At 41.0% G+C, this 270796-nt stretch overlaps 7 protein-coding genes across 26 annotated transcripts; 3 read left to right on the top strand and 4 right to left on the bottom strand.

Annotated features, from left to right (window-relative positions):
- Nucleotides 1-11057: 11057 nt before the first annotated feature.
- Nucleotides 11058-70386, bottom strand: HIP1R (huntingtin interacting protein 1 related). 3 transcript variants are annotated; one of them, XM_038373770.2, is made up of 32 exons: nt 70001-70386; nt 41994-42057; nt 41105-41247; nt 39958-40014; nt 39027-39107; nt 38705-38781; nt 36820-36881; nt 34945-35085; nt 32851-32908; nt 32664-32739; nt 31553-31690; nt 30674-30732; nt 30519-30591; nt 29818-30001; nt 29275-29363; nt 28629-28745; nt 27623-27724; nt 26056-26250; nt 24945-25092; nt 24000-24086; nt 22865-22972; nt 21385-21521; nt 19449-19559; nt 19137-19195; nt 18677-18707; nt 18487-18549; nt 17719-17819; nt 16839-16944; nt 15191-15314; nt 14125-14186; nt 13333-13536; nt 11058-12397 (listed from the first exon to the last, which is right to left on the bottom strand). In XM_038373770.2, the coding sequence occupies exons 1-32, from the start codon at nt 70091-70093 to the stop codon at nt 12290-12292; spliced, it is 3258 nt and encodes a 1085-aa protein (XP_038229698.1). In that variant the 5' UTR covers nt 70094-70386; the 3' UTR covers nt 11058-12289. The 3 variants fall into 3 exon arrangements, with proteins under 3 accessions (XP_038229698.1, XP_038229700.1, XP_043354017.1); XM_038373772.2 differs by having other exon boundaries at nt 11058-12666; nt 70001-70385; XM_043498082.1 differs by having other exon boundaries at nt 11058-12661; nt 13331-13536; nt 70001-70299.
- A 3184-nt stretch (nt 70387-73570) lies between these two features.
- On the bottom strand, nt 73571-94171 carry CCDC62 (coiled-coil domain containing 62). Of its 13 annotated transcripts, none has more exons than XM_043498089.1 (13): nt 94057-94171; nt 92791-92951; nt 91624-91816; nt 89990-90156; nt 88608-88709; nt 88090-88261; nt 87909-88010; nt 86592-86680; nt 85302-85402; nt 79191-79368; nt 77456-77587; nt 76063-76155; nt 73571-74377 (listed from the first exon to the last, which is right to left on the bottom strand). In XM_043498089.1, the coding sequence occupies exons 2-12, from the start codon at nt 92824-92826 to the stop codon at nt 76069-76071; spliced, it is 1359 nt and encodes a 452-aa protein (XP_043354024.1). In that variant the 5' UTR covers nt 92827-92951; nt 94057-94171; the 3' UTR covers nt 73571-74377; nt 76063-76068. The 13 variants fall into 13 exon arrangements, with proteins under 13 accessions (XP_043354024.1, XP_043354018.1, XP_043354020.1 ...); XM_043498083.1 differs by having other exon boundaries at nt 79191-79392; nt 94057-94166; XM_043498085.1 differs by having other exon boundaries at nt 79191-79392; nt 92791-92992; nt 94057-94075.
- A 3333-nt stretch (nt 94172-97504) lies between these two features.
- DENR (density regulated re-initiation and release factor) lies at nt 97505-108499 on the bottom strand. Its single transcript, XM_038373233.2, has 8 exons — nt 108320-108499; nt 106121-106235; nt 103623-103642; nt 102732-102816; nt 101548-101631; nt 100279-100395; nt 98581-98720; nt 97505-97795 (listed from the first exon to the last, which is right to left on the bottom strand). The coding sequence occupies exons 2-8, from the start codon at nt 106224-106226 to the stop codon at nt 97751-97753; spliced, it is 597 nt and encodes a 198-aa protein (XP_038229161.1). The 5' UTR covers nt 106227-106235; nt 108320-108499; the 3' UTR covers nt 97505-97750.
- A 247-nt stretch (nt 108500-108746) lies between these two features.
- Nucleotides 108747-119214, top strand: GPN3 (GPN-loop GTPase 3). Of its 3 annotated transcripts, none has more exons than XM_038373230.2 (8): nt 108747-108769; nt 111238-111346; nt 112005-112172; nt 112513-112637; nt 114086-114201; nt 115070-115166; nt 116044-116172; nt 117211-119214. In XM_038373230.2, exons 2-8 carry the CDS (start codon nt 111256-111258, stop codon nt 117271-117273), a joined length of 789 nt encoding a protein of 262 aa, XP_038229158.1. In that variant the 5' UTR covers nt 108747-108769; nt 111238-111255; the 3' UTR covers nt 117274-119214. The 3 variants fall into 3 exon arrangements, with proteins under 3 accessions (XP_038229158.1, XP_038229156.1, XP_038229157.1); XM_038373228.2 differs by lacking the exon at nt 108747-108769 and adding an exon at nt 110440-110750; XM_038373229.2 differs by lacking the exon at nt 108747-108769 and adding an exon at nt 110872-111017.
- Nucleotides 119215-122901: 3687 nt separating this feature from the next.
- Nucleotides 122902-133983, top strand: ARPC3 (actin related protein 2/3 complex subunit 3). The gene is made up of 7 exons (XM_038373237.2): nt 122902-123079; nt 124519-124618; nt 126911-126987; nt 127291-127359; nt 129863-129989; nt 132401-132495; nt 133711-133983. The coding sequence occupies exons 1-7, from the start codon at nt 123074-123076 to the stop codon at nt 133771-133773; spliced, it is 537 nt and encodes a 178-aa protein (XP_038229165.1). The 5' UTR covers nt 122902-123073; the 3' UTR covers nt 133774-133983.
- A 3097-nt stretch (nt 133984-137080) lies between these two features.
- ANAPC7 (anaphase promoting complex subunit 7) lies at nt 137081-149905 on the top strand. 3 transcript variants are annotated; one of them, XM_038373455.2, is made up of 11 exons: nt 137081-137442; nt 138603-138789; nt 139202-139321; nt 140827-140938; nt 141205-141358; nt 142733-142875; nt 143483-143600; nt 144018-144214; nt 144557-144781; nt 145232-145382; nt 146674-149905. In XM_038373455.2, exons 1-11 carry the CDS (start codon nt 137216-137218, stop codon nt 146861-146863), a joined length of 1824 nt encoding a protein of 607 aa, XP_038229383.1. In that variant the 5' UTR covers nt 137081-137215; the 3' UTR covers nt 146864-149905. The 3 variants fall into 3 exon arrangements, with proteins under 3 accessions (XP_038229383.1, XP_038229387.1, XP_038229391.1); XM_038373459.2 differs by lacking the exon at nt 137081-137442 and adding an exon at nt 137643-137847; XM_038373463.2 differs by lacking the exon at nt 137081-137442 and having other exon boundaries at nt 138592-138691.
- Nucleotides 149906-161947: 12042 nt separating this feature from the next.
- ATP2A2 (ATPase sarcoplasmic/endoplasmic reticulum Ca2+ transporting 2) lies at nt 161948-242575 on the bottom strand. Of its 2 annotated transcripts, XM_043498386.1 has the most exons (21): nt 241403-242308; nt 240346-240363; nt 240164-240246; nt 228139-228243; nt 216562-216700; nt 198763-198843; nt 192881-192966; nt 190169-190633; nt 186706-186794; nt 182495-182597; nt 181300-181431; nt 181081-181203; nt 180651-180869; nt 179003-179338; nt 176570-176790; nt 175195-175397; nt 173923-174008; nt 173345-173478; nt 172131-172248; nt 171844-171964; nt 161948-163060 (listed from the first exon to the last, which is right to left on the bottom strand). In XM_043498386.1, exons 1-21 carry the CDS (start codon nt 241518-241520, stop codon nt 163047-163049), a joined length of 2994 nt encoding a protein of 997 aa, XP_043354321.1. In that variant the 5' UTR covers nt 241521-242308; the 3' UTR covers nt 161948-163046. The 2 variants fall into 2 exon arrangements, with proteins under 2 accessions (XP_043354321.1, XP_038228658.1); XM_038372730.2 differs by lacking the exon at nt 161948-163060 and having other exon boundaries at nt 170293-171964; nt 241403-242575.
- Between the last annotated feature and the right edge of the window lie 28221 nt (nt 242576-270796).

Raw genomic sequence — 270796 nt, forward strand, 5'->3', positions numbered from 1 at the left:
GAGAAGCATTTTTTTTTTTTTTAAACAAGTGTAACTTTTGATGTTGTCTTGCAATTTTAGGAGCCAGAGTGCTAGGCCTAAATTTGTCTTAATCCAGCACTGGGCAGTCATCTCATTTGGTGCCCATTCAAAGTCCACAAACACGTATTCTCAACCTCTCTGCTCTGTCTCTTATATAGAGGCACTCCTTGCCCGTAGACGACATCATCTTCTGTCCTGCAGTGTTTGAAATTCTTTTTCATCTGAAATGTACAATTAACCTTCCCTCCAATAGTCAAAACATTCTAGGATGGCTGTTTGCATCTTGCTTAATTTGTCCTCCCATTCCCGTGCCATTTGGGGGCAGAAGGGGGATCTCTACATAAGTTTAGCTTTCAATGTCATTGTGTGACTCCTGGAACTAGGGCCCTAGGTGCAAGCCCATTTCTTAATCAGCCCTGAGCAACCATATTGTTTGATGACTGATCAAAATTCTGCAAACTCATATTCCCAGCCTCTGCCATCCTCAATCAACCTTTGCCCTTCCACTAATTAGAATAATGATTTAAGAAACATAGTTCAGAATCTGCTGCATCTTGTATGTGGAGGCAGACTTTTTCAAACCACCATCTCCCACTGTCCGGGAGAGTTTTAGATTGCTTGGAAGGCTCCAGTGCCTTTTTTCTGATAAAGGTCAAAACCAGATTATTTGATAACACCACCTCCCTCCCCCCCCGACTCCCAATTAGTTATTTCCCCCTGAAGTTTGATAGTTGCTAATAATAAATAATCTCATAACAGGAAACCCTTTGGTCTGAAAATAGGACTACATGGCTAACTCTCCCATTTGAAGATCAGAGACTGCAGATTGGTACCTGAATAGCTCCCCCTACATAAATCTGGAAAGGGGGAATTTTGTAAGCCTAGCAAGTTGTGAAACAATGTGCAGTGGATTTGGTTGCATAAGTATGGTCTCTCTGTAATCAAGTGGTGGTACATGATTTTTTTTAAAGTGTCTTTTCTTGGTATTGTGTTCCCATTGAGGCTTCATATATGCATGATTAATTGTGAACTGTTAGTCTTTCAAAATAAGTTCTAACAAATTTATTAGAGCATCCGATGAAGTGAGCTGTAGCTCACGAAAGCTTATGCTCTAATAAATTTGTTAGTCTCTAAGGTGCCACAAATACTCCTTTTCTTTTTGCGAATACAGACTAACACGGCTGCTACTCTGAAACCTGAAAATAAGTTCTGTGCTACCAGTGCTAGGATCTGGATAGTAACCATTCTGAATGCTGAGCATAAAGCTGCTGTAGAAATAATAAAGCCAGGTCTAGAACTACAAGATTGATAGATGGGTACAAAAACTCTAAACAGACACTCAGAGATTAGATTTGCTAAAGCTTTGTAAACATAATCAGGTAGATTTTATGCTTATCAATTGCCAACTTATTTTCTGAGTTAAAGAATTCCTCAGAAATGATGGTGGGGATGAGATAAGTGTATTTTGTGTACCTAACTCTTTTTCGAATGGTATAGCCCGTTATTGGTATTACTGAGAAATAGTCCAAAATATTTTTTATTGCTTGTTAAATTTGTCTGGTTTTAGTACCTTTAGTGATAACAGGATCATTCAGGGAATATTTTGTTTAAAAAAAAATACTGTATTGTGCAAACTAAATACAGATTAATTTGATGCAATTATCTGAAAACAATGCATTATCACATATGCATGTGGCTGATGTGCCTTAGAATCACTACTTGTGATTGTAATATTCTTACTAGAATATTAGCATATCTTTCAAATCAATGGCCATTGCTTAACCCTTTTGATGTAGGGACACTTTCTTTTATGAAAGATTTTTTACCTAGTACTTTAGACTAAGGCAGTATCTGCTATTTGTATGCTTAATTGCTCTCAGTGGATGATTAGTTTGGTTTTTAGATACTGTCACAATGACTGACTGTTTCAGTTGTTATAACAGTCTCAAAACTGAACTCCAGATGTTCATGGAAAATGCTTGGCCATTAATGAGTATTGGTGTATGTGCAAACTGGTTTCTTATGTGCTTGCTTGATGGCAATGTTTGGTGGGTGGAGGAAGAAAAGAGCTTTGGAAAGCTTTTTGAGTCTTATTTTCAGAAACACAAATTACACCACGCTAATCTGGCTGGGTAGGGTGAGAGATGCAGGGTCTACCATGCCTACCACTTGCTGACACTGTTTTGAACTATAACTGTTATAGGTAAAGAGTAAATTGTGCTATAGATAGGATGTTTAGAACCATATGAATCTGTACTGTATATACTGAGTGTTGTTAAAATGCTATTGGCAAGTTGGTTCCTATATGAGGGGATAGCTCCATTCTCTTGCCAAAATGTTCTTTTAATATACAGTGTGGTTTGATTTGAAATGTGTGCTACAAATGGCAAATACTTCCTAAAAAGAATCAGAGTTGAGGAAACATTTTTATAACATAAAAGTGGACTTTGAGCTCAAATGGCGAGGTGTAACATGGTTTTAGAATGCAGGTAGCATTTTAAATGCCCATTTTGGATGGTTTTTGCTTCTGCTAACCTTTTGTATGCAACTTTTAAATGATGACTTTATTCACTTTATCTGTACTGGGTAATTAGTGTTGAATAGTAATAATTTATCCTGGAAAGCCATCTCCAAGGGGACCAACCAATCAGTTGTTTATAAAGATTGTACTGGCAACCCCTGTGATACGAATAGAGTCACTGTTTTAGAGTAATCTTGCATCATGTGATTCCAGGAGGCAGGATACTAAGCCCAAGCCTGTGTCGGAATCCAGTCCTTGGTAGCTATATAATTTGGTGCCCAATTAAAGCACCACAATCTCATACTCGCAATCCCTTCTGAACCTGCCCACTCTAAACTGGATCAATGATATAGAAGCAGAGTCCAAAATGTGTCTGTCTCGCGCTGTCTCTTTCTCTCTCGTCTGGGGGTTTCTGTGTTCAGTCGCTCATCTCCCAGTGTCCTGAAGCTTCTGTAATTTCTCTTTGGCTGGAATGATTCATGAGCTGTCTTCCTCTAAAGGTGGTGATAGAACTTTTTAGAATATAGAACATAAAATAATGTTTTTCTCTATCCAAACCATGATTTTTCAATAGGCTGTTTTCCTCCTAACACTTGGTAGTTGCTAGCAATTACTAGGAAATCTTATCAGGAAATCCTTTGGTCTAAAAATAGGACTTTTGGCTAGCCCTCCCCCTAGGAGTTCAGAGGCAGCAGATTGGTCAAAGTTCTTGGCACCTGAACAGTTCCTTAGATAAGTCCTGAAAGCACTAATAGAGGGGTAATTTTAAAAGCCTAGCAAGTTGTGAAACAATGTGCAACAGTTTTGTTTGCACAGTAAGTATGGTGTCTCTGTAATCTAGTGATGATACATGATTTTAATAAACTAGCATATTTGTTTGTCTTAGTATTATGTTCCCATTACAGCCTGATTTAAGCATGGTCAATTGTAAACTATTTGTCTCAAAATAATGTTCTATACCATCTGTGCTGGTATTTGATGTGTGGTAACTGTATTTGAATGGTAAGTATAAATCTGCAATGGAAGTATGTATTGCTTGAAAAACTAACCCTAAGTCTAGGCCACAGTGTTGGTGGTTGTGTACAGTAAATTTGCTCTTAGAATCAGAGGTGCACAAACTCTAAACAGACACTCTTGCATTAGATTTTCTAAAGTTTTAGAAAAAGCAGCCAGGTAGATTTTACGCTTACCAAGTGCCAACTTGCAGAGGAGCTCTTAAATTTCAGTTTCCTTTGGTTTCAGTTTCCTGCTACATAACCTGGCTAGGAAGATAGATCTTGCACATAGATTCATAGATACTAAGGTCAGAAGGGACCATTCTGATCATCTAGTCCGACCTCCTGCACAGCGCAGGCCACAGAATCTCACCCACCCACTCCTACGAAAAACCTCACCTATGTCTGAGCTATTGAAGTCCTCAAATCGTGGTTTAAAGACTTCAAGGAGCAGAGAAGCCTCCCTCAAGTGACCCGTGCCCCATGCTACAGAGGAAGGCGAAAAACCTCCAGGGCCTCTCATCCTAGATACTAAACTCTTGAAGGGTGACAGTGTGTGGAGAAAGGCCTACACATTGCTCCTGTTTTCATGCAGAAAAACTTTACACTGAACGTAGGTAAGACAATTTAAATATGGAGAAATAAGACTACCAAGTCTACTTAGGCACCTGAGCCATAGGAAGGGCAGAAGAGATACCTGGGGATACGCCCCAAAAATATCTGCCACTTTAAAAGCAGTATTAAGCAGAAACTTGAGCACAAGTAGACTGATCACCAGCTATGGTTAAGAAGTGTTTCCTCTATAATATTGTTCCGTTAGCTGCATCTTGGGTGTGCAAGGACTAGGGACAGGATTTGAACACACTTCCCCCTGTGCTGCAGGAAAGCTGGGAATATAAAAGGCTTTTTTACTGTGCCTTTAAATGATGTGGCCTATGGGGGAAGACAGAATCAAGAAGTTGTAGTTCTTGAGCATTGGTTTTCTAGGAAGTTGGGACAATGGCTGCAGTTTGAACACTGTTCATATGTAACTTCTAAAGAAGTCTGTTAAAAGCATTTACTCTGAGATCCAAATAGGCCATCCAGGAAGTCGTCAAATGTTTGGTAAGATGAAAGCGATATTTATTGTGCATGGGCAAATGTTTCTTATGTAGATTATTGTCCAAATGGTGGTAACCTTTAGCCTTTCAGTATGGTGAAAAATGACTCCTGGAGGTGGGGGGAGACAAATTGGTTGCCTAACTCAGGCTTGTCTTAAATATAAAACAAAGGTATAATACCATTAAAACTGAGATCAGCATGTCATTGGCATACTGGCAACCCTGCAAATATTATAGAGCTTCTGTTTCCAGCTAGGAGTTGTGAACTATCATGAATGTTCAGTCATGAGAAGTTTGTGTGTATGCACTGTTCAGCTCTCCCACATCCTTTTTCACCAGAAATTATTATAGATTCATCACTTTTGGTACTAGATGATCAATTCTTTTGGCCTATGTAAAGAAAACTCCTAATATCAATTTAAAGTTCAAAACACCCTCCATCCCCTCACCCTAGTTTATCCCACCCCAATCTCGGTTTTCTCCCACACTTGCTATGCAGGGGCTGACTGTGTGTTTGCTTAATTTGTCTAAATATGTGGGTTAGAATGTATTTTTACATGACTTTGGAGGCTCGTATTTCATTGTGGTGATTCAAGAAACTGGAGCCAGGGTCACAAGCCTACATTTTTAATCCACTGCTGGGCAGCCTAGCTCATATTCTAAACTCCCTTTGACCCCAGATTTCTCACCAGTGCAGCCTAAAACAATGACACCTAGGAAAAGATTTTGGGCCTTGCTTTTTCGATCTCTCATCTAGAGGCACCGGTCTTTAAAAGGAAGGCTATTGGGCTAACTCTGCTCCTAGAAAATCAAAGGTATCTGAACAGCTTCCTGAAAGCCTGGAAAGTGATGAGAAGGGAATTGGTAAGCCTAGCAAGTTATGAAACAATATGTGGTGAACATGTTTGCAAGTTTGGTGTCTCAATACTCTTGCTGATCGTAAATGATTTAAAATAGCATAGCATATTCTTTTCTTGGTATTGTGTTCCCGTTATGCCTGGCTTTAAGCATGGTTAATTGTGAACTACTAATGTTTCAAAATAATTTTTTTGGTGATGCCATTTGGATGTTAATTGTAGTATCTGAATGCAAAGCACAAAGCAGCAGTGAAAATGAGCTAGGCCACAAGAGATTGTGTTCAGGGAGTTTAGGGGGTTTGTGTGGTAAATATGTCCCTAATCAGATTCTGAAAAGGATAGTAAAATCAACCAGGTAGATTGCACACTTAGCAAGTGCCAATTTATTTTGAGCTAAGAAAAGTTCAGTGATGGAGGGGATAAGAAGTGTGGTCTGAATTTTGTACTGAGTACTATCTACCTACCTTCATGGGGGGAGTGGTATTGCCCGACTATTTCTAATCCAAGTAAAATACAAGTAAAATTTTCTATTAAGAATAGTCCAAAATATTTTTACTTGTTAAATTTTCCTCTTTTTAAAGTAATTTGTATAACGATGACAGGACCATTCAGGGATACTTTGTTTAAAAAACCAAATCTGTACTGTACAAATTAAATACAAATTAAGCTGATGCAATTAGCTGTCTAAAAACAATGCATTATCACATATGTATGTAGCTGATGTGCCTTAAAAATCACTATTTGCAATTGGGCCAGTAAGACTATGAACATACCTTTCAAATCGATGGCCATTGTGTAACTCCTTTGATTAAGGGCTCTAAAAGGCATCCTTTTTTATAAAAGATTTTTCAGCTAGTACTCTAGAAGATTAAAGGGCGGTATCTGCTATTTGTATGCTTAATTGCCCTCAATAGATGATGGATTTATTTTTTTTTTAAATACACTGTCAAGGAATCTTGTATTAAGTCAGTTGTAACAATCTTGTAACTGAACTCTAGCTGTTCATGGAAAATGTTCTTTCATAAAGTGTGTGCGTTCAGACTGGTTTGTGGTTACTAATATGCTTGACCGTTGGCAGTGTTTGAGGGGGGAGGAGGAAAAGAGCTTTGGAAAGTTGAATCCTGCTTTCAGAAACCCAGTTTACACCATATTAATCTGTCTAGGTGGGATGAGAGATGCAGGTGATATTTCAGGCCTATCCCCATGTGACAGCTCCCAACTATTTTTGTTAAAAAAATGAGTAGTTTGTTAGGCTGTTTAGAATTATACTAATCTGTACTCTTTATAATGAGAGATTAAAATACCATTGGCAAGTAGGATCCTATATAAAGGGATGGCTCAATTCACTTGCCAAAATGTTCTTTAATATACAGTGTGGTATGTTTTTTGCTAAAAATGGCAAATACTTCCTAAAAATAATCTAAGTTAATGAAATGTCTTTATAACATAGAGTGGGCACTGAGCTTAAATTGAGAGGTGTAACTTGATTTTAGAATGTAGGTAGCATTTAAAATGCCCGTTTTGGATGGTTTTTACTTCTGCTGACATTTGTATGAAACTTTGTAAATAGTGACCTTGTTCACTTTACTGTACTGTGTAGTTAGTGTTTATAAAAAATGATTATAAAAGTACTACAGCAATGAAGATGGACATGCCATGTTTATCCATAGGGTTCTTTAAAAATCTCATTTGTGTACATTATCGTAGTTCTTTAAATATTCAGCAAAATGAGCTGTGGATAGACAAATGGTGATGAGTTGTTAGTGGTTATAGTTCTGCATTAGCCAAAGTGTTTATTCCTTGGAGGTACTTCCATCATGGAACTCACTGTGTTAATTGGCTTTGCTCTTCCTATGAATAAATCATTAGCACTTGTTGTACATATGTTGAAAGCTACTATGAAACTGAAGAACTACCTTCCCCTTTTTGTGCATAGTGTGACAAGTCCACTACGTATTATTTCTCAGACCTTAAAGGATGAAATTCAGGATGGAGTGAAACTGAAGAAAGCTAAGAGGTATTGGACTTACCTGACTTAGTGCCGAGAACCCTATAATTATGACTAATCTGTCAACACTACTTAGCATATTAAAATAATAAACTGGTATGTAAATATCCCCCCTCCACACGCACTTTAATGTAGAGGTTAGGAAGGATGTAAATCTTCCAGGCGGGGTGGAGGGTACTCAGTATAACTTGATGCATTAGACATGTTACTTGCTTTGTCAAATGACACACAAGATTAACACCAAAAACCCTATTTCAAAATCTGTATGCATTTCATACAGGGAAATCAGACCGGGGCAGCTGGAAATCGGGAGTCCCTAAGCAGGTTTAAACTCTCACTACGCTTACAGTGGTATTTGTTTCTAATGTAACATAATACTATAAAGGTTTTGTTTGTGCTGTTTAAGAATGGAATTGTTAGTGGTTAAGAGACCACTAGTACATTTCAATAAATGATAAACCAAATTCCTTTGGTGGTTACTTTTTCTTTGGAGTTGGCGATCTGTAATTGTTAACAGTTTCAAGAGTACATTCAGTAAATGAATAGAGTGGGCTCTGCTTTGTGCAAATTTCTTCTTTAATGACTTGAGTATTTGTTGGGTGATTATTTTTTTTCCTGAAAAAAGTAGGATTACAATTTAATCAGGTGAAAATATTAATAATTTAGATGATTAGAGGAAACAGTGCAATATCCTCTTACACATGAAGCAAAGTCACTTCTGTTATATCCATCTAATTTTGTGATAGTTCTGCAGGAACCAAAAGCTGTTCTGAATGTGTTTTCAGTCTTTCCTTGGCTTGCTTTCATCCCTGATGTGTGGCTTCAGGATACATCTCAGTCCTGCAGAAGGGTTCTGTGAATGATTTGAATAAATAAAACCAGGGGCAATAGCTCTCCGGTTGCCTTCCAGTGCTAAATCCTGCAGACACAGGTAAGGAAAGGAACCAATGCCTCGGACAGGACTGGTTATAGTCGTCTATATGCAGGGTTGTTATAGTTGTCAGTCCCATTACCTCAACTAGACTTTTTTTGCCAAACAGTACTCATGGTAGCTAATACTATTTTGGTTCTACAAGTGGTGGTGTAACCAAACTGCTGGAGCCTAGTCCAGCCCTGACATAAGCGCTAAAAGGCTTTCCATTTAAGGGTTTTCTTAAATGGCTTGAACTTTGATCATTTTCTTCACTGATGTAAAAATGTAACTTGTAATTTATACAAGCCAGTCTGAAGGCTGGCCCCTTGCATTACAGATTTTGAGATGTGGATATGATCTGAATTCCAGCATGTTTACTTGCTTTTCCTAAGGTCCTTCCGTGTTGCAGGCTACACATGTGGATTTGAATGTATGGAGGGAATAAGCATGGTATTGGTGTTGGAAACTAAAGGCCTGAGTTCTAATCCTGGCCCTGCTACTAATCTGCTGTGAGACGAGGTGGGTGAGGTAAAATCTTTTATTGGACCAACTCCTGTACGTGAGAGAGAAGCTTTTGACCTTACACAAAGCTCTGATATCCTGGGACCAAAATGGCTACAACAGCACTGCATATAACCAATTTGTTTTAGCATTCAGCAAGCTGTTTCCCGTCTGCCATTGTTTTCCTTGCAAATGAGACAGCACTGGTTGAGGATTTTAATTGTGCAACATTTCGAATCTGTAAAGACCGAGGTCCATTGTGCGTAGTTATTAAATAGCGATGGCATGAACTTTTTTCCTAACTCTGAATAAGCCAAACAGTTCTAGAGGGGGAAGAATAAGAAGGGATGATATAAGGGAGTGGTGTAAACTTTCTGAGATTAACAGAATGATGGACCCTGCCATTAGTATTTATTTAGAGTTTTGGTTGAATAGTTGCAGAAATGCAGCTCTACTCTCCCCCTCTCCTAAAATACGAATAGTGCGAGTGTACTAGCTGTATGTGGCAAGGTGCATGTATGCAGTGGGGTGTCTATTTGCTCAGGCATGCTTTAGAACAATGACAGTAACCTGGCAACACTGGGTCAGTTTTAGACCAAGTCTCCCAGGGTTGGTTTGTTTTTCCCTAAGATTCTCATTAATTGCTGACTTTAGCAGCTGAGATGGAAGGATATTGTCCCTTGCTGCCAGATGGACTAAAGCCACAGGCTGCCGTCTCCCTTTGAGCTCTGTGTGCAGCCTCACTTTCACCTAAAGATGCCCACCAGTTCTCTGTTTACAATGTGAGGGGGTGACCCGTTGCCAGTGCCCCTTATATCAACGGGGATGTTAGGGAACAGGCTGAGAGCCCCTCCATGTGAGATTTCCAGCAATAACTCTTCTTCCCTACAACTACCCTTCCCCTCTCCCTTAACCATATTCTCTCCATTTCCTGAAAACCCTTGGTTGTGTCTTCCTAAATATTTGCCCTTCAAAGATGCTCCTAAGCTCTCAGTCCCTGAGCCAGAAGCATAAAGGAGATGTGTCCAGCTAGGAAAAGCAAGGAAATGAGCTAGCTCAAGCAAGTATCACTGAGCTGGTCTGTCCTAGTGCTGCCTCACCTCCACCCAGACAAAAGTTTAGGGCAAGGCGAGGAAGAGACTGATATTTATGTGGGGGACTGGGATGTGCTAGCCTATTTTGAGGGATATGAATATTTACTAAACATTAGTGGTTGTTTAGGGGCATGTGATCAGGTGCGGTCTTTCTGTGCAAACCAAAAAGTCCCAACCAGCTGTGGTGTATTAAGAAAGGCCAATTTCCATTTCCAACGCTAAAAAAAATTGAACAGTGTGGGGAAAAGTGTGAACAAAAACTTGGCATTCAAGAACACTTCCTTAATCATTATAAAACCCAAACCTTAGCTATTGTCTGCATTAATTTGACTCATTAGCAGAAACTGCCTATTTGTTAAATTGTCTCCCCTTACCTGCCCCAATTTATAATAAAGCTATTAGACCCATGAACACATTTTATTGCTTGTTTGAGATTTACAAAAGAATACAAAACCAAGCTTTCCTGCTACTAAAATATAACAAACAGATTTCAGTATAAAAACAGTTACAAGTCTTCAGTTATCTATCATGTAGTCTTGTCTTCACACTGAAAAGTTGATTGCAAGCAACTGCTGTAGACTACATGTCAGTACTACCTTTAGAAGTGATTTGTGGTGTGGTTATCTACATGGAAATACCTTCAATTAACTGGGGAGGGGTGCAGTGACAGGCTCTAAGTTGCCACCTGGAATCACTTCAGTTAACAGAAATCTTGGTTCTGAGTGGTCAGAAAATAAAGGTACCAGATTTCTTATTTGAAATCCTGAAGTGACAAAAATCACTACCCCGGAAGCAAAATGTGGTTTCAGAAGACGTATCAGCCAACATTTTCAATCTGGGGTGTATTGCTGCATAAATTGTGCATCCACATTTGAAATGCTGAGTACAGGGCTCTTTGCACAGTGAGCAGGGCTTAAATTCTCATAGAGTATTTCCTGGAGCCCTGCGGGAGGTGCTGGGTCTGAAAATATTTACAGGAGCTGCTCTGCTCCAGCTGAATTTAAGCTCTGATAGTGAGACAATTCATTCTAACATACAGCAGGGGGAGTCCAAGTACAGTCAAGGTCCAGACTCCAGAGAGACATTTTTTCACACTGCAATAACCATGACAAGGAAATAAGATTTTCAAGGTCTGTTCAAAAGTGTCTGGCAGTCCAGATTTGGTTGGTGGTTTGCCTACTGGCTCCCCCTGGGGTATACGTTCAGACCAGTATACTGCCTGTGCCACGCTCTCAGCAGCGGAGGAGGGTTAAGTACCAAATCACTGGTGTAGGGGGAAAAAGGCTGGTGCATGGCTCTATGCTGCTGATCAAACAATGCATGAAGACACCCACACTTCCAATTTAAAAGCCTGATGTGGCAGTGTGCCCAGTGCCCTTTTTGCCCCCCACAGTAGAGAATAAACAGGATGGGAAGTGGGAGTTGGAGCCAGTTCCCTAAGCATTCTGTACTGAAGAGCAGTCACATATTCCTATATACTACGCTTGCTAGTGACAGAGAGAGACTGTGTAGGTCTAAAACATTCCCAACCAGAGCAGCATGGGGCTAGAGCAGGAGACCTAGGACCTGAAACTGACTGGACTTAAGAGATCTACAATGAAAGTGACTATTGTCCAAAAACAGCAAGAAATGGGAAAAAATACATTATTTAAATAAAGTGTTCTCAAATCTAAATGTTACTAGTAACTCGGGAAGGAATTTTATAGTATTTAAACCAACAGTCTCTCTTTAAATTAACATCTCCCCAAAATTTCTTATTGCTGTAGACGTTTTAGCAATAATTATTACATAGTTATCGTACACCAAGATTGTTTAATTATCTTAACTATAAACACAGTGAAACTATTCCCCTGACGTTGATCCATTAATAAGAAAAAAAGTTTGCACCCTTATTGCCATCATATATATTAACTAGTTCTCCCATGTATGAGCCCTGTTCCTTTAAAGACATCTAAACATTGACAGTTTAAAACTAAATTATGCCTCTTCCTTTGAGTACTTACCCATGGAGAGACATCAGTTACCCTTTCTCAACCTGCCACATTGTTTAACTCAAATGGCTGCAAGAAAAGATCAACTTCCTACTTTAAAAATGTTTCACATTTCCTTAAAGTTTGTGCACGACAGTAGTGAGACACACCTACATTTACTAAGATTCCTATTGCTGATAAATAAAATGTCAATCAATGAAGAGAGCTGCTCCAATCTCTTTCTGTATAACTGATGTGCCATGTGGTATCGTTAGCTTTGCTGTAGTAAACAATGGTAACCCAACTGTTCTAGTGATAGAAAGGAAGTGTAAAGTCATGTTCTTCACATGTGGCCGTCAGGAGAACCAGCCGAACAACATGGGCGTGCCAGCTTTCTCGGGTTAATCCAGGTAGGATCTGTTTAAAACACAGATAGAACAGCTTTGGAATGCCTACATCATGGTACGTGGAGCACTTCTTAGACGCCCTGGGAGGGGTGAACTGGTGCCTGCACAGTCCAAGCTGGGCAGGAATCCTAGCCCCCTCCACCAAGACTAAGTGTACTGTGGCTGGAAGGTGAATGCAGCAGCCCTCTCCTCCTCTTCCTTTTGTGCTGAATCAACTTCCATATCCCCCTAGAAATTTACGATGTGGGCCTGAAAAACACCGTCCTGCTGCTGCTCCAGCTAAAAATGCAATGTGGAAAAAAACCATTAATTCCATTGGTAAAAGGCATCATCATCACCAGTGAACAGCAACCACCGCAGCTGGGTCCTTTCAACAAAGCAGTGGTGAAAGCTGTCAAAGTGCCCTCCTGCCCCATTCTCTGAACCACAATCACCATCATCACAAGGGGAACTCCCCACCCTTTGTCTGGAACTTGACTGTAGGTTGTTTGGGGCAGGGACCTACCTCATTCCATGTCTCAGACCCACCTAGCCCCCAGAGGACAGGTGCACGGCTCCTCCATTCCTCCCCTCCCCCCCACCCTGCTTAAGAATTCCTGGCTGGGTGGCAGGACTGTGACCAAATTGAAACACAGCCCCCCCCCCACCCCCGGCCTTCATTTGTATGAATCCCACCAGTTTATTGATTGAAGTGCATTGGGGACTATTCATGCTGCAAACACTGAGTGCATGCAGCAGACGTGGGGTTGGGCTGGGCTCAGCCCTGGGAATGGCAATTCCCATGTTCTAATTCCAGTTCTGCCACTGACTCGCTGTGTAGTCCCAAGCCTGTTGCTTCACTTTGCTGTGCCTCAGTTTCCCCATCAAACAAAGATAAATAAGACACAGCAACCACCAGGGGTGTTTAGTTAGCACTGCTGAAGGGGAATGCATCAGAGAGAATACCTCACAGTCCTGTTTTAGGGGGTAGGCAGGTTTCTGAGCCAGTGGTGGCTTCTTCAAGATGCTCCGCTTTGGAGCCACAACTGGTTTCCCCTCCCCCTCATCTGGGTCTTCGTACACCCCAGCCAAAGCGTAATGCTTCTTCCTCAGCTCGCCAAGACGAATTCGCTCATTCTCCAGCTTCTTCTCTAGTTCCAGCACCTTCACCTGCATAACAAAGAAGCCCTTTATTCTCTAACCCCAATCTGCTGGGTGCACACCACTATGATTCCTCTAGTTGTAGGCAATAGCAGTCAGAGAAGGGGACCGTTCTCCCATCACATTATGGTTTATGACGCTCTCGATCATGGCTATGTTCTTTTTCAGATCTATAATGGGGCCTAAAGCACTTAACAGTATCATAGGGATCTCCTACCCCAGAAATGCAGCCACAGCTGGGGTAGAACGTGGCAGCCATTCTGCACCAGGATCACCATACAATGAGGTTAGACATTTCTGCTGTTGAACCACAAGCTGAATTTTAGGCAGCTTCAGTGTCCCATCCAAATTCAATCTTGGCTAATACAGTCTGCCATATACTCCTATTCTAAAAGACTGAAGTCTTTGGGGAACAACCGGACAAGGTCAGTTCCGTTCCGTTTTATTGCTGAGACTGGATACACAACACTGTCTGCTTAAATCCATACCAGAGATTCTCAGAGACTAGTTCTGAGAGGACAGCTGGGAGCACTCCGTTTGCTAGACTGTAAAACGAACCCAGCCCTGTTTGCCTTTTCTCAGCAAGGGGTGCCATACCTGCGTCTCCATTTCTTCCTTCTTCAGTTTGATTAGCGACATGCCAGAGAAGTCCATAGTATCTTGTGGGGGGAGAGGGAGAGAGACGGGAGGTTTATCCTGTAGCTTACAAGGATCATCTCCCAACAACAATTCAGAACATAGCCAGCTGGACATACATAATCTTTCACACACACTCACTTCAAATAGGTGTGGGAAGTGCTAGTGTAACCAACTGGTGAGTGTGTTACTGACCCTCTCTCTGTGCCCAATCCACAGGTGATGCAAGTATGTCTCAACCCCAGATGCAGAGCTATGACAACTCTAGCTAGATCAACCTCTTTTAGCTTTGGAGTTCCCTTGTTCGGTTCTCGGTGTGTCAGTGAGGATGGCCGTTGTCACACTACTTCCCTGGAAACCTTATAAACAGGGACCCAAATATTTACGGGAAAAGACTGAAAAGTTTGATCCTGTAACAGCTAATTTTCTCTTAGTCCCTGTAGAAGTTATTAGAAATCACTTCCTATATTGTCTCCCCCTTATGGACTATTTCACATTAAATGAATGCTTAACTATTACAAAAATTACTTTTAAAGGTTTATCGCTGAAAAGTTTTAAGAAACAATTACAGCTGGTCGTTGGGGTGAGACTGCAGGATAACGACACTCGTCTCATCCTGGCTGCATTGCAATTTGGTCCTGTAATTCACCGTCAGTAGTTCAGACCTGCCTGAACGGCTGGTGCCTAGACAAAGCCCCTAAGATGGCCCTGTGGAAGCTATAGTAAGAGCAGTGGTGTAGATGGTGGTAAAAATGACTGACTCTGCTTCCCAGAGCCCAAATAGAGGCATAGGGCTCTGCAGGCCAAGAGCCCAAAACCCCAGAATGTGGGAATCCCACAGCACTTAACACTGATCTATCGCTCTATTCTCCTCCCAACAACCCTGTATGTGTGCTCAGCAGAAAGCATATAAATTATCTGCTCATTTGAAGTGCACATGTACTGACACTGGGAGAGCTTAAAGTTCAGTGTGAGAGTCATGGGGGGTTTCAGTGCAGAAATATACAAGGCTCTGTTTACACCTCACCTTTGTCTTCAATTTGCTCTTGTCCGGACTTAGTGGAAGCCACAACATTGGCAGCCATTTCATTTACGTGGCGTGAGCACTCCTGGAGCTTGCCCAGGTTCCTGCTGTTCTTATCGGCTTTCACCTGCAAAGATCAACAAGGTGCTTTCAGAGTTACTTAGCTACAAGGAGTACTTGTGGCACCTTGGAGATTAACAAATTTATTAGAGCATAAGCTTTCGTGAGCTACAGCTCACTTCATCGGATGCATCCAAATGCATCCGATGAAGTGAGCTGTAGCTCACGAAAGCTTATGCTCTAATAAATTTGTTAATCTCCAAGGTGCCACAAGTACTCCTTTTCTTTTTGCGAATACAGACTAACACGGCTGCTACTCTGAAACTTAGCTACAAGGGAAATGCAAAGAGAGGTCAGTCTTTTGTATATATGCAAACACGCTTCCAAAGGTTTGTGTGAATGGAAACCTGAACTCTTTAGATTCTACTCAGAGCTAAATGAGACACAGCTAAACTCCAGAAATGGAAAAGGGGCAAGATATCATTTGCTTTTATTTGAAAGAATCTGGTTATTTTTAAGAGACATTGCATCAAGCAGGTTAGGCCCAACCTCTAGGTTTTGTTTCTAAAAGGTTATTAGAAATGTTTTTTAATTTTTAAAATTTAAACATTACTGCAGCAGCATGCTGCTAGTCCATAAGAACTTGAAGATTAAATGGACTAGAAGCAAATGTGAAACTGACTAGTTTATTTTCATTGGTTTCAGAGTAGCAGCCGTGTTAGTCTGTATTCGCAAAAAGAAAAGGAGTACTTGTGGCACCTTAGAGACTAACAAATTTATTTGAGCATAAGCTTTCGTGAGCTACAGCTCACTTCATCGGATGCTGTAGCTCACGAAAGCTTATGCTCAAATAAATTTGTTAGTCTCTAAGGTGCCACAAGTACTCCTTTTCTTTTTATTTTCGTTGTCCAGTGTGACCAAAATAAGTGAACTAACAAAGCATCAGTGGTGAAAAATAAAAAAAGCTTTTAACATACTTTTAGTTTTAATCAACTAACGTTGCAACGCAGATAAAAGGACCCAATATCTATCTATCTAGCAATCATTTTTTAACCTTTAAAAACCTCTTTTGTCTGTATACATAGGAAAGGTGGCAGAAAATGGAATGTTTCAGAGGAGCAGCCGTGTTAGTCTGTATTCGCAAAAAGAAAAGGAGTACTTGTGGCACCTTAGAGACTAACACATTTATTTGAGCATAATAAGCTTATGCTCAAATAAATTTGTTAGTCTCTAAGATGCCACAAGTACTCCTTTTCTTTTTTAGAAAATAGAATATATATAATCTCCAACACAGATGTCTACAGTTATTTATGCTGGGGTTTTGTGTTGGTATCAGAAATCTTGCTACAGAGTCAGCTCAAAAGGAGAGGCAAGAAGGTTTTGTATCCTCTTTTCAGAGGCCAGCGCTTCTGGAGATGAAGGATTCAACATCTCACTTAAAAAAACCATAATTAAAATGAAAAGTAGTAATTCTTCTCCAAGAGGAATTAGCCTGCACTGATTCTGAAAGGGAGGCAGATCCCCCCACCACAACACCAGAGGAGAGAGAAACTTGTCACAGCTTTACACCTCTTTCTGTTCAAAAGGTTACCTTGGATGCAGCCACCAACTGGGCTGTGCTGGCTGCAATCTCACGGGAGCAGACAATCAGTTCTTCATATTTGCCCATATGCAGGACCACTCTGTCTGCAGATTCTCTAGAATATAGATCAACAGTGAAGTCTGATTAGAGAAGCCTGATGTAAATTTAAAGTAGGGAAGTGCAAAGCTATTTATCCTTAACTCTGCATGTGGCTTTAAATAATTGCTTGCAAAGCTTTTCTTTGAAAGGGCTCATGTATAGAGGAAACATGCTAAAACCCCCGTGTCTAGAAGTATTTGAAGGGTGTAAAAACCAAGAGGAAGGGGAGGATTAGAGTGGTCCTGGATTCAGGCTATCAGAAAATGAAACTTCCTTGCTGTGAAATGTATTAGGCTGTGGAATATTCTCCCACAGATCCAATCCTACCGTTCACGCCAGTCAGAAGGGAGGTCAGCTCCTGGCAGGACTGAGCCCTACATTATTACTACTGTTTTGATTGTGGTAACGCCCAAAATGTATTCAATATTTGCTAACAAGAGGAAGCAAAAATCCTTCCCCTGGGACAAAGCTTACAATCCAACATCTGTATTATTAGGGGGCAGTGACCAGGGGGAGGTGGGGCGGCAGACAGGGAGACAATACTAGCTGTTCAACTGATTGAGGGCCTTGGGTACAGAGAACTGGGCTCCTAGGGCATATAGTCGATTTTGGTCAGCTCTAAATTCAGTTGCTAGGAAACCGGAGCTCACATTGATTACAGGTAACAGCATCTACAGAGGTTCTGTACACCCCTAGTGCAGCACATACTGAGAGTAACCTCCTGTGCAGTGCATGAGAAACTTTTCCAATCTATGACCATTTAAAACCGACAGGCACTGCAGATACCTACACAAGCTGCGTGGCTCCCCATCCCACAGCTTTGGAAGCAGAGATCAAGCCTTCTGTCCAACGGGAGTTCTTAGCATAAAATTCTTGTGTTGTTGCTGCCCCCTGTTGTCACAAAAATGTTAGGTTGCATTTAATAGGACACACTTTGCACCAGTTTCTAAATAAGCGATCAACATATCAAAATAGATGTCACATTTTCAAATTGTTCTTCAAAGTTTCAGCTCCCTTGAATACACCTTACACAGCATGCTCCAGGGCATCGTGGTCAAACAAACATATGCGACCAAAACCATAGAACATGCAGGTGAAATTTTCCCAAAACTGTGAGGCTCCTAAATCCATATCCAGGCACCTACCCAGAAGTGGCCCAATTTGCAGAAGTGCTGTGCCCAAAGTCAGTGGGAGCTGCAGGTACTCCACATCTCTGACAAATCAGGTCACATTAACTTAAATACCTAAATCTATAATTCTAGGCCCCCCCCAGGATTGAAAATTTTAACTTCTGTTTAAAATAGACCAGATTGAGTCGTCGCCATCCTCTGTACATTGACCAGGCTTGTTAAGATGAGAGCAAACATCTCTTAAAAGCACAAGTTATGGATGCCTTTTTCAATAAACACCCCACGTTTCATGGTGTACAGTCTGCTTTAGAAACTGTGACGTTTGGTTAATGTTTGCGCAAGTCGAGCAATTTTTGAAAAAAATTCCTCCAGTATTTCATGTCAACCCACAAAGAGGAGTGGCTATATGGTCCCAAAGTGAGTCTTACCCTTCCACTTTCGACAATCTCCTTCTGTAAGTTGGTAGATGTCATTACGAGAAGCCTAATTGCCTGAAACAAATCAAAGCAGACCATTGTTTTACAAGGATTTTATAAAGAGCAATTGCTCAGCCATCCATTTTAAGTTACACCACGTTTCCAGGAATTTTAACATAGGTTTAATATCAGAAGTACCGACCTTCATCAGATCAGTGCAGGAGTTCAAAATTCTGTTGGAAACAAGGAGAAAATATTTAGCAAGTTTGATTCAGGGAACATCTTCCGTGTGATTAAAATAAAATGGAAATGAAACCGGATCAAGGGGAACCCGGTTTGAGGGACCCCAGAAAACAGCTTCAAAACAGATGCAGCGATGTACAGTATGTGTAGTTTTGCAGTAAAATACATTTGAGCCCAGCATCTTATATACTCTGCATGAGGTAACATTTTGCTTGAACATAAGAATCCAACATTGCTGTTGTACAGGAAGTGGTGATGCTACAAGGCACATGAAAGGCAGGCTTGTCAATAGAGACACCACTACACAGATGGCTTCATTTAAAGAGAGCTATGTCCCCAATAATAGCTCTTCCCCTCAAAAACAGAAGCTCCAGATTCCACAAGTGTTAACTCTCCCTTAGTTGATGCTTTTTACTCACCTCTCGTTCACTTCCAGTTTAACACCAGAGCTTTTATTTCTGGCCTGATTCATCATCTCCTGTTGAGAAACCAGGAAGAGGTGGTTAAAAACTGCCACCTGATTGGCTGTGGTAGGAAAAATAAAGGAAGAGGGTTTCCCTTCATGAGATCCTGCCAAACGAAAAAGTGGTCAGGTCTGAGAATTCTGGATCCCTGTCTGCCCCGGGGGCCTTGACAGACACTCAACTCTACTGGGACTCAGGCCAGAAGTCTGTCACACAGATTTCCAATTTTTTCTCTGCTAGACACAGAGTCCACGGTCTTCATCTCACCTCTATTCTTCTGACAGCATCTTCAATCGCTGCTGAGGTGGAGGACATTTCCTTATCAACCATATCACCCAGCTCTTCTTGCTTGATGTCTAAGCTTTTAGGTCTTAGTTCCTGGCAAAGGGAAGAAAGTGACGAGCCAGTGTGAAATCAGGCGGCAGGATAAAAACTTTCCTAAAGATTTCAAACAACTAGCTAGAATATCTCTTTGGCCTGGAAAGAGCAAAACCCAAGAATAAAACTCTCCACAAAGATGAAGAGCTGGGAATGATCCAAGTGAACTAGATTCTGGCAGTAAATATATTAGAGGAAGCTCAGAGAGATTCAAAGGGTCATAAAGGAAGTTTGGTTTTCTATTTAAAGAAAACACTCCAAAAACAGGGACAGAACTATACTTCACAATGGTGCCATTCTCAGCCAGCAGGAGTGCTGCAATAGCTTTCCAGAGTACACAGAAGGCAGAACAGCTCATTGCTCTATAAGTTAGTAGCATATTAATATATAATGCTAGTGGGGATTTGAGGGTATGGGGGTTTGCAAGTTTTTCACAGTTTCAGGGAGCTACTTACTGGGCTAAAATAACTTGATCTGGTCTAAGGGTATTTCCACTGAAATGCTACCTATGATCATGTTATTTCAACCCCTATAAATGGCTCCTAGAATTAAAATAAAGCACAAGGGGAATTAAAAAAAAACACCGAATACAAAAACTGAGATATTGGACTTTGATCAGGTTCCTGCAGAACCCAAATGCACAGGAGAGAGAGATTCAAATTAGATCTTAGATCAGGATTGTCCCCCAATCTGTGCTTGTACAGCCCCCAGCACAATGGAGCCTGCTCCTACATAAGGAGGGTGGGTGCTACAAAAATACAAATAGAATTAATGTGTGAAGGCTCCAGGCTCTCAGTGAACCTTTACCAATATTACGTTCATTTGGGGTTTGTTCTTTTAATCTAAAAAGAAAAAATAGCCATTTGCTCCACATTAATATCTAGACAAGATCATAAAGAATAAGACATGAAACCAATTCCAAAAGAAGGTTTCCTTTTTCCAGTGGGGGCTTGGAATGCTGGATGAGAATTCAATACACACTGAGATTTTAAAATGTTACCAAATACAAACACAGAACTCCTGGCCCGTGATTGCAAGAAAAAGAAATTAGAGGGGGGGTTTAAATACAGAGCAAGAGGAAAGAGGTGACTGACTAAGGGAAGCTGGAATACATCACAGCTCTGGACTTATGGTGTAGAACAGTGAGGCGGGAGGGGCAGCCATGGATGGAAGCGGAGCAAGTCCCTCATGCTAGCGCTCACCACAGCGAATGCATCATTGCCTACAGTCTAAGACACAATGGTGGGGTCCTTTGGGGGCCGGCTGGTGGTACCAAGAGTAAACGCCCATCAGGACAAGACTCAAGGAGGGAGATGTTCTGGGAGCTGGAATAGTCATTTCTGAAGAAGGTAAAAATGCCATATCTAAAACCCAAGCCAGTCCCCAGCCTCAAGTATAACAAGCTGGAAAGATCCAACAGACTTTCCAGCAAGAGAAAAAAGTGAAAGGTGTTAAGCTCCTTGCTGCTCAGCACTAATCTGCACTCATCACTAACCAGCAGAAGCCACATCCTTGCAGAGCACAGGCTTAACTTTGTTGCTATAAATAGAAAGCAGGAATCCACCTGGCTCCACCATGCACATCACCGATGGCAGAGGAAGCCAGGGGGTGCCACTTGCAGACACTATTTCGTTTGCATCTGAATCATCTGAGCATCCTCTTACTTGCATGTCTCAGCCCCAGTGGATTAAATCCATTCCTGGTGTGGCTCCTCTGGAGTGGATGGAGTTACACCAAGGGTGGATTTGTCCCAAGACAATGATGTGTATCTAAGACGAAGTGCTCCTCCACGAGAGTAGCCCCACTTCTGAGAATCGATCCCTACCTGGCCCAGTTGAAGGATGCCCTGTAGAGTTCTCCTCACGTCCTCTGGGTTTGCCTGTCTCAGCAACTGCTTATCCTTCAGCTCGTTCAGATACTCCAGACTCCGATGCCCACAGTCTCTGCAGGTTTCAGTTAATTCTGACAGGAGAAAGAATCTCAGTTACAGCAAAGGATTAAAAAAGAATGCAGGCAGTTTGTTTCCTTTGCGCGAGGGGGTATGGTCTAGTGGACCAAACACAGGACTGGTGGCCAGGAGCTCCTGAGTTCCAATCCTGGCATTGACACACAGACTTCCTCTGTGGCATCTGCCTCAGACACATTGGGTGGATTGAGCAATGTTTGTAAAATGCTTTGAAGAGTGTGATCTTGGTGCCACGTATTACAGTTGAGAAGAGAAATTAAACAACAGGAAAGACCACCAGCCATAGGAGAGAGTCAGGTGAACAAACAAGATGAGGCAAGAAATAGGGAGGCAGCGTGGCCTAGTGGCCAGAGCACTGGACTGGAGCTTGGGAGACATGGGTGGCTGTGCCACTAACTCATTGCGTGCCTTTCAGCAAGTCACACTGGGTCTGTTTCCCTGCCCACTCTGTCCATCTTGTCTAGTTCAAATGGAAACTCTCTGGGTCAGGGACTCTCACTACATGTTTGCACAGTGCAGCCCTTATCTTAGCTGATACAGCAAGGTGCTAGTGTCATAAAAAATAAGGGACAGCCTGCTTCAGGGATGGCTTTGCATTCATTCCTGGCAAAGAAGGAACACTGCCCGTAACATTCAATTAGCGCATGTCCGGACAACAGAAAGGAAGTTCTGCTGAAGCCTGCACCACATTTAGTAACTGGAGAGAGGTGCTGAGTCAGATCTTCCCTGCCCAGCCCTAACCAACACGCTGTGAGTCACTCAAAACCCCTCCAGCAGACACGCACCTTCTTGCTCATCATCAGATGTGCCCCTCACAGTGCTAGGGCCTCAGCGGCATGAGAAAGTACCGGCTGCACGTGCACGTCCTCTTTCCATCAGCCAGGCGCTGACAGCAACAGTGAGTCCTGCCACCCTCCCACATTCCATGTGGGTTGGGGGGCCACAGAGGCCCAGTACACTAGGCAAATGGAGGACGGGTTGTTTTCAAACCTGCACCAACCTCTGGCATCTGCTGATTACGTGGAGCTGGAAATCTGGGCATGTTTGAGAGCAGGGGAGAGCCCATGAACTAATCACTACAAGGCATTAGCTGTATTAGCTGGTTGGGTCTCAGTCCAGGGTCTGCACCACACAAGCTACCAGCACCTTTGGCACTAAAGGGCACCATGCTGGCAGAGAGACCAAGGCCTGACTGGACCATTGAGACCCCAGTCCCCTGCTCCCACCAGGGCGATCTCTCACATCAGGTTGGAGGCACCTCAGCAGGGTAGTGTGGGGGATCCTCACTGCACCAGGATTTTTGAAAGCGCCTAAAGCAGGCTTTGGGTTAATTACTTACGGTCGGCATGGTCAGTGGGTGCCATGTGGGACGTGGCACTGCCATTCACGATGGTGTCAGCGGTCAAGTGAGCAAACTGGGCCAGGGCTGCTACCAACCCAGTAGCATCTATCGAAACAAAGAGAGACAGGCCACAGGGTGAGCACTGGACACCAATGCTCTCATGCAAAGGTCCCTGCACCACAGAAACGTTTCGGGGACCATTCTAGGCGGGAAGTTGCCTGCTTGGTGGCCATTGGCTCGCCCTTTTCCTCCCCTACACCAAGCCTTTTCAGCGACCCACAGAGTAGAGAGCGAAGGCTAGTGTCCGAAGCACCAATGCTCAGAGCTGGGACACACGATGAATCGGTAACTGCCTGGCGAGCGCAGAGCTGTCCACGCGCAGGCCTGGGAGCCAGGGACTCCTGCACCCTAGTCGGAGCCCCAACATCAACTCACTGGGTGGCCCTGAGTAAAATCACCCTGGCCAACCTTTGCACAAACAGGAGCCTGATGTTGAGGCCAAAGGGACATCTGCACCTAAGTCACTTGGCTCCCTTTGGAAATTCCACCCGTGCGAGCCTAGATATGGATTTAGGAGGCTGAACTATTTTGGCCTTAATCCCTCCAAGTCTCAGCGTTCCCCCACCTGGGAACAATAATCCTTAGCTCCCAGATAGAGAGGTTGGGACTTGAATGCCCTGAACACAAGAGCCTCATTAGTTAATTCACGTGCATGTATTAAAATGCGCCTGTCAGAGCTCTGGGCTTGCAGGCACTCTCCATAGAAATGACAACCCAGGGCCAGCACACCCCATTCTCCCCAACCCACCCACAACCAGAAAGTTTCCAGCGCTCTCGCTGCCCAAATCCCCCACCTCCTCCCTGCATGACTATTGCTGCTTCCAGGTGGGGAGCCCAGCCGTTCAGCACTGGGGCAACGTTACTGGGTATTGAACGTGGCCCGTCGCCATGCGATTTATTTACACTGCACGGATTTCACAAACATATTAAGCACACGGAATTGTTCAAGTCTGGACCAAATCGCAGCGACCACGCCCAAACTTCCTGTCTGCCCATCTCAGACGCGCCCTCCCACGGGACTGGCCTCGGTGCCAGCTTCTGATCCGGACACACAGCACCCAGGCACCTTTACCTGTCATGTTGGTCATATACTGCGCATGCCCATTCTCCAAGGAGTTCACGGACTCCAGGGCTGCCTGCGCCCGGCTGATGAGGTAATCTGCAAAAACACCAAGGGTCAAGTGAAGGTGAGGAAAGGGTTACGTGGGACATGGGCCTGCACTAGGCCACATACCTGTCTGAACAGCTCAACGTTTTGGAGGGTCTGGATGTTGCAGCTAGGCCCCCATCAGGAGAATTAACCTGTTCCTGGCTTTACAGACCACACTGTCCAACCTTGACTGCATTAGTAAGACCATACCGCCGCGTACTGAGCAAGGAGTCGCAGTCCAAACGGGGGCTGAGCCTTTATTTTGCCACAAACCCTTTTGAGTGCTACAGTGATTTTGAGATGTCTCCTGTTTACTGAAGCCCAACACTCCTTCAGCCGTGACTGAGCTGCTGCTGACCTGAGCCCCCTGGTTCGGAAGGCTCTGCAGCTATTCGGTGCCAAGAGCCATTTCCAGATCTGCATCTGAGCCTGGCATCTAAGCCTGGGCACCTAGAAGGGCACAGACATTAGCATGGAAAGTGGAGCTAACAAACGTTCTGCCGAGGCTTGGCTGGCCAGATGGGGGCGGAGGGTGGGATCAGCATTACCTATCCCTCCCTGAGGGAATCTTCCCTCTCCTCGCACTCCAGCAACAGGTGTCCAGTTGACTAAGCCAAAGGGTGGTTCAAGCAGTATTAGGGTCTGACTCATGAAAGAAGGAAAATTCTGTGTCGCAGATAATTCACCTCAGGGAAAGCCAAGGAGCCCAGAACCCCTCAGGCTTAATATTTAGCCAAGAAGACAGTGTCGGGGAGGCTTATGGGGCAGCATCACCTACCTGCCAGGGAGAAGGCACAGAGCCAGCTCTCATCTGCAAAGCTCGGCTGTCCCTGGCTGCCAACGGCCATCAGCCAAACAGCTCCCTACCTGGAGAGCTGGTGCAACGGACATGCAAGGGGTCGTCCAGCTTGGCAATGGCATCTTGGATGATGTTCTCTGCCTCCTTCACTGTCCCCTGGAGCATACCGAACTGGTCATCCAGAAGCTTCTGCTGGAGGCTCTGCTCCTGGTTTTTCTATAGGTTGTAAACAAAAGACATTACACATGCTGTAGGGTCTCAGAGTCCCTCCCAGCCTGCAGCTGCAGGAATTTCTTTCTCCACCTCTGCAATAATCATTTCCCCTCAGCAGTGCCCTTCCTCCCAGGGTCTCAGTGGGCTCTATAGACATTGCTCCAGAGGCTGGTGGGAAGTATTACCTCCATTTCACAGATGGGGAAACTGAGGAGAAGAGGTAAAGTGACTTGCCCAAAGCCACACAGGGAGTCTCTAGCAGAGTCAAAAGAGAATCTAGGGTATGTCTACACTGCAATTAAAATCCCGTGGCTGGCCCATGCCAGCTGACTTGGGCTCACAGGGTTCAGGCTATGGGGCTGTTTAATTGCAGCGTAGATGTTCGGCTCAGGCTGGAGCCCATCTTCTCTCCCACTCCCGTGCCTCACCCACAAGGCCAGCCTTCACCACACAGCCACACTACGCTACAGTCCAGAAGAGGGAATGAGAAACGGGCTTCGGCAAGCCAGGGGGTTATCCGGCATGAGGCCAGAGTGAATCTTGGGGTTACTGAGGAGGCCTTTCACTGCAGGATCGTACGAAGTCCAAATTAATGGCAGAATCAAGAACAGACTCCCAGTTCACTGCTCTGACCATTGGGAAATACTGCCTCCCAGAAGGGCAGAGATGTGAAGGGGCTTGGTTTATTGCTGGCTGCAAATCACCTGGAGATCTGCCCATGAGAGAAGCTGCGTCACTGTGAGTGACCTTTCAGGTTGTAAGGGGTTCACCATGCCAGCCATGTGACCTTCGCAGTCTGACCACAAAGGTGATTTCTTTGGCATTAGGTAAATTCATTCCACATTGGCTAAGCCTCCTGCCTGGCTCTTTTCTCTGCATGCACGTCACTCGAAGCCCCAGCAGGTTCCGAGGGATGCTCGGGAAAGGGGCTTCTGCCCTGAGATCCTAAACATTTCTCCCCAGTACCTTTTCCATGAGTTTTCCCTGAAGCTCTCTGATTTCTTTAGCACTCCTCTCTGCCTCCTGGTTCAACAGCAGCTCTTTCTCCTGAATCAGGCCCTTTACGGACAGCAGCTCACATTCCTTCTCGCTCACTGACTTCCTCAGTGAGTCCTTCTCAGCATGCAGGGCTTCCACTTGGGAGTGGAGCTCGGAGCCAGCCTGAAAACAAATCAGGAAGATCCAGGGTCTCAAAACTGCTCTCACACAATCCAAGCCCTCAGCATAAATCTCTGCCTGCTCCACTATGCACCAGGTACCAATTAGCCCCCATAACAGCCAATGCCACCCTGGGCCAGCCAGCTATGGGGGATTCTTGGCTTTCTAAAGATCTGGGAAGGAATTTAGTACTCTTAGAAAGTCATGAGGGACAGCCCCAGACACAGAGACCCCTCCCATTATCCAGCAGCAGGGCAAGCTTCCCTCAGACTGTTCTCCTGGAGAGACCAGCACAGGGAGTGGCATGAGATCACCATGGCCTTGGCCTCTCAACTAGTTAGCACCTAGTCCAGTGGTGGCTTCTGCAAAGAGGACATGCACCAAGTGGGAACGGGCCTGGGACCCACCGTATTCATTTACACACAGGCCGCTGGAGTCAGTGACCTAGACATGAAAGGTTTACAGCCCATGATAAATCCCCTGAGACAGCCCATCCCCATGCAGCATCTGGGGTGAGATTCTGTGCTGCTCATCTCAGGGGTGCCCTGGGCGAGTGGGCCTACAGCGGCTTTAAGCCACCTTTGTGACCTCCGAACCCTGGGCTGCTCCAGGGCTGGACTGGCCTCTGCTGTAGCTTGGGGTGGTCCTGGGCAGTCTGTCTAAGTTACAGCAGACTCCCAGGGTTGCCTCATGAGTCACAGCTCTGCCCAGAATCTCTGCAGCACTGCATGCTGTACCCCAACCACGCCCCCTCTGCTGAGACTTGCAAAGGGGGGCTCACGAGGCAGCTGTATGGCTGTGGAACCCTGCCCCTGGAGAGAGAGGGACCTTTTAGGGCCCCTTTATGCCATTCCAGCCCTTTTATTTGCAATAGAGGAGCTGGCACCAGAGTGAAGCTCTCGGGGTTTATCCATGTTCCTCGTAACTCCAATTCTCCAAGCCGAGGTCCATCTACAGCCTGCGCAGCCTCTGCAGTACATTCAGGTTGCCACCTGGAGGATCGTGTACTCAGAGAACCTGGTTTTAATGAGCGTGGGGAGTGGGAGAGGAGATCTCCAGGATATGAGTGGGAGCCGTTGGCTGGTGCCCTGTGGGTCTGAAATGCTGCCTAAGAAGAGCGAGAAGTCTGCCGACATATTGTGTGGCCATCGACACAAACACACAGGGGCAGGCATCCTTCATTTCCTTCTCCAGCAAGTCACAGGGATGCCAGAAAGTCCCCCACAGTTGAAATGCATCACCGGGAACTCTCTTACAGGCAGGATTCTGCCTGGAGTCCAATTTCCAGAGGTGCTAAGCAGCCCTGGCCCACTGCTCAGCACCTCGAAAAAGCAGTTCCCTTCGTGGGTGCGTTCCTACCATCTGGGCCATGTACCTGCTTGGAATTGCTGAGTGAACTCTGAATCTGGGTCAGCTCTTCTTTCTTGGCTTCCAGTTCTCTCTTCAGCTGCTCCATCTGCAAGGTCTGGTCTTCAAGCTACATTTGCAGACAAACAGATGGGAATCAGAGAAGGCATCAGGATAGCTCTCCAGTTTTACTTCTGTGCCCATTTATACAATGGCTTTTTACAGCTCTGCAACCCAGGGGGCCACGGGCAAGGCAGCACAGGGCAGCCCAACTGCTTAAAGAAACAGGAGCTTACGTTTTCCAGAAGTGACTAGGGGTTTTATTTGAGACACCTTAAAGGGCCCAATTTTCAGCAGGCGGGTGCTCGGCACATTCTGAATACCAGGCTCCCATAATCTTTAGTCACATCTGAAAATGTAGATCCACCCTGGAAATTTCATGGACAGATGGACAATGAATCTGGAGGAGATGTGGGTGAAATGTGCCTATAAACCATCTGACTGCCAAGGAATCTGGGCAGCGACAACCTAATTGTTAGGAAGGGTCTGAATCACTAATTGCCCTTGAAGGCAGAGGGCAGGCTATGTACTGGACTCAAGGAAGAGTACTAGACCGTGTCTCAATCACACACGCAACGGGCTAGTCGGAGGACTGCTCTCTGCTTGGAGAATTTCAGTCCCTTTCGTTCAGGCAGCTGTGCTGGAAAATACAAAGGCCAAGGGCTGATTTTTCAGAGATGCTGAGCGCTCCCAGCTTCCACTGACCTCAATGTTCAGGGCAGACTGCCTTGGTGCAGCAGGTGCTCAGGACCTTAGAGAAATCAGGCCAGAGATGATCACTTGATCTCAAAGCCGCCTCTTATTTTGTGGCTGCCAAACCAGCAAAGACACCTGCGTGTGCAGGAGCAACATGGCTCTATGCACCATTTTTTCAGGTACGAACACATGCACACTAATTCCTGCAGGAACAAGATCAGCCCTCAAGGCTACTTTGGTCAAAAGCAAGGCAGAGCTTTGGGCAGCAGCAGATATACCTTCATCTCCAACTCCCGCTTCACCTGCTCCATCTGAAATGCCAGCTGCTCTTTGACACGAGCCACTTCTTCCTGGCTCTGCTGGGTGACTGTCAGTTGCTTGGCAGTATCTGCATTCTGAGCACAAGAGAGGAGGATTGTTTCAGTATATCGGGGGGAGAGTTGTTTCAGTATATCGGGGGGGGGGGGTGTGAGGGGTGGGGATGTGGAACATCCAAGCACCACTGCTAGGGTTGAAAGCATTTCATGGCTCGATTCAAATTCCAATTTCCAAATTCCTCATTTGATCCTTCGTCTCTTTAGTCAGGCCAATGAGCCCTGGCAGGAGCTGTATTTTGGACAGCACTTTGCATACAAAGTACATATCCCAAAATACTGCAGGTAACAGACAGAAAGAAATTGACAGGTCCAGGCAAAGATAAAGGAGGTCATAGAGAGACATAGAAAGGCTGCAGATGGCAGGAAGGGACTCTTGAATTAACAGTGCCGAGACTGCAGGGATGGACAGAAAAGAGGCCAGGGTTAGACAGGCAGTGGCAGCAGGGGAGTGGAACAAGGAGAGAAAAATATACAAGCTGATTTCTATGACAACCTCTGGCTCCGCTAAAGCCCCAGCCAGCCTGTAGCCACACTAGCCAGCCCTCACCTTTCGCAGCAGCTCTGCATGCGTGTTGATGAGCTCGCTGTGTTTCTCTTTCAGCTTGGCGTAGCGGATTTCCGTGGCACTGGCTTTCTCTGGCAAAGGCAAGAACATTCCCAGTGTCAGTTTCACCCAAGAACTCCGCCCCAGCGATTCAGTACTAACCAGCCTTCTCTAACCCACAGTTACTCACACACAGGGAAAACACAGAAGAAAAGAACAGCAGAGACCAGTTGCTAAACACAGGGGCATCCTCTTAAGCAGTTTGATCCAGTTTGTTCCCATCACTTTGATATAAGCAGCTAATGGCATTTCCCTTAAAAATATCTGGTCAAACACACTGCAGCTCCCAATAGTGATACTGCAGGGTTTGGAGCTGTTCCTGACCAAACAGTGAATGGCTACAGGGAACATCCTCTCCACAAGGGACAGACCCAACACTGCAGCCCAGGATTCAGCCACCCATGGGCATCAAAGGTTTATTTTAGTTCTAGGCCCCTTGGCTCACTCTCTCCTTCTCTCTTTCAAGTCCCTGAAGATGTCACCTACTTTCAGCTTCAACATAAAGCCCCTGCGTCCGGCTGCTCTCCAGCTGTGCCCTCTGCAGTCGCTCCACCTCATCCCGGAGTTGTTCATTATCCACCAGAGCTTTCTGCTTTTGTTTCCGTTGCTCCTCCAGCTCAGCCTCCAGGCTGTTGATCTGGGCCTTGAGCTGCGTGATGTACCGCTGAGCCTACAGACATGGCCAACTGCAGTTACCCACCCGACTGAACAAGCCTGGCACAGAGTGAGCACAGGGCTGGGGGCCAGGCACTCCTGAGTGCTAGGGGTGTCTTTGACAATGACTCTGACAATGGCCTGCCCTGGATTCCCCAGAGACTACATTGGCCTGTGAAGTCCTCAGCTAATATGCTAACACATGCAATCTGACATGGGTTCTCCGGGAATGGCCACTAGATCCAACTGGGGAGGAATATATTTTTCTAACTGCAAAATTGTCTTCTCCTCAGTACACTGAGCCACCCAACTGGTGACATATTCAGCGAATGGATTTCAGGCCTGTCACCCAGCTGTAGTAATCTGGAAAGTTCTAACATGAGAGGACACAGTGCAGTGGCAGAGGACAGGAACTGGGTTCTGTTCCCATCTCTGAGAGACTTTGGGCAAGTCAGGCTCTGAGCTATCATGTGATACAAGCCACACCATCCTCTTTCTCCTCCACCTCTGCTCACCGTAGCACCAGGCTTTACCTCCAGTTTAATTTTCTCTAGCTCAGCTCGAAGCAAGTCCACTTCTTTCTTTAGGTTTTCGATTTGGAGATCCCTGGGAACAAACAGTGAGCTTCATTACTAGCCCAGAAAGCAGCAGCACCCTCCTAACATCAGCTGACCACGGTCCCCCTCACCTGTCATCCCGAACGCCATTGGGGGGGCCGAAAGTCTGTTCAAATATATCTGACACGTTCTGCAAAAGAAAGATGGCACCCAAGTTAGGCTCAGCCCTTCAAAGTGTCTGACAGGGGTTGGCCTAAATCAGATTGGGCCTCGATCGCCTGGAAACCAGTCACAGGAAGTCTGGGAAGCGGGCCAGGTTAATCTGTTTTGCACACAAGCTATCAGTAAAGCCAGAGACAACAGTTGCAAGAAGCCCAATATCCTGGCTGCAGGAGAGAGCACTATTCATGCCACTTACTCCCTACTAGGGCTCATCCACCCCAACAGCCTCCATGACAAACCAAGGCTCTCAGCCTCCTGCTAGCCACTCAGATTGCAATGATATGGAAAAAAATATCCCCTTCCTACCACTATGGTCCCTGAAAACATTGTTAAGCGTCAGTGTCCTTCCAAATTAGAAGGCAAGGAGCCTCCTAAATCACTGGGTCTGCATCCCATGCCGCCATCAACTTCCCTGCCCTTCCCGAATCCTCACACCCAACCCAGCCACATTACACAGAATGATGCCTGGCCTCAGCTGTAACCAGCTGTTCAAAACAAGGAAGAGGCAACCATGTGGGAGGAGAGGAACTGTCCCGATCAAGGTGGTTGTCCAGGGAGACTAACGTCTTGTCCTTCAGCACAGCTACATGGATTGCCAGAAATGCTGCAGAAGTTTCTGTACATAGTGCAAAGAAGAGCATGTGGCTCGCTCCAATTCCATTTTTAAGCAGCACTCTTAGTTTTCAGTGCCTTGGAACGGAGAGTAACACAGAGCGTTAGCACCCTAGACAGACTTTGGTTTTCTTGCCTTTCCAACACACCCCTGAGAAGAATCTCTGAGCTCCCACCTGCTGTTCCACTGGAGGAGCCGTACTGATCTCAATTAAGTTTTCTGGTTCTTCGTCTTCAGGGGTCTCCTCGGGGATGACAACCACCGGTTTCACGTGCTCTGCCAGGGCAGACGCCCGCAAGAAGTTAGGGGGGCTCTGTCAAGACAACAGAAAACCAGACATGTTTCACCTGGTTGTGGTTAAATGAACTGAACAGTGCACCCAGAATACATCCCCCTGGGGGGTGAGCACATTGCTAGATCAGGAAGGTACCCGGTACCACCATGATTACGTTCTGTTAGGCCTTCTGCACCTCAGGGTATGGGAGAGAACAAGATAGTCCAGTGGTTCTCACACTATGGCCCTGGGCCACTGGTACCCGCAGAGCCATTCCTGGCGATCTCTGGAATTGAACACTTTGAGAGCTAGGCAACAGGGGCAGATCCAACGAGCGTTTTGCTCTCTCTGACAGAGTGGCCTGCAGATTGAAAAAAGGGGGGAACCCCTGACATGGACAACTCCCCCCACCCTCTTCTGATTCTCCACGGTGCCTGTTGCACTGCTGCCTTCCTTTGAAAGGAACAAGACACACTTTCGATGTCTGGCTTCGTTCCTGCCATCGAATCAGCCAACATTCCCTCTCTCTGAACGTGGAGCCAACTGGCCATTGCAACAATCAAGGAAATTAATTGCTGAAGCTGAAGACTTCAGACCATTGAAATAAAGAGACTGCAGGACACACTCCCTGTATTGCGATGAGCACCTTGCGATAGGCAGTCGTTACAGGGAGAATTAAAGCTCAAGTGAGGCACCTCTAGCTCTGAATTCCCTTGCTCTTGGACTCTGAGGTGCATTTGGACACCTGGAGAGCCATAAGTTGCCCCATGGCAACTGAGATAAACAGGGTTACCCATTTTCTACCCTGAAGCGCCTGGCTTGGGTTGCCGGCACACCTTCTTGTTTCAGAGACCTCACTACAGTACTCTGCTTTCCATGCATCGCACGCACTTAATAGACTGCAAGGCCTTTGGGGCAGGAACTCTGTTTCTGGGTATTCTGTAAAGTGTAGTGTATGTTTCTGGTTCTGTGTCTAAAGACATCAGCACGCAGTAAGGAAAGTGGATGGTACCTCTGGCAGCCTGGGGATCTGGATGAGCCGCTTGAAGTACAACATGTCTGAAGCCCTTTTAAAGAAGTTTTTGAGGCTAGAGAGAAGAAAACGGAAATCATTAAAATGAGCGTAGTGGGAGCCTTGGTGAATGGAGCATTCGGAACAGCTGCGAGTCACTATCTCGCACTAGAGCGCCCTTCGTTACCTGCGGAACAGCTCGTGGAACCGGTCTCGGTGACCTTGCAGCGTATCAGCTGGCAGACCTAGAGCAGTCGAGGAGATAAAGGAATTACCAGCCCAGCCTTATAAACACAGCAGGTGCTAAGTCACTGCACAGAGCACAGTACCACTCAAAGCTTCAGCTGGGAAAGGATCTTTCCATACACCTGATCCAGCTGGCTGGAAGAAACTGCCCATGAAATACTGGGTGAGAAAGAGACCTCTGAACACTCTGGAGAAAATGTACTAAAATGTGATCTGACCACAAAATACTTTTAAAAAAAATCCAGGTAAGCTCAAGGTGCTAAAGCCAGTCCCCAGAAGTTTTCACGTTTGGAGATGCAGTTTAGTTACTGATGCCTCAATGGGAATCCAACCTATTGCCTGTCAGATGAAAATGACGCAGGAATTCTACTGTGTTCTACCCAAGCTGTGGCTGCAGCTGTTGCTATATCTCTTTTACGTCTCATGGGACACTGGAAGGCTTAGCTAGCGAGTGCTTGTGAAATATTTTGGACTATTCAGGGGGAAGTTACTCTCAGAGTCCAAAGTGTTCAAGAAATGTACATTTCATTAAGTTTGTCCATAAAAGCTTGGCTGGAACTTGGGTGGGAGCCGGCCATTTGTGTTTCAGCCAAGCTCGATTTGATCTTTTAATCCAAGTGGGAAGCATAATGCTGAAAGGAGACGGGGCTTTGACCCTCTCACATTTCCTGGGAATGTAGAGTACTCAGGTTCCCAACCTCCAGGTGAAATCAAACCTTTCCTCGTGGCTCCCTGGGGAACCAGTAACAAAGCATGTACTGCAAACAAGGGAACTAGTCAAAAGGTCAGCAATGGAAACAAGTGGACTATAGTCCACAATCAGAGCGCATACTTTATAAACCTTCCATACACACAGACAAGCCTGATAGTGTTACTGAGCTGCAGGGATATGAAAACTGAAAGCTGATTGCAGGGAAAGGTGCTCTGGGATTCAAGTGTATCTTTACAGTGGGGGAAAGGCCTTTAAAAGGCATCAGAAACCCAGCCATAGGAATTACTGCTCAGCTCAGAACCATCCCTGCTTTAACTCTTCCAGCAAGAGGAAAGTGAAGCTTGGCCCATGAAATCAAGCAAATGGTCTCAGGTGAGAGACCATCATGAAGGGAGACATTTGCAAAATGCACCATGGGGCACCATGCACATGGCTCACATTAGTTAGCTTAAGCCAACACTTGGGGTTTAATAGTGTAGCTGGCACCCAGACATGGGGATAAAAGGATAGATTAATGGCTCATGTAAGGAACGATATATTAGTAATCACCTACCAACACTCAGTGACAACCAGCTGCATGCACGGACTGGAGTCCACTCCAACCTAGCACCATTTTTAAATGCAGCCATTGCTAGAAGTGTTCCAGCTGTTTCCTGACTATGGTGCACCGGGATTTTTTACTTCCAGATCCGTATTCTAACACCAAGCAATAGACACCCTGCAGGATTAAGTCTACAGCACAGGAAAGAGAGTGCCTATCCCCACCAGCCAGAAAATTCATGTGAGAGCCCTGCTAACACCTTGGCTGTCAGCCAGCATGGGTCTGGTCTCAGAATGGACAGGCCCTGAAACAACTGGATATTGCAAGAACAGATTCATAGATTCCAAGGGCAGAAGGGACCATTAGCTCACCTAGTCTGACCTCCACAGAATTGCACCCAGTTACCCATGTCCCCTGCTTGCACAGCCGCATGGCTCCCCTGTCCCGTGGGTAGTGCACTGAATTAGATATTAAGCCACACAGTGTCCGGCACAGTCAGAAAGCCTGGGGCGGAGGAGGGGGCAGGGGCCTGAATGTGTTTATCAGTGTCGTGAGGTGAAGGGTGCCAAGCTACTGAAGGCATTTCAATGCCGGAGAAAAGCCAGCTCAGCATTATAAACATGAAGCTGTTGCAGGTTTGCACCTGTTAATGGCTTTAACCTGGCACCCAGGGAAGCTGAACTGCCACAGGTGCAGTGGTGGCTGCAAGTGGCAGATGTGACAGTGAGTTCAGACACCAGAGGGACAGAGCTTCAGGAAATCATGCGCGGGGGGTGACTCACATCCGTGGAGCTTGAACATTAACTGGACGGTGTAGTGATAGAGGTGGCTGCAGTCCTGGATCACCTGGATGAGAGGAGCCAGCCTGCACTGAACAGACGACATCTGAGACACAGCCATGGCGGTGTTGAGCTGTCTGAGAACTGCAGGAGGAAGCGGGGTTAGGACTCTGCAAGGGTTTCATCTGGTAAGAGGTGCAGTTAAACAAAGGCTGCCCGGGGGCATGTTCAGGCAGGATGGAAGGGTCTCACTGACAGGCTGCTCCCAAGAGAGGAAGAACGGCCTCCTGGGACACAGGAGATCTGGCTTCTAATACTGGGCCGATCACAGACAACTCCTGCCTGCGTCTATCTACTGCTACTGGGCAGAATCGGGACCAGAGGGTGAGACCTGCACAAATGAAGTCTTTACCCAGTGTCAGGTTACAGTGAGACAAGTTAAAAGCCAGTGCAGTGCAGCTGGGGTGGCTAGCAAGATCTTGGATCAGATAGGTACAGACTTGGTGTCATTCTGGGGAAGCAGCATACAGGAACCCTGACTGAGCCTGCAGCTGAAGCCCTACTGTCTTTGTTTACTCAGCTTCCATTGGGCGGAGTGGAGTGTGCTACCGGGATTACAAAGCTTTATAATTAACTACAAAGTCCATGTCTCTACCTACCACAAGTGGAATGAACTCTTAGTTCACATGCAAGGCCAGTGCAGCTGAACTACATCTGTGGGGCAAAGCAGCCGCCCTCCTTGTGATCAGAAATTTCAGAGTTCTTCCTGCTAGTCAGAGTCACATATGAACTACCTGGGTTCTCTCCAGGGGCTGGTTGGCACCGAGCACTTGAGGTTAAAGAGACTGAGACCGAGATGGGCGTAACTTCCCTAGCTTTTATTCTCAATGTAAGACACTTGTTCTGTCACACACTGATCCACCTGCTCAGATATCTCGCCTCAAGCAGCAGCCAATATTTGCTGCTACAAAAGGAAGAGGGCGCAGGTAACCAACTGTGAAGGGCGATGAGGACAAAGGGAGTATAGGATTCCCTCCTGCTCCATGCTGGAATTGTTTCACACCCTGACCATGAGACTGGATTGCCATTATTGTCGATTTTGTAACTCCATGTCATCAATAGTCAGAAAATTATTCATTTCTTTTACAGAATATTCAACTACCACCTCCTCTGTGTTCAGATTCAAGTATTTATGACTATAAAATGGCAGTTTTCATTCCCCCCCCCGACATCTTGGAGGAGACAGTAAGAGAATCAAGTGTTTTTAGTCACTCGGGAAGTGAAGACCATTAGAATATATTACGTTTCCTGCCCCCTCTCCAGCTGCACGTTCCTGGCTGGTTAAAAAAATAAAAAACAAAAATTTTAAATCATCAAAAATTCTTTCAGAATGAGACTAGGCAAGTAACTAAAAGCAGCCTCGCTGTTTCCACAGGCCAAGTCCTTCAGCTCTCAAAGAGGACATTTCAGAAAGGGAAATGAATATTTATAAAGAATACATTACTGACTGCAGTCTCCGGTTAATGGGAATAAAAGCCTTGTGTAATGCATGTAATTAACATCTCTGTATCAATGAGCAATAAAAATACATCCTTTCCCAGCACTACCACACATGGTTTGTGATCGTTCAGAGCCAATATGGGTTTGCTACAAGCAGTCAGATTGTTAAATATCTTCCCCAAATTGGCCTGTTTAGTCAGTTGTGGTTATAAGCAAACAAAGCTGAAAGACTACTTTAAAAACCTATGCATCTCATTATTAGATGAGGAAAGACTAGATTTTAACTAGATTACTGACCGAGATGAGAAGCTAACATCTATCAGCCTGGGGCCTGGAGAAAATATCCCAAACAGTAGGGGACGGCTTCACATTGCTTACCTGACTCTGTGAGTTTGAGTTCACAGTCCATGTAATCAAACATCTCAATTGTGAGCTGAAAGCTGAAAAAACAAAATCCCCCCCATCATGTTACCCGAAGAGCAAGGTCAGGATCAGCATAGAAACCCTTATTTAAAAAGATGCTGAAGTATTGTACAGCACGGTATTGTAAGACACCTTCACAACACTGTCAGCTGCACTGTTCAGATCACAGCTCCAGTCATTTATTTTTACTATTGGCACACAGTGCCGGGGTAGCAAGCAGGCTATAAATACAAACCTAACTGCCACCCAGCAAGTGAGAGGATTACTACAGTACTAGATATACCCTTGGTAATACTGCAGTAACAGTGCAAAGCGATACTACTTGCATTGGGTTCCCATTGTGTTTGGGGGCCATGACTGTAGGGTGCTCTCTTATGTTTAGTACTGCAGTGTTGTCATTGGGATGGAAAGCATTCCTGCAGTGCTAACACACAAAACTTTTTTCCTCCCTCATCCCTGGAGAAGCAGTTATTACTATGGCACTGTGTGCCCTTTCATCAAAAAATACTAAAGCACTCTACTGTAAAGGCTATCAACCACGGTGGTAACACAGAGGAAGGTGCATGTTTGGGGCCAGGACCATAGAATGCTGTCATCTCTTTCCCCCAGCATCGGTGCACAGACCTGTTCTATTATCACCTTTTAGACATTGCCATTAGGACCCAAGATGCTGCAGCGGCCAACAGGTCCACAAAGGGAGAAGCAGATTCTCCTCCTTTACCCCATCCTGCTTGTGGATTGGACTATCAGACCCCCTGCTGTGCAACAGGGTCAGCCCCCTCCTTACAGTATGCAAGTCACTTCCTGAGGGTTCCTAAACAGAATGGGATGAGGTTGGGAGTGGAGCCACTGGGCTATTTTTCGTTGCATTCTGGTGCACACAGAATAAGAGAAAGTCAGCCATTGACCCCTAGGGACTTCTGGGAAGCAGCTATCTTGGCATTCTTACCACGGGGTCCTGGCTGCCATCTCCTTAACATATGGGCTTTGATATCGGGATCACAGAAGTCAGAGGTAGATAGATGGTATGTCCCTATTGGGCCATCTAGGCAAACCCTCCCATCCCAGCTTGTTCCTGATAGGGTCTTCTCCACACCTCTGTCCAGTCTTAAGAGACAAGGAAAGCGGCTTCCACCGCCTCCCTTTGGAAAGAATCTAACAGATCTGACGGTTTCCTGAAGCGCTGCTTAAGATGACAGAACTTTGGGGCCCGCTTTTCAGAGGTGTCGAACACCCAGGATTCCATTGAGAGCTGAGGTACTCAGGTTTCAGAGTAGCAGCCATGTTACTGGATCCGTGTTAGTCTGTATTCGCAAAAAAGAAAAGGAGTACTTGTGGCACAAAAGCTTATGCGCAAATAAATTTGTTAGTCTCTAAGGTGCCACAAGTACTCCTTTTCTTTTTTTCTGAGGTACTCAGGTCCTCTGAAAATCAGGCCTTTGCTTATTTGCACTTTGGCCCATGGCTGGAAGGGTCGGCTGATGTGGTTACAGGCTGAAGTTCCCTGCAGGAGGAGTATCATCAGCATGCGCTTACTTTTACACTCAGCACCATCTTGCCACTTATAAATGATGAACAACAGTTTCACCCACAGCTTATGCAGCACTCCGCAAAGGTGCTTCTGTGCAAAGACGCTGTTTGCCTCACTCAGATTCATGATGCATTTTATGGCTATATTAATCTAATAAAATAAGCTGGCCTCTGTCTCCAACACAGAGCACTTTGAACTTTAATGTGGGGTATTTCATTAGCAGGATGCACCATTTACATTAATGGTGCTCAGGACAAAGAGAGTCATTATGCTTTGTAGAAGGTATTAAATACCTAAAAGGAAACTTACATGTTATTCACATCTGTCCCAGCAGCCTTTTCTAGCACCTCATCCGTCACTTCTAGGCCTGGGGGAAAGTCAGGATGCTTCAAAAAGAAAAGTCTTCATAAGTTCAGTAGCATTTTTTATGGCAGGTCCCACACCTCCACTTCAGACACATAGGTACATTTCAGGCTAAGAACCCTGCTGAATCATGGCTCTTCCTAATTTAATATTCACACCCGCTCTCAGAACAGTGTGAATTCAACAAATAAGAGAAAAAGAACAGCAGCTTGTAGCAAAAATCTGTCAAAATTTCAGAGGGGGGGGGAAGGAGGGGTGATGGAATTACCTTTAGGTGAAAGGATATCTTGGTAAGTAGAAGTTTGGTATAAATATTCACAAGCTGCCCATATCTGTCGTGCAAGTGCCCCTGCCAAGGAATATCAGGAAAATGTTACAAAACTTCTGGGTGACACTAAACATTCATCTTCCCACCCAGCTGAATAGGACTCAGCCAACAAAGAGAGGAATGTCTCCAAACTCTGGCCCAGACTTTCCGTTGGTATAAACAGGCGCAGCTCCACTAAAGTCAAAGGAGTGCCTCTGATTTCTGCCACCTGAGGACCTGGCCTCCAAAGGACCAGGAAGAAAAATGTAATTGTGGGCACAGTAGGGTGGGACCTCACACACCTCTAAATACAGCTCTCATTCACAAACACAGAACCACATTGCTAGTCCCATGAGGAAGAAGAAATCACTGGCTCAATTCCAAAGGGTAAGTCACTTCCAATCCCCTGACGAAGGTGGAAAAGACTTTCCTTTTATTCATGATCCAAACATGAGAAGAATATGGACAAATTACAGTATAGGCTATAAATGTAAATGCCTATCTACCCTCTCCCATCCCCTCCTACCCCCCTTTGCAGTGTCAATTAGATGCAACAGGCTCTCCCATCTCCTGTCCTAAACTCCACTAGAGTTGCTGTGTAACACAAAGCTACTGCGCTCCATTCACTCAAGATGGCCGCACTTCAACAGATCCTTGCTACTTAGGGATTACAGCTGGGCGTTAAGATGATGGTTAATGATTTCTATAGTATCCAACTACCACCCAAAAGCCTTCGTATTATAACACAGAAACCTTCAACACCCCACTCAGAAACAAAGGGTTCACCAACAGACACCCTCACCCCCCCGCACTTCACCAAAGGCCTGACAGCTCAACCCCGGTTTCAACGCAAGGCTTTCAGTGGCCAGCACAGTCCATTGCTGCAACTCACCCACAGGTCTCCTGTCTCTCGGATATTACTCCGATATCTTTGACAGTCTTGAAGAACCTGGGGGAAAAGGCAGAGGGGTCAGATATGCAGCCTGCATGCTCAGGAGTATGGGGGTGGGAGACAAGCCTGACCTGAACTGCCCCACCCAAGCTTCAGTCTACAACCCCCTCTCAGCCCCGTCTGTTGCACCGTACAGATCTGGATTTGTCAGTTCCCCCTTTGCTGGCCTATTGCAAGGAAGCAACACAAGGAAATTCCAAGGGGAAATTTTAACTGGTTTTCAGCATCTGTGGCTAGCCTACAAGCTGACAGGAAGAAGCCTCCCCAAGCTCACTGCTGCGTCCCAAACCCCTTGCATTAAACATTAAAAACAGAGGGATGGTACTGGAACAGGAGACCCCAGCAAGGCCCTCGGCATTCACAGACGGCACAGCTGATCGCAGCCAGGCCTCGCCAGTGAATTGTAGCCTTGTATTCGCTGGAGGGCCAGGCGCCGATCTCCAGGAAGCGGTGCATGGAGCAGCGAGGAAGGAGAGCTCTGGAATATATGTGAGGTGAACATTAACGATCCTCACTGGAGGAGTGTGTTAATACACAGCAGAGGAAATGAAGGGAGTTCAGCAGCAGAAACACACCAGTAAATGCTGCAGCCCACGAAGGCTTCCTTAAGCACGGAAGACCTTGCACCCGCTGCCCAGACCGTAAAATGTCGCTGGGCCAGCCAGACACGCTTTCTCCTATTTCCGATACCTCTCTTCCCTCTGATTTTTTAAATGCCTCTCAGGATCTTTCCGCCAGGTTGGTGAAGTAGGGCAGGTTGGTGAAGTTGGGGAAGTATTTCCCTCCCATCAGCCAGCAAGAAGCAGCAGAGAGCAGCGGTCACCCTCTCCTACGTGCTCAGAGTCTAACCTACAGCCCCACCAACTGGGAGCCAAGAGTCCTGGGTTCTACTACTGGATCTGGCACTGACTTGCCATGTGCCCTCAGGCAAGTCACTTCACCTTTCTGTGCCTCAGTTTCCCTTTCTGCCAGATGGGGAGCAGGAAGTGGGAGCCTCCTTTATGACGAGCTTTGAAAGCTACGGATGAGACACGCTCTATGAATGCACAGTTCACGATTATTAAGCGGAAAGGAAGGAGCCACTTACATTGGGATGGCCGTCTCTCAGGACTTTGTGCAGAACATGGCAGAACTTCCAGCTGAGGATGGAGCTGCTGGGCAGGGGGAGGCCAATAGCATAGGACCAGAAAGTAAATGCTCCTTTCTCATGGTGAGTTCCCAAGATAATTCCTTTCCAGACGTCAAGGCTAATTGAACAGGTAGAAACTCAGGGCAGCAATTCCAATCAGACACGCTCATTATCTGTGTTTCCTTTATCTCAGTCAGCTTCTCATTATGACTCTTGCCTGGGTTCGAGTGACTAATCACCAATTTATGTTACATTTACTTTTTACAGAGGACCTCAAGCTGGACTCTGGTGTGATGGCACACCAAAATGATGGGCTGGGAATGGACTGTGTTGCCAGCAGTGGGACATCCAAGTACAGTCCCATGTCCCTGCAAGCAACAGAAAGAGCAGAACTGCCTCACCCCACTTTGTACCCAGCTCCTGCTCTTTGTCAGTGAGTGAAAATTATTGAAAACTTGAAAATTATTTTGTATTATATTTCTCCCGGTGCTGCACATTTACTGATCGCAGCAAAGACACTGGAACATACAACACGCCATCCCACATCAAACCAATGGTCTGTCAAGTCCAGTGTCCTACCCCCAGCTGCAACCTATGACTCAAAGGAAGGCATATCTCCTCCCCACCTGCCCCACTCCCCAAAAAACACCATTATCTATTTGCAAATTCCTTTCTATCTCCGGGGCAATTAAAAGAAAGACACACCGAAGTATGAGATCTAATTGGGAAATGTGTGATGATGTGTAGGGAAATCTGACCATGAGATTACGAAGCTCCTTTTGAAACCTGGCCACAGTACTGGGCTCTGAGAAGCAAGGGTCACCGTCATTGCGAAGGAAAAGGATACTGCGGGCATGTTTCTCTTTCACTGGAGCTTCTTGTGTATTGATGGCTTTGCTGATGCTCATAGCCTGTGCGGGGAGAAAAGTGGAGATGTCAGAGGCAGAATCAGCACAATCCTTTACTGCCAAACATTGTTAGTCCATAAAAAAACTCAGGCACCAGGTCTGTTTCTGGATCCTTCTTGTCATTCAGTAGGCACTGCCTGGCCATATGGAGCATTTGATAATGCTCTCAGTTTATACAGCATGCATTCCAACTATTCAGCCTTAGGCTATCTCTGGGCAAGGAGTATCTTCACCCCACTGTACAGATGGAGAGATTGAAGGTCAGAGCAGGCAAGTGACTCGTCTGAAGGCCCAGGACATGTTAAGTGATAGAGCCAGGATTAGAACTCAGCAGCTCCTGGCTCCCAACCCAGTGCTCAGACTCCTGTATGGTCTCACGTTTAATGAGTTCCTTGGTTATAGTCTGAAAAGCTAGTCTCTCAAATCTGAGGCCCAAGATACCTCATGCCTTGACATCCAAACACTAAGTTCTCAGTTTTCAGAGTAGCAGCTGTGTTAGTCTGTATTCGCAAAAAGAAAAGGAGGACTTGTGGCACCTTAGAGACTAACAAATTTATCTGAGCATAAGCTTTCGTGAGCTACAGCTCACTTCATCGGATGCTCAAACAAATTTGTTAGTCTCTAAGGTGCCACAAGTACTCCTTTTCTTTTTAAGTTCTCAGTGTTCCCTTTATCAATGACTTGATGTCAAGAGTTGCTCAGGACGTCTATCAAATGATTTCTTTTGTACCTGCTAGCAATACAGCCTTGTCTTTGTATCTGACAACCATCTTAAGTCTTGCCTTGTACATCACCGACCAGAGAGATTCTAGCTTTTGAATTTGGGAGTCAAGTTGATGAGAGCAATTGACATTCTCCATGGCTGCTATGATCCTAGTAAATATACAGACTGCAATAATTTTCTCAGCAATAACTCAGAGAGGTGTCTACAGAGCAAACACGCATAACAGCAAAATGCCAATTTCAGAGCTGTTTATCTAACCATAACAAGCCTTTGAAATGTTTATTTCTTTTCACACAGTAGGTGATATTTTATTGGATCAACTTCTGTTGGTGAAAGAGACAAGCTTTCGAGCTACACAAAGCTCTTCTTTTCACAGCTTTGATGGCATTTGCCTTTATGTCTTCTTAAATCAATCTCTTGTCAGATCTCCTTTTGTAGTTTGAAGTCCTAAAATTTAGAAAACAGGCCACAAATAAATATGGGATTAGCCTCTGCCACACCCATTCCAAAGAACTCAAAGTATTGGGCAACGTGATGAAAGTAGCAGCAAAATGCTATGAGAGTGATGCTGATTGCAATCTTTATTAGGTGGATAAACTACACCTTTAGGGTCTAAACACTTTCAACATGCCCAATCTAAATCATACAGTTCTACTCTGAAGACTGACCCTATAAACAATGCCACCCATTTGCATTGGGTCTCAGTGACTCCAACTCAAGATATACTCAGTCTACAACTAAAGATTCCCCCCTCCCCCAATTCCTAGTCCTGCAACTCATCCAGGGATCCGAGCATGCAACCTGGGCTTTCTTCCTTCTTGCATGACAAATAAAAGGGTCAGCAGGCTGAATTCCAGCCTCAACCATATCTGTATAACCTCATTGTCTTCAGTGGATTTGCATAGGTGTAACTGCCCAACCCTATAATTAGATCTTGGTGAACAATCCTCCCAATGGTGTACATATCAGAACAGACTCGTGCTCTCTCTCTATGCTACATTAACTTTGCAGGGCTAACAGCGGTAAAGCCTTGTTATACCATTCACAGTACAGAGACAGGATACTGAAGACTCACCAGGAGCCGGCCTGGTGAATATTAAGATGCCAATTTTACATTGTCAAGGGAGAGTTGCACTTTAAATGCATTATGATCCTAAGGGGCTGATCACATAAAGAACAAGCTTTCTAGTCATGAGTAGAGCAGCAATCAAATGGCCAGATTGAAAACATTCCTGTAACTTTGATTCTTATCAGAGTTTCCTCCTGTTTCCTCTGGGAGTTTCCGCCTGTTGTCTCAGAGCTTCAACACAACAGCAAACACTAGGCTGTGGTTTTGCACCACAGATGGATTTTCAGGAAAGGAGGCGCATTGATCTAGCGTCAAGACACCTACGACTTGAGCTAGGATCCCAAAATGAGAGAGCGGCATCTCAACACACATTGCATTCTCCAGCCCTTCGCCCTGCAAAGGCAAAAGGTTATTTTGTGTCTGGGGAAGAAGGAATGTGAATGGGGAATCTGGCTAACAAAATGAAGAGGTGAAACACTTGTAAGGAGAAGCATCAGATGCACCATCCACTACAAAGCCTGAAACACTCAGCATAGCTTTGAGATATCTAGTCATAGCCAAGGCTCAGTCCAGTGCCCCACTCACAACCCCACCCCCGAACAGCATTTCTTGAGCCATTTAGTTTGGTCCTAAACCCTAATTCTCAGCATCCCAACGTTAAACATTTTAATGTGCTGCAGATTTGGGGGATGACAAGATGTAAGTGCGGAAAAAGCAGCTCTACCGGCTTCACCACAATATCCCACCAACTGGATTCTCTCCTGCCCTGGAGAGACTGAACGGGGGCAGCCTCTGTGGCCATTCAGTCTCTAGGCTCTGCTGAAACGGACAACAAGAACCCTTGTGTGAACTGGGGCAATGATTTCTAGGACATGGAGAGATGCCTGATAAGATCTGTCCTTGTTAACCTGCTTTTAGCCTTAGGCCATGTATTCCCTCAGAGTTCACTCAGGTGATCCGTGCTCAAGTCTAGCCTGGGTGTGAGTGGCCACGCTGCCAACCAGACTCAAATTACTGTGTCCACGCAGGCACTGCGTTCACTGTGCAAGGCCCTAGGATTTCTGGGGTCGGAGCTCATGGTTCTTAGCACTGCAGTAAGATGAGTAGCTCTGTGATTCTTTCCCAGCAATTTGTGGGAGAACGTGTCTATCTTTCTGGGCACACGGGGTGGGGAGGTAAACTGTGGGAAGGCACTGGAGGAATATCAGCTCTCAGATGGGTTAGCCTGTGTCCTCACCACAGAGCTGTCAGGTAACCAGCATTTGAATGTTAGCCTATAATCCAGGACAGGCCAGCTAGTCTGGTTCGAAAGCACCACCAGACTCAGGTAAGAGAGCGTTACGTGTGAACAGAAGCGGAGCTAGGGAGTAATACCCAAGGAAAAGTCCAAGTTAACTCTGCAGTGAAGACAACCCTTAAGTTTCTCACATCAGTCTTGTAAGAGAAAGGCTGCTCTAGGAGTCCTAAAACCACCACAGTGGGAAGGCACTGGAGGAATATCAGCTCTCAGATGGGTTAGCCTGTGTCCTCACCACAGAGCTGTCAGGTTACCAGCTCAAGTGTAACCAGCATTTGAGTATTAGCCTATAATCCAGGGCAGGCCAGCTAGTCTGGTTTGAAAGCACCACCAGACTCAGGTAAGAGAGCGTTACATGTGAACGGGAGCGGGGCTAGGGAGTAATACCCAAGGAAAAGTCCAAGTTAACTCTGCAGTGAAGACAACCCTTAAGTTTCTCACATCAGTGTTGTAAGAGAAAGGCTGCTCTAGGAGTCCTAAAATCACACTCCAAGCCTACACAAACACACCTTCCCTGCCCCCGACACACACACACAGCCCTACCTCTCTGCCCCCGACACACACCTCCTCTTACTTGTAATGGGGGCTGGGAGAATGCACTAAGAGAGGAGAGGAGCCCTGCTACAAAACACAGAAACACTCGATCTCTAACGTGGCCATTACATGATGCAGAAAGGAGAACCAGAAAACCACAGGACAATGTGATACATTGAGAGGTGGCATGTGACCCCACAGCTCAGCTAGAGAGATGAGACCTTTTGCATCTCTACAGAGGGAGATGTGTAACACACTGACCCAGACCAATGGGTCACACACCCCCTCTGGATGGAGGAAACTCACCCCATGCATTCCCACCACAGTTCACATCCCAGAAGAACCTCAGGCATGTGATGGGTGCCATATTGGCCAACCCTGGGAACTGAAGCAGGGAACTCCAGGGCTAAAAGCATGAGTTTACAGCTCAAGCTAAAAAACAGACCTTCAAGCCAAGTGCTATAACAGACCTGTATCCCCTGTGAATGGGGCACTGAGGGCAGACAAGTACACACACAGACCCTGACTAGCGGTTTAAACAAGCTTAGTTAAAAACCTCAAATATGGGCCAGCTTCCCCAAAAGGCTGTAGAACCCAAGAGAAGACTGAAGTTGACTGTTTGGATGCTTTTAGAGGCTTGCTAATACTAATCTTTGTATGTCCCTCACAGGAGACACAATTTCCTCCCAGGGGGAACAGAATTCATCTCCAAAGCTGGCACTACCTTTAAGTCTATGATTTTATATTCCGCACCCCCAAAGGTTAGAGCTGCATGTTTGAGGGTCTCCAGGAAAAATATGGTGTTTGAAGTTATTATTGTCCCACAGCTCCCACCATGCAGAGTCCTCATTCAATTTCTACATGCCTGACCTCATTTCATACAGAAGTCTATTGTGCCATCAATTCATTTAGATTCTAAGAACCAATGCTTCAGCTGAACTGTATAAATTAATGAAGACATCGCTACTCACAATGATACACTACTGGTTAATTGTTCCTCATGTTTAATGGTACAACAACCTGTAAGACTTCCATATACAATTTAAAAAAAAAAATCCCTGGATGTTATGGTCATCCTAGATGTCTCATTTGTACATATTCCATTAAGTGAAAACAGTTGTGCTTTGCTTTGTCCGGTATCACTATGCACTACTCCATCCTGCCTGTGAAATCTGGATTATAAAAGGTTTCAGAGTAGCAGCCGTGTTAGTCTGTATTCGCAAAAAGAAAAGGAGTACAAAGAGTAGTCTCTAAGGTGCCACATTTACTCCTTTTCTTTCTGGATTATAAAATGCTCTTTGCTAATGACTGAGAAACCCAGCCTTTGATCTTTCAAACACGCACTCTACAATGCAACCAATGAGTTGAAGGGCTGCTCTACACCGAAAACTGACATGGACATAGGTATGTCCCTCCCAGCGCTGCAGCACTTTAAGAGTACATGTACCATAAAACAAGACAGTGAGAATCTCTCTGCTTACAGAGCACACACCAAAAAGGTATTCTTTTGAAGGAGAAAAGGTAGAACTCTGTTTACTTTTCTAGAAAAGAGGAAATCTCTCTCATGTAAGTTTTTAATAGACACCAATCATCTTAGTGTCTAGGGGCAGACCACAGCACAAAAAGGGATCAGAATGGATTCTGCTCGTCATCCTGGAGTTCAGCCAGTGAAACTGAGTTTGCCTCCTGCCCAGCTGTTTTGTTCTATTCAAGTTCTTTTGCTGTGCCCATCACCACAGTATCTGGGCATGAGGGGGAAAGCTTTTCCGAAAGGGCAAGAAGCCGGATGGCCTAGAGCTCATTCCAGTCTCCTGTCAGGATATGCCACAGGGTAGGATGCAGCACCAAGAACGCCTGGTCTGTGAACGTTTCATCCTGCTTTCTGCGTTCTCAATAAACACAGCTGATTTAGGGGGTCACAGAGGTGACTCGGAGGCCTGTGGATTAGGCCCAGCAGCAAACAGTAGTAGTCAGCAGAGGGAACAGTGACAGGAGCACTCAGGAGACGTGTAGCATGTGGCTGCCCAACATGGAGTTGCCGACTGGCAGGCCTAAGCAGAGTGAATTACAGCGTGTGTGTGTCCTGAGGCAGGGAAGGAATGGCTACTAGGGCAAGGGGAGTGGCCATATCTTCTGGCCCTCTGAAGGTGGTGGAAGCCATTTGTCATTACAGGACGGGGCTACATTGCTATTGCTCTCTGGTTATTGAGGGGCACAGATGAATCCTCCACCACCTCAAGGCTGCAGACACTACTTCGACAAGCAGGCGGCAGACGCCTTTCCAGCACCCCTTCTGCATGCCCTGGGTTACACTCCATCCGTCCAGCCATTTGTTTTCCCATCCATTTCTCTCGGAGAACACAGTGGGGTGTGCATACTCCACACCAGAGCAGGGAGACAACGGGTTCAATTCCAGCAGGAAAGGCCAGGCTCCAAGGCCTGCCCACCTTACAGAACCTAGAGGCAGGGAAGGGCCTTTCCCCCTCTACTCCCAGCCGAGACTAAAAAGCCTAAGGCCTGGACTCTGCCTGAGGACACCAGGCGGGTACTCCTCTAGCGTTGTCCAGCTACTCCCAGAAGCAGAGTGGGCCCTGCAGGACTCCAGAGGTGAGAGGAAAGAGCAGCAGAGGGAGCCCAGAACGCAGTCAGGAGGGACGTACGAGTCAAACGCCCCAGGCAGACATACTGGGATGTCTGATGTGGAAGGAAATATCAATTGTATAACCCAATCCTTCCACCACATTGATCGGAGTAATGAGCCAGCTCAGCAGATAGGCCTGAGCCAGTGTTTGGATCCAGATCAGAACTTCTCCAACTTTCGGAGGTTTCTGGATCTGAGGTTTTGGTTCAGCCCAATAGAGAAATGAGAGTCAACCACAAAGATATGAATTTTACCAGAGTCCAGGGGCATTCAGGTCAGGGCCCGTCTCCAAGTTAAGTAGCTCACAAGGGAAGTGTCCGGATTGTCACAGGATTGTTCCATGTCAGGAGGAGGCCGCATCCCCCCTACCCCCACAACTGATATAAAGGTGAGATGTGTTGGGTAAGCAAGCTCATTTGACCACTACTCCCCCGCTTCTCTCCCATGTCCTCCTTCAGAACAGGAACATTAAAGGCTGATGCCCAGCTCCTCCTTAGACAGGCACGCCCAGGACACAGACATTCATTAGAGGTTAGCAGTGCGGCACTTAAAACCCAGCTGTCCAGGACTCCTAAGGAAGCACTTCAGCTAAGGAATCAACTTGGCTTGTTCAAGCCACCAAGGACATTTAATTTAATAGCTAATCTTACCACTCAGCTTTAGGAAGGCAGACAGAGGGCCTCAACTGCAAAGATAGGTCCAGATTTGTATTGGAACCCACCCAAAAAGGGGAGGTGCCTGGCTGTGAAGGTGGGGAGGGAATGGGGCTGGCTCAGACCCAGCTCCAAAAGCCACGGCCCCTCTGGAGTTGAAGTTACTGCACCTACTAAACACAGTTTTTTGTCCAAGTGTCAGGCTGAGGAAGAGAGTTCACTGAAGCATGACATGCCCTGCCTAGGCAGTCACCCATCTCCAGAACATAAACACATGGCTGTATGTTTAATGAGCAGATGCCAGTGCAAATACCACAGAGCCAGCCAGCAAGGAAACTTAACCGGGCAAGCTCAGAGTATGCACTGAACAAAGCTCGGCTTCAGCATACATTATGCCTAGGCTGCACTCCAGAGTCCCTGGGCAAAAGCTTTACACAACACATCTCAGTCAGGAGCATAGTGAGACTCTGTTACATTTCACAGGATGCTAGTATTTCCATGCAATGAGAGTCAGAGGCATTTCGTACCATGCGTGTGCAGGATAATGGGCATGGGGACTTGAGAATAATTCAGCTTGCAATTAAAGTAACTGATGGGGGGGGAGAAATCACAACTTCACGATAAGCATTTAATAGGTTACATGCTATTTATAATCATTTTCAAGCTCATTGGCCCTTAAATGTCTGACACATCTGGGGAGACCAACGCCTTGATTCATTCAATTATTGGCATTTCGGCCTGCAATGAGGCTTCATTACATTCTGCTCTGTCAAGCTCGCAAGTCTCACTTCTGTAGTGACAAACAGGGCTAGAATCTCCACCGGAGAGAGAGGCCTGGAAAAGAACTGGCCTTTATTGCAAGCACAGGAATTCAGTACTGAAACAGGGAGACTTTATAGAAACACTAGTAGAGAATCTCTTTAGTAGCACATTGGTTATCTATGACCCAGTCCAGAGTAGGATAACCATGCTAACATGGGTCTGGGTCAGAAGCTCCTTGGGGCAGGGACCAGTTTGTAAAGTGCCTAGCACAATGGGCCCCAATCCTCCCTGGAGACCCTGGGTGTTACTGTAGTAGAATAACTACTGCTCTACAAAAGGTAGCCACATTGGGCTATTGTAACGTGATGGAGCCACAACCGTCTTGTACCATGATCTGGTACCATCCTCACAGAGGCAAAACTCTGTTCTAGTCATGATCCTGATATGAAATATTTATAGAGCTCCATAAAGACACCTGCCACTCGGCAAAGTTAGTGAAGGTGGAGTCCTCACCCCAACCAGCTTACAAGGACAGATGATCACAAGGACAGGGCTAGGAGATGGGGGGTAATAAGGACACGATATTGACAATCTCTCATAATAATTCCTAAGGCTAGTTATAACTACCCAGGGATGTTGGTGGTGAAGAAAAGGATGGATACAGATCAACTTGGATTTACAGCTCTCTCTCTTCTGTAGCAATGGAATCACCATTGATGGGGCTGGAAAAGGAGCTTGAACCAACCCGTCCCATCCATCCCCGTGCAGGACTGTTGCTCAGAGAAAAGCTGCATGGCATGGCAGGAGTTAAACACAGCACAAGCAAGCTACTACCTCACTTGGGAAAGGGAAGGTATCAAATTCATCTCACTCTCTCTCCAGTGACCCAGTTTCTATGCATACGAGTGACCAGCAAAATTAACAAGAGCTTGTTTTTAAAGGGAAGAGCTGTGAATAATGGAAGGATCTATATATGAGAGGCTAGAAGTGCACCAGGCTGTTGTATGCAGCAAGGAGGTTCTGGAAAAGTGTCAACCTGGTGATCAGAGCTGGAATGCCAGCATGTGAATGAAAACTTTATTTTTTGGTGGCTTTCCTCAAGCACCCTTTCTCTGGCACGGATGTACAACTCAGGCTTTCGCATGCCTTCTGCAAAACTCCTCCTGAAGCTGGAGGCCAGGATATAATTCTCTGCCCAGACATTGGGGCAGAGATAGAGAGAGAGAGGCTGCTTAGGAAATGCCATCTTTGCCCATCATGCAAATGGTCCTCCTTTTAATTCATTCCCTGCTTCTGCATCCATCATGCCACTGCACATCTCGGACAACAGGCATTTAAAAGAAAAAAAAAAGATTTGCTTCCTATCGATCAGCATGTATATAATGCAGCTGTTTCATGTACATCCAGTTGTTCGCTTGGATCTGATGCTTACTGGACTCTACAGCTGAAAGTCCAGCGTCAGGCAAAGGCTGGAGTTAAGATTTCCTCCATGATGGAGGAGAGGGTGAGTTTGCTTTCTTTGACCAGGGAAAAGGCATCTTTCTTCTGCAGAACGGGACTGCTTTGCAGGTGTTAATTACTGAGCTATTAAAAGGCCTTTCTGAGTTGTGCATTGGGGATTGCAATACACTTTTCAGTTCCATTCCCCACTCCCTTTGGAGCACAGTAAAAATCCAGTGGACGGTCACATCTAGAAAAAACTGATGTAAATAAGCAGCTTCTGTTTCAGCTACTAAAATGGGGCAATCTACCCAGATAAATGCCCAATGCCAATTAACATCTGTAGGCACTAATGGCAACACATTTTAACTTAGAAACTTAGATCACGGCTGTTTTTGATTTGTCAGCATTAGCTTTGAGAAACTGCACTTCATCATCCATGTTTGCACTTAAAAATGGAACTGAGCGCAGTCAAAAGGTGCTGGTTTAAACGGGTATTAAAGGGCGCTCAGCACCCTTCAGGATTAGGCCTTCAGCTAGGCTAAAGCTGAGTGCAAGAACCAGCTGCTGGTATTAACTGGTTAATACTTTGACAGCACTTTGAAAACCAGTTGAGTAGCAACCGGGGCCTTTCATCTACAATTTTAATTTGTGTAAACACATGCGGACTTGTCTGATGCTAAAGATACCAGCCCTCCCAGCAAGACTTTTTATGGTCTACTACTTGCCTGAAGGCCCCTTCGATGAGTTGTCTCACAGAGACACTGCACTGGCATCTGCCAGTTGCTTTGCTTTTCATAGCATCAAACAGTGTGCAGGCTTCAGGGCTAACTTACCCTGGGTAGAGGTGTTGTGTCCGTTACCAAGCAACCTAATGGCTTCTCTTCCTAATCAATGCCTCTGAAACAGTGTGGTGCATTACCCAATCTTATTAATGCAGCTATAAAAAAAAACCCCATTGAGGCTGACCCATTTTAGAAAGTCGTGTAAATAGTTTGGAGTCTCCGCCGCACTGTCTGACAAGCCGATGACTCCATTACCAGCTTTGTTTGTTACTTTTGGGTTTCTTTAGTAGAGCATTCCATGGCCAAGGCCTTCTCCAGGGGGCAGAGACTGTCTATAGTTTCTTTCTCCTGTTTCAACAGCCCTGGAAGCGGACGTTCTCAGGTGCTGCACAGGCTCCGCTGACATGTACTCAGTCTCCACGATTGGCCCCTCCTCTACAGCTGCTGGCATAGCCTCCAATCAGTGTCAGCCCCCCTGGTGAGGACGCCTGTTCATTTAACACTTATCAGGCTCATGTCTCCAGGTAGCAAAGGCTCTAGGAATTAGTCGTGAGCCTCCAGGTAGCAAAGACTCTACGAATTAGTCGCTTGGACATTAAATGTTTGTTCATTTCTGGGGTCCTGCCGGTGGCCACGTGGCAGAAACAGATGGGCAGCAGCTATTTCCAGTAGGAATTGGTGAAGAGGACAATGGTTCCAGTAGACATCTGAAGTAGTGGATGCTGCGTCCAGCTGAGCAGGAGAGCACAGTTATTGAACACTGACAAATTAGGAGGAGGTGTAAAGCTACCAAAGTGAAGCAGTTAGAGAATTTAGAACGGAAGAACTATTCGCTCAGAGCCCATCTCCCTGAGTAAGATCCAGACCCCTATTCAGACTGTAGCAATGAATGAATGTAGGAATTAAATAGATTATACCTGATCAGTCTGCATGTGGATCCAGATGGGGAGGAGGTGTGATGTTTGGGATTGGTCTGGCTTCAGGAGTCAGGGGAACCCCAATGATATTAGGTTTAGGGAGGCCCTACACTCAATCTGCTCAAATAGTTGTTCCTTCATACAATGCAATGCTGTGGTTGTGACACACAAAATAGGTCAGGAAGCCTGACTGTCCCTCTAGAATGTAGGCTAGAAGCATGAAAATAGACTTCCACAAATTTTAGCACCCAGTGGCAGCCACCCTCATTATTGGAGGCCACTTGAATTAATCCCCGCTCCCCCAAACACAGGTAGATGTGGTGTCTGATGCCCAGTGCGTGTGGCTATAGAAAGGTCGGTCAGGTTATTTGCTCAGCACGGAATTTACTTTTGCGGAAGATCTTGATTATTTGAGGCTCAGCAGTACAGCGCAGATACACTCAGCCTGTGTGGCTGGAAGGATCTACTGTAAGGGCAGGTTATGGGCTTGGAGAGAAGAGATGCAGGATTTATTTTCAGTGTATTTAATGAAGCCTGTGGGTTTAAACTGACATTTGGGCTGTAATTGTAGTAAAGTAGCTAAGCCAATAATTTGATCTAATCCTTTTAACCCCTAAAGTTGATCAGTCTGAAATGCATGGCAAAATGCACTCACAGGTCCCTCAAAGAGCGGCTAACCCAGGGCCTAATCTTTCAGAGGGGTGAGCACCCTCAACCCCATTTCAGTCCTATCGGAACTGAGGATGTTAGCACCTCACAGTACGTTGCAGGCTCGGGCCCCCTTAAACTCTAGCTCTTAGTATGGGGGTTTGCAAGTGACAAAATGTCACTGGGAATTAATTTTAGATACACCAACTGTCGTGATCTGAGTGAGGACGGTTTATTCATAAAAACAAGACTTACAATGCAGGATACAGCCTAATGCAAGAAATCAGCAATTCCTATGCCAGTAGCAAGCAATGTTTCTGTGCTGATCAAACAGGCACTAGGGATTTTATTTTCATTCTTCCTAGGTTTATTCAGCCAGTAAAGTCTCATAATATCCACACAGGTGGTTTACAGTGTGCCTGGAGGAAGTATGTTAGGAACCCTTCCTGATACAAGGAGACAGTGTGGCCTAGTGGATAGAGCATGGCACTGGGACTCAGGAAAACGAAGCTCTATGCCCAGCTTTGGCCACTAGCCAGCTGGGTGACCCTGGGCAAGTTTATGACCCTTCCCTGTGCCTTTATCTCCCCATCTGTAAAAATGGGATAATGGTACTGAGAACCTTTGTGATGTGCTTTAAGAGCCACTGAAAAGAGCTAATTATTATTACAGCGTGCTGTAGTGTTCCCATGAGAACATGCCTGTCTTTTAGACCCAAGGGCTCAATGTCTACCTGTTTTTCCACCTCCATAAAACCATCTCTGCAAGAGCCTGCTGTAGCCAGTCCCCGAAAGCTTATGCCCAAATAAATTGGTTAGTCTCTAAGGCACGGGTGGGCAAACTTTTTGGCCCGAGGGCCACATCGGGGCTGTGAAACGGTATGGAGGGCCAGGTAGGGAAGGCTGTGCCTCCCCAAACAGCCTGCGCCTGCCCCCTCCCTCTTGCTGCCCCCTGACAGCCCCCCTCAGAACTCCTGACCCACCCAACCCCCCCCCGGGATTCCCCACCCCTAACTGTCCCCCCATCCAACTCCCCCGCTTCCTGGGACCCCCCCACCCCTAACTGCACCCCCATCCAACTCCCCCACTCCCTGTCCCTGACTGCCCCGACCCCTATCCACACCCCCACCCCTGACAGGCCCCCCCAACCCATCCAACCCCCCCTTGTCTCCTGACCATCCCCTCCCAGGACCCCATCCCTAACTGCCCCCCCCAGAACCCCAACCCCTATTCAACCCCCCTGCTCCCTGTCCCCCCCATTCTGGGACCCCCTGACCCCCTATCCAATCCCCCCTGCTCCCTGTCTCCTGACCGCCCCCTGCCAAACTTCCGCCCCCTCCAACCATCCCCTGTCTGCCCCCTAGGACCTTCTGCCCCTTATCCAACCCTCCCCTCCCCCCGCCCTCTTACCAGGCCACTCAGAGCAGCGGGACAAGCTTATTGGAAAGCCTGGGAGGTGGGTGGGCGCAAGCTGCGCTGCCCGCACAGTGGCGTAACTACAGGGGAGGGAGAACAGCGGGGGAGGGGCCGGGAACTAGCCTCCCCAGCCCGGAAGCTCAGGGGCCGGGCAGGACGGTCCCGCAGGCCGGATATGACCCACGGGCCGTAGTTTGCCCACCTCAGCTCTAAGGTGCCACAAGGACTCCTTGTTGTTTTTGCGGATACAGACTAACACAGCTACCACTCTGAAAAAGATACTCTTCTCCCAAATCGATTACAGGATCAGCCTAAAACCCCATCTGGCAGACGTAGGGTGGTGCAGCAGGATTCCATATAGGGGTGTCCTTAAAGCCTTCCAAAGTGGTTTTCATATGGTCACAAAGCACTTACGAGCTGTGTAAACTTTCAGTTTACCTCCACCCTGCAATACCTAATAGAGAGGATGAGATCAGTTCTGTGTCTCATTGCACAATCATGTGACTCATTCACACAAGTAGCCTCTTTGCTGAGAGGCCAAGCATTAGGAGAAAGTCAATGGACCTATGCATGTATACAAACAGGAGAGCAGGATTTGAGCCCCTTATGATCCCATGGACGGAGGAGTTATGTTTTAATTTCTCTGGGGGACAGAAGCTTGCTTTTCAGTTCTCTTCCACTGAGAGTTGGCTCTGTGTCCCAGGCAGTCTTTCGTAAGCCTAGAGCATGATTATGATTTTTCTTTTTTTATTATTCAGAAGACTGAGCTCATTTCTAATTCTGTAAGTAAGGCTCAAAGTATTAGCACTGAAGAACTAGAGAAGCCTGTTTTAAACAACAACTTTTAACAAGTGATTCTTAATAGAAGTTAGATCCTTTTGGATCTTAGTAATTTTGAGTAGAGGAAAGGGGATGTGAAAACATCCTACCAGAAACGCCATTTCTTCTGAACTGATTAATGGACTCCAGTCACTGACTTTTTGATATGAGAGTTTCATTTAGATGTAAGAACTCACATTACTAAATAAACCAGACACGGAAACACATGGATCACCATCACTATACACTAAAGGCTTTCCCCTTTAGCCAAGAGTTCAAGAAAAATCACTTCTTTAGCTATTGCTAAAATCTAAGTCTCTCCCACATGCCAATGAGGGAAGGAAGTGGTTCCACAGCTGGAGTCTAGTTCCAAATAATTATGCTCAGGCGATGCAGGTAAGCCTAGGCCAGCACTGATCTACAATGCTTACTGATGGATGGCTATTCAGTGCTAATGTGGTTTTAATTTGGTGGGTCTCAGTGCAGTTTCCAATGGACAGGTGTCCATGTCATAAATCACTGCCTCACTGACCACTAACTGGTATCTTTGCGGGCAGTGTGATGAGAGGGTAAGGATTAAACAGGCACGGAGACAGAGACTTAAACTCTCACTTCTGGGGGTGCTCATTTCAAGGAAGCTCGTACTGCCCATCCTATACCAGTTGTGTGGATAGTGTGTGTGATGCTGGCTGACCTGGTCATGCTAGAGTGTATTCAGGCCAATTCACTTATGTATTAGTATAGGTCAAAATAAAAGAAGTATTGTGGCACCTTAGAGACTAACAAATTTATTTGAGCATAAGCTTTCGTGAGCTACAGCTCACAAGAATGTATTCAGGTGTTTAAACTTCATGAAAACTAGTGGAATGTTACTTCTGTTGTTTTCACTTATCTGTTGCCATTATAATGTAATAGCTAACATTTCCATTGGAAATACCCCTGTAACTAAATAATTCATCAGACATCAAAGACGACTTGGGGAAGGCTAATGAAGGACTTTATCAGAAAAGGTGCTAATTCCAAAGCAAACGGCCACTATGTGTGGTGACCTGAGGTCAGAGACTCAAAGCGCATTCCTCACCCCTCATCTTCATCAAAGAAAAAGCAAAACTGGGTAAAGAGACTGTCAGCTTATCTTCTGTGAGAAGATATAAATATGGATTCAAAGATCCTTTGTCTCAGACTGTTTGTACTCTTACAGGGAAGTGCGCCAAATACAAAGCAGAGATCCCCAGAGACACCTCTGGGCACCTTGAAATTTTTTTTGGGAAACTGGCAGTTTATTACATCTCTGCCACCATTTGGACTTACAAACTGTGACTCACCTGTTAATATATTTTACCTGCTTTAACCTCTCAATAACTCTCATTTCCTTTTCTTAGCTGGTAAACCTATAGTTAACTATAGAATTGACTGGCAATGTTGTCTTTGGTGCAAGATCTGGAACACCAATTTATCTGGGGTGACACTAGGAGAAACCTGATCTGGTGTGATTTTTGGTTTAAGTGATCATTATCACAAAATCCAGATTGGGTGGGTGGCAAGATAGACTGGAGAGTCTAAGAGGACTGTCTGTGACTCCTTGGTAAGACTGGAATAGTGATCCAGTTAGTTACTGGCTTGGTGAAATCCAGTTATAGAACATACCACCAGTTTAGGGTGTCTTCCCTGAGATGGGCACTCACAGTTGTGAGCTACTCCAGACAGTGTGACAGAGGGAGCTTTGGTCACCAGGGCTATCAATTTCACAAGCTTTAAATTTACTCTCTTTTAAAAAGAAACTAAATAGAGCAGTCCTGGGGTTGATGGTAAGGCTGCTTTACAACTAATGTGGAACGAAGCAGAGAAGAGTTCTGAGATGGATGTAATGCAGCAGTCTCTAGCCAGCATAGGCAAGCAGGTCATTGTACACACCCTTTCCATGTGCTGGGGCCGACACCTCTTTTGGTGACCAGCAGGGTTTTGAGGGAGGGAGGAAAGGTACTGGGCTCTTTTATCTGGCTTTTTTTCTAACGTCACTAAATCTCTGACTGGGGATCCCATTATGTGTAATGGCAGCTCTACCTTGGGATATCAAGGGCCAGTTTCAGCCCTGCTGTAACTCGGTACAAAAGCCTCTGTGAAGTTAAGCCATTCTCTGCACACACTACAGCTGCCTTTGGCCCTGGGCGTATATGGAGCCCAGGGCAATTAGCAAGGATGCGGATACATTTTTTTTAAAGGAACTCACTGCACCCTTCTAGTTATTCCCTAGCAAGGATGAGACTCCCATCCCACAAGCAGCTGTCATTGATGACACCATGTCCCTCTGGGATCTGCAACTGCATGACTAATAATGGCCCAAGGAGCTGCTCTGTTTACACCAAGGGAGGCAGGAGTTAGCCCCAGGGCTAGATTGGCAAATGTTGACCAGTGAGGAACTTCCCTTTTCCCCAGTTCAGTGAACTCATTCCTTTATTTATAGGCTTTAAACCAGGGAAGCTGCATTCTCTGCTTCGATTCGAGACCTGAGCAACCACTCTTCTGTCTGTCCAGAAAGTCGCCCAGCCCTGATGAACACGTGAGGTATTGGCTCTCACCACAAGGCAATGAGACAGAGGCTCATTCAAGCACTACTGACAAACAGTCACGCTGCCTCCACTAATTAAGGCACAGGGACACATGAGATGGCTCCAGCCCCAAAGGCTGTCGAGTAGGATTCCAGGTCATCTGGCTTCCTGCTTCCACTCTGTGCTGTAGCAGGGATAACCTGAGATTGGCATTTAGTGCGATTCTGCACCCAGGCTAGGAAAAGTGCCCCAAAGGGCAGTGTGAGACCTCAGGGCTTGGGCATTAAGGACCTCTCCACACTTGAAACTTTACTGAAATAGCTATTCTGGAATAACGTCTTCCAAAGGAAACCCTGAACGCACACGCTTATTCCAGAGTAAGCGGGGTCATGGAGTCATTCCAGAACAGCTATCTGGGTAATTTCCAGTTGTAGACAAGCTCTAAGGAAAGCTGGCCAGAGAAGCCTCCTTGAGCCAGAACACAGGAAGCAGCTGTAGCAACACTAGCAGCTTGTTCTTCCAGATGCATTGCCTTAGCAAGACTGTAATAGAAAGGGAGATGATATTTGCCAAGCTGGGCACTAGTCTGAATCAACTGAGGAGTTTATCCTGGCTTCTCAGGTTCCTCAGTCCAGAGATATGGGTAGAAGAGGATTACATTTGGCATTTTGATGAGTCAATCCTCTCCCCTTTTGATATGACATTACTAGGGAACCTCACATTTTCCAGGCCATCGATCCCCTGCTTCAAAGTCCTCACTATATAGATTTTGATTTAAAGTTGAAGATAATTGAACTGCTTGTGATGAGGCCACACTGACAACTTGGGAACCTATTGTCCACAGAACAGGTAGAACATAGCGAGTAGCTGTACAAGCTATGCCACTGTCAACGTGCACCACCCTGGCTATGGGGAGACCACAGTAGTGAGAAACGGAGTTCAGCTTCCAAAATCCACTCTGCCTTTGGTCTCTCTCTGCTGAGACCAGGATGCTAACTGGGATGAGGACATCTGGCTCTTGGGAACATAAATACGCGAACCTTCTTGATGCAAATCACTAAGAAGGTTCCAGACTATAGCGAGCTTCAGATTGTACTGAGCTGATCTCAGCTTCAGTCCAAGGACCTGAGGGGAGAGGCTGTGTGTTCTATTACTAATTCCCTGAGCCTTCCACTCTGTGGAGTGCTGTTGGTTTTTTGTTTTTTTAAACTTACGCATAAGAGGTACAAAAACTCAAGTCATTCTACAGAACTATAATGTCAATAGTGATCCATTTTCCATGTGTTACATTTATTTTACAGGTTTCAGAGTAACAGCCGTGTTAGTCTGTATTTGCAAAAAGAAAAGCAGTACTTGTGGCACCTTAGAGACTAACAAATTTATTAGAGCATAAGCTTTCGTGAGCTACAGCTCACTTCATCGGATGCATTCTCTAAGTTGCCACAAGTACTCCATTTATTTTACAAAAAGAAAAGGAGTACTTGTGGCACCTTAGAGACTAACAAATTTATTAGAGCATAAGCTTTCGTTACAGCTTATGCGCTAATAAATTTGTTAGTCTCTAAGGTGCCACAAGTACTCCTTTTCTTTTTGCGAATACAGACTAACACGGCTGCTACTCTGAAACCTGTCATTTATTTTACAGTCACTCAGGCTTATAACCCAAGTTATAAAGTTCAAAGCTCTGAATCAATTAAGATGCTTTAGAGCAAGAGAAGAAATATTTGTAGTTATTCAAATGGACTGGAGACAAAAGCATTAAAAATGGAGGGCCAGACCCTTAGCTGGTAGAAAGAGGCAGTGTTGCCTTGTGGACAGAATACTGCACTGGGACTCAGGAGACCTGGGTTCTCTTCCCAGCTCTGCTATTGGCCTGCTAGTGATCTTGGGTAAGACATGTCACTCTCCATGCCTCAGTTTCCCATTTGTAAAATGGGGATGATACTGACCTCCTTTGTGAAGTGCTTTGAGATCTATGGCAGAAGCATATAATATAAAAGCTAGAAATTAGTATTATTAAATTTAAATCTCAGTGTATGATTTACCCTGGCTGTGGATCTCACCCTCCAACTGCACATGCCTGTCTATTTACTAGCAATGCAGGGTCAGAGTTCTAGTTGCTCGTGTTCAGCCAAGATTCATCCTTTTGACTCTTCAGTCTCAGTTCTCCACTGGACAGTAAATCATCAAATCTGGATATACTGTCAATCCCCTTGTCAATGTCTAATTTTCATGGCAAGAGGCCATTACTCACTGAGCTGTCTTGGGAAAGTCAGACTATGCAGGGATTGGAGGATGTCTTTGAAATAGGTCAACTGGAATATTCACCTTGACGCATTCACACTCAAGATCACCCAGTTCAAGGCTCAACCTTCACTTTTCCTGAGGATTGTGGTAAGGATTGGCAATTCCTAGACTGAACTTCATTGGAAAAACATCACGGGGTCGATAGGTGATCAAACTCTGATTGCTCAACTCTTTAAAGGATCCCTTTATGCAATTTAAAAAAAAAATGCTGAAGTGACTATATGACACTATATATGCTCTATATGCTGAAGTGACTATATGACACAGAATGGTACCCATTCTGGCATTTCTAGAGCCAGTCAGGCTCTAACTGAGCCAATATCATATGGCATGCCAGACATAGTGACCCTATTTGTTTTGACTGAATTTAGACTCTTATTTTTTATGCCTAGGAGTATAACCTTGCAATAGCTCTCCACGGTCTGAACTGCCTCCCATTCATCTGACTGGGATGTTAGCTCCATAGCTCAGTGGAGACAATTTAAATATGAATATGATTAACTCTTTCACTGCTGCTCATTTAAACTCCCCCTACTCTGGGATGGTGAATGGTGCTTAGTTAGAATGGCCCCCAAGGGAAGCCACTCAGTCTGACAGAACAAGATGTACAGAGATGAAAGTGGGATTTGTCTGGAGCCCAAGCAGGAAATGTTTGACTGAAATTTAGAGTACTGGGGGCTGTATCATATCACTGAACCTTGTATATATGAACCTCACGCATATAATTCCACATCCTCCATTTTCAGTATCTCTAGCCTTATGGTGCAGAATGTAGGAAAATTGGCTCTTGTGTTCCAGGCATATCCAAGATGCAACAGAGTCAGCAATGGCCCTCACAGTCTCTTGGTATCCTGTGTGCTCCAAGAAGATGGAGGGGCAGGGTGAATGCTCTAGTGACTTTGGACACAACTATACATCAAGTAACATCAGAAGGAAGGTCTTGGGGTAAGGCAGAGTGTAACCCACTCCTAGGTGTGGTTTTCTGTCCTGGGAGGCGTGGGGGGGAAGAGTGTGATTTTTTATATATAAAATTTGCTCTACAGCCTTAGCTAACAGACAGTTGGCTTTTAACTCATGCCGTAGAGGCTCACACACTAAACTCCAGAGGTCCCAGGTTCAATCTCGCCCGTCACCGACCAGGGTCTGTAGGCATTACAACAGCACTAGGAGTCAAGACACCTGAGTTCTACTCCCAACTCTACCACAGATTTTCTGTGTGCCTCTGGGCAAGAAATCACCTCAGTTCCTCCAACTGAGAAATGGGGAGAATAAATACCTGCATCAGACATTTTTCATTCTTTAGTCTTTATAAAGCACTTTGAGAGATACTTGGATGGCAGATGGTCTAGCAGGGCAAAGTAGGTGAAATGATGTTATGGGAGAAAGAATAACTAAGACCATTTCCATGTCTTTCTTGAGCTGTAACCTGCACTCCAGTTCACTGAATACATAGTTCATTGGAGCCAGACCCACCTACCCTGCCTATATTTATTTCCAGAATCAGGACTTTTGATGAGTTATGAAGGGATGACAAGTGGCCAGATTTTTTCCCCATTAGGCCAGACTATAGTCTCCTACTCAAAACCCTTACGTACCAATACAGTGTCTAAACCTCATGATTACACAGTCCAATTGATGGAGACTGGTGTTTCACCCACTGTTTCATTTCAGGCCACATTAATTACTGCTAGATACTTCCTCTTCCAACTGTCTTGCACGAGGCAGTGATGCTAAAGTGCCACCATCTTCCCCATCACAGAAGTGGGACAGAGTCTCCTGCATGACGGCGCATAATGCTCTCTGTAAGGCCACCCTTGTGGTTTATTTTTGGTAGCAGAATAGTGCACTGTAAATCTTTTACAGTAATTGCCCCACGGCTTGTCAAATTGGCCTAATCCCCAATGGCTGCTTAAAAGAGTAAGTGTCCTACTAACATTTCCTCTCCTTCTAAAAAAACCAAATGCAATATGAAAGTGATACCAAGTGGAAATATACATTGTGTTCTAGGCATCTGCCTGGTTCATTTGATCTTTGAATCTTCTGGTGCAGATGTTTATCTTTGAATGCCTAAGGAATGCAAAACCCAGCAAGATTTTATTCCAGGCTACACTTTACAACTCCTGGGTTCTATGCCTGTATCTGTCATGGACTCACTAACACCTCCAGCATGCATGCTTACAGGGACACTGTCTGGGTAAATTCAGCCCCAAAATGTAGAGTTAGGGGACAACAAAATTTAAGATCAGTGTTCCTATTAAATCATGCTTAAATAATTTAAATGAACATTTTATGTATGCACCCACACAGACACACAAGTAGCAAAACAAGCATCATGAGAGAGAGGATTATTCACATTTACATAAATGATCTACATGGGGAAAGATAAGCCGGAGGGGGGAGGGGGCGCGAAGGTACTGGTGATCAGAAACTGGACTGCAGTCATTCAGAAGCAATTTTCATGCTGTGCCACAATTTGGCTCTTAGTTCCAAAGAGTGCTCAAGCATGCGGGGGGGGGGGGGGGGAGGAGAAGTCTCAATCCTGCAAGGTGCTGATGGTCAACACCGACTGACTTTGAGAACAGGAGTTAATAACTCCCAGCAGCTCAGAATCAGGCTGTAATACCCAAATGAAAGTGTGAACACAGAATAAGGATTTTAAAGTTCTCCAATCACATATTCCAACAATAGCCCTAGACAGTTCCACATGGGTTACTGCTAAGAAAAGGTGCTGGCCAGTAAATGTTTCTTGAATCCATTGTACTCCTTGCTCCAATGGCTCCTGACAACTTGTTCTACTAATTGAGTGTCCCTCACCTGGTACAGTGTGCCATACTCTAGGAAAGGTTTCTTGCTTCCGAGCAGGCTTCCTCAGGCATCCAGCCCAGCCAGGAGCAGATGCCAAGGGCAAACTGACACCATTCCAAAGGAAGTTACTCAAGAAGAGGTCAGGCTTATTCAGAGGCAGTCACGAGGCAATGTGGACAGGCATTGCCCTGGTTTGCTCAATGGCGATTCTTGTTTGGGAATGGAATGTACAATCAGGCCTCTTTGTGACTGTATGTCAACAAGCATCACTTCCTTTGGGATGGTGTCATCTCCCTCTTGGTATCTGCTCCCAGCTGGGCTGAGTGGATGAGGAAGTCTGTTTAGATGCATAAAGGTGGCTATGGGAGGGGAACCGTTCCAGGTGAGGGATGCTTTATTTGGAAATAGAAACTACTTGTAAAGCAAGGAAAGAAATCCCACTATGAGCTCTTTGATATGACAGTTTTAGTTTCAGTCTCTTGGCTGAAGTGCCAACACTTACAACAATATTCTTCAGTGAAGTACAACAGATTGCCCTAAGCAACCATACAGTAAAGATACCACCATCACAAAGCTGTGATACATCAGAGAATAGTGCTCATTCTGCACTGGTATCAATTGGACCTCAATGTGATACTCTCTTATTGTCTTTGTATCAACCAAAGGGGCTGCTCTAATTAAATTGAAAATGCCCATCACTATAATTTACTACTACTTTGAAGGGTTTTTTAAGGTGATGTTGGTTTCAAAAGTGTACAACAACTCAGTCATTGGAATCAGTCTTACATTAAAGGTGTTTTTGGATGGTACAAAAAGAAAAAAGAGGTCTGTTTCGTACAAGGCATACTGTTATTAGCCAGGAATTCACTAAAACGTATTTAATCGATTCAGGCACCTGCCCCAGCTAGCCCAGGCACACAGTAATTTATAGCACAGATACATTTAAAGGTGCACCCACAACTTTAATAAAACCTCTCACTTCTATCTGGACAGTTTTGTGGCACTAATTATGGGAGCTGGATGAAATTTTTCAGCTAAAATGTTTTTTTTCCTTCAAATGATAAATGCAGATTTGGGTTGACAAACATTTTGTGAATTCGAGTCAATTTCGCTGAATTGTTTCAGTCAAAGTCCTAAAATAAAATCAGAAAAAAAAAATCAAGACTTTTTTCTGATTCATAATGACTTATTTCAAAATTGCTTTCCATTTTATTTAAAAACACTTTAAAAAAATTCAACAAAACAAAATGTTTAGGTTTCAGGTTGAACAAGCTGTTTAGTTTTATCTGAAACAAAATTGTTTTTTTTTACTTTTCAATTTGCCAATTTTTTTAAAATAGTTTTAGGTTGAGCTAAAAAGTTTTTTTTTAATTTTTCAGAATGCCCCCCCACCAAACCTTAGTTATGTGCACAGCACTACTAGTGACACTTTGCACTCTCCTATGAGGCTCATGAAAGTGAAAGCTCTTGCGAGATATTTGTCTAAATTAAACAATCTAATTTGCCGAGATGTTAGGAAATTTGGTCTTGGACAGATAAATAGGTGCATGATCAAGACTTCATTTAAAAAGATATCAATCTGAAATCTTCCCAATATAAAACAAATGAGTTACACTAGTTTTGGACACTAACCTCTTGACAATATTTATGCGTTTGCTATTCTATTTTCCTATTTTACAAAAATTTCTCTCCCTCCTGTGGCTGTGTGAAAGACTGACACAGAGACTATGGGAAAAACTGACAGTAATTACACCCAAAGCGATAAATGCACAAAGCAAACTGAAAAAGTAGAGAGAAATATTTCCTCTCTAGTCTCCTTTCAGTTGTGTGGAGGGGTTACTTGTAACAATAACAGGTAAATCTAATAAAGTAAGAACTTTGCTTGCAGTGCTATTCTAGCTGTGTTGGTCCCATGATAGAGACACAAAGTGGGTGCCTCTCTCACCAACAGAAGTTGGCCCAATAAAATATATTACCTCACCCACCTTGATTCTCTCTAAAGTAAGAACCTGTCAAATTTCTATATTGATTTGTCCAAAGGGAACCTGAACTGCAAGTTTGGTTCTCCCAACAAAAAGACAGCCTCAGTTTCCTCAGTAAATGCCAGTTATGCTACAGAACACACTTCAGGAAGGCATTAATCAGCTACCTGCCTTTCCCAGCACAGCTGGGCAAACTGAAAAAGAGGAACATAAAGCAGCAGTAAATTCAGCAATTTTTTATACTGTTTGGTGGTGTTTACAAAGAAATTGAGATTCGGCCTATTTTCATTCACTTTGTTCTAGCTAACCTGAATACTTCTATATGGCTCCCATTACTGTACTGTGGGCATATTAGTTAGCCAGTGGGACAGGGCAACATGGAGTGAGATTCCGTCCCTCTGCAGAGAGAAAAACTATCAGAACATCTGGGACAACAGCTATGCGACAGGAGAAGTGATCAGGTGTTTGAATTAGCAGGTTGAGTTAAAGACTTGGTCCCCCACAGCCTTTCAACTGTAGGCCACAGGAGATGCCCTTTGTATTATTCCAAGAAGAAACTTATCTGCCCCTTTTGTCAGGAGAAGATGGGAAAGAAATGATCACTTGAGATATTCTTATAGTAGGGAATGGAAGGGAAAATTTTCACGCTCTAAACATTAGAATTGCCACAAGACATAACAGTCTGTTTGCAGTATGTGATAGCAGTAGAAATTAGAGATGAAAAACTTGTTCAGCATTATCCATTCCAAAATATATCACTTTTTTCCATAGGGTGACGATATCAAAATAGAAAGATATTCCTGAGCAACCGGCACTCCCATTCACAATGCAGCAGGCCACTATGCCTTTCATGTGAGAGCACATAACGTCTCTAGGGCAACTATAGCAGTCGCTTGCATGTAAGCGATCAGAAAAACAGGTGTTTATTTCTAGCTGTCTTCTGGATGAAGAAGTGTTTTGTCCTTTTAAAAGACAGTCAACTATGTCTATTTTTATTCTTCCTTTTCTCTCTCCTCCATTTGTTTTGGCACCTGGAGTGAATCTGCTTCTATTACACTTTGCCAATAGCCAAATGGGTCAACTTAATGTACTTAACTTTTCAATCCCAGAGTCCATCCTACACTAGTGTCATGAGCGAAACAGACCTGGGTTTTTGTTTTTAAGTCTAGCCACAAGAACAGCCTGTGATCTACAGAAGATAATATGGGACCAGGACAAAGACTTTACTATCTCTATTTTAAAAAAGGTTATCACTGCAAAACTTAAAAGTCATTTGAAGGGCAGCAAAGCATGTTTACCTGGCCTGCACTGTGTTGATAAAGTACTTGTTCAGCATTCTTTGTTGCTGCTATTCCTTTAACCTTCAGCAGCACCACTGAATTCCAAAGGATTGCAGGACCCTCATGCCCATCAGCCTGGAGTTATAAAACTTTCTATTCAATAATTTGCCAATATTTGGAGTGCTTAAACAGAAGATAACACTGTGGGGAAAAAAAATCTTTTCTTAAGGGTTTATTACTGTTCTTTAGTGCAATCATTTAAAAGGTGATAGTCCTGCAGCATCAATGTCAGGCAATTAAAGAGCTAGAGGCTTGATGTTCAGGAATGCAGGGCACCCATTTGAAGTCAGTGAGATCTGCAGGTGCTTAGCACCTTTGAAAAAGAAAAAGAAAAAAAGCAGACCCTGTGTGCATATTTTATACACTGGTAAGAAAGAAGCAAAGAAAAACTGTAAAACCAATTACTTCAGCAATTGTTTCAGAGTAGCAGCCGTGTTAGTCTGTATTCGCAAAAAGAAAAGGAGTACTTGTGGCACCTTAGAGACTAACAAATTTATTAGAGCATAAGCATCCGATGAAGTGAGCTGTAGCTCACGAAAGCTTATGCTCTAATAAATTTGTTAGTCTCTAAGGTGCCACAAGTACTCCTTTTCTTTCAGCAATTGTGTATCTGGTATGTCAGTGAACTCACAATATACAACTCTTGAATAAACTGGCTTAGACTTATTTTATCATGCCTTAGTTGCCCTATGTAACTTATTCGCTGCCCCTCCTCCCAAACTAAGACTCCCCCAAACAACCAAATACACATGCATAGGAACTGCATGACTAGGTAGAAAAGACCCCACAATCTTGTGGGCCAAATTAGGAAAGATTATTCAATTTTGCTGCAAGGGAGCTGAGTAGGATAGAAAAATGATGTGATCTCAAGGCTGCTATTTCACATGACTATTGCTTGAATTTAAATTCACTTTCTATTTGAGGAAGTGATCTAATACATCTAAAAAAGAAAAGGAGTACTTGTGGCACCTTAGAGACTAAAATTTATTTGAGCATAAGCTTTCGTGAGCTACAGCTGAATGCATCCGATTAAGTGAGCTGTAGCTCACGAAAGCTTATGCTCAAATACATTTGTTAGTCTGTATTCACAAAAAGAAAAGAAGTACTTGTGGCACCTTAGAGACTAACACAGCTGCTACTCTGAAACCTAATACATCTAGTCAGCCATAGAGATATGGCTGCCTCATCATCAGTAAGTCCTACAAAGAATTGAAATCAGACTTAATAATTAAAGCTATAAGCAGTGGCAGTATCCTCTATATTCAGCCTTTCAAAATACACAGAGTGAGATCTACTAATTAGAAACTACTTTATAAACATGAACAGAAAGGAGGTTCTTCCTTGCAGCACCATGAGTCTATCTAGAAGCACACAGACATATTTTACTTTAATATACATAGAAATATTTGAACATACTCAGAAGTAAGTATTCTTTTATGTGCAAGTGTTTGCAGAATTAAGATCTTAGTGTAAATACTTCTATACAAACCTCAAAACTTTCTAAAAATTTATAGTGTCAAAATATATTTTGAAAAAGTGTTATTGTACAATATCTGTTCCAGATTTCTCTGTTTCAGTTTACTGGAGAATCTATTCCATCTTTTCTTATAATTTGGTATTTGAGATTTAGCCAAGATACTGAATTTTGATTAGCCTATTTAGTGTATTATATTAGCAAACACCTGAATTAGAAATTACAGTTATTTAAATCTCCCTAAAGTTATTAAATTGTGGAAAACTATTTGACTACATTATTCTTATTTTAAGCTTCATGCCAATTGACAATTGAGTTATCTATTCCATGTGAAAACAACAGTTAATTGCTTATGCCTCCTAAAAAAATGTAACAGACTTTCAATTATGGAAGGGCTTGAACACCAAATAAAATAATAATAAAATGAACCACCATCCCACAAATTCTGTATTCTTCAGTCTCCTCTTTAAATATCTGTATTTTAGGTTACTTCAAAGCGTCTTTATACCATATTTTAACTCCCAAAACTCAAGACCCACAGACATTTCTACACCTGATTTTTAAAATCTATTATAAAAGGTATACAACACATGAAAAAGCCAATTTTTTCCATTTGCTAGAAAAACAGTCACGTTTATTTTCAGAGAAACTAATATATATATATACTAAAGAAAGTTAAAAATAATCCACAGACCAGATATTTAAACAAGAGGGTGTATATTTTAATATACACGTATTATCAGACTCAATTACATGCGAAACTTTTCACCTCACAGATTCCTAGATAATAATGGACCTGTTTTGCCAATGGAAAGAAAAACAGGTTTGCTCCTGCATCAGGCTTCTGTAACTGTGTCAAACCGGATATACTAGGATAACTAGAAAGAGTACATCATTGCAACAAGTTTCTTTAACAAAAAACAAAGAGACACCTTATAGGCAGAGGAAATGAGACAAATGTAGTAAGACCGATTCACTTTTACCCGTACAAAACAAACCAGCCTGATCTGATCTTTCCTAAGACCGCTTCTTGACACCCACCCAAACACATACTACACCCCTTAGTCCCTAAAAGGAAAGAGCTAAGTTGGCAGCTGGCCCAGCCACTGAATAACCTGGTTGAAGGTGTCTGATTTAGACAGGCCACAATTTCCTTGTTTATTACGAAGTGTAAACTGTATCGATGCAATAAACAGGGGGCATTTCACATCCCGATGTGTTTGCTTCCCCCCCCCCCCCTTTGGTCTTAAACTTAATGAATTTTATTCACGAAAATTAAAGAGCAAAGGTAGCCAAGCCAGAGTCAAAATGCCTGAGCCAGGGACCACAAGTCCCTAGAGCTGTAAAGAGCCCAGGCCTGCCCTCGGAGATCCCATAAACCACTGACCCGCACACACACACACACGCACCCCCCTTTCCTCTGTCAGAGTCCAGCACAACTCAGTGAACACACAAGCCCTTTATGGATTTACTTCCTGTAACAAAATCCACCGACTGCTCAACCCCTCGCTGGGGTGTTCTTTGGCGGGACCCCGCTCTTGCCCCTTCCCCAGCACAGACCCGCCTCCACCTTACGCCGCCCGAAAGATGCTCCTCTCCCCCGCCATCCCCCCAGCAGGCGGGCTGCATGCTCCCCCCAGCTCCCCGCTCGGCTACCATCCTGCTGCCCATCCCACTGCCCCCCCCAACTGTGCATGGTGGAGGCTGCTGCTGCCGCCACCCTGCACCTGCCCCACTCCTCGTGCCATGCAGCACCCTCCTCCCCCGGTGCCGTCCCCTCCTTGCCTGTGTCTTGTCAAACTGCTCCCGCTCCGCCTCCAGGCTGTGCCCGGGCCGGCGGCTCAGCACCCGGGCCGGCACGTTCTTGATGGTGTTCATGCTGCTGCTGCCGCTGCCGCTGCCGCCGCCGCCGCCGGGCCGGGGAGCCCGCTGGGCGGCAGGGAGAAGCGGCGGCTCGCTCCGCTAAGGGCTGAAGCGCGGCACGTTCTGCTCCCGCAGCCGCGGCGGCCCCGACTCTCAGCCTCGCAACTGCTCACATCCCGGCGAGAACCCGGCCAGGGAGCGCAAGGGCGCCCCCAGCGGGCGGGCCGGGCCACTGCTGGGGGCAGCAGCAGCCACTCAGAGGCGAGGGACTCCTCCCTTCCCAACTCCCAGGCAGCCACTCACAACCAGCAGCTGCTGCCGTCCCTCCCTCGCTCCTCAGGCAGCAGCCTCCCCTGCTTTGCCCAGGCAGCGCCCGCTCCCCTGCAAAGTATTGTCTCCTTCACTCCCTCCACCCACTAGGCCCAGCCTCAGTCTAAATTCTAGAATCACAGTCAGGGTATGAAATGAAGTATCCCTCTCTGCCCTACGCAGGGTAGTGGAAGATCCTGAAATGATACCAACGGCAAAAGGCTGAGGGGGATCAGTGTCTGTTTACTAACTAGGATTGTTTGTATTTAAATTACTCCTCTTCCCCAGTAGGGTAATACAGAGTTCATAGGGAGACTGCAGTAACTGTTCCCATTTCCTTAGAGTGAATTATGCAATGAGGCCCAAATCCTGATCTACTTTAAATCAAGGACAAACCTCCTTGATTTCAAGAGAAGGATTTGGGCCAGGAAGCAGGTTTCTAAACATTTAGCACTCCGCCTTCACTTGCATTCACTCATGAAATTGTTACGAAAACAAGATAAGCATTAGTACTCCAACCCTCCCCTAGTCTATAGTACACCTTGCTTATAGTAAAGCCAGTTTTGTCTTTATTTGTGTGTATCAAAGATAGCTAAAGGGATCTTGTAAATACAATAAGAAAAGGAGTACTTGCAAGTACTCCTTTTCTTTTTGTGAATACAGACTAACACGGCTGCTACTCTGAAACCTGTAAATACAATAGAATCCTCTTACTGGGAGCATACTGATGAACAGCTTACCACACTGATTACACCAAGAGATCATTTTAAGTCTGAAGGCTTTAACAAAATGTTGTAATGAATAAAAGTATAGGTGGTTCATTTCATTTCAATTTTGACACTTGGGCACAGAAGCTTGTCTACCAACAAACAAACAGTTAATTACAAATGCAGACAAGGACAAACAATGGAATGGTCATGATGCTCTGTCTAGTAAGATGTGGGCCACTCTGAAAAAGCTTAAGAAGCCACTACTGTTCGATTTCAAACCTATCAAATTCTTTGGCTACTTTTGTGCTTGCCCCATCTCTATATAAAAGGTACTAAATCACTTTTATAGCTCATAGTAACGTATGTTTTGGTAAAAACCAAAAAACCTTTGCAGGCACACCTGAATAGATTTTGTTCTTTAAACTGGATTTTTTCCATTCTTTTAAAAAAACTTAAATGCTGCTGCACTATTCATGTGGATGTCATTTAGGATTCTTTGATTGTGTATGCATCTACATAAATATTTATACTACTGTAGCACACAGAGCATGCAGTCAGTGATCAACGCCCCATGTGATAGGCAGTGTACAAACACATCATAAAAGAGTCCCTCTGCTAAAGAGTTTGATTAAACACAACATGTAACAGGTATGTGAGGAAAACAAAAGGGTAATAGTGGGGGATTGGGAGAATGAGATACCAATAACACAAACACATTTTCACATAGACTAGATGATCACTAATACAGCTTACCACTGGTCTTAACAACTGGCAGTGTTTCACAGACAGCACAGCTGAAGTGAGTTAAAAGGAATTTTTCTTATTCTTTTGTTTCACTAAAAGTTCATTATCTAAGACATTTTTTTCCTACAACAGACTAGTTCATTTAAGCGCTATAAGTGAGCTCTAATAGAAAAATTGCTGAATAAATTAACTGATAATATATTAAGTTATTACAACAATATTTATAGATAGAACAAAGTATTTGAATTGGAATGATCCTATACATGTTTTCTCATAAGATTAGTCAGCAAAACTAAATGCATACAGAAAAAAAAATTTGAAACCATGAGTTGTTATGATTAGTTCAAGAATAGTGTAGTAATAAGGTATTTGAATATAGACATCTAAATACCAGCTTTCTTTAGGAGCTGAGATACTTTACCTTCAGGGCTTTAGCAGCATTTGCCCTAATTAGCAGAGTTCCAATTTATCTGTTAAGGGAAAAGGAAAATATTTGAGACAATTATGTTAATTTTTCCATCTGTACTGTATAATTGTTAACTCTTTCCAGGTTTTCTATTTGATGAAGCTTTCCTGAATCCAGGCATGTTTTTGTTTGGTTTTAAAATCAAGCTTGTTTCTCTATACAAAACTACACTAATAGAAAATGCACAAGTTAGTTTAAAAAGCTACAGAACCTCATTGCCATCTTCTTCTGTTTCTCAGACCTCTAATTAGAAAGGCCAAGTAACTGGAAATACCTACATTCTAGCTGAAAACAGTTAAATAAAAGTCTAATTTCCTATAATAGTATACGTTTCCAAAGATCCCTGTTCTTAGGTAGTTGATTTAGTTTGAATCTCCATAGAAAGCCTCAGAGCATGATCTGTTTGTTTTGCAGGTGTGTTAATTCATGAATAAATTCACCCAAGTATTTCACCTCTCTTTCAGTTTGAGCTGCAATTTTCCAAATCTCATGCCTAGAGAAAACCATATTAAGAACAAGATTAAAATACAGTGGTGTGTGTGAGTATGCCAGACATGAATCCAAACAAATACAGCAGCACTAATAAAGCATGCATAATATGACCATGATACTAACTCTTACGCTTGCCTACACAGTTTTTGCACCTTAACTAAAATCAGTTTTATGTATTGATTTAATTAAAAGAAATCAGTACAACCCCTCTGGTATGAACACATGTACAAGTTTCAAAGGGTTTACATTATTTAGCTTGAGTTGGTTAGATATGAATACTTTTAAACTGATAAGAGCATCCACAGTAGGAGGTTGCATTGATTTAATTTAAATAGCTTTTTTAAATGTACCAATTTAGTTAAATTGGTGCAAAGATGGAGGATGGACCAGGCCTTAGTGCTAGCATCATGATCTTACCATGTATGCTTTTTACCCTGCTGTGCTCCAATGCTACACTTAATAGTAGTCCTTGAGAATACTAACTGCAGTGCTCATTAGCAGGTAGGGAATGTGAGTCTCAGCTGCTTTTAAAACAAACTTTCAAAGTAATTTTTAACTAGTTCTTGTCATGCAAATCTCAGAGCAGGGATCCCTCCCTCCCACCAGTGCCACAGAGCAAGCCAGGGTTTATGCATGATAGGAGCTGTAATGCTAAATTTGAGACCTAGTACATTCGTGGTCAATAACTGGTTATATGTCATAAAACTAAAATGCAAGAAAGAGATTAAGAAGTGAAAAAATGGAATTTATTAGGTTGTATGGCCTTTTTTAGTTAAAAATATTCTCAAATGCAATAATGGATCATTTCTACTTTTCTGATAGGTCACAGATACAAAAGGCATAGTTAAAATATTTAAAAAGACTACATATTAAATCCATATCATATACTGCTAAAAACATCCATATCTGCTCGTAATTTTATAAGACGCTTGTGTTAGACTAAATAGCCCATGATTGGGGAGAGTTATTTTGCCCATTTTGTGGGCGAAGGGTCTCTTAAATTTCAGCAATGTAGGAGGTATATCCTGGTTACTTCACTAACTGGCAACTTCTTATAAAACATTCTTCAGATCTATTTACATGGCAAAGTGTCCGGAACTAAAACAGAGTGAACACTCTGCTGTTATACACTGTAAATACCAAATATTTATGCACAACTATGGAAGTAGTAATAATAATAGTTCTATATTTTAAAAAATATAGTACTCATCTTTATGGAGTAAAGAATTACACGTTTTATATTGTTACTTTTTAAAAAAAACAAAACAAAAAAACTAGCATTTAACCTGAGTACTGATCTATAAAAAAAAAGTAGTTTTTCATCTTAGCATAATTCTAAGTTATTATTCATAAATATAGAATACATTCTAGAATACAGTCAGATCTTTTAGGCACTTGCAAAATTTTCAAACTTTCATGAGAGGTATAGCCAAATGTTTAGTAACTATCCATTGTAGCTTATATGTGGTAATGATCTTCAGTTCTCAAAATGTATTTTAATTAATAAGGACATCTTCTTTGTTCCTTCCAGATAGTAAGGATGTCATCTTTGTTTCTTCCAGAGAACATGCAAGGAATCTGGTTAAAGGAGGGGGGGAAATTCAGTTAAAAACGTATTGAAAAGTGACTACTACTAATAGTACAAATTGAAACTACAACTCTAAATTTTTTTTTCATGGCATAACAGAAATAGAAATACCAGTAAAGACGTGAACTGTCAAGAGAAAAAAAAAGGTTATTTTATAGAATGAAGTGCATATGAGCAGTCTCCCTCAGGGACATGACTGGAGGGTCGCTACATAAATTCTTCTCATTTCTGTGTAAACAGCTAGCAGGTCTGCAATTCTCATTGCACAAGGATTTCTCCTTTTTTGCCCTATGTAATCTCGAGAGTCAGGATTTACAAGCAATGGTGCATGCCATAGCTACCAAGAGCTTAAAGTATCATTTTTCTCATTGCTTTCACCTGTTTTAGAGCTTTTAGACTCCTTCCAAATTATTCTCTCTTTTCTAGAGGAAAAGTGACAGACTGATGAAGTCCAAGATGGCCAGAGCTTTGGCAATTAAATAGGAAATGAAGACAGAGCACCTTCCAGCTAAGGATTTCAAAGCAGTTAACATAAATTGATTACGCCTCTAAATAAAAAAATGTACAAACATATATTAAAAGTTATTTCTGGTCTGCTATAAACTTTGTGGTGATTGTTTTGGATTCAGTTATATGAATTTTTAAGGGAGTTTAAATAGGAACTATACAACAGTCTCTAGAGTATTTGTTAAGGATTTGCAGTGAGTGATTGTGGACAAGTGTCTTTCTTCAGTTCTCTCTTGGCTGAAGTATACGAGATCACTCGCGAGCTTAAAGTTAAACAGGCTCTTAGTGCTCTGCTGGATCAGGCTCAGGCTGCTCAGCATTTTGCAGTGCATTGCCTCTGAGCATATCACATCGGCACTCCATGCCTGACTGGTTTCCAGATGCAAGTCAGGCTGTTGGTACTGATATATAAAGCCCACAATGGCTTAGATTCTATACATCTTTGGCTGCATCTATCGTGGGCTTTTTTTAATTCAACATTTTTCCTTTATTACTAACTCTGGTTCATATCCAGGCAGCATTTAACCAGGTCATCTCGCCCAGCTCAGAATAAGTCTAGACAACATGGTGCTTAAATTGCTGGCTGCAAGTCCCTTGTCTACACTAGTACTCCAATTGGTGATGCTGGACAGTGGGAATTTTTTTGGGGGAGCCAGGGGGGAGGTGTGGAACAACAAAGACACTATCATAAATAATACTTTAGAGTCAGCCTTATTTCCCTGAGGCTTGAGGTCAGCTCCATATGACCATCTCTAGATTTCCAGTTCTGGGAGCTGGGGACAAAGCATTCTCAGTAAAGGACCCCTGACTCTAGAATTCATTCCCCACTTCTTTGGTCCAGTAATGCCTCAGGCCTTCATCCTGTAATCTGTTGCACATGGAAAGAATTGCTGTGCCCTCCCAGAGATCCACTAATTTAATTGGGGTTCTGTGAGGCACAGACCATCACCCACATGGAATGAATTGCAGGATCAGGGCTTGAGTTGCAAGACTTAACTGCCCAGGGTTTTTCGGAGGGAAATGTCTGAGGAGTTACTGGCTGCATTAACCAACATCGGTTTGCTGCTATATGTCTCATGTATATGGGTTTTATTGTAGATGCACTTAGAGCTTTGTACTAGGCCCATCTGAAGTAAAAAAAAATTACAAAATAAAAAATAAGACTTACTCAAGATCATAAAGAAAACAGTGAAAGTTTTGTCTCACTTTCTTCCATAGCTGGCAGCTGCTCTTTGCAAAGAGCGTCTGTAAGTTCTGTTGTCTATAATATAAAATAAAAAAATTAAGTACAGACTTAAGAACGTCATAGTGGATCATAAAAATTGATGCAACTGCAGAGATCAAAACTGGAGAAAAGTAATTATGTGCTCTCCAACTCAACTCATTCTTTCCAACCTTTTTCTTTTCACCTGAGAAGTAGGGATATGCATATGCATTTATCTGCCCTAACTGAGCAATCTACCACTAAGACAGCACCTAATAGTCTCTACAAAATAGCATTGTCTTTCATGCAAAAAAAATACAGTTATGATGTAAAAATAAAATTGTAGCAGAAGCGTGAAATTAATAGGTATAGGCAAGGGAGAAAAATAAATTTTCAGATGAGATTTGAAATGTGATGATGAGTACATAAGGCAAAGAGGTAGGGGAAGAGTTTCATTTACACCTAGAATAATAAAATAGTCTCAATCATTATAATTCATCTATAACTGTCCCCCCAGCTGATAGCAGAAAATAACTAAAATTAAGAGAGCATAACCAAGCAGGGACAAACTTACACCTGCCAAAAGCTTATATTGGATCCTTTAAAATCATGCCTTAAATGGTATAAAGCCCAATTTAAAAACAGCCTCAGTGAACTCAGTTTCAAAACAGATTAGTTGGCCAGTGTAGATTAGGATAAACCCTGTTAAATATGGTTTTTAAAAACTATTTTGAAACTAGATCAAAGTTTTAATCTTCATGTTTGAAGACAGCTCATACTACAAGTTTAATATGTCAACATTCTGTGTACAGAATCTTCCCAATAGGGCACATTGATAAGATCTACTTCTGTGATAATTGCATACAGATTATTTTCATGCACTTCCATTGAGACTTAATACATTATCTTTAATCTTGCACTGAAAGAACTAAAGAAATTAACCTATTAAAAATTAGTATTAAAGCCTGTACTAGAACAGATCATATATACCACACATTAAATCTCTAATATCACCTTCCTCCCTGCAAATGATACGAAGCATAAGAAGATAAGGATGAGTTAAGATCAGAATTATGTTCATTATCTGCTGTTCTGCCACAACTTGCTCCAAAACAACTTCTTCCTTCCCTGTGTTTAGACACATAAGCCAAATTCTGTCCTGATCATATGAAGAAAGAGGGGTGCAAGATTGAGCCAAGTTCAGCTCAGACACTATCAAATATCCAATCATTTTCCCATCAGTAAAGTGTTAAGAGTGCATTGTCTATGTCATAGTACAAGCCAAACAAAAGGAAAAGAATGTTCACAGTAACTCTTCCCAACGTTCTAAATCTAGCCATATGAAAATGATAAATACCATATTAACACTGCTGCTGTTGGGACTGCAACAAGGGCTATTGTGGAGCAGCGTGCTAAGCTCCAGATCAGCAACCATCTGTCGAGACTCAGCCAGCAAACGCTGGAGCTTACTTGTTGGTGAACAGGAGTCCTAGAAGAAACAGAAATTGAACCAAAGTTATTAAATGATCATTTTAAAACATGTTCACTGATTGCAAATGTGAAGAATTACCACGGGGCATTATTTAAAAAAACCAAAAAAAAAAAAAAAACCAAAAACCTAACTTTGAAATAATTTGTACCATACAATGGCATTCCAGAATCTGTAATTGTTACAAATTTAAATGCTAATGTTTCCATTGAAAGGTCCATGCAGGGTAACAGGTTTCATATAGCTATGCATATACACATACACACTCCATTACTGTTAAAGACAGGTGCCAATGATGAAACAAAAGCTAGAGTTTTAAATAGATGAAAAGACAGCAAATTTCTTACTTCAATAAAGCAACTTGTCCTAGCAGCTGCTGAAAGGAAAGACAGCTGGTGGTAAATGAAAATGTGATCCTCCCCCATTTCTATACTTATAAACAAGCAGCATATCTCCAGGTTTAGAGAGGCATGCTTAATTCTTAGGACCAGATCCTAATCCTAGGCCTAGGCCTATTAGGTCTTCAGTTAGCCTAAATGACACCTCACAAGGTGCTGTGCTGGGTTATTGCTCATTTTCTCACACAACAGGGTTCCCACAGACCCAACTGATACTGAAACAGAATGGTGGGTTGATGCCTAATAATGTAAAGAATGGGAATTTGGGGATATACCATATCAGAGAGGGACCAAGAGATGATTCATGCCTGCCCCAATAGTTTTAATGACTGATTTGAAGTCTCCCATGTGGGAATGGTGAACTAACCTCCTGCTCCTAGGATAAAACTTGAGTTGCAATCCTCCCTCAGATGGGCAGAACAAAACCCACAAAAGGTGCAAATAGAAATCTGCTCAACATTTCCTGCAATCTATAAATAAATCCAACCTGCACAACCCAAAAAGCAAACACAGACTGGCAACACTTGGAATCAAGACAGTGCAAAAGCAGATTATAACCACACAACAGCAATATTGTAATAACTAAGAAGAATATGAATAGAGAGATGGGAAGGAGGGAAGAAGTTTACAGTCAGCAAGCAGAACAAAGGAACAACCTCTGCCCATCAACCTCTAATAGTAGCACCCAGTCAATCTCGGATCCCAAAATTCACTGGGATTGAGTAATGGTGACTAGCACTTTGCAAGCATGCTTGCTATTGCATCAGGGGACCAGGTAAAGGGGAGACCCTCTGGCTTTGCCCCCTATGCTGGCACCATCAATAAGGCCAGCATCATTTGCCCTGCAGCATTTGCAACCTAAATACTGCAACATCATGCTAACTCATAGTGGGAAACTGGAAGTGAAATTACTTATTATTTTAAAATATTTTTAAAAGGCACAGACATAACAAGCAAGTGAGATTTTTAAAGTGATTCCAGTTTTAATAATCTATAACTCAGTGTAAAAAAAACCAGGTTTTTTAAACATGATTTGTAACTTGACTATACACTTTAAAATCCTTTTAAAAAGTCTAATTTACTTCATAGATAAAAAGGAGACAGAATAAAAACCAGACACAAACTCACTCTTTTGAGAAAGTAAATTCACTCTAACTTTAGCCATCCTAAAACTAATATACCACATTATGAAGCTAGATACTGACATAGTTGATAGTAGGACTGGTGCATTTATTGGCTGACTGAATCACTGATAAGTTACTGATCTCTGAAGGGAGGTCTGCATCGAAGAATTTCTCACATTTCTGGGGCCCATCTCTCTTCTGTGTGGATGTCAAACAGGGCGAGTCCGAGTAAAAGGAATTCAGATCCACACGTTCTTCACTGTCAATACAAATAAGATATTTCCTGAAACAATATCACCGGTAAACTCACTAAGAAAAGTCATAATGCAATATAAATACACTTAGGGCTTGATCCAGCAAAGCAGTCAAGCACATGACTAACTAAGTTAATGACATTACTCGCTTACTCAAAGTTATTTACATGCTTAAGCGCTTTGATGGATCCAGCCTTATTTTCTGAATACTGAAATACTTTCATGAAGAAGCGGATATACTACCATGTGCTTAGCATGTTTACCTTAAACAGCACAAAAAGTATCAAGGTTCCTCAAAATATCTAAATGAAGGCAGCACCCCATGCTTTCATTTTCTGACTCCACTTATTTCCTTATTGAAAGCCTCCTTTAAACAAGTCTAAAAATGTAGCTTTAAATATTAAAGTGAAAGTATTAAGAATTTAAAAGTTATTTCCCCACTTTGGACATCACTGGTCAGCTTCCTCCCACCCTTCACTACACTGGAGTTTTTTGGTGACAGTAGGTAGGGGGGACAGAATTTAAATACAATTTGTCATAAAATTGTAACTACAGCTAAAACTCAACTGCCTGGATAGGGTTTCAGAATGTGGAGCTAAAGGTGTATTGTTTCAGATCTGTCAGGAGGTAAACATCAGGCACCGTAGGATCAGGCTTGACCTTTGAACACACACCAACAGCATGCAAGACATGTTCAGCCTAGAACGTCACATACGGCATCATCTCTTTATACCTTCAGTTTTCTCTGCTGAACTTTAGACCAGGTAATATACTCAAAAGAGAGAAAATTCCAAAGTTGATATCGCTAATATTTGAATATGTATGTAAAGCTTTTTTTATGTCAAAGAACTTCAACCTATACATAATTCCACCATTCCAAAAAATAAAATAAATAAAATATTAATTTAGGGTTCAGGTTGCTCAAGTATATTTCTTCACACCACCACATATTAAAAAAGCAATTATATTTTAAGTTAAGGTAACAGTCACACCCAACACAATACCAGTGTCCAAGCACACTGACCCCCTACTATCAGGGTACTCAACCATAGCACCACAAAGCCCTCTCTAGCACACTTCCTATTGTTGAACTGAAAGTATCTCCCAAAATGCGCACATCAAGGAACCAAATGTTACACATATTCTTTCTTTCTCTAATAAAAAATAATTTTACTTTCTACCCTTGATAAGAATATTGCTCAAGGATAGGGCAAAAACTACTTCAAGAAGACAAACATCTTGTCATAATACACCACATGGAATCTATGCCAACCTCTCTGATTGCTCTGTAGTTTGACCAGCCACTTACTAATACTAATTAAAGTTTTACAAAAAATAATAGAAACTTCAGCCAACCAGAAATCAGTCTATTCACATATGGCAACACAGGAAACGCACTGTACTAGTGCTCTAAACAGATATTAGAGACACTGAACTGAATAATTGCTAGAAAGCCAGCAAGTTGCAATGATTCTAAACAATAAATAGGATCACCTGCATCCTGTGGTGTTCATACACAGAATGTCTAGTGTAGTCTGCAGCTTATTCACAGTTGTTTACATGTGTGCTCAGGGGTTTACTAGTAGTTTCTAGCTGTGCAACAGCTTGTTTATTTCCAGCTGCTAAATGAATCAATTTCACTTTAATGGAGCTTTTTAAATGTTGTGTGTTATTTTAAAAAGTTAAAAATTAAGAATTGACCAACTCTCAGCATGTTTTCCTGTGATCCTCCCTCTCTAATAAGCAAAAGCACCTTTTTGGACACATTTCTGCATCTATAGGGAATTACCAAATACCAAATGCATTTTTACAACCCGACATTCATTAAGGACCACCATTAAGCACCACACTTTACAGGGCCAATACAGACAGTCCCTATCCCAAAGAATTTACAATCTAAAAAAGATGCTTTGGAAGACCCAAAGAAAGACGTTATCTCAGAACTGTTTTGTTTAATTTTAGTTACCCGCTTATAAAATGGTACGGTACAGAGTGCATTTGACTGACATGCACTAACATTTGTGAGCCTTTAGGAGGGATATGAATGAGGAGAAGTTGAGGGCCTACCACTCTTGATTTAGGAGGTCATGCCACACAGCTTTGAAGATCCAGCTTTGAAGAAGACAGGGTGGGGAATGGGAAAAGGAAACGAACACACTTGAATTTGGCATGAGTGGTTTGGTTCAAGATACAAATGGGCCTTGTTCAAACCAAATGGAGTGCAGGCCAGCAATAGTACAGTGATCAGGCAGTTTCGTGCTCCAACTTCAAAAATATAACCCACATTCACGTCCACTAAACAAAATGCAGCAACTATTAGTACAGTAGAAAAAGTCACTGTAGTATATAAAATAGAGCTTACACCATCAATATCACATTTCACCATCTCTCCTGATAAAAATATGGCAGTTCATCAGCTGAGTTAAGATCCCTCGACAGTTATTACAAAAACGGCAATGACTCATGCCAAAATGTCAGATGGACTGACAAGGGAAGCGCCCTCCTTTACCGACTGAATACCCAATTAAGCTAGCACCAAGAGACTATAGAAACAAGAGAGTCAAGCCCTGGATAAGAGCGCAAACCCTAGCAAAGACCCCAAGCAACAGTAAATTCACACTAAGCGGGTTTGTGGTGGCAAAAGGTACCTTCAACCTCCCCTCATCCAAGGAGCGCATAAGCATTTAGTGCAGATTCCAAAAGTGGATAGCACTGGCTGGGAAATGGATGTGGCCAGGACAGCACATCTTCCATCCGTTGGGCTCCTATGAAGAAAAATCCTCAGGGGAGGGCAACAGTAGAAGCACCTCACAGAGCAAATCCCATGCAAGGTAGAGTGGCCTTCACTGGCAGAAGGAAGTGACATCTGCTCTTCCCTGTACTACCAAGGTTGAATATGTTCCCAAGTGAGACTTTTGGGGGGCAGAGGCAAAGGAATTAAGTTAACAAAATGTATAACTCTAATTCTCAACCAGGAATTCACTGGAATGGGAGTGTAGGGTTTCTAGGAAAGGGTGCAAAGTTTTTGGGGTGGGTGGGATGGAGGAGGTAGAAGAAAGGGGAGTAGAGGGAGAGAGATGATTTATGGACAGTACAAAGTAACTCTAACCAAATGAAAAAGATGGTTTACAAGTGCAAAAACTAAGCTATGTGGGAATGCTCTGGAACAGCATTCCATTTCAAACAGATGACTATTCATCAAGCTTTTGTCTCTGAACTGAGATGGACATATACAACTTTTGTTGTTGTATCGTTTTAAACAAACAAGAACGAAAGAGTCAGTACCTTAAATGTGCCCCTACATAAAGTTCATACAAGTGGATGTTGGAATACAGTCTCTAGGCAAGATCCTCAACTAGTATAAATCAGTGTAAATCTATTGCAGTCAATTGTGCTAGCTGATATGCACCAGCTGAAGAAATGGGCCTCTTCTGTGTCTAGTGGAGAGCTAAGTGGGAACAGGGATGAATTCTTTGTAAAGTGATCCAAAGGATTAAGTCCTTGTATAATAATGTTGATAACTGAAAAAAATTAGGCAATCTGAGGAGGGAAACTGAAGTGAAGTGCTCCTCAGTGAACAGCTGCTGTCATGGTATATCCATCAGAATAGTCAGAGTTTTGAATTTCCTTGCCTATTGTCAGCATAACACTACATACATAAATGTTTCCTTAGGGGGCTCCCAAAGCCTGCAAAATATACCAGTATTTCTTTAAAACTTCTTAATATGCAGAAACTCATTCTTCATCCCACTCGCCTCTACATAATTATAGCTGTATCTATATATTTGGGTTTTCAAATGTAACAATACGTAACCTTTTTAAGCTGGTGCTTTTTATTCCACGTGCAGCCTTGGGACAGTTGCAAATTGCTCTGCACCACACATTTTCATCTCCTTCTATGGGTCTGAAAATCTGCATCCATTCCAGATCTGTTAGTGGCTTATAACATTCAGCTTTATCTGTGATGGAGTTAAGAGTACAGAAGCCAGATTCATCTATGGGAAGTGTACCAGGAGACGCTCTGCTTTTTCGGTCACATAAAATTCCCACTGTCTCTGTCTGATCACTACATTCAATATCATTTCTGTCAGACTGCTTTGACACAGGATGCCAGCAATTCAATGAATCTAAATGAGGACTGAAGTTGAGCCAATGCTCGTGTATAGGTAAAGATGCTCTGAAGTTTTGTTCGTCTCTGCTTAGAAATGCATCTTGTGACGTTTGAGATGATTCCCTGCCTTCCACAGGCCTCATACTGTTTCTATCAGATACAGTTCTGCTGTCTAGTTCATCTGTGCTTACCAAAGCATTCTGCTTTTCATCTTCCATAAACGAAGTCTTTTGTCCATGTGATAAACCTTTAAAGATTTTCTGAAGCTGATTTAAGTGAGCCAAGGTACTTTCAATTAGCTGGCTATTCTTTGCTTCACATATATTACAGATTTTTTTTAGACTGCATTTCTGAGTTTGTGTAGTCCCATATTCCTTAGGTATCTTCCGAGTGCCTTCATTGCTAACTGTGTCTTTTTCGTTGCTGCTTTCAAGGTCTGATAATACCAAACCTATGCTACAACGGCATGATAAAGAACTCTAGTTACAAATACTGCATTTAATATATGAATTGTATTTGGTATAAACCACACTTTGTAGGATTGTGGCTTCATCCAATGCTAGATGTGCGATACACAGGCAAAGAGCTGTGCCCACACAGAACCCCACTGGCACACTGGTGGGGCTGTGGATCCATGCATTGTACATTGCAGGATCAGGAACAGAGAGTCTTTTTATATTTTACCCATATTATATACTGTAGGAATTCTATTTGAAACTATAAATTGTGCTCTGATTTTCCAGAATGAAAACAAAAGCCATTTGAATTTTTAAAAATTAGACCCTTTATTAATAGGCCAGTTCTATGGTGCTCCATACCTATCTTTAGCAGTTTCACAAAAGAGAGAAATGGACACCAACGTATCAGTCTCTAAGGACTGAATTCATACTGGGAAACAAGGAAAGTTTAATCTATGACAGCGGTCAACAAAAATGTAATCATCTGTGGACCCCTGAAAAAATTTCAAATGGAGGTGCAGACCCCTTTGAAAATCTTAGATATAGTCTGCAGACCCCCATGGGTCTGCGGACCACAGGTTGAGAACCACTGCTAACATTCAATATAAATAACAGAAAATATTAAAGGTGAGAGAAAATATAAGCTTTATATTGTACATGTAACCACATGTACAAACAACAGGCATTAGGAATAAAAGTCATTTGGTGTAAAAAAAAAATAGTTGTTTGAATTCTACATCATTTTTGAGGAAAAGCATGCAGCTAAAAGTATGTGGCTAAGAATAGCATAAGATACATCCGCTAGAAAAATATTCTTCTAAAGTGCTCCCAGCTACTTTTTTGTAGACACAGTAACTTAATGTTGACTAATTAAAAAAAAAAAAAACGAAACAAGGAAGCCCTAGAAGCCTGACAGGCACTTAATCTGAAACACTAGTAGGGATCAAATTCATTAAAGAAATATGTTACAAGGTAGAATGATTAAGCAGGCATAAAGAGATAGTAAAAATTACTATTATTCACATACTATTGCTTATTTTACTAGAAACCTTTATGACTTTTGATTTGTTATGTTTACTCTAATACTAGTTTATGTAATTTGATTTTATAAAATTTTATTTCTTACACAGTAGCAGTTGTTGTCTGACTCAGAGCCTATGCTCTAGTCTGTGACTAACATACACTATGTCTCTTGACCACATAACCGAAAACTACATGAGAATAGTATTGCATATTTATGGCTTACAGGCCAGAGGTGTCATATTTTAAAGTGTTGAAGTATTATACATTATTTTTTAGAATACTAAATGTGTCATACATGATTGATTCTCTCCTTAAACAATTATGAAAGCCACATCACCAAGCTTACTTTGTTTCATGTGCCTCCCCCTTGTGTTTCTGCCACAATTCTTGAGAACTCTCCAAGTTGAAATGAAGAAATTGCAGATCATGCTGCTGTTTTACATAGATCTACTTCCAGACAGTAATAAAACAGTTAGTGAAGAACAAGGAATATTATGCCATCCTACTTTAATATACTGCTTTTCATCTCAAAAGATCTCCAGAACATTTTACAATCCAACACTGATATTCAAACAGGAAAAAAAAAAAAAGTGTCTGATCCTGCATTTCCAATAGGAGTTTGGGATAAATGGGAATTTAAGATTTGGCTCTACCTAGGAATTACTTTAAACCCTGTTAAAAATGCAGCCATCCCCGATTGAAAAAAACAGTAGCTGCTTAGCAAAATAGGACAATACCACACAACACTGTAAGGCAAGAAGTACAGAACACTCTATTCAATTAATACTATGTGGAAATTGTATAGACAGAATAAAAGTTACCAGAGTTATGGTCTGTGGAGTATTATGGAGTATGGAGTATTATGGTCAAAACACACACAGGGACTAAACACTGCTACACTTACAAAAAGTGCCATGTGATCATTTAAAGATTCTAAGTCATCAGGACATTGGCTTAAACTCTCTTCTGAAAAAGGACAGCACATCTAGCAACACAGTGCCCCTTAATACCAAGTGAATTCACTTCATTCATAAAGGATCTGATTTTCCAAGGTGTGGAACACTCACAGCTCCCATTTGCTTTAAAAAGAACTGTGGGTGCTCAGAAAACAAGGCCCAAAATTTTTACAATTTAATTCCACAGATAAATGACAAGTTATTCTGAAAATGTATCATATTAAATATCAAAGCAATACATATTTGGTAAAGTACATATTTTAATTCATGATCATTTCCCCACCCTAGACTTAGGCCCCAATTCTGCAAAAACTCATGCATGTGCTTAACTTTACACTGGGAAGGTGGGACTCCTCCCACTGGGTGAAGCTGAGCACATGCCTAAGTCTGTGTGGGATATGGACCTTATCTGTCACAGCACCAAACATTTTGACATAAATCAGTGCTCTAACCTTTAGTTACTAGAATCAGCATGTAAAAAATAGGGATTTATACCATAGGTTCCTAGTCATAAGCAGCTCAAGATCTACAGTGGGTCAATGATTTAGCAACAGTGAACAAAATGTATTACTTAATTGAACTGTTAATTCTATTTATTTGTATATAGTTCTATATAGACAAATGTTGTTACTGAAAACTGCCTTCATAAACACAGAAAAGAAATGATATGAGGATCATACCTGCCGCAAATTAGACAGTTCTGTGTTGGTCCGGACTTGTTTAGACTTGGCAGATTGAAGAAGCTGATCTTGTCTATTTGCTTTCTCTACTGTTTTAAAACAATTATTTTCCCCATAGAAATCAAAGTGCAAAACGAAATACAGCCAAGAGAAATCTCAAATACACACACGAGAGAATGTCATAAAAAGTAATATTAACCTAAAAAGCCTCAAGATCAACACAATGCTTTTTCATGAACAAGACAGACACCTCTTTCTATAACTCATGGGCCAACTACATAAAACATTCAGGTATGGTTTTTCACCTCAACAGGCACCTAATTTTTAGCAATATTTTTAATACACATTTCATATTACCATCACTCACTAGCTTATCTTTGTTGTTATATTTTAAGATTCCTTTATGAAAAAGCTAAATCAGAAATAAATTCCAACTTTGAGTCTGTGAGGGGGAAATCAGCTGCAAGTATGGTTTTAAACACACAAGGGGTCAACGCTTGGTGCACATGAGATGGGGGAGGTCAGTGGCTTAAAGCTCCCTGCAGCAGGGGACAGAATTTGTTATTTAGTCTTTTCAACCTCCATTGTACATTTTGAAGTATGGAAGATCAGCAATTTGCCATTCTCTTAGTACTATTTTGCTGCAGTAACAGCAATATCTACACACAAAAGCAAAGTGCACATGCCAAGACATACAATCACTCCTTTTCGCTATTTAGGTCTTCATGTTAGGGCATTTTAAACCAAGAGAGTTCGTTATGGGAGAATAGCAGCCAAATGAACACACTCCCTCCTTTCCAATAACATTTGCTTGCTGCTAATGGGAAAAGCTGAAGGCATTCAGCACCTCACAAGCTCAGCCCCAGCCATGTTGCAGACTCTTGTCTTTTTATTAGCTTTAGGTTTAAGAGTCATTTTTTTGTTTTTAATTGTTTCACCATTTTCTATGCAGTTGTGAGAGAAGGGGAAAAATGTCACTCATGTTTACCTATGTTACTAATACATTAGATCAGAGGGTCTCAAACACTAACACAGAGAATGACCCCTGTACTACCTATCCCCTCATTCACAATCCAAATAACCACCTTCCCTCCCATTCATGTTCACATAAGATCCCTGTGGCAACTATATAAAGTGCTTTAGTAGAAAAGCAATACTATGAATATACTTTTAGCTTCTTTTAATATAATTTAACAGGGGATCATAAAGGGAAGGATACGATGAGATAGCTCTCTCTAGACCACCAGCAAGTGTTGCAAAGACCACAATCTGAAAACCTCAGACCCATCGAGTTAGGCACTAAAGCCCTTCGCTCACCATTAAGTATGAGCTCATTCTTCAAGTAGTTGTTTTCTTGTTTGAGGCGTATGATTTCTTCCCGCTGCTCATTATTTTCTTTTGTCTTTTCACTGAGATCATCTTTAAAATAAAGTGTGTTCTTGAGTGAAAGGTATACACTCAGATTTACAGTGGAGTAGGTGTCAGTTAAATTACTTACCTTTTAATTTATTCATTTCAAATGTTAGTTGTTTCAGTCTCAGTTTGAAATCCTGCTTTTCTTTATTGATATTGGATTCCCCCATCTTAGCTGCACGCAATGCACTTTCCAACTTTTTAAATTTGGATGTAAATTCAGTAATGTGACTGGTTGCTTCAAGTATATCTTTGTCCTACAAAAATAAGAAAATAAAGCATACTTAAATATTTTTTCTTTTATCTTCTTTTCTAGGTCTTCTCATTTTGTCTGGTAAATGCTGATGCAATAGTGAAAACTTCCCACTCTACTAACAGTCTCATGCTGAATTGAAGACGACTTGCTCTGAACACTGGACAATCAGAAATGGTGTTTACAGAAGTCCACTATACTTTCTGAATACATGGGTTTCTGGTTCGTTGAAGATTTTTCAACTTTCAGTCAAGTCAATCATCCAGCAATCTGATCACACCACATTAGATAATGGCATTGGAGTTTTGTTCAGATACTTTGGCATGCAGTAAGAAGATGACAGATGTTACCTTTAGCTTTAGCATCGTAATGAGTTCCTGTTCTCTAGCTTGTAACTGGCCTATTTTAGCAGACAGCTCCAACACTGAACAGTTGAGACTTTGATTTTTCTCCTAATAAATAGAAGGAAAAAAGTATCAACTAGTGACTAGTTACACTGTTACTAAATAAACTTTCAGTAATTCAACATCAAGGGGCTCTTTCTTCTGATAAATATCTGCACAACTTTCAATAAACATCAAGAGGGAGGCAACATAGTTTAGAGAGTAGAAACTGGGGCTTGGGAGCCAGTTGTTCCTAAATTCTAATCCTGGTTGTTCTCCAATTTACACTTTTACTTTTGACAAGTCATATCTCCTCTCTGTGCATTAGATTATCCATCTGTAAAATGAGGAGGGGTGGTGAAAGAATTTATAAATGGCTTTGAAGACACAAATCACTATATAAATAGCAACAAGTTTTGAAGAGATAAAATAAGACTCTTTTAAAAATGAATCTTAATATCATTAACAGCTCACTTACCTTTAAAAAAAAAATTAAGAACAAAAACAAACAGCAAGGATCAGAAATTCCTAGATATTGAAACACCAAGTTTGGGACTATTCCAAAGAGTTCTAGATCAAGGAAGGGAACAGAGAATGAGGGGATAAAACAAGAGACAGCAGAGGCAGCTCTGCATTGTTCAGCTAGTATATATCAGAGCTAAACTTATGGATTTCCCATTCTGTATTATAGTCTACTGGTTAGAACATGGCATTAGGAGTTAGAACTCCTGGGTACTATTCTCAGCTCTTTCATATGATCACAGCCAAGTCTCTTACCCAACCTGTGCCTCTGTTTATCCATCTGTAAAATAATTATGCTACCACCTACCAGCCTCACAGAGCTTGTGTGACACTTAACGTTTAAAAGATCATCAGGTAAGAGATATTATAGAAAATGCAAAGTATTACTGAACCTTATTGCAATAGTATTTTTAAATTGTGTTTTAGATAGATATAGGTATAATTGCCAAATGAACAAAAAGACATTAAAAAAATCTGCAGTTTTAATTACTTACATATCTTTAAACTGATGACAAGATTTTATAATTCATGATAGCAAGTTAAATTTATAGCAATGGCTTTCTAAAACCGTTCATAATAAAATGGCAAGTACTGCAGTTGGTCAGTTTAATGGCTGCAGTTTTGGCATCCCCTCACTGTTAAGTGGCGCTCCCCAGAAACCAATCAAATAGAGACAGCAATCACAAAACCTTATTAGAGTAACACCTTAACCTAGTGTTATTTGACCCAAAGACAAGAACAATATAGAAGCCTAAATCCGCAGTCCTTATATACAGAAAATACCTGCAGACTTCAGTGGGAGTTGCATGAACACAACCAATACCTACCTCCAGGGCCTGACAATGAAGAGTTGTATCTGTTGCTTTTTGAGACAGCTCCTGAAGCTTCTGTTGAGTATTTTCAAGTGTTGTCCTACGATCATTCTGCTGAGATTCTAAGAGCTTTAATCTTTGTGTTAGTGTTCTTATCATCTCATTTCTTTTGTGTAGTTCATCTGAGGAAAGAGATCAGGTATCTAACGTGAGCAAATAGTTTAAATGATGTTTCGCACACCACCTTTTAAAAAGTGGAAGTACTTTAACACAGTATTTAAAGTACAAAAAACATTTAATTTCTAGAAATGGATGCACAGTGGCATAATCCTGAAGTAGACATATTGATTTTTACCTGACGTATTTCTTTCCTACTTAATTGTACATTTTTGAGTTTGCAGAGAGAGAGTTATCAATATGTATTTTATATAAATCCTACACAGTTAAAAGGTTATATGAATGAAGTAAATGTACAGTCCTTAAAACAAAAAATTATAACTGTTTTCAGGTAATAGTTTCTTTCAGAAGTGCAAAGGATCTTGCTGGTTTCAGAGTTGCTATAACAAATCATTTTTTTATAAGCTCTAAAGAGATCCTTCCCTCCATGACATTCTAGTATTTCCATGGTAATCTAAGACACATGAAATATTCATTCTGTTATGAGATACCATTTGAACATGGCTGAGGACACACATCGCCCAAAGTCTCATTCTGATTGGCTGGCAGTGCCTTCCTGATGATGTCACAGTTGTATTACTAATTCCGGATGGTACAGAGCTAAAATCTCATTGTTAAAATAACGCAAAAATCCCTACATCCTTAATGTCCAGGGAATGTAGAGGGAAAAGTTAGTGAGGATAGAGGTAAAAAATAAGTACCCTGTGGGGTTGATAGAAGACGACACACCATTGAGGATAAGGGGACAGCAAAGGGCTGAACAACAAAAAGTGACAGTCACAATTTAAACTGCACCCCAACCAGGCTGACCATTCAGTAGCATGTTGTGACTTGAAAATTAAACTCCACAATATTCAATAGACCAAATTATTTTTATAATCAAGTTAAAAGTGCCTGTTAGATTATAAGGATATCATAGGAAGAGCAGCTAGATTTCTGTGGGACAGAAAGGGAGATGTAAAATCCAAATAATCCAGGGAACGTTTAAAAAACAGGAGAGGTTCAGAAAAAAAAAAAAACCAAAAACAAAAAAAACACAACAACAATTCCAAATAGCCAAGTTAAGGACACTCTGCTATAGTTTATTGCTACATTAAAACAACATTCCTAAGATATGATTTACAACATTATGTTTTTTCCTACATATTTTATGATGCAATTTTTTTAAAATGATACTTTTCACTAGTAAGGATTCATGGAATCAGCATGTGGTTTGAGAAGGAAAGATCATCAAATTATCAGGTCCATCTCCTTCCAATCAATAATCAGACCATTTTAGTACCACTGAGGAAGTTGTCGTCTCTGAAAGAATAGTGACAACTACATTTAAGATGGAAAAAAAAAATCAAAATCAAAAACATCCTTTACGTTCTGTAACATTATTACACACAGAGGGGGCTCTGCAAGGGCACAAGCATCTACCCACATGAATCTGCTGACGGGACCAGGGCCTTACATTGTACAGCACTTACTTTCTAGCCTGCTGCATCGTTCTGCCAGAGTCAGTATTTTTTGTCGATCATCTTCCCAGGCTAGTAGCTGTCTCTGATGCACTGCAACCATGTCATTGAGCTCCTTATCACGATCTTTCAGTTCTGCTATTAACAGCTGGAGTTCTTTCCTCTGTTTCTGAATGGTGCTGCTCTCAAGGTCTGTGCGAGGATTCTACAGAAAGAAAACTGCTCCATCATATACAAGCAACAAAAAATTAATCACAAAACTGTCTAATTAACATGTTATGTCTTTATACAATGCTGTGAGGTGGCTACTTGTATTTTTAAAACAAACATTTCAATAAGCCATTTAAAATCCCAAAAATAAACCCAAGGAGAGCACTAGAGCCTTCCTAAATTTCAATATAAAATCAGAAAGAAATTGCATTTTTATAGCTCAATTAAAGCCTACTCTTAAAGCTAAATAGTAATTTACTTTTAATAACTAAATTCCAACATTAAAAAAAGAATCGATAATGTAGCAATAATCACCCAGGCTAATTAGTTAGCATCTTTAAATTTAAATCTAAAATTAAAAATCTTTTCACATCTGAAATCAGATCATCCGAGATCTCGTTTACACTTTGATAAATACACAAATAGTTATCAAGAATTAATAAACGTTAGTGTAACCAAATAAAATAAATGAGGTTTGAATGCTCCCCCAAAATGCTAAACTATCTGATGAAGACTAAAGTAACTTAAAACAACAGTTCAGCCTCTGATACCATCTCAGGCCTCAATCCTGCGAACATTTACACACACACACACACACACACAATTTTATTATTGGTAGTAAAATTAAGCATATCTCCTTGAAGAAATTGTACAAAAATTGTAAGCGTCTGTAAGATCAGGGCCTAAATCTACACAACAATCCCCACAGATATTCAGCTTTCTGTACCGTCACAGGTTTCCAGGATTCCACTAACATTAAATTAGAGCAGATTACAATGTTTCTTTTTACTAAGATGTATAAAGCAGGAGAGCACGCTTATGCTATTCTCCATCTTACTTTGATGTACGACTTGAAGAAAAGCTAATACCTAGCAGTTTTGAATGAAGCTCTCTGCACTTCAATACACGCTTTCCTGTTAAACTACATATGCTACATATTTAAAATGTTGTTCGTTTGTTTGTTTTTACCTGGGGTGAAGCTGAGAGAGGTAATGATGAATTCATAGATATTCTGTGATCAGGTGTTCACCACTTACTAATGGGTCTTGGTAAATATTTTCTACAATTTTAAGATTCAGTTTGAAGCGTTGGAGGTCTTGGTGGACAGGTATGTTTGTACACTGAGGTCACTAAAAGAGTTGACGTCAACGAATCCTGGCATAAGCATGCTCTGAAGTCACCCAGGGAAAGAGAGGAAACAGAAGAGAGACTCCTCTTTCTTTTTTTTGCTGATACAGACTAACAGCTACTGCTCTGAAAGCCCTCACTAGGCAAGAGGCTTCGGTTTACGGGCTGCCAATAAATTCCCACCTGTAGCACAAGGACTCTTAACTCTCTCCGCACCCGGGGGGGGAGGGGGGGCAAGTGCCTGGCCCTGGCCCCACTTCCCGGCCGGTAGTTTGCCAGGCCTCCAGGCTCCTCTCTAAATCACACTGCCAGGGCTAGAACCCCAGCCCCCCCGCAGGAGCAGAGGGACTGAAGGGGCTACTCGGCCCCAAGGGCTCAGCCCCAGAGCTGGGGGTGCCAGGCGGTCTGAGGGGATAAGGCTCCCCCCGGGGGCTCAGGCCAAGCTCGCGCTGCCGACTCCCACAGGCCGATGGGAGCCGCCTGGAAGTCGGCGGGGGGGAGGCGGGCAGCGCTTCCGTCCCAGGTCGCCCTCAGGGCTGCTCCTCAGGCGCGGGGAGGCCCAGGCCCGGGCCCCCCCCCGGAGCCCGGCTTGGAAACCCGCGCCCGCCGCCGAGCTCCCTGCGGCTGGGGTGGGCTCCAGAGCCTGTCGCCCGTTATCCGAGGGAACCGCCGGGAGCTCAGCGCAGCCCCATCCCCGAGAGGCGGCCCCGTTCGGAGGCTGCTGGGCAGGGTCGCCACCTTGCTGGGAAAGCAGCGGGGACACCTGACGAGTTTTATACCAGCTCGGTGTCAGCAGCCGCAGCCGCTCCCGTCCTGAGCTTCCAGGTTAGGGCCGCCCCAGCCGATCGGAAACCCTAATCCCGCTCCCCCCTGCTCTAGTCGCGCCGTGTTTTGCAGCTCTCTGAAGCACAGAAAGCCCCGGACCTCAACCGACCAGTGGTCTCCCATCCAGCGGCTGAATCCCCCGCGATGCCGCTTAGCTTCACTGATGCCTTCATCGCAGACTCTCCCGCCTCAGCCGGCCCGCAGACCCCTCCCCCCTCTCTCCCCCCCCATTAGCCCCACCTATCGCGTCGCGTCATTCGGCTCACGCGCGGGACCCGTTACCTGGAGAAGTTCGAACGCCGCGCGAGCGGTTAAAGCCGTCGGTCGCGAGCAAGCGCCGCCTTCTCGGCGCGGGCGGGGTTTGGACTCCGGCTCCACGGCTTGGGGCGGTGTCCGGCGAAGGAGCGCTGGAGGGGGGCGGGGCCAGGGTACGGCCGCCCCCTGCCGGCCACTTTTCCAGCCCCCCTATAGGCGATAATTGCCCGGCCGGAGAACCGGGGGGGGGGGGGGAGGTGAGAGGCGCGTGAGCTGGGGTCCAGCTCTCCCCCCTTCGGGGACACGCAGATTCTTTGGCCCCGGAGAACGGGAACGGAGTGGGTTAGTTACTCCATTTCTGCCCTTCGTTAGCGGGGGGGGGAGAGTTGAAACAGCTGGTTTTTGCACAGCTTGAAGAGGAATTGTATTTAGTTTTTAGAAGTACGGTGTAAGTGACAACTTACATCTAAGTGCACTTCATTTTATCACTACGTGAAACTTGGGTCAGGATAAAATTATTGTACTTTAATACGCTTTAGGGATTTAGAACTATTGAGCTTTTCTGCTGTCATGCAGGAGTGGCATTGGTGAAATTACAGAAAACACGCTTGAAACTGAATTCGTAAGACCTAGCTAACAAAAGCTGGCACGTAGATGAAGTTGCCACAAAAAGGGGTGTTTTTACGAAGATGACTAATATCCTGAACATAGTAAAACAGTTACAGCTCCGGGCAGTTGTTGCTTGGCAGATACAGGGCATAAGATTAATTAAAACAATCAGTTTATATGCTATGATGACTGAAGTTAGATGTATTTAAAACCACTTTATCAGAGAAGCTTCAGCTGCTGCTTTATATATATTGCAAGTCATCACAGTAGCACCCCTTTATTAAAAATTTGAACATAACCGTTGCAAAGAGAAATTTCGTAATACTCCAGTACCAACATCAATTCTAGCCCATCAATTTACAGACTACCTGTGCTAAAACAGTTAGCAGGAAAAGTCTTTGGTATGAAGTTACTTAGTTATTTGTCACAAAAGTGTGGCTACTATCAGATGAAGCAATATCTTTCAACATCAACATAAGCCTACATTGAAGAAATTTAGCCCCTAGGCCTAGAGGTGGTTTGGTTTAACCACAATTTGAATTTATCTCAAGCCAGCTACATGCTAATACTACTAAGAAATCAGTTTAAGTCTTTCTAAAGATAAAAGAGGAATTATTACATGATTGACACAGAACTAGTTACATAGTATAAAGCTGAAAGAAGAGCTAGGGTGTGTTGTTCAGCCAGGTTGATACATTTATTCACAATACTTTTTCCTTATATTCAGTTTCTTAATTAGCACTGTATTTAAATTCAGCAAACATTTATCTTTAAGCATATAGTCCTGGTTTGAACTCTATCAGTTTTATTCTAGCAGCAAACCAGAAGTCAGATTTGCAGATACTGTTTATTCCAGACTCATAAGTATTAAGTGAACTAACCCTATGAGCCAATCTAGCATGAAACTGGTAGGAGTCATGCAAATCTTATCTTACAAAATTTGTTGCAAAGTGCTTGTCCTACATTCTTTCAGTGCTCCTTGCTCTATCAACCCTTTTAATATGAAACTATTAAAAGATCTTGGGAACTTGAGGCCCATTTCTGATCTCACTTTTAATTTACACCAATTTAAATAACTCCACTAAAGTTAGGAGTTACACCAGTGTAAATGCATCAAACTTTGATTTCCACTTGGATCATCTAAAGGGGGGGGAGGGGGAAGGGTCATGTGAGAACACATTTTTACTAGGCTGTAAATTAATTGCAGTTAACTCACGATTAACTCAAAAAAAAATTAATCCCGATTAATCACACTATTAAACAATAGAATACCAATTGAAATTTATTAAATATTTTTGGAACTTTTTCTACATTTTCCAATATTTCAATTACAACACAGAATACAGAGTGTACTCAGTTTACTTATTTTCTATTACAAATATTTGCACTGTAAAAAATGGTAACAGTATTTTTCAGTTTACCTCATACAAGTACTGTAGTTCAATCTCTTATCGTGAAAGTGCAATTTACAAATGTAGATTTTTTGTTACATAACTGCACTCAAAAAACAAAACAGTGCAAAACTTGAGCCTACAAGTCCACTCAGTCCTACTTCTTGTTCAGCCAATCATGAAGACTAACTTGTTTGTCTACATTTACAGGAGGTAATGCTGCCCACTTCTTATTTACAATTTACAGAAAGTGAAAACAGGCGTTCACATGGGACTTATGTAACCGGCGTCACAAGATATTTACGTGCCACATGCACTAGAGTGTCATATACCCCTTCATGCTTCAACCACCAATCCAGAGGACATGCTTCCATGCTGATGACACTTGTTAAAAAAATAATGCGTTAATTTTGTGACTGAACTCCATGGGGGAGAATTGTATGTCTCCAGCTCTATTTTATCTGCATTTTGCCATATATTTCATGTTATTGTAGTCTCAGATGACGACTTAGCACATGTTCATTTTAAGAACTCTTTTGCTGCAGATTTGACAAAACACAAAGGTACCAATGTGAGATTTCCAAAGTAGCTACAGCTCTTGACCCAAGGTTTAAGAATCTGACGTGCCTTCCAAAATCTGAGAGGGAGGAGTTGTGGAGCATGCTTTCAGAAGTCTAAAAAGAGCAACACTCCAATGCAGAAACTACAGACCCCAAAACCACCAAAAAGGAAAATCAACCTTCTGCTGGTGGCATTTGACTCAGATGATGAAAATGAACGTGCGTTGGTCTGCTCTCCTTTGGATTGTTATCAAGCAGAACCCGTCATCAGCATGGATGCATGTCCTCTAGAATGGTGGTTGAAGTATGAAGGGACATATGACTCTTTAGCACATCTGGCATGTAAATATCTCACAATTACAGTTACAACAGTGTCATAAGAACACCTGTTCTCACTTTCAGTTGACATTGTGAACAAGAAGCAGGCAGCATTACCTCCTGCAAATGTAAACAAACTCGTTTGTTTGTCTGTCTGAGTGATTGGCTGAACAAGAAATAGGACTGATTGGACTTGTAGCCTCTAAAGTTGTAAATATTTTTGAATGCAGGGTTTTTGTACATAATTCTACATATGTAAGTTCAACTTTCATGATAGACTGCACTACAGTACTTGTATTAGGTGAACTGAAAAATACTATTTCTTTTTTTTTTACAGTGCAAGTATTTGTAATAAAAAATAAATACAAAGTGAGCACTGTATTCTTTGTATTCTGTGTTGTAATTGAAATCAATATATTTGAAAATGTAGAGAACATCCAAAAATATTTAAATACATGATATTCTATTATTGTTTAACAGTGCGATTAATCGCGATTAATTTTTGTAATCGCTTGACAGCCCTAATTTTTACTGAATCAGGTCTTAACTCTTTAAATTCTGTTACAAAAATAAAAACAGCTGTAAAGAGACAATAACCTCGGTAAGTGAGGAACAATAACTTTATTTAATTAAATCCCTACCTTCATGCATGAGCATGATAGAACCCCCAGTTGAACTTTGGCAAAAGTCACAACAAAAACAAACCAAGCAGCCTATATAGAATGGTGATAATGCCATGGGTAAGGACACCCTACAGTTTACTGCAGAGTAAATGCATTTAGAAGCCTCGCTTTGGCTCTTTCAACTATAACCAGGTATTTAAATAAAGGCAGTCTTTCAAAATCACTTCTTCACTTCTCCAAGATCTTCAATGCTGTCATCATCCACCTACAACAAACAGATATTACTTTAAGTGGGGAAAAAAAAAGTGTGCATTCCTCACTATGCCCTGCTGTGCTAGGTTCTTTATAGAAAGAGTCACTCTCTGATGAGCTTCCCATCTAAGGCTCTCACCCTGTGATGAATTTTACATGAATGGATCTCTGGGTCCATATAGAGCCCCACTGAAATCAACGAGGCCAGTCACGGAATCCACTGCATAATAGGCACCAACAAATGGTCAATATACAAGGGCAGGAGAGAGAGAGAGAGACAGATACAAGACAATAAAAATGTCTGGTTATAATTACATCAATAGAACTCAAACCACTTCTGTACCATCTGAATTTCAGTCCAACTACTTAAAACATTAACTAACTTCTTATAGGTAGCAACAGACATATGGTTGAGAAGGAACTTGATCTGTTGGGGAAACATTCCACATACAAGGAACAGTGTGGGAGAAATCATGGAGATGTTTATATCTATCCAGCTATTTGTGGCCTTTATCACTGTAGTATCCAAGCACCTAGCAGCAGATAATTATGTAGTTTTTTGGAAGATAAACGGATATTTGGGTGTCAGGTTCTTATGAAGGATTAGGTACTGTTTAGGAGTGGACATATCAAGGTAGACCACTGGCCCTCTTAGTTTGGTATCTTACATTTTTACCTGTAGCCAGGATGAAAATGAAAAACAATTTTCAGAATCATATCAGAAGAGCATGGGCTACAGCCTCATGAACTAACTAGTAATTTTATGACTATGATGTGATAAAAATAAGTCACATTTACCTCAGGCCACTTCTCCTGGATTACATCAATAATGTCATCTGTAAAGTCCCCCTGAATTATGATTTCATCTTCTCCTGTTACTGAGGCACCGCAAGAGAATTTCTGAGCAAAAAACCTTTGTGCTTCTTTCAGATCAATTTCTGTTTACATAGAAGAAATTTATAGAATTAAGACAGTCAGTATCATAATGTCTTCTCTAGCTTAAATACACAAAATTTAAACCTGGATTTAATTAGGAAGATATCAGTAGCAACTAGTTTCATCATAGTTAAGGTTGTGCCAAGGTTTCTACTTAAAGCAGATCCATAAGTGTGTAACATTTCAGGACCATTTATTCTCTGAATTTGGCATAACTTTTCAGAGGACATTTTCTCTTATATTTCTTCTCTGAGTGGTCGCTACAAGTTCCCACTCTTGGGATGAAGCAATGCTTCATAGTTGGGGCATCCCAAAAGAGGGACTGTGCAGAGCCCATCTCAAATAACTCTGGCTAGAGATGAGTAACCTTCATTTTAAGTAAATGACTTCTGCAGCAGAAACTATTAAAAATGCTCCCTTTTTGACGCTTAATACTGTTTTCCTGAAATTTGGGTTTCCTCTAATACACATATGCAATTCAAATAATTCACACACAAAAGTTTAACTGTGACCTCAGGGAAATTTACATTATATACTCTCAGTGCAAGAGTATTATATTAAAGCCAAGAATTTGAAACTGGACCTTGGTTATGACCAGATAAAGGATATAAGATTTGGTAGTTCCTTACACCAATTAAAATCATTTATATATCATAAATGTATATGGCACTTGATAAATTTACAGTCTGTTAGACAAGACAGGTAGTGGCCATGTCAGGGCATAGAGGGAATTATTGATAAAGAAAAAATAAAAGATTGCTTGAAGTTGATTTTTAAGGAGAGAAAGGTCTGGAAAAGCAGAGACAGGAGCACAGAAATAGCAGGACAGTAGAGTGAAATCAAGAGTAGTGCCTCAAAAGAAGTTTAACAAATTTATTTGGGCATAAGTTTTTGTGGGCTACCATAGCAGTCCCGCTGACTTGAAGGTATAAATTGTCCCCAAATCTGAAATAATTGTGCATGAGGACAAAGTCAAAGTTCAGTTCACCAACGTGAACTGCAGAAGTGGAATTAATTTGCAAACTGGACACCATCAAATTAGGCCTGAATAAAGACTGGGAGTGAATAAGTCATTACAAAACCTAATTTTACCACACTAATTTCCCCCTACTGTTACTTATACCTTCTTGTCAACTGTTTGAAATGGGCCACCCTCATAACCACTACAAAAGTGATTTTTCCTCCCTTGGTATTCTACTGTTAACTGAATTGTCTCATTAGACTGACCCCGCACCTGATAAGGCAACTCCCATCTTTTCATGTACTATGTATAAATATACCTGCTACTGTATTTTCTACTCCATGCATCTGATGAAGTGGGTTCTAGCCCACGAAAGCTTATGCCCAAATAAATGTGTTAGTCTCTAAGGTGCCACAAGGACTCCTTGTTGTTTTTGCTGATACAGACTAACACGGCTACCATTCCGAAACGTGTCGAAAGAAGTTTGTTGCTGAAATTTTTCCTGCTAATATGAACCAACAAAAATATTGAGTTAATATAACTCAATGGTCAAAAGCAAATGCAGTTAGAATAATGAAATGTTCACTTGGCAAACTCACCAAAAGTTGCAAGGCCACACACTCTTGTGACATATTTCTTCTTTGCTCTCGGAATTTTAGCTATTGTAACTTTCTGTGGTACAGTTTTCTTTTTCTGTTTTATCTGACCCCTTCCACCTTTGAGACAGGACAAAATTAAATCAGTATCTAAGTAATCATTTCATATACTGCGCTTGCACTTCAGAAAAATAAGAACCTGAAATATGCAAAAAAAATTTCACTTAGTAATTTTGAAAAAGTTGCTGTCACCCTTACCTCCATTTGTAAACCTATACATTCCCATACAACACTTATGTAATGTTTATTATAATTTATGTTGCATAATATGTTATATTATCAATATAGCTACAACATTGCAGTGTTGTTGTAGCTATAACATATCTCACAGTTGTCTTAATCATGCCATAAAGGTACAGTATTACAAGAACCATTAATACACAGTCAGCTAAGGGTGAAACATTAATTTTTATTTCTTATTCCTACTTATGACAGTATTACCAAAGGACATTAAGTCTGAGAAGGGTTAAAACATTACAGATGCGGGAAACCGGACTTCAGTACTCAGTGTTAAAATAGTTTTGTGTACTACACACACACACCCACCCCCCTAGCCAATCAGAGAGAGTTAATTCCTGTATTAAAATGCAGCATTTACAGCAAACCTTTGATAGAGTTATAAGCAGGTAACATTTTCACTATCATAGTACTCACACTGGATTTAGTCAACCCTGCAGTCTAATACATGTCTACAAATTTTCCTGGTTTTTCAGCTTTACTGAAGCCCTTTTATCTCATGCAGTCACATGGAGCCTTTAGACCAAGTTATTTGGGCCAGAAACCGTCAACCATGTACATCTTTGTACAGCACCCAGCACAAGGGAGCCCCAGGGTTGACTGAGCACTTTGGATGACATAGCAATGATCTGAATGACCAGGAAATACAATTTGCATCTTTTATATGCATTTGGTATCATTACTACCTTGACTCTTTTGCCAGGCTGCCTGACATTCTCGGCACTGTGCACCATATATCTGCACCAATTTGCAGGAATTTTCATGTACAGGATTTGTTTTGTGCGCCATTACCTCAACAGCTAATAAATTAGTTTTATAAAATGACCCAAGAGGTTGAGAAGTTGTGCTAGAGTGCATTTCAACTGGTTGAAAAAGGATCCCAAAGTAGACAAAGATTCCACAAACTGCATATGTAAGACAGGTTCTAAGTTTATGGGCTAGATTAAATACCACAATCAACTATTTAGACCTTGCCTCTCTTTTGCTTTTTCTTCTCCTCCTCTTCTCCTGCTGTTCCTTGACCTTCTCCAAATCCAGTCTCCTGTTTTGGTGAATTTTCTTATTACATAAAAAAAAATAAATAAAAGTTTAATAAGTAGGACTCCCACATGTCTGACATATTGCATCTGCAAGGTGATTCTCAGGCTTAGTAAGATGTTACTTTAATCTATCAATGCAGTATCCCATCTGCAGACATTTGTTATGTGCATGGCATTATATCACCATATTTGCACAAATAAGACATCAAACATTAAGAAACCTTAGCCTCGGGCTACATTCATTTTTCCAAAGTAGCCTCTCCATATAATAGTTTTCAGGAGAGAGATTAGTATCAACATTGTCATTAGTGTTCCAAATATGCACTTGTACTCTAAACATTTATTTTCACCAGTAATACTTCCTGTTTAGAATCCCAATAGATAGCATTTATTACTTTTCCACCTATGGGTAGTTTAACATTGAACTAACTCACCAGTCAAGTTAATAGCAATTCTAGATGCAATCTTAACTGAACAGATGACTGGGTACAATAGGAAATTTCTGTGTAGCCCTGGGAGGAAGCTGCATATGTCATGTTAAACATTATTTGACAGAATATAGCATATTCTCACATGTTGTCAAGCTATTATTTTACAGCACCCAAAAGTATACAAGGCCTTCACAGAAGCTGTAAAACATCATACCATCTCCCTTAGGCAGCTTAATCTAAATTTTAGACTTGACACGACCAGAGAAGGGAGATGAATAGTAGAGTGGTAAAAATTATTACAGTACAATTACATGGATCAGAGAGAAAAGGAGTACTTGTGGCACCTTAGAGACTAACAAATTTATTAGAGCATAAGCTTTCGTGAGCTACAGCTCACTTCATCGGATGCATCCGATGGAGTGAGCTGTAGCTCACGAAAGCTTATGCTCTAATAAATTTGTTAGTCTCTAAGGTGCCACAAGTACTCCTTTTCTTTTTGCAAATACAGACTAACACGGCTGCTACTCTGAAACATGGATCAGAGAATGGACAGAAGTAGAATGTTCAATTTCAGCAGTGTACCATAATATATAATTCTCACAGGATGTAGGGTTTTGTTTACACATGCAACCCTCTGTCTATAGGTCACAAGCCCTGATCAATTGAAAAAATACAGAAAGATTCTTACCTACAGTAAGTTTTGCAAATTCATTTGGAAAATTCTTCTCTAACCATTGTCTGCATTTAGCCACATCAGGCATGTATTCACAGTACTTGGGGGGAAAAGGACACATATAAATTGTTATCTGAGAAATTACAAAATATACCACTAATACACAGTGAGAATCTGATTAACAGGCAAATTAGCAGCAAGATAAAATGCAAGCCATTTCTTCATTTTGCTTGGGGACATGCACTTCAGTTAATTTCATTTGTTAACTGGCAGTAAAATTTTAGGTCTGGATCGTGGAGTGAAATGGAGCTGGTGTATAAGCAGGATTTGTGGAGAAGTTTGGATGGGGTGCAGGGAAAAAAGCAGAAGCAAATAACAGGATCATGGGGGGAGGGATAGCTCAGTGGTTTGAGCATTGGCCTGCTAAACCCAGGATTGTGAGTTCAATCCTTGAGGGGGCCATTTAAGGACCTGGGGCAAAAATTGGGAATTGGTCCTGCTTGGAGCAGGGGGTTGGACTAGATGACCTCCTGAGGTCCCTTCCGACCCTGATATTCTGTGATCAGACTAATTGATTAGCGACTGTGCTCTGCACCACCTTACAGGAGACGTGTTCAATTCCTCAGACCAACAGGGGCTGGGCAAAACAAACTATGAAGACTCCTCCAACCTCTTGGGTAGTAAATGGACAAAGTCCTCCTGTATAGCTCAATCGTGTCTCCTAGATCAACACTGACTGGTTCCAAGGGAGCTCTGCACATTCTTCTTCAGCCAGATAGTTGCTGCAGCATAGAACTTTTTTTGAAATATAGCAAGTGGAGAAGGGCAGCAAAAATCCCCATAGTTGGTACATGGAGGACCAGGTTGGGGGAGGGGAGAATAAATCCAAATGTGAAATGAACTCACCTCTGTTGGCAATGAACAGACTGGGGAAGGAAAAGAAGGAGATTATTAAGAAATTTAATTCTCCACCCATTAATATTTCATGTCAAGAACAATCTTTGTCATTTTAATCTTTGGGTGACTTTTTAGTCTCTAAGGTGCCACAAGTACTCCTTTTCTTTATGCCATTAAGTTGATATCTACTAACCACATTGCTCTGTTAGCAACTCAGCACCCAGCCCTGAGTTCTGAAAAAGTACCAAAACATTGTACCTCTCTGCTAAATATATCTACTAAATCACATCCTAAAAACAAGAGAAAGTATACCCTGTCTTAACTCTCTAAAATATTCTCACTATTGTTTTTCCCTATCCATTACATTCTAGTGATTACCTTTCTTTACTACTGCATCATGCTGCCTACCTATAGTCCTAGTACTGGACACGCACAAATAAAATGAAGATGCCACTGTGAATATACAATCTATATTCTACAATTCTGCATCTCTTTTACACTAAGGCAATGCATTTGTCTCAGCCTGAAGGCCCTAAATTCAAACTTCAGGAAAGGTAGACCACAATGCATTGTAGAGGCCAAACCTGCCCTAGCAAGAGGAATGGACAAAGTGATCCAGTGGGTGTTTGCCCCTCGAGCCCATCATAATACACAGCTTTCAAGAATACACACCATGCAGTTTCTTCATATGCACTCTTAACAACATTGGTGTCTGTATAATACAGAATCAAGAATTGTGAAGTTGGATCTCTTGGAGCTACTGCAGTCGAACAGTTGGTATCAACTACAATTTTTAATAGCCTTTAATTCTTTTGATACTTTACATATAAAATCCTATAGCTATATTATGAGGCTGTAACATAAAATGATAAAAGCCAGGAAGTTTGCACCTGAGGACAAGAAAACTTCCTTAACTCAAGAGTGCACAGAGTGACCACAACTTTGAATCTTCTCACTTGCTTAGCAATAAGAATGCCACTTTAGCATGAAGCAACACTAGTATTGCAATCCTGGTCCTCCTGAGCTGTGCCAAGCTAGGAAGTGATTCTGTGAGGTACTCCAAGATGAGTGAAAACTAAGAAGTCCAACACATTTTGATTTGTGAACAAAGTCAAGATTTAGACATCATTTAGATTTACTTGAAATGGAAACACCTCAACAGGGCTTTTTCTTGTCAAGTCATAAACACATCTATAGTGCTACAGAACTAAATCATCTTTTAAACCCAGGATCCAGAGGATGAAAGACCAGTGAAATAGCCACCAAGCCCTTGCCACAAATATGATGTTTATTTTATTGAGGTCAAGCGGAGTTTCAGTTTTCTCTTACTAGTCATTTGTTCAGACACTGTGCATTAGAATCAAGGCTCAGCATGAGAGTAATCTCTATGGCCAGGGAGAAGAGCGAGCAGAGGGTGCCCAGATCTTTCAGGCAAAATAGGGAGACACCACTTCTCCTTGAGGCAGATGATATTTGCCACAGGAGATTACTGGATCATCTATTTAATTTTGCTGCCCCAAAGAGAAGCCAATATCCAAGGAGAAGGGTAGAACCCCATAATACACCTAGCCAATTAGGTGATTTTTTTAAAATTTTTTTTTGAGAGAGAGAGTAGCAGCCGTGTTAGTCTGTATCTGCAAAAAGAACAGAAGTACTTGTGGCACCTTAGAGACTAACAAATTTATTTGAGCATAAGCTTTCGTGGGCTAAAGCCCACTTCATCGGATGCATAGAATGGAACATATAGCAAGAAGTATATATTATAGCTCATCTTAATTAATTAGTCTCTTACTCCACCTTTTCATGTTTTGTGCGTGTGTGTATACACACACACACACACAGAAAACATGAAAAGGTGGAGTAAGAGACTAATTAATTAAGATGAGTTTATATATATAAAAACAAACTCAAAATTATTCAGTCCCTTTTTAAATCTGGCCATAATATTTGATTCTGGTCTAATGCAACAGTGGATAAGGCAGGCAGACCCAACTGTACAGAGAATTTCCTTCCCTTAGTTCTAGCTTTATTACTAGTATTACAGTAATACCTAGATGCCCCAGTCAGGATCAGAGCTGCTTTGCGATAGGCACTTTACTCTGTACAGAAAGGGTCTCAGCCCAGAAGCATATACAATCCAAGTGTGATGCCCATTAATTTAAGAGAGCAACTTCTTCTTCTTGTATAGGAAGCCATAAACAGACATGCCAATTGAGAAGTCCTGTTTAACCCACCACAAATTCAAAGTACTGTCACAAATGCTCTCAGTAAAGACCAGGTGACAGTACTTTGAATACCAATGCTAGGTTAAGAGTAAACACACAGATATCTGTAGCATGAAGCATTACAGAGAGGAGACTGCACAGTGCAAAAAGCAGACCCTTCCCCCAGTTCTGCAAGCTGAGACTTATGACTGGAAGTGGATCTCTCTATCATCACCTGCACTGAACTAACATCATTTGTACAGCACCAGAGGCATCATATGTAAGTGCCTCCTCAGCACTTGCCTCCACAGTAGAGGACCCGGAGGGGATAGTCTGCATCTGACCTGGCGTTGCTCCTTGGGTCTCCTTTGTAGTCAGGGACTGTGGACTCAGCAATATCCGTTGCCATCTCACAAGCCTGCAGGCCACAAGAGAAAGAATGTGGAGTTATGTTTTTGTTTTAAATTGCTGAAATATAGGAGGATGAAGAGCAAGTCATCTTCCCTAATGTGCCCATTTTAGAGGACTGCAGAGGATCAGAGATTAAAGCTCATGTAGCTACAAGGATGGGGGAGGGAGCAACTGGGAAGAGTGGAATGGGGTGGGACAAGAAACAACAGAAGAGTGGGACAAGAAACAACAGAACCATATGGGGACACGGTGTCATGAGGTTGTGGGTGCACAGAGAATGAAATATAAGGAGGGGCATAGATACACAGCACATAAAGGAGGGGTGCGGAAGTGAAACATGCAGACTGGGGTGGGGTGAAGTGAGATGTGGGGTGTTGTGCTGTGACAGTCGAGATGAATGGTGGGTGCGCTGAGGGGACTGTAGGTACATCAAGAGATGGAGTGGTTATAGTCAGCATTAGAGGGATTGGGACAAATGTCGGGGTGCTTGTAGGAAACGAAGCATCCAGGAATTGAGGGCATATGGGTCAGAGGGGCAGTGGAAAACAGTGCGGGGCCTGGGCACTTTGGTGGAAATGTGGAACATGCCAGGGAGGATGGAGCAGTCATAGGGTGACCAGATATCCTGATTTTACAGGGACAGTTCCAATATTCGGGGATTTGTTTTATATAGGCACCTATTACCCCCTACCCTATCCCAATTTTTCACACTTGCTATCTGGTCATCCTAAGCAGACAGGATGAGCCATACTTGGGGGGATCAAATCAAGTTGGGGGGCAGAGGAGTGCCAGTAGAGGGAGGATCAGAGAGATCACGATGCGAGTACAGAGGGTCAGGTACTGACAGGGCAGAGGCAGGATGAGATCAGATGAATGGGGGGGGGGGGGGGTGGAGATGGAGTCAGGGGGGAGTGCTGGGAGGAGGAGGGGGTGTTAGAACCAGGGTGGGAAGGGGCTAGGGGGTGAGGAGCATCTGAAGGGGCAAAGGTGCAGGGGGGTGATCAGAGGCGTCTGAAGGGGAGTGGTGCTGGGGGGCTCACATGAAGTCAGGGTGCGGAGGAATGCCAGAGGGGTGAGAGTCAGGGTGGGGAGGGGGTGCTGGGGGGGTGTTAGAGGGAGCGAGGGGTGTCTGAAGGGCAGGGGCGCTAGGAGGGGTGTCTGAAGCGGAGGAGTGCTGGTGGGGAGGGGTCCTGGGAGGGGTCAGAGGGAGTGAGGGGTGCCAGGAGGGGTGAGGGGGTACTGAGGGGGTGAGGTATCTGACTGGGATGGATTCTGGGGGCAGGGGGATCAGAGAGAGTGAGGGGTGCCAGGGGAAGGGAGGAGTGCCGGGAGGGGAGGGGTCAGAGGAAGTGAAGGGTGTCGGGAGGGGAGGGGTGCAGGGGGGTCAGAGGGAGTGAGGGGTACCAGGGGGATGAGGGGTGTCTGATGGGGAGGGGTGCCAGCAGAGTGAGGGGGGGGGTCAGACGGGGAGAAGTCAGAGGGAGTGAGGGGTGCCGGGAGGGGATCAGAGGGGTGTCTGATGGGGAAGGGTGCTGGGGGGGTTAGGAGTGCCGGGAGGGGTGTCTGACAGAGAGGGGTCAGAGGGAGCAAGGGGTGCCGGGGGGGTGAAGGGTGTCAGAGGGAGCGAGGGGGGTCTGACGGGGAAGGGTGCCGGGGGGGGGTGAGGGGTGTCTGACGGGGAAGGGTAAGAGGGAGTGAGGGGTGTCTGACGGGGAGGGGTGCTGGGGGTGGTGAAGGGTGCCAGGAAGGGTGTCTCACGGTGAGTGGTCAGAGGGAGTGAGGGGTGCCGGGGGGGTGAGGGGTGTCTGACGGGGAAGGGTGCTGGGGGGGGTGAGGGGTGCCGGGAGGCGTGTCTGACGGGGAGGGGTCAGAGGGAGTGAGGGGTGCCGGACGGGGAGAGGTCGGGGGGGTGAGGGGTGTGTGACGGGGAGGGGTCAGAGGGACTGAGGGGTGCCGGGGGGGTGAGGGGTGTGTGACGGGGAGGGGTGCCGAATATCGGGCGGGGCGGGGCGGGGCGGGGGGGGAGGGGAGGGGAGGGGAGGGGGGCGGTGCAGGCTGGGGGAAGGGCCCGCGCCTCGCAGGGCTCATTACCCGGTTGGCCCCTCACACCGCAGTCTCGGGGGGAGGGGGCGGCTCCTCCTCCTCCTGCTGCTGCCTCCGACCCGACCAGCACATGCAGCTTCCCGACCAGCACCGCGAGAACGTCCGCGGCGCCGCCGCCGTGTCGCGAGAGCTCGAGGGAGAGGCGCCGCCAAGCTTCGCTCTGTGTGACGTTAAGGAAGGGCGGAGCCTGGTTTTTGGAGGGGACGAGGTGGGGGTGAGACGCTCGCCATGGGAAGGTACTGAACCACTAGGGCCTCCGTAGAGTGAACTTGGGTGGGGCTGGTGCTAGGAAGCTAAGGTGCATTCTTTAGGTTCGGCACCTGGAGGGGAGACAGTTGTTGATACCAGAGGGAGTCAGCTGGGGGCGCTTCTCTCAGCGCTGCGTCTATTGGCACCGCAAGGCGGGAGAAGGGATGTGTGCTGTGCCCGCCACCTTGGGTAAGAGTGGGATCTAGTACCCTACAGGATCAGCGTATCTGTGATCTCTGCACCCTCCTGTTCCCTTGTGAGTGTGGATAACTACAGTCTGACCCACTCAGACTTTTAAAAGTCAACCAGAGTGTTGCCAAAGTAAACAATACACAAAAACTCCTCTCTGGCACTTTTTGTCCACAGGTCTCAATACACTTTACAAAGCAGGTAAAGTATCGTCATCCTCATTTTACAGAAGGAGGCAGGGACTGGTGAAGTGACTTTCCCAAAGCCGTTAAAAGTCCCCTCTGCAGTGCGGCCCAGCTAAGGCCAGGCTAGTCCTTACCTGTTCTGATACCACACTGCATCCCAGAAGCAACCAGTAGCAGGTCCCATTCCTAGGTCGGGGGGCTGTCACTGGAATCAGCGCACTGCCCCTGCCCAAGCACCAGCTCTGGAGCTGGGGGGGGGGCAGTGCCTGCAGGCAAGAGCTGCGCAGAGCCGCTTGCGTACCTCCACCTAGGAGCTAGACCTGCTGGCCACTTCCAGGGCACAGCGTGGTCCATGGTGCCAGGACAGGCAGAAATCTGCCTTAGCACCCCCGCTGCGCCACTGATTGGGAGCTACCGCAGGTAAGCCTGTGCCCCAGCCCTGCACCCCAATCCTGAGACCACCCCAAACCATGAGTTTCCTCCTGCACCCCAAAGCCCTCATCCCTGGCCCCAGCCCCACAGCCTGCACCCCCAGCCCAGAGCCCTGACCCCTTCCTGCACCCCAACCCCCTGCCTCAGCCCAGAGCCCTTCCCACACCCCAAGCCCCTCAGCATCAGCTCTGTTGGGTCATGGGCATCAACAGTTTTCTTCAGCTGGGTCACCAGACCCCTGTACTAAGGTATATCTCTGATTCTCTTTTATAGGAGAGATGTACAGCATGTTGTGGGGTGGGGTGTGGATAAGGGGCAGAGATAAGCTTGCTTGGTGTGCTAGATTGTTCAGTGAGCTCCCTCCAGTAGCAGTGTGCATGTGAGCTAAAAGGGAGGATGGCAGATGGCAGACCCAGCTCCCAGCAGAATTGTCAATGGGAACAAAGGAGGCTATAAGGATCTTCCTAATCAAGGTGTCTATTTTAGGGGGCCTGATCTTGTAAATCTTTATTCACATTAATATTCCTTATCCAGGCAATTTGCCTCATTGTATGAACTACTTAGATGAGTAAAGCCTTGTGGGATTGGGTCCCAAGTGTGTATATAGAAGACATGTATGGAGAGCTGTCCAAAGGATGTATCGGAAACTCATCAAAGCAAGGCAAAACACTGAGCCAAATCCTGCTCGCCTAACTCCTGTGAGCAGTCCTGCTGACGCCAATGAGTCTCAGCCCATGGGATTTGGCCCATTCTCTACATTCAAATCCCCCCAGTATAACACAGTTACTGGAACCACTTAGTGATGTATTGATAGGAGGAATCTGGCAAAATCGCCTCCTCTCTATCCCCGTGGCCCTGGGCTCCAGATGTTCAGTGACTCCCAGTCAGGGGGATGTACAGTCTCGCATACAGTGCTGTGCAGTCAGTTTACACTGGCATTTGCTGAACAAACCTGTGATTCACTGGGCTGAGCACAAGCCAGGGACCCAGGATCTCAGAGGCTAAGGCTGGCTCTGACAACAGCCATAAAGGGCCTTGGCTATTTCACCTTCCAGGCACGTCACCAAACTATCCCCCTCTGCCAGCAAAGGTATCAGTTCAGCGGGCCTCGGGCTCCTTCGCAGGGGCGAACTGGGCTGAGCAGCGCGATTCAGCCTCTGCAGGAAGCTTGAGCCCTGCGAGTCTCCGTATACTAGGAACTGCGTGTGTGTGTCTAGCGTGTGTCCGCCACGCTACGGGATCGCGGAGCAGCCAATTCCTGCCGCTCTGGCGCTGTCTCTGCGTTGCGCTGGGCTCGGGGAACGGAGCAGGTAGCCATGCCTCGCTTCGCTCAGCTGGTCATGGGTCCGGCGGGCAGTGGGAAGGTGAGACCGGCCCCTCCCTGCCTGGTACCGGTGGGGTATTTGGGGGTGTAACTGGGAAGTGTGGGGGTAACGGGGTTGGGGTAATTGGGGTAACTGAAGTGGAAGTTGCTATGTGCCATTGTTGGAGATTGTTGCAATTTGAAATGATGTAAAGCGGTGGCGGCTCTTCAGATAAAATAATCCTTTGAAGTAACCTACAAACAACTCTTTGCATTGCACTTGCATCGCTCCTTTCTTCTGAGGATTGGAAGGCGCTATACAGCGGAGGTATTATCCCCATTTCACAGCCAGGAAAACTGAGGCATAGAGGGGCAGTAACTTTCCAACATACGCAGCAAGTCAGGCAGAGTTGGGAGTGGAACCTGGGAGTTCTGATTCCCAGACCCTTGCTTTGACTGCTAGACAGTTGCCTCTCCTTTCAGATGTAAAATTGCCACACCTTTTAGGTACTTTCAGCTGTGTAATAAGGTTTCTATTTAAATTGCAGAGCACTTACTGTTCCACCATGGTCCAGCATTGTGCAGCCATAAACCGCTCTGTGCAAGTTGTTAACCTAGACCCTGCAGCAGAATTCTTCAATTATCCTCTGATGGCCGGTGAGTTGTGCTTGGGATCACTTTCTTAATTTCCCCTGCTGTCAGAACTGCTGAAAACAGGTAAAGAATATAACACTTCTTACTCAGGATAAATTAGGCTTGAAGATTGAGTTTTCTTACCTTTTAATAAGATACTTTCAGATTTAGTTGCCTAAATTTAACCTGTCTTGATATCAACGCTGTTCTGGTTTTATTGACAGCATTCTCCAGATTCTAAATCTGTTTTTTGGGTTTTTTTTTTAATCTAAGTCAAGAAGCAATATATACATATTTTAGGCATTTGCAGACCATATTATTAGGACCTACAAAAATACTCTTCCTGAATCTGCAGCAGTATTTAACAAACTTCTTAGAAATGGTCAGCTTTACTGTTTCCCCTGTATATTCAGTGAGTTTCTCTTGTTTGTTTGAGGAGTTTTTCACATGGCAAAAGGGAAAAGAAAAACACTTTTTTGTTTAAAAGGAAGAATTTGTGACTGTAAAATCACAAAAATTGCGAAAAGGCTTGTGGGGATGGGGGAGCTGGTATAGCACCTGAAACAAATTTAGTTGGTCATGTTTGTTTTGAGAATTACCTTTGTTGTAGGAATTTACCTCTGGAACTTATGTACCCAGTGTTGAAAAAACAAACACACACAACATGCATCTTTTATTGTAGACATTCGAGAATTAATTGAAGTGGATGATGTTATGGAAGATGACTCCTTAAGGTTTGGTCCCAATGGTGGTTTAGTATTTTGCATGGAATACTTTGCCAATAACTTTGACTGGCTTGAGGATTGTCTTGGCCATGTGGAGGATGACTATATACTCTTTGATTGCCCAGGTAAACAAACGTCTGTACTCTGGTGTCCTCATTTTTTCTTATCTGATGTGTAACTCTTAGATGATTTTTGCTTGTAATGGTAATTTGCAGATAAAGTCTTTTTTGTACTGTTGTGTTGTTCAGTGCTAAAAAGTCACTTATTATTTTTATATAAATCTATCCAAGATCAAATAGAATTATCTACAAAGAAAGATCACACATTCTGTGCTAGATTTCACTAATTTTAATAGCAATATCCCATGTCTATCTGCTATAATGATATATGATTATGAACTAATGTACTGGCACTGTCTCTGCATTAGCTTTACATTCCTACGTATTAATTATGGATGTGTCCTAGGTCAGATTGAACTCTATACTCATTTACCAGTGATGAAACAGCTGGTGGAGCAGCTGCAGCAGTGGGAATTCCGTGTCTGTGGAGTTTTTCTTGTTGATTCTCAGTTTATGGTGGAATCTTTTAAGGTATCAGTTTTAAATCGATTGTAACAATGAAGTTTATAATTTATAGAAGAACAATTAATCTGGGGAAGTGAATAACTATATTCAAAAGGAATCATAATGTTTTTCACCTATCTGGAACTCTCCATTGTTACATTTCTGTAAACCTGAATATTATTTATGGCCTAATGGTTAGAGGGGGGGTGGGCGGGAGGGAGGGAAGTGGGAGTCAGGCATTCTGGGTCTTTTTTCCCAGATCTCATATTGCTTGCAGTGTGACACTGTCACTTACTTAACCTGTAAACTGAGGAAAATTGGCACTTGGAAAAATGAGGCTCTGGAAGTAAGGTTCAGGGACACACTGAGATAGGAATCGAACCCCTGCCCCTCCAGGAGTGGGTTGGCTTCTGACTTGGCAATGTTCTTGGACAAACAAGTATCTCCTATGTTTCATATCTATGTAGCTAGTTTTGCCTCTCCGGTAAAATATCCAGTTCCTGTAAATGAGGGTGTAGGGGTGAGCTGTGTGGAGATGCATAGGGTTGGGTGGAAAAGACTGATTGGGTAAGTTAGAAAAGTATAGTACAGAAGGGGGGGAATGGAGACACTGGCTATCTCTATGCTACAAGCTAAGGATGTGATTCCCCTGCTCGTACATGTACTTGCGCTAGCTCTCACCAAGTTAACGCAAGTATAAATAGCAGTGTAAACTCAATAGCACAGGTAGCAGCAGCGGAGACATGGTGAGCCATGCTGAGTGCATACTCACCAATTTTAGGTGGGTTTAGACTTGGCACTGTTCAACTGTGCCTCTGTTCATAGTCATGCTAGCTTGATGAGAACTAGGGTGAGCATGTGTATGTGAGCAGGGGAATCACATCCCTAGCTTATAGTGTAGATGTATCCAAAGTATAGGGAAGGAGGCTAAGAATACAAAGCAGGAAAAGAGGGCTAATGGGTGTAGAAAAAGAGGAAACGCACAGAATTATCTATCCTAGGGAAGGAAAAGAGAGAGCATAGTATAGTCACTTTATATGTGGGGCTTAGAAGAGTAAGGGTCATTTTATCCAGGCTAGAAGGTGTCTGCTATATTTTTTTTCTAGTCCTTAGGATATTACTTACATTCTGCACTTGTAAGATCTTCAGATATAAGGTATTAAAGTGCTTTACAAAGGAGCTTGCCCTTTTAAAAATAACATTTAGAGCATGCACCTGCGCTCATCATTTATTAACAATTTCAAAGATTCTAGACCTGGGGAAGGTGGGGTGGTTACGGTTTTGTTGCGACACCAAAGCTCTATGAGGGCAGCATCACTACTTGCTTCCTTGTGTCATGAAGTTTAGTGCATTGTTGCAATGCAGCAGCAGTATATTTACTGCAGTGTTTACTAGGTACCTTTTAAAAACTCTTAAGTTATTGCTCTATATTTGTATGTCTGTATATAATTTAGTCACTTTTCTTATTTTGTCAGTTTATTTCCGGTGTCTTGGCAGCCCTCAGTGCAATGATATCGTTAGAGATTCCACAGATCAACATCATGACCAAAATGGATTTGTTGAGCAAGAAAGCTAAAACGGAAATTGAAAAGTAAGTTTTGAAAAATATGTGTTCTGTGTTTTGACACCATGAGGCAAGATTCAGGACAAATTCAATCTCATGTCCTCCCAAAGTGAAAATGGAATCTCTGGGGACAGCTTGTGGGGAGCGGAAGCCAGATGGAGTTGTTAAATTGTTGAGACATTTACCATGTAGTCTCTGATAATTTGCAGCTAACTTTGTTGGATGATCTGCATCTATGTGTATATACACATGGATAGAGAATTGTCTTGGAGAACTGTAAGATCCTTCTGAATCCATTTACAGAGGATTTTGCCTATGTAGTTCAAATCCTAAATTAGAGGTCCTCCTGCTTCATCATATTGTAACTGTTTATAGCAATGAAAACATAGTCCCTTTTCTTTATATGCAAATACCAAGAGCTACATTTCTCCCATAGTCTCTCTAAAAATGTTCATAGAGCTTTCGTGGGTAAAAAACCCACTTCTTTAGCCCAAATAAATCTGTTGCATCTGAAGAAGTGGGTTTTTTACTCACAAAAGCTTATGCCCAAATAAATCTGCTAGTCTTTAAGGTGCCACCAGGTTCCTCGTTGTTTTTATGGATACAGACTAACACGACTACCCCCTAATACTTAAATATTCATCTAACCTATAAGTAGAAAATTAAAACTTTAGTGAGTTTGGTACTAGAAATCATAATCTTGTAAACCATGATATTTATTCATGTAAGAAAACTCTATTTTTAAAATAGCGTCTGCAAATGTGTTCCCATCTAAAATTAATTAATTAATTAAAAGTACAAAACCAGAAGCAATGGTGGCAATGATTTGAAGGTACCATGCATTATTCGAAGTCTTGACAGATGTTTTTCTAATGTTAACAAATACTTTTTTCAGGTATTTAGATCCTGATATGTATTCTGTGATCGAAGATTCTGCAAATATACTAAAAAGCACAATGTTTAAGAAACTGACTAAAGCTATATGTGGATTGGTAAGTGATATGCTGGTGTTTTATCCTAACTGGTGCAATATACTTCTTGAAATTCAATCCTTTATGATTTACAAATATTACTGTATCAGGGTTAATTTTTCTGAACATGCTTATTTTTATAATTATATCTTTCTCAGAAATGATGTTTTGATACAACTGATTTACTAGTATTGCTGGGAACTAGAGCAGTGGTTCCCAAACTTTTTCCCATCTTTAGCATCCAACGCTAAATGTCCTCAACCCCTTCCGTTTTCAGTGCTCCTGGAACACTCCTGCCAGCGTGACCTCTCTCACACACTGCATGGGAGGTTACACTGTGCAGAGGATGCTATTTTGAGAACAAAATGGCATCCTCCATGCTGCAAGAGTGACAGAATGCTATTTTGGTGCATTCCAGCTTTAGCTTTAGGGACTGACCCCCGAATAATGCATGGTGAACCCTGAAAGGTCTGGGGACCCCACATTGGAGACCACTGACATAGAGAATTCTCAGACTTTTGAGTGTAAATGCTGACAAACTGGAGTTTTTAAGCCTAGTCTCACACCGTTACTGGATGCTAGGCTGAAACTCGGACTCTCTCATAAGTTAGGCATATAGTCAAGATAACATCTAAGTGATCCTGATGTGTAAACAGTGTAGTGGATTGAACTGAGGATAGGCAGCCAGAAGCTCCAGATATCTAATCTTGACTCTATCACTGGTTTACTATGTGGCCTTTTATCTTGCTTTCCCCATCGGTAAAGCAACTGATCTGTTAGCGTCCCTGTCTTGTTAGCGTTTGTGTGGATTAATGCTTGTTGTTTGAAGTATTGGGTGTTCTTTTTATTTATTTATCACATCCTCTAAGAGTCATACTTTTGAAAAACCTTCCTGCAGATTGATGACTACAGCATGGTTCGATTTTTACCTTATGATCACTCTGATGAAGAAAGCATAAATATTGTGCTGCAGCACATAGACTTTGCCATTCAGTACGGGGAAGATCTAGAATTTAAAGAACCAAAGGTAAAGCACTTTTGTCTTTTAAAATGTAAAGTTTTTTTAAAAAAAAAAAAAAAACCCAACCAATTAAATGTAATTCTTTGAGTTTAAGAGGGTTGGTGTTACTTTGAAATATGGGCACTGACATTGCCGAGAAGGATTTGTAGAGCAGAAGAGGAGTTGGCCAGCATTTTCAGCACTGAGCAGGGCAGAGTTTAGTTTATGAATTAACTGTGACATTTAACCTCTGTAATGAAAATGGATGGGTACGGAAAAGCTCTCTTGACATAGTTCTGCAAGTTTGAAAAATGCATTCTGTGGGCTGCATTATTCATCAAACTAGGTTTCAAATTTAATGGAATCCTAGATTTTAAAGCCGGAAGGGACCCTTGGGATCTTCTAGTTTGACTTCTTGCATGACACTGGCCAAAGGAGCCCACCCAACAATTTCTACATCAAGCCCATACTTTTTGTTTGAGCTATAGAATAATATCTAAAATATAGACTCTAATGAGACAGATCCATTAAACTCAGATCAAAGCCATACTTAGTTTTATTACTATTTATGAATCCTGAAGAAATAAATATCTTCCCTTCTTATTCCATTTTGAAATTCAGTTGTTCAGTACTCTTTAAATATACAGGTTTCAGAGTAGCAGCCGTGTTAGACTATATTCGCAAAAAGAAAAGGAGTACTTTTGGCAACTTACAGACTAACAAATTTATCTGAGCATAAGCTTTCGTGAGCTACAGCTCACTTCATCGGATGCATGCAATGGAAAATACAGTGGGGAGATTTTATATACACAGAGAACATATAACAATGCGTGTTATCATACACACTGTAACGAAATATACAGTATGCCTGGATTCAGATTTGTTACACTCTAATCCTTGGATCTATAGTATCTAAGAGGACTGCAGAAACCAGATTGCTTCTTGGTATTCCTTGTTACCTGTTTTAAGGAATGTTGTGATTCCTGTTCTAATAAAAATGCCATAGAATAGATGTAACCATAGAAAAAAATTGAACCAATATTTACTTCTTTTATTTTGTGGCAGGAAAATGAAGACTATAAACCTGCTACCTTAGATGAATATTTTCAAGACCAAGTGGATGAGTAAAGAGTGTATATACCAAAAGATGAGAGAAAATAGCCTGGTTGTAAAATATGCCTAATTAAGGAATCCTTCTCTGAATATTTGTGTGTGTTTTTGTTTTGTTTTTAAATATCAAAACTAAAATGTGAATAAATGGATAGAGGAAGCCAGTCAGGCATTTCCACATTATTACTTTAAGAAATAATTGTCATTATTGTATATAAAATACTTAGCCACAATCACAATAAGTTAAATTCCATGCAGATAATTGCATTTCTTCTTTAAGTGCCAGATTGGTTGAAAAATCTGGTGGTTGTAGAGGGGCACTGTCAAAATAAAAATCAAAATTTTTTTTCTTTCCCTGTTACTAGTAGCTTATTAGTAGGGAGAAAGTTGTTTTTAAAAAATCTAGTTTATGTACCATTTACGCTGTTGGTTCATATTTTGTATTTCATTCATCTTAGACAACTAAAGGTGGAGCGGTCGTTTTCACTTTCTGGTTAGTTGTGTATTAATTTAGTGATGTTGGGTTTTGGTTCCCAGCACTGCAGAAAAATGTTTAAATGCCCCCAATAACATGTTTTTGTAAACCTCATGAAAATGTTGTGATTGATATATCAATCATCAAATTCATGCCGGTTATAAATTGATGTAGCTCTCTTGAAGTCAATGCAATTGTACCTGGTTATACCACGTATGAATTTGGTCCATTAGGTTTTTGTTAATCTGCTCACCAATTATTTAATTTCATTTTAAATAACCTACATCATAGACCTATGCAATCTGGCAGTGTTCATCTATCCTCTAAGAGATGTTTTGAAATCCTTAGCCAATGGCAAGTTCTCTGAAAGAGAAATCTGACTTTTAAGTGTTGACTTAATACTTCAGATTTACACAACTGTTCAGAAAGGTGTGAAAAGCTGTTCTTTGAAGGAAACTGTGGCTATTGCTGTAGTACCCTGTACAATATTTAAATATGAAAAAATACTTTTTCAGATGTTTATATTTCATTCCTTGACTATCACAATGTTTAATAAATTGTATATATAGGAAAACCAACAATTCCCTTGTTTATCCTTCTAACTTCCTTGGGATTTCTAGGTGGAAGATTTGTTGGTTTTAGCAGTTTTCGCCTCATTTTAGCATAACCTTCAGATGAGAACACTTGCATGGTATATTTTAAAGGGGCACTCTTAGGTTGTTTAGATCTGACACCGTTTGACGAAGAGTGTAAAAATGTGACAGTCACGTGACTGCTCCACGGTCGTATATGCACACTAGACAGAATGGTAGTGATATTCATGTGACAGAGTTCATCCTTCCCTCATCTGTATTCTGCCCGCTAATCTGTCTTCCCAGGGACTATTTCTAGCATTCCAAATTGTTGAGCAGCTTCAAAGAGCTGTCACTTTAAAACCAACAAAACAAACACAGTGAGATAACTTTTTCCTCCAAAATTAATTACACTGGTTTGGGATGTAGCACGTGCAAACGCGTCCCTTAGCGGCAGAAAAGTCATAGCTTGGAGATACTGGATTTTGAACCTATCACAGATAGTAAGCTTTACACTATTGGAGCTAACAAACTCTTTACAATGGGACACAACATCACTTCTACCTGTTTGCGATTCATCGTGAAATATTGGACCTGAAAGTACAATGACATGATTTTAAGGTCATTTTTTTTCTCTCCCTGCAAACCTTGAAGAGTTGTACAACATGTGCCATATACAGAATGACCAGTCATACGGTGTGGTATAAAGGTTTGACACTTGTTTGGAATGATTTGCAAAACTCATTTGTGACACTATCACTCGTGAATAATGCAGCCACCCTAAACTCATGTTGATAAACGTTTCATATCACTCCGTTGTGTGGTTTACATAAACATAGGCATTTCATCAGTAAGCACAGTGGTGGTAAAATACCTGTGCTCACATATTTGACTCATTGGATTATAAATAAATAAAAGCAGACAAGCTAACTACAGATGAATTAATGAGAATTGGATGTGTGGCAACTGTAAAAGAACAATTGAAAAAGGAAGAATGAGTGAAATCCTAACCCTATTGAAGTCACTGGGAGTTGTGCTATTGACTTCAACAGAGACAGGGTTTCACCCATATTCTTAAAAATTCAGTTGAGGAGGAGGAGTAGAGTAATTGCTGGTTTTCTTTTAAAATACATATGCTTTCCCTTGTACCGCTATTGTCAACCAGTGACGTGTTACCAGAGCATGCTCATTATATATTGCTCCTTTTATAATCTTATTTCAATGCACTAAGGATCAAATCAGTCTTTAGAGGCAAAACTCTCATGGACTTTGGTGGGAGAACTGCTTGAATAAGAGTTGCAGGATTTGGCTTTGTGTGATGTTATGTGCTTTCAGACAACCTACTCCAGCTAAGATTCCATGAACAGGAAAAAAATAAAATCCTCTCGTGCTACTTAAAGTAACTTTTCTGCTGATAAAAACTTAAACACAGTGATGCCCACTTAAAAAAGAAAAGCATTTCTAAATTAGATTAAAATTGCCAAGAGTTGTACAGGGTTGTCCATATTATTTACCAATAATAATTTCAGAGGGCAACTGTATTGTGTCTAATGTTTTTCTCCATAGATAATTCATATTTCAGTGGTACTTGTAGTAAACTTATATAATAAAACTTTGGTGCTTTTGTACAGACATAAAATCCTGTATGCATATTTACCCTTGAGTAACTTCATGCATATGGAAGCAGTCCTACTGACATCTCATGAGTAAATTACTCATGTATCTTCGGAGGATTTGGCCCTAAGTGTTAATTGTATGCAAGTCATACAAGTCTACTCTCGGATTTAACTGATAGGCTTATCAAATATTTATTAGCTTTTTATACGTGACCATTATTAAATTATATTCTTTGTAGTGATCCATTTATTAACATTGCACATCATATGTTTTTAATCACAAATACTTACAAATGAATGGACATCTTTATGGAAATAATTGTTTAATGCTTTAATTTAGGATTGTATTTGGATCATATCTTGTGACTATGTCTCAATATCTACTTCTGGAGTTCTAAATGGCTCAAATGATGAGCTTTCTGTCACTTTCCTTAAGAGATGATTAGATCATCTAATTAAACACCATATTTATATTCATCTGTGTTTCTGCTTAGGTTTTTCTGCTGATCACATGTAAACACCTGACAAAGTCCCCATAAAGCACCCTTTTCTTTAATCTTAAGAAACTAGATTGCTTGCAGAGACTTTTGATGAGGCATGAAGTAGATTTATTTTTTGAATAAATGCCCGACTCATCTGTATCATGTTAAAAGCTGGACCAAGAAAAATATTTTGGCTGAAGACTGTATTTTTAATTTGCCTTTTCAAAGGATTGCAATAGAATTTAAAATCTCTATTCTTGAACCTAGTGAGCATGTCATAGATGTGCTCAGTTTGATACAAGTGTTAAATCACTATCTTCTCCACGGATTCCTTGGTGAGAAATACAGCACTTTACTATAAAGGAAAATGGTATAGAAACGTATTGATGCGCAGAATTTCTAAACCACTGAGATGAACATCTCCCTGGAAGTTTGAATCAGTGAAGTACAAATACTTTCTAATAGAGCTTTGCATTCATTAAATGCCTAACATTTGAGAATGTATGTATCTAGGCACTGATCATGGTCCCTATCACCATAATATCAGACCATCACTCATTTATTTCAATAGAGAGAAAACAATGTCTCCCTTCCCAATCTGTAGAAGTATTGTGATTAGTTTATATGTGGTTGTGTGTGAGAATACCTCCCTAAGGAAAAGCCAAATCAAAGAAATGGGTTTCACACTTAAGGCTGAGCAGCTGTGAGGCCTGTGGATATTTTAACTACATAAGCCTGAGTGTATAGTACCAGCTGAGCATAGTTTCTAGGTTTGTTTTTTTACATCAGCTGGTATAATTTACTCTCCGTCTGTGGGGTTGTTCTCAGTTTGGTAAAATAAAGCCATAAATTTATCTGGTTGTTGATCTGCCCTCTGCTTTCAAACAAGGAATCTGTCTAAAATGGTGATAGCAAGAGCAGGCTTGCAGGGAAAGTCCAAAGGGGGACAAATCTGGTAATGGTGGGGTGAATCTGAGGAGCAAATCTTCTGTGTCTGGGGGGAGAGTGCAGCCCCCTCAAGTCTTCTGTGGGGGTGGCATCATTGCAGGGGGAACGGCACTTCAAAAAGAAAAAAAATATGGGTAGTGGTTGGTGGCTGGTTAAGGATTGCACAGAGTGGTTCAAACAGGAACAAATAAAAGCAGGGAAACAAAACGTTGCTAGAAAATTGAAATCATTTCTACAAAACCTGGTCTCAAACAATACCCTGAAGATGTGCCATTTCTGCATTGGTTTTAAGAGAGTAATGTCTTCAAAGAACATATTTGTTCTCTTGATAAGTAAAAGAGAAAGTACCATTGATGCATCTTTCCCCTTTGGGTTTCTATTAGAAAAAATGAAACATTCAGGCAGGGATCTAGGCCCTGATCTGGCACTGGGATTCTCACAAGTGGGGCTTTGTGTCCACAATGGTGCCAGCTCTCAGGATTTTATCATGATTCTCATGATACTTGGTAGGTTTCAGAGTAGCAGCCGTGTTAGTCTGCATCCGATGAAGTGAGCTGTAGCTCACGAAAGTTTATGCTCTAATAAATTTGTTAGTCTCTAAGGTGCCACAAGTACTCCTTTTCTTTTTATGATACTTGGTGTTTTTCTTAATACCCCAGCTCCTGGAGTTAAGTGATTGCAAGAATCCCAACTTCCATTTTTTTAAAAGCAAGTTTCTAACCATCATGATTGTGGAGAAAAGCTGAACCTTCTGATCTCAAAATCCAAAAGGAAAGCAAAAGCACTAAATGACAGGTTTCGGAGTAGCAGCCATGTTAGTCTGTATTCGCAAAAAGAAAAGGAGTACTCGAGGCACCTTAGAGAATGCATCCGATGAAGTGAGCTGTAGCTCACGAAAGCTTATGCTCTAATAAATGTTAGTCTCTAAGGTGCCACAAGTACTCCTTTTCTAAAAGCACTAAATGTTATTTTAAAAAAATCATGATTTTTGAGTCAATCTCATGATTTTGGGGCAGGACTTTTTGCTTCTATTTGGAGCTGATGCAGGACTGGGGCCACAGTCTATACATGTCTGTACTTTGAATTCAGCAATCAGCAGTGAGGAACCAACTTAGCTGCACAGTGCAAACCTTAGTGCAGACAAGGAGAGCTGTGCTTTGCACGGGTGGAGCTGCCCTCTCTGAATCTCTGTCTCTAAAATGTTGTGGGCTCAGTTCACTCCCAGGCTTGCAGGCCCCTGGTAATAACAAATCCATCTGGAGCAGCGCAAGCAGAGATCAGTGGTCTGAAGCCTGTTCGTTTCAGTGATGTTACGTCGGGGAAGAATTTGGTCCATTGCATTTAGAATGTGAGAATCTTGCCAGAGCCCCTTCCGGGAGCGGAGTCACTGTGAACTCAAGATGATTTTTACTTGCCAGGCCAGCAGATGGGAAGGTGCATGTGACAAAATTCTGATGGCGACTCCAAGGGAAAATTGGTCTCTGTTAAAAGCATCCTGCCCTAGGTGTGTGTAGGCACATACAGGTCTCTACCTGTAAAGGCTCAGGTGTCTTCTTAGTGCTCTGACTCCCCCTGCTGGCCATCTCTGGCCCTCCGCACAGTCACTTCCTGCTTGCAGCAGGCCTGGGTGGGACAGGAAGCGCTGCCTCTTCTGCAAGCCCTGCATTGCTGGCTCAAGCAGCTTCCTGCTCTGTCTCCTGTGAAACTGAACTGTCGCCACCAAAAATGCCGGTAAGGGAGAGAGGCGCGTGCAGTTCTACAATGCACCGGCTTCTGCTGTTTGCTTGTGTTGCATCCTGCTGCCCACTGAGAACAGGCAGTGGCTCTGAGTTGCTGCCAGCCAGGGAAGGGCAGGAAAGGGCTATGGGGTGCTAGGCCGCGGGGTGATAAATTGGGCCTCTTTGCTTCTTCCCCCTTCGCAATCTGCAGCCCAGTGGGGTTTAAAGGAATCAGGTTGATTATTAAATGTAACAACATGTCTGGGTTTCTGTCTCTGTTCAGAAATAGGAAGAAGCTGAGTGAAACTATAGCAGCTGCTGTGGGAAGTGTCACCTCTACTGGGGGGAAAAAAAGGGGAACTTCCTTTTATGGCAATAGTCAGTGACATCGAAAACCCCACAGCACTAATTGGTCAGTGTCTCCTGCAAAGGATTTTGCTTCATGTAGGCTTGTGGATGCAAAATCACTTGGTTGTGATTTTACAATTAGATAGGGTGGGCAGACCCTTGCTGATTTAAGTGGGGTCTCTCTGCGGATGAAAGGGTCTTCTGTGCTCAAAGAGCCAGTAGCATCATTGAGGCCTTTACATTGCAACTTCACCCCAGTTTAGCTTGTGTAACTTTCTTTACATGGGTTTCAGAGTAGCAGCCGTGTTAGTCTGTATTCGCAAAAAGAAAAGGAGAACTTGTGGCACCTTAGAGACTAACAAATTTATTTGAGCATAAGCTTTTGTGAGCTACAGCTCACTTCATCGGATGCATTATACAAGAATTAAATTAAACAAGAATTAAACAAGAATATTTTCTTGTTTCATAAGATAGGGAAATTATAAGTGAAAAATTTATTTTGATATTAAAATATTTAAAAACCCTACAGCAAAGCATTGGGGTTTTAGAGTATCTTAAACATGTATTTTAAGTGCATGTATATTTTGAAATAAGCCTCCTTTATACAGCATTGGCTCATATTGCAATTGTCAAGAAAAAGCTTATGCACCAAAGTATAATATGACTCTTAAGGTGTGTGCACTGACACTTTTTTGGAAAGTATCCACTGTTAAAGCTTCACTGGGAGTGGAAATGGAGAAGGGTATGAGCATTTTTACCACCCAGTCATTTAGACCTGAGTTAGACAACATGGTGATGAAACACACCCATGCATCTGGTCTACATTATAGCATTCACCATTATTGCCACTGGTGAGACTATGCCTATGGCAGTTCCATGGTATGAGCTTTCCCCCCAGAATGTTCCTTAGGCCTAATTAGCTAGGTGAGAAAATAGCAATGGACTTAACAATGATCCAGCAACCATACCTTGTGTAACTGGATAAACTGTACAGCTGTCATTTGGAGGAGATGTGGGGGAAGTTTGTGTAACTTTGTTCTTTCAGGGGAGAAAAATGCCTATTTTCTTTTTATCGCTCACAATCAGCCTTCCTCTTTGTTGCAGGCTTATCACTCCGCTTTAATGGACTCTGATACCAAGTTAATTGGGAACATGGCTTTGTTACCCATTAGAAGTCAGTTCAAAGGACCAGCTCCAAGGGAAAGTAGGTTCCCAACACTCTTTAAAAGCACTATTTCCATATTCACATTTATTTATTTATTTTGAAGTCCATTCAAAGCCAGTCTAAAATGCTGCATTAGGCATCTTTTTGATGAATATTTCACATCGGTGATCTGGAGATGGTTAGAGGACTGTTGTATAAACATTATATAACTGAGGCTTTTGAATTGTTTGTGTGTGTCCAGTCCTCAGAGTGAGGAGAAAAGGGACAGATTAGAAACAGGGACACTTCCTGGTGATGGAGGAAAATGGCTCTCAGATGGTGGTTGATGCAGTTGCATTGGGGTTTGCTTTTCCCAGATAAATAGCACAGCACAAGGAAAATTTACCCTTCCCCATCCAAGCTTCTGAACGCCTCTTCAGGAAGAGGAATCCTCTGATACAATTTTTATGATGTGTCCCTCTCAATTGCTGTGTAAAAACAGCTTGTTAAGCTGATTTCAAACTCTGCTCAATACTGTCTTGTGAAATTCTCCCCTTTCTGTAACTCTTGTACAAAATTATTTGTAGCTTTATTGCTTCTGAATTGCGTTTTTTCTTTTCACTCCATCTTGGTTTCCCCTCCTTCCGCCTCTGGGAGTTGCTTTATCCAGCTCCAAATAATATTCTGTCTTTAGCCCTTGCTTCTGTTAGGCATTTTATCATCTTGGGTCTTCATATGTCACTTGCAATCAGACACCAGTTCTGTAATTGTATGCACATGCATGCATGTGGAGTCCCATTGACTTTAATTAGCATCCCAATATGTGCAAAGGTCTGCCTGCACAGACCCAATGGTGGGATTAGGGTCTTAGTGTGTAAGCTTTTTGAATCAGGGACCATATTTTCATATGCATTTACACAACATCTAGTGGAATGGAGCCATTATTGTTAATCGTGTTTATTACAGTAGTGTCTAGGAACCAGCCAAGATCAGGGTCCCATAGTGCTAGACACAAACACCGAATCCACAGTCCCAAGAGTTTGCAGTCTAAACAGACAGGACAGATGAAGGGCAGGGGAAAGGGGTATAACACGCAAGCAGAGTGAACAACGTGATGTGATCAAACATTTGCCCTGATCTTGACTGGGGCTTCCAGATGTTACCATAATAAATAATAATGTGGTATCTTCCTGGTGTTACCTTCAATGGTGAACACATTTGATTTGTTTTCTTTTTAATGCCTCCAGAGTGCATAAGCTTATAAGCACTAAGGAAACCCTTTTGTAGTTTTAATTACATTCCATGATTCTCTTGTTTTTGGTGGTTATTTTTTGTTTTTTTTAAATTAAGCCTAAATTCACTATTTTCAGGCTATTTCCTGCTGCATCATGCAGCCATCAAGATTCAGAACTGTGGGTTTCAGTAGGTTTTAAAATGGTGGTGGGGCATTACCTGGAGCCTGTTATAATAATTGGATACTGCTTCAATATTTTTCCTCCTGTAAAGTCTTTCACAATGTCTCATGACCACCAGGCAGCATTACAACATTTGAATTTGAAATGGGAAAACATCTCGATTCAGGTTTCAGAGTAGCAGCCGTGTTAGTCTGTATCCGCAAAAAGAAAAGGAGTACTTGTGGCACCTTAGAGACTAACAAATTTATTTGAGCATAAGCTTTCGTGAGCTACAGCTCACTTCATTGGATGCATGTCAATTCAGATGATTCTACAGCTCTATTAAGGAAACCCAGAGCCTGCAGAATGTAATGTTGTGAGATCATTTGCTCTGTGCATTTTTAAAGAGGAAAGTGAGGGTTTTTTTTTTTTAATTTTCTGTTGTATTTCAGAGGAGTTTATTTTTTCCAGAACTGGTCTCAAAAGGTATTTAAATGACAACAGAACCCTCATTATTTCCCACTAATGACTTGGAGACCTATTGAGAATCACTGGATTATTGCCCATAATGGAGCCCATTATGATTGTAAAAATATCAAAACTGCTTGATTGTAAAATTTATTTTGACAAGTGTATAGTTTGAATTCATTGATACTTCATCTTACAGTAAGTGTCCTGTACTACATGCTGCTGTGTGCAAGTAGTGAGGCCATGGTCATATGGGATATTACCACAGCACTTACTTTCCTATTAAATCTTTGCTGGGAAGTGGCACGAAACCACTGTGGCTTTGTTTTTTGTAAGAATGATTGTTTTTTGCAAATGAGTGAAATGAAAGATAGTGGTATTATTTGCTGTAGGTCTCAGCAAATATTGCTCATCTGTTTCCATCTTTAATGGCTAGTGATGTTATCTTTAACTGCTGCCTAATTTTCCCGTTTCCTACCTTTCTTGCTAGCAAAGGACACAGATATAATAGATGAAGCCATCTACTACTTCAAAGCAAATGTCTTCTTCAAGAATTATGAAATTAAGGTGAGAAATGATGATTTAAGATATTAAAACTCTGTGCACAGAATAGTTATTGGAGTCTGGTACCCTGCTGAAATGTAGAACTACTTCACTGCAATAAGCTTAAAGTTTCTGAGAATTTGTATATTTTGTATGTAGTATATAATGAAAGAAACCATTTTTCTAGTTAAAACTATTTTTAAGTAAGGTAAATGTGTCTCCTGTGTTGTCAGCGCGTCTCTATTGTGAGAGGCCACAGGCTCAACATGGGATCGTTTTATAGCTGCTGACAAACGGCTGTGGCTTCTGCTTCCTTTTATTTTGCAGAATGAGGCTGACAGAACCTTGATCTACATAACTCTCTACATTTCCGAATGCTTAAAAAAGCTGCAAAAGGTAATAAAATGTAGTTGAATTTAAGCTGAAGGAAGAAAATACAATAAATGGCAACAAAAATGTGCCACTTCTGCTAATTTGCCCAGGCAGTGTGGAAACCCAGATAGGCAAAAATGGTGGGGTTTAGAACATAATGCTTCAAAGCACTATACAACATGGGCCCTCGCACTCTATTTCTGATGCGGGTAAGTTTTAACCTCTCTGTAAAAAGGGGTAAGTGACATGCCCAAGGCCATAGTGAGAGAGTGGCAGGAATTTCTGACACCCAGCACTGTGCTCCTCTGACTGTTCCCTGGCCCTCCATCCCCCAGTACTGTTGATAATTCTTGGATCTGTAATAATCTCACCTGGACAGTATGTTTATAGCAGGCCCTGCCAGCACTGCTATGGTTTTAACTCCTGTCAGCATTTCCATTGTAAACCTTTATTTTATTTTTTAAAAATTCTTTCCTCACCCCCTTTTTCCAGGATGAAAGGCAGCATGAAGTACTGTATAATCTTCATCTTTCTGGCTCTCTGCTTCTTGCCTCTTTCTGTCCCTCCCCACCTATCACTGTTAGTCACTGTTAGTCATCAGCTGCTACCAGCTTTTCCATCATCTGCTTCCCACCCACTCCTCAAATCTGAAAGCATCCAATTCAAGATCACTGTAAACTTTCCCTTGCTTACATCTCTAGGTTCTTTAACTTTCTCTTCCTACTGCGTGTCCCATTTGGCCTTTGATTATATCTATGTACAATACTATTGAAGCTGGTGGGGTTTGTGCATTCATGTCTGAAGAAGAATTTGGCTACTTTATTACATTTTAAGGCTTGTCTATGCACACAAGTTGTACTGTTTTAACTATACCACTACAGCTAAAGGGGTTCAAACGCCCAAGTGTGGACCCAGGTATACTGGTATAAAGGTGCTTACTCCAGTATAGCTGGTCCTATACAGGAAGGGAAATAAGCTATACTGGTATAAGGCACCTTTATCCCAGTATAACATGTCCACACTATGGGTTTACTCCTGAGGGCATTCTGCACCAAAAAAATAAAAATTCTGCGCATATTTTAAAATATTTAAAAATTCTGCAAATTTTATTTGTCAAATAAATGTGGATGCTCCAGCATGGTATTGGGGCACGCAGGACACTGGCTGCACAGAGGTAGGAGATCACTTTGTAGCTCCCCACCTGGGACATGACTCAGCAGTAAGGCTGCACCCAACCCTGACAGCGCAAGGACCGGGCCTGCCCCAGAAACACTCAAGGGCCCTGCCCCTCCATGCCAGGTGCACCAGGTGTGGGCAGGCAGGCTCAGCCTGGCAGGATCCAAGTGTGGGGGCATCCATGTGTGGGTTGAGAGGGTTCTGTGTGGGGCAATCTGGGTGCAGGAGGTGATCTGGATGCACAGTGGTTTGTTGTGGGGGTTCTGGGTGCAACAGTTATGGGACTCTGCAGGGGGGTCCAGGTGAAGGTGGTTGGGGCTTAGTGGGGCAAGGTCTGGGTGTTGGGGGGATAGAGCTTGGCAAGGAGGTCTGGGTGTGGGAGGTTCAGTGGGGGGTCCAGATGTTGGGGGAGTGGGGCGGGGATCCAGCTGCAACTGGTTGGGGATCAGAGGAGTGGGGATCCAGGTGTGGGTGGCTCGTCGGGATAGTCCAGGTGCAGGGGGAATGGGGCTTGGCGGGGGGGTTCTGGGTGTGTGAGGCTCAGCAGAAGGGTTTGGGTATGAGGGGTCTGAATGCACAGGGGTTGGGCGGATGGGAAAACAGCTCCCCATACAGTGATCCCTCCCCCTGTAGCTGAAGAGCGATGGGTGGGGTGTTTGCAGAGCTTCCTGCAGCCTGGGGAGAATTCTTGGGGTGGGTCTGACCCAGTCCTAGATGCCATGCAGGGGAAGAGGAAGTCCTGTCCTCCCGAGCCCAGCCAGGACTAGCAGCTGAGCCTGGCGCAGGATAGGAGCCACCAGCTGGGTCTTCCCCAGTCTCACCTCCTGCCCCACAGTGATTTACCTTTCTGCCAACTGCCCTGGGCACCCAAAACATACTGCTAGGGAGGGTTGCATTACTGCTTTTGTGGCTTCCCTTTGCTTCCCCATCAAAAAATCATTTTTCTGTGGGAAAGCAAAGAAATCTGTGGGGGACATGAATTCTCTGCATGCGCAGTGCAGCAGAATTCCCCCAGGAGTAGGGGTTGTACAGGTATAACTATGTTAGTGTTTAAAACAAAACACAAAAAAATCCAAACCCCCTCACCAAAAACTGCATGTAGATCAATCATCAGTCCCAACTGCCATAGCCACAGATATTCCAGAAAGCCTCTTATATAGAAGCAAATGTACGGGGGCTCTATACTCTATACAGACCTTTCTCATTTAATTAGATAGATACAGAAGGACTCCTCAGTACTTTCTCCTACCAGGGAAGCCCTGATATGTATCAGTATAACATTTCGGCTGCACCAGCTTGTGTGTGTTTTGTTTTTGTTTTGTGAATGATCTCTCTTGTTTGGTTCTTCCAGTGTAATTCGAAAGGCCAAGGAGAGAAGGAAATGTACACATTAGGAATCACTAACTTCCCAATCCCCGGAGAGCCGGGCTTTCCACTCAATGCCCTCTATGCCAAACCTGGCAACAAACAGGAGGACGGTAAGAGTAAAAGTAGCCAAAAGTGTCTCTTAAAGCCATGCTTTGGCCTGCAGTTCACAGCCTGGATTAATTTTGTGGCTAAGGCCAGCAAAATGACTATGTAAAACAGCACCTTCTTAATTGATGGTTCTGTCTCCTGTGTGTACCTGGATTCAAGTCTGCTGACTTCAGGAACAAAAACAGGCTGTGTCTACTTTTCACTTCTACTAGCTCTCTACAGCCAACAGAGCTAAGAAGGAGGGAGCTGGACCCTCTTCTAGCTCTATCAATGGTGAATAGCTAGCTTAGTTTCATTTATAGGGCCAAATTCTGCTCTTATGCTTGTACGCAGTGTTGTTGTAGCCATGTTGGTCCCAAGATATTAGAGCAACAAGGCGGGTGAGGTAATATCTTCTATTGGACCAACATCTTTTAGTGAGAGAGACAAGCTTTCAAACTTAAAGAGAGCTGTTCTTCAGGTCTGGGTAATCTTGAAAGCTTGTCTTTCTTGCCAACAGAAGTTGGTCCAATAAAAGATACTACTTCACCGACCTTGTGACTCTTATGCTTGGACAGTCCCACAGAAGACCATAGACGTGCAGAGGTGTAATTGCAGGCTGGACATAACCTGTAAAATCTTTACTGCTAATGCATGAACCAGAAAGATCCCAGGCTGAGTTACCTTTTTCACTTGTAAATTGAGCAAATTTACTCTTGCAGTCACAGAGTGACTATAAATGTGGAAATCCACAATGCTCCTTTCTATGCATTTTGATTCTGACACAGCTAAGCAAAGCAGAAGAGCAATAATTGGTAGTATTCAGATTATAGCTAAGGAAACGCTTACAGAGATCTCATATGTGATCTTCAATTAAAATTGTAATGGATACATATTAACAACAGAAAAACAAGGTGCAATCATACTATTGCGTTGACTTTTGAAGACAGATGTTTTCCTAGAATACTGACATGAGTTCCAATGCATAGAAATGTTCTCAACTCTCTCAAACTGAGCAGTTAAAACCATTTGAGGAATAATAATACATGGCACTTCTGTAACACTTTCACCTGATGATCTCAAAGCACTTTCCAGACACTAATGAATTAAGTCTCCCAACAGTCTTTTGAATAGGTAAATACTGTTATCCCATTTTGTGGCAGAGGAAAAACTGAGCAAGAGGGAGGCTAAGTGTGGGATACACAAAGGTTCTTAGGCATCTAAAACTCCCATTTTTAGGCACTGCTGCAATCCATAAAACTCCCAGTTGGCTGCCACCAAGCCTTATAGGTCCCTAAACTGAGCACCTAAGGCTGCATCTGCTCTATCAACTTACATCAGTATAAATGTATCGCTCAGAGGTGTGAAAAATCCACACCCCTGAGCAACAGTTATACTGACTTAACCCCACGTGTAGAAAGCGCTGTTTTCACTTCCTCCCATTGACATAGCTAGCACCTCCTATGCAGAGATGAGAAGCTCTTCCGTTGGTATAGTAGCATCTTCACTGAAGTGGTACAGCTATGCCACTGCAGCATTTTAAGTGTAGATCTGCCCTAAGTGTTTTTTTTTTTTCTTTTTCTCCAGCCATACACACTACTGCCTCATGATAGGCATCCAGATGCCACAGACCCAGAGCAATTCACCAGCTGGGAAAGATAGGCGTTCAGCTGCCTGTGTCTGATATGGGGGCCCCATCTGGTAGGCAGCCTCTGAGCACCAGTACCGGATCAGGCCCTCCAGGCGAGTTCACACAAAATAGCTGAGGTTGAGGGAGGAGAAGAAGGAAGACCTCCCTTATAACCTTTGGCCTAGTGGAGCGGGTATTCACCCAGGATGTGGTTGAAGTCTCTCCTCTTTCTGAGGGGGAGAAGGAATTTGAACAGGGACCTGCCACCTTTCAGATGAGCGTTCTAACCACTAGAATAAAAGTTATAGGGGAAGTTTCTGGCCGCCCCCTGTCCTCCCCCCCCGGTTGTCTTGTTTTGGGTCCTCCATGCAGCATAGGTGACCAAGTGCCTATCTTCCACTGGTTTGTGGATCGCTAGCAGACCTAGGTACTACCCTGTATCCCAGACTTAGGCACCTGAGAGAGAGGCAGGGTTTAGCACACACCTTTCAGGTCAGTATCTCCCATTGGCTAGCTTAGGTGGCTCCCTGCCTAGCATGGTGGCTGTTGTGGATCACATTTGTTAAGACTCCTTTCTCTGACCATTCACTGTAGAGGAGGCTAGGCGCCTAACACGGGCTTTTTGGATTGCAGTGTTGTTCCTGTGGTTTTCTCGGCACCTGAAAGTTAGGCATCACAGCGCTCAATGTCGCAACACCTAAGTGATTTGCCTAAGGTCACACAGTGAGGCAGTTGGCTGGATAGAATCTGACCTGGTTTTAACCCTGTGTATTTCACTCTGTATTGGTATATGCTCTGTTTTAGAGGTGATGAGGGCCTACTTGCAACAGCTGAGACAAGAAACAGGTCTTAGGCTTTGTGAAAAGGTGTTTGATCCCCAAAGTGACAAGCCTAGCAAGGTAAGATGCCGTTCTCAATGACTGGGTGATTATTTATCCCAATTACAGGCTGTTTTTCTTTTCTGACTGGTGGATGCTTGAGGCATGCTCCTTCTTCAAAATGTTAACCCCAGAAATAACGTAGTAAATCATGTCAAACATGGCTTGGTTTGCTATTTAAAAGGTGTGTCAGGTGTAGATGAAGGAGTAGAAAGGATAGTTATGGAATGCTTGTCTGTGGCATGGAATGCGGTAGGGCAACAAGGGGGGAAAAGGAAAAACAACAGGGGGAGATGGGGGAGAACCTGTCAAGCAAGAATCCTGAGACTTAAAGGGATAGCGGAATAGTGAAAAGCGATTTAGACAAACATTTGTAATGTGATATGGCAGCAAATGCCATTTAGGCTGCATAGGTAGAGGCATCCTGTTAAAGAGCAGGGCTGTAACGGTTCCCGCTTGTTGGTCCAAGCCTATGGTGAGCACCTCCTGGGAGCTGAGAACACTCAATTCCTTGCATTGAATTCAGCAGGTGTTTAGAATACTCAGCATCATTGAAGTGGGTCTGATGTGATCACTCCTATTTGGGAAAGCCCTTTGCTGCAGATATGAGTAGCAAAAATAGCTAATTGATACATCAGTTCCTGACTGGCTAGGTAGACATTTGCACATAAGCAAGAGTAACTTTACAATTATTAAGCCAATTTATTTTTTAGAATTAGTGCCTACAAGTCACTGAGGACTCAGCCACATGCCATATCCACAGTCTTGAGTTCATCTGCTTTTGAGTCAAGTGCAAGAGAATAAATTTTTAAAGTAGATCTTGTGTGGGGTTTTTTTATGTTCACTTAATTCAGAAGTGACTGAAATGACTACTTAAATTTTTGTAAAAAAGGTTGGACTGAGATCAAGAATGAGACTCTTAATCTGCTTTTTTTTATAAGCAATGGAAAGTAAAAGTTTAGATTGGAATGATCACCTCAGCCTTAACTATGAGGCTGATACTGCAACCTTATACTACAGTGTCTTGACTTAATCCACACTTTGGGTCTAATCCTGCCTTCCTTGCACACCTAAAATTCCAGTCGAAGCCAGTGGAGAAAATTGGATGTGCAACTAATGCAGGATCAGGTCCATTACATCTGAGTTGGTTTTAAATCCTATTTTGTTTTGCCTCAGATGTCTTCCTGGAAATTGCTACAGTATATCTTCTGATCCCACTGTATTTCTTTCCCTTAGTGGTGGATCTGCTTCGTGAAGAGGCAGTTCATGAATAAGAGTCTGTCAGGACCTGGGCAATGAAGAAGCAATGAGATGCTGCAAAATGCTTAACATTTTGACTGTAAGATGTATAAAATATTTTGCCTTTGTTTCATATACATTTTATACCAAGGAGGAATAAGTGCTTATGAGGAAAAGCTGTCAATCTCCAGGGGAAGATGGAACAGAAAGCCATTTGAATACTGTACGCAAATGATGTTAAGCTGGTGCTTAATAAAAAATTATTTCTAACATGCTGTTTCAGATCAACGCTGCTTTATTTATTTGAGGGTACGTATAAAATAGGATTTGACTTAAGCGTAAAGAGAGATGTGTAAAGGAGCATCTAAGTACTCTACTGGATAGAGTACTGATATCTATGTCCCTGGACAATAGGCCACTCATGCTGTATTGTAAAGTACAGTGAATTTTACTGTATCAATAAACTTAGCTTATATTTCAAGTGGTGATAGCTTTAACAAAAATCAACGCTTTATTTATATAGCAGTAGTGCCTAGAGACCCTAATGGAGACGGGGGCTCCATTATGCTAGGCACTGTACAGACTCATAGTCAGAAATGTTCTCTGGCCTGAAAAGCTCACAATGTAAATAGACAAGACGCCTATGGGGTAAGAGGGGAAAGAAGCACAGGTGGGTGAAGTGACTTGCCCAAGGTCATGTAGGAAGTCCGTAGTGGAGCAGGAAGTAGAATCCCAGGATGAAATCCTGACTCCAGGGAATGAGGCCAGAATGTCACCCTGCATTCTAGTCCAGTACCTTAGGCACCAGTCCATGCTACCTCTCACTCTAGAATGCCAGCCTTGCATTGAGAAGTCTCTCTTCTTGATTGGAAACAAAATTAAAGATACATGGGGCCTGATCCTGAAGTTTGTTCAGGCTACACTCCCTTCAATGAGACTTTTGCCTAAGTAAAAAATGGTAATATGTTGCTAGGATGATTACTGTGTCTATAATATCACCCTGTGGAACAAGGTGTAATTCTAATATGGACTGCAAGCTGTCACAGTGACTAGAAAGGTGCATTATGGTAACTGGTGATGTAGATGTGAAATTCGATTTGATGTTAAAGGGACATTTTACATGGCAGCCACGTGTTGTCTCTCTCTCAGTTCCCCTCCCCTCTTCAATATACACAGGCCCCTTCCTCCATCTCTGTTGGAATGCCCCACATCAGGCAGGGCTGCAGGAAATCCCCTCCACTCTCAAAGGATCTCCTCTTTGCCACCAGGGTGCTGCTGTGGCAAAAGAATTGCAGGTCTCCAAGCTTAGCATGGGGTATCTGGGTGGTGGGGAGGAGTTGGCTGGCTGAGTACATTTGGTATCCTACTGGAAGGAACAGTGAGGGACAGAGAATGGGGGACAGGTTATGGAAAGGTGAGGGTACAGCACAAGGAGCTGAAAGGTTGGGACACAGGCATAGGTTGGAAAGGGAATTCGGAAGGGGACAGGGAGAGAATGATATGAGAAACAGGAGCACAGTAGAGGAGTCTGCTTCACGATCTCCTGACACTCCTACCCCCTCAGACCACCCTAGGTTCAATTCAATCTCCTTGGCTCTCCTCTGCCCTCCCACTGCTTCTGAGGGCTAGAGGTGGGTGCATAAGTTCCTGGTTCAACTGTGTACGTATGGAACATGAGACTTGTTCACACTAGGTGCAGGGGTTCTCAAACTGGGTCAGGACCTCAAACTGGGGTCGCCAAGGCTGGTGTTGGCCCTGGGCTGCAGGGCTGAAGCCTGAGCCGCATCACCCAGGCTAAGGTTACATGTCCTTCTCCTTTCTCCCCCGCCCCCTTCCTGGGGTGGCAGGGCTCAGGCGGGCTCAGTCTTCGGTCCCCTCTCCTGGGATTGTGTAGTAATTTTTGTTGTCAGAAGCAGGTCACGATGCAGTGAAGTTTGAGAACCGCTGCACTAGTGTGAAATCATGGGTGCAGTCTGGGGGGAAGGGAGGAGCGTTGCCCCCCAAACTGCGAGCCTTAGGCAGGCATGGAAGTTGTCCCCCCATGCATGACCACATTGGCCTGACTGGAGCTGTCCCACCCCTAAATATGAAAGTCAAACCTGAAGCTGTGCAAAACTTAGCTGCTCTGCCTATAAGGTGGGTCAGGCCCAACAATTTAGTTCCAAGCGGAGGAGAAGAGATGTTCTCCTGAATATTTATTTAAAAAGAGCCAACAAAGAAACAGTTTTTAAACCTGTAGCTTGAGGAGCAAGGCCTTAATAGAGTCTCAGGATCCTCTCAGCATTAATCCTAAATCTCATCCTGAGTGATGAGATTGTTCATCTAAGGACTGCAGGATCAAGCCCATACTGTATAAAGGGAAGAAATACAAAAACTTGAAAATACTGTTGTTAGAGTATTATGAAAAGCATGCTTCATTTTTAAAGAAATAAACCCTTTTATATTTTTTGTAGTACCATCTGAGATGCCTGCACCTAAGCTGTTCTCCTACAGAATTGTCCTTTTCTTATGTGGTAACATCGAATTCATTTCCCCCATACATTGAGTAAAATGAACATGTTGCTTTAACAACTTCTTCATCTCCGATCCAAGTGTAGCATATATTAATCCTAGGTTTCAGAGTAGCAGCCGTGTTAGTCTGTATTCGCAAAAAGAAAAGGAGTACTTGTGGCACCTTAGAGACTAACAAATTTATTAGAGCATAAGCTTTCGTGAGCTACAGCTCACTTCATCGGATGCAGTGAGCTGTAGCTCACGAAAGCTTATGCTCTAATAAATTTGTTAGTCTCTAAGGTGCCACAAGTCCTCCTTTTCTTTTTGCGATATATTAATCCTGCATTCCTTACAGATCCGGCTCGTGTCCCCATTGACTTCAGAGGGAGTTGTGGCTACAGAAGGAACATAATAAGGTTGATCATATTGAACTGTTTGTCTTTATTAAGTGTACAAAAAGCACGGGAGACCACAATGGAGCAAAAGGGGAGAAAACCCCAACAAAATCCGTGAATCAGAGCAGGGAGCGTGTTTCACCACCAAATGAAAAGCTGACCCGTGTGTGAACCATGGCACCATATTCACTGCGATGTTACTTTTCGGTTAATTTGCTACAACACCCTCTGCCTGTCGATACCATAACAGCGAGGCCCCTGCACGGCGCCCGCCCGGGGCACCAGAACGGGACGTGCTCCAGGGGCCCGCTCCATGCCCTCCACAGCTACTGAGCCCTACAACCTGCCCACGGACGCGCGCCTCGGGTCGCCTAGGCAACACAAGGCACTGACGGGCAAAGACAGCCGCTGCGCATGCGTGGAGTGTTTCAGCTGCGGGGGCGGCTATTTTGGTGCCTGCTGGAAAATGTCATCGCTTTGTATCCTATACCTTCAGCGGCAGCGATTTTAATGGTGGAGGAGAGGCGAGGCTGGCACCTGGGCGGATTTCCATGGGGTCCCAACGGAGAGGTTTTTAAACTGAGGCGTGAGCGAGGGCTAGCTCGAGGGGTGGTATGATGGACTCCTGCCTGCGAGGACCCCTAGGTGGCGCCATTTTGGAGTCGCAGCGGGCTGAGGAGCCGCTGTCGCTTCCGACCGCGACCCCGGCCGGCGCCCCTCGTTTCACTCCGGCCTCCAGGATGAGCGTGGTGGAGCATGTGCGGGAGATGGCGGCTGCCGGGCTCCACTCCAACGTGCGGCTCCTCAGCGGGCTCCTGCTCACCATGAGCGGCAACAACCCGTGAGTGCCGCCGGCAGGGGGCTCTGTGAGGGCGGCAAGGGAGCGGGGCTTCGGGGCGGAGGCCAGGGCGCTCCCGGCCTGTCGCGGGGACAGGGCTATGGCGTGGGCGGCGGGGGTTGACGCAGGAGGCTGCAAGCTGGGGGGTTCCGGGGGGGAGGGGGATGAAATAAGGAGCTAAGAGCTTCGTGGGGCCCTGCGGGAGAAGGTCCCGGGGTAGCAGATCGGGTCTGTACCTGGCTCTGCCAAAGACTTGCTGTGGGATCCTTAGCAGGTCCCGTCGTTTCTCGCCGTCACAGTTCCCCTCTGCGTACAAGGCGACCACCAATGTGCTCCGGGATGTGCGTATGAAAAGCCCTATACGTGCCGAGAGTTTCAGCTTCCCAGGCGGGGCAATCGAGAGACGAGGTGACTTGCCCATCCCTTTCTAATGGATCATCCCTGAGGATATGCCACCCACATCATTCTCCTCCTGTTGACAGTGACGGTAGCGGACGTAGCCTCTTTCAGCACTTCAGCTACCGTGCATTGTTTGTGTTCAGTGTAGTTTGTCAATCATAATTGTTACTAACAAAAAATTAAAATACGGTCCTAAAACTGAGTTCTTGGCTCTCAAATCTGCCTGTTGCAGAGGGTGGTTAACAACAGTTCCCATTGTACGGTCATAACAGATGATCAGCAGCTATCCAAAAGATGTTCTAATTGGAGCTACTGTGTTTAAGATAGGTTTCAGAGTAGCAGCCGTGTTAGTCTGTATTCGCAAAAAGAACAGGAGGACTTGTGGCACCTTAGAGACTAACCAATTTATTTGGGCATAAGCTTTCGTGAGCTACAGCTCACTTCATCGGATGCATTTGGTGGAAAAAACAGAGGGGTGTGTATATCAAGTGAGCTGTAGCTCACGAAAGCTTATGCTCTAATAAATTCGTTAGTTTCTAAGGTGCCACAAGTCCTCCTTTTCTTTTTGTGTTTAAGATGGAACTTGCTTGTAGTTTTGTTTATCGTTTAAGGGTACAAATATTGCACTCTTAGTTCTTCCAGATTTCAGGCACAGCTAGGGGATTTAATCACTAATATTGAAAATATAGCATTTAACAGTTTTTGCTCCTATTATGTAATCAGCCAGTTTAAGCTTATATGTTTTTTTTTTTAATTTCTTCTAGTGAGTTATTCTCGCCATCTCAAAAGTACCAGCTTCTTGTATATCATGCAGATTCCCTCTTCCATGACAAGGAATATAGGAATGCTGTAAGTAAGTATACAATGGCCTTGCAGCAGAAGAAAGCATTAAGTAAAACTTCAAAAGTAAGACCCTCTACTGGGAATGCTGCAGCCACTCCACAAAGTCAGGTATTTGGAACTAGAGTAACATACTACATATAACTCTTATTCTCCCTGTAAAATGAAATATTGGTGAATTAATGTTGTAGCGGTAGACTACAAAATTACCACAATAAAGAAGCCTGAATTTTGTGGCTATTTAATTTTGAAAATGTGTCTGACCACTACTTTCTAATGAAAAACTTAACATGGTCTCAAATGTCAGAGAGAATGCCCATTTAATTTGTAGTTTTCGTTAGCAAGAGAGAAAATAGTCTGCATTATAAAAGTACAACGTACTGTCATCTTTACATTTTATATCTTAACTTTGTTAATGGAAATACAAGCCTTTCATAAGATTTTAGTAATTTAGACTCTGGTTTTTATATAGTTAGAACAACATTTGAGAGAGATTACATTTTAGTGATCAATTTTATTTTAGTGTCTGCCATCTGAAATTGAAGTGAAATACAAGATGGCTGAATGCTACACAATGTTGAAGCAAGATAAAGATGCTATTGCTATACTAGATGGAATTCCTTCAAGACAGAGAACCCCCAAGGTAGGTTCTGGAATTGATTTGTGGCAAACAGTAGTTTAGGTGTTTTTGAAGTTGTATAATCATATTTGCTCAAGAATGAAGATGTAATATATAGAGGTAAAGAGATTAAACCTTGACGTTTGTGCTTATAATATTTAAATGAGTTATTTGGAAACACTGGCTAAACACTTCTAAATTATCTGAGTTTAGTAAGCTTATCTTCTTTAAAACCAGGTAGTCTCTAAATGGAATTTCTTTGTTTGAAAGAGTTCACCAAACTAATGGGAGCTAAATGTTTTTGGATGTCTTTAACAGGTAATTTTTTAATGAAAATTACCTGGGTAACTTTATTAATGCTAGTGGGAATTACAAAATCTTCCCTATGCGTGAGGAACAATAGATACTTTGACATGGGCTGATAAGCTATTGAGAGCATGTATACGTAACCTATTTAGGATTGAAGTCTCTATTAGCTATGCAAAATTCTACTCTCCCCAGCTGACTGAGGTTTTTTGGAAGGTATCATAGCTAGTTTTTATAATTCTGGGAAAGAGTAGCTGCTGCTCTAGACAAGTGATAAAAATGCCTTAGCTCTGACTATGCTAATACTCCCACCGGTGCTACCACCAGAGGTAGTAAAACAATGGACGGTTCTAGAAAACAGTCCCCTTGTATTGTCACTCTACCAATGGGAGTCTCTTAAGGAAAAAAAAATTCTCTCAAGATTCTTCTCACACTTTTTAATTGTTTACATAGTGCTAAATGTTTAGGACACTTAGTATTTTTGGCGTTGAACACTACTGAGACTTTGCTTGCTGGTTCTGTCATCTAGGTAATCTTAGGCCATTTACTCCTCATGCATAACAACTTGCATGTTAGCAGCATCCCATCTTGGCTAGCGAGTGGTAACCACAAGGTGTTCTACCTTAAGCAAGGCTTGCTGTACAGAAAAGGAAGAAAATTGAGGAAAAGAAAAGCAGTCTTCTACCCCTGCAAGCCAATAAACCAAAAATGCTTGAGCACTAGAACGGCTAGCTGCATTGAGGGGGGAAGCTTGCTCAAGCCACTTCTGCCCTTTCTTGAGCTGTGAATTCAGTCAGAATCTAAATACAAACCTACTCTTCACCTCCCAAATACAACTGCTCTGGTAGACTTCCACTGGTATGTGGAGAGAGCAAGTAAAAGGAAGCTATAAGGTAATATATAGGCCTTTTACTTATGTAAACACTTGCCCATCTTCTGAATGAGTGTTCATAAACCATTTTGAGATTCCCAGAGGCACTACACTAGTGTATAATATTAGGATATCTACACTTTTTTCTGTATTCTGAATCAGAAATGAGAAACACTTCTCATTTTATAGGAGTTGATGACTTAAGAAGCAGGGCTCATAACTATTCTCTGTCCAGAGAGCTGGGAAGATGGGGCTATGCTTGATAATGAAAACATGACTTTTTGGTGAGGAACTCTGCTTTTAATAACTCTTGATTTGGATTGTTCTCACAATCAGATTTTTTTGATTACAGATTAACATGATGTTGGCAAATTTGTACAAGAAGGCAGGTCAAGAACGCTCATCTGTTACCAGTTACAAAGAAGTGCTGAGACAGTGTCCATTAGCACTCGATGCCATACTAGGTAGAGACTTTTTCCCCACCAAGTATCTAATATTAAAAATTACATCAACATTATCACTAAAATATGAGATGTGTAAGATATATTAGTAAACTAGCTCATTTGCATGTAGTACAGACTGCATGCAATCTACAAGTTGTACAGGAGCATTGTAGCTAACTGCCTGTATAAATTCAAAGGCATGGTATTCTCTGTTTTTAGACATTTTAACAAATTTGTATGACACTGTATTGGATACTTGGATTTGACTAGTGTATCTTTCTGAATAGGTTTGCTGTCACTTTCAGTAAAAGGGGCAGAAGTGGCTTCCATGACGATGAATGTTATTCAAAGCATCCCTAACTTGGACTGGCTTTCAGTGTGGATCAAAGCATATGCATTTGTGCACACTGGAGATAATACTAGAGCAATCAACACCATCTGGTAAGAATCAAAGTGAATTAAATTATTGTTCCTGAGTCACTACTTCACATAGTGTTGTGACAGATTTAAACATTTAACAGATGCCTGTTTTGTGCTGTTGAGGACCATGCAGTTGATCTGTAAACATGGCTTGGATTTTGTCACATGCTGAATATAATGTTAAAGACTTTTTCCTGATTGGGAAAAATCTTGATTTGAAAACTTTAAAACAGAAAGCGTAACAATATTTTTAGACTTGCTATCCATTTTTATTATGATAATGTTAAGGTTCTGACAAACTATTAAAAAATCAGGACATTTTTCCATACTGGTCTTGGATTGTACCACAGTATATAAATCTAATAATGTCTGAGATCTGTGCAAGATCTGGGTATTCTGTGAAGAAAGCCCCGGTTAAAGTAAATAGTTCTGCAAAGGCTATACACACTTTCATGGGGAAGAGAAGGTACTTTGAGTCTCCTTAGACTAGAGTGTTTTAATTTTAAAATACAAACTTGTTTTAACTTACAGCATTGAAAAGAAGCTTCTTAAATTACAATCTTTTTGTAACTGAAAACACCAGTGCAGCTACTTTTGAAAACTGACTGCTGGAAACTAGTTTAAACTTTTTGTGAGTTAACTATGCATTTCTAGAATTTGAACGGAAACTGAGAACCCCTTGATGATGCTGTGCTATTGGTACAATTTCTTTGCTCAGATGCTCTTATAAAAGCTACAAGTTTCAGTCAATGCAGATAAACTTAACTAGGACATGACATTTAAAAAGAACATTTTCTTTCGGAAGTCTATTGCATTGTGCTTTACTTGAAGCTGTGTTTGAAGTCCAGCTGATATAGATTTCTAGGGCCTGTCTCCTAAATGATCATTGCCTGGGGTTAATGGTGTGAACTGGCTACCTTTCTTGTGGGTGCAGCTTGACTTGCTGGTGATTTCTGTAAAGCTCTGGATGGGTCTAAGACCTCACTATTTGAGACACCCTCCTGCCAGTTTATCATGCCAGGGAAGATTATCTAGGTGCAGCTATTAATTTCTGGCATCGAACTTTGGGGCTGGCAGCAAGATACCTTCAGTACAGGGTCCTTGCTTAAGAACTCTCTCTCTCTCCCAGTTTGGCAGCCTTCAAGGAACAATGTAAGTTTTATATATGTCATCAAGTAGTTTTTTGGATGAATGTTCAAATGGTGGGTGTGTGGTCACTCCGTAAAGAGTGATACCACGTTTTGTGGTAACTGTAGGTCTTTAAATGAATGACATTTAAAATCATAATTTTACAGGTGTATTTGAGAAATAATATACAGGTTCCAAAGAGTGTTTTAGCATTCAAACAGTACATAACAAGATGCTAGTTTAAATGGCATTTCTTTTCTCTTAAAGCTCCTTAGAGAAAAAGTCTTTACTGAGGGATAATGTGGATCTATTGGGTAGCTTAGCAGACCTGTATTTCCGAGCTGGAGATAATAAAAACTCAATTCTGAAATTTGAGCAAGCACAAATGCTGGATCCTTATCTGATAAAAGGTAAGTAATTGTAAATTCTCAAAGTTGCCCCAGCATGCTAAAGCCTCGAATGACACTAGCACAGCAGGTGCATCCAGTTCACATTCCACTAAAGACTTAACAGCTACATAAATATTTATCAGCACAGCAGGTGCATAATTTCTGTCCATACCCAGAAGCAGTTGGTGGCAGTCATAGTAGAAAGTGGGTGTTTGTCTTACACCTCATTAAAAATTACAGTACTTCAAGAAGTTAGTATAGCTGTACATCAGGCTTTCCAAAGAGGAACATAGTACTAACAAATTTAGTTTAAGAAGCTTGTGTGTTCTGTTTTTCCTTCTAAATGAACTATGTCTTCATTGTAAATTGTCTAGAATTCTTCATGCTCTCATTTTATACCTGTTTTTCTTGATTCCTCCTCCACCTTTATGGTGAAAGTGCAGAGTCTGGTGCTCAAACTTAGTCCCAGAGCATGTATGATTTAGGAGTAGCTATGATACAAGTGCTGTGAAATCACTGGCCCTTATGGTCAAGTTCTGTTGAGACTTTAAATCTTCATAAAGCTTTGAAGTGTCATAATTAGGAGCTCAGCAATAATACAACTGATCCCAAAGTATTTCATTTTTAGGAATGGACGTATATGGCTACTTACTAGCACGTGATGGTCGACTGGAGGATGTGGAGAACTTGGGCTGCCGTCTTTTCAATATTTCTGATCAGCATGCAGAGCCGTGGGTGGTGTCAGGGTAACTTCCATTTACTTCCTTGTATCCCCAGGCTCCTTAGCTAACCTGTCTTAGGAGCTTGAACGTGTTTGAGGCAATGTGTTCAGTTTCATTAGTTTGGAAGTTGTACTTGTGAGTCTGCTGTTCTGTTTGAACATTTTAGTTCTTGGTCTAACTTCAAAATATCTTGCTGGAAATACATATTTTCTGGCTGTAGTTAAATACCTTGGAGTTGTTGGGTCTATCAGATAACTAATGTTGCTGTAACTAAGTACCTGAATCACCAGTTTTGTTAAAGGCTAATAAGTGTCATATTTTGTTAATATCTTTTTAAAGTAACTTTGCATACTGTAAATCCATCAGTTACTTTTCTTTTCAGCTTTCCATGAATGACTTTTGGTAGTGCACACTTACCACCATTCCTCTTTCTTTTTGTAGGTGTCACAGTTTCTACAGTAAGCGATACTCCCGGGCCTTGTATTTAGGAGCCAAAGCTATTCAGCTGAATAGTAATAGTGTTCAAGCTTTGCTGCTGAAAGGGGCTGCTCTTAGAAATATGGGACGAGTACAAGAGGCAATTATACATTTCCGAGAAGCAATACGCCTTGCACCTTGCAGGCTTGACTGTTATGAAGGCAAGTATAAAGTACAATGATTATTGTATACAGTTTTGATAGGGCTGTCGTGTATGATGTTTTCATGGTATAGGAAGAGTGTAAATTGCCTCCCAGAGTTCCCTGCAGGTGAAGTAATATTGCTTATTACCTAGTAGGTTAATTAATTGTATTGAAAAACCCACTAAATAGAGCTGAAAATGGGGAGAAGAGGGGGAAATATTAGACATTAAACGTGCTTGTTAAACAAAAATAGCCGAATTTGATGTACTGAGAAGCATGCATATTAAACTCTGATAGAGTCCCTGTACACAGATTATTAGTGTGCCAGTGTGTAAATATTTTCTTCTTTTTGGTCTTCAGGCCTCATTGATTGTTATCTAGCATCCAACAGTATTCGTGAAGCAATGGTTATGGCTAACAATGTGTACAAAACCCTGGGAGCAAATGCACAGACGCTTACTCTGTTAGCAACAGTCTGTCTTGAAGATCCAGTCACACAAGAGAAAGCAAAAACCTTATTAGATAAGGCACTGACACAGAGACCGGATTACATTAAAGCTGTGGTAAAAAAAGCGGAGCTTCTTAGTAAGTTTCTTTTCTTTTGAGATGTCTCGTCCTTGTCCAGTTTATTTGAATAATTTCTTACATGAAAGTAAGTGTTCCACAAAGTCGCTAATATGAAAAACACTATACAAATGTTACAGCCAAAGACTAATCAGTTCTGTGTAAAAGAAAAATCACAGGATGCCATAAGATATGAATTGCTTGGATATTACCTTGATTGGCCCTATAGTAATACTTCAGATGGAAGAAATTATAACTTCTTAATTATTTGAGATAATCATGTGTGCATTGATTTGGTTTTAAAGTATAACACTAAGAGCAAGAACTACATTTTCAGAAGATTTAATCATCACCAACTGCAGATGGTTTTAGGAATAAAGATGAGGATTGTGATAGTGTTTTACATATTCAAGTTACTTTGTGGAAGATCTCTCTAAACCATTAATAAAACTGTAGCTCTGCTGTCAACAGGTAGAGAACAGAAATATGAAGATGGAATAGCTTTGTTGAGGAGTGCACTGGCCAATCAGAGTGACTGTGTTCTGCATCGAATACTGGGTGACTTTCTTGTAGCAGTCAGTGAATATCAGGAAGCCATGGACCAGTACAGTATTGCCCTAAGGTAAAACTTATAGACCCTTGAGTTTGCTGTATGCTTCTTAGAAACTAAAAATTGCATGACAGCTGAAAGATGGCTTAGTAGCACATCTTCAGTCAGTTGTGGGGGGGGGGGGCAGTGGGTTGGTTTGTTTGATTTCTCTTCTCCCCCCCCCCCCCCCCCCCCAGCACATACACTCTTATCAGTGAATTGGGATTGTCTACACTTGAAGTGCTACAGTGGCACAACTGCACTGCTCTAGCTGTACTGTTGTAGCACTTGAGTGTAGACACTACCGATGCTGACACATGAGGGGTTCTTCAGTCAGCTTACCACTGTCTACACAGGGTATTAGGTCAGCTTAACTACGCCGCTCAGGGCTGTAGATTTTTCACACCCCCTGAGGAATTCAGTTAAGACAACTTGATTTTTCTAGTGGAGACCACGTCCTACTGTGTTTTATGTAATGCAATTCCCAATTCAAAGTCTCAAGGACAAAAATTTACAATTGTAAACTTGTGGTAATGTTAAGTATGTTACCAGGCAGTCAATTGCTAGACCAATAAGAAGGATTAAGGCATGGATTTGTTTATAACTTCCTAAACTGTTCTATACTCTGTCAGGCACCTTGGGCTCCACCTTTAGGCTGGAATGTGCTGTATAAATGTCAGGGATTAACTAAGTTCAAATGAAAAGGTTTTGATGTTCAACTGAATCAACGTTTCTTCTTACAATAAAACAGGTCCCTCAAACTCAAATAGAAAAGAATTCATTATTTCAAACTTGGGTAAAATTTAGCACGTTTCAGAATAAGATCCCATATTTCCTAATAAGAAATCTTTTATGTTCTCTGTATTTTTAAAAGTTAAATACCTATCTTGACTGCAAGACTTTGTTGTACACACAGTAAACTGTACGGTCAGGTAGGTTGGCTATTTTTGCCTGGATGGAGGTGGGGAAACAGTGTTTTTAGTGCTAGTCGCTTAAATTGCATTTATCTGGTCTTCTGCTGCTTTAGTTAGTATTTCCTGGAAGAATTGTGTAAGCTTCGTTGGGAGGCTCATGGAGTTCAGACAAGTGCATCCTCAAAGGTTAGGAATCTGTATATAGATGATGCCAATTGGTGTTAACTATGCACTTTCATCTTTTGTCAAATGGTTATTACGGCAGTCTGAGGTAAAGTTGCAACATCTTTGAGTTTAAATATCAGTAGCAGTAAACAGGAAGTGGGGGAAGCAAGATGGAGATGTTTTGATTAGACATATTTGTAATGTTTACTAGCTTAAGTTTGAGTTGATTCTTTTTTCTCCCCCAGTTTGGATCCCAATGATCAGAAGTCTTTAGAAGGAATGCAGAAAATGGAAAAAGAGGAGAGTCCAACAGATGCAACGCAGGAGGAGGATGTGGATGACATGGAGGGAAGTGGAGAAGAAGGGGATTTGGAGGGCAGTGATAGTGAAGCAGCACAGTGGGCAGATCAAGAACAATGGTTTGGCATGCAGTGAAGATTTTACTTAAACTGATATGTGTTTCAGTTCTTGAATGTGCCATGAGATCCATTGTTCTCTGAAGGAAGAACATCACCTGCAATTTTTGTATTAACAAAGTGGACTTTATAAAACAAGCGACTCTGAAACCATTTAATAATTCTCTGCATCACAGTTCTGTTCATTTTTGTGATGCTTCCTATTTATCAATTACAAGATTGAGCTGAACTATGCTGGAGATTATTTGTAAGAGTGGTTTAGTCTTTTCTTGCTAAAGCTAGAATCTTGAATACAAAGCATTTCATATAATATATCTATTGCTAGTGACTAAAATGTCAAAATTGGGTTCAAAACGAAGTAGTCTTGATCCTTAGCTATAGATGTAAATACAAGAGTTTTTTATTCCTTTGTGAAAGGCTTTATTCTTTTGTCTGGGCTCATGCATGATTTCTTGCGGAAGCTTGTAGGAGTTACTTGTATGTATTTGAAGGGAGCAATTTTTCCTCTCTCTTCAGCTAATTAACCTGTTTGGTGTAAGGCATTGCACTAACTTTAAAGGTGGAATTTGTATCTCCAGCATCCCTGACTTACAGGATGCTTTGTAACTAATCAGTTTCTATGTACAAAAAATAGTACAATGTTAGAATTATAGTAATTTCCCCAATCCATACAAAGCCCTATAATTACTTCTAGATAGAGTTCAGTTTTATTTAGGTAAGTTACTAAAAGGCATTACAACAGTAGTGACGTAGTGCTACACACAGGATGTGAAGTGGCTTTGTCGGTTTAAAAAAAATTAACTTCTCCATTGCATCACTAGTAGAAATTTTTAAATTAGAATGGCTGTCTTGGCTTTCTTTATATTTTACACATACAATTTAGCTTTACCAATTGAAAATAGAATCTCGTGCTATCACCTACTAAAACGATAGTGAATTGTCCACAGAAATTCTCACAGTGGGCATCTCTTATTAAAAGCAAATCTTTCACTGAAATCAGAAAATCAAACAAAACTATTTCTGTGGCACTTAAATTTTGCAAAAGAACTACCCTTGTCCTAGTGTTTCACTCTTGATTTACTTGCTTCTTGCTAAAACATATGTCTTTCTATAACGCTTTCTAATGGTGTTATAGTTCACATTGTCTTCAGTCCATGGTCATGCATAGCCTTGTAATTCTGCCTGTGGCTGCTCAGATCTATTGTGCTCTTCAGTGCTGTCATAGCAGCTGAAGCAGAGGTTGACAGTTTTTTGTATTGGAACTTTTTGATACTCTAGAGCAAATACTTGACACACACAAAAGAAAACAAGCTTTTCACTAACTATAGTAGCACAGCACATACAAGAATAAAATACATGAAATATGTTCAGTCCCAAAATCATACATAAAAATACATATTAAAAGGAGGGGATGCTTAGTCCTAGAACATATTGTAGCCTGTTGGTGTGGGGATGTTTAGCATGTGTAAGCATTTCAGAGTCTGGACATCTTCTTCCTGTTCATAGCCAGACAGCTACCCATAATGGATAGTCTCCTCTTTCTAATCTTTTAGCTATGTTTGAGGGTGGGAGAAACCACTAGCTTTTCTCTAGTGTCAATTGAACTGCACTAAAGTAATTTGAAAAATAAGCAAGCAGGTAGCCTGCCTTACTGTGCTATTACTGATGGTCTTAATTAAGAAGTCTGTTGGCTTATTATCTCATTTCACTAAACACTGTGCAATCCAAATGGGATACATTTAAACTAAAAACAAATCATATTTAGGTATCTGCTCTCTGAGATTGTGATCAATCCCTTCCAGGCTCTAGTCTACTTCATGAAGAATTCAGCTGTTTGTCATTCAGCCATGGATGGTGATAAGTTTCAACTCCTTGCATGTTGCTAATTCTTTACAGAAGGAAACTGTAAAAAACAAACTGTTCCTTTTGCAATCTGTCCATTTCTTCCTTTCTGTGCAATAAGCCTCAAAATCAGTGCTGCTTCTGAAGGTTAACCTAGGTAGGCTGTTTCAAGTCTCTTAATTGTATGTCAGACCCTAGTTGTGAAGATCAGATTACAAGTATTAAATGCTCCCTTATGAAGCAAAGCAAAAAGGCTTTGTGTGTTTAAAAGCTGACGAGAGTATGTGGGAGATGCATGGTGTATGTTTTAAATTGTCAGCTGCTCAGCTGAGGGTTTTTACTTCAAATGACTCATTCAGATGCCCCTAATCAGAGCTACTCTTATAGCTTCCAGCTGTGTTAGCACCATGCATTGCAACACTTCCTTTCCTCTAAAGCAAGGTTGACGTGGCACAAGAAACCTGAAGTCTAGAGCCCAGTCATAGAATGGTTCAGAGTGTTTGCAGGTAGGAAAGCCTGTTAGTTTTCTCACCTTAGATCACTCTCTTTGGTTAGATGTAGCCTAACTATTGAATCACTACAGCAAGTGCTGTGAATGATGAAGAATTTTGAAAACCTTTATCCTGTAGTAGCATAAACCAGCTCCTGCAGGGTGGTCCTTCTTTTATTTCACCCAAGGCCTAGCCCTGATCCCCTTAGGAAGTGATGGAAGGAACCCAATTAAATGTTAGGGAGAGATAAAATTGTATTGCACTTTTGCTTATTTCATAGTAAGATCTTGGTATCCATATGCAAGCATTGTTATTGGGTAAGACTTCTGTTAAGCCAGTCTCTTTGACAAGAATGGAGGCCAAATTTCAAGAGGAATTTCTGCTGTAAGAAACTTTCTTGTAGATTTCCTTTATGGGCAGCTGTAGAAAGATTAATTTTAGACACCTTTCTACATCCAAGAATAAAACACTATCAATGTCCAAGAATATGGCCCTGGTTTTGTTGTGGAATGTTTGAAAGAGAGTGCTTTGTTCATTATCAAAAAATTGTGTAGTAATGGGTACCTCTATCAATTCACGTAATGTTAGAGCTGTACTGATCATATCATGTATGCTTTTGCTAATGAGTGTACTGTGGCTGGATATGGAATTATTTTAAAGAGTATTTTAACGTTTGTCTCAATTCTAAGGGGATTCTTGGTCTATTAAAGACCCTTCATTAACTGTCTGTCTAATTTTAGAATATGAGCTGTTTTTACAACCTTGTGCTCCAGAATCCTGTGGTTGGTTCATAGTTTAGGGAATATAGCTAATGCAATTAGCCCATAACAAGTAGTTGTCCTCATTCTGTACCTTAATCTTTTGCTGTGTACGCTCAAAGAGATAATGAAACCCAAAACTAAAGCTCAACCCATGTCAACAGTGTGATGTAAACTCCCTAAAGTGATGCAATTCATAGGTGAGGTTGGAATGTTATAACTACCCAACTGCTTTTTGCAGTACAAGTGGTAGATCATTTACTCTTTTTCAGACCACCTGCAATTGCTAGTCTCTGGTAAAGGGCAAAGACAAAATCTGGTATTTGCTTAACTTCCTTGCTGTTTGACATTTAAATCACAAACTTCATTAACATCAGCTTTTACTGTGGTGGAAAGACCCTGCTATGGTGTGTGGAGACCAAAGTTCCTTCAACCCTACAGCTCCCCCCCAAAGTCCTGTAACCATTACAAATCTATTTTGCCAGCACCTCAAGGCAGTGTGTTTTGGAGGAATCGGGCAGTCCTGGAGCTGCCAAATAACAGCTGTCCTGCAGCAAGTTACTGAATCTCTTGCCAAATTTCCCTGTCTGTAAAATGGGGATAGTGTTTATTTCCCTACTGCACAAGGATGTGAGAATTTTAAGCAAAGATTATACAATGATTAGAAAACCATAAGGTGCTATGTAAGTGTTTACCCAATTAAAGTGTCATATTCTTTCTAGCCTTCCTTTCCTGTCATTCCAGATTAGGAGCTTTCTCCTTAATAATTAGCTTCTTCCATAGGCTTGTTTCACTTAGTGATGGTTAGAGCCTTCCCTTTTCATGACTCTCTGCAGCTGACATTGAAGTTTAAATCAGCCAGAGTAGCAGCAGTGTTTTTGTTATACAAAAACTCCTAGATGTGGCCACAAAGGGAATCCTGTCTGCTGTATCTGCACTGGCCTTCTGTGTAGCTGTAGTGTGGGAGTATTTTAATCACCTTGTCTAAACCTAAATTGCAACAATTTAATTCAAATCTTTTGGTGCCAACCCAACTTAAACTTGAGTTTATAAATTTACCAACACAAACTAACCAGCTATAAATCAATTTTAAATCAGTTTAATGTCAATGTTTTCACCAGTTTAGCATGCCTTTAGTTAAATTGGAACAACTGTGGGTGTAGACCAGGCCTAAGCTTGCTCAGAGCAGATGGAGGCAATGCTGCACCAGAACGCCAATTGGATGTGGGTGAACTGTTGCAATTACTAGAGCAGCTGTGAAAATGGGAGACTAAGAATGTCAGTTGCAGTTTGGCTATTGCCAGAAGGGAGAGGGATAACTGGTATGTGTTTGGGGCATAGAGGAAGCCCACAGTAAAAAGCATGAGACCAGTTCATGTTGGAGAAAGGGGTGGGGACAGTTTGTAAAAGCATTTGACATGTATAAAATTGTTTTTGGCTAGTCCATATCCTTCCCCTTATTGTTAACATACCTGAATAAAATAATAATAGTAATAAAATAGGGAGGTCTGTGCACTTGGACTTGCTGTACTGATCCTTCTACTTCTGTCACTAGCCTCAACACTAATGCTTTAGTGTTCTCAGAGGAATGAGCGTTGGAAGTTTCAGTGAGGTTAGTCACTGACAGATGTTTACATTGTGAAATCCTCTATTAAAACTGTTCCCCTGCTTCGTTAGTAAGCTCATGAGAGACCAAGGACTGAAAGGGTTTCAGGAACAAACTTCTTTCCCCCAACCCCATCTTATTCTCCCCAGGTTATGCTCTCAAAGGAATGAGGAATCCTGGTAGAATGCTGTTTGGAGCTTGCTCTGCTACTGTCCTGGTTGTACCTGATATGTGGAACTGAAAGGACTTTGTGCCCCATAAGTGTCAGTCCTTTCACAGGCAGTAACACTTCTCTATAAAGAAAAAGAGGAATTGAATAACTTCTCTTGAATAAGATGTCCTGGAGGTTGTTTTTCTTGAAGAGTGTAAGAGGTTTGTTTGGTCAGTGAGTGGCATGAACTGAAGCGACCTTGTGTTTCAGACTCTGCCCTGATAATGTCTTGAACTCTTCCACCTTGTCAGCTGTGCATTCCAGGACCCCAGTGAGTGTTAGAATGTGTCTAACATGGGGGCGGGGGGGGGGGAGGAAGAGGAAAAATAGCCTGTCCTGAGACAAGGACTTGATCTAAATCTTAAAATGGAGCCAAAGAACAAAAAGTCCTATTTACATCAAAGCTGGCCTGACCAGGAGGTAGCAGCAGCACTCTGCTTTGCTCACTGGGGTTTAGAAACTTGAAATGCTCCCAGCTGAGAAGAGCTTAACAGTTGGCACAAGTGAGATACTTATGTTGGCAGCTGATTCAAGAACTTCATGCTGCCTGTGTCAACCAAGGCCCTCTTCCTAATTTGGCTTGAGGTATAGTACATTGCCATGCTGCCTGTGACAATGCCATCTTTTCATTTGAACTATTTAATTTAAATTTTTTTTCTCCTAGTGTTCAGCATATAATGTAGGTAGATTTCAGAGTAGCAGCCATGTTAGTCTGTATCCGCAAAAAGAAAAGGAGTACTTGTGGCACCTTAGAGACTAACAAATTTATTTGAGCATAAGCTTTCGTGAGCTACAGCTCGCTTCATTGGATGCATTCAGCTGTAGCTCACGGAAGCTTATGCTCAAATTTGTTAGTATCTAAGGTACCACAAGTCCTCCTTTTCTTTTAATGTAGGTAGAGTTTCCCTTGAGACACTCAATTGGCTGAGGAGGTGAGGCTGATAACACAGGAGCAAGATAGAGCCCAGCAATGTTCCTGTAAACTTCAGCACTGTGCTATCAGAGCAAGGAAAAGTACTGCAAACATATATCCTCCTTGTGCTCTTGTGTGTAAACTGCAGTCAGTATAGTTCCAGCTGGAGATTAGATGGGCTTTGCAAATTTTTATCAGAAAACTGATAAGAAATTGCTCTTGAGGTTTTTTTTCATCTTACAAATCTTGACAGGGTCCTTTATCAATATATAGTCAAACTGGGTGGGAGGGATAACATGGCTTAACCTCTGTTGGGATCTCTTTTCTAAGCATAAGATTGTAGTATCTAAGGGCACATAATTATCTGGTCCAATCCACTAGTCAATGGAGTTGTGTAAGATCCAAGCTGAACTTGGCCCATGTGTCAGAGTAGCATCCGTGTTAGTCTGTATTCGCAAAAAAGAAAAGGAGTACTTGTGGTACCTTAGAGACTAACTAACAAATTTATTTGAGCATAAGCTTTCATGAGCTACAGCTCACTTCTTCGGATGGCCCGTTTGTGTATCAGTGATATCTACTTACCAGCATGTCAGGCCTGTTGAAGTGACTGTTGCCCCTCTGGGGTGGTGGAGGCTTATTGAAGGTATTAGTCCTGGTATTACTCTGGGTATTACCCATTAGTGCAGGTGCTAACTGGCCTGGAACGGCTGGATCTGAATTCCAGCCCTGTTGCTGACTGACTGCCCAGAACTATTACCAACTGCAGAACAGTATGTGGAGATGGTACTCTGATCCTTTCTCCAGCTCTGCAGTAGGGTTTTTAATAGGTGTGTGGGAAGCTAGCTCCAATTAATCTTACAATGATTGTTCTGTGGAGCAGAATGTCACACTGCTAAGGTTTGCAAAGTTTTGACTACTTTTCTTTCCCCCCCCCATCTCTATTTTAAAGTCAAAGTAGTCCAATGTATGGGCTGAACTGTAACCCATTTCTACCACATACCTGTTCTTTGACTGGAGGTGGTACCTAGCCTCTGGACTTAGTTTCCCCATCTGTGAAAAAGCAATAAATACATCTAGCTTGCCAGGTGTGGCTTGAGGATTATCGAATGTTAACTCTTCTCTTGCTCCAATGGCAATGCTGATTTATTTTTCTTTGCTTATCTCCATACTGAGATGCTTCTGCCAATAACACTCAGACACTGGGAATGCTGGGAGAATGTGTGCATGAGAGACAGACCAGTTTAACCCTTCTCCTGCTGCATTCTGATTGCTGCCAGACTGTTCCTGGCCGCAGCATCACTTGGAAAGGACTGCAGGAAGCAGGGTGAGCTATTAACCTAGTTTTAGTCCTGGTGATTTACTGTTCAGACTAAATTCAGAAAACCTTTCCATAGTAGAAGGTACATCATCCATCATCTGGCCTTACATAGGGGAAGAGATATTTACGATGGCTAACCCTGCTGTTGCTACTAGAATTCTTGGCCTCATATAGGAAATCATGTTCTTGGGCATGTGGCCATTATGTGAAACAAAACATTCCCTCTCACAGGCAAAGAGCCTTCGATCCATGCTCACTCTGGGGAGAAGAAAAAGAGAGTGACCTACCCCTGCCCAGCCCATTCTCAGGGGTAGCCCAGTGATGAGCGCTCTAGGCCAGGGCTGCATAACGCATGCCACTAACAGATAGCTTTGTGTTATATTATCGAGGGATGGCCACAAGACCAGACAATGGTGGTTGTCATGGGGCATGGGTGCCTCAGAAGGGTACTATGATGATAAATGTCTGGGCAGGCAAGTATTAATCCAATTGAGGTATCACTCCCCACTGATGCAGCCACTCCCCCTTTTCCTCTGCTCCGTTTAACCTCCCCTCATCATGGACTGGTTGCACTCATCACCAGCAAGCAGTAGAGAGATTGGGATACTCCAAACTGTCAACGCTCCAGGATTTGCAACTGAACAACCCTCAATGCACATGCAGCTCTTCCCACGGGAAATGCTGCAGCAAGCTAGGCCCAGATTTCATTGTGACAGGGTAAGGGGTGATCAGAAGTGGTGTCAGCCTGAAAGGTCACAATGGGTCATCCATTTCTCCTCACACTGCTTGTGGTGTTTTGGGGATGGATGGCTGAAAAGACTGGAGATGGGATATAGAACCCTCCAGCTGGATGCTATAAGGCCAAATCCAGGCCTAGTAGCTGTTCGGCAGTCTGTGAAATGAGTTGGTGGGTTCTTAGGCCAGCTTCTAGTCCAAACCTCCATCCTCCTCCCACGGGCACTAATTGCCCTATGTGCTGGCAGTCTCCTCAGAGAGGCTGTGGGCTGAATAGACCATAGAGATTGAATTATCCTTTTCCCCTCTGGAGATGCTCCCTGCAGCTCCCCATGCTGCACCAGGTCTGTAGATAGAGAACCTCGGGCTGTCTAGCTGCTGCTCTTCACAGGTGCTAAATTGACAAAAATTAAGGTAAATACATTAACCTCTACTTGACTTCAGTGAAGGTCTGAAATCCGGAGGAGAAGGGTAGCAATTAATCAAGTTTATTGGCTAAATTTATCTTTGATGTTTGTGTTCAAGGTCTGTTGGCCCAACTTACCTTTATAATGGGCCCAATCAGAAACACTCCAGTCACGCCAAACTTGGAAAGGTATATACTTGGCTCTGGCTTTCACATCCCGAAAGTCAGGTCTGTTCAGCTCCAGTACTGTGTATGTTTGCTTCAAATGGTACCCGAGGTTCAGTGTTAAATGATTTAAGTGGGAAATGTTTCTGAGCTGCCCACACACCAGAATTTCCAGGGCCTGCTCAGTCATGTGCACCTAGCCTTTTGTTGCATTACTGCAGAGCCTGAGTGATGTAACACCTGGGTGTGGCTGGTAATTTTGCAGCCTCCTAAAGCAAAACTCCATAGTTCAGCTGCAGCAAATTTATAGTTTAGAGGACAAGCTGTAACAGGATCTGGGAGCTTTGGAAACTTGGCCTCATTTTTATGCACCTGCTATTGCTCCAGGTATTGATAAGTTGACTGAAGACTGAGTCTGAACTGCAGGGAATTTTTCACTGATCAGATAGATTTGCACAACCCATTTACACAAGAGGAGTTTGGGCTTTGGAATGGCTACCTCCCTTATCTACAAGCAGTTTTTGTTTAGCACCTTTAATAACAAACCTCCCAAGGTGCATACAAGGAGCAAGGGCTAGGGCAATTTAAATGCCTATAGCTTGAGCCCAGTGCTGGTATTGTAAACTGAAGCGTAGAGGCTCTCAATGTATAGCTTGTAAAGACACTGGTTACACTAAACTCTTCTGCACTAGGAGGGGCAAAGGTCACTGGATCTCAAGGAAAGATCCAAAAAGTGAATGCAGAAAAACCTGCCCACAGTAATTCACTGCCTTCAGGTTTAAGGGCCAGGCTTCTAATACCTGCCCTCTTTCTTGTGGGCATAGGTTTGTGTCTGCAATGAAGTGCAATTGTAGCTTTGTCCCTGCCAATCATTATGGTGCACACCCTCCCACTGAGATATCTAAAGCAGCCTATTTTGCACACAAAGCAAGAGACTGAGATTTCTTAATGATACGACTTGTGCCTGTAATTTAGGCCCAAAATTAAATTGCATCCACAACAAGGAGGCCACTGTAAAAATGCAGTACTAAAATTGCTAGTGGAAATGTGGTAAAACAGAATCTTTGGCAGGATTTCCTGGGAAGTTAAAGAACTCCACCCCCATGGTTGGCTTAGTGCCAGGGTTCAGTAGGGCAATGTCCAGTGAATTATTCGCTCTCACTGGAGGTAGTCCTTCCAGGTCAGGGTGGAGGCACATTTGAGAGAGAGAGAGAGAGAGAGAGAGAGAGAGAGAGAGAGAGAGAGGTCAGGGGAGGCTCCCTATGTGTGTGGGTATGTTTAGGGACTAGGAGCAGTAATCTGGAGATTTTTACCAGCATGCAATTCACGTGGAAAAAAAATGTTCTTCAAAGTTTGTAAACTCTGTGTAGGGCGTCCTGCCCCAATGATTGCTGGGCAGGGCACGGGAGCGAGACTGAAACGTTCCCTCTTCTGCCATCCGAAAGTGTTGAATTTGTATGACTTGGATACTAAAGCACCAGCTTGCTGCGTGTTTTATGGCTTGCCTGTGATATTATCTTTTTTCATTATTAAGCAATATTCTTTGAATTCATTGTGTAGGAAAAAGTGAGCCTGCCATCTGCGTAAACAGCATGCGGCTTTCGGCTTTTGTTGTGTTTTCCATTTTTTAGGGTTGCCTCTCAACTTGCCTCCAGTAACTAACCCAAGAGAGAGACTATAATGAACTGGACAATGTGAAGCATTTCGTTGGCAGTGGCCTATCTGTCCATCATTCAGAGTTATGCTCTGAATTTACAGGGGCACAGATGACTCCTGCAGGCTCACAATGGTGACCTCTGCACATGTGATATGGGAGCTCAGATTGCCTGTACAATGAGCTTCCCTCCCCTCAGGCTCGACTGTTATGCTTCTAAAGGCAGTAGAATAAATTCTCTCAAATTCAGCCCTTTAACCAGCTCCAAAGAGCAGCTTTGCCCTCTCCAAACTACCTTTATAAAAAGGAAAACTCCTCTGTTTAGAGCAGGTCCAAAGAGGCTGTGGCTGTGTCAGCTTCCCTTACTTTCTCCTGCTATTGTCCTTTAACCTTGAACTGCTCTGGTTGGGAGCAGGGGAGGATAGTTCTGTCACCGCAACTTGTTCAGTCCTTGGCACCACTACTGAGACTGATACCAAGGGAACCAATTTATGATGCAGGCACCTGTTAGCTGAACTGGCTGTACCTTACCATATTAATGTCACAAAGGCAGCTAAGCAGCCTTACGGTATCGTGGTAATATCTGATCACTACCAAGATAGGCTTTGTTTGAGCTGGTAAGTTAGAGGGGGAAGAGCTCCAGTGTTCTGTTCCAAATCCCCTGATCTATTCAGTTCCCCTTCCCTATTTTAACTGTTACCTGGACACAAGCATGGAATGGACAGGACTAGAGGAGACTGAATCTGGCACTACTTGCAGTTTGTTCCTGCAGTAGCAAACCAGGACACGGTGCGGCACAGATCTTGCTGGCATGGGGTTCTAAAATAGAACATGCTGTAGCCCCTCTTTTTAAGGTGAACTCCAGCAAAGCATTAGATCACTTTCAGCAGGCTTACAGATGTGACCTACTTGTTTGTTTTGTTTTTTTTTTAAATCTCCCCTGTGGCCAGTCTTGAACCTGTCCCTTTTGTCCACATAACCCTTGTGTGCAAGTTTTCTAGTCGGAATCCTTGACTCCCCTCTGTCGTCTTAACTAAAGCTGTGTGAAGCATCATTTTTTTCAGTTTGCTGGCTGCACTGGAAAAAAAATAATTAGATTGACACACAATTAAAACATTTTGGCTTTTCTCAGAACGTCAGAACAAAGTGATTTTCCACTTTTTATTTTCAGGCATTTTTAATAACCTCTCTTGTTTGGTATGAAAAGCAAAGAACACTGAGTTTTGTGACTGGCATGTTCAAGTGAAGGTGTTGCCTGTCTGTTCTTCTGCAATATAGCTCCTTCCCAGGGACATAGGAGACTCAGCTTCAAATTCCCACTCTGCCTCCTTAGGAGCAGGGACTCAAACTACCTATTGCAAGTGAGTGTCCTACTCACTGGGCTGTAGTGTCGTCTAGGGTGGGGTTCTTAATCACTGCTGTGGAAACTGTTCTGCTCCATAGAAATAGTTAATTGGGGGAGAGAGACTGTAACCTGGTGGCAAGGCACTTGTGTGGATGGGGACACACTGGTTCCTGTCCCTGTTACAATTAATATTTTACACAACACCAAACCACTTCAACAGGAAAGACTGAGACCTGCCCCTGAGGATTGTGTGGCCTTTGGTTAGAGCACTCCCCCAGGCTGTGGAAAACCCAAATAAAACTCCTTGCTCCAGCTCGTACTGAGGGGGACTTAAACTCAGGTCTCCCATCTCTGCTCCAGCCACTGGAATAGAAGGGGGGCACCCTCACCACCTCGCCTCAGGTTTGTGAATGGCATGCAACGCCCCTTCTGAATCTAGCCCTTCTCCCACATTTTTGAATGAAAATATCTGGTGAATTTGTGTAGAATTCATGAGTAGTTTTGGTTGACAACTGTATTTTTCATTTGTGGTGGTATAAGCCATGTTGGGCCCATGATATTCAAGAGACGGGGTGGGTAAGGTCATATTTTATTGAACCAACTTCTGTTGGTGAAAGAGACAAGCTTTTGAGCTACAGAGCTGCAATAAAGCTTGTCTCTTTCACCAACAGAAGCTATGACCTCACCCAGCTTGTCTAGTTGCCAAAAAATGCAATTACGCAACTTGTCAAAAAAAAACTTCCCCTAGTTCTAGTTTTAACTGCTGGTTATCATTTCTCTAAAAGTCCACATGCCAATGTAAAGTGGCAGTTCCACATTACTGATGGCGTCGCCTGAGGACAGAGCCTTGACTGAAACTAGCACAGGGAGCAAATAATTTGGAGAAGACTTTATTTGGGGTTTAAATGCTATGGTAGTGGACACTTGATAATCAGAAATGGTGAATCTTTGCTCTGTAAGTCAGTCTGATTTAATGTATGGGGGACCCTGCATTGGGCCAGGCTGGTATAGCAGGGCTAGATTTTCTTGCGTCCTACTTAACGGTTAATATAGGTAAAATGCTAAAGATTTCTAATTTGTTTAAGACCCTGGCCAAAGCTAAACATACCAAAGGGGAGTACTGCTTCCTCCTGCCTCTCTCCTCCCTTCAACTTTCCAGGGAAATTCTGGCTGCATTTTGGTTGTCTCAGGCCTCGACCAATCTCTAAACTTTACCTCCTCCTCCCCTCTGCTGCCCCCCAATCCAAGGTTCATGTGTGACTTTCAGTTCTATAAAGCAGTGACTCTTAATCTTTCCAGACTACTATACCCCTTTCAGCTGTCTTTTGTCTTGCATATCCTCAAGGTTCACCTCGCTTAAAAACAACTTGCTTACAAAATCAGACATAGAAATACGAAAGTATCACAGCTACATTGTTCCTGAAAAATTGCTGACTTTCTCATTTTTACTATATAATTATAAAATTGAAATATGAATACTGTACTGACATTTCAGTGTAAAGTAAGTATATAGAGCCATATAAATAACTAATTGTATGACATTTTAGTTTGTAGCAACTTTGCTAGTGCTTTTTATGTAGCCTGTTGAAAAAATGAGGCAAGTATCTAGATGAATTGATGTGCTCCTTGGAAGATCTCTGCATACCCCAGGGGTATGGGTACCCCTGGTTGAGAGCCAGTGCTATAAAGTGAAACTCACCCCTGTGGAGAGGACACACCAGGCTGCTGTTCAGCCCTTAGGATATAGTGTGGTGTGATCTTTGCACTGGGATGAACTTCACCCCCCTCAGATTGTTTTACAGTTAATTATTGCTCAACTTCTATGGTGTCTCATGTGATCAAAACCCAGCCCAGTGGCAGCGTGTGGTAGGATCAACTATGGGAATGACAGGTTTCAGAGTAGCAGCCATGTTAGTGTGTATTTGCAAAAAAAAAAAAAAAAAAAATACTTGTGGCACCTTAGAGACTAACAAATTTATTTTGAGTGAGTTGTAGTTCACGAAAGCTTATGCTCAAATAAATTTGTTAGGCTCTAAGGTGCCACAAGTCCTCCTTTTCTATTGGACTGAGTCAGGTTGAGTTATGTAAGCATCTTTTACCACGCTCACTGTGGCCCTGAGTGCTAGGCAGCCGACAGTCTTGCTAGCCTCTTGGTAGCGCATGTCAGTGCATTCTCTGCATTTATTCATTTGTATGAATAACTTTTAGTGAGTTAGAGCTAGTTAAATATACATGGGACTCAAAGTAACATTTATTTTTAACTTGTTTTAAAAGCATTTAATTTTAAAAGTTTGACAATCTTGTTCTGGACAGCAGATTAGTGTCTGTCTATAAGAATGTTGATGTGATGTTTGGAATGTAACTTGCCATAACAATAGCAGTGTAGATTTTGAACCAGCTGTCTTCAATATAAGGACTTGTGTGTGCTACCTATTGTAGTACTGGCAACTAGCTTTTCAAGTGTGTCCTGTCTATGTGGATACTAGTCAGAGGGCCAAGGTGTAAAAAGGGACTGTCACATCTCACCTACTGATCAGTCCTGTTCCAAGCCATCCAGGGAAGGTAGTCCTGAATGGTTACATCTCGCTGGGGTACCACACATGTCACTTACAGCAGTTTTTATTTAACAAACTGTGATCCTTTGTCTTTGGAACTAAGTGGTAAGGAAGTAAGAATCTAGAGTTTAACATCAGCCTGGGAGTTAGTCCAGCCAAGACAGCAGTGGGATCTTGAGTTACCTTGACCAAGTAATCTAGCTATTTAGCTTTAGTTTCACCTTTGGGGATCCTTGATTGAAAGGCATCATGTAACTGCAATGTATTAGAAATGTAGCAACTTGGAAGCATCTGTTAGATGCAATGATGTATCTATGTGCTCTGAAATTGGTTTATACAGGAGAGGAGAGTGAAGACAGACAGTTTGTAGATTAGAGCTGAGTGATGAACTGTCAGTTTTCTAACTCCAGGAACTGGAATTTATAGTGCTCAATGTACTTACAACAACACTACCATAGTAGGAAATATTTCCCTAAGCAGAGCGACTGCTAACAATTTGTTTCAAAGTCTCCCTATGTATTAAATGTACAAGAGTTTTTTGCAGAATTTTGTAACAAGTATTATTGGAATAGTGTGATCTCAGGGCTGTAAAGCTTTAAACACTGCACTGTTTGAACTGAAAAATCCCAAATAATAAAAATCACATTTGTTTAGCCTTGCTGGTGATGAGCTGGAGTGTCAAGCAGTGGAGATTAGGGGGCATTACATTTAAAAGGTTACTGAAGCTCATTTTGGAAACGGCCTTAGAGAAGGAAACACACTCCCTTTACCCTTTGGTCTTTCTAACGTTGCCTGGTTTGTTGGCTTGGCAGCAGGCCATTAGAGGACGTTTGGGAGAGCTAGATTCTTTAATAGCCTTGAATCCTAGTTTTGTGGAGGCCAAGATTAGTTGAGATAATGGCTGGTGTGAGCACACAAATTGAAGCTAGGAATCCAGCTGCCTGAGGCAAGAGTTTCATAGGTCATAGAGTCAGCTGGTGGCTAGAGGGCAAGTACAATTGATCACAAGAAACCCTTTTGGCCTTAATCTGTGGATCATGGGGAATATTGGTGGCCAAGGATAATCCTTACTTGCAAGATAGAAAAGGACCAACAAATAAAAAATTCATTGGGAAAAACATTTATTTTGAAGTTTCTCAGAGGGTTTTTACAAACAATAGAGAGCATTTAAAAAAATTAAGTGATCAAACTACTCGACAGTGTCCTTTAACTACATACTAGCCCCTGCACAGAGGGAAAAGAAAAAAAAATCACACCAGCGAGGAGGTCAATACTGCAGGAAGAGCAGCTGGCATCTGCATAGTTCTAGTAGGAAAGATTGCAATGCCGTTGCTGCGAGTAATTCCTGGCATTAATATAAGACAGTGCTGAAGTATGTACACTTATACCTGCAGAAAACAAAGTGCATAAAATAACACGCCAAGTAGGTATTGTAGAATAAATTTATTTACCTGAACAATGAAATTGGGTGTGATGCTTATTCTTGTCAGCATTGAAATAGACAATTGATCTTATTAACAACTTCTAAAGGTCACATGCAGTTGTTATAACTGACACTTTGTTTTTTAGAGAAATGCATCACACAAACACTTGTATTGCACCAACATCTGTCTACTGCTTTTAGATTTAATTAAATAAGTTACATTAGTGCAAGAGGTATCTTTGCACACAAAAAATAAAAAATCTGAAGTTATGAACTGGAGGCTTACAGTTTAAACATTCAACATCTGTATTTTTTTTACTGAATTTATAAATAGTATAGCATATTGTACATAGCTGTTCATAAAGTAGTATGTTTAGATGATACAATACAGAAAGACTTGGCTACTTACAACTGAACGCATGCATTAGTTTATTATACATTTTATACAGAGAAATATGGAAACTTGGCTGACAAGTCCTTTATTTTGGCCTAAATGTTTAAGAATAAACAGTCTTCTCCATGCAGCAAAGAAACCAAACTTCTCTGGAGAGTTTTTTCCTGATTTGTTAAGCTATATTGCACATTTGTACATTTGTATAACTGAAGCCCTAATGGTACCACACATTTCCTCCACAGAGCACACAATGAGTTTTGTTTTAGGGAAAGCAGGTTTTTGTTGTTTTTTACATGATACATGCAGAGGTTTTGCAAGATGTGTTGGTAAGACACATGCATGCAACAAAACAACCTTACATTTCTGCAAAATTGTTTAGGAAGTGATTACTCCAGCATTGCTGAAAAGGAAAGAAAAAGGCATCAGTTAGTGAAAGGATGAATAATGCTATATCATTATAAAAGCAAGACTTGTAAGATCAATAGTGAGAGAAGAGAGAATGGTAAGTTGGATAACTGATGTTTTAATTGAAAGGACACTGTCAGGTTTAACAAAACCTAAGCTTAAACACCTTGACTGAAATCCTGGCCTTATTGAAATCCATGACAAAGCTCCCATGGACTTCAAGAGGGCCAGCATTTGTCACCAAAAGATTGAAGATGAAAATAAATTAGGTTTTAATTATTTCATGTAGTTTTTTATTTCTCTGTCTAACCAATGGAAATAGACAAGACTCAAATAAATGTTAGTCTCTAAGGTGCCACAAGTACTCCTTTTCTTTTTGTGAATACAGACTAACACGCCTGCTACTCTGAAACTTTTCACTTTCAGGGTCTTATGCACTGACTTAAGGTTTTAATATCTGAACTCACCCCTGCATGAATTTTAAAGTTGCTTTTTTTGTTTTTAAAGTTTGTCATGGAAATGTCTCTAGCAACTTTTTTAAATACTTAAAAAAAAAAATAAAGCAAGCTTTGGCTCAAAGTTGACCAAAGTGTCCCTTTAATTATCCAGGTTATGCAACTAATTCTGGAAGAAGTCATTAAACTATATAGACAAGAGGGTTTGTAATAAAATGACTACTTTACCCTGTATTTAAGGATAAAGAACAATATACTTTAATTCCCTACAGAGTTCTTATGACTGCACTTAACCCCTGTACGTTATAGGCTATGTTGCTAAGATTTTTTAGAGTATGCTTAATATTAATGCAATTAAAGCTGTGATTAGCAGAGATTAGGGAAACAATGGTTAGAAGTGCAAAAGGTAAATGAGACTAGTGCAAGAGAAACACAATTTTGTATTAGATTTACCTCTTTCCCCCTCCTATCTCAGGAAATTCCACCATCCTTCCTCTTTGAGCTGTTTGCCATTATATACCACTTAGCAGCTGTGTTCTTGGAAGAAGCTAGAGGACTGCTGTACTGCATTTTATCACCACAGATTAAAACCTCAATTTTCTTACATTTACATTTTTATGAAACAGCCTTCCCACAAACATTAGCCACAAAGCAATTTTTGTAAATGGAATTGTTTTATACAGTATCTTTCATATTTGGTCTCCTGAAGTGTTATCTAAAGTAATCAGATATCCTTCATCTTGCATTTGTGTAGGTAAAATAGAGCACCCATTTAAATATGGCCAGGAATTGCTCTTTGGATAGCCTATATTATTGAAAGGAAATAGTGACAAGAGTTCACACTATCAAGACATCAGAGTAGCCCTAAACTAGATGTATCTGAACAAGTCACTTCCCCAGCATCTTCCCTCGAGCTAGAAGCAGCATTAGGTAAGATTTTAGCATCCCACAGAGGGTGCTTTTGTCCCAACCAAAGGGGTTGCTTTCAGATTTTGAACTTTTTTCCAGCATAAGCCTTAGAAAGGCACATCTTTCATCCGTCTTTCACCTGCCCTGCTACAAACCTACGTTCCCCTATGCTCCTCATGCATTAGGGATCAAAAAGATTAAGATTACCCAAGGAGAGCATTAAGGAACCCAGGGTGCAGTAGCTGACAGTGGAGAAAGCTCAGAAGTGTGAAAAGGAAAATGGAAACAATCAAAAGGCACAGAAATGTTGAAAGAAACACTGGTGCAGAGTCTGGAAAGGGGAAGTGCAAGTTACTTTGCAGCTAATTAGTAACAAGCTTCAACAAGATATTTGTATATGGGATTATGAAATAGGTTAAATGGATCCCTTGTGAGTGAACACTTCATAGACCTGTACCTCTCTCCCCACTACAAAACCTACCAAGTTCGGCTAGAAAGAATGTGGAAATTTCTCTTCCAGAAAAATAAACATGCAGTTGAACTGCTCCCCCAAGATAACCCAAGTAGCTGGGACTCAAAAGGAATTTTTAATATGAAAGTTTAAATTTTGGCAAGAAATTCTACTTTCTGAGATCTAATGCAACTTAGTTTTGCCCAAGCTATTCCGTTGTGGTTGTCAGAACCCTTTCCACTTCTCATCCTGCAGGTCTAGCATGATTCTTTTAGCTAGAGACAAGATCCAAGCATATCAATGCTGCTTTTTAGTAGGGCTGTCAATTGATCGTGATTAACTAAAAAAAAAATTAATTTAATAAACTTCAATTGGTATTCTTTTTGTATGTTTTTTTTACATTTTCAAATATTGATTTTAATTACAACACAATACAAAGTGTACAGTGCTCACTTTATTTTTATTAAATATTTGCACTGTAAAAATGAAAAAATAGTATTTCAATTCACCTCATGCAAGTACTGTAGTGCAATCTCTATCATGAAAGTGCAATTTACAAATGTAGATTGTTACATAACTGCACTCCAAAACAAAATGTAAAACTTTAGCACCTACAAGCCCACTCAGTCCTACTTCTTGTTCAGCCAATTGCTAAGACAAACAAGTTTTACATTTACAGGAGATAATGCTGCCTGCTTCTTAGTTACGTCACCTGAAAGTGAGAACAGGTGTTTGCATGGCACTTTTGTAGCTGGCACTGCAAGGTATTTGTGCCAGATATGCTAAACATTCATATGCCCCTTCATGTTTTGGCCACCATTCCGGAGGACATGCTTCAATGCTGATGACGCTCATTAAAAAAAGTGTGTGTTAATTTTGTGACTGAACTCCTCGGGGGAGAATTGTATGTCTCCTGCTGTTTTACCTGCTTTCTGCCATATATTTCATGTTATAACACTCTTGGATGATGACCTAGTACCTGTTCGTTTTTAAGAACACCTTCACTGCAGATTTGACAAAATGCAAAGAAGGTACCAAGTCAGATTTCTAAAAATAGCTACAGCACTTGACCCAAGGTTTAAGAATCTGAAGTGCCTTCCAAAATCTGAGGGGGACAAGGTGTGGAGCATGCTCTCAGAAGTCTTAAAAGAGCAAACACTCCAATGTGGAAACCATAGGACCAAACCACCAAAAAAAAGAAAATCAACCTTCTGCTGGTGGCATCTGACTCATGATGAAAATGAATATGCATTGGTCTGCACTGCTTTGGATAGTCATCGAGCAGAACCTGTCATCAGCATGGATGCATGTCCCCTGATGGTGGTTGGAGCATGAAGGGACAAATGAATCTTTAGTGCATCTGGCATGTAAATATCTTGCAACACCAGCTACAATAGGACCATGCAAACACCTGTCGTCGCTTTCAGGTGACCTGAACAAAAAGGTCGCTGTATTATCTCCTTGCAAATGTCAAACTTGTTTGAGCGATTGCCTGAAGAAGTAGGATGGAGTTGACTTGTAGGTGCTAAAGTTTTACATTTTATTTTTGAATGCAGTTATTTTTTGTACATAATTCTACCTTTGTAAGTTGCACTTTCATGATAAAGAGATTGCACTACAGTATTTGTATGAGGTGAATTGAAAAATGTAATACAAATGAGCACCATCCACTTTGTGTTGTGTGGTAATTGAAATCAATACATTTGAAAATGTAGGAAACACGCAAATATTTAAATGGTATTGTTTAACAGTGCAATGAATTGTGCTTAATTTTTTTAATTGCTTGACAGCCCTACTTTTTAAGTTAGCTAGAGAGGAACACTAGTCATGCAAGTCCCTCCTTTCTTCCTCAATGATTCCTTGTGCAACACTTGCAAAGGGAAATTGGGCTGCTAGCAGGCCAGGATAGTTCACTATGGTATCTTAGTCTCCCTTTCTAATTCAGCATTCAAGCAGCTTTGAGCCATCCTGTTATTGCAGGCTGCTCAAAAGTTATTTTAAAAGATTAACTTGTGCATTGTCAAGTGTGGATTAAGGAAGCATCTTAAAAATTTAAAGTCAGAGGCTGTAGAGCACATACAGTAGCTCCAAGTTGGGCATCTGCTTGAGCTGGCTCATTCAGGAGGATGAAGGCAAACATTCATCCAGCAGAAGGAAGAATCAGTCTGATGGACATTGAAGCTTGGCAGGTCTAGGCCTCAAGCAGCTTAAATCCATCTCTGATGACAACTCTTGAAAGGATAGAGGGTAAGATTCCTTAGGCTTTAATAATAGCAGCTGCCTTTGAAATAGCAGAGATGGGGGAGAATCTGCACTTGCCTCAAGTACAATTTTGCACAATTAATGCTTACTACTCATTGAATTGTGCTTGCATGCTCCAACTTTAGATGTCCCTAACAGTTATACTGCTAGAGCTTAGAGCCTCAGGTTTAAAGAAAGTTCAAGTCAACCCAGGTTTTTCCCCTCTGTTCACCCTGCCCCACCCCACAATCCAGATTTCCTGCCTTCACCCTTAAGTGCCTAGTTTTATATGCTCTCTGTGCAGCAGCAGGGTTGCACACTGGTTCTAAAATCATGCAAGTTGGTCCTTGGAGATGCATGAAACTCCCTTAAGATGGTGGGTGGTCTGCTTCAGAGACAGAAGCTTCCAAAAAACTAAACCACCAAAAACCCCAAACCAACCTTTCAAAGTCCTTGTTTTGAACTGGACAATCTTTGCAGCCCTTAAAGTGTTCACTGTTGGTACACTATTTAAATTCACAATGTTTAAAGGAAAAAGGCAAGTTTTGCTATTAATATCTAAATATTAAAGATTCTGGCACTACAGAAAACCTTAAATGTTACCCCCCCCACCAAAACATACACAAAAAACCTCAAATGGATTTAGTTTTAAGTGATCAGAACAATGTCATGGCCTATTAATTTCTGTAAAAGCAAGTCATGTGCTCAGAGGATGGTTTAGTGAAATAGATGGAAAAGTCCCAAAAGCAAGCAAGTTTTATCAATAGTATTTCTGAAGTTACACATGTAACCACAACCCACTGCCTTGTATATGCCCCTTGTTCCAGGATTTGTGGATCTGAGATTCCAAAGGTTTTACACCTATAGCTCTCCCTGAAGCTCTAGGTGCAGATAACATTTCTGGAAACAGGCCCTGTCTTTATAACCAAATATCTTTATAACATCAAGTTCAACTTTAGCAAATGGGGTTAATTAATTGTAGTTTTAATTATAAGAAGGCAGTCCATATTAGTGGTTTTAGTGACAGTGTGCGTCTTAAAGGCACAATCCAGAGAATATCATCTCCTATATTAGGGAAGTTGATGTGGAAATTGTTCCCTGTCTTCCAAGAAGCAGCTACTCCCTTCTGAATCATGAGTGCTGGTAAGGCATTCTAGGTTTACAACTACATCCAGGAAGCAGTGCAAGTCACTAGTTCTTGGGAAGGATGTGCATCCCGCTGCAAGGAGAGATCCTTCCATCAGCCACACACTAAGGGCATTCAGCATAAAACTAAAAAGTACATTAGTTAAGTGTTCAGGGACCTGTTCTCTCCTACCAGATGACACTGATCTGATGTAACACCCCACAGTGAGCCACTGACACTAAACAGAAGAGGCTTTGCTGGCACACTGAAGCTGTGTCTACAGGGCATACCAGAGGACACTAGAAGGGTGTAAACTGTAGAGTGCTCTATAGTGCTGCAGTCTAACTGCACTGTGTACGCTCTGCTGACATCTTAAAAAGGTTCCTAGCGCATATTAACTAGTACGATTTCAAACAGGACTACATCATTGCTAAGGCCCTACCAAGTTCATGGTCCATTTTGGTCAATTTCATGATCATAGGATTTTAAAAAATAAATTTCTTTTCAGCTATTTAAATCGGAAATTTCATGATGGTGTAGAGATCCTGACCCAAAAAGGAGCTGGGGGGGCCCACAAGGTTATTGTAGGGGGAATTGTACTCCTACCCACACTACTGCTGGCAGCGGTGCAGTCTTCAGAGCTGGGCGGCCAGAGTGGTGGCTACTGACTGGGAGCCCAGCTCTCAGGGCAGAGTCGTTGCCAGTAGCCACGCAGAAGTAAGGATGGCTTGGTACAGTATTGCCACCTTTGAGGGCCCAGCTCTGCAGGGAGCAGTAAAGGTGGAAATACCAGGTCATCCTTACTTCTGTGCAGCTGCTGACAATGGCTCTGCCTTCAGAGCTGGGCACCTGGCCAACAGCCACCGCTCTCTGGTTGCCCAGCTCTGAAGGCAGCAGTGCAGAAGTAAGGGTGGCAATACCATGACTGTCCTAAAATAACCTTGCAACCCCCCTGCAACTCCTTTTTTGCGTCAGGACCCCCAATTTGAGAGAGACCTCCCCTGTGAAATCTGTACAGCATAGGGTAAAAGCACACTAAAGATCAGATTTCATGGTCCGTGACATGTTTTTCAAGGCTGGAGTTTGGTAGGGCCCTAATCATTGCACACTAGGAAACTTTGAGGATGTCAGCAAGGTCTATGCTGGCAGTTAAGTGTGTAACAGTACAGAGTGCTCTGCAATTTATATCCTCTGATGCATGTTGCCACACTGTAGACAAGCCCTTGGTCTGCATATAGGAGGGACAACAAATAGGTGGGACTCGTGCTGTGATTTCAGAGTGGTTTTGTTTTATATTTATTGCATTTTGGGGACATTTTAGTTTCTGCATCTGAAACCAGGTGAAAGCATGGAACCTACATTATCCATGTCCCTCTGGTGCAGCTCAGAGTTCTTTGGTGCCTTGATTTAATTGATCAGTTACCTTCAACAAAGTAAGTTGAAAAGTAGTGGCCCAACTGCTATTAAACAGATTTAAACCAACACACCATCTGCCGTTTTACAAAGCCCCCATGCTGCTCTCAAATGCTCTGCACTAATCTGGCTGAGGTTAACAGGAATGTTCTTTTGTCTTTTCACATGAACATTGTACAAAGAAAGCATTTCCATTCAATGGAAACAATAAATGGATTGTTCTGTTACAAAGTGAGCACACTAGGTACCTGAGAACATAATTGGAATGGACAGAGTCTGCTTGGAAGCAGCATTTCACATTTTCTATGGTGGGTGCATGTCTTCAGAATAAAAAAAGCAATGTTTGATCATAAGTATCAATATATTTTGCATTAATGCTTGGTTATCAAATTCAGACAGCAGCTGTCAATGGGTTTGAAAAAGCTTACAGTTGACTTGACCTAAGTGTAGGGTAAAAATGGGGCAAGAGCTCTAATTTCTTGCTGCAATGAAGCTGCTGGTCCCGAAAAGCACTGTGATCCTGAATGTAAAGCAACTTGCTTCAATAATTTGGGCTTCATACTATAGGATGCATAGTCTAAAATGGTGATAATAATGTAGCACAGCAGAGTCCGACAAGACGCAGCATGGAATGAAGGAAATTACTATTTATTCTTTGACATGTATACAGCATATGCCATTTTACAGCAAGTCACCTGGGATGGTGAAATGGACGAGAAATACTCACTTTAGTCGATGAATGTTGGAAGGCATTGGAGAAAAACACCACAGTTAGGACTGTTAATGACTTACACATTGTTGATACAGGACTGAATTTGAAAAACATGCTCTAACATTTATCATAATATAATGAAGCTGGTTAGTGCCACATTAAAATAAAAATAGTTCTATACAATATGTTCATTTGGTCATGTGCTATTTACAGATTTTACAAAAACACACACGAGCTTGTTGTTTCTCTAAGTCAGGCTAGAATAAGGCCAGCAGAGTAACTCATAAAATGTGTAACTGATCAGTGCCCTAACTAAAAGTGTAAGAAATCCAATTTCTAACTATGCGGTGCAAGTTATTTTTTCCAGGTCACATTACAAAAGCCCTGATCTATGAGACTGAAAAACATCTGACACACGTAAATAAGGTATTAAAAACGGAACTTAAGCCATTTTTTAGAGTTAAAAAAAGAAATAGAATTTTCTTTGTCCATTAAAAAGTTTAAGCTAGACTGAAGTAGTGTCCCCTCTCCCCCCTCGGTAAAGTGGGCAACACTGGCAAAACAAGGTTTGTTATAATAAAATACATTAGACATTTAAATAAATAACCTTAAAATACTACGTGTGTTGAAGGGATGGCAGAAGAACCCAGTAGGTTCCACCTGGAATTGTGTTTTCTGCACAAGCATGAATAGTCATACTCTACCTCTTACAAAGACTGGTGTAAACAAGATAGTCAGGAACCTAAGATGAGGGGGCACAAGGAGGGGCAAAAAAACAAAACAAAACAAACTGACTGAGGTAGCAGTACTCTCTGCCCAGTGCAGAAAAATCGACTTATGAATAAAAAATAAACTGACAACTTAAGTTCAGATGATCATGCAAAAGACAGACAGTTGCATGCTTTTTTTAGTTTTAGAAAAAACACATTCACTCCCTAAAATCTGCTACCAATTTAGTTTGATAGTGTCCGCTGGCTCAAAAAAAAGTTGTTTTGTTTTTGTTTTTTTTTGTTTTTTTTTTTTAACAAGGATGAATAGACTATTAAACAGAACACTGTACATGCTTTTCATCTACAAAAAAATATTTGCATAAAATAGTGTTAGTTCTCTGTACATGTCAATGGACACTTTAGTTGTGTATAAAAGAGGAAAATATTGCCCCCACTGGAGTCAGAAAAAGCAAAACACAAAATCTAGAGTATGAAACCTCCATCACCGGCAAATATGTTCATGTGAAAATTCAGCAGAAATCGACAGTTGCTTTAAACCATAAAAAAATTGATTAAGTTAAACATCTTTATGTAAAATCATCACTATGTCAGTCAAGACCAGAACATATCACTAAAGTTAGTGTCTGTACTGTAAAGCCAGATAAGCAAGGGCATAGTAATGAGCACAAATGGCCACGAAATCCCTTCGGTGCATGCTGATAAAGAACATGGTTTGGTGGCAGGCTTCTCGCAATCTTTACCAGGTTCCAGGTAGTTACGGGCCGCAAATTTAAGTGTCTCATCCAGCAGAATTACAGGTACTGAGATTTTCAACACCATCAGCCACTGTGTCACATTCAGAGGTGTGATTTGGAAGATTAGCTGTGGAAGAGAAGCCAAATATTAGATCCCTTTACTTATACACACTAAATAAATAAAAATCTCAGTGTTTTTTCTTCTTTGAAACTTAAGACATTATTACAGGCAAGTAGTTTTGCCACTCTTATTCTCTTCACGTAGCTTGCACCCAATTAACAAGTTTACTTACCGGCAGTGGTTCTACATAAAGGATAAGAAAATGGAGTGACATGGACAAGCAAATAGAACCCACTAGCCAGATATTCTCCCATGGAGGCATCCTCATTAAGGACTGGTTTTCTGATAAACTGCAACAGAAACAATGTGTACGTAAGACATTAGAATAGGACATTCAACAAGGCACATTAGGCATCTTAGCAGGCCATAATGCTGTGCATGTGAGGCAAGAATATTTAAGAACAAGACAGTTAGGGGGATGCTGACACTTTTGGTCATTAAAGGCTGTTTTTAAAGTAACTAGTTGCTGTATTAAATAAAAAGATGTTACACAATGCTACTAAACTCTAACAAGTTTATTAGACTAATAGTGTACAACAGCAATATACTATGTACTTCAAAGAGCTAACAGGGTTCCACGGCTTTGAATATTACACTGCATTTTAAACTAAAATTACTGTCCATCTTAATTAGCACAGAGTTTATATAGGATTACAGTTAGGCCCATGTTAATATTCTTGTGCTATTTAATATATCTAACAAATGCTAACACTCTTGTTTAAATCAGTTTTCTGTGCAGGTTCAATCTATGTAAGTTTTGGCTATACCAGAGGAGGTTTTTGTGCTGCAATATAGGAGTTTAGGAAGAGAAATCTCAGATGTAGAGTATTTTAAATGTAGAGCTAGTGCACCATCCTTAAGTTTCAAGTTACAATGTATTTTTTAAATTTAACTGACCTCCAATTTGTTTTTTCAAATGCCCTTGGCATATTGTGCTATTTAGAAGTTTCAATTTATAATTTAATATTAATTAGCTGAGGCATGCTCCCTTAGGGCAGGAAAAACTATTTCCCATATATTTAAACAGTCTTATTTTAGGTCTCCTTGATATCACTTTATAGCAGAAGTATGAGGGATAATTGGATTGAGGAGGCTTAAATTAAACAGTGGAAAATATCCTAGCAGTCCAATACCCAAGTCCCAAGAATGAATTGAAGGATTTAAAATGACACCTCTTTGCTTATAGGGTAAGATCTCAAATGTGATCTAGGAAAAACGATCCTCTGGCCTTCAATATACAAACTCAGGAATTCACCATTGCCTCACTGTTATCTATTACTTGAACTGTCCATGCATTAAGAAAGGACACATGCTATATAAAAACTTTATAATTTCAGGCAAAGAGCTCTAAGTGAATCTCAGCTTTCTATTTCAGACATAACTAACCTGTTGAGAGCATTACACATCTCTATGGTGACCAGAACAGAAAGTGCCATTGTCATTGGGTATGGCGACTCAAAGACCACACAGTCTACATCTGTGAATTCTGGGTTGTCCTCATTGCACTGTAGGAAATGACTCTACAACAGAATAAAACAAGCACTCATTAATTTTTTTTATAAATAGGTAATCACTGTTGAAATAAAGCGGGATGGTTCAGCACTAGGATTATACAAGCCTGTGCCTGTAGAGGCCAACATCAGGAAGAATTACTTTTGACTTCATCTCTTATTTCAAAGAATTCACATAAATTTGATACATATAGAAATCTTCCCATCAAAGACACCTATGGTCCTTCAAAAAGAGTTTAGAGAAAGTCTAGTATTCTACCTTTCAGCTTTTTATAGCTATTAACTCTGAATAAGCAGGATTATTTAATACAATTAAAGATGGTTCTTCTGCAGCTATTCTTTTAAATGAAAATGTAGAGCTTACAGTAAGTACCAATATATATATTACATTACGCTCAGTAAGAGTTTATATATTTTTGCAGGCTTTTTAAAGTAAATTAAACTGAATAATACCAGCTGGTAATAGGTAACTCTTGGGCCACCATCAGCAGCAATGAACCACCACGCAGCAGCACCCACTGTCGCAGCTCCAACATAACCTAAAAAAAAAAAAAAAAAAGACAATTTGGTTTTCTATATTATGAATAGTACGTATGACAGTCTTGTTAACCTCACTTGAACTTCCGCCTCTACCATCACTTGGGCGCACACAGACAGAGACATGCCTTTGCCCATTTCCTGAAGAAGGAATCTGCTTTTAAATTGCCAAGTCCCTGTAATTGGAATCTGTCCAACTGTAAAGATCTTGTGTGTTTATTGTAATTTAGGGCATAGAGAATTCAACTATGGTCATGGCTCTGGAAAGTGATCAGTAAACATTTAATATATTTAGCAGAAAATAAATCCTAACTTCTCACTTTCCAATAAAACAAAGTACGAGTAATTAACTGTTCTACAGAGACAAAGTGCAAATATGAATGTGCTGCAGAACAATTTGGTTAGCTATTCATGACAGATTTGGCTAAACCATTGTCATTTGCTGATTGAAAAAAGGTTCTAGATACCAGGTGGGTAGCCTTCTGCTCCAGATCTGGCTTCTTCATTACTAAGTCAACAAGCATCTTGCATTTCTCAACCTCTGAAGACAGATAAGTAGCAATCCCAACCTGTCCTCAGCTGGAAGAGGGTATGTGGGGAGGAGAAGGAGAGATTGGGATGAGTCACAGGAAGGGTAAGTGAATGTTGTAGGAGAGGAGAGTGCGCTACCTAGGTGGAAACAAGTGTTCTGGACAGAGAACTCTAATTTAGCTTGAGCAAATATGTCTACTGTGGGGTTCCTTCCTGTGAAGCACGTAGTACTGGGCATTGCCATAGCCAGGATATTGACTAGATGGACTTCAGGTCTGAGCCAATGTAACAATTCCTACATTCTGAGATCAGATTATAAAAGGTTTAAGTTTGAAGCAGCAGTAACACATGATGTGATAGTATTAAGGAGCCCATACATGCACTGCTTTGCCTGATAACGATAAGACTTAAAACAAGGGCACTATGACTACAGGAGATGTACTGGAAGTATTGGTACATCTATTAGATAACTGATCAACAATGAAAAGTGACCATCTTGGAACAAAGATGAAAGGGAGTGTGCTAGTTCAGCAATACACTGTGCTAGCCTTCAAGACCCTAAAACATAACTAAAAACCATGCAAGTTCCAAATCAAGTTATTATAAGTCATTCTACATGCACAAACAGTTGAAAAGAAAAGCTAGTGAGCTACTCACATCCAATAGCCAGGTAACGGAAGAAGAGCCATCCACTGATTAAGGGCTCTTTAGGATTACGGGGCGGCTTATCCATTATGTCCAAATCAGGAGGATTGAAGCCCAGAGCAGTGGCAGGGAGACCATCTGTTACAAGATTTACCCATAACAGCTGGACGGGAATTAAAGCTTCAGGGAAACCCAGAGCAGCAGTCAAGAAGATACTACAAAAAAGGAACAAGTACAAAATTGTCCTCAACCATGTTAAACCAAACGTATTATAAAACTAATCATAGATGAGTAGTTAAATAATTCTGTTCCTTAGTAAATGGCAAGGAAAATTTATGCTGTCTCTCATTGCAACATCTATTTAATATTGGAAGCTAAATATTCACATTGAGATAGCTAGGAACGTACATACCATTTTATAGCCAACAATAATTGAATAATGTTTAAAGCTTTGAAGTATGTGCATTTTGTTTTGGTAGGATGAGGAGTTTTATCACTCTCTACCGAAGTAACCCTCAGAAAGCACTAGGCTGCTTTCCGGAGTGCTTGGAGGATATAGCTTCTACAGATCTATGCTCTTTGAGTTGTATGGCAAAACAAATGGACAAATAGAGCATTAAAAAGCAGTTTTCACCTAGTGGAGCCACTTCCTGAAGCCATCTATAAAGGGAGGCTTGCAATGCCTCCCTAAAAGTCTGCAACTGTTATAGAATTACAGTACTTCTACAACTGAGGGGCAAGGTTCCATTGAACTGGATATCCTCCAGTCCTTGAATACATGCAACCTCCCTTTAGGGCTTTGAGTCAGCACTGTTTAGGGTAGATCTACAGGAGTAGGGATCTGCAGCAACCACCATCAGAAGGAGAACTTTACAGTATTCAAAACCAGAGTTAAAATAAAATCTGCACTACATTAAGCCCTCGGAAAAAGGAGAGTCTTATGGCTTAAAAACAAAAATGGGATTCGGGAGATCTGGGCTCTATTCCTGGCTCTGCCACCAACTCACTCTGTGGTCTTGGGAAAGAGTCAACTTTTGTGTTAGATTTCCCAACTGTAGAATGGGGATTTGTCTGTTTCATAGGAGTCTTGCCACAATGAAGCATTAAAGGACCTATATTGGTGGACATTAGAGTCTCAAAACTAGAATTTGGGAAACATTCAATATTTCTTTGAAATATTTAACATCTGAATAGAAGTTTCTCAAAACAGTGAATATATAAGTATTTATATGCGTTGCAATGCTCCTCTCTTTTAAACATAGTTATTAAACAGTTATTCTAATAAATCTCTGTTCCCCAAATAGCATCTGGCAATATTTAGAAGTTAAAATTGACCAGCTTCCATTACAGAAGTGCAAAATTAAAACAACCACTTCTTAAAACTTACCAAACAACTTCTCCAACATTCGAAGAGATGAGATAACGGATAAACTGTTTCATGTTGTTGTAGATTGCACGCCCTTCTTCCACAGCAGCTACGATGGTTGAGAAATTGTCATCAGCCAATACCATTTCAGAAGCAGTTTTAGCTACTGCAGTACCTGACCCCATAGCAATCCCAATTTCTGCTTTCTTCAGTGCAGGGGCATCATTTACACCATCACCAGTCTAAAATACAAAGTTTAACAGAAAACATGGGCACTTGTATGCAGGGACTGGAAGAGGATTTTACACAGGGGGGCAAAAAACTAAAGTGGGTGAGTAAGGAGGTGCAGAATTGAGATGGGACTTTAAGATGAAGGACAGGAAGTTTAAACTTGATTGAACTGACAGACACAGAAGATGACCTGAGTAGCAACAGCGTTTCCAGTGCTCTTATTCTCATTGTACCTGTAATCAACATGTGAACATTACAATACACATACAATGTAACTAGTTGAGACATTGATTGCTGAAGTGCAAGGAAACTGGGTTCAAGAGAAACCTCTTCATTTACTCCACCCATGCATCCACAATCCATTACACAATATTCCTTGCTTGTCTAACAAAACTGACTCTGAGATCAACTATCTTAGTTCTTCAGGCCATACACTTAAGTGCCCAAACTGAAAGACAGTTTGCTGATTTTCCACCTCTTAGGGAGATGGCAGTGCCTTTGATTTATAGCCCCAAGTGATCAGAGATGTGCTCAGATGCTTTGGGGGGGGAGGGGAGGGAAAGGGGGAGCCCAATTCTACCAACTGGGTAAGTTACAAGTACCATATTTTGCCAGGGTTTAGGTGTGAACCAGTAAGATATTTCTGATGCTGAATTATGCCCACATGATGCATTATTTTTAAAGTAATTTTCTGAATAATGCACTGCTGAACAACATTCCTAAAAAAATGGAAAGAGCAATTGATGAAAGCTATCACTAGTTGGGTGAAAACTGATTCCAATTTTTCAGGCTAATTCCCCCCCCCCCCAAATGAGCCAATACTTGTGATTATTTACCCATTGTCCTAGGAAAAATACAAGGGATGGTCCCTCCAAGGTTAAAGAGCATAAGAGTGGCCACACTGGGTCAGACCAAAGGTCCATCTAGCCCAGTATCCTGTCTTCCGACAGTGGCCAATGCCAGGTGTCCCAGGAGGAATGAACAGAACAGATAATCATCAAGTGGATCCATCACCGTCAGCCATTCCCCACTTCTGGCATCCATCATCCCTGCCCATCCTGACTAATAGCCATTGATGGACCTATCCTCCATGAATTTATCTAGTTATTTTTTTTAACCCTGTTATAGTCTTGACCATCACAACATCCTTTGGTAAGGAGTTCCACAGGTTGATTGTGCATTGTGTGAAAAAAACACTTGTTTTAAACCTGCTGCCTATTAATTTCATGTGGTGGCCCCTAGTTCTTGTGTTATGAGAAGGAGTAAATAACACTTCCTTATTTACTTTCTCCACACCAGTCTTGATTTTATAGACCTCTATCATATCCTCAGTCAGTCATCTCTTTTCCAAGCTGAAAAGTCCCAGTCTTAAGCTCTCCTCATACGGCAGCTGTTCCATACCCCTACTCGTTTTTCTTGCCCTTTTCTGAACCTTTTCCAATTCCAGTACATCTTTTTTGAGATGGGGTAACCAAATCAGCATGCAGTATTCAAGATGTAGGTGTACCATGGATTTATATGGAGGCAATATGATATTTTCTGTCTTATCTCTCTTTCTTAATGATTCCCAACATTTTGTTCACTTTGAGAGATCCTTTTGTAGCTCTTCGCAGTCTGCCTGGACTTAACCATCTTGAGTAGTTTTGTATCTACAAATTTTGCCATCTCACTGTTTACCCCTTTTTCCAGATCAGTTAATATATGTTAAACAGGACTGGGCCCAGTACAACCCCTGAGGGATACAACTATTTACCTCTCTCCATTCTGAAAACTGACCATTTATTCCAACCCTTTGTTTCCTATCTTTTAGCCAGTTACCAATCCATGAGAGAACCTTCCCTCTTATCCCACGACTGCTTACTTTACTTAAAAGCCTTTGGTGAGGGATCTTGTCAAAGGCTTTCTGAAAATCTAAATACACTGGATCCCCCTTGTCGACCCCGTCAAAGCATTCTAGTAGATTGGTGAGGCATGATTTCCCTTTACAAAAATCATGTTGGACTATTCCCCAACAAATTATGTTCACCTATGTGTCTGACAATTTTGTTCTTTATTATAGTTTCAACCAGTTTCCCTGGTACTGAAGTCAGGCTTACCAGCCTGTAATTGCCACGGTTAAAAAAAGTAACTGAAATTTGTCAGATTTAGGCATTAGTTTGACGGGATATAGTTTGTTTTAAAAATAAAATCTCTTACAAGCCATGCAAGCTTCTAATTACTTACCATTGCCGTGATCTCATCGAAAGATTGGAGGAATTCAACAATCTTAGACTTATGGGAAGGCTCTACACGGGCAAAGCAACGAGCATGTAGGCAAGCATCTCTCTGGATAGCTGGGGAAAGTTCATCAAACTCACGTCCAGTAAAAGCTTTTGAAGAAACATCCTCATCTTCTCCAAAGATACCAATACGACGACAGATGGCTACTGCTGTGCCCTTATTGTCACCAGTAATCATAATAACACGAATACCAGATTTCTTACACAACTTTATGGATGAGGCTACTTCAGTTCTTGGAGGATCCAGCATACCCACACAGCCAACAAAGGTCAAATTGGTCTGAAACAAGAGGACATTGAACTTTAGCACAAAATATTAGGAGATGCTTTTATTTCTTTGATAGGACAGTACACTGAGAAGAGAGTCTTAATGGGTTAAGCATATGGAGCAACTTAAAGTGTGGTCCTACCCTGAGAAGTGACTATAAAAATGGCATTCTGCATTTCCAAATGTATCATCTCTCTTTGCCTTCAGCTCTTAAGTGTGCTCAGTTTACAAGTGAAAAGGTGATCTAATTGCCAGCCTTGGAGATTCCACCTGCACTCAGGGTCTAGTCTTTCCTTCTTATGCTTACTGCTAGCAAGAGATTCTCCACACCAAATAATCTGCAATTTCCACTGTGTTCAAAAATGAAGTTCTAGTTATACATGTAATTGTATTGAAATATAATGGAGTTGTTCAGATAGTTGAGGGCAGAATCTTTACTAATGAAAATACAAGAGAAAGGAAAAGAAAGGAAAGAACCCAGCTTGACCCTCAGATTTCAAGGTGAGTTTGCAGGACAGGCAATTAGGAAACACTTGTAATCTCAGCAAATAAGAGCTTAAAGCAGTGGTTCCCAAACTGTGCAGCATGCCTCCCTTGGGGGTGGGGGCACAGAGGAATGTTCGGAGAGGGTGTGGCAGGGCCAAGGCCAGCCAGGAAAGGAGTGCCCCTCAGCCCCTCTCAGCCCCCAGCTCCGCTCACAGCCCTAGCCCCCACTCTCAGCTCCCAGGGAGGTGCGACAAAAGTTTGGGGACCACTGGCTTAAAGTTATTGAAGCATAATTTTCCCAGTGCTATTACTTTTTCCAGAACCAAAATGTAAAGAGTCTCGGAGATACTATGTTGATGAGAACTATAAGTACTTTGAGAAATATATGTATTCTGCACCACAACATTAGCATTATTTGCAAAAGAGCAGCCTGAATGGAACCTTACTAAAAACTTATCAAGTGTCTATGTATAGATCAGCCACCAGAAGCATGCACCAAGAACAAAGAAGAAGAATGTAAACTTTTAGTCTAGGCTCTGCTGGGGGAGTAATGGGGGGGGGGGGGAGAGAGGAGAAAAGAAACATGAAAGAACCCAAAGGATGCTTCTAATTTTGGTCCCCTGTACAGCTCGTACAACTTGCTGTTGCTAAGCCATTGAGCCAGACCACATCTATTAATTCAGAAAAAGCTTGTGAAGTGTTATATTTATGTTTGAAAAGAATCCAACTTGTTAAAAGCATTGCCCTTTACTGTTTTATCTATCTTAATAAAAATCACCACTCTTACAGAAAAACTGTTGAAACAAAAGGAGAGAGTCAAGCTTTTTACTACACTAACCTCATAATTAATAAAGTTTGCAGACTCCTCAAGGTTCATTTCTTCTCTTCTTGGTGGATTGTCATGTGTTGCTAGAGCCAAGCAACGCAATGTGTCTCTACCAGTACCCCACTCTCGAATGACAGACATGATCTTCTGCTTAATTCCTGGAGTTAATAGTACTTTAGTGCTTCCAACACGAACATGCGTACACCTGTCAAGTACGCCTTCAGGAGCACCCTACAGGAGCAAAGCAAGAAATGAGCAACTTTGCTCTCCATCACAGAACCATTTCATACAAGATAAGAAAGCAGTCCATCTCCAAAACTGATAACATTAGGCACACATTTATGTCATGGTTCAGCTACAATTAAACTAGGCACAATTTCAAGAGAGAGTCATGTTGCTTTGTAGCCATTTCAAAACTATACTTCTCATATGCTGAACTTACCTTAACAAACATCTTGCTCATGGATGTCCGGCTTGGTTTGTTTGGAGTACAGTAGACAGACATGGACTTTCTGTCCCTTGAGAATTCCAGAGTGAACTCTTTCTTCATGAGTTGTTTTATAACCTATGAAGGAGACATTATTAATAACATTGCATTCAGATTGCAACAAACAACATAACTGAAATCACATACTGTTTACAGTATTCTGGAAGTACTAACCGAGTTGCAAGCAGTTGCACGTTCAATTCTGGAGAGCCCTTTTAATTCTGTGTCAAATACATTCATCTTCTCAACCAGGCAGCTGAGTGCAGTCTCTGTAGCTTCTCCAACTTTTTCATACACTCCCTTAGCCTTCAATTCATTTAAAAAATTGAGAAATTATTATTACTGCTATAAAAACCTTGGCCTTTGGCAAGTCACCACAGTGAAATTTCAAGTGATACAATGAATGGAAACAATACTTAACAGATCTTGTTGCAATTCATAATGAAAAACGTACAAAGAAATGAGTTTCTACAAAATGTCAGATTTCACCAACCTTTTATCCTCATCTTAAAAGGAAAAAACTGTTTTTGCTACAGTAAAAGCTGTGTTATCCAGCACTTTACCAACTGGAAAACTCTATAAACCAGCATTTCTGATCTTCATTGGAAGTCCAGTTTACAGTCCGGTTTATAGTCTGGTTAGCACGGGGCTGGCAGGCTCCCTAACTGGGAGTTGAAAGAACTCCCAGTTAGGGAGTTAGACAGCTCTGCACACTGCCCTGCCACATCTTGAGCATTGGCTCTGCAGCTCCCATTGGTCTGTCTAGCCGCGCCTCCACCTAGGAGCAGGAGGGACATTTCCCCGCTTGTGGGGAGCTGCCCAAGGAGAGTGCCATCCAGATCCAGCATCCCTCCCACACTCCAACCCCTCTACCTCTTAGTTAACCAGATTCCCCCCCCACTTATTTAAGGTTACCAGCACCCCCCATTCTCCCAACATGCTGGATAACACAGTTTTTACTGTATTTTCCTAATTTAAATTTGCAATTTATCATTTCAAGACAGTGATTTAGGACAAGCAGGAAAGCCTAGCAGCAGTGCTTTCTACACTGCTGAGGAGGAGACAGGTCTGAGTTACAAATTAGTCTCACTCTTTTGACTCAAGTTGCTCAACAATGTCCTCTCTAGCCAAATAAGGAGTGGCATTAACTGGTTCTTAAGGGACTATGTGGTCTCCTTAACCAAAAGGATAGTGGTTATAACATTGTGCTTTACAGGGAAATAGAATAGAAAGTCACTAACACCCTGAGAGTTTGCTCAAAATGTGAGGCACCTCCCAACTTTGGGGAGAGATACAAAGTAAAATTAGACAAAAACAGCATTTAACTTCATTCTCGTTTCCTCTTATATTGTAAAAAAGATTGACTTACTTCATTGTAATCCAAAGAAGAATCATTACAAAGTGCACAGATTGTTGCTAGTTCTACAAGGCCATCATACTGATGACAGTTAACAAGTTTGTCATCTTTATGCCTGTCAAAATAAATAAAATAAATAAACAAAGGACTGGAGTGAAAAGTTACTGAGCCATTTAACTATGCTCTTACATTTCACCCATTTCTTCCTTAGTTAATCCCTCAATATACTGAATGATAAAAAACTATGCAAATTCAGCGTTTAGTGAAGATTCTAAAGTAAGATTCTTTCTGAGCTATAAGACGTGGCATTACAGAGTTTGTTTCAAAGAAACATTCTATCCTGAAAAATGCAAGGTAGAGTTAAAAAAATGAGAGCACTGTACCTTTAAACTAGGCTTTAAGTAAGGAGTTTGGATACAAATTTCTGGATTTTACTTTACGCTCCCCTTTTCAACAAGGGCTTATGTTTTAGAGACATATTTCACCATTTTATGTGAGCCCTTGTGGGAACTATGGCAACAGATTTCTTTTGTTGTTGTTTCTTCCCTGTGTCACTCACTTTTTAAGATACAATCTACATTTATGGTGCTAAATAAGACAGAAGCAAGGAATGGATTTAAGAGTTCACAGCTTAAGACAAACAAGACCAAAGACAAGAACAACTATGGGTCAAAAATTCAGATAAAAGAAGGTGTGGGAGTACTGATAAAAACAAGCGTCGGAAGGATTCCTGGAAGTACTGTTTTAGGGAAGAATTTCAAGGAGAAGAGAGGGTGCTAGATTTGAAGCTTAGGGGCAAAAAAAATAAAAGTAAAGGTGAGAGTTTGAAAAGGAGATAAGCAAGTGTGGGAAAAGAGGATGATTATTATTAACAGCTTTTACTATGGCTTTCGGAGTATCTAAACACCTCATATAGATTAATGGATTTACCTTTACAAGTATTATCCCCATTTTACAGTAAGAAAATAGAGGAACTGAGTTTTAAGTGATTTGTAGGAGGTAACAGGAAATCTATAGCAGTGCTAGGAACAGAACACAGATTGGACTGTGACTCACTTCTGTCGGTTCTTTAGTCACAAGTCTATTCTCTTTTCTCTTTCTAGTTTCCAGAGCACCTGCTCAAACAGTTTCATGGTGGTATATGACAATAAGATTACATTTTGCAAATGTAAATTTCATATATTAGAGCTACATCCCCTCTTTACTTTTTACACTTAGATAATCACGTTAGAATGGTATTACTTAGAGACTTATTTTATAGAATATCAGCATACCTCTAGGTTAGCATGAAATAATTGAAGCATTATGAAAACTGCTGCTGGTATTTAATAATAATAATAAAAAAGTAAGCCAGTGAATACGGACTACCCCCTAAACGGAAGCTGTCACCCAGCATGGGTCCATTTTTCTGCTGTGTACTTCAGTTGGAAAACAGACTACTGCTACATAGTACAGATGATTGTTCTGTTCTGGAACGCTCTGCGTAACTCAAATTTTGCGTAAGCTGGAAACGTATACATGACCATTATGCATGCACACACGCACGCACGCACAACAAAAACAAAGAAACTCCTCCTCCTATTTCTAGCTTATAGAACTTTTTCCGTAAGTTTGAATTTGCATAAATCGGGTCTTGCATAACCCGGGGAGCGTCTATACAACGTATCCTGTAAACATACAGCAAATCAAGCTACATAGCAAGTTTTCCAGTGTCATTTTGTAGTACTATAAATTATACAAATACTGGAACCTGTTGCTGTATACCGTATAAATAACCAGAAGTGCATATTTGAAAAACAGTAACCTTAATAAATAAATAAATAGAATCTAAATGTAAAGGGTCATCCCTTGTTAAATAGTTTGTATATTAAGTTACAGCTACGAGCAAAGAAATAAAAATATAGGGAATTTAGTATAGAAACAACAAGAATGTGTGTTATTAATTACTTCAAATTCTCTCAGCCCTCCTAATTTTCATCTCACATTTTACCTGTCATAGGTTATGCTCTTTTCTAATGTCTTCATTTGGGTTGGATTTCTATTTTCTGAGGATAACTGTTTGGATAACCTCTGGAACCTTATCATTTAACAGTACTGTTTTTTCTTGCCTTACTCTTCCCTCTGTTTCTGAGACTCAGTCATGGTGTGCACAAGTAGCCTCTGTGCAGAGTCTAGGGCACTTTAAATTCCTCACTTTTGACTTAGGCTCTTAGATTAGTGAAGGAGATTTCAAAGAGAGAAATTTAAAGTTCAGAGTCAAAGTGACAGTTTTTGGAGTGATCACTCCCTCCAAGATAGCGAAGGTGTGCATAGGCCATATACACTGCTGCAGAGTGAAGCGTACAGAATAAAGTTTCTTCAGAAATGGTACGGGGCATACAGAGTCAAGAGGAGTATTACATTTTAAATATTTCAGCTCAATAGTCAATTCCATTAGAAAAACTGGTTCTATTGTTCCAATAGAAAACTTATATGCTGCTTTTGAATTCATACTCTCAATGCATTTATTTTGATAAAGTTTTTCAGCTTTCAGAAAGTGCTAATGTGTTTGAGTTAGAGAAACTTCATGAAGTACCAAGACTGTAGGTGCCTCCTTCCATCCACCTAAATGGAAAAAAAAATATGGTTTCCTAGCCCTTAAAAAAAAACCCACCACCACCACCACCACCACCCAAAAAACTAATTCTTGACTTACATAGGAATGATATTATTTTGATGTACTGGAGAATTATTTGCTTAAAAAAATATTTTAAATCCAAGGTGAAGTCAGTTATTGATAAAATGGTTATAAACCCCATACCCCCACTAACAAGCAAACAAAAAACCCAGTGGACTGAATGACAAAATCCTCTCCAAGCAAAGATGAAGATTATCAATTTGCCATAAGGATCTGCGGATTCAACTATCAGAAATTTTTTTTTTTTTTTTTTTTTTTTTTAATGGCAAGGTGACATACTGTAGAACTATGAAATGCACAAGCACAGTATCCTACCTGAGCTTTCTCAAGGACTCCAAGTAAACAAAAATGTGGAATGACCACTATATTTATTTTATTTTATTAGCAAGTCCTGACACCCGTCATCAATTTATGTTAACATTCCATATTCACTGACTGGTATTGGGTAAATGTAAATAGACATGTACCTGAAGATTCCTTATATAAAAAGGAAATTGCTACAAAGTCTTTTGGATGGCCCAAAATAACCTATTTTTTGACATGGAAATTCAATGTCTTATTTGTAATTAACTTTTAAACAAAAAAATAAAATGTACAGAATTAAGAATTCTAAACATTGAAGACTCTATTTACTGCTGTGAGGGTTATCACTACCGACATTGCTAAAACCTATTGACTTTTTGGAGCAATGTATGCCAAACCTCAAACGGTGAAGTATATATTTCAACTTGTTGCATAGGGAAATTTTGTAAATAAACCCTCATCAATTAAAATATATACAAAAAAGCATACCACATCCCCTCAAGAAGGAGTTATTTATCACTTTTTATCACTATTTAGCTCCTTTTCTCAATTTTTCTCTGCTGAAAGGTATTTTCTCTCTGGGGTACGATCCTAGGAGTCTCAGAATTGTAAGGATGAAAAAAAAAAAATCTCCATCCTAATAGTGTAACTTTAGGTTTATTACCATTTCCACTGGAGACAATAAAGCTATTAGCCTTTTCAAAAAAGTCAGTGATTTAGAGCAGTGTTTCTTAATCTTTTTGATACCAGAAAAAGGCTTGCTGCCTTCCTAAACTGCGTCAGGGAGATCTCAGGGACCAGAGCCAATCCATGGACAAGCTGATGAGAAACTGGTTTACAGCGTATAACCTTAGATAAAAAACAAAACTACTGTAGATACAAAGTAAGGGACCAATCCTTAAGCACTGATCTACAGAGTTCAAAAGGTATTGCAGGTCCTGAGCATCTATTCAAATTTGGCTTGAAAAAGGTGAATTCCAGAACAGAGTACAACCCAAAGAGTCAATGAATTCCTCAACTGTCCTCATAGGAGGCAATACTATTTGAGAGACTACAAGAATTTAAAATCTAGGTTTAAACAGGTGATTATAATTTCCATAAAGGAATGGGAACGTAGGTCCCTTGGAAACTTTAATACATTAACAAATGTTATCAGATACTTTAATGTACTGAGCTGCTCATCAGTCTGTACATGTACAACCAATGGATAAATTGGCAGACTTAACATGAATGAAATACTTACACTTCTCCCATGGGAGCGTATGTTGACCCTGTTACAGTAAATTCATTCAGGGAACAGGTATCTCCTTCTACTCTTTCCAGGATGAATATCTGTAAGAAAAAAGTTTTAAAATATTAAATTAGTATAATCAGACACTAAAGTTAAATGGACTAAAATCAGTTTGAATGTCACACTATATATATACACACACACACACACACACACCAAAATTTAAGAAGGAGCAATCAGTTCACAGAAAAGCTAAGAGACAGGCAAAAAGGATAGATACCTATTCTAAAATTCCTTGACTACATAATTTTTATTTGCTCCAGATATTTAACCATGTGTGCATGTAACACTACTGTTACGCAAGTCAGGATTGTTAGTCCATCAACTGTGGCAACAGTGGAGCAAGCTGATCAAAAAGGCTAAAAGTGACTGGCCCAGCTTGAACTGCCTGACCTAGTCACGTGCCCAGGTGGTAATTCTAATTCTAGCAGAAGATCTTTCTGGAGGTACGTTCCTAGGCTTCAGATACGTAAATCCAGATACCAATTTTCTATGAATCTGTTAAAAGCACAGTAGTCCCAAGGCAAGAAAAACAAAACAGTTTGAAGATCGGAATGGATTTATCTGTACAGACCATATCAGGTAAGACAGAATCACAAAGTACTTCAGAGCAGTAAAGTCTGCTTCTAGATATCAGAGACCAAGAGAATTTAGGTAATGTCTGACTCCAGGGAAGTGACCTTTTCCTATGAGCCTTTGAGTAAGAGCATTCCTATCTTTAGTTTTTTACTAAAGAAATTTGTTTCCACTGTATTACTGTGTTAGAGGGCATTCAAATAGCTCAAGTACCCCTGCAACATACAATGGAGTGTAATTTCTAAAGTAGAGAATAAAACTAGTATTTGAGGGATGCAGACACTCCTCCCCGACTCAGTCACCTGCATCCTTTAATCATCTGTTTCCACAGCAGATGAGCCACAGGCAGAACCAAAATCAGACAAGAGGTCAAAAATCTAATGCCTGAAGTTCTGATATTCCAAAATGACAAATGCCTTTTGATAAACTACCCAGCTGACAGAGTGGTCATGGTGGGAATAGTATAGCAATGTGATTGTAATTGGTTATATATTATATTACATAATTGGCACCATTATATGAACCACTCAACATTCCAACAAAGTCATACTGTTACATATATGACAGAGAAACAGGACATTAACATTTAAGATTAAAAACAGTAAAGCAGTCAGTCATGTTTCAGTAATGCCTCACTTTTACTTTAAGCCTCTAATCCCATTGGTAGAAAAAACTGAAGTCTTAACAACAAGATAGTCAATAACTGCTCTTCATGATGGCTGAAAATTATACAAAATAGTTAAAATTCAGAAGGCAGACAGGTGGGTGAATTTAAAAGTCTCTCCAGAGACTATGAAACTGCATCAGACTGAAGAGACAGTAACTCAGTAAATCTGTGTCATACAAACCTTTAAATTCCTACAAACATGTACAGGCTACAATTCAGCAACAGCACACTATATAGAAGATATAAATCTCACATGGAATTATCATGGCAAAGGCTTCTTGAAAAGCTAAGCACAGTGCCTCCTTAAGTGAAGCCAGATGTAGCTGTACCGCTTGTCTACATTAAAGTATGGCAAACAAGTTTCAGTTGCAAAATTTTAATGATTTTGACGCTTCTGAAAACATGAATGAATCATGGTGCATAGGATCTAAAACACTAAGCCTTCTAATATAAGAAAGGACCAATGTTGCATTCCAAAAAAACCCTTTATAAATGAATCTGAAAGTATCTGGATGTTCTTAAGAACAAGGAAGTGCTCTGCTTTTTGGCACCCGAGTGATGAAATGATCCCTATGAAGGCTTAGGCAGTTAGGCAATACCACTGCCAGTAACCTCCTGCAGAATACTAATGAAGAGCTGCTTTGTCTCTCTTAGGTCGAAACACTACAACAACATTTAACTCTGTGTAGGACTAGCAATCTGGTTAAAAAGGAAAGAAAAACCTGCCATTAATCAAGTGAGAATAAATAAAGAGAATAAGGTTTAAGAGTTTCTGGGGGGTTAGGGAGCTTCCCCAAATCTTTAATAGCACATTTATACATTTAAAATTCTGGTCTGGTACAGTAATTTTGAACAGTAGTTGAGGTCGTGTAACACAGCCAGCACAGTAGCTCTATCTGATAATCACTTAACTACCCTTCAAGAAAAGAAATATCTTCATCTGAATCAGAAATGTATCAACTTGGAAAATACTGTTTCCAGTAAATTCTATTTCAGAATTCCAAGTGGCAGGGCTGCATGAAAGACTGGAAACTGAACATGCAGCACAATAGTAGGTAGTTATGGTATACTACTTTAATCAACATTAGAAACTATTTTTTGAAGAACAAAATCAGTCAGTTGCTTTACTCTCCCATGTCTAGTATCAAAAGTGACACTGGCAATTGAGTCAGTGCATGATTATTTTCATATCTGAAGGCATCTCAGATCTGAATACTGCCTACCAAATGAATCTGATAATACAGCATACTTGAATATTTCAAATCTCTGCACTATTTCAAGTATAAAGCTAGAGAAGATGGGATAAACAGAGGGAGGTACTTCCTTATAGGATCTGATGCTATATGGTGGTGAAAACTCCTGCCCCCACCTGAGCCCCATCTATTATATAACAGCTTCCACCTTTGGAGTTGCAATGGGGTGAATTATGGATCCCATTTTTGCTAGTGCAGACAACCTCAATGAGGAAGAGCTGATGAATTACAGAATGAGGTGAAAGTTAGAAAGGGGGTGAAGGGGACAGTTTAATAGGATATGGAAGTTGCTGTAATTTGGTCATACTCCCATTGATGGTGCCTCTTTCCTTTTTTCACTTCTTTGACTATCTGCTAGAGTGGACATTTGAGAGTCAGTACAGCGTTGGAAGCAATGATGCCCAGTATGAAGTAAATCAAAAGGAACTACAGTGTACAGTCAAAGACCGTCTAATAATATTGAACACTTCATAGTCTGTAGCATTCTCTCACTCTATGAAGATCTCCAAGTGCCCACCTTCATAAAGCAAGATATCTATTCACTTTCCTTCTGATATACAACCTGTTCTATACTTCTGGACCTGTGGACAGATTGTCCTAAGGAAAATGGCCCTGTTTTTAAAACTGTGTGGCATAAGACAGCTGAGAAGGGTATTTGCAAATGAAAAATGTTCCCATCAAGTGTGGGTACAGCTATTTTTGGCCATAACTAAATACAGAAGAGATGAAAATCTCAAACATTATGTGGTGGAACACTGAACTGAAAGTGGAATAGTACTGTAGCAAATAAAGTAAGATTTTGACAGCATATAAGTGAAGCTGATCACATTGTTTCATACAGGAATAGAATTTAGACAATGTTTAATGAGAATGGGGGGGGGGGAAGGAAATGCAGACTAAATTAATCAATCCACCGTACCCTGCAAACGGACATCTGGTTGGTTGTGAGAGTACCAGTCTTATCAGAACAAATAACAGATGTGCAACCCAGCGTTTCAACAGATGGCAGACTTCTAACAATAGCATTCTTCTTGGCCATTCTGCGGGTTCCTAGGGCCAAGCATGTGGTAATAACAGCAGGCAGACCCTCAGGGATAGCAGCAACAGCAAGAGCAACTGCAATTTTAAAGTAGTAGATAGCGCCGCGAATCCAGGAGCCACCATGAACTGGATCATTGAAGTGACCTATGTTGATTATCCAGACAGCAATGCAAATGAGTGAGATGACTTTGGACAGCTGCTCTCCAAACTCATCCAGTTTCTGTTGGAGTGGTGTTCTCTCTTGTTCAGTAGCTACCATCTCATCACGAATTTTGCCAATTTCAGTGTTCACTCCTGTTGCTACAACCACTCCCATAGCTTTACCAGCAGCAATGTTAGTACCCTAAAATGGGATTGAAAAAAGAAGGGAAAAAAGATTCATAAGTCGTTCTGTGACAACATTGAAGAAGGCCTGTTACATACCAGATTCACAGACAACTTTTTCTGCTAAGACATTAAGTTCTATTTGAAAATTTGTTCTCTGATTTTGGCTAATTTAAGATATAATGCTCACGTGGTTCACATATTTCACTGTTATCAGAAGTTATTTTGGATTCTATTTTGACAGTCATTCTTTGTGAGGTCAGTAAGGTGGTATACATTAGTCCTTAAAGGGGCATGAAAGTACCCTTACCAATATTTATGTTCCTTATTACCCTGTGGAAGATCCACATAAAACAAAAGGGGAAGCTAACTATAAGAAAAAGTAATGTTAACACAGTATGAAGTAAAATGGATGATCTGAAGAATTTTTACTCTTAGTTATAGAAATCTTAGTCATTTCATGTAACAATTTTTCCAGTAAGTAGGATTTTTAAAAAAGTTACTGATTTTCATTTAAGCTTGAAACTAAAAGTAAACCCAAAGTACTGTGTAGTCAACGAGCTTTCCATTAATAACAATTTGATGTGTTGTTTTTTTTAGCTAAAAACAGACAAGCCAAAAGAGTATCTATGGGGGAAAGAGGAAAAATGGGGAGAGGAATGCGTGAGACCTGTATATATTATGCTATCAGTTTGAAAAACACCTGCTTTTCTAATTTTTAAACTGTTCACTGCTCAATTCCAGACAAGTTGCTAGTAAAATTAAGCTAGATTCCCCAATGCTTTCACTGCTAACTGCCTTGAGTACAAGATAGCCACCTACAAAAAGCCTACTACAAACATTAATTGCTATCACTATCATGTAAATGTAAGATCTAGTTCATGCAGTACAGTATTGGAAACAGAGTGAAAATGTTATGAAGAGCTAATGTTAGCAATGTCACCTTTACCAAGAGATCATCAGTAAATCAAATGTGCTCTTAACACCAGAGTAGTTTCCTTACTGTTTCGTAAATTAGGAAAAAGAGGATTAAAACAGGAAGGAAGTGAGTGAAAAAATTCTTCGCACAAAAACTTTGACATGTTACATGAAACTTCAATAAGTCCTAAAACCTTAAGTAGGCAAGACTAAAAAATATTGCCACCCTTAGCCATGTTAGCATTTTAAAACTACTTAAGATTTGTGAATCAAAATCTACTTATGTCCAGACTAGTCATTTATACCTATAATATCTATTTTTCTATATTTCATAAAAACCATCTTACTAAGTCCAGACTGCTTGGAGTTTGTTTCAGCTACATTTCTCTTTAAGTTTAACATTCCCCCAATAAATCCAGATATGCAGACTTTCCTTAAAGGATGGGCCAATGGAGATCTCTTAATATTGACTCATAACATGCAGCATGACAAAATTCTTCTAAGACCTACATCCAAATTCAGTCCTTGGGTAAGCAAGCACAACTCCATTCAAATCAATGGGTTTACAGCCATGGTAGCTTTCACCCTTAAACTGCAAGGAAGAATTTCATATTTTGCTAACTATAAGCCCAATTCTGCCACCTGGTACACACACTGAATATTCTTGGGCTCAAATGGGTGCCCTCATGAATATATTCAGTGAGTAAGAATGGCAGAATCAGATCTTGAAAAGCAAAGTTTACCAATAACCTAATAATTATTCATTTACTATTTAATATTTAAGCATCCTAAAGCATTCAAATTTTTTTTTTCAGTCTGTATGAAGCAATGAAATGGCACAGACTAAAATTAAGCTTCTAGTTCTCACTGAATATTCAGACACAATATACAAATTAGGGAAGCTCAATTCAAATCATTCCTCTTTATGAAATATTGCTAGTTCTTAAGAGGTGAAATTACATGGGTTTCAGAATTAGTTTCCGAGTACACACACTGGTAAAAGTCTTCTTTAAAAATGTTTTTCTAGGATGTATGCAAGTTTCTGCACCAGAGTAGAAGCTACATTTCTCAAGTTTATTTGGATTGAGAAACCCTTTCCTTAAGGATTCATTTTAATAAAACAGACAGGATTTCCTCTGGGTTTCTAATCAATCTGATGAGCTTGCTGCAGCCAGCAGTTTATGTTTGGTAGAGTACAGCAAGGTAGCATGTACATACTATTTATAGTGTTCTTTAACCTGCATAACTCTTGAAGTTCTAAGACTTAAAAAGCTCCACAAATGTTCATTTGGTATGTTCTATATTGCCGTAAGTCACTAACTCATAACTTTAAAAAAAAATTACTTACAGAAAAAAGCATGTTCTTCTTGTCTTGGTTCACAGCACGAGGATCAGGAACAGGATCAGTATGCTTAATGACAGATACAGATTCACCTAAATAAAGGTTATAGTGTTAATGGGAATTTTTATGTAGAATTTTAATTTTACTTGTAAACTGATCTAATAGGAAATACGGTATAAATTTACACTCCTTAAAATTGTATTTATCTTGTGTCATGGCACTTGAAATGCTATAAGAAAAGTATAAGCAATAAAGGTTTAATTGTTTCCATAGCCAAACTTCATGTTTCTTTTAAAGTAGATTGAGTCCTTTTTAATAAAGCCTTAGATTTCAAAGAGAAATATTACAATTCATAGAAAAGCTGAAAGGACTTCCAAATATATATAGGTGTTCCATGTATATTAGAACTGGAAGTATATACCACTGCTTTTAGGATCAGACATGCAAGTGATAGTAATGTCAACTGTAGATCCCATCTTGCATTGTCATTCCTAGGGCATCAGATATTAATGGCGCAACTTGACTAACACCATGAACAAAGAGAGAGAGAGAGAGAGAGAGAGAAACCCCATGCATTTTGCCTCCCAAAAGGCAGGCAACAAATTCAAACTGTTTGCTATATGGCATTTCCTGTACAGTAGAATTGTCTTTACTTCTGCTGCCTCTATGCTTTTAAAAAGTGATTAGTGACCATCATGTTACTGTTTACAGAATTAGATCACTGCTTTGTCATTGGACATGAGTCTACCATACTCATTGACGTTTGACAATTGGTAGCAGGTTGCATAACATTCGCTTAGTTGGAAAAATTAAAAATCAGAGATAGTTTTCTCAAAGCAAAAATACAAATGCTGAAATATGAATATACCGACTTCGATCTACATGTTCACCTAGCAATGGAAAGGTTTCTGTTCTGTAAGCAAGTAACAGATTTTAGTGGGATTGTGCCACATTAAAATCAATGGGAGGAAAGCTGTTGATCAAAGGTTTGAAGAACAGAACAAAAAACCTAATCATTGCAGAAATTAAGAGTTTGCCTCCTTAAAATTTAAAAGTCATAAGATCCTTATGCTCTCTTGCTTTTAAGCTTTGATAATCAAGTGGTTTGAGTCACTTTTCTTATTACTAAATTAAGTTTATGAAGAAAACTTTATCAAGGAGATTTAAAATGTGCATTTCAGGTTTCTGTTTGTGGTCCATTATTGGATTATCCTGATATTATCATTTGGTCACTGACAATCAAGAGGCAGATTTCAGTCTCCTCTATAAAGAGATTCAAAGATATTTCCTGATAATTTGGAGGGCACCAATGACATCAGCTTACTTAACAGCAAGCATTGGATGTGATGTAGTTTTCTTATGCGATGTATGGACAAGACTTGGGCTCTTACTCAGAATTTAATAATAATTCTTCCCATGTTATGCAGGACTGTAGCAAGGAATCTTTGGGTCTCATTTATCCTTGTATCTATTCTAAGTTCTTGGTGAATCATGTAATTTATTATTTTACATGTTTTTGGAAATTCTTAGATCAGCTTATGCTACTGAAACAGATTTGCAGTCTTGGTGTTCTCTCAACTTAAACATTGTAATAGTGTGTTTGCTGAAACTTGAACAAGAAGCATAATTTTCAAATAAGATGTAAACATAGGATAGAAGCCAGTAATGAAGTAATCTCCCATATTATAGATTGTGTGCTTGTGCGTGTGAGAGAGTGTGTTGGGGTTGGCTGCTACATATCTCTCACACACACACGCAGCAAGGATAAGCATTTGTTTCTCTCTCAAGTTCAGTTCAAAAGATAGAGCTGGTTATATATTCCTTTTGATTTTATTATTTTATACTCAAGTGAGTTCACGATTTTCCTTCAGGGGAGCATCCATTTTTAAGATTATAAAACATTCAGACCCCATGCCTGATGTGGGTTTACACAACAAATACTACCAGAAAAAAATCTTTCAGATAGAGTCTGGAAATACTGATAAGAAATTAATTCCATTGGAAGGTAGGAGTCCACACAGGATCCTGTTAGATTAAGGTCCATTCTCTTTCCTACAATTCCTCTTCCTAGTCTCTTAGCCGTAAAGGTTCTACAAGTTCAGTAAAGAATGCACTTTTCTGTTGGTTCTCTTAACAAAAGCAGTTCAGTCTAATCTGACCTTATTCTTGCCTATGTAAAATTTAAAAGAAAAGATCTAAGACACCAACTAGAAAAGGGCATATAAATCTACTGTATTATTCATTACCACCTTTGAAAGGTACATTTTGATCTCCTGCCCAGAAATTCTAGATGGTAAACTAAACTTGGGTACTGAACGGTTTCCTCATGACGAAAGTTTTCTAGTTACATTTAGCATCTCATTTCTAAGATAAATCCTCTACTTATAAAAAGAGCAATAAATGGTCTCTTTATAAATAAATCCATTTGTTTTTTCCTTAAATCAAAAGTATACACTGAATTTGGACACTGCAAAAGTGATTCAACTAAGATCTACTAACTGAAATTTCTTGCTTGCTGTTCCGATATAAACTTCTATAAGGCTGCAAAATTAAGAATAATTCCCTTTAAGGCATCAGGAAACTAACTGGACTGATGAATATAATCAAAAGCCAGACAGATACAATACTGTATACTTCAGTGACATGAGAATTCACATTAAAAAAGCATACATAAAGTAAGCTATTCATATTTTTGGAATAAGTACCTCTAGATTTTAAGTAACATTTAGAGTTTAAGTGAGGCTCTTTATTTAAGAGAAAGCAGGGAGCTAAACAGATCATTTTAAGGAGTTGACACTATTAACATTTTTTTTTAAAAGCGCGTTCATTTTCTTTCTATATTTATCTTGGGTGGAATATGATAGTTAGGGAGAATGAGTTTTCTGAAAAAAAGTCATCCAAATTTCAGAGGCCAGTTTAGCATTACAGTAACTTTATGCCATATTTTAGACTGGCTAATGTTAGTATTTTCAAATTTATGAATTAAGTTTTATTAGTTGCCTTCAAATTTGAGAAACTGATCAAATAAAATATGTTAGAGATAAGTGAACGGAACCAATGAAGAAAATGGTGACAGTCAATAGGTTACATTTATATTCCAGGATGTACCCTTCTCCCCTCCCCCTTAATGGTGTTACAAATCAAAACTATCAGGCTGCCCAATGCTATTCATTATATGCTCAAGGACAAAGTCCTGGGTTAAAGAGCCTATCATCTTTGTTGGGAGCGAGGAGGAAAAGAAACAGCCTAGAGAAAAGCATTACAGCCTCAGAGGATGATGGTCACTTCAAAGGCCTAGATAATGAAGCTATGAATATTGGGAAGGATTAAGAGGGATATCAGGTTTACAACATGGAAAAACTGAAATCCAAAATAAAAAGAATGACCGACTATTAATTTGTCTAATCATTAACTACTGTTGAGAGAAGACAATCCAATCAATCATTTTTACACATCCTTGAATGGACAATGGACAAGTGGAGCTCATGTCCAGATGTCTAGGCATCTGCCAGAAACACCCTAGCCTCCTTTTTCCCCCTCTATCCACTTAATACTTTTAAATGAATCCACAAAAGCTATTAGATTAGAATTTGCATGTTTTCAATTACTTTAAAGCAATTTTAAGGGTGCGTAAGAGCACAGAATGCAATCAGTACTTTGGTGGGGGAGGAGGGAAGGTTTGGATGAGTACGGTGTTCTTAGACAGACAGTATGTTTTTGAAATCTACACATGGCCGAATGCACTTCTTTGCAAGGTCAATCTCTCTCATAAAAGCCACATGTTGCTGCTGCATTTAGTGAGTTACCTTTGATTTAAAGGTGTTAAGTCTGTCTTATCAGAAGCCTCAGGTGGTAGAGTGTAATATCTGGATTCCAGGGCCATATTAATAGCAGATTATAGCCTACTATACAAGGTTTGTTTAGTACACATTTTCAAAATGAAAACATCTTTACAAGCCACTGTTTGGACTGAGTATCAAAGCAAGTTTTGAAAGAGTTAGTTTATGTAGCTTTCAGCACTTCCAAGCTTACACTTTCCCTTTCAGTTACAAGGCTGACAGCTTCTCAATGAGAAGTAGAAGTTGTAGCTCAGAGGAGCTTCTCACTTTGTGTGAATCCTGAAGAAACACACTACAGTACCATTGAATTAAGACACTCCCCTTCATCTCCCTGATCAGGGTGAAATTTCTTAGCCTGGCTGCTCTGCTAAATTAGAAACCCAGAAAAGAAAAAACACCATACTAGTCCAAAATTCACCCAGACAGGAAAAATTAATTTTATTGAAACATAGGGTCTCTTGAAGACAAATTAAGCAAGAGGTTCTACTAAGCCCCAGTTTCTGCTTCTCGTTGTCCTAGGTCAATCTGGCTAACAGTCTTAAAAAAGTTAAATCTATATGTAAAACTCCCTCTACCTCAAACAAAGGGTTTTGACCACAGAGTAGCCATAAAAGGAGAGGTGTAAACAAGTGATAGGATCTTCAGAACTCAGGGTGTTTGACCTCATTTTTCTGAATTTTTGTATGTTTATTTGCTATCATAAGTTCAATAAGACAATTTTGTTAAACCATGCACAAGACAGGCCCCTGAAGTCAAACAAAAATAAATTCAGAGTTGCTTTTATAAAAGAGGAAAACAGATGTTTGGCAGACTCAATATTTAAGAGTACTACAGTGTCACATGTTGCATAATGTACTTCATTTAATATGAGCTTCCTTAACTTTTTAAAAAAATTGTTTCTTGTATCTGGGTAATACACAGAAAATGCTTGATCACTCGGTCTGAACAAACTCCATAAATGGGCAAACAATTGCTAGTGAGACAAGGTGGGTGAGGGAATATCTTTTATTGGACCAACTACTGTTGAACAGAGACAAAAGCTTTTGAGCTTACACACAGCTCTTCTTCAGGTCTGGGAAACCCTTGCATAAAGTATCACTGCTAAATACAAGGTTTGAACAGATTGTTTAGCATAAGTAATTAAAAAAAGACCTCAAGGAAACATTCAAGGTGGAGTGACCTGTTAACACTCCTCCCTAGGAAAAACAGGGAGGGGACGGGGGGGCAGAGTGTTAGCAGGTTACAGATTGGGTTTATGGCTCATTACAACAGTGTGTCTGTTCAGTTCATGATTTTTACTGTCTAGCAAAGTTATGAATTTAAGATCCCAGGCTTGTCTTTTGAAAAAGTGTTTTGCAGGTTTCCTTTGAGGATAGGTCAGATACAGTGATTGCTTTGTGAGAAATGTTCACCCACAAGTGATACGGTGTTTTTGTCTTTTATTCTTTTCCTGTGCGAGTTCATTTGAGAACGTAATGATTGTCTGGTTTCACCCACATAGCTGCTACTGGGGCATTTAGTGCACTGGATAAAGTACATCACATGTTGTGATAAGTATGTGTAGGACCCATGGATCTTGAAAGGTGTTGCAGGGTGTTAATCATTGTAGCAGTGGAGGTATATCTGCAGATTTTGCATCTGCACAAAGCAATTGATAGTATAACCCAGTACTTCATATTTTTATAGATAATTGGCCACAAATCAATAGCCCCAATTATGGTATCCTCTCTGATGTAGTTTCATTTTACATAAATACATCTGTCAACAATCCCAATAAAACTTCAGAAACCCCATAAAGAAAACTCATTAATCTCCCACAAATTGAGCCTATATAACCAAGTATTTAGTAGTATATGTTCATCATTGCAATATGAGATTGCAAGATCATATTGTTCAACAGGATCATTAGCCATTGTGATACAGTCACCAAGCAAACCACATTACTGAAGCAACTTTGTCCTGGTTTCTAGTGGACTTTTCATAGAGAGACAGTGAATCAAAACCAATTCCAAACATATATGTACATAACTCAAAAATGATACAGCCTACCCGTCAGAATTGATTGGTCTACCCTTAGAGTTGTAGATTTGATAGAAGTAATTCGTATATCAGCAGGAACCTTGTCACCAACTATGGATTCAAAACAAAGTTAGAGAATTTAGTTATTCAGTAATGATTTATATGCAATCACACTATATCATTAACTTTAGATGTTTGCCGAGTAACTGCTGAGCAAGTGTTCAGTTAACAATGATACTATCAGCATTTCCTATAGCATTTTTAAGTTGCAATATTCTTTACAAATGTGTTATAAAATTCACTTTGAGCTGCTAAAATAATTCAGACCTGTATAAGCACTAAGTCTGTCTGGTACAAGTTTACAAGTCTCAGAAATGAAAACATTTTATGTTGTTTCCATGAAGTCACTTCTCAGAACACATTGAGATAACATGGACAGAACAAGCCTCGCACAGAGCGCTGGGGTTCGGGCTGCCAGCTCCCCTGCTCACAGGGGCAGGACTTGGGCTGCCAGCCCCAACTGCCCCACCCCATTCTCCCTGGGGCTCGGGCTGTTTGTCCTGCAACCGGGTCCCACCTGCTGCCTCCAATGCTTGGGGTCCTCTGGCTGCCATTAGTGAAATTTTTCTGGCAAACCCCCTGTAACATTCTGCAAACCCCCAGGGGTTCGCAAATCCCAGTTTGGGAACCACTGTTCTAAACACTGCCATACAGTGCAGAGGTCAATTTTAGATTTGACTAGTATATTGGCTTAATTTTTCCAGAGCCTCAAAACAATATGATCAGCTAACCATTAAGATACCAAAGTTCTAAATCCCCATTTGTGAATTGTAATGACATTCACATTAGATATTTTCTGTCCTGGTATTGACCTTATATATTCTACCTACTAGACATTAATGAAAACATTTGAGAAAATCCTTTTCATCCAATGCCAGGAACAGTTTTCCAAAAATGTAGTTGGAAAGGACAGTAAGTAGAGAAGCTGCTCCTGAAGATGCTACAGAGTAATAAGCATGTGGCCAGAGCTATGTAGCTGGCTGTTCTCTAGCATCTTAATTTTTTTTTTCCCCTCCCTCCAGCATCTTCATTGGGTTTTTTAATCCCAAATTCATTCCCCTTTCTACTCCCTCTTATTCTGCTATTCCTGGTTTTCAAGTCACAGCAAAATTAATTGCTGCTCTGTCATCACCATCATTTTATGAATCAGACCAAGAAATTGGTTTGTGGAGGCAAATAAGATGGCTGAAACTTGTTAATCTGACTCACATTTCTGTACATCTCTTTATATACTGCATTTAACAATTTCTAATTGGTTAGTATAATCCCTGTATAAAGTCATTTCTATTCTTAGTGTGGAAAGTCTCTAATTTCAATTATTGTGAAATAAAGCATACGAGTTCTGAAGGAAACAAAGAATCTGAATGCTTTGATCAGTAGCTAGTAAGAACTGATCTTGTCAGTGGATGGATTCATTACAACAGTCCCTCTCTAGTATGTCCCTGCAGTAAAAAAAAGCAAGCTGCAATTCCTGCAGGAACTGCTTATGCAACTAGAAGCAATAGTGAACAAAGAGTAACAGTGTAAATAAACCAGCAAGAATGTTACAACCTTACTCAGTGTATACCAGTTAATAAGCAGAAAGGCCATGGTGAAGAAAAGTGAGATCTGAGACGGAGGATTAAATGAACACTATTTTTAACTGAAAAAAAGCCAATTTAAAAAAAAATTCTGTGCCATATTCTCCATGATTGCTCACAAGGATAAAAATAACGCTAATTGGAAAATTCTCCCTTCAGGTGACGAACATAGAAGAACTACGCTAATTTACAAAAAGTCCATGACATCTTTGTATGAAAAAGGCCAATAAATAGCTAAATTCGTTTTCCATTTTGTACCATTATTGCATGTGAAAACTAATCTAAGCTACAGTGCCCTTGAGCAGTGAGAGAAAATAGCATTAGACAAACAATGACCAAGGCCAAAAATGGGAAAACTATTTGAATATGCTTCCCGGATGTCGTGATGAGGTTTATATGTAGACATATGATAGCAGCTGGTTTTGAGCTATCACAATTCCACAAGAACAGAAGGCTAATACCTCAGTACAATGTGGTACAGGTCTTGTCAATCTGTATGCATACACAATTGCTGTATTTTCAACAGCTGAGCATCTATTAGTATCTCAAATGTACCAATACATTTGACAAGGCTATATTAGAAGACTGGATCTCTTTACCCAGAACTTTACAGTGACTTTCTGTGTACATGTAACCACCTAAAGCAGCACTTAAAACAAAACAAAAAACAAGACAGCACATTTTTTTAATTGAAAAGAACATTTAGGAAAATATACTTAAATATGTGTGTCTTTATCTACAGCTTTTGAAGTTCTATAAATTGTTCAGCAAACTGGTCATGGAAAGCAGAAAGTTGATGAAATTTAAACTTCAGGATAGAGCTTTTGTCTGCTAGATTAATGATATCCAATAACCTGCTAATCCATAAAATTAATATTTACTTCTAGGTCACTAACAATTGTTTTAGGTAAAAGATAGTGACCAAGTTAAATTTATTTGGACAGGCTGGCAAACTATAGAACAACGAAATAAATGTTAAGACAGACACCATATACACAAACATTGAGGCTGTACTAGTGCCACAATACAGTACATAAATTTAGAAGAATTCTGTTTCCTCCTCTATAGTCACAACCTAAACCTCCAATTCTTCCTCTTCCTTTAGAGCACAAACTTTTCTATTCTGCAAATAAGCCAAAAGATTTTAAAAAATTACATAGAATTGACATAGCTCTTTGATGATTGATGGTGCAGAACTTGGAATCTGCACACATCCACATGGGATAGGCAAGTATTATTGCCATTTTACAGACAGAAAAACGGAGGCAGAAAGACGAGCGACTTGCTCTAGGCCGTAGCCCAGTAGTAGCAGAGCCAGCATTAAAATTCAGAGGACTTCAATTCCTAATCCGGTGTCCATTCCTCCATCTGTTCGAATCCACCTGTATGGCCAGTTACATAGGAAGTTTAGATTACAGGCAGAAGTGATTCAAAGCTTGTTGCATTTTAAGACCACAGTCACATCTCTATGTAAGTAATGCAGTTTACACAAAATTAGTCCGATGGACAGCCCCAAACAAGTTACAAGACTGCATTTCCCACTCACTCTCACTTTCTTTCAGTGAAGGCCACAATCAAGGTTCAAACCAGTTTACATAAGGACATTAATGCAAAACCTTTTTATGATAAAATTAACCTTTTAAGGCATTGCCTCTGAGCTGTTCTAGTCATCATGATGGTTAAGACACTGGTAGCCATCTGGAGCACTGATGGAACACTACCACCAGTGCAACTGAAACTCGGGTAGTAGTCACAAGAAATTTTTTGGCAAAAAAGTCTAGTATACACAATGTCTCCGTCATTGGTAGCTTCCTTTCTCTATATCATTCAACACTGGAAAGAAACCAAGTTCTAATATTTCAGCTGGATTTAGATCATCCATAGAAACCCCATAAAAGTATTTCAGAAGGACCAAGATATATCCCTAGGCCACAAACTAGGGTTGAAGCAAGCCAACAAGAACCTGAACACTAAAATATTTGGAACAGTTTTTGGCTGCTACAGAACTGCCACAAAGTGAGATGACATAGAAATGACTAGGCTTAGTGTTTGAGAGAGGAATTCCACTATATTTCCTCCAAACATCTAAAGCTGCTATTAAAATTTAACTTGATTAATTCTCCCCCCCCCCCGGGGGGGGGGGGAACAAAACAGAATTACACTTGTGTGGTTTTTAGTTCCAAAAGTAGATTGTAGGATTACAATGCCTCACTCCAGAGGACTGAAAGATTACCTAGTGCTAGAGATAGGGGTTTTAGACAGTGCCCTGATTTATGTATCATTTCTTTATAGATATTGGCCCAAATCCTGCTTCCCTGCCTCATACAAACAGTCCCACTGACTTAAAAATGGGTTCTACAAGTCAAGAAAGCAGGATTTTGCTCAGAAATCTTTATTCCTCTTTGTGCCACCAAAAAAATGAAATATTTTTCAGTAAAGTTTTAATATAAATCCTGATATGCATTAAAGAAATCTGTTTTTAAAAACATATAATTAGCCAAAATAATAATAAGTTTAAGTACTGCTCTAAACTCAATTTGAGCGTGGGTGTATTTTGAACTGAAGTGGACAATTAGGACATCCAGATTTAAATACAAAACTTGGGCCAGCTTTAAATTTCAAATTCATATTGCAACTAAAAATACTGATTCATTAGATATGCAGATCCTGGAGCTTTAATCAGAATCTGGTTCTAACTTTTAAGTACCTGAAATTACTGAGTATTTCAGCTCATTAAGGTAAGATTGTTAGCAATAATTTTCTTACAGTTGACTTATTTCTAGTGCCATCTATTTTGCTTTCGATGTATTTTATTCCCAAGTTTAAAATTGGTTTTCAGGTTACTTAGTTTGTTTTGCATCTCATCCTCATCCCTCCCTTTGCTTGGTCTGTGTATAGTTTGATTAACTTTGGGCCTTGTACTGCAAAGATTTACACAAATGTAACTTTAAGCATTATAGTCAACTACTACTCATGTTTCAAAATTAAACATACACAAAATGTTTGTAGGCTTGGGATCTCCGATTTTGAGATCATAGAGAAGGGACTTTATGAGACAGAAGGAAAAAAAAAAGTGTTGACTTTATAATCAACTATAATCAAATTGCAATATCTAGGTACTTTGGGGACAATCACAGATACAGGCTGCAATCCCATATCATTTAAGTCAATGTGAGACATTCCATTAATTTCAATTAGGCCCATATTAGTTGAAGACTGCAGCATTATTATATTGAGAGACATTTTCAAATCAGGACAGAATTTTACCAGGATACATCCCCAAAAGGTTTTTTTTAGCCTTAACCCCAAAGGTCTTGGGTGTTGAATGACAAATTAAAAGATGTACGCAACTAACAAAACTTAAAGATGCCAGGTTGGCCATCTTAGAGAGCAAAATGTCTCTATGCACAACACAATTGAGTGTACCGACTTCCTCACCAACGTACCTCAACTTGAGGAACTACCCTGTGGAAAGAGGAGAATTTTCCAGTTTCCACAAACATTCAAAATTGGCATATTTATTCACAGTCAGTCAATGCGATGGCTCCTCTTAGAACTGGACTAAAACCACCAATCAATCAATCAGACATAGGCCAGATTACCAACTGTAACATCTGTAGGTCATTATGAATTTGGATTACAGTAAAACCAACATTGAAGAGCTATATATCCCCATCAGTCGAGGGTTCCCACTACCACCACACTTTCATGTTCTACTCAGAAAAAACTCTTTTCATTAATGCAATGCTTTGGATAAAAAAAAGTTCCCAATTCCGGTCTATTCACAGCAGAGACTAATAGTATTCTAGGCTAGAGTATCACCTAGCAAACCATGTATTTAACAGTTAATCTGAACAGGTTTAAAGTTCAATATAGATGAGGCCAAAAAAGTAATATTAACACTTTGAACTGTAGTTTGAATTCCAGACCCACATTACACTTTTGGGGTGCACATTGAGTAAGGTGGAGTCAAGCTAATAAGCTTTCACTAGACTGTGGGGGAGCCATGCTTATCTCCCAAATCCTGCATATTTTAAACAGACAGACATTCTATTTTTAGTGTTGGTTTACAGTGAAAAGGGATTGGACATTCAGAACACTTTAGGAACAGCCATTTCACCATTACAAAACTTAATGGCCCCCAAGAAAGAAGTTTTGTTTTATGTATTTAGACAATCTTCAAACACATTAGTGAATTTTAAGATACATAGTCAGAGCTGTTAATGTGTTCAATTAACCAGATGTCCCTTACCCCTGAATTGAAAGCTTGCCAAGAAGAGAGACAAGTTTTGCATGCCTAGGTACTTCATGCAACATTAAAAAAAATCCCACAAATCCTCAAAGTTGAACGGTCAGTTAGTTTGAGTGCACTAATGAAAAAATAGCATACTGAATCTCTGAACTTGCAGCAACACTGATTTCATTATGGAATAAAGAAGCCTTTTGAAAAGAACACATCTTATTTACAATGCTAAGTGTAAATAGTTTAGTCATTTCAGTCTCTGCAGAGAAGCTCAAATATGCCAAGTACCATCATAAATATTTCTTTTTTTATTTATACTCAGTGTTAACAATTCTAGGCCCATATTAATTCTGACAGTTTAAGTGTCCATGCTATAAAATAAAAAAGTTTGCTCTTACAGGTTTTCGTCTAAAACTGACAATAATAGAATGTATGTGGGGATCTTTAAGCTTTTAGAAGTAAAAAAATCTTCATGGTCTTTACTGTATAAAAGCAATTCTATGCCTACATGCTACAGGGAACAGCTTTAGTTTTTCTCATGTTTGCATATTCTAGCTGTTTGCAAAATATTTCCTATATACAGAATAACGAATGCTATTTAAGTGCAGAAACTGTCAAAACAAGAAAATTTAAGTTTGCCCACTATTGTACAATGACCTTTCACAAGAGGCTAACTTAATTCTTCCCCTCATTCCTAAGAAAAGTCATGTATGACTACACAAGGTTGAGCAGAGGGAATATCAAGACTTAACCTGGACTATTTATGATCAAGTAATAAGGCCACCAAAAATGTGGTCTTTTGGGGAAGGAGGGAGATTATAAAAATGAACAATGACAGTCCCTTCAGTTCTAACTATGCTAATATTGCTTGCAATTACTACCCACGCAGACAAACAAACATCATATGTTTGAGAGATATAGAGGTAGGTGCTCTATTACATTTATGTTGAATAATATCCAGTATACCATCTGTACTAGCTTTGTACCAGTGTTATTTATAAATTATACTACAATTAAACTTATACAATGCATACAGAAGTTTGATTATGATATTTGAGTATGTGTTTTAATATAAAAGGGATGGGATTTTTGGGAAAGGAACAAAGGTAGAACCCACCTATAAGTTACCTGGAATCCCAAAGCAATCAATATAACCTAGTGACAGAAGAACAGCTTGTTTGTTCAGGAGCATCAGGCCAGAAGGGACCACTGTGATCATCTAATCTGACCTTCTGTATACTGCCCAGAGGACTTCTCGGAATTAATTCCTGTTTGTAAATAGAGACTGGATCTTCTTCTAAAAGATATACTCTAATTCAATTTTCCAGTGAAAGAGAACCCCCTTTTTTCACCATTGGTGAGTTGTTTCAATAGTTTACTGTTTCAGTGAAAAATTTGCTTCTTATTTCTAATCTGAATGATCTAGATTCAGTTTCCAGCTATTGGATCTTGTTATACTTTTGTCTGCTAAAGTGAAGAGCCTTCTATTGTCAAATTTCTGTTACCCATGTAGGTAGTTTAGGCTAAACAAGTCATCTTAATTTTCTCTAAAGTACAGAGTAAGGAAGGGGAGAACAATTCAGATTCACCTTATGCCAGACCAGATAAATGGATGACATTGGCACAACTCAGCACTGAAGCAGCAGTAAACAGTAGTTACATCTATTAGCAAAGTACTGTATGCGTTCAGACAATGAAAGGTAAACAACTGATATTTTATCAGCGTACTCTAGTTTTGAACAGCATGTTTTCTTCACCCTAATAAAATGTACTAGGGCACTATGGTATTAACAGTTACCTTGATTTTCAAGAATTTTGTTTAGTATTGTTTGTGCCCTGTTGAAGCTTCAGTTCTATTCAGGATATACGAGAGCAGGTAAGTTCTGAATCTCATCAGTCAGCCTCATTCTCTCTAGCTCTGCTTAATAGTTCAGTAACTCACAAGGGGAATGCTGCAAGACTGAGAAAAAGCATTTAAATTCAATATTCCCTTTACAAATTCTTAAAGAATGTGTGTTGGAAGTGACACTAATCTTTCTGCATGGGTTCAACCTCATACAATTCAACTGATTTCAGTGGGAGCGTACAATGAGGTTAGGTTCAAACCCCATGTCTCAAAACAGCCCCATAAATATTAGAACAGCCTTTGACACAGCCAAAATTCCCTGTTGAAGGGTGTGCAGACAACTATAGGTATTAGTTGTCTGCAATGTTAGAGATATTTAGCTTCTGAGAATAAGTATTTGACTTAAGATCAGTGCTCTACGGAAGCAAGATAAATGGTTTAAAAAACTCAATGCTGTAAGAAACTGCTCTGTCACAAAAGCCTAGATTATTTGCACCCTTAATATTGAAAGGTGAATTGCAAATCTTTTCCCAAATGCCCTCAACTGTACAAAGATTGGTGGATTTGTTTCATATTACTACAGTTGAATGCATTTGGAAAGCTGGTTAGAGACTGCATTTAGGAGAACTCATTACAGCAGGCATTGTTACAACACACTTTAAAAAACATATATTAAATAGTACATACACTACAATCAGTAATCAGTTTTCAAGAGAGTTAAAACACTAATTGAGTTATTTGAGATAGCAGAATGTAATCTAATTTGTTCCAGAATGGATATTTTTAGAAATTGCTTTTTAAAATATTGGACTTCTATACAATTCAAGTTTACAGCCATTTCTTAAAGATTGATTTAAATATTAATTGGTTTAATATGCTGGAACGGATAGATAAGGTATGTTTGCTGCACAGAAATGCAATGCATCACGGTAGTATTCTCTGTATAGTCCACTTTATTTTGATAAAAGATTAAAAGAGCTGAATAACAACATCAACCATTTCACTGATTCTGCTATAAGTTTTGAGGGCTAAAACCTGCTCATCCCCAACAGCAAACACCAAGGGATCTGTTAAGCAAGAAGTGGGGGGAAGAGGAGGAAATCTCAGCAGCCCACACAAAAGATGCACAGACAGACTACACCACAAGGACTCCATGCATGAGAGAATGTAGGGGCTTTGGCAGGAGTAGATTTGCAACACCGTGGATGTCCACTGGTCATACTGAAAAGAGGTGGCTGGACTACTGTGCTCTTGCAACCATGGAGCAGCCTGTGCGAGGATACTGCTCAGATGGATCCCAAACTCTAACTGAAGTAGTTGTATCAAAATGCACCTGTTAAACATTAGAATTATCACTTGGCATAGTGAACCGAAGTTTAACATTTTGAACAAAACAAAAAACAAAAAAAACTTTAGTCTATTAAAATTGACAGCAATTACCCAGTAAGGAGGATGCAAATTCCAGGAAGCTTGACTGTCTTAAAACTGACAAGTTCTATAGTAGAGCAGTAAAGTTGAAAAGCCATTTGAGGATAACATCTGGATATTTGTTCTGTCAGTCAACTTTTGGTTACTAAGCTACAACAAGTTTGTTTTCAACACTAGAGTACTGAGCTGTGCCCACCAGAAGTCAGTGAATAAACCTTAAGGCATATGTCCCAAACACATTAACTCAGTCCTCCAGATATCTGATATTCAGTTACTATGATAGACCAAGATAAAATTGTATTATTTTTAATGAGCTTTTAAAAGGCTCCCATATAAAGATGTCCATGTCTCACAAAATTAAGCCTGTTTTCCACTAACTCTGCTTAGCCATGTCTGAAAGATGTAGTTTTCATGAAACAGATACTGCTTTAAAAAATTATGAGGCTTCAACCAGATAAACATGTGGGTCATGGTCTCCACTGTTTCACCTGCCAAGAGCATCTTCACTTAGCTTCTAAGTTTACTTAATCAGCTGCCTTCCTTTTCTTCAGCTCACTTTATTTCACTTTGAAAGGATATTAAAGTAGTCTCAGCCCTCTCCCTCTCATCAGAAACCAAACATGTATTTCAGCTACTGTAAACTTACACCCAGGTGACTCCAGAAATCCACCAATATGGAAAAAAATTTACAAGAAAAAGGTAAGTGACCTCTTCATCCTCCCGAATGATTGTAAAGAAGTTGGCTCCTCGACCATCTATTTCTAGGTGTGTCTAATTCATGTAATCTATCATTCATTATCTTTAGGGTAACCTTCTAGCCCACAACAATCTTCACTAGAGAACAATTCATTTAAAACAACTCAGTACTACAAAATTTTTTTCAAATCATTCTTATACAAAAAATTAAGCAAGTATTTAGCTTTTTTTTTTTAAATTGCTATTTTAATCTACAGCTTCCTGACAAGATTTCTAAGTTAGGCCCAAATATAAACTGACTGTCAGAACTCCTCTTGACAAAAAGATATTGTAGGGCTAGTCACAACCTATAGAAAGTATCTCGAATTTAAGATGCCACTAACATAATGGCAAAACCTATCACCTGGTTATTTACGCCACTCAATGGTGAGAGACACTTGCCTGGACATACAAATGTCATTGGCACGCTGCCTAGAACTTCATGGCCAGATATGTATCCCAGTATGAAGTGCTCTGTCACTTCCCTACATGGTCATCTTTTTGCGAACACCATGTCAAAGGCCATCCAAATACTCTTACACTTGAGACAGAGGCATGCAGACAGTTTCTCTCACCTCCAAGTATTGACATCAACTATGGTATATAGTATTGCCCTTCTCTACCCGTCCAGGAGCTTTCCCTTGTTTGAAACAATTTAATGCATTGTTTTCTTCCATTTAAAAAAGTACAGAATATATAGCTTCCATATCTGAATTCATATTATGCTGAAGCATTTAATATTCTTACAGCTTTTTGCATTAAGCCTATGCCATAAGGGGAGAGATCTTGGATGTTCATTACAACTACTTTAGTCACCTGAATTCAAAACGTATTAAACAATTTTTGCTAATATCCAAGGAAAGCAGCTGAAAGCAGCATTACTCAAGAAAGTCTGTTCACAGAATCTAATGCCTAGATATTCATTTAGTTTAAAGTATGACACATTGAGAGGCCAACAGAGTACTTAAGTCACAATCTATAAGAGGACTGTTCTGCAAATCAGATGTAAATATCATCATATGACAAGTGACTAAATTTTAAAAAATTTAGTAATATTTTAATATAAATAAATATTGTTCTGTAAACAAATACCAATAAGCTTAACATGAGTTTCCTACAGTAAGGGGCACAAAAAAAAAAAACTTTAAAAAAACCCCAACAAAACAGTATTCCCGCTGGTACCTGTACATGCATGCTATTCAGTAGTTGCAGTAAGGTATCACATTTGTTGACATTTGCAACTACTGTACTTGACTTTCCCAGATCACATCTTCAAGTTCCTTTTTAATGATCTTCAATGTATAAAAAGCCAAACATCAATTTTATGTCCAACTATAAACAATGCGAAATAGTGGTCGAATTGTGCCTATTTAGTGCAATTATGCTCATAAGTGACACAAATTGAATAGATTATAATTCTTAAAAAGATGATCCTACTTCTAAACTCCGAATTATATCAGGTCCTTTGCTTTTATTGTTAGGAGGGAAAAAAATACTTTTGAAGTTAAATTATGTTTATTTAGGTATCAAAGGTTGAAATAAAGATATTATAAGAAACAAAAAAGAACTTAAGTTAGCTAGCACCTTAAATCAGTGCTTTAAAAAGTTATAGTATCCAATCTGCTATTCTTGATTGGGTAGAGTGATTAAATTGTACTGCAAGGGACGGCATACGCAAAAACAAAGGAAACAAAACCAAAACCCGGACCACACCATCAAACCCTCCCATATAAAAAGACAACCTCCTACCCAAACATTCACCACAGTAATCTTGTATCATGAACACATGCAAAAGCCTCAAATAAATTTAGTGATCATATTTTCTGATTAACACGTTTACTGCAAAATTAGGTCTCTAGAAGTACAACAGTTCGGGCACAACTGCAATTGCAAGAGTATGTACTTGAGCACTTAGTTTGCACCTGCAATTACAAATTTAGCCAATTACAGCTAGATTTTCAGAAGAGCGCAGCCTTCATAATTGGGGCTGGATTTTCAAGGGAGCCTAGCATTCAGCAGCTCCTATCAAGAGCAGAGTCACTGAGTAGGCATGCTTTTAGACAAGCTGAACCTAACTGCATAGCTGATTATGCCCACAATACCCAATTTGCACATTTGTGGCAAATGTGTACATGAATTAGGCTTGCAAATACATATATTTGCACATCATGCCTTTTGAAAGCAAGGTCTTTAAAGCTCTAGTCCATACTCCACTAAAGAAGAGATTCAAAAAGGCTAGGTGTCATACTCCTGTTATTTGTGATATTTTGGCTTGAATGAGAGCTTCACTTACAGCCCAGACTCAGATCTTCAGACAGATTTTGTAATAAACAGAGTATGAGTGCATCAATCATTGCCAAGGAAACAAGCAACATCAAGTTTAGCAAGACTGCTTTCACTTCAAATTCGAAGTGCTCAGAGTTGGATGATGCATGCCTTTGTTTAAATACATCTTCAACAAACCTCAAAATGTCATGAGAAGAATGGACAAGTACAAAACTATTTGCTTTTTTTTTTAATGTCTAATGCATTCAAAACATTCCCATAACTCTGGTGTCCTGTAATGTCTGTTCCCTGTAACTCGTGTGAACGTTCCTGCAAATGTCAGATGAATCAGTTAGACCACAATTACAATAAAAACTAATTATTGCACAGTTTAACATTTTGTTTTTAATTCAAGTTGCACTTCAGTGTCTGTCACTTTAACCACCAATATATACTTTCATACTATTACACGTTTATGGCCTTGAGTAGTATTGCCTTAAGAATTCTCAAGCAGTTGGCATATTCGGAAAAGTTAATTTTGTTCCAACTGCAAAAAAATCAAGCAATTACTGCCTTCTATTAAGAGAAATCCCCCACTAGAGCCAATGAGGCATAGAAAGGAGATCTTGTAGTGCTGTGGAAAGCCTGCTGGCTCCTCAGGTGTTCCATGTGTAGTTTCAGAGAGAGTCGTCCGTGCCCTCCCCCTCACAGGGACAAAGAGAGAGAGTCAAGTAATACGATCCCTCCGTCTTTTCCATTTTACAAAAGTTGCTCAGTTGAAAACAAGCAATTCAGTTTCACCTGAGCTCCAGTGAATTGGCAATACAGTAAAATCAGTCAGTATTTCCCTATAATTGGATGCACAAAACTACAATACATACCCTGAGGCTGATTATCCACTTACAATTCTATTAATAATTCTTTACAGTATAATACCAAAGTAATGTGTCCCCTTGACAAAGCAAATTGCTTTCGGAGATTACTATTCTATTTCTGGCACTTTAAGTCAGGTCCAAAATTGCTGCACTAAGCTTCTAGCCCCAAAGCCCGTATCACTTGTGTCCCCCCCCCACCGAGAAAAAAGAATTAAAATCAGCAACTTGTTGCTGTTGAAATAAATACAGAAGAACCTTGATTTTACAAATACCCACCTTACGAACAACCAGTTATACAAATCACTATTCCCAATGAAAGTTAAAAAAACGGGAAAGCAGTGTCAAAGAACAAATCAACATCCTTTCATGTTCCAATGATGTCAATGATATGGAAGTCAGTTTGCAGTGCACCATATTGCCACTTCTGCACCATACGCACTAAATTTGAGATGTTCAATTTCATGAACTTTTAGTTCCCAATTAGTTTGTAAAATAGGAGGTTAACAGCAAAAAAAAGCCTCTGTTTACGTCTGAGTGTGACTGTAGGACACCAGAATTACAGAAAGTGAAATACAGAAGTGTGACACTAACTGAAATCCAGAGACAGTATGCCACTTCATAGTTTATTAAAGCAGTTAATATAATCAGCAATTGATGTTTGCATCTGCTTTTGGCCAAGTAACCCTATAGGTATTCCACATCATGGAGTGTGCGTGCCTGTGCATTCTAGATTGGAGATATTCTCAGTAGTGTCTGGGGGTCTGTTCCTGCATCCCAGACATCCTTGTGCTCAGATATGAGGGTATATAGAGAGCGGGCAGACCTGCCACCTGTCTAATTCTTTCTCAACCACAAAAGTTCAGTGAAAGACTCCAAGACAGAAAGAAAGGAAGGCAGGAAGTGGGGCACCCACTGGGACACATCTCAAAGGACTCCAGTTACTGTAGAAGCAACATTTGAACAGTCTTTTGGTTGAGAATCTGTCCTTTCATACATTCTGCAAATGAGATTAAAAGCCTGGGTGAAGTCCTAAAGGCTCCAAGATCCCCCACCCTCCTGGCAGAGTTAGTTTGAGGAATGAGGTCTTAAGGGACATATGAAGGAGGGAACAGTTCCTCATTGGTTCAAATGAGGAATTTCCTCAGCACAGAGGACTAAGTTTAGGTCCCATGGCAGAATTGGTTCCTTAACATGTGGGAAGAGGTTGATTCACATGACAGCATTCCAATGATGTTTGGTTTGTGAAGGAGTTACTTGAAAAATGTCACTGCACAGCTTAAATAAAAAGGCCTGCTCACCACAGTTTAGCTGCCTTTGTTCTATTTTGTCTAGAGACTGATGGAAAAAAGACATTTTCCGCATGTCGCATGCTATGTAAATGAAGTCACATGCCAACAAGAGGGCATTAACTAAACAAAAAAGAGATGGGGGTATGGAAAGGGGAATTAGTTAAATCTCTCTAGACTTATCGTCTTATCATAACGGTCCCTTCTGACCTTAATATCTATGAGTCTGTAAGCCTTTGATAACCCTCATAGTGGTGGTGGGGGGGGGAGGTAGTGGTGAAGACTGAAAACCTCTCAATGGGGGAGTGAAAAGCTGTGATGGCAGCTAGGTGAAACTCGGCAATAATCCCATGATTTTTAAATTGAACAGGTAACTGAGAATGTGCATTAGACTAGAGGAGGCAGAGATTGGAAACTGTACCAAGTCTGGAAGAGTTTCCATTTCTGTAAGTAAGTTTTCCTTGTCAAGGGTTTTCTGCTATGAAGCAATACCGTCTGTACCTCGGGAGCAGTCTTGCTCTATACCAGAGAGCCATATAGCACCTACGCCTTGAGGTGAAGCACTGAAGTTTGGATGGTGATGGATCCTGATTCCCGAGTGAGAAGATTTGCTGTCAGGAGAAGATGGAGAGTGGAGTCACAGAGACATGCAAGCCTGCCCTGGGAACCATACCTGTCCTGGCCACGATGGTGTTTCAATTTCTTCAGAACCTTGAGCAGGAAGGGAGTTGGGGAGAAGTGTACAGCAATATGCGAGGCCAAGGAATGACCAGGGCATCTCCCATCAAGTTGTGATCACTCCCTCCTCTTGAGCAGAAGCCTCTGTACTCCACATTGGAGGATGTCACAAAGAGATCCATCTGTATATGGCCCCACGCAAGACCTCTCTTGGAATACCTCATTATTCAGCTCACACTTATGGTTGATGCTGAAAAGCCTGCCAAGGAAGTCTGCCACTGTGTTCTATAGTCCTGGTAGATAAATTGCTGAGATCTGTATGCAGCGTGATATGCACTACTTCCATAGTTTTATGGATTCAGTGCAAAAGGACTGGGATCTTGCCCCTCCACGAAGACTGATATATTATGTTGCTGCTCTGTTGTCCAGCATTATTCTGACTCTTATGATGAGTCAGAAGTGCTGACAAGTAGTTCATTACATACACCAATATGGAAGATTACCTTCTGAAGGATCTATCTGCCCTGACCTGAAAGCTTTTGGAAGTGTGTGCCCTGGCCTATCAGAGAGGTGTCTGTAGCAAGTACCCTTGTGGGAGGAGACTCCAAAAACAGAACTCCCACGCACACCTTTTGTGGATCCTTCTACCAGTTTAAAGAACCAATGACCTTCAGAAGTACAAATACTCCTTGGATAGACCTGGGCTGTTGGGGGGGTGAGGTGTAGAAAGTTCTCAGCCAGGCCTGAGGACACCTAGAGAGTGTAATGTTGCTAAGGGTGTCACAAACACAGGCCTGGTCTACTGTTAACTGCGGGGGGGAGGGAAGAAGAAGAGAAGGAATAGATCTAACATAGCTGCATAACATAGCTGAAGTCAACATACTTAGATCTACTTACTGTGGTGTCTTCACTGCAGTGGGTCAACAGCAGAAACTCCCGTCGACTCCACCTACGCCTCTCGCTCCGGTGGAGTACCGGAGTGGACAGGGGAGTGCTCGGCGGTCGATTTATACGAGTCATGAAATCGAACCCCACTGGATCGATCGCTGCCCATCGATCCAACGGGTAATGTAGACAAGCCCACTGAGGCTGTCATATGGCCCAGAAGTTGCAGGCATGCCCTTGTTCTGGTTTGTGGGCTCTGTTGTATTGTTGAGATGAGGCTGGACACAGTGGCAAATTTGTCCAGCGACAAGTATGCTCTGGTGGTGGTGGAGTCCTAAGTGACCCTGATAAAAATCTATTAATTGAACTGGAGTGAAAATAGACTTTTCCATATTGAGGCAGAGGCCCCAATGAGTAGAACAGAGATAGGTTTATGCAAGTTGCTCTCTATATCTCAAGGAATGAGTAACCTTTCAGGACCCAATTGTCCAGGTAGGGAAAAACTACTCTCATCTGGCGAAGATGCGTTGTGACAGCGGAGAGGATTTTGATAAGACCCTTGGCATGGCGGAGAGGCTGAAGGGTAGGACGCAGTACTGGTAATGGTCTCCGCTTACCACAAAATGTAAGACGTCTGTATCCCTCAATATTTCAGTAACTAAGACATGGAGGTAGATGGGGTACCGTTTTTATGAGATCTGTTCTTGAAGGAGAAGATGATCTTACACTTGGCTGGTATATGGGTGTCTCCCAAATAGAGGCACCAAGAATGTCAACCATCAACAGGGATAGGGTCCCAGAAAAAAAAAAAAAAAAAAAAAAAAAAAAAAAAAAAGACAGTACTTAAAGACTGGGGATTCCAGCATACCCCAGAAACATCAATTACTGTTAACCAAGGTCACTATAACTGCATGCTATCTTGTACAAGACAAGCTCAGGACAGGGTTAAAGAATTTTAAAGTTTCTGAATGAGTAAAACCTGTGCAAAGAGCCAATGCTAAATTCAGTTTGAGAGCATACTTTCCCTGCATATTAAAAAATAGCAGGATAGTCAACTTTAAGGATACACAGTTATCTCCTCTCTGGATAGCTACTCTAATAACTAAATCCAAAGTGGGAAAGAAAGATCAGAAGAGATAAATTGATGTACAGCTTACATTATTTTAAAGGATAGCCATCTGACTGCCAGTAAGGCCTACAAAAAACTGAATACAACCATTTGTGACGCATTTTCAACAAGATCCACCTATGAATATTTCACAGAAACTAAGCAGCAAAATCCTTAAAACAAAGGGGGAAAAAAAGAAGAAATCATTGATAGTCCAGTTAGCAGTAGACAACAATGTATTTTCACTTACAAATAAGAGAATGTTACTTGTATTTTTTAGGAAGTGATGAAATATTAGAAGTTGATACCAGTGTTTCAATAGAAGCCATCCTGCTTTATTACAGGCATTTTTTAATCATTAAAAAGGATGCTCAATTAAAAAAATTGAAAATTATCAACTATTAAAAACAACATTTAACATGGTGACATTGGGAAGATTAAAGAAAAATTTGGTTTTGTTAAGTTTACTTTGCACATTGTTATTTTTCCTTTTTGTTTTTATGTTTTTCACACAGCAATGGGGAGAGGGAAAAAAAAACAAAAACAGATACTAAAAATCTGTAATCCAGTTAAAAGCAAAAAGATGTCCTTCCTACTACTGCCTACCAATTTAAAAAGGTAATAGTAACTTAAGACAAATTCAAAGGTAAAAGTACTCTTTTAATGTAAGGTAATTACAGATGAATGGAGGAAGTCGAATTTTCAATAATGCATAAATGAGGTGCCTAACTTGCATTATGTGTACTTTTTGGAAAATCCCACCCAGAGCCTCAAACTATTAAACTTAACCAAGGCCTTTTAGACATATGTAACCTGTATTATTAATAAAAGGTATCTCACCAGCTACTTCCACAATATCACCAGGGACAATGTCTCTTGCTTTAATCCTTTGTACACTTTTTCTGTCTTGTCGATATACTTTGCCCATTTCAGGTTCATATTCTTTAAGAGCTTCAATAGCGTTTTCAGCATTTCTTTCCTGGGGGGGTGGGGAAAGAAAAAAGGAAAAATAAGATGTGAGGTTTTAAAAGCTAGAGGTCCTGCCAATTCTGACAGCTAGAATAGTCGCCTTCTAGTTTTCCACATGTAGCACTACATGAATACTACTTACTCAGTTATTCGGTGTTCATTCACATAAAAGATAATTATTAGACGCATCCCATTATGTGGTTGCAACTTCAAAGTGAAGCTGCAGTCTGGAAAGTACTACAATAGAATTCAGATATTAGTGAGCCCTTAAAAGTCTAGAAGCCATTGCCTTAAAGTTTGCAGTTACCTCTCCAGAACGTCCATTATGTTTTCGCAAAAAGAAAAGGAGTACTTGTGGCACCTTAGAGACGAACACATTTATTCATCCGATGAAGTGAGCTGTAGCTCACGAAAGCTTATGCTCTAATAAATTTGTTAGTCTCTAAGGTGCCACAAGTACTCCTTTTCTTTTTGCGAATACAGACTAACACGGCTGCTACTCTGAAACCTGTCATTATGTTTTCGTAGCTGGAGCTCACACGAACTATAGTTTAAGGGATCATGCAGTTATGTTTTGATGCAAAGCAACACTCCAGCAGAAACATCTATTAAAACTAAACGGTTGTATCCTATTTAACAAAGCACAGCTGAACTAGAACACCTCCTTTGAGACTCAAATATATCTCCATCCCACATCAGTCTGGTGTTTTCACTAGTTATTGATAGAAATTAAGATAGTGAAAAAGACTCAATTAAACTTCCTCCAATATTGTTCTTGTATCCCTCCTTTATGTCTTTGTGCCACATTTGAACCATGTCAGATTAAGAGGCATGGACATATCCACTTACAGCAGCTCCTTTGTTATCTAGCTTGGAAATAACTATTGTCCAAAAGCTCTTTTCTTTGCACTTGTAAAGTAAGGATACTACATGACATTTCACACCCATTACTTGCCAACAAAGTACCTACAACTTCCCAGATATAGTGCCAAAGCTGGAGCTCCAGAAAAGGCGGCAACACACTTAAGAGTACAAACAGAAATTGTAACTATTTTTAGCGTCGATACACAAAAACACAAACCTGAATCTTCTTTCCATAATTAAGCTATGAATGAGTTACAGCAGATTGGACCTTAAACTTTATTCTTTTCTTAAAGCATCTATGGGTATGTCTACAATACAGCTGCAAGGTGCAATTCCCAGCTTCAATTAGATATACTCGTCCTGCATTTGACCAATCTAGTGCACTACAAATAGCAGTGAGGTAGCAGTAGCACAGGTGGCACTAGGACAGATTGACCACTAACATCTTAAACATAGTATTGTCTAGGTTTAGACAACACAACCAATAAAAACACCAGCAGCTTATTATTATTATTATCCTGCTGTTCCTGACACAACCAGTAAAACACCAGCAGCTTATTTACTGCTGTTACCACCAGTGGAAATACTATGATGAGAAATTAAGAAAAATATTAGTACAAACATTTTAAGTCTGCCCTGTTGAGTATAGAAATTCTAAGAGGATGCTTTTTATGTATACAAAACTTTTCCAGACTTACACCACCTGCCAAAGGTTCTCTAATCTAGTAGATGTCAGAACTGTATAAAGGCAGACAATTATCTTTGGAAATTCAAACCATGAGCCATTAGAGCCTAATTTGGTCAGCAGGTAACACACAACTGATTGCTAAGGGCCAGGTCTCTATGTAGTATCAGTTCCAGCAGGCAACAAAACATCTTAAACTACACACATTACATCAGCTGATCTGGTGAATGTTGTGAAATAACTGGCAGGGGGAAGAGATGGGGACGCCATAAATACTAGCAGCTACGAGCTACCTTAGGTATAAGGAAGTTGGGGAGTATGGCCTACACCCATGGCATTTCTCCTCTCCACTGGATGAAGAGCAGAATTCAAGCTCTTGCTCATGAGTATAGGTTACTCTGCATATACAGAAAGGTAACTGGAATCTTAATTTCTGTTAGGCCCTGAGGTCTGCTAAGTTTCAGTGATCTTATTAAATTTGAGGAGCAAAGAAACAAGAATTATCAAATCAAATATAGAAGCTAACTGATAGGAGATCTTAGTTAATGTAGTCTTCAGAGTTAGCAGCTCAATAAATTAATTCCATCTTAGAGAACAAGATCCATGGGTCATCAGACATAAATGCCACATCAGAAAACAAGTTCTCCCCCCCCACCCCACCCCCATCTAATATTTGAAATTGCCAAAAAGAAATTTTACTTCATGGTCTAAAGTCAGCCCTTCAAAACTTTAAATCCATTTCTCCAAACTGGTTCTCTCTGAAATATCCAGAACGTTTTTGTTTGTTTGTTTGTTTAGTATGTCAACAATTGCATCTCCATCACCCACAAAACAAAAAAGAGAACAAGATAGAGTTTCGTGAGAGTTAAGACAGAGCTCCTGCCTGGATTCTCCATTAGTATTAGTTAAAAACTTTAAAGGCTGAAAGAGGAAATGTTTTTTAAATTGATTAAAGACAGATTAAACATTTAAAGTTTCTTCCAAAGAAGAACATAGTGATTTACCCAGTACATCTCTTTATACCCAATACACCCAGGATAGTTATTCTCTCATATTTCTTTTTTGTGTTGAATTACAATGTTCAAGTATTAGATAACGAATTCAAGCTATTTCATTACTTTTTTATTCTGCTCTTTTAAAAACTCAATCTGTTTGCAATTTCTGACTGCACAAGTTCATTTACTTTTTGAATTTTTCACCCTATCACCAAGTAAAAGTTTTGATGTAGGGATTATTGCATTAGGATAGGATAGTTTTTATTATATGTGCATGTAAGTGAATATATTGTAGATTTTAAAACTGTATGAAATGGATGGTTTTGAATAGATGAATCACCTAGAATCAGATACAGGCACTAAAAAGTGTAAACATTTTTCATCTTTTTAAATATATCTTTCAGAGAAAAAGATATCCACTACCAATTAAAATTTTCTCTGCATTTGAGGAGAATGCTTGTGGGGGAAGGAGACATGGAGAAGCATGAAGCCGGACTTCAGAGGACACAACCACATATGAAGTTTCTTCCTACACTGACTTTATCTTGGTCTCAAACAGATCCAATGATTTCTGGTTTTGGACTTTTAGCACCTAGAAATCAGAGACATGCACTGGAAAAAGAAATCTTGAAGTTAAACTGTAAATGTTATTCCTCTAGAGTAAATATTCATATCAATAATACAGTATTATAATTCACCTACCCACAGCAGTGATTTTGCAAAGGGGAAGAAAATATTTATCAAATTTCTGAGATATAATGTACACAAAGTTTTTCTTTTTTAAAAATTAAGTTACTGAAAGTCCACAGTTACCCCTATAAATGGCATCTAACAGAAGCAACAAATTACTTTTATGGAGGATAGCAGTCTTCTCTTGCTCCCCACTTGTGACCTTAAGGACAAAAAAAAAAGGCAAGGCAATAAATGCCCTCCGTAACCCTTACCCCACCTAAAGGGTAAGTGAGGATTTTTAGCTTCCCTATAAATTGGCAACAAAAAGCGGAAGCCAAGATGGAGATTTTCAAAACTATCTGGAGACCCTGTTACCATTAAAATTACAAGAATTTGATATCCAATTTCAATTAGGCACCTTTGAAAGTTTCAGCCCTAAAATATAACAGCTCCCTCACATCAAAATTCAATCGTATCACTCTGAAAGTCTGCTCATTTTCAAAAAGCTCTCCTCTTCAACTCTCCCTTCTGGTTTACTAGGGACAGGGGGCAGTTCAAAGTGGCCTTCTCTTGAGCTTACTGGATAGGAAGTGCCAATACCACACCTGGTCAGAAGATATCACTACCTATCTCCCTCTTACAATAGCATGTGCGTTGATTATTGTGTCACTTGCCTTTCCCTGGATGGGGATGAAGATTCTAGTATTTCAGGACCACACTGGGAGGAGAGGTATGGAGATTCTGCACTGGAGAACCACGTTAGCCTCGCTGGGATTTACTCCCAGACAAAGGAGCTGCTGTGATGAAGCAACTTCCATAGCCCTCCCCTCCAGGCAAGGCCTTCCTAGATTCTCACTCTTCAGCATAGAAGAGTACCTGCAGGACACAGCTCTTTCCATCCTGACCACTGCCTTATTCATAGGGACTATTTCCTTAGCAGGTATGGGAGGTTGAGGGACTGCCACCTTCTTCCGGTGATGTTGCTGCAAAGAGCTACTGCAGTCAAGAGCAGGGATTGAAGGGGAGGAGGAAGGTGGCACAATGTATCCTACACTTTTTTTAAAAAAAAAATTAAAGTGGGAGGTGTGTAGGTGTAAAGATACCAACTGCCAAGAACAAGAACTCAGAGGCTCTAATGAGACATCATATTTTAGTGTGAAAAATATTTTAAAGACAATTTCTTCACAAGAAAGAGCGTTTGATTTTATTTTAGAAGGTTTAGATTAGGCAGGTGATGCAGAGTTTGTAATATTTACTCTGCCACACAGAAGTTAATACATTCATAGTTCTGCTCTAACTGACTAGAAACACTTACACTCTAACTTGGTAACAAAGTAGTCCTATGCACTAGTTCTCATTAAGGACTCCTGTATGAAACAAGAAGTTATTTATAAAATTTTTTGATTGAGTGAATTAAAAAAAAAGTCATCTGTAAAATATTAACTGATTTTCCAAAAATGTTATTTTTGGTAGGGATTAGAGGAAAGTAATTTTATAGAGAAAGCCGATCAGAAGGGGTTGTTTTCTTTTTTGTTAGGAGGTTGTGGTGACAGTGTCAGGCTGATAATGGGCAGGATCTTACAATCTTAACTTTGAAGGCTTAGTTTTTCAAAGCAGTCCAGTGGATTTACTCACACATTCCATTAATTTCAGTGGACATATCTTCTGAACTAAATACGTAAAAAGACTTGATATGCACAGGAGTCTTATTTGTTTAAAAAAAAAGCCACAGCACAGAAAAGTTTGAATATAGCAGCAATGACAAATCACTTATTTCCTGGCTGTTTTCCATGAGAGTAAATGCTCCCATGATGGAGAGCTATGTTAAATCTATTATATGAATTTAAGAGAATTTAATTTTTCTTGGACAATTCTCCAAACGTACAGGTTATTCACAAATCTAAGTCAAAAGGTATTATGTAGGTGCACTGACTTCAGTGCAAGCCTCTTGGGGTTTTTAATAGCTTTAAACAAATCAGCACACAAGCGTAACCATTTAAATTTATCTAAATGGTTCAAAGAATGCCTTTGATTCTTTCAGCATGGAAATCAGTAGGTTTCTGATCTACAACCTTCAGCTGAGTGCCCATTATACACTTTGGAGTTTTTTCTTTGAACTAATTTTTATCATACTTGCTTTCCAGGCGAGTAGTTAATAGCAAAGTCTTTGCTGCAATGTATACTAACAGGAAAAAGCTGGTCTATTAGGGAGGCTTCAATAAAGAAGGGTATTCTACACATTAGCTTTTTCTCTTGCTAAATTGTGCATTCATTCGAGAGTGGGGTAAAACCCAAAGCATAAATATGATTGCCTTGCTAACCTGCAGTAAACTTTATTCCCCCATCTTCAATAGATTTAGTTGGGGGGAGTTTTAAACCAACATTAAGTATTAATTTATTCCAATCCAACACCAGAAGAGGAGCTTTTATATTCCTTGCAATTTTTTTTGGGGGGGGGGGGGTAGGGAACACCACTCTTTTAGGACTGCAAGTTCTTTGTGGCAGGAATTTGGTCTACCTTGATGTACAGTGCCTATACAAACCTAATTAGATACTAACTTTAATAACTAAGATAAAGACCCTAGATTTTGACAAACTTGAACAAAGCTTCCAAAACAAGTACTATGCCACTATTTAACATCACTTCAGCTTTGAGTGAGAGGAAAAGGTGTAAACAACTGCTCTATTGGTACGTTCCACATAAGTATGCACCATCAGATAACTCTTGTATTTAACTGTGGCACCTGTGATGTTAGATTTTTCAAAAATTTTAATATCACAAAAATAGCTACAGTACAACACATGAGACTATGCATTTTCTGAGACATGCTCACTACAGTGTCTCTTTAAAGTTGTAAAATATTTCAACTTTAGAATTAATCTAGCAGGGAAAAGTTTGCAGGATGAAAGGTAAAATCTGCAGCAGCATTTGCATGTCACCATACAATATTTTCCTTTAACTGTCAAAATCTCTGAATTCCTGAACATTTTCAGCTGCAAAGTAATGTGTTGAATATTTTTATATTATTAAGAGCATGCCTCTAGAATAAAAAAAAGTACCCAATAAAAGTTTACCCATTTGTAATTTAAGATGATAAATTGCTTTGGGCAGCATTTAACCAGAAAATTAGAATTGTGCTGCCAACTGAAATCCCTGGCTAAGAAGTCAAGTTTTTACCTCTGTTAAATTTGATTATCTACAACTAGAATTTGGATATTTAGTTCAAAACCCTGAAAGTTTAGATTAGTCAGCTACTACCATTAATTTGAAATCGTAACGACAACTCTCCACATCAAAGCCTTAAAATCAAAACCAAATAAAAATTAAATTAAAAAAGTAAACTAGTATAGCTATTTGAATCCAAGTAAAACAATACTGCCTACTTAACTTCAGAGGAGTCAGACACCAAATTTAGAAATGCATATGGTGTGTAGTGGACCTGTATTTTTTTTTTTTTTTTTTACAAAATACAAATGTGAAGATTCAGGTTTTCATTGTAGTATGGAATACAGATTCATATTTCTCTTTATATTTAGAAAGATCACTGAATGAGATAATAAAACTTAATCTTGTATGTTTAGTAGCATGCAGACAGCAAATATCCATACAATAAGATTCCAGGATTGGCAGTCTAGAATATAAGAGTTGATGTGAAGCAATGGAAACTGCTATAATCATGACTGAAGCTCTTTGTTTGGAATATCAATAAGTTGAATCACTGAGTTTTGCTGTCTGTTAGAGCCCAATTTTTAAGTTCAGCCATTTTGACTTCATGAATTATACCTGTGTGGTGTACAGCTCCAGTAAGCATGGCACAGATATATGCTTAAGAGTCCCAGACCATTGTGACATCTGAGGTAACCACCAATCCCCAACTTTGCTCTACATCTTGTTTTCATGCAACAATTTCATTGGTTGTATGAGAAAAACTGCTTAGATAATAGTTTATCTAGTCCAAGTCCCAAACCCGTCCAACTGCATGGGCTTTAAGCTACTATATTATGGAGGCACCCTGCTGGTGACTCCTTAGCTAGGTTAAGTTCTAAAACAGTGGTGTGCAACCTGCAGCCCATCAAGGTAATCTGCTGGCGGGTCACGAGACAGTGTTTACATTGACTGTCCGCAGGCACAGCTGCCCTCAGCTCCCAGTGGCCGTGGTTCACCGTTCCCGGTCAATGGGACCTGCATAAAGCGGCGCAGGCTGCAGGAACATGCTGGCTGCTGCTTCCTGCAACTCCCATTGGCTGGGAGCTGCGGACCATGGCCACCGGGAGCTGCGGACCATGGCCACCGGGAGCTGCGGACCATGGCCACCGGGAGCTGCGGACCATGGCCATGTTGCCAATGGTCAACGTAAACACAGTCCTCGCAGCCTGGCGGTGGATTACTCTGATGGGCCACATGTGGCCCGCAGGCTGCAACTTAGCCACCACTATTCAAATGACCTTGAAGTGGGTCATAAACATCTTGGTTTTCCTCTAAAAGCAACTGGCCTTTTAGTATGACATTTCATATAGGGTTAATATTTAGGCCCTTTGTATTTTCTATGTAGTTTTGGTTTTCCTTCACAATATACACTCTTAAATAGAAAAATTTTGAAATGTGATTCTGGCTGAGTTTTTTCTTTCATAGTACACCATCAATTGTCAACTGATCTCTTCTATCGTTATGTATCTACACAAAATTTGTCAGAGGGGTTGGTCCTGAATAGATCTGGTAGAATGTAGTTTTTCCTATGGAAAAAAGTTTGGATTTCAGATACTGCTGGTCAAAATTTGTGTCAGAATATTTGCTGATAAAAAATGCACTTTGCACAAAAATCAGAGTTTCCCACAAATCAATTGATTTTATAAAGGAAATTGATTTTTCACTGGGAAAATGGAAGTAACAGTTCCCTGGCTGCCCACTAGGACAACAATTGTCAATTTCACTTCCCTGGCAGGCTAGCTCAGAGATGGAAAGGAAGAGCACTACTAGGGTTCCACCTTCCCCCTGCTCCCATAAGTGAAACTGACAAGAGCTTTCTTGGGGGGCGGCTGGGAAACCAAGAAATTGTTTCTTTAAATTCCTTTCCATAAAAAAAAAGTAGTTTCAACATTTTGTCCAGATTTGGGAGGACTTAACCCCCCCCAAAAGGGATTCCCTTTTTCCAGCCAATTCTAATTTCAGGTGACTTCTGGCAGTTCATACTAAGCAAACGTTTAAGCACAAATAGTTGCCAACAGAGAATTTACGTATAGCTCCTGGCATGTGAGGATACTGGTGCAGCAGCTATTGGTGCATAAAAATCTGTCAGCAGCTGCATTTTACACTCAACCCATAAAAACCACCTCCCACTTTTGTCCAATTCCAAGCCCCCATTAAAGCATTAGAGAACTGAGAAGATACAAACAACTGTTGTGAAGTAGTTAGGGTTGCTACACACGTAAACCTAACTCAAACCCATAAAAGCAAGGAAAAATTAAGCCACTTAACAGAACATAGCTTCTTCGTCCACAGGCACATATTTTACCATTACTGCAGCTACCATAGCCCTCAGCCTTGACTCTGCTATGGATGGCATCATTCCACCACACTCTTTACTACACTACCCCATGACAATACAACACCACAGCAAACTTCCACAAGTAATACTATTAGGAAAGGGTAGTTTAGGAAAAGGGCATGTGGAGAAGGAAAGGTTGAGGGGATCAGAGTTAAAGCTGTGATGTGTGGTAAGTGGTATACTATAGTTTTAGTAAGGCTTTCCTGTGGTAAAGAGGGTATGTCCTGTTTGATGACTTAATTTTTTGTTTCCTTCCTTTTGTGGGTTTGAATCAGGTATGTTGTACATGTAACAATTCTAATTGCTCCACAATTACCAAACTAAGTTAAAAAACCCAACACTTTGAGGCATTTTCTTATTCTGTGTGTTCCAAGTTCTTATAAGGTGCTAATACTATCTTTACAAGCAAGTAGGAACTTCAGTCACTTGGTATTTAGATTCCATTTTTAAAGTGACATCACAGTACAAGCTGCTTTAACTCCCAAAATACTAGGTGTGGGCAAGTCAAGAAATATTAAAATATTTAGATCAAATAATTGAAACAAGATGTTTTATGCTCCATTTTTTAGATTCTGTTTGCAAACACCCAACATGTTTGATGTTTTCCCATTGTAATATGGATTTTAGAAGTAAAACTGCTGGAAGTAAGCAATTTTGCAAGGTTCTCTCTGCTACTCTGTCAAGGCACATGTATTACAACTAATCTTAAATATACTATGTAGCCGTCTAAAGGTGACTTTCAATTTAAATGAAACCAACTGTCAGATGAGCTACTGAAACAGATTTGCACAATCAAAAAAAAAAATCAATAAATAAATTTTAAAAAAATTGTAGGATTTGTTTGTGGGTTTTTTAAGTCTGGAAGAGTATCAACCTTGGATAAAGATGCAACAAGCATGGAACCAGTTTTCAGGCAAACTACTGTCCTGATTACGTGGCCTTCCTGAATTTACCTTATTGTACTATACTAGAAATGTGTTCAGTTAGTCTAGCAGAACGCACTACACACCATTACATATTATCAGTAACATATCAAAAGACATACTAAATATTTTAGAGAACTGCATCCATTTTGGTCAGGAAAATAGGCTCAAAGCTGATAAAATAAGGTAAAGCAAGGTGTTTGACATAGATAATTTTATTTTGAAAAAAAGATTAATTACTGCTATTTCTAAGTCTACAGGACAGTAACCATCTTGCTGTTAAAAAAAAGTATTTGTGTCACTGGCAACGTGGTAATCAACTGGCAAGACTGAAATCTCTATGCTGCTTTTATGTTGGCTTAATCACAAGTCACTTTAGAGCAAAATATTTAAATACTTTTAAAAAATACTGCAATTTATGATTAAGCCAATATTGAAGCAAGATGAAGACTTTACAATCACATCATCTCATTATCAAAATGCCAGTAATGAAGTTTATTTTACAGCATCGTTGCTTCTATCATAAGCAGACTCAGAACTGTCAACAGCAATTAAACTTTATATTGAAAAACATCTTAATTCCTGGTGAGAAAGGCTTTTTACCTTATCAGGTTTTAGATTAAGCCGCACAAAATGACCCTTTGAAGTCTTAAAAAAAGTTGTCCATGGCTGTAATTAGAGTTCCGAACCATTTTTAAGTTTCTATTTGAAATTATAGTATATTTTCAGATGGAACTTCCAGTCAAGTTTCTGCATGGATAACATTCATGTTTTATCATCTGAAAATAGGATTTCATAATAAAGTGTAGTCCCATTTAACAAGAGTAAACAAACACACACACACTTTAAATAAATGTAAAGCTCCTGTTAACTAATTTATCAAACTCTCTGTACTTAATATTTCATTTTAGCTATAACAGTCTCCTCTTTAAAAATATTCTGTCCCTTACTAATTCACTGCCACCTTCAGCCATCAGTATTCGCATACATTCTCCCCCCCACATTCTCCTTGTCATTAAGGCTTCTTTTCCTAATCCAACCCAGGTCAACTGGCAATGTCATAAAGCAAACTGTAAAGGATTTTAAGAGTCAGAATTTCAGTCTGAACCACTGTAAGTAACCAATAACTATTCAAAGATTTAGAGTAATTTCTTTAGTTTTTAAGCTGTTTTGCCATGAGCAGTACAAGATGGAAAATATGTTATACTGTAGTCACCCATATGGACTGGCACATACATTACAGGAGCTTCATAGTAAAACTAACATTTTCTCAATGAAAGATAGCTACAAAAAGCCAGATACACAATTTCCCCATCCTTTATTCAACTGCAACTTTAAAGACTTTAGTTTTGCTATCTGGTTTTGAAGTGATTAATATTTGTTTCAACAGCAAATAAAAATGTTCAAGAACAGAAATTTAATGAATTGTTTCTACTATGAATAACCTCTTTCCTAAAGTGCTGAAAGATACAGAAAGCAAGACTATGGCCAAACATATCCATAAGGTATTCTGTGTTGCATGTTTTAGTCTACCCATCTGTTTAACATTTCTGTCTTGAAGTGCTGACCCAAAGCAAAAATGGAAGCTACAGAATTCACATTATGATTTTGGTTCCAAATAATTTAATGTTAACAATGTATATAGTACTTTTGGTATATGCCTATACGATTTATAAAATCTGTATTGTACAAACATCTACTGCTACTAATCAAGAGCCTAAAGGGTTTCTGAGGTTTGGTATTACAAAAGTGTGTTTGCTTACCTGCCACACACCCACAATTGCATTAGCAACTAATATAAGCAAGATTACAAAAGGTTCTACAAATGCTGTGATTGTTTCTTCACCTTCTTCAAACCAGGCCAAAACCTGCAAGAGAAATCACAGTTAATCTAAATGATACACCAGATACACAAAACATGGAGTGGTAAAATTTTCACAGAAATATCTATGTTATCACTAGGGTTGTAGATTAAATCTTAGTTGATTTGCGTGATTAATGCAAAAAAATCAATTCTGTTTTTAAAAAAAAATTAATCCCAATTGTGGTTTTAATTGCATGCTAAACAATAGAATACCAATTGAAGTTTATTAAATATTTTGGGATGTTTTTCTACATTTTCAAATGCATTGATTTCAATTACAACACAATACAAAGTATACAGTGCACACTATTTTTATTCCAATTATTTGCACTGTAAAAATGATGAGTATTTTTCAATTCACCTCATACGAGTACTGTATCGTGAAAGATCAATTTACAAATGCAGATTTTTTTTTTTAACGTAACTGCACTCAAAAACAAAATGTAAAACTTTAGAGCCTACAAGTCCACTCAGTCCTACTTTTTGTTCAGCCAATCGCTAAGACAAACGTTTGTTTACATTTATGGGAGATAATGCTGCCTGCTTCTTACTTACAATGCCACCTGAAAGTGAGAAAAAGGCATTCACATGGCACTTTTCTAACAGGCACTGCAAGGTATTTACGTATTTAAAAAATTACTGCAACTTTATACTTATAATCTGATTGGACTTTTTTCCTGACTGGCCACTGGTTTGTATTCTGGCACAGAACCATGCCATCGATTGACAATATCAACAAATAGTTGTCCCCCCGTTTGTAAATATCTGTTTGTGGTGGGGATTTTCTACTAATACTTATTCTACAAAAGTGAAATGCCTCTCTTCCCCATTTAAAAAAGGGACTGCACAAAAGATGAAGATGAATTTCAATAAAAACTTCAAAGTTTAAAATGGGAGAGAACTGGAAAAAGCAACATGCCTGCCAATGTTCCCTCTAATTTTTTACATCCATGTGCGGAATAAATTTTGTTATGTGCACCAATATGGAAGTGGTGTGTGGTGGGGGTGGGGCTGAGGGGTTTGGAGTGTGGGAGGGGCTCAGGGCTGGGGCAGAGATTTGGGATGCATGTGTGTGGGGAGGGCGAGGGCTCCAGCTGGGGGTGCAGGCTCTGGGGTGGGGCCAGGGAGAGAGGACTTCCCCCAGCCCCCTCCCTGGCAGCTCCGGGGCTGGGACCTGGGGAAAGATGCCTCTCCCCTGCTGCGCAGCCCTTGATAGCCTGCTGCACAGCCATGTAGTTTAGAGGGAACTTAGATACCTGCCTATAGTGCTCCTCTTAAGCTTTCCAGTCAGGGTATCCAACAGTCATATTAAAATGGCAGATCACAAAAGCAAAAAACTCTTAATTAAAAATTGGGGGTGGGAGCTAAATCAACTTGGGGAGGTCTATGTAAAGATCTAATAATGTGGCTTTTTTCTCAGTTCAGCTTTAATACCTTCCCATGCAGGAGGACAAGGCACCTAATAATTCTATACTTGTAAGGCTTCAGATGAAGTCTGGGGATTCTTTAGACTTTTGTCATTTACCAGTCTCAAGCACTTCAGGTACATATGGAAAAGGCCTATTCATTGAATAAGTTCAGGCAAAATTAGGCAATAACTGAGGAGACAGAGTCTAATTCTTTAAGCAACATGTTGAGCAACAGGAAGCCTGTTAAATGACAATAAATGGAAATAATGTGTAGAAATAATTAGTGCCAGTAGTCAGGCAACACCAGTATGAGTCACTGATCAACTCAGATGCACCTTACCAAATAGGCCAAAAAGCAAGCAGTTACTAAAGACACTATCATTCCGCTATCATGCTGCACTAGAACTATTGCTCAATTGTGAAACACTACAGGATGTTAAAAAGGATGAAGGAGCAACAGCACGAGAGCCTTGAACAGAAACAATCTGAACCACCAAGCAAGACCAATATGAGAGCAGATTTTATTAGGACAGAGGTAATGTCCAATATTGTGACAGGCAAGGCAGCATTGTGTTAGGCTCAGTTTAGAGAGGTTGTGTAGTCTAGTGGAAAGAGCATAGGAGTTCCTAGCTTCTAGTCTTCAGTTCTAACACAGGCTCTTTCACTGACTCATTGGCTGCATCTACAACCTGTAATTCACTGTTGCTGCAGCTGCACCAGTGGTAGCAATGGCCAGTATGTGGCCCTGGTAAAGCCACTTAGCATCTGTGTCAGTCTCCACCATATGCACGATGGAAAAATACATCTCAGAGGTGCTATGAGAAATAGTTAATTCTGCTTTGAAGATATAAAGCAGTGAAAATGCAAGTTTTTCCCACACTCGTATCAGCATATTAGATAAACCACATGTAGATCTAGCTGGCTCAGGAAGAATCAAAATAATGTTGCAAGGGAAACTTCTAGGTTTATGATCATGGTATCAGTACACCTATGCTCAATAGTATCAAGTATCTAAGACAGTGGTTCTCATTTATTTGACTGTGCCCCCCCTTTTTTGTGTCTGTAGTAGTTTAAGCAGCCCTGCCACACAAGTACATATATTGATTAAAAAAAACAAAGTTAAAAAAACAAAAACCCCCCAAAAAACCCACCATGCAACGCTCATTCATTAACAGCAAGACATTGATTCAAACAAAGCCAACGACCCATTGTAATAAGAGCAAAAGCAAAACTGCACTTGGGCCGATGCTTACAATTAAATGTGCACACCATGTTGTAGCAAACAGATTAACATACAGATGGCAATGACTTTGTATAATGCTGTGCAAGCTTAACAGAAATTCATCAAAATGCACAGCGTCATCTACAGTCAAATGCACAGTGCCATCAGAGGACCTGATATGTCTGGAGGAATCAGCTTTGCTAGTTATCCATTGCTATGGGTAAAATGTATGCTGTACTTTTTTCACCCCTCTAAAGCTTCTCTTCCTCCCCCCCCCCCCGAGAATGCATTCCACCCCCCCAGGTGGGCCTACCCCAACCTCTGCTTTAAGAGACCATCTGAAATTCAGACAGAGATCATAAGAGAACAAATGTGACAGCTTGTTTTAAGTCTTAACCACAGGTGTACTGATACCATAAATCAAGCCAAGAGCAAGATCAAAATCCTTAAGATATTTTAGAAGCCCAACAACTGTGGTTCCCAAAACATGAACCTTTCAAAAACATTTGACAAGGATAAAATTTAAGTGTTCCTATTAATTCTAACTACAATTAGCAAGACACTTTTGTTAGTAAGGAATAATTCCTGGGGTCTAAAAATGAAAATTTTCTCATACAGTAACTCCTCACTTAACATTGTAGTTATGTTCCTGAAAAATGCGACTATAAGCAAAACGATGTTAAGCAAATCCAATTTCCCCATAAGAATTAATTTAAATGGGGGGGGGGGGGGTTTACGTTCCAGGGATTTTTTTTTTTGGCCAAAAAAATTCCTGGAACCTAACCCCCCCCCATTATTATTTTTTTTTTAAACACACACACACACACACACACACACAGTTTTAAACAATTTAATACTGTACACAGCGATGATGATTGTGAAGCTTGGTTGAGGTGGAGGAGTCAGAGGGTGGGATATTTCCCAGGGAATGCCTTACTGCTAAATGATGAACTAGCAATTGGCTGAGCCCTCAAGGATTAACTCGTTAATGTAGCCTCACACTCTACAAGGCAGCACAAATGGAGGGAAGGGAGACAGCATGGCAGACAGAAAGAGACACACTCTGTGTGCGTGGCGCACATTTCCCCTTTAAGTACGCTGACACCACTGTTAAGTACAGTGCGCTACCTTGTTAAGTTAATCAGCAAGCTGAGACACAGCAACTGCTGCCAGGAAGTTCCCTCCGTCCTGAGCCCTGTCATGTGTCCCCCCCCGCTCTATGGAGATGGGGTAAGTGGGGTGCAGGAGCAGGGGGACACCCTGATATTAGCCCCCCTTCTTTCCTCCCCCCCCAGCAAGCAGGAGGCTCTGGAGAGCAGCCCCAAGGCAGAGAGCAGGAGCAGCACATTGCAGTGGGGGGGGGGGGGGGGAGGGACAACTGAACTGTGGGAAAGTGATAGTCTGCTGGGTGGCTGCTGCACACAGAACTTAGGGGAACGGGAGCTGATAGGAGGGGCTGCCGGTCCACCCTGGTTCCAAGCTCCCAGCTAGCTGCTACGGGATGCTCTTCCTGCAAGCAGTGGACAAACAGGCAGCTGCTGCCAAGCGACCTTATAAGGCACAACTTTAAACAAGCATGTTCCCTAATTGATCAACAACGAAACAACGTTAACCGGGACGACTTTCAGTGAGGAGTTACTGTATGTCAAGACTACTCTAGTACTGTAGCTGTAAAAAGTTACAACAGGAATCAAGTTTCAGAGTAGCAACCGTGTTAGTCTGTATTTGCAAAAAGAAAAGGAGTACTTGTGGCACCTTAGAGACTAACAAATTTATTAGAGCATAAGCTTTCGTGAGCTACAGCTCACTTCATCGGATGCATTTGTTTGATCTTTTGTCACAACAGGCTGTGGGAGAATGTCAAAATAACTTTATGTACATTTGATGCAACAACTGTATAGTAGCCTAGATTTAATAAGCACTAGCAAATGAACAGGGGATGAACAATAAAATAGGTAAATAGCACCACATTAGTTTTTAAAAAACATTACCAACATCTTTTTTGCTTTACTAAATAGAGGAACAACAGAAACCAAATTTTGGCAAATAACAGAATCTATAATTATTTATTACTTGTTTTATTGTATTGCCTAAGGGACCTAGTCACAGAGCAGGACACCTTTGTGCTAGGCACTGTACAAATGCCTTGCTATAGTGGCAAACAGTTCCATCAGCAAACCTCAGAGTCTTACAACACATGGGATATTCAATTTAAAAAAAAACAAACAAACAAGACTGAAGGTCCAGTGATATGACAACCCCTTACTGACAGAAATCTGGTAATCAAATCATTGTAGCATTCATAACCATGAACATGATTAAGATCAACCACCGTGGTATTGTTTTAAGACAATACTGGTGATAAAATTAGAAAATTCAATTAAAAAAATTCTCTGTATACCTAAGTGGCTAAAAAGCAAAGAAAAGCAAAATGTGCTTTTGCATTTTTTTGTTTAAGTGGAAAGGAAGTCCAGAGACTAAGGGAAATATCTAATACAAATGCTGCCCTGATACCCGAATGGTGAGCACAAATCTAGAGGGTAACTGATTCAACAATATTTCATTTGATTGCCCAAACCGTTTAATTGGTTTAACTGTTGGCAGAAGTCTCTTAAGCAAAGTTTAACAAAAAGATAGGGCCATGTGACTTTTAAAAGTAGAAACATACACAAAGACTAAAAGTTACACATGCAACGACAAGCATAGGGTCACTAAGACAAGTAGAAAGGCTGCACCAGTAAGCCAGCCAGCAATAAACTGAATGGTCATTAAAAGTGTTAGAAAAACTAGAATTAAATTAATAATACTATGCAAGTATTTGTACTCCTAAAAAAGCCTCACTGTTTCAATAATTTTTATACCAGAGTACAGGGATTAGTCATTTGAGACAATCATGTTATTAGGAAAGATGGAGGGAACAGCATTCTGAAGACAACAAAAATAGAATACAGAATACAAAGAGTGGAAGTTCTGGGATGAAATCCGTTGCTCAAGAGATTATACCTATAATCCATTAGACAAACTAGATTATGTTGTCAGTGGCCACGAGGCAGGTTTTTTACTTAAGAATGGCAGCTTAGAGGCAAAATATGAACATCAAATGTTATCCTACCAATAAAAGGTCTTAGACCAATTAAAGTGGGTTCCTTTTACCTGTGAAATCTTCCTGGAATAAAAAGCTTGTTCTCCCAGGCCATTTAGATTTTTAACATTTAGTATATTTTGGACAAACCAACAGTGCCTGACTCCCATTATCCTTTTTTCATTTCTCTAGAGTACAGTTTAGACTGTTAAAAATGCATGTTTTTATGCAAATGTGTCTATTTTACTGGATAGGACATGTTTAAATTTAAAATTAAACAAATAAAATATCCCTTTTTAAACAGTCTTAACAAGTAATTATTTCAAGCACAAAGGAATTGCCAACCAGAGATTAAGATTCTTTCATTTCTCCCAAATTTAGTTCCGTTACTCATGATGAGATCAAAACTCTCCTTGCTAATTGTTACTGAAAAATAAAAAACTCAGTGATTATTATAAAGGGAAATTGAAGTTTTATTGAGTTAACAGATTGCAACTACCTCAAGTATGTGCTGCCCCATGTTTTGGAATATACAACTGCTTTGCTATATACTTGATGGTAGCAGAACTAAAAACAGAAGCATCTGGAAATTTAAGTTCTTACCTAGCTATAGCACCCTACTACAAGGGAACATTTTTAAAAGCTACATAAATTACTTTTAAATCTCTGCGATCTTTCCCCATCAGAAGATACCTTAGGTGACACTGCGTAATCTGAATTTTGCTGACAGCATGCCAGTGTAATATATCATCACTATCCCTATCTTATGCATCAGGTAGTCATTACTATTCCAGATCTAACAGTCAGGTTGTTCCCAGGATGTTTTAGGACAACCCTGAAGTCCTTGCACAGAAAATTCTTATTTACTTCAATGGTGTGTTTTGCATGCTTGAGGACTGAAAGATCAGTCTATACATGGGCCTGATTAGTATGTATAATGAACATCTTTACTGGGCTACATTCACAACAATATACAATTTTAATATAACCCTGTACCTAGCAAGTTTCCAAAGCACCCACCTGCAAGTCTGATTTGGTATAAAGGGACTAGTAGTAATAGTAGGCTGGTTTCATGATTCTCTAATTTAGGCAACCAGTTATAAATAGTTTCCCTAGATTACACTGTGTCCAGTATGAGTAACTATCACAATTCATTAGGAAAACATTAAGGTTGCATGGCAAAGTACAAAAGTCAGGAAGTGCTAAAGTTGGGGTTGTGTGAATTACATTACACATCTACTCTCTTGTATGTATACATTCATTATACTACACAAAGTGATCTACTATTTATCAAACATTTTTCTACAATATTAGATACATGTTTAGCACTCCGAAAAGCACTGCATACTTCTATGTATGTCAGTCTATTAGAGTCATTTAGCTGACATTACACAGTAAACTAGTCTTGTACAAAATATTATAGATTAAATACACAAGAAAATAACTTGGCTGTAAATTCTTGCTAACTGGCTCATCCTCTGAATTGCAACCAAGACAGAGCTAACTAAGGCACTGGTGCTGGCCATGTGGATCCCTGTGAAGTCCTACATATTCTGATCAGACGTTTTAGGAAAGGTTCATGCCTATGGAGTCCCTTATAGGATCAAGTGTATAACTTAAAATACATGTCTTGGAGAGAAGAAAAGTTAAGTCATTAGAGATATACTGGAGGAAGACAATGAAAATGGTCTACGAATACAAGAATGAAATGTTACAAAAGTATGTGCATCTAAAGCTGTAGAACAGCAATTCTCTGACTGAGATCTAGCATACCACATATACAACTCAAGTACTTGGCATACCATCTTAGTAATTTAAATCAGTAGATATAATGGGTTATGATGTTAATACTGTACAGCAGCCTGTGTACTACCTGACTGCAGCACACATACCACCATTTGATATACAAACTACAATTTGAGAATCACTAATGTTACTGTACAATATTGAAGAAAAGGTATGTAATGCACCTGCATAAAGGTGCAGAGACAAGGTGTCATATGCAAGCTTAACTTTCTCAATTTCTTAATTGAGTGCTTACACGTGCAACCTTAATGTATAGAGTTTTAAAATGGAATGTGTGCATGCACATGCATGTGCAATATACAATACACACTCTTCAAAGAAAAAAATATTTCATAAGGAACCCACTATCCCATCTACCTTGCAAGGTCCACCTTGCAAGGTGACCCTTAGGAGTTGTGCAGTTTTTAACCTTACAAGATGAGCAGTGAATGAACAAAAGCCTCTCTGGAGCTCTGCTGCAATTAAAACTTGCCATCATTAAGGTTTTTACTGCACAAGTAATTTATGCTATGCACACGTATTCTGCCAGGCCTCGTTGAAGGCAGTGTGATTTTCAAAGACCCATCGAAAATGCATCCGATGAAGTGAGCTGTAGCTCACGAAAGCTTATGCTCAAATAAATTTGTTAGTCTCTAAGGTGCCACAAGTCCTCCTTTTCTTTTTGCGAATACAGACTAACGCGGCTGCTACTCTGAAAACATCTCAAAACCGATTTTCACCGGAACACTCAAACGCACTTCACAATCAGGACTATTTCCATGCCCAATTCCAAAACTCAACCTCTAAGGTGATTCAGCACTAATGCAATTCAAACAAGAATCTTCAGATTTAAAACAAAAAAAGTCTTTACAAAAGTATATTCTTCTCTTCCCTCACACATGTAGGCATTAGAAGTATTTTGTTACAAAAACTTTCTGAACATTTAATTTTTGGTCAAAGACCAGGTCCATAAAATTTCAGCTGAGGTGAAAGTTTCATAAAGTTACAAACTGAAAACAAGGATTAGAACTGCAGATATTATGCAACCTTAACTTTACTTATTGCTACTGCTATACAAGGCCTTATGTTATCCAAGCACTACAGTCGTAAGTCTCCCAGATCAACAAGATTACAGAAAATATTTTAGGGTCACCGAACACAATCCAAGTTTGTCCAATTTGGTTCTGATCTTACTCCTGCTGAAATCCATTAACTTCAAAAGAAACCCCATAGTGCTTCCAAAGATTCAACTATACATAACTAGGGCTTCTGATTTTCAGTTTTAACCGAAAGACACTGCTAAAGCATCCCAAACACAAGAAACAAATTTGTGTTTACCCATTAATTGCTGGAAAAACACCAGAAATGGTTCCTTGTATCCAAGGGCTTGCCTACATGGAGCAGAAATGCAGACTACAAAGGTGTGATTCCTAAAGCACATTAATGTGTTGCATATTAATTGGTTCATGTAGACTCTGCTTGTACGCATTAGAAGTTCCCGAGGGTGTTTTAAAGTAGTGGTGTTTGATACAGTATTATGTTAAAGACCAATATGGAACATCACAAACAGATTACTCATCCCAGAACTGTATATGCAAAGAGAAAGCACGCCCCCCCAGTCATATTTTTGGAGATATATAGATATAGCTCAAAAATTGCTAAAAACAACCCCCCCCCCCATTATATTACATCCCAAAAAGCAAAGTCCTACACATTAATTTAAGACCAAAGCAACCCTGATGCACCTCATTTTAAAACTAAACATCAATTAATATGCTCTGTGTACACTCCTTGTAACCTAAAAAACATCTGGTGATTTACACATATTGTAGTAGTGATCTTTGTAGTATTACAAAGCCTCATTAACTTTTCAATATTTAGCCCATCCAGTTATCAATGATTACACATCATAAATTGTGCTAAATCATCTTCATGATACAGCAATCCAATGCTAAAGGTTAATTTTACCTCAACTGTATACACAATTTATCTTTCCATGTAACATTTAAATTCCCCTGGATGGCAGTTATGGGCCACAAGCTTCACACTTGCTATATACTTGAAAATGAGTGCTTTCAGAACTAATATCTGAGTTTAAATTATGTCGATCACCTTGAATATTTTATAGAAACAAATATATTTCTATAGTTGCTTGAAATTACCAGAACTCAATGAAAGTCTAATATAGCCTTTATAAAGAGCAAATGTCAAGCTGCAAGTAAAAAAACAGAAGAAATTACAAGTTATCTTTGATCCTACTACAAAACCCAAAAGCAAACAAAAACAAGAGTGAACTGCTCATAGAATAACTCCAATAAAAATTATTAGCAGCATTTCTGTTTTAGCTAATTATTTTCAGGCCAGAGGCTTAACATGTTTTTCAAGAAGGAGGATAAGTATTATCCCCATTTTTAAAGCTGAGGAAACTTGAGGCATAGAAAACTGAAATGACTTGCCCAAGGTCTGAGCAGGTCAGTAGTAGAACCGAGGAGAGAACCCAGATATCCCAGTATTACACTGGCTGTATTACATTGACTGCCTAATTTTGGCAGAATAATTTCAGTAAACTGTAAAATGGAGGTTAGTCTAATTGTTTAATAAGTACATTTGGCCATGTACATTATTTGACCTGTCAGTTTAGCATAGTGTTGAATATGGAGTCGGCACACTAGACAATTTTCAATTTGCTGAATTTGATCTTTACACCTTCACCCATTCGGTTGGGATGGGATGAATGGGATGTAAATTTCTAGAAGTAGTAACTCGTGCACTATAAAATTCCACTACCCTTTATTACTATCATTCTTTCCCCCTCTACCCTCAGAGGGATGCAACTTTCAGACCCTTTACAAAATGCTACCCCCTGCCAAAAAACTAGATGTTCACCCATTTCTTAAGATTGCTACTGCCAGCCATTTTTCTCCCAGGACATATCAAAGTGACTAGAATATGTATCTCCACAGGCAAGCTCAATGCCAATCCTTGGCCAGCTGGCAATTTTACAAATATATATATACACACACACACACACACACACATTATATATACACACATATACCCCAAACAGAGGCCCTCTTCTTTGAAACTGAGTGTCAGTTTTGTGATATCAGAAGCTTTCACTGGCCCAGAATCAACAACGCAGTATACTGCATCAGGCATAACAGGTGAAAACCATCTTTTTTTTTTTTAAAGTAGTAAAGGTTAATTTATTAGTTTAAGACTGATCATTTGCTTGAGTCTATATTCATGATTAGTTTAACTTTGGTAGAGGGAAAGAACACTAAATAATCAGCACAAAATCCCTTTTTTTATTCTTTTAGCTTATAAAAGACTAACACCTGTTTTTCTGGACAGAATTAAGCTACAATTCCTTAGGCGGAAGAAAGAATCTATTTGGTAGACTTCACTAACAATCTCTAACGTTCTGCACTTTTTTAAAAAAAAAAAAAAAAAGAAAGCAATCATTCTGTTCTCCAACTTGTCACAAACATATGTAGACTCATCACCTTCCTCCCGTACTTAGTCTTCAATTCATTTCTCCAGTTCCTTAGCAACCATATATCCCATACACACTTCATAAAGAAACTATCCAATTAAACATACATTAAAAACAAAACAAAAACCAGAGTCATTTAGTGTTTCTTTTCCTTTCAATCCTGTATGCAAGACAAGGGGTCCACTTTACAGAAAGACTATCCAAAGGTCAGTTACCAAATTTGGTCAACCATGGTGCCATCACTGCCGTCATCATTCTTGTCACTGTCAAAAGCAACAACTGTCACCTTGCTATTATCAGGGAGGGAAGGCAACTGAAATATTCCTCATGCAAATCCTATTTACAGTTTGCATTGTATCCAAAAACCACTTCCAGTGATCATTCATTTAGCTTGATAAGGATTAACTCAAAAGCAAAAAGAATGACTAGTTAAACTCATAATGGAGGTTGGTTTTAAAAGCCAACAACAAAAAGAAGGGTTGGGAAATCCCAACTCAAGTAGGTATACAAAAAAATATGATGGATTATGTGTGCGCTTTTCACAGGTCTGTGTGTGTCTAGTTTAATTGTATTCAAGAAAGAAGAGAATTATATAAACCATACATTAAGTGAATATGGAAAATTAATGTCTAAAACATGCAAAAAGTTAACCTTAGCGAGATAACCAATCTAAGACTCTGCATGCAATTTATTTTTCCACATCATAAGAAGAACTAGTGCAAGCAAGAAAATAACTTAAGGAATAACCCTGTCCATATATATACACACATATATACATATATACACACAATATATATATATACATATATACACATAATATATATATATATATATATATATATATATAAATAAAATAAATAAATAAATAATGTACAGTAGTCTCATTTGTTCAATGTGTGAAGTCTGAAAAAACAAACATTTTATACTTACAAAAGATATACAGGCTGCCAACAACAAAATTCTAACTAACAAGTCTTCAAATTGTTCAATCACAAGCTCAAGTAAAGATTTTCCTGCAAGATATAAAAGGCAGACGTTTGGCTTCTTAAATATCCACAGAAAGATGCAAAGTATGGACAAGAAATAGTAAAAGATTGTACAAGCTTGCTTACCTTCTTCAGCTGGTAATTCTGCAGGAAGCATAGGTTTTTCCAAGGAACATGTCAAAGAGAAAAAAGACTGTTAGATAACTACATTAGCCACACTAAAGCATCCATCATTAAAGATCATTTCTGAGCAAGCTAAAATGCTACAAAACTAAATTCTACCGATTTTATGTATATATGAAATTCAGATTTTAAGGCAATGCTGAGTAATGCAATTAAAGTGCCTCCTTTCAACAAGAATTGGAATGGGCCTCGCTAATTCCACAATTTATGTCAAATACATTTTAGCAGCAATCTACTAAGGTTACAATTCAGCCAAGTCATCACTCATGCCTGCTATGTTACTTCTGGTGCTGCTGCATACAAAGGATCACAGGTTTCAAACGTTTTTCAGACTCCAGCAGAACACCGATTTCCCTCTACATCCACGTTACCAAAACATAAGATGTATATCCAAATACTTCACAATCTCATCTTTCTATTTAGGAATTGCCGTCTCCCCATCTGCTATTTATTACTTCTCTCTGAAAGCCGTTTCTGCAATGCACTTGGCACAAAGGAAAGCTATACAAATAAAGCTCTGCCCCATTGTTTTCTGAACAATTTTGTTTTAAGCCAAAAAAAAAAAAAAAAAAAAAAAAAACCCAACCTTCTTTCAAAAGTCAAAGAACGAGGTTTGCGTGGGAGGGTTGGGAATGGCGAAAAACAAAAAATGAAGGTCAAGTAAATAATACAAGGGGCACATTAAAAAAAAAAAAAGCACGTGGTTTATTTAATGCTAGAAGCTTATTTCCCATCAAGGTGAAAGGAAACGGAGGTGACCCCCTCCATGCCTAAGCCGCCCTGAGCGCTTCGGGTATAAAAGAAACCCACGAGGTGGAGTTCGAGTCAGCCATCTTCTCTCTCCCTCGCTCCTATTCCGGGTCCTGAGTCAGATGCCGGCTTTGCACACATAGGTTAGGCCTTGAAACAGGGCCCTAAGGAGGATGCGAGGGAGAAAGAGGATCCCCGCACGCAGCACCATCCCCCCGGCAGCGGCTGGCGTGGCGGTTGCTTCACCTACCGTTGGCGCCCCATCTCTCCTTGAGCTTCTTGACTTGCTCCAGGCTGAGCCCCGTGCTCTCGTTCACGCCGAAATAAGCCAAAACTTCCTCCTCCGTCTTGGTGTGAGCGTTCTCCATGGCCGGGCCGGCAAATGGTGTCTCTCCCCCGCTTCCTTCTTCTCAGCAGCGGGAACAGCAGCAAACCCTCCCCTCAGCCCGCTCGGCGCCTCGCTCTCTCCCCCTACGGGTCCCCAAGCGCCCCCGGGTGATTATCACCATAGACCTAGACAACAATAGGGATCCGAGGAGCGCGCCCCTCCAGTCACGGCACCTGCACCCGCCCCCCCCTTCGCTGCGTCCCGGCGGGGGACTCGCCCCCACCCCCTCGGGAACACAACCGCCCCCTTCCTCTCACGGAGCTAGACCAGGGGCTCCGCTGCACCCCCCTTCTCCGGCAGCCGTTTGGGGGCGACGGGACACAGTCACCCCCCTTCTCTCAGGCGTCAGGCCAATGCCTGCCCTCACCCCGCTCCGAGAGGTACCGCGGGGGGTGCTAGGGTAACAACCGCCCCCACCGGCACTGTGGGGCGCGCGCGGAGGGAATTGAGCCGTCCCCTTTTCTCCTCAGACGGAGAGGACCTGTGGCTTTCGCCGCTAAGAGGGGGAATAAGGTAATTTATCAGCCCCGCTCTCCTCCGAGGGGTATGAAATGCCCTGTCTCCTCTAGGGGGCGTAGCTGCCCTGGGCGGTCGTTAACTGCCCCCTCGTCCCTCTAGGGGACAGTGTGAATTGCCCGGCGGGGTGGGATGGGATCCGCTCCCGGCGCTCTCCACCGGGCGGTGTAGCCTAGGCCGCTGTCTCCGGCTAGCCGGTGCCCAGCTTTCCTCCTGCTCCGTTCCCTCCCCAGCGCGAGCTGAGCCAGCGGCGGCTGCTCTAATAGAATTTATCGGAGCCAGCACGCCGCTGCCCCTCTCGCGGCCGCAGCATGTGGACGCCGCTCATTGGCCGGGAGCAGGGAGCGGGGAGGAGGGAGCCGCCCCGCCCGCACGAACCCGGATCCGAAATGCTACAAGCAAAGGGGCCCGCCCGCGCCGCGACTCTGCGGAGCGCCGCAACCCACGCCGCCGGTACGGGTATGCGGGCGGGCGCAGGAGAGAGGTCTGGGTGGAGAAATGTCGTTTGACCCCTGCTCTGTGAGGCGGGAGCAGCCTCCCGTGGGCTGGCGGCCTGCCCCGGCGTGACCCCCCGGGCAGCTCCCTGCCCTGGCGTGAACCTCACTACGGCCGGGGCGGGTGGAAGGCTGCCCTGTCCTCATGTCCTGATGGGACCCGGGGCCCGGCACGGGGGGGCTTGGCCTGACAGCCCCGCAGCACGGTGTGGGGGATGCCCCTGTTCTGATTGGACTCGGACCCCCGCTGGGAGTAGGACGGGGCTGCTGCCCCCTGTCCTGACAGGCCCCTGTGCTGACAGCTCCCCCCAGCACGGCAGGGGTGGGCTGCCCCCTGTTCTGTCAGGCCCTCAGCATGGGGCGGGGGGCTGCCCCTTGTCTTGTCGGGCCCCTGTGTTGACAGCCCCCGGCGTCCCGACAGGCTCCCACCAGCCCAGTGCAGGGGGGCTGCCCCCTGTTCTGTCAGGCCCCCAACCCGGTGCAGGGGCTCTCCCCTGTTCTGGCTGCCCCCCGCCCCAGCACGTTGGGGGTGGGCTGCTCCCATCCTGACGGGATCCCCAGCTTGGGTGGAGCGCAACGCAGGTGAGAGAAAGGGGCCAGTGGAGCAAAGAGGGAGGCGTGATGGAAAACTGTCACCCTGCTCCCAACCCATCACCAGTTTGATTCTCCCCAGCCATTATCGCAACATTAACGAGGTCCCCACTGACCCACTCGACACCCCTTTCAGAGCCTCGATTCCCATCCCAAAACTCATGCACGCACACATACACTTTTGGCTCACATGTACACACATAACAATGTCTGACTTAAAAACTGACATACGTGTGCAACAACATGTCACCAACTAACACCCACCAACTATCTCATGCACAGTATCAATGACCAACACCCACCAACCAACCTCTAACTGGCAACAGTGATACCCACACCACATAATAATTCGCAAACTTCAAGTAACATTTAATACATGACATTGACTGATGCACACCAACTCCAGTTGATCTGGGGGTATATCTACAATGCAATCATGGGATGTGATTGCAGCTTGTGTAGACATACGTGAGCTAGCTTCAATCTAGCTAGCTCAGGTATCGGAGCAGTGAAGTCGCAGCCGCACAGGCTTCAGCGTGGTCTGGACAAGTTTGCACAGAACCCTGGGTAATTATTCAGGTGGCTAACCTCCACTGCCACATGTTCATTGCTTTGGTATCCAAGCTAGCTAGTTAAATCTGGCTCAGGTATGTCTACACAAGCTACAATTACAACTGGGGATTGCAGTATAGACATACCATGAATGACGCACAATATTGACAGTGTGAATTTACATGCCGAACAACACACAACCACACACTCTACAAGTACTCAGCACCAACCAATATAACGTAGATATATATATATATGTATATATATGTATATATATGGACTCATACGTGTATACATAAAAGTGCTACACACAAGTTGACACCAGCACTTTGTACACACATACTCCACCAATATAGACAATATGTGCACCATCACTAATACATTATTATTTATTAATTCTGAAGAACCCAAAGTGCAGAGATGCAACCACATAAGAAAGGTTGTATGGTACCTGCAGTGAAAATACCTCAGTCCTGCAGCCATATTGAGGGAGAAGTGAACATGAGAATAAAACGTTGCAAGGGATACGTCACCCTCATTTCCTCTAGCCATTATATCTATGCTGAAATGTGCCAGATTGTTTGCAGAAGTGTAGCTGCTCCCCAAAAAGCTTTCAATGTAAATAGACAGTGTCCAGACAGAGGACAAACTAGGTGTTAGGGAGATATAGAATGTGTCAACTTGACAATTTACTTTTTGTCTTGTATTCAGTTCTTTATTACTTGCCTCAATTTTTTTATGCACACATGACACCAGCCAAGACAAATACATAAAACACAATGCACTTGACACATGCACTTGACACTTACCCGCACACACAAAAAAAGCACACAACACCAGCACCCTATACCAATACACACACACACACACTGACCAACACATGACACAGACCTAACTGATACAAACTCCACCATTCAATATCAGTTGATACACACATACACATACGTGATACAGGCCAATACACCTGTATTCAACATAGACCCCAAACACACCACACCATGTGCTCCTAATGTTATGTGCATACATGATACTGAGTGATACAAACAATTAATGATATACACAGCTCATACTGACACACACCAATTACACCAACCAAACCAACCACATGTATAAACACACTCCAAACTGGCACACACATAACAACTGACCAATTTGCCAACACAATACACCTCACACCAACACAGCATGCCAGCATATATCAATCTGATACATGGCGCAGACCACAAATACTATATATATATATATATATATATATAGTACTATATATATTTGGTGTGTTGAGTGTACCTGTCATATATATACACATGAATGACAGGTACACTCAAAACGCTATATACACACAAACATGTAACACTCACCTTCACACATCAGAAACACTTCAAAGCCTCTGAAAAGATTGCACTTCATTTTCTTACCTCCCTTTGAAGTCAGCCAATAAAAGGTAACATCAGTGACAATGTCCCTAATAAACAAATATTAAAAATAAAATCAGATCATACTTCATAATGTTAAATATCTCTACACATGGTTATAAGACTACCTTTTGTGTGTTTGTTTCTCCAAAAAGCTCATGTGAGCATCTTTTAATGAACCTGAAACATGGCAAGGGCAGTATAACAGGATAGCAGTGGGCTCCTGAGGACCATACCTGTTAACAGATGTTAGCCCTGCTAGGTGATGCTGAGTCTTGTAGGGCTCACTAGTTTCAAGTATAATTTGCTCACCCTAACCTGTCCTGTTGATATCCCCCATTCAACATGACTGCAGGACTTGGTATGTCATTCCCCTCCGCCCCCTGCCCCCATTTCTTTTGCACCTTTGGGAAACAGATATATGTAAAACTGAGAATAAAGCCCAAGTGGCATCACCTCATTCTGCCTTTCTTTGATCCAATGGAAGTTCCATGGTGCAAACTGTGTGCTGTTGGGGCTCTGTGAGTTTTGGGAGGCATGAATGGGTTGATGGTGGCAGTGTGTGTCATCCTCTTTCTCTAAAGCTACTGAACTCACTATGGTTCACTGCAGCTTTAATTACCAAATTTCCAATCTATTCACCCTCTACCTTCCCCTTTACATGTGTGGGGAATGGGCAAGGTACACATGTGGCAAGGGAACAAATAGCACCAGGGGTTCCAGAGAATAGTATGCGGGGGCTGTCTGTGCAGATCACCCAAAATCCACGGAGATGCTGGGACAGCTGTACATTTGAGGTGCAGCTTCTGAAAGGATCATACTTTGGGATCTCATGAAGTTTCCCAAGAAATGTATCCCCCTCACATGGTAGAAGGTGATCTTAGCCCAAGTCGGTGGAGAGGCACCTAAGCGCTCCCTAAGCAGTGCAAACGTGAAGACTTCAAGCGAATTAATTCATCCAGCAGGTGCAGAGCAAAACACCGTCCATCTAGAAGGTAAAGGGAAACTGATTTATTTCACCATGTACAAAAAGTGAAGTTAAAGTGTATATTCAGAGTGATACCTTAGAAAGGAACATAACTAAATGGGCTATTAACCCTTGTTGAAAGTCCATTGATTTAATGGAAGTACACCATGCATGAATTTTTCCCACTATCTTTTTTACTGTAATATATTAGGAGAAGAAGCCTAGGAATAGGGCAGCAACACAAAAACTACTCCTGCACTCTTTACTAATTGAAGTAAATGGGAATTTGGCCTGAGTGAGGACTGCATGATCTGACCCTTGAAATTCACTCATCCACATTTCTGCAAGGCAGAGTTGCAGTGATGTTGCTGGTTATATTAAGGATTGTCCTTTCCATACATAAAACCACTGTGCATTGTGGTGCTCAAATGTCAAATAAAGAGACTAATAGCTTTGGCTGGAGCTAAGCATAAAGCAGGAGGGTACTACACAAATCCCTAATGAGCTCAGCCAATGCACCTGAATCATGACCTGCAATACCCTTTCTATTTTAGGCTGGACCTTTCCTAAGCAGACATGGACAGTGTTTTACCACTTTGTTAAACTATGCCAGTTATGTGATGATTTTTGCAGACTGGCTAATTGCCCACTAGAGCCTCGGTAGAGACCACCAAACTCATCTCACTTGTTTAGTGGGTTAGATTCAAAGTCAAGTGAGTGAAAAACAAGGGCATTGACCCCACACTGTACTACTTTATTCCTCTTAAATTACTGTTATTAAAAATGTTGTACAGTTACAGTCTCTTAAAATCTGCAAAACATATTAAAATGCCACAAAAATGCTTTACCAAAGTGGAATGGTTTGAGAACTGCAGTTCTCTGATAGGATAATGCAGTTTAAATATAGTAACTATTTTTTTCCAGTAAGCTTGCTCTTTGATTTCATGGTACTATGTCAAGGATTTTTTTTTTCTCTCCTTTTAAGTTGCTTATAGCTTTAACAGCAAAATGCTTTAAATATTAAGACGAAACAATTATATAAACCCAGTAGAAAAATTATCAGTGATTAAATGTGATTTTGAATTTGAATAATTAAGTTAGTTGACTTCTTTCTTTATAATTTTTATTGGTAGGCAGTACATATTCTTGGATCAGCAGCTGGTAGGATTTCACTACCACAGCGACCCAAAGATTGTGAATACAAAGGATAGAGTTGCAGTCAGGAGATTTCTAGAACTGGATCATTGTTCCTACACTTAGCAGCTGTCTCCCTCCTTGACAGTGTAAGTAGAAGAGAGACAGTTGGCCAGTTTCCATTATCAGTGAACCTGGGAGTAAGGGATCAGAATTGGGCTCAATAGGTTTCTTAATTTATTTTTGTGGCTTGTCACCGAAGACTCCATTGGAATAGCTGCCATAGCCACCTCAGCGTTCCTCTTTGGAAAAATCTTGTTGTCTATTCTAACACTGATGTCAAAGGGAGATCTGCACATATAGGAGCCGAGACCTGTCACACACATCTGAGAGGAGAATTTTGCCCTTGCTTTGCGGTCATGTCATTTCTCTTAAAGGGAAATCAGCTTGATTGCTATCTTTAAAATGTGCAACAGCTCCAGAAACTGGCCCATGGGGGGTAGGATGGTCTTTTGATAAAAGCCCAGGACTAAGGAAGGCTCAGGAGATCTGAGTTCTGTTCTTGGCTCTGCCAAGGACTTTCCGTGTGAATTGGGGTAAATCACTTATAAGAAGATTATCAAAGGCACAAATGGCAGTTAAGTGCCTAACTCTCATTACAGAGTAGCAGCCGTGTTAGTCTGTATTCGCAAAAAGAAAAGGAGTACTTGTGGCACCTTAGCGACTAACAAATTTATTTGTGCCTTTGAAAAGGTCCCCCTTAGCACCCCTGTGCCTTAGTTTAACAATCTATAAAACAGGGATAGTGATACTTACCTACCTGGTAGGGATTATGAGGCTTCATTCATGTTTATAAAGTGATTTGAGATCTTGATTGGAAGGCATTATAGAACTGCAAAGTATTATTTTTGTAACAACTTCATGGCCATTTAGAATGTCATACTTGTCATGGTGCTGCATACCATAGCCCCATAGAACTTCATGGCAACAAGGAGAATAGAACTTAGATCATCATACTCCAGAAACACGGGCTACTACCACTTAAGCTAAAAGAGACTATTTTAGCTGTTATCAGTAGGGCCTGTAATACTCAGGTGAACAGTTCTGATTTCCAGTGTGAACACAGACATGCACACAAACCACTTCAGTTTGTTCTTATATTATTAAAACTTTAGATTATATTATTCTGGAGGATTTCTTGTTGTTTGTACCAATGTTATTAATAGAAATGCTATTATATTACATGGTGAAGAATTCCTTACCAGTACAGCAGAATCTCTTAAACAGATAGTGCAAATCTTGTTCTTTACACAGTCATCCCATTAAGATGAGTTAGTGCCATTCCTAGAAGGGTAAGGGCAAATCCTAGAAATGAGCAACTGCAAGACTGGGATATGGTGTGGAGGGCTTAAAAGGCAGCAGAACCAATGCAATTCCACTGTAAGTGAAGGAGGAATGAACTCATGCAGGGGCTTTGTACTCTGGGCTATGCTTTGTGCAGCTCCATCCACGATAGCATGGAGAGGGAGTTACGACAAGCCAAGAGAGACTTCACAGATCTATCAGCCAAATTGCTTCTTCATAGAGGTGATTACAGTGATCCCTGTGTGGCTGTAGCAGCAGAGAGTGGCTCTGGGATGGCAAGTTTCTGTCTCCTTACCCCCTGTGGAGCAGTTGAGCATACAGCCTGTTTACTCAGACATAAGGACATAAGAACGGCCATACTGGGTCAGACCAAATGTCCATCTAGCTGAGTATCCTGTCTTCCAACAGTGGCCAATGCCAGGTGCCTCAGAGGGAATGAACAGAACAGGTAATCACCAAGTGATCCATCCCCTGTTGCCCATTCCAGCTTCTGGCAAACAGATTTTGTGTAGTAAGAGAGATTTGAGCCTTTCAAGGGCAGATCCTTGGGTATAAGGAACCACCTTAAATTGCTTACCCTTAAAAAGATTTGTCAAGCAACTGTCTACCCAGTCAGAGGTTACAGTCATAGTCTTATGGCACTACATAACAAGCAAACCCACTCCACAAAGAATGGCCTAATAGGGAAAATCAAATGGGAAACTCAAACTGCTTATGAGCTTTCCAGGTCAAAAGAAGGACTTGCAGGTACCCTTAATATAGGCAAACAGGAAAATGCAGGATCTAAAAGCCTTTCTATGCACTGGAGATTGCATAATTTTCAGTCATTCATTGGGAACAAATGGCACATTATTATTATTATTTATTATTTTATATTGTTGTGGCATGGCACTAGTTGGAATAATTTTATATGGACTTTGTGGAGTATTTTCTCCAAACTCATACATATTTATTTACTAGCATCATGAAATCCATAATTAAGTGACATTCTTGGGTTTTCACATGTAGACAAAATCCTATTATGTCATCAAACAGTCTCTTTTATTAGCAACAGAATTTATTAATTAAACCTTCCAGGCTATTTTGAAAATATTTTAATAAAAAATTACGCAAAAGATAAAAATCCTGCTTTATTCCATTCACCCTCCCCTGAAATAAGATAAAATTTGTCAGAGATCACAGCACAAATGTTCTTTTTGCTTTGATAATTAAATTCTAACAATTTGATCCATCAAAGATCCTTGCTAGAATTGTTGATGCTTAATGAAACACATGATTTTTTCTCTCAAAAGGGAACATTTCTGTAGTAAGATTAATGGACACAATTACTTCATGTCTGTCACCCTCCCCTGTCTTTCCTGGGGGCATTGCACCTATCTCCAAACTATTTTGATTCAGGTCAGAAAATAATAAGGAACTGTTGGGCTGCTATGCCCCTCTAATAATATAAGTTCCTAGGCTGAGCCTGAGGGCATCTTTCTTCAGTGGAAAAACTGCTTCCTTGATCTTCTGTGCTTCCATTTTCTGACCTTTTTTTCTACCTTCCACTATAATCTATATAGGTGCTTCATAACAAGTGGTGGTTGCAGGGGCTTTCATCTTATAAGTGACCAGCAGAAGTTTTTGGTCCCCATAAGAACAAAATTCTTAACATGAATCTGTCAGAGCTCAGGGCTTCCAGACTATGGGACATGTTTTTTTCTTTTGCTTGTGCATAGTTCCAATCTATGTCAATGGAAGTTAGGTGCTAACTGGAATTCTGACCTTCAGAACCCTTTCTATTTTAGGAATCTATGTTTGCAAAAGACTATTTTACTCCTGCTTTTTTCAGTTCTTTTGAGGAAAACATACTGTTGGGTCATACCTAACCCTTTTTGGAGGCACTTGTAAAACTCTTGAATTTAGCTTTCCCTGGAGCCACTTGTAACTCCTGGGTCAGAAAACATTATTGAAAAGACATCAATTTTCACCACCTACAATCGCTTAGTCTGAGAACTCTAGGCTTTATCCACACTGGGGTTGAAACCATGTAAATAACATTCTTGTTACTAGAAGTATTCTAGTATGGTTTTCCTGTTGTAGACAGTCTTTTTTTTAAATTAGACCCACACTAGTAAGATTGCTATAATATGATAATATAAATAATAAATACTTTGCATTCATAGTGCCTTTTACTCCAGGATCTCAAAGCACTTTACAAACCTTAATTAATTAAGCTACACAACACCCCTGTGAAGGTGATTAGTATTATTATCATCCCCATTTTACAGAAGGGAAACTGAGGTACAGAGAGACGAAGTGACTTCTCTAAGGTCACACAGTCTATGGCAGAACTGGAAATAGAAATTGGGTCTCTTGGCTTTTCATCCTGTGCCTTCACCATTCACCCTAAATACTCTAAAGCATGGTTTTGTAATACATTCACTGTATGGTTTTCCAAAAAAATATTCCTGTCCATGATGGTAAGGCAAACTATGCTAAAAAAATATGTTTGAGCAACCACCAATCTACCAAGTTGTTGCTAGAATGGTTTAGTCTGAATGCAGACAAGACCAAGAGAACATATATTTCACAAGTTAATCCTGACCCAAGATACATTTAAAACAGATAATCAACAGAGTTAAAGATTTTCTAAATAATTAATGTACAACAGTGTAATGGAAATGAGATGTTCTGTGATTTCCCTAGACACTCATTCTGGATGTATCATGTATATCTTTGTATATCTCTGATATCCGTACAAAATTCAGATGGGAAATTTTCAGAGTACATTTGTACTGTAACTGTACAGCTCTTAGAAAAAGTGAACAAGCTACATAATGAATTACCTTTAAAATGGGCAAAATAACAAGTCCAAATGCATGGCAGATGCAGACTCCTTCTAGATTATTATGGCTCCTTCAAGTGTTCACAGTTTTTATTAATGAAAGGCGCTGATATGACTATGTCCACTACAGCCTTCACAGACATTATGTTGATAGGCAGACAGACAGATAAATATGGAGAGATCGTACAGGATGATTAAATTAAAAGCTGGAGGGGATGGAGATATTCATTCTATTATTGTGTAGTGGAAGAAGCATGTCAGTAAACTGACAATGCAAAATTCTGCTCCTGGTTACATCTGTGCAACATCACTGACTTCAATGGGATTGCAAAATGCAGGAAGGAATAGAATTTGCTTCATTGCAGAGAAAATAGGTCTTGTTTTCCTGTATGTGGAAACACAAAGCAAAAGGCCTTAGGAAACATTGTCCTGGTTATCCTGACTGGAAGTTCAGAGATCTGTTTCACATTTCTGGCTGAAATGGAAAGTGCACCTGGCTGTAAGCTACTGATCTATTCAGACAGCCTGCCTTCCCAGGAAAAGCTATTCTGTCTCTCTTGGAAAACAACTCCCAAAAGACAGATCTTGCTACCTGTATGTTCCACTGCACCAGGAAGGCTTACGACTCTTGACTCTTCACCTGTTGAGATGAGCTGCAAAATTAGGGCCAGACTGTAGCTTCATTTGGCCAGACAGGGAGTGAAGAAGGAGCATTGGGTACCCCAAGAGAAATTTTGGCCATGTCAGCTAGAACAGATAGGATTTCTCCAGGGCATCTTAGAAGTCCCACCCATTGTCTGGGTGCAGCAAGCTGACTCAACTGCATTGGCTGTTGCTGTGGGCTTATCCGCTTTCCACTTGGGGAGTCTAGTAACAGCACTAGACTAGTGCAGTACTCATGTAGTTACTGACACCTGTGAAAAGTGAGTGTAAATCATCACCATTCTGATTTAGTATCATTTTACATCTACATCTACCTCCTAATGCTATTTTTATCAACCTAATAACCCCCTTCTATTTTCACATTTAGCCATGTAAACAAGTTCCTCACATTTCTGACTTCACTTCTTCATGTTCAGTCATCTATCGGCAAAGTTGACTTTCCTTCAGGCACAAGCCTTAGGGCAATATGTTGAGTTCATATGCTATTCCTAAATGTGACTATTTTGCACATCACAGGGTTTTCACAATATGTAAACAGGAAAAAAGAAAAAAAAGAAAGAAAGAAATTCTCTTCATTATCTATGATAAAGACTTGTCCTACAGCACCTATTCACAAGAGCTGGAGTATGTGATGCGAGTACGAGCCACTTCATATTTACAGTACAGAACACTCCCAGTATTTTTTGTTGAATGACACTCATTGCTTAGCTTTATCCATCCAGAAACAAGCAGGTTCAGGTACTAGTTTCATCAAATCACGCACAGCCCAAGGTGTAGCAATCACTTATATTTCCTTAAAGAAGTTCTCTTAGAGACTGTGAGGGATACTCATCTTCCACCAGAAAAGTTTTCTCAATGTCATATTCACTACTGGTCTCCATCAGATGCTGAACCAAATCCTGAGATATGCTACTTGGGTCTATAGGCCCCCAAAGTATCTTAAAACTTGAATGCCCCTTGCACAGCTATTCTGTATGAATCACCATGGAGATTAAGATTACAGTGAGATTCATTCCTCAGTCCACTCATATCTTGTAGTACTTCCATAGTAACAACTTCTGCCTGGCACAGACACCCTGGTTAGCGGGAGAGGGGGAAGTTTCCATCCCTCAGCATTGTAACATTTTTATGCAGAACAAAGCCCATTTACTCAAGTTGTGCTCCATTTCCAATTCCAAGAATTTGGTCTTTTAAGAGTGACTGGTATCTTAAAAGACACCACATATAGGTGTTTACTATTTACCTATCTAGATGCTAGGTGGCAATATATTTCCTAGAAAGGCAGACTCTTTGATGGGATCACTTAGCTGCAAAATGTTGATCATTCTTTGCTTAAGGAGTTGTGATTGTCACCCAAAAGCATGGCCTTCTTCTGTTAAATCTTTTCTTTGTTTCCTTCTGTGTGATTTATTTCAAATCATGTCCTGTTACTGTTTCTGTCTATTTTAATTCCTCCTGAGCCATCCAAATAACTGGCCTGCAGCTCTTCCTTTGGATACAAGTGCTGGGCAAAGGCAGTGCTGATAGTTTCATTTTCTGCTATTTTGAATTAAGAAAGAGTCAATTCAATTATTATAATTATTTAACATTCTTGTTTAAATTCCATCCTCTCTTCAGAGGATTTTCTTCCTGTCTTGATAACAAAGGAATAATACGCAGATATTGAGTTCTGTGGCGGTGAATATCAAAAATAGGTTGGTCCAGGGTCCATCTTGATGATTATGTTTCTTGGTGCTAGCATCCCTTGGTCCTGGGGATTTCTTAAAGGAAGGATACATTATTGCTGCCTTGTGTGAAGAGGACATAAAAGGCTAATAAACCCCTCAATTACCTTGGTGCAACTTCTTTTGACTTATGTGGAAATTGCACCGAAGTCACTGAGAAGACAATTTAGACTGAAATATAACCTCCAAAGGATATTAAAAATATTAAGCTTCTTTTTTTCCTTTGAAATACCAGGAAAGTCAAGTCTGATCTTCCACCTGTTTTGCTGGAGGACCTTTTGATTGTCTTGGTGTTTGTTTATTGTGTGCTCTCACATACAATATTAACAGAAGTTGAGTGAAAAATAGTAAAGACTTCTTTCTGCAGTACACTTGTCATTGAAGTTAAGTAGGTATTAATAAAAACAAACAAGAAACAAAGAGTTTTTAAAAGTCTGACTGATAATTCCTTCCTCTCCTAATTGCTTTATTTTCACTGTCTTTGCTCTTACAAAATCATCATTTCACTAGTTCTCCAGTTGCCATAGATTCTTCCAGAGTGGACAAAACTGGAATTGCTAATGTAAAAAACAAGCAGAAAAATAAATCTCTTAAAATACAACAACAAAATCAACTTCCCAACCCTCTTTATACATCATAAAGAAGCAAAAAAGGGGTATGAGTCCAATTATTTTTTCCTTTCCAGGTCACCTTTAAGTGACTTGGCCCAGGTTTGGGGTTCTAGAACCCAGAACTTCAGTTCCTGGAAATGTCATTTTTAATGAGAGCCATGGCACACAACATCTTTTGAGGGTTACACTTTATGGATCTTGGCCTGTGCATCATCATTGCATCTTCAGGGAACTCTGCTTTCTGGGGATTGCTGTATACCTGGAGCAGATTCACTGATCTCCTGCTGCAAGAGGCTGGTCTTTCTCTGTATGTTCAGTATATACTAATATCTCACATCAGTGTGGCTATTTCCTGCAGGCCAACTTGAATCTCATTATTATTATTATTATTGTTGTTGTTATAGCACCTAGGAGCCCTAGCCATGGACCAGGACTCCATTGTTCTAGATGCTGTACAAACATCATGCTATCTACCAACAGAATCATTGGCTTTTGCCATCCTCACAGCCTGGTTGAATATCATGATGTTGTCCATCTGCATGAACTATGCTAAGCTCCGGTACAAGGGTTCTACACAAACCCTTCTAGGTCAAAATTGTTTGAATGACAATAACTACTTTGTTAAATACTAAATTAAATAGGGGGTCTGTAGCTGCATTTTTGTAAATGTTCGGGATGTTTTCATCAGAAAAATCTGTACATTTTTCCATTATAGTCATGAATTTCAAAAATATAACATTTATTCTGCTTTAGATAACATTTTGAATGGGAGATATACTTAGAGATTAAGGGGAAAAGACAGACCTTATTATTCACCTTTTGGGACATGATTAATAACTGCAGCCAGTCAGGATATACTCATTGCATATGCAGTCAGATTAGTTGGCATTGCTGTAGATCTCTCTACTATTGACTTCTGAGAAGATAAATTATAGAAATCTATCATCTTATCCTCACTATTTTCAACAAATCATGAGTCAGGATTATTTTTACATATCTGAAACATTTTTTATTTTCTCTGATTTTTTCCTCACTGAATTCATGATGAGCAATAATTATACTTTGCAGTCATAGGGCATGTTTCATCCAAGTATCTCAAAGTTCTTTAAAAAAGGAGGACTTGTGACACCTTAGAGACTAACAAATTTATTTGAGCATAAGCTCACGAAAGCTTATGCTCAAATAAATTTGTTAGTCTCTAAGGTGTCACAAGTCCTCCTTTTCTTTTTGTGGATACAGACTAACACGGCTGCTACTCTGAAACCTGTCAAAGTTCTTTAAAAGCAATTATTTTCACAAGCACACTGAGAATAAATAACAGGTTTCAGAGTAGCAGCCGTGTTAGTCTGTATTTGCAAAAAAGAAAAGGAGTACTTGTGGCACCTTAGAGACTTAACAAATTTATTTGAGTATAAGCTTTCATGAGCTACAGCTCACTTCATCGGATGCATGAAAAGCTTATGCTCAAATAAATTTGTTAGTCTCTAAGGTAGGAATGCATCTGATGAAGTAAGCTGTAGCTCACAAAAGCTTATGCTCAAATAAATTTGTTAGTTTCTAAGGTGCCACAAGTACTCCTTTTCTTTTTTGAGAATAAATAAGTAATATTGTCTCCATTTTACAGTCAGGGAAAACAAGGCACAGAGAATTTAAGGCCCAAATTATCCTCTCAGCCACACCAGTGCAATTTCCATTGATTCTAATTGAAATGACACTGATGTAATTGGCCATGATCCAGCAATGTACTTAAGCATGTCCTTAACTTTGCTTGTCTTTTGTTGGATTGGGACCACTGATTGCATGCACTATAATAAAATCCAGAATTACTGAATCCCATTCCAGTGCTTTATACAGAGGGGATGTCACAGGGCCAAATCTTGTTATATAAAGGAATACAGGTGTGGTAAAAAGACTTTAACTCCATCATTCTGGGGTGGTTCCATTTTTGATTCATGGGGAATCTACAAATGATTTATGCAGGTCATCGCATATGTGTACCAATACAATCTATACCATACATAATGTAATAAGTACATACCACACACTTTATAGAAAAAATAGATATTTTAGAGAGATTTAAATTTTTCATTGATAATTTTTTCATCCCTCCATCTACAGACCAGGTGTTTTTGTTATTATGAGTCCAGCTGCATGAGTTTCAGTGGTAAAGAAAATCTATAACTAATAAAATTGTATACACTTCTAAAAAAGTAAACTTTTCTATAATAAAAGTGTAATAGATTTAAAGTCTCTGATATCTTAGGACCTTGCAGGGCTAGAAACAAAGTCTCATTGGGAAGATAGGAATCTCACGTTTCAGATGGCATAAAGTTTCCATTTTTAGCTTTACAATGTCATGAGATATTGGGCTTTGCAGCTGTCACTGGTCCAGGACTGAATATTACTCATTCTGGACCTCAAGCTACTTTAATTTTTGAGGTTAAATTCTACATGGGATGGGGATAAGTAAACATTTGTAGGGAAGTTTATTTATTGTTTAAATAGTGGCAGTTTGAAGAAAACTGAGTGTTAAAAAAACAATGAAGACAATTTAAAATAGGCTGAAACTCCCAACAAACCATTTAGCTTTCTCTTAGCTGGGATCATATAAAAACAGAAAATAATTAACTGGGGCCAAAATACATTTCATACTGAGTGTGCACGAGCAATAAGGTTTGGAAATAATTAGGAGCAAAAAAACTGTTAATATTCCATTTAAATGTCTGTTGCCCGTCTGTCCAGTTGTGAAAGCTCAATCTGTTGTATTCAATCAGCTCTCATCCGCTAGTTGCCAGCAGCCTAATTCCCCCGTCTTATCTCTGCGCCATGTTTGTACATTCCACTACCCACTAAGTTAAATCCTGGGCCTATACCAGGATTTCCAGTGCTGTGCCAGTTATACATGCCCATTCTGCCTATGGCCCCAATCATGCAAGCGGCTTTGTGCAAGTGGATCCTTGTAGCCATACAGAGCCCCATTGATTTCATTGGGGCTCCCCATGGCTGTAAGGATCTACCTGTGGAGAGCAGCTTTCAGGATTGGGGCCTATGTCAGTTTACACTATACCCTGCATGTTTTTATCTGACTTTTTCATGCAGTTTAGGTCTAATTCTTCCTATCATACCATTAGCAAGTGATGTAGTGGATCAATACTGAATAGGCTCTTCACGCAAACCCCTGTGAACTGATGTAACTGAATCTGCCTCTCAAGTTGGTGGATGTTATGTCTCAGGTTTCTGGGCACTCCTTACATTAAGGTATTGAGATTTAATAGTGACATACATAAATATGATATTTATTGCTCATATCTATACTGCATGGGTATTCACATTCAACTAAACTCCCAAAGTCCTGGCCCAGCACACGTTGGTCTCAGTGCAAATTGTGAATTAACTCTCTGGGGCAGTCTCTACTTAGTTGTTGTGGTCAGGAACCAGTGGGGGATATCTCCAGGAATTTACAGTGACATATGAAGTTTTCAGGATGAGGGTCAGTGGAAGCCATAGCTGTAGAACCAGTTCTTTACTGATAAAACTCATTTTAAAAAATAGAAAGACTTGTTGCAAAGGGTTTTGGAAGGTATTAAAGAGTCATTCACTGACCTTCCTGGATTAAATAACCCATTAATATTGTGAGGAAGTGATACTAGAGTAATAAACAGCTAATGTAAACAATTATCTCATTAACCTCTCAACACTGGCAGTCAGGATTTCCTGATACTAAGTACTCATATGTTTTGTCCTAGAATTAAGCATTGGGAAATCCCAACATCTAGTGCCAAATGGTTAAATGTTCTGTTGGCATCTTGAAAATGTATTTTCTGTGACTTGATTGATCTGAGGTGATGTTAGATTAGTTCTCTAAAATGTATGTAAGTTAATGTTTAGTGTGCTGTATGCTCTTTTATATGGTTTTCAAAGGAGAATACATTCATGTTGTGCTAGAAAGAGGAATCAAGGTCTAGTGGTTAATACACAAGACAGAGTTAAGAGATCTCTGTTCTCTTCTCAGCTTTGCCACAGATGTTTGACAAATCAGTCACTCTGTGCCTCAGTTTCTCCTTGAGTTAAACTGGGACAATATTTATTTCACAGGGGCATTGTGATGCTTATTCTTTGTTTGCAAACCTCTTTGAGATCCATGGATGGCATGCAGTAGAGAAGGGAAAAGTATCATTATTATTGCAGAACTTTTATACTAAAGAAACAGGAGCAGAAAGTTCAGATTATAACCACATTTGTAACTCAGAATAAGAATAGAGTGGAAATCACACATGTACTTTCCTCAGTGTATGATGGTTGTTGACAGGAAGGAATTTTGCCCCTGGATATATTGGCTGGGAATTTGGATTTTCCCTCCTTCCTGTGGAGAACTAAATCAAGATAATCTGTTCGGGATCAGATGGATATATCCCATACCCATGTGATCCGCAAATAGAAGATGAATTAGTGGGTCTCAGCCTTCCCCGTCTTCTTTTCCTATGTTAAGAGCATCTTTAAATTCATGAGGTTACCCTCTTTCTCTTCTCTGTAGACACTGTCTATGTTCTGTTGTACTGGAATAAACTGGCTGTGTTCCTGCTAAAAAAAACCACTGCTCGATCTACCTCTTTGTCTACAAGAAAAGATTTGGCTCTGCATTATAGTCCTTCTGAAAATGTCCTGTATTACAGTCCCTCTGAAAAAATGCCAATTATGAGGAATGAAAAAGAGAAAAGTAATAATAAAATGTTTCTTCCATCAACCATAAATCTAGAGCTCCCCGCTTTGTGGCAGATGAAGAAAGAACCATTAGAGCACCTAGATACAGGCTCCATGTGCAGGTAGGAGTGAGTGCATGCCTCCCTTTATCTGAGGACAGTCAGATAGTCCATCTCAGGGACTTGTGAGTTGGTGCTTGAAGAAATAGAGTTGGGCAAGTTTGAAGTTTCTTGATGCATCCAGACTCCATTTAGCTGTGGTCGACTCCTTCTCCCAACCTTTGGATTATCAAGAAACCAAGTAGACCTAAAGTACAGATATATTAGTGCTGTAGGTTCTAACAGTAAAACAGATAAAAACCCCAGAAAGTTGCATTTATGGGGCAAAAATACACTGAAAAAGGACAACCTATTCAAAATGGTGAGGAACATTTTTTCAGAAATATGTGGCCTATTAAAGTACAAAAGGTAATATAATGGAATTGTTATTCCATTTATTATAACAGAAATGGTCTCTGTTAATGCTAGAATATAATAAAGTGATCTATAATTTTGGATACTTCAGTTTTTGGGTGCCCAACTTCAGACATCTTGGGCATGATTTCAGAGGTGTTGATAACGTACCTGTGAGCTCCCAGTGAGATCAGTTGGAGTTTTGGGTGCCCAGATTGTTTTAATGTCATTATCCAAAATTGATGCACCCCAAATCAGTGGCTGATTATGAACATTTTGGTCATAAGTAATAAGATAGAGGAACCAGCTATTGTGGCATGAGGAGAAACTAGATATTATGGACCAAATTTATCCCTGGTATAAATCTATTGATTTCATTGGAGTTATATCAGGGATGAATGTGGCACTATATCTATATTACACACAAAGAAAGATGCAGGAAATATATTATTAGGGTTGCAAAGTCAAGCAGTAAAAAGTTAGGAAACACCAGAATTAAGTTTACCTATGCAACCTTAATTTGGCTCCCCTGTGCATCTGTATTACGATATAGTCTTTATGTACATGATCACATACTGTTTTTTCCAAAGGATCCCAGCCTCAATTCTGGCATTTTCTAACTTTTGAGTGCCTGACTTTGCAACCTTAATAATACTATTTTTACATATTGAAATAAGTGTTTATAAAAGATCATCAGTGTATAAGGTTCAATCTGGGGAAACATGGGTTTGTTAAAATAGTAACACTTTGCACATCTATAGCACCTCTCATCAGTGAATCTCAAGGGACTCTACAAACATTAATTAAGCTTCACAAGCTTATGGGGGTAGATAAAGAATAAAGATGGATCCAAATTGCAAAATTTGGCTCAGAATTCAAATGACCCTGGAGTTTAGTGGGTGTGGTTAAATTTAGTGTCTCAGTTCAATTCCAATCCAATTCTGTGTTTGGTTCACCAGGGCGTGAGGTCTAGTGTTCCAGTGCAGACTAATCTCTAGTAAGTATTATCTCTCTGTTACAGATAGGACACAAAAAGAAAAGGAGTACTTGTGGCACCTTAGAGACTAACACATTCATTTGAGCATAAGCTTTCGGGCACAGAAGTTAAGTGACTTATCCATGGTCCTACATCAAGTCAGTGGGAGCCAGGAATAGAGTCCAGGGGGCAGATTCTCCATTGCACTGCACCTTGTGTAGTCATTTACTCCAGTCCAAAGTGGATGTAAACTGTTACTGTTCTGTTTTGATAGCATGATTCTGGTAGGTCCAGCCCAGAAAGTGGAAGTTCTCAAAGGTCCACGCTATATGTACTGAGGCTGGGTCATTTGGTTTCTCTTGAAGCAGTTGTCAAGTTTTTATTGACTGGGGATGCACCCATCTGCTGCAATAACTGTAAAAGAACTTGAAAAGCCACGTTGAAAGGGTGTATTGACCACATTTGCCTCCAGTGAGCTATACATGTAGCAGGATGAGGGATTGCATTGAAAGGAGCAACTGAGCACAGCTTTAAATATGCTATTTATTGTTACTGCTCCCTTTCCCCTCTCCCAGTTAAGGATCCATGTATTTATACTGTGCAGTTGTTAACATCATAACTGACAAATAGCGGTAGATGAGAAAGCAGTTACATAAACATTGTAAGTCTGATTCTGCACTGCCTTGAACTTTGCATGGTCAGACTTGTGTGAAGTGGGTGTAAAATATTACCATTCTGCACTCACTTTGTGCTGTAGTGAAAGGCAATACAAGGTGTAGGGCTGTGGAGAATCAGGACCTGGTTGTCTGTAAGAGTTACACTTTGATTTGGTTATGTTATATCTAAGTGATCACAACAGAGATGCTTTGAGGACCCAGGAGTCTGTGATGAGTTAATAAACTGACCGCCTCTCCAGATTCAAAGACTCAATTACTACAACATAGACCAAAGAGGAATATGCATTTTGGCTATTTAGTGACCTTTCACAAAGCCTAAGAAAACACACTTCAAATTCTGCACAGCTTAGTTAGGATTCATAGAGGATCGCCATGCAGGAAGTGTTTCATGTTTTGGGTCTCATGCAAGTGAAGCTGTATATAGAGATAGGAGCAGTGGGTTACTTTCTCTGGACCTGATTCTCCGCTGCCTTGCACCTTGATGTAATTCACTATGAATTAGTGCTATGGGTATTTAACCCTCTCCTACCACTTGAATAGTGGCATTTTACACCCAATTGTGCAAGTGTAAATGACTGCTCCAGTTGTGAGGCAGTGGTGAACCAGGACCATTCTGCTTTAATTGCACAGTGATGATATTACACTACATTAAAATAAAAGATTCAATCCTCAGCAGACCCATGGATTAGCTTAGCACAATGGAAGGAAGGAAAGTCTAACCCACCTTTTTGATCTCTTGATGATGGCCTGGCTTGAGGCTGAAGTTTTCCCCCAGATAGCTTAGAGCCACCTAAAGGCAGTTCCAAATTATGCTGGCTGCAGTGGTCTCATATGGATTACTATGCCAGCTGAGGATCAGCTGGAGCACTAACCACTGTGTCCCATCCCCTCTAGTCCTCCATGCAGTAGTGGGTGCTAAGAAAGCATAATTAGCTCTACACTAGCCAAAGATTCCCCTCTAGGACAAATTTCTGTCTCCTTTGTGCTGTGAGACTTGGGGTGGAGGATCTGGTCCACAGCTCAGTATTTGGTAGGAGAGGGTTAAATACCCATAGCATGTTTTTCCTTTTTAGCTGATTAATTTGAGACAGAACTTTAAACCAGGTATTGAAACTGTGACATGATTTTTTATGGTAAGATCTGGAAACAGCAACAGCCTGGATTCCATAAATAATATTGGAACTTAAACAATGGTTTTAAAAAAGGCCAGAACATAGTATAAATAAAGCAGAAAAATCCAGGAAATCCTTAGCTAACAAATTATTTGTTTTAAGAACTGTATGCTTTCCTCCTCATATCTATAGATGCTAAACTGAGGACACTAGATTAATTTTCCTCTGACTTGAGCAAGAAATTTTGACAACACTGAAAACATGGCTTGTTCCCAGGCTTTTCGGAGTTAATCCAGAAGTTCATAGCCCTGGCAATAGCCAAGAAAACAACGATAAGATCTATTAAGAACGGACCTGGCTCATTTCAAAAATCCATTGGGATGCTCCACGTGCCAGTGCCAAACATCACAACACTTGGCAACTGCAAGTGCTTCCAGTTGCCTAATATTTAGAACTGAACAATCCCAAAGGATGCTTTAGGCATGTTGGGCCAAATTCAGCCAGGAGATAACTCTACTAACTTAACTGGAAATGTACCAGGAGTTTGTTCCATTTTGTTGTGACCAAAAATAAAATGTTCAGGTTTCAATCCAGGTGCAGTTAAAAAGTTACAACCTCCTTCAAAAGAAAATCATATAATTATTTTCAACTAAACCAAAGAACCCGTTCAGAAAGTCAGTCATAACTCTTTGTGAGCTGGGGTACACTGGGCAGTCTCACTTGGAAGGAAGATCATGAGCTCAGAAGTAGGAGGAGGGGAAGGGGCTGGCTGGAGAAGTTTGTGCAGGTAGCAGACATGGGGGAATGTTGACATTTTGCTGGATCTGTGCCCTATTTAATTCTTAATCCAGCCCCTCTCGATTTAGACCCTGTTCACGTCACAAGTGTTCTTATTCTGTCTAAAAGCATCATCTCTGTCTGGCACTTGCCAGCTAGTCCAATGTTCTGAACAACTTGTGAGTGGGCACAATACCAGATGAACACATGGATGGGGCTTGAGGCAGCCAAGAGGCCACCAGAAAGTCTCTGAGCAGCAAGACTGGGGTTTTTTGAGACCACAAAATCCTAACCAGGAAAATCCATATTCTATTCTATTCTACCCTCAGTCCTTGCAGTAGTGCATTAAGTGCATAAACATCGGGCAGGTGTGGTTCATTCTTTCATTAATCCATTCCTGAGGGTGAGACTTAGTTTGCAGTGTAGTGTTTTGTTTTGGTAGGATTTGGGGTGGAGGTGTACATGCTACTCTATGTTTATGTTAGCAAAGGCAGGTTGAAGAAGTGTGCCTTGCAGTTGGAGCAAAAGGTGGTGAGATATGTGATGGTTCTTAGTTTCTGTGGGAATTTGTTCCATGATCTTGCACTGGCCCTGGAGGAAGCTCTGTCTCCTTCACAGATGAGCTTTATCCTAGAATAGTAGAAAGTTCCACTGTGTTGAAGAAGTGGAATTGTCAACCCTCATCTTTATCCTGGAGCTTCCCATATGCTTCCCAGTTTGGGCATCTTCTGCTAAAGAACCAGTTTTACAATGGAAAATTCAGTGTGTGAGATCACATTCATCATTGTGGACCAAAACCTAGTTCTGGCATACAACCTGAATAAAAAGGCTCAGCGTGGGGATACTCCTTTTGACAAATCTCAAGGAGCAGCAGTGTAGCCACACTGTGGCCATTATAACAACCTCTGGACCACAGTAGACTCCGCAGCCGTTGGGCTTCCCATCTGCCATTTAGGAATTTTGTTGTTGTAGCCATATAATTATAGATCCACTCCCCAACCTGCCCCCTCTCCTCCCCCACTTCCCTCCCAAATCACTGTGGTGATTTGTAATGCCCTTTGGAATTTGTCCATAGAAAGAAAGATTTGCCCCATGTTCCAAATTTCCAGTCAGCCTCCACCCAACTTCTAAAATTGTACCAATATGTTTTGTGCAAACAAACAAGCCCTAATTTCCCTGTTTTCTCTTGCAGTTGTAGATGCAAACAACTGAGCATGCAAAGCAGTGAGTGCAGATTAGGGGGCTATTAATCCTTACTTAAATCAATTTAACTGGCATTGGCAAATTACCAAATTTAGCCAAACCAATTTAAATGATGGTTTAACAAATTTAAGTACGTCTACATTATGGCTTGCACTGGTTTAGATCTAGTTAAACAACTGGAACTTCTGTAGTATAGACTGGCCTGAGTTCAGACTGAATGAACTGCAGGTGTTATTGAGAATGATTCCTTTTTAATGGGGCTTGGTGTCACCTCCTTTGGAGAAATATTTTGAACATAATTTGTTTTGGAGTGCCGTCCAAGTCAAACAATCTCTTTATGAGCCAGGGATAAAAATCATGTCTCTAGGAACATAAGAATAGCCTGACTGGGTCAGACCAAAGGTCCTTCCAGCCCAGTATCCTGTCTGCCGACAGTGGCCAATGCCAGGTGCCCCAGAGGGAGTGAACCTAACGGGTAATGATCAAGTGATCTCTCTCCTGCTATCCATCTCCACCCTCTGACAAATAGAGGCTAAGGACACCATTCCTTACCCATCCTGGCTAATAGCCATTAATGGACTTAAACTCCATGAATTTATCTAGTTCTCTTTTAAACCCTGTTATAGTCCTAGCCTTCACAATCTCCTCAGGCAAGGAGTTCCACAGGTTGTGTGCTGTGTGAAGAAGAACTTCCTTTTATTTGTTTTAAACCTGCTGCCCATTAATTTCATTTGGTGGCCCCTAGTTCTTATAATATGGGAACAAGTAAATAACTTTTCCTTATTCACTTTCTCCACACCACTCATGATTTTATATACCTCTATCATATCCCCCCTTAGTCTCCTTTTTTCCAAGCTCCTTTTTTCCCTCCTTACTCCAGTAGGAATGCTTTAGGAGAATCCATAGATGGGAATGAATACCATCAGAGGCAAGGAAATCCTCCTTACCCAATCTTCCCCTTTATTCCACACACAGTAAAGCCTTCTTCGCCTTTTGATTCTGCAAGAAGAATCTATATGGCTGTGGTCAGTAAGGAGTGCAAATCGGCCCTAGGAGGTTAAGTAATCCCTGTGCAGGGCACAGTAACAACTTCAAGTGATGAAAGCTGATCATGGACTCTCTTAGTGGCTGGTTTTCTTCTGAAAATTGATGTTCAGTGTGACATTCCACATTCCTCAGGACACAGCCTTAGATCTGTTATTTTTCCTTTGAAATTTAGTTTATCCAAAAAGGTGCCCAGGTCTGAGAAATCTGCTCCTAGCTGAGACACAGAGGTTGTAGAAAGGTCAGAGAGAGGCATCTCTCTAGCTTAGGTAAATAAACAAGTTACTTCTCTGTGGTTGGGAAGCAATGTTTTATTAATAGCAGTAGATTTGGTTTCGCATTGTGGTGCTCCTCCTGTTTCATCACTGTAGAAGATAAGCGAACACAAAATGTTCTGTCTCCCTCCCCATGAAAAATCAAGCCAACAAGCAGGGACTATTATGTTTAAAGATATTACTGAGGCATTGACTTGGAGAACGTATACACCCAAGTTTATATTCGGTAACTATTGGCTACTGCAGTTGGTGATATGATAAACTCAACATAGTTTAATGTCTTACATGTGAGAGATTGCAAAGCAACCTCACTACAGTAGAAAATGCCTCAAACTAAAAATAAGGTCTGTGTCTTGAACAGATGGAAGATGCATTTTTCCTTTGACATTTTCCCCATTTAGGTTATTTGGTTACAGTATGAAATATCCACTTTTTTTTCTGTATCTTAACCTGTTTGCCCATCTGCTGCAAGCTGTTTTCCTTCTGCTCACAGATCTGGAGCTATTCAAAACTGTCACTTCAGGATATTGGGATTGGTAGAGTTGCCCCAACCAATTCCTGATAGGAAAAGAGTTCTGAAACTGTAATGACATGTACATTGGGAGGGTACGTGATCTAATGGTGAGAAAAGGGGACTGAAAGGCATTACTGCTGGGTTCTATTCCTCAGTTTGCTACTGACAGTGTCATCTAGACAGTAAGTCACTAAAAACTTGTTGTCATGGCAAAGTTAACTCAAATTATAACTTGAGTATTGTCCCTTCATACACAGAAACCCTTAACTCCAATGAGATCGTGCTTTTAACTCAAGTTGACCTAGCACCACACAGACACATGAGTGCAGCAGAGCCAGTGCAGACACAGCAGTTTGAAGATTATACTGAAACTAGGCTAACTCGAGAAGAGTTACTCACCTGCAGGTAACTTGAGTTAACTCTGCAGTGGAGACATACTCTAGATCGCTCCATAACTGTTTCCCTCTCTCTAACATGGGTATAAAAATAGTAATCTACCCGTACCATGAGACTTGTCTACAGATGGAATTATTCAGGAACAACTATTCAGAAGAAGCTAGTCCTGAACAACTCCATGTGTGGACACTCTTATTCTGGAACAAGAGTTCCTTGTTCATGTAGCTTAACAACTAAACAGGAGCAAGGCACTTTTGTCCTGAAACAAGAGTGTCCACATGTGGAATTATTCAGGACTAGCTTTTCTTGAATAATTCCATCTGTAAATGAGCTCTTAGAGCGGTGTTGAGATAACAAATGTTTGTAAAGCACCTTGAAATCCATAGATGACAAAAGCTATGGAAGTACAAATATGTATTTACTTGAACTTTTTATAGTTCTGACAATTTTAGATACTTATTCATAGAATCATAGACTTTAAGGTCAGAAGGGACCATTATGATAGTCTAGTCTGACCTCCTGCAGAACGCAGGAGACAGAATCTCACCCACCCACTCCTGTAACAAACCTCTAACCTATGTCTGAGCTATTGAAGTCCTCAAATTGTGGTTTAAAGACTTCAAGGTGCAGAGAATCCTCCAGCAAGTGACCCGTGCCCCACACTGCAGAGGAAGGCGAAAAACCCCCAGGGCCTCTGCCAATCTGCCCTGGAGGAAAATTCCTTCCCGACCCCAAATATGGCGATCAGCTAAACCGTGAGCATGTGGGCAAGACTCATCAGCCAGACACCCAGGAAAGAATTCTATGTAGTAACTCAGATCCCACCCCATTTAACATCCAATCACAAGCCCTTGGGCATATCTACCGCTAATAGTTGAAGATCAATTAATTGCCAAAATTAGGCTATCCCATCATATCGTCCCTCCCATACATTTATCAAGCTTAATCTTGAAGCCAAATATGTCTTTTGCCCCCACTGCTTCCCTTGGAAGGCTGTTTCAGAACTTCACTCCTCTGATGATTAGAAACCTTCGTCTAATTTCAAGTCTAAACTTCCTGATGGCCAGTTTATATCCATTTGTTAATGTCCACATTGGTATTGAGCTTAAATAATTCTTCTCCCTCTGTGGTATTTATCCCTCTGATATATTTATAGAGAGCAATCATATCTCCTCTCAGCCTTCTTTTAGTTAGCCAAGCTCTTTGAGTCTCCTTTCATAAGACAGGTTTTTCATTCCTCGGATCATCCTAGTAGCCCTTCTCTGTACCTGTTCAGTTTGAATTAATCTTTCTTAAACATGGGAGACCAGAACTGCACATGATATTCCAGATGAGGTCTCACCAGTGCCTTGTATAACGGTACTAACACCTCCTTATCTCTACTGGAAATACCTCGCCTGATGCATCCCAAGACTGCATTAGCTTTTTTCACGGCCATATGACATTAGCGACTCATAATCATCCTGTGATCAACCAATACTCTGAGGTCCTTCTCCTCCTCTGTTACTTCCAAGTGATGAGTCCCCAGTTTATAACAAAAATTCTTATTTATCTCTAAATGCATGACCTTGCACTTTTCACTATTAAATTTCATCCTATTACTATTACTCCAGTTTACAAGGTCATCATAACCCCACCCTGGTCAATCCTTTGTTTACATAGGGTGGGTCGGAAATGGTAGATTTGTTAGATGGATAATTTAAGACAGAGAGAAGAAAATGTCTTCCTTGTTTTTTCTTTTCTCTATCTGTCACTAGAAGTAAAGAGGAGAAGAACTCAAAATTGAAAGAAAAAGAAGAAACAAGAAATCTTTTATTAATCATTTTGATTAGTATCCCAGTTTGGAGTGCCCTTAAGCTGTAGTGCTCCTTCAGTTGAACCTTAACCACATTCTAGAATATGTCCTATGAGGAGGTAGGTCTGTATGATGAAATAGGAGGGACCCGCTGAAAGTCTAATTCTTTAATAAGATCTGTCTTCCAACCATCATTTTTCTAGAGCAAAGGAGCTGGAGCTGGATGTATGAGAGGTCTCAGAGCTACTTTACACAGCTGTGTTAGGTCCAAAATCTGTGGGGTTTAGGACCATGTTGAGGTAATGAGAAATACTTCAGTTCTCTCCCTTTCTTATCTTCACACTAGGGCCTTTTCTTCTGTAGAAAAGGATGTTTTCACATGTTAACTAACACATGTTAAAAACAAAGTATAGACAGGGCAATTTTAATATGTGTTAACTGAGAGAGGTCAACCCTGTAGGGGAGACTAAGGTTTATCTTGATCAAACAACACATGTTAAACCTACAATTTAGCTGTCAACAATAAGATTTTAACACATAAACTAATGGTTTTTAAAAACGCATCTTTTTTCCCTAGTGAGACACATCTAGGAGAATCTAAAGAAAGATGTGTTAAGTTCCTTGGCCAAATCTCTGACAGTGCATCCATGGCCATATCTTCATTGGAGAATAAAACATTTAATCTAGTGGCATATAAATCTTTTTAGTATACCAAATTAATCTATTCCATGTGCAAGCACTTCCTGGTTGAGATCATACACACATTCCTGTTCTGACTGTGTGTTTAACTAGCTTTACCTTTTTAATGAGGAATGCTCTTTTTTAAAAAAAGATTGTTCTGTGCTCATGACATGATCATGGATTTCTTGTGACTTTGCTTCTCTAATCATACCACACTAATCAAGCTGCCTGTCATTATCATGACACATTTGCCTTGCTTTATTTTTGGAAAGCTGCCAAAGTAAGCTTCATTGCTGTAAACTCAACCTCCTCATTCACCCCCACTCCCCGCCCCAAATCCTCTTCTTTTCCAACATCCACCATTTCTTTTGCATCTAGACATCCAGCCCAACTAGACAGAGGAATAATCCTGTCCTGATTATCATTCTGGCTGGAATCCGAAGGAGTAATTCTTACATGGACTCTATTCCTCTCCAACCACGATGTCAGAGAGGGATTACACACCATGGTACAGTGCATGAACCCAGACCTGTGCTGAAGGGAGGATATCACATCATGTCTGTTGTACCCTCTGTGCCCGACAGTACTGAAAACAACAAGCAAGATCATAAAAGGAACTTATTCTGGGTTTGTAAACAGTCAAGAAGTTCAAACAAAATACATAAGAAATCATGGAAAGATATATGGGCTTACTAGCCCCCATTTATTATTGTCTCTCTCACCACAAGTGACATTGCAAGTTTACACGGTTTACAAGTATTCAGAGAAATTAATGCCGTTTGTAGTTATTGAGTCAAAAAAGATATTAATGCTCCACGTTGCAACTTCTCTACCATTTAAGAGCAAACCCAACTGTTAACGCTAACATATTTTGGCTGAGTTGGACTTGAGAAAGAACTTCAGATAGACCCTTACATTTGGTTCTCTTTACTATGGCATTTGGCAGAACATAAACCATAGAACGGGAGTAAAAAGGCCTAAAATTGGGGCAAGGGCCTTTGGTTCTTAAGGACCCCGTATGGCTCAACAGGTTACTGAGGTACATTAATATAGTAGAACCTCGGAGTTATGAACACCAGACTTACAAATTGAGCGGTCAACCATATACCTTATTTGGAACCAGAAGTACACAATCAGGCAGCAGAGATCACCAAAAAAAGCAAATACTATACAGCACAGTACTGCGTTAAGCGTAAATTACTAAAAAAATAAAGGGAAAGTTAAAAAAAAAGATGTGACGAAGTAAGGAAACTGTTTCTGTGCTTGTTTCATTTAAATTAAGATATGAATTTTTCTTCTGCATAGTAAAGTTTCAAAGCTGTTTTAAGTCAATGTCAAACTTTTGAAAGAAAACAACTATAACATTTTGTTCAGCGTTATGAACATTTCAGAGTTACAACTTCCATTCCCAAGGTGTTTGTAACTCTGAGGTTATACTGTAAATATAATAGAATTTGAAAGTGTCCATTTAAAGAAAATTAGTATGTCCCTATTTTGTGCCACTAAGATTTTCCGTTTCATCTGTCCTAAAAGTCATCAACACCATCTAATGAATTAGGCAGATATTCTAAATCAGAGTAGAGTTTCTATGCAAACCACTTTAATTTCAAGCGTAAGTTACTAAAATAGAAACATTTTCTTTTACTTTAATAGGCAAGTTGATATGAAATATTAAAGACAGATGTTGTGCATTACATTTATAGGTAGACTAATGGAAAATAAGCACTAGAAGCACCCTGCACCACTCTGCATTCTTGCAAAAGCATCAAGACCTTAAAAGGCAAGTAACATTAAAGA

The sequence above is a fragment of the Dermochelys coriacea genome, chromosome 15, assembly GCF_009764565.3.
Source record: "Dermochelys coriacea isolate rDerCor1 chromosome 15, rDerCor1.pri.v4, whole genome shotgun sequence".
Lineage (NCBI taxonomy): Eukaryota > Metazoa > Chordata > Testudines > Dermochelyidae > Dermochelys > Dermochelys coriacea.

Excerpts from the sequence above, each read along its gene's own strand:
- ANAPC7 (XM_038373455.2), top strand. The coding sequence starts at position 137,216 with ATGATGGACTCCTGCCTGCGAGGACCCCTAGGTGGCGCCATTTTGGAG. Across the intron at positions 137,443-138,602 it reads ACCATGAGCGGCAACAACCC|TGAGTTATTCTCGCCATCTC; the intron begins GTGAGTGCCGCC and ends AATTTCTTCTAG. Across the intron at positions 144,782-145,231 it reads AAAAAAAGCGGAGCTTCTTA|GTAGAGAACAGAAATATGAA; the intron begins GTAAGTTTCTTT and ends TGCTGTCAACAG.
- DENR (XM_038373233.2), bottom strand. The coding sequence starts at position 106,226 with ATGGCAACGGATATTGCTGAGTCCACAGTCCCTGACTACAAAGGAGAC. Across the intron at positions 103,643-106,120 it reads CCGGGTCCTCTACTGTGGAG|TCTGTTCATTGCCAACAGAG; the intron begins GCAAGTGCTGAG and ends TTCCTTCCCCAG. Across the intron at positions 97,796-98,580 it reads TCCAGGAGAAGTGGCCTGAG|GTGGATGATGACAGCATTGA; the intron begins GTAAATGTGACT and ends TGTTTGTTGTAG.
- HIP1R (XM_038373770.2), bottom strand. The coding sequence starts at position 70,093 with ATGAACACCATCAAGAACGTGCCGGCCCGGGTGCTGAGCCGCCGGCCC. Across the intron at positions 39,108-39,957 it reads GAGAGACAGGAGACCTGTGG|GGGCACTTGCACGACAGATA; the intron begins GTGAGTTGCAGC and ends ATTCCTTGGCAG. Across the intron at positions 32,740-32,850 it reads TTCCACGAGCTGTTCCGCAG|CCTCAAAAACTTCTTTAAAA; the intron begins GTAACGAAGGGC and ends TCTTCTCTCTAG.
- GPN3 (XM_038373228.2), top strand. The coding sequence starts at position 110,703 with ATGCCTCGCTTCGCTCAGCTGGTCATGGGTCCGGCGGGCAGTGGGAAG. Across the intron at positions 112,173-112,512 it reads TATACTCTTTGATTGCCCAG|GTCAGATTGAACTCTATACT; the intron begins GTAAACAAACGT and ends GATGTGTCCTAG. Across the intron at positions 114,202-115,069 it reads GCTAAAACGGAAATTGAAAA|GTATTTAGATCCTGATATGT; the intron begins GTAAGTTTTGAA and ends TACTTTTTTCAG.
- CCDC62 (XM_043498083.1), bottom strand. The coding sequence starts at position 92,826 with ATGAATTCATCATTACCTCTCTCAGCTTCACCCCAG. Across the intron at positions 79,393-85,301 it reads GGGGAGGCACATGAAACAAA|GAAATATCTTATTTGTATTG; the intron begins GTAAGCTTGGTG and ends ATATTGTTTCAG. Across the intron at positions 76,156-77,455 it reads ACAGCAGCAGTGTTAATATG|ACAACAGAACTTACAGACGC; the intron begins GTATTTATCATT and ends TTTATATTATAG.
- ARPC3 (XM_038373237.2), top strand. Across the intron at positions 124,619-126,910 it reads AGGACCAGCTCCAAGGGAAA|CAAAGGACACAGATATAATA; the intron begins GTAGGTTCCCAA and ends CTTTCTTGCTAG. Across the intron at positions 126,988-127,290 it reads TCAAGAATTATGAAATTAAG|AATGAGGCTGACAGAACCTT; the intron begins GTGAGAAATGAT and ends TTTATTTTGCAG.
- ATP2A2 (XM_038372730.2), bottom strand. The coding sequence starts at position 241,520 with ATGGAGAACGCTCACACCAAGACGGAGGAGGAAGTTTTGGCTTATTTC. Across the intron at positions 190,634-192,880 it reads AGAAGAACATGCTTTTTTCT|GGTACTAACATTGCTGCTGG; the intron begins GTAAGTAATTTT and ends ATCCCATTTTAG. Across the intron at positions 171,965-172,130 it reads TTTATGTAGAACCACTGCCG|CTAATCTTCCAAATCACACC; the intron begins GTAAGTAAACTT and ends TCTCTTCCACAG.